At 41.0% G+C, this 288,358-nt stretch overlaps 1 protein-coding gene across 1 annotated transcript; it reads right to left on the bottom strand.

The window, feature by feature from the left end:
* Nucleotides 1–98,906: 98,906 nt before the first annotated feature.
* SYNDIG1 (synapse differentiation inducing 1) lies at nt 98,907–280,423 on the bottom strand. The gene is made up of 4 exons (XM_069954757.1): nt 280,256–280,423; nt 168,749–169,315; nt 145,213–145,350; nt 98,907–99,240 (listed from the first exon to the last, which is right to left on the bottom strand). The coding sequence occupies exons 2-4, from the start codon at nt 169,226–169,228 to the stop codon at nt 99,082–99,084; spliced, it is 777 nt and encodes a 258-aa protein (XP_069810858.1). The 5' UTR covers nt 169,229–169,315; nt 280,256–280,423; the 3' UTR covers nt 98,907–99,081.
* Between the last annotated feature and the right edge of the window lie 7,935 nt (nt 280,424–288,358).

Genomic DNA, 288,358 nt, shown 5'->3' with positions numbered 1-288,358 from the left:
CCTTTAATTTGAATACATATATTGACCCCCATCTAAGGACTTCCCGTAGAAAACTACCTTAGGTAGTAAGAGACCCCCTAATTTGTTGTTTGTTTGTTTTTTTGTTCTGTTTTTGTTCCTTCGGTTTTTTAACCTGTCTACCCTGTTAGTTCTTTTTTAGTTACATACTTATGAAAAATTATACTGTTGGTGCTTTGTTGGCTTTCCATTCTATGCTATGCTCGTTTTGCCTGGCCTATGAAACAGTTTTTGTCAGGTTACATATTTTGAGCTGGAAGCTTGTCTTACTGTTTATAATTGTACCATTGTACCATTGTTATGCATGTATCTTTGAAAAATTTTCTATAAAAATACAATTAAATTAAAAAAAAAATGCATACACATATCAATGTGGTTCCCTCTTGAAAAACAAACCAAGTAAATAATTTCCTCCTTAGCAGGCATCAGTTTTTACTTGTGCTCCAGTAGGCTTCTCCAGTAAAACATACAGTATGCTTTGACGACAACAGAGTCCAGGCAAAAAAACCTGGTCCATTTAGTTAACCTCTATCCATATGCTATAAGAAGATGCTGGGAGTTATAGGTTTACAGGTTGAAGAACTTTGCTCTAAGCAGGTGGTGGCAAATCTATGGTACGTTTGCCAGAAAGGGCACTCAGACCCTCTCTGTGGGCATGCACATTGTCCCAGACCCGGGACAATGAACCCGGACTCTCGGCAATGATTCCTGCTGTCTTAAACCTCAGTGGAGAGGGTGGATAAAGCGGGAGGACCGCCTGGAAAACTGGGATACAGCCTATGGCTGTGGCTGTGTCCTGGTTTTCCAGGCGGTCCTCTCGCTGTATCCACCCTCTCCACGGAGGCTGCAGACAGTGGGAATCATTGCAGAGAGTTCAGGTTCATATGAACCCGAAACTCGGCAGGTTCCTTACTAGAGACGAGTGAATAGTGAAATATTCGAAAGTTCAAAATTCGATTTGAATAGACTGGGATGTTTGACTATTCGATCGAATATTGAACCCCATTAAAGTCTATGGGAGAAAAATGCTCGACACTTGGAAATCAAAATTCGACGAATTGGCGGTCACCAGGTCCATAAAGACATCTTTAGAAAAGGATGCAAACACTGGAATGCAACTGGGGAAAGCAGGGAAGCAGTATTACACCACTTTCACAGGGAGCGGTATTAGCAATCCCCGGCAATAATACCGATCCCTGTAATAGTTAATATTTAATTAACAAAGCTAAATTTTGTTCTAATAAAGCTATTTTTAGTTTACAATAGCATAACTGAAACGAATAAATGCTTTTTCAATTACATATACTGTTAATAAAAAAGTAAAATGTAAATAGTTATTTATTTATTTTCAGTATATTTAATTGAAAAAGCATTTATTTGTTTTAATTATGCTATTGTAAACGAAAAATAGCTTTATTAGAATAAAAATTTGCTTTGGTAATTAAATATTAAGTATTACATAAAGCTGTATTGATGCCGGGATACTGCTGATACCGCTAATTGAGCTCAATGTAATACTTTAAACTTAATTAAACAAATGTTCCTTCTAATTATACTATTTTTTGTTCACAATAGCAACATTAGAATAAACATTTTCTGTTTTATATGTCCACCTAGTTGATTAGCTGGGCGGATATATGAGGAGCCGGAGCTGGAACAATGAACTCAGTGTGCCAGGCTTCGGCTAATGAAGAAGACATGAGAGTAGAAAGCTCTCCCCCCCCCCCCCTCCTCTGCACTGCATCCATCCCAGCAAGGTAGGTTCCTTGCTGGTATGGGTGCAGTGTGATATCAGTCTGGCCCCTAGGGGTTAAGTGGGGACCATTACTTAACCCCCTGGGGGCCAGATTGCTCAGTATGGCACCTAAAGGATTAAGGGGTATGCAACACATCCTACCTTAACCCCTTGGGTGCCACATTGTAAGCAGCGATCTGTATGATGCATACTGTAAGGTGCAAAGCACCGGTCACAATGATGGGTGTTGTGCTCCTGTTTGTGTTTTGTTTTTGTGTGTTTCTCCCTTTATGTTTTGCGGATTCGATGGACTACGTTGATGACCAGCATTTTTTGGGATTTTATTTTTATAAAATGGTCAACGGGTGTGGGGGTGTTTTTATTTGAATAAAAAAAATTCACTTGTGTCTTGTATTTATTTCTTTACTATATAGACTTAGTAGTTGAAGCTGTCTAATAGATGGAATCCATTACTAAGTGGGGGCTTACTGTTAGCCGGTATAAAATGGCTAACATTAACCCCCCCATTCTTACCCCAGTACCCAATGCCATCAGGGTACTGGGAAGAGCCGGGTGCCAGTGGTCCTGGAGCATCAAAATTGGTGCTCCTGGACTGGGCTCCAACATGCTGGTAATATTAGGCTGGGGAGGCCCGAAATAAATGTCCCTTCCCAACATGGTACTACTAGGCTGCTGTTTGATTTTAAACCCTGCTGGTTATGAAAATAGGGGGGACCCTATGTGGTTAAAAAAAAAATATTTATTTTAAAAAACAGAGGGTTCCCCCTATTTTCATAACCAGACAGGATAAAAACCAAACAGCATCCTAGTAGTACCAGGGTAGGAAGGGCCATTTATTTTGGCCCTTCCCAGCCTAATATTACCAGCCTGCTGCTGTCCAGTCCAGGAGCTCCAATTTTGATGCTCTGGGACCACTGACACTTCTCAGTACCCCTGGTGGCATTGGGTATGGGGTAATAATGGGGGCATTAGTGTTAGCCATTTTATATCAGCTAACACTAAGCCCCAACTTAGTAATGGATTCCGTCTATTAGACAGCTTCCAATACTAAGTCTATACAGTAAAGAAATAAACACAAGACACAAGTGAAAAAAATGTTTTTATTCAAATAAAAACACCCCCACACCCCTTGTTGACCATTTTATTAAAAAAAAAATTCCCCCAAAACGCTGGTCATAGACGTAGTGCACCAAATCTGCCGTAATCCACAGGATACCGATATCTTTACATCTTTACAGATCTTTACAGATCACTGCTTACAGTGTGGTAACCAAAGGGTTAAGGGAGGATGCATTGTAATCCCCTTAACCCATTTGGTGCCATACTGGACAATCTGGCCCCCAGGGGGTTAAGTAAGGGTCCCGACATAACCCCTTGGGGGCCAGACTGATATCACCCTGCACCCATACAAGCAAAAAAGGGGTTAAGTGACCCCCTTCCTTGCTGGAATGAATGCAGTGCAGGGGATGAGGAGAGAGCTTTAAACTCACCCTCTATTGTCTTCAGCACCTGCCCCACTGTGCCAGGTGCAGTTGGACAGATGCACAGCCTGTGATTGGCAGAGCTGGCTGTCACCCTCCAGATAAGAGTGACAGCCCGCTCAGCCAATTACAGGCTGTGTCTCTCTCCCGTCTCAATCAGTCACTGATTGGCTGAGCGGCTCAGAAGAGGCGGTGAATGGACTTCGTAAACTTTATTAAAACAACTAAACAATTGCTTAGCTGAATTAGCAAAGTTAATTTAGATTCGAATATTCAATTGCATATTCGATCGAACTCCAATCTTTCGAACAGTGCAGTATTTGATTGAATAGCTATTCGCTCAAGTACTGATCGCTCATCTCTAGTTAGCACTGTAGCCTTGTAGCACTAGCGTGCTGGGTTCATATCTCACCAAGGGTATCATCTGTAAAAGAGTTTGTATGTTCTCTCCGTGTTTGCGTGCTTTTCATTTGGATATTCTTCCCACATCCAAAACATACAGATAGGTCAATGGGGTTGGTTTTGGGTTGCAGTTTGGGCACTCACTCTCCCTTGTTCTTTATACATGGTACATTAACTCATTCTCTTTTTATATATATATATATATATATATATATATACATATATATATATATATATATATATATATATATATATATATATATATAAAAATATATATTTGACATTTCATTTTCTGGAACTAATGTGTCTTCTGCATGCAGCAACTTTAGACTTAGGCATATGTTAATTATACAAGAAACACATTGTAAGCATCCTTACTACAGTTCAAAATGAGTCGTGAAGAGCTGCCGATGGCATCTTGTTGACAAGCGAGCTATTGTTTTTTACTGTAAGCGAGCTCTGTCAGCTAAATGTGAGACTAGAAAAGACATCATTCAGTTAATGTATTAGTGAGATAACTGCAGGGACAGAATTTGCAAACCTTGGCTGTTGTAGAACTGGCTAATAAACAATCTTAGGCCCGTCGGAGCCTAAAATGTAAAACAAATGATGCAGATCAGTGGTGTAGCTACAGCGGTCGCAGCAGCAACCTGGCCCGCCAGCCAGGGAGGCCCGGCCAGACCCCCTTTGCCACCTTACTGTGTCGTCAACTTTTTTATTAAGCTGCTTGCACAGACCCATGAAGGCAGACAGTGGCTAATCAGTAAGTGCCAGAGCTGAGTAGGCGCCCCGCTTGTGTCCCACCCATTGCCCGCCTGTGTCCCACCCATTCACTGCCCGAGTGTGTATGTCTCTGTGTGGTGGTGTGTATGGTGGGGCGAGGCTTGTGTGCTGTGTGTGTGTGTGTTTGCGGTGCTGTGTGCATCTGTGTATGAGTGTGATGAGACCGCTTTGCGCGCTGCTGTCAGCTACAGTCCTCTCCTTAGCTCCCTTATCCTCCGCCCCCTTATCTTGTGGTGTTCCAGTGTATGGTGGCTTGGCTGGCTCTGCCTACTGATACCAAGCACAGCGCTACCTCAGTTTAGTCAATAAGGAGGAAGATAGAATGTCTAAAAAACTGCAGAGCCAGGTGAGAACGTTTCTATTATTTTGTTTAGTTTGATTCTAGTTGTTATTTTATTAAAGTGGCCAGAGAACCTGCTGATATGCCGCAGACAGGGCCGTATTAACAGCTGCTGCTGCCCTAGGCACTAGGTATATTGGTCTCTAGGCGTCACATTTAACACCGTCATACCAAACCTGGCCAATACCTCCATACTCCCCCCCCCCCTCAAAAACACACCAGATTTCCTGGCAAGTCTGAACAGAAGGTGGGAAAATAAATCAATAAAAACAAAAAAACTTTTTTTCCTTCCCCTGCTCCCTGGTGCTGCCCCCCTGAAAGGTGCTGCCCTAGGCACCGGACCATGGGTGCCTAGTGGTAAATACAGCCCTGGCCGCAGAAGCTCAGTAGCTTAGGCGTTATATTGCTGTGAATAACAACCCTCTTCTCATCTGCATTGTTTATTAATTTCCTAATTGCTCTTATGTAAATCTCATGCCTAAGAGCATTTGGGGCGTCACCCTCCGACCCGAGCACCACTGCGTCCCGCCAAGTCCACCCCCTCCTGGCTTGTCTGCTATGTATATTCATATATGCACAATAGGCTCTATGTACTGCGCCGAAACAGGGAAGATGTCCCGTCGAACATTCCTCCTGGAGGTCACTCAAGATGTGAGAATAAATCTATGTTGGTCTGTAAATTGAAGTGATTGTTTTTTTTTGCAAATTGTATGAATGAGAGTAAGTTGTAGTGTGTGCCTGTTGAGAGAGTGTGAATGATGGGAGTTTGCATGATGTGGATGATGGGAGTGTGCAGGGTGTGGATGATGAGAGTGTGCATGGTGTGAATGATGGGAGTGTGCATGCTGTGGATGATGAGAGTGTGCATGCTGTGGATGATGAGAGAGTGCATGAGCATTATGTGGACCCATCCTGCACATAATGCTCACTCTCATCGTCCACACTATGCCCACTCTCGTCATCCACACCACGCACACTCCCATCATCCACACCACGCACACTCCCATCATCCACACCACGCACACTCTCATCATCCACACACTACAACTCACTCTCATTCATACAATTTGCAAAAAATCCCCCAAAACCTTCAATTCACAAACGAACAAAGATTTATACTTACATCTTGAGTGACCTCTGGATGAATCGTGCATGCGCGGGAAGCAGCCCGTCTCCGACGGGACATCTTCCCTGCGCCAGCACGTACATAGCGCCCACTATGCATAAGTGAATATGCATAGTGGGCGGGATGGGAGGGGGCGGGCTGGGGGGGACTCAGTGGTGCTCGGGGCCCGAGGGTGATGCCCCAAATGCTCTTAAGCATGAGATTTACATAAGAGCAATTAGGAAATTAATAAACAATGCCGAGAAGAGGATTGTTATTCACAGCAATATACTCCTAAGCAACTGAGCTTCTGCGGCATATCAGCAGGTTCTCTGGGCAGAATCTGCTGATATTGCCGCTTTAAATTCTTCTCCATACCCTGGTATACTGTGATTTTGGGTGCTTCCAGATTCTTTAAAGTGCACCTGTCATGATGTATGCTGCCCTGATTGGTGTGAAATCCATTCTGCTGCTGGAAGTTTGGGTATCCATGGATATAACAATGCATAAGCCCTATTGACCCCAATTGGGTCAGCATGCCTCATGGCAGGTGTGCTTTAAATCTGCTTTACATGCCCCTTGCCAAACTTTGATGTCTTTACTTCTGTCTTTAAAACTTTAATAAAAAGAGATTTACTGACCAAAAAGTATTGACCTAAATATAATGTAAACACAGCCTAATGTCAAATCATTGCCTTCTGTGAATCATTTCATTTATTTCATTCCCCATTACCTGAGTACAGGATCTTTATGTGTAGTTTAAAAAGCTCATTCCATAATTATTGTAGATCAGCAAGGTAGAAAATTGCAGTAATTATCTGCTACTTCACTTTAGTTACAACTTAAAATGAATAAAAACATCATCAGATTCTAATTTATGTTTTATTATTTTGTTCTGTATCTTTTTTGGGGGGGGCTATGTTCACACTACGCATGAGTCCGGCCGTAGTTCGTACACAGCCATACATGTGCGGCTGAAAGTATGGCCGTGGGAAAAATAGACATGCGGCCGGATTGCGTGTGAACCGCGAACATACGCCCGTAGTACAGTTATGCTTCCCTAGCTTGTTTCGAAGCGATCTGAAGCAGGTCATTTACTTGGAAATCTTCGCCCAGCCCAGTAAAACACACAGAACCTTTTGGATCGAAAAATCAAGTTCAATTTGGCTGAAATAAGCACTCCGTACGGGACCGCATTGAAATCCATGGCCGTGAGTTGGAACATTTCCGTCCTCAAACAATGGTCTTGTTCATTTTTCACAGCGCCGTATACGATCCGGCCGTAAGCTCATACGTAGTGTGCATTGTGCGGCCGTATAGTGTATACTTTCAAGCAAACGCATCAACCTCAAAACTACGGGCGTATATTCACGGTTCGCACTACGGACGGAAAGATATGTAGTGTGAACATAGCCTAAAATAGCTTTTACCGAATCAGATGATATTGGACAGAAGACAAAAAAAAAAATAACATCTAAAACGAAATAAATGGACAGTCACAAATGCAAAGCTAGAACAACACTTTGACGAGCTGAGAAACATGTTAACGTGGAAGTTTTCTTTCCATATATATGTTTTACCATTTTATATTACACCAATCATTTGAACTATAGGAGCCTTTAGTCTGGAGTTGACTTATTGGCTTTTATGGGAGAGTTTTTTATAGGTGTGGTCTGTGAGCTGTGCAGAGAGGGTAGGGGGTGTGTGAGGATCATCACCTATTGTAAATGGTGGATCCTGTTTTGTCTGTATTTACGTATCACTCTTTACTTTAAGTCTGTCAATGTTGACAATAAAAAGAATGATCAGGAACAGGAAGAGAACAAGAAGTGTCAGCCTAATATTAGATTTAGCAATTTCAGAAGTACCCATTCCACTTTATTTTCCCATGCTGTAAAAACATGTTTCTGGATTAAAGGGAATACAAGAATTCTATACTGCTAATGAAAGCTCCTGTTTGAAATTGTATTTTGTTTGCCTGCATTACTGTAGCTTTAAATCTGTATAATGAAGTGTCTGCTTCCATTCTGTACTAGAATGTACCGTGGATTCAGAGAAAAATTTTTTTCCTAATGACTTCTGTCTCCATTATTTATCATTTCCCACCAAGCACTTTAGCTTCAGCACATTTGTTCATTTGTCTTTATTATTTGCTCATGTTGTACACAGGCCCTATACATAAATACTGTATGACACTAGCGCACCTTCATTTGTTATTTCCCAGACAAAGTCTCTTGTGACTTTATATTCTTCTATGTATAACCTTTAAATCTCTTCACATTTCAGGTGCATCACCTAGTCCTTCATTGTCCTCAGCACTGCATTTTTTCATTTACTAGTCCAATATACTTGCCATGGACAGACATAGATATGAGAAATACTGTTAACGTAACCATTTTTTTTTCTCGCCAAATTGGCCAGCACCAAAAGCATTAATGCATTTAGCCTATTCCTGGCAGCCAGGCTTTTACACATAGATAGATGCTATAGAGGGATATACATGTAAAGTGTTGCTGCCATTTGTATTCACATTTGACATGTCATCAGACATGTTAAAAATTATTGATCGCTCCAGGTCTCACCACTGAGATTCGCTGCCATCTTGACATTGAAGTGCATTCCCATTTCCTGCATGGCCAAACATCCGACTCTTTCATTTAAGTCGCTGTGATCAGTAACTTGTGACTTTAAAAGTTACAAATGACAGAAGCACTTTAAATTTCATGTTTGAATAAATAACTGGTATGTTTTTTTTTTCTTTGACTCCAAACTTCTGGGCCTCTTCTCTGTTATCAATTTAAAAAAAAAGGGTCAATGCATGAAAGTTAATTGAAACATGTTATTTTTTTTTCTTTAAAGTTTTTATTTCATTTTACAAAAAAACCCTGTAAAAATTTGTTTTTGGCACTGAGCTTACCTTGTTTTTGCACATGCTTAAACACATAATTATTTTCTCTGTCCAATCACACAAAAATTGGCTATAAAGCTAAGGAAACGTGCTGGTAGATCAGCTATCACGCTTCCTAACCATCCCCCTCTCCCCTCCGTCCCCTGTACATAGAGCCCGCAAAGTTAGCTTATTAGTCTCCCGGGCTCTATGCAAATTACCATGTAAGTAGTCACGGTGGGCGGACGGCTTCTTCAAGTAGTCACGGTGGGCGGGTGTCTTCTTCAAGTAGTCCGTGTCCTGGGCTGGCTCCAGCACTGTAATCACGCCCATGTGTAGAAAGCGCCGCATGGTGACGTCATTAGGGGGGCCGGCATTGCACGTCGGCCTGGCCGACGTCTTTACTAAGCTGCGCATGCACAGTACTGTGGGTGAAGCCGCTGCTGTACTACGCCGCGCAGGCGCAGTACCGCAGCGTCTTCTCCGGCTACACTGCGCATGCCCAGCTTAGTAAAGATGTCGGCCAGGCTGACGTGCAATGTCGGCCCCTCTAATGACGTCACCATGCGTTGCTTTCTACACATGCCCAGAGGGGCGTGATTACAGCGCTGGAGACGGCCCAGGACACAGACTACTTGAAGAAGACACCAGCCCACCGTGACTAGCCGAAAAGAAGCCGCCCCGCCCACCATGACTACTTACATGGTAATTTGCATAGAGCCCGGGAGACTAATAAACTAACTTTGCGGGCTCTATGAACAGGTGACGGAGGGGACAGGGGGATGGTTAGGAAGCGTGCTGGCTGATCTACCGGCACGTTTACTTAGCTTTATAGCCAATTTTTGTGTGATTGGTTCCCTTTAACTTTACGGAAGATTTTAAGGAGGATGTTTCGCCCAAAAGAATTATCTTTGGGGAGGTGGGTACATCAAACCCTACTTTGAAACTTTTGTATTACTGCAACTCAAAAATCATACAGTTTCAGGCACGACCACATGATTTGTGTGAACTCCGCCTCTTTACTTCCACATCTGTTACAACTATCTATATTATTTTTCTAATTTTTGAAAGAAAAACTGGCGTGTAGTATAACCTATGAATTATGTTATACTGAATAACCCGATGATTACCTGATTTTCCTCTACATTCACATTGGTGCTTCTGTAACCATGTGCTCCTATGTCTGTTGATCCGCCTGACAACTGCTCCAAAACATTGCGATTAAATACCGTAATATAATAAAGTATTTGCAATTTGATTTCTTCAGGGATGCACTGCTTAATTATTACTAATTTGAAACCACTATTCATTAGGGAAGCGGTTTGATGTTTCATTTATACATATTTTAATTTTTGCTTTGCAAATAGATTCTATTAATTAATGACAATTCGTGAAGTAACTCATCTGTTCAACCCAATGCTCCTCACTCTTATTTCTTGACAATTTTGTTAACAAGTAAGCCAAGGATTGGGTTCATAATGTTAAAGTGAATGTGTCATATATTTCTTTTTATTTCCATTTGTCTTTTTAAGACAACCAGTTTTAGTGCACAGTATACAGCTTATATAAGGCATAAAAGACCACAGTCTTTGAGTCATAATAGAGAGATATTCAAAAAGATCCATTCTCCCTCTGGCAAACCCATTACGTCCATGTACAACATGGTTGGCAATTCATATGACTGGTTGAAATTTAACACTACATTTCTCCCATAGGGGAAATGTATGGCTGGCTGGAGCTCATATCATGCTTGCATGCTAAGTAATTGTCTTTCTATGTAACTCACATATGTTTCCGCTCTCTTATATAAGCATGAACCTGGCATAGGATCTGTGTTGTGACAGCTACAATTCCGACCCTCTAACTATACCACAGGAGGTACTGGAACTTAATAAACCTCTTGACTAACAAAGAAAGTCTGAAATCAGCTTAATAAAATTTAAAAAGTAAAAAATTCTAAGTGTGAGTAAATGATGCAGTCATCCTATAGTCTAGAAAGCTCTTAAACCTTTTGCTTTGCTTTTACTACTCTAAGGATCCTATTACATGGTCCGATCATAAACTGTTAATGAGTGCTGATAGACGGGCCGACAATCGGGCAGAAAGGGCTGCTCAGACATCTTTAGTGATGTCCATGGAGCCCTTGTTTTTAGTATAAAATAAGTATTAACTCACCTTACCATGTTCCCCCGTGTCCTCAGGCTTCTCCAGTGTCCTCTGAGGCCTCTGTGTCTGCAGCTCTGTATTGACAGGCCGCCGGCCACTCAGACAGTCACTTGCCGCGGTCTGTCTTGGCCAGTGATTGGCTGAGCAGATGGCAGCCTGTCTCAGCCAGTGATTGGCTGTGGCCTGTCAGTGCAGAGACAGGAACAGAAGGTAGACACCAGGGAAGGCCTTGGAGGACACCGGAGAAGGCCCAAGGATAACAGGGAGCGTGGTAAGGTTATTTAATACTTTATTATTTTACACTACAATCATTACACATAGTGATGCATACCCAACGATTTTAGGCCTGGACCTGAAGAAGCAATCAGCTGAAACATTGGCTGATCATTCTCTCTATTACACGGAACGATTATCATCCGAATCAGCCCTAACACAGACTGAGCTCCACAGTTCTGGCAGCTGATAATACAGGAAAATGCTGCAGGAGAGGAGAATGAAATGTATTACATGGTACCCATTCAAGTGGGCCATGCTAAATCCATAACAATGGCTCTCCTCCTGTCCTGTCCTGGATAATAAAGACAACCCACTCTATAGAAAGCCAAAAATGTTACCAGTAGAGATGAGCGAATACGATTCGATCGAGTAGGTATTTGAACGAATATTGCAGTATTCGAAAGATTTGAATTCAATCGAGTAGTAAGGCGAATTGATACTGCTGTGATCAAGGGGGCATGTGGATCTCTTCCTTCTTCTACTAGACTAATATGTTACCTGGCTGCATTCCCACTTGCTTATTAGGCTCCCGGCTCTCTGGCATCCCGCTAAGCCAGTAACTGCAGGGGGGGGGGGACATTATGGAATGATGGTTGGAGATCAACCAAAACACTGCAGAGACACCATCACATTTTTCTCAACGTCAGTAAACCTAGGAACATTGCCCCCTGGGCAGAAAAATATGGGAAAATTCTGCGGAGACACCATCACATGTTTCTCAACATCAGTGAGCTAGCCAGACCTTCTACTGGGAAGGAACAACCAGGCAAAGAGGGGTCTCCACCTTTCAACAAGCCACAGTCAAGGGTGAAATGACTTGGGAAATACCCAAACAAGGTATCCATCTATAGACAGCTGTAGAGCAAAACAATAAAATTTATAAAAGTATAAAATCACAAGACGTTTCCAGACTGGATCGGCCTCTTTCCCAGGTGCTGGTCAGGAAGAGGCCGGCCTGGCCTGGAAAACCGTTGTGCTTTTACACTTGTATTCTTCTATTTGATACTTCTACACCATGGAGCGCTGTCTTAGCTTGTTCCTGTAGTAACCCAGATATGTAGCCCCTTAACTCAATTGCGAGTTTTGCGACATGACAAGGGTTCACCTGAGCAAGGTATCCATCCATAGACAGCTGTTTTTACTATTCATAGCCACAATCCTACTCTACACTGATGAGGAGCAATACACCGAAACTGCTGCTGTGTGTGTGTGTTAGTCTGTGGTCATTAGACAAAATTGGTTTCTTCATGTAAAATTCAACTAATATGGTCATTTTTAGCACAAAATATATGAGTAAACCGCACCCATTGTTAGCATGTTGGAGATTATTAATCATGTGACTCGGCTAAATAGTTTATCACTAGTGCAGTTCATGTTTTTAGAAGGAAGGCTTTCATTAGGGCCTTTTCAGGATTAATATTTAAAACCTTACCAGCTCATTTTCCATTATGTACATTAGTGTCGGGTTTGCACACATTATAGTATGTTGCATTTTTACCATTTTTTAAATTTGACTATATTTTCCACTCCAAGAATTTTTGAAGTAAATAATCCGAAAGTCTATTTTATAGCTGTGTAGGAGATGAATTAATAAACTGAAGGATCCAGTAGGCAAATGCCTTAGTGACTTCCTGCATTAAATATTTCATGTAATAAATAAGTAGAAGAGACATGCCTTCAGTTTTGCTATAATATATACATGAATTGCAATGAAGCTGTCACAGGAATGATTAGTTTGCTTACTGACTGTTTATTGGGACAAGATCCAAGTTCACTCATTTTTATAGTAAGGTAGGTTGGAGACCTAGCTCTAGTGTATAGATATTGTATTCATTTGTGTAAATAAGCTCAGCTCCACTATGGGGGATTTACATGGATAGTGAATTTCAATTTTGAGAATGCATTGCCATATAAGTTAACTGGAAAGATTGAATTAGAAACAACTCTGGTAACAAGGGTCCAGAAACTTCTATGTATCAGAACGTTCTATGTATGAGATTGTGACACTCTGTAATGTAAAGTCCAAGGGATCTGTCAGAGATTTTCCAGTATTTGCTCTGAAGGGAAAATTAAATTGGCTTCTTCCTATCTGATCCTGTGGTCCCACTAGTCTTAGTGTCAGTGTGATTTCTGAAGCCGCTCACTTGTACTACTAAAGGGAAGACCATTTTTTTCTTTAGTATGTGATAGTTTTATATCTGAAAAATATATTGTTGGGATCTATTACCTGTTTTAATTGATCTAGACCAGTTACATTGTAATGGTCCTATTACACTAAATGATTATCGACCTTACTTGGCCGATTACTGGCCATTCAGGCCAATAATCATTCAGTATAATAATGCATGTTAAAAGGCAATGATTAGCTGCCATGCGCATTGTGGTCTTTCTGCTGAAAGATCACGATTTTGTCAGTGACGGTCCGAAGCACGCTTCTCTGTGTAATAGGAGTGGGGGCAGGGGACCACCGCTGAGTTCAATGGGCCGCCTGAATATTCTAAGGATTGTCTGGGTGGCCTCTCACACTGCCCCCCACTCTTTTGCTGGCTCCTGTTTTTTAGGCTCACTGTATTGCAATGAGACAATAATTCTATTAGACACTACACTCTGGGCTCAACTGTGTCAATTCAACCATTGCTATTGAGGATTTACTTCATTAAAGAATAACTCCAAATGTGAAAAAACTGGAAGGGCAGGGGGTGGTAAGAACATAATAATGTAGTTATACTTACTAGTCCTGGTGCCCTTGCGGGGAAGCACGGTCTCCCCTATCTCCCGGTTCTGTGACATCATGACCCAGCCCAGAACAGCCCATTCAGCCAATCAGTGACTGAGGCGGGAGACCTCTGTATCCACTAATTGGGTAGTGAGTAGTTCCTGCTGGGTTGTGACAAAATAGGAACCCAGAAGATACAGCAGTCCGAATGCTCACAGAGCCACTGCAGGGGCACCTGCACAGGTAAGTATACAGTAACTTCATTATTATGATTTCACCCCCCCCACCCTCCCTGTTTTTTAATATTTCTCCTTCAAGATTAATAATGTGGAATAAAAAAGAAAACAGTTGATGTCACACCATATTTGAATTCGACTATAAAGGAGAGAACATACACATACAGGATCACACCTCCCCCTAAATAATAATCCTGTTTGCCTTTTCCTTGAGGGGTCAGTAGTCTGTAAGTAATCTCTAATATCATATATCGATGACACAATTTGCACTTAATGTATTTAATATGAAAACTTCCTAAAAACATCTGCAATATCCATAACCATATAAACATACTTTAAATATAGATTTTTCTTATATAAAAAGGAATGCTTAATAAAAGTGGAACGATTTTCCATTTCTTTCCTATATTTTCATTTAAAAATTCAGTAAGTGCACAGAAGAGGTATTTTAAAAGATAAGATAGCAATCATATTAAAGTCTTTGGCTTTTCCCCAAGCCTAAAGCGCTATCTTTTTGATAGTTACAGTAGACTGACAGCGCAAATCAATAGTTGCAGCTTACAGGAGACATCACCTTATTTAGCCCATGTATGAAAGGCTTTTGATTTTCGATATAATTAGTGAACAGATATACAGTATACACAATAAAAAAAGAATTGTGTGATGGTTTGCTCTTCTACGCTGCTTAGAAGTTGCCTTTGGGGTCATAGCCTTTTTTAATGTAAGAGTGCAGGGCATACATCATACATACCATATTCCTAGAAGTGTTAATATAATTGGTGAAACCATTTTATGCTTCTCTTTAAAGTTTTGACTGAACATCTAAAAGAAGAGTAAGTTAAAATGAGTTCTATGATGACTCTAAAATGCTTAGATTTCCAAGGCACCTCGATCTTTTACTCTTTCTTCACAGTTGGGGACTAGCTCATAAAACCAGAGCAGAACCAGTACAGGTATAGCCAAAGGCCCAGGGAAGTTTAAAAAAGGTATGGGCCTGAAAGGTTGCATAACGGCAATCATCTCTTTTCCACCCAACCAAGAGTCCATATTTATTTGATCTGCATACTGTATTATAATTATGTTAGATGAAAGTCAAACAATCGGCACTCCAAAAGAAAGTCTGTTTCACAGTGCTCGTAGAAAGTGTAAACAGGTATAAGAAGGATCCCTGCACTTGCTTTTCTCTTACAATGTGAAGTTTATTCAAGCATTCAACTGTTGAAAAAGACTGTTTTGGTCGGAATGCGTGCAGCGTTTTGTTATGCGAGAATAAACTTTGCATTGCAAGAGAAAAGCGAGTGCCGGGAGCTTTCTTATAACTTATAATTATGTTAGTCCATTTTGGTGGGTTGGTCTCTTGTGAGCTCACCCAGTGATGTTATTTGCCATTGCTAGTCCAGCACACAGGTGTGATGTTGGCACCTGTTTTATATATGGCCAGTTTGTGTCCCCAAATGGTCGCTAACCTCCAGGTTTGTTGTGGGTCCCTTGGGCTCTTGTCTCGGCAACCTGCAACTGACCCACCCGGGATGTCGGCAACTGACCCACCCAGGATGTTGGTACCGCCAACCGCAGAGAAGGGGAAAAGTAATACAAGATGTACGGTGGTGTGTGCATGGGCGCAAGTGCAAGCAGAGATAGACAGAGTCCTGTGTGTTTGATATATAAAAAATACAACATTTTTACTGAAGAGCTTTGAGAATACAACAGTACACATTTTGACAACAGAAATAATCTTGAAACAGAGTGCTTGACTTAGTGCTTGAGGTAGGTGCTTGGAAAGAGTAGAAGTAGTAGTGCTTTGTAGGAGGTAGAAAGGAGAGGAGTTTGCCAGAGAAGCCCTGTGCCCAATATAGTCCTTGTACTCTGGCGGAACTAGAGTGAGAACTGTAGTGAACTGATAATCATACTCACGTTTAGAAAATAAGGGCCCTGTGTATGTTCCTTCAGCTGGAGATGTACCTCCTGATTCTTGCAGTGTTTTCCTCCTGTTTCTTACAGGGTTTTGAGAAAGAGAATAGTCTCTCAGCAGTGGCCCTGGAGTTCTTGGCATGGGCTAAGGTATTCCTTGGTGGCTGCTCTCCCCTACTGTTGCTCAGCACTGCATAATAATAGTAGTGGTTGCTTTAGAAGAAAGTCTTTTCTGCATCTGTCTCTGTCCCTGTCAGGAATCCTGGCATAAGCCAGGCCCTGGCTTAACTACAACAGGAACATGGTTTTGTGTGTCCTCTCTCACTGAAAACCTGACAAGAAGCGCTGTCTTATATACTTTATATACTTTACCTGATCCCAGCTCCGGCTTGCTGAAGACACTGGGAACCGCCGGAGCCGGGATCAGGTAAAGTATATGCTCCGGCTGGGAGTTAACAGGGCGTGCTGGGGACAAACCCGCACTCGGTACATCCCTGCTGCGATTTTGTCTGCCATTGAAAGAATAGGGCCGGGATCTGCAGCAAATCTCGCTGCAAATACACAGCGAGAGGACTCGCTGCGGATCCGGCAAGTGGGTTTGTACAAACAATTAAAATAAAAAATCAAAGTCAAATCATTTTATGAAAAAGGACCGCTTAATTAAAGCATACCTGCCACTAGCATTACATGCAGAGAGAGACAAGCAGTGGCACATGCTTATCACCCCACTCTGTGCCTATAAGACCAGGGTCACCTCATACTGTAGATTTGTACCTGTGAGACAGAATTGGAAGAAAATAAGTTCGGAAAATACTTCTCCCAGCTTGTTCTCCTGGTTGGACAGTGTCTTAAAATTCAGACTCTGACTTGATTAAAACTTTTGTCTCTATGACATATCAAGGTTTTTCATATGACATTGACACTTTAAAGAGACCCTTTCGCAGGTTTATGGTGTCCTATTTCAGGGTAGCATAAACTAGTGACAGAGAAGCTGAACATTGTGATGTATCACTTACACTGTTCTGTGTAGCTGATCCAGAGATATCCTCCTGAACAACATGGACAATAAGTAGTCCTCTTCATTATGTGTGTGAGCCCAGTTGTCCTTAATATTCATAAGTAGCAGAAAACTCCTCCCACCAGCTGCTCATTGGCAGTTATCTATCCATGCAGTTACCTGTCAATCAACAGCTGGAGGGCGGGGGGAGTGGTGTGTCAAGAATCACAAGAATCCTACTATTCTCCTGCATATGTGGAGAACCGCTCAACAGAATGATGTCAGTAATACACTGATCTGTTCAGCATTTCTGTCACTAGTGTATTCTGCCCTCATTTAAGGTAGAATAAACCTAGTGACAGGTTGCCTTTAAAGTACAATTAGGCAAAATGTGGACCTAAAAAAACTTTGAAAATGACCAAAGAACCTTCTAAAAACAAGGAAAAAAACATTAACAATATGTACAAGATAAGTAGAATAATATCCAAAACCTGGAGCAATGTTTGATCAGTGAGCCAGTCACCAGATGGTCTTATATTCAGGTACAAAGTACGGGGAGTATAAGAGAACTCTGCTGAATAAAAAGGTAAGGGGAAAGTGAAGACCCAGAAATGTTTCCGTTCACTAAAAGATTACTAAAAGTTCCTGGAACATGCTCTACAATACAGTTTCCTTGTTGTATAATTTAACAAACAGTAAACTATGGCTATGTGCAGTAAACTATGGCACAAATCTGCCGCACGGCAGCCTCAGATTCAACAGATTGAGAGGCATGCGACTCATGGGACATGGGGTCTTAATAAATCCCCTCCTTTATTTTATAGGGATACAATTATGAGCCTAGTCAGGCGTGCATGCAAGTTGAATGATCACTAAGGAACACATTGTATAATAAAATATAGTACAAACAAATTAAAAGCTGCCAAATTCGCCATCTTGTCTCAAGTACGTACATATTTTATGTTATTGTTGCTACACACACATACAGCAAATTATTGTATGTATAGTACTTAGAACAAAATGTGTTAAACACTGACACATTACGATGGTATAGTCATTAAGAAGTGTGAAGATTATAACCACATTCAATTACTTTATTCATTTACCGATGATCAATCATAATCTCTTAGTGTCTAATTAACAGTCTCACTAGCAAGTGTATAAAAAGAAGTATTAATTATAACAACTTTGGCATATTAGATCTGTTCTTATCATATGTTCAAAGTGTAAAAGTAAAATATGTTATAAAATGCTGATCTGTTACTATATGTTATACAGTAACGTATGCTATATATAAGTCACTAAATAATCACACAAAAGGGAAACTGACAGCACAGATATGCATATATCTGTGCTGTCAGTTTCCAGTCAGTTTCCATTACATTACATTAGGTACTAGAGATGAGCACCACATGAGCATGCTCGTATCTGTCTGAACCCGCACCTCTCTGCATTTGATTACTGGTGGCTGAAGATGCAGCCATAGGGAGTCCTAGAAAATATCCTGCTCTCTGCCCACCGATCTGTTTTCAGGCTGCCCCGCCTCCTCTGAGAATGATTGACAGCTGCTTCATGTTCTGCTACACTGAAACCACACAGCTTGAAGTTAAAGTTACTTCTGTTGCTTCTTATGGTATAAATAGAGACATGGAAGACAAAACAAACAATTGCAAATTAGAGCTGAAGCCTGCAGAGCAAACATATGGTGAACAGTGCCATATACAAGAGGTACAAGGCTTAGAAATAATGCTTTTAGAGTGGAGCAGAGGGCTCTTTCATGTATGCAGTATATGGGAGCCATGCTTCTCCACCCACTAAGTCAGAGGGTAAAAATATACTGAGAAATGCAATACAGAAGTTATATTATAGCCTGAAATATTGCAACCCCTAGTCATGACACATGACAGCTTATCATGAACAGTCACCTGAAATGACAGGTACACTTTAAGCTTGCCCACTTTTATTGACACTCACAGACTAATATATCCCACATATCTTGATATGTGCCACCGTAATGAGAAAAGCATTGTTCTTCACTTCACCTGTCAGTGATTTTAATGGGATATGTGATATGTGTGTGTGAGATATATATATATATATATATATATATATACATACACACACACACACACACTGTACACACTCAAGGATGAAACATGAGGTTTCTATGTTGTTCAGCATTTTCACAATCCCGAAACTTCTGAATGCTGTATGTACACATATATACACAAAGGTTAGCATTGATTTCAGTATGTCTCCACTAAATTGATGATAAAAAAAAATATCGTTTGTAAGTTAGCAATAAAATAAGGCTCTTTTTTTACCTTACCTATCAATATAATAGTTTATCTATGTAGCAATTATGTGCACTGGTGCATAGTTCGTATAGGACTGTAGATGGAATAATAAACTATAATTGTTTGTTACTGTCTCACCCAGCAGATCAGTTAGAATTACTATTGATTGGGTTTGTCATCCAAGTCTTCTGAAATTTCATCATGCATCTACACAGATTCAGTTGTTTGTTCGTATTTCTTTTAAATGTAATCTTTTCATAGGTCATCCATTTTTCCTAGCAAATCTGCACCTGTTTATCATTGGGTTGTTATAAAAACAATATTGGCTTCATTATTTTGATGAAAAGGGAAAGTTATATTAAAATCAATATAATTGTACATTATTAAAATCACAAGCAAATAACACCCATATTTCTAGGAAGATTCCAAGAACTTCTCATACAAAACAACATTTCTTAGTGCGTGCTATAGATCTCTGGAGATAGAATTAAAGCCGTATTCCAGCCAGTAAAAATGTATCCCCATCCACAGGAAAAGGGATGAGCATCTGATTGTGAGGATCTGAACTCTAACCAGACAAGAAGATGACCTCCAAACCAATCTGACCACTGGGACCCCCACCAACCTAAAGAACAGGGAGAAGATTGCCGGTCAATGTAGGGAGCATTCAGTGTGCATGTGTGGCCACTGCAACTGGAGCTCCATTCATTCACTGTGGGGTCATCGGAAGTGTTCAAAACCCCAGAGAAAATAAATGGAGAGTGGCCACAATGGCATGCTGAGCCAGGGTCGTTTCTTAGGTGGGGTGGGCAGGGCGATGGCATGGGGCACTAACAGCTAGGGGTCGCTGGTGGCACCTCCCGGGACCTCACCCGACGGGGTAAAATAGCGTGCCACGCGCCCCCTACCCCCAGACCAACAACTGGCCAGGCTGCCGACACTCGACCTCCCCGGGCCTCGCTCACTTGAGCGCTAATCCCCTGCTCTGTTCCACCGCCCACATCCCCCTGGACCTAATCACCTGGCCACCTCCCGCATCTGACATGCCGCCCCCGAACCTAATCACCTGGCTGCCACCCGCATCCAGCCTACACCCCCCGTTTCCAGTCTGCATCCCCCCTGTGCGCCCGGACTTGATTTCTCCCTCCAGCAGGTGCACTGATATGACATCATTGCGCCTCCTGGAGGATCCATCCCCGCAGTGACAGGCTGGATAACAGAAGATCCGAAGATAGAGGGACCCACCAGGATTAGGTGAGTGTATTTTTTTTTTTTTTTGTGCTGGGCAATGCATGGGGCAGGGGGACAGTATTACAATGGGGACAGCACAGGGGGACAGTATTACAATAGGAACAGAGCACAAGTGACAGTATTACAGTAGAGACAGGGCACAGGGGGGAAGTATTACAATAGGGGCAGAGCACATGTGACAGTATTACCATGGGGACAGCACAGGGGGCCAGTATTACAATGGGGGCAGAGCACTGGTGACAGTATTACAATAGGGACAGGGCTCAGGGGGGCAGTATTACAATAGGGAGAGCACAGGGGACAGCATTACAATGGGGACAGGGCACAGGGGGGAAGTATTACAATGGGGACAGCACAGGGGACAGTATTACAATGAGGACAGAGAACAGCTGACAGTATTACAATGAGGACAGAGCACAGGTGACAGTATTACAATGGGGACAGCACGGGTGACAGTATTACAATGGGGACAGAGAACAGGGGGCATTATTACAATGGGGACAAAGTACAGGGGACAGTACTACAATGGGGACAGAGTACAGGGGTACATTATTACTATATGGAGGCATAGCAGGGGACATTATTACTATATGGATGCACAGCAGGGGACATTATTACTATATCGAGGGCACAGCAGGGGACATTATTACTATATCAAGGGCACAGCAGGGGGCATTATTACTATATGGAGGCACAGCAGGGAACATTGGTTCAATTCCTACTGCAGGGGACCTGACATCTGAGTCTTGGTGCCTATTGGACTATGAAGGGTTGGAGATTTAACACCTGGAGGCTATAGAAAGCTGGCCCCCTATGAAATATGCATCCTGGGCAGAATGCCTGATGTAAAAACAATATGGAGGTGATTTATCAAACTAGTGTAAAGTAGAATTGTTTCAGTTGTCCTAAGCAACCAATCAGATTCCACCTTTCATTTTTCAAAGAATCTCTGAGGAATGAAAAGTGGAATCTGATTGGTTGCTAGAGGCAACTAAGACAATTCTACTTTATACCAGTTTTAGAAATCTCTCCCTATATATACAGTTTATTAAAGGGGAACTTTCAGCAAATTAGACGGATGTAACCTGCTGATAACCTCCTATAGCATCTGTCACATGCTGTTAGTTTTGGTGTACTCCCCTCTGAAGCACTGTTAGGAGCACTGCTGCATCATTCGGCCCGCCCCTCTATCATTATTAAAAGGGGCAGGCCAGATGACGTGACAGTGCTCCAAATGGCGCTCTGGAGCAGAGCTTCCGTGAACTAACAGACCGGCACTGAAGAGGAAGGTAACACACATACCTTCCTTCTCAGCATCCCCGTCGCTATAGGGGGCTATCAAGAGGCCGGGTTCACACTACGTAAAAAACACGGCCGTATTTGCGCAAAAAAAGGATGTTATTTGCAAAATAACAGCCATTGTTATGAAATACGGCCGTGTTTTTTACGTAGTGGGAACATAGCCTTAAAAGGGTTTTCTGATTTAAAAAATACTTGCCCTTTATCCACAGGATAGAAGACAAGTATGAGATCATGGAAAACCCCCTTAAAAGAAGACCAGACTTCAAATCAGACCCCAATATTAATCCAGAGCCCAGAAATGGCACAAAAACCCATTCAGACCTCGTTTCAGAAATAATAAGACCAGACCCTAAATAAAACTAATTTAGCCACCAAATCAGGGTCACAGCCCTAAAAATCGATTCAGACCCATTTTTCTTATTACATCTTATTGGTTCTTGCTCCCAAGTCCTATTTAATGCATACAAGGTCCTGCTGCTGGCTTGTCCTAAAGTTTATTATATGATTATATGCTTGTCCTTAAATGATTATATGATCTAGCAAAAGTGTTTTTTTTTTTTTTTAAATCAATTGGTTTCAGAAAGTTATATAGATTTGTAATTTACTCCTATTTAAAAATCTCAAGTCTTCCCATACTTCTGTATGTCCTGCAGGAAATGTTTTCTTTTTAGTCTGGCAAAAACCCTCCTGCTCTGGACAGTTCCTGTCTCGGACAGAGGTGGCAGCAGAGAACTGTGTCAGAATGAAAAGAAAACATTTCCTGCAGGACATACATCAGCTTATAAGTACGGAAAGACAAGATTTTTAAATAGAAGTAAATTACAAATCTATATAACTTTCTGAAAGATTTTTGCTGGATAACCCCTTTAAGATGCAAAGATGGCTTCACCGCGCCTCTGCTAACTCCCCTAGGGTACTGTATGTTCCTATCACCTCCCCATCTTTCCTCACTACAAATGCCATACAGTTTTCATTTCTTTTCGGGCTGTTTAAATATCAGACCAACAAACTAGAAAATCAAGTCAACAAATTACGTTTAATCTTTTGTCACTCGACTGAATATAAATGGAAAGCTATTTCCCTAAACTACATCTAGAAACTGTTATAGGCTGCACACATAAAAAATAAAGTTCAGAATTAGTCTGTACGGCAAATAGAACGGCAGATTTCTCCGATAAATCTCAGTAATATCTTTCCTAAACAGCACTGCTCCCGAGAATAAAATGCCTGAACTTCTTTTCAGCACACACTAGGGAAATCTATTCCGTTTGCACTAATCTTTTACGTCCTGAATACAGCATGTCAGGTCTATTTAGAACATCTGTAATGTAAGAAATATAACCAGGAAACAAAGCAATTGTTGACATGATATTGTCATATGTAAAGTAGCTTACATTTGGGTTCATCCTTAGAATAATAGTTAGAGTTTACAATGGTAAAGAGGTTTTCTGAGCAAATGCAGCTTTTACTATTGTGTTTCCCTTTGCATTATTAACCCCTTCCCTCCACAGGATGTGCTTTTTGCAGCCCGGGACAGCGGCTATTAGCAGTGATGAGCGAGCATGCTCGTCCGCGCTTGGTACTCGATCGAGTATTAGGGTACTCGATGGTACTCGTTACTCAGATGAGCATCTCGCGATACTCGAGAAAATCTCATCATCCGTTTCCTGTAAGTTTGGGAGTTATTTCTCAGCCAATAAACATGCAGGAGACTTTTTGGTACATCCTGCGATCACGTGGGACCCATACATGTCGATAGCAGCAATTGGTTGGCCAGATCAGATGACCCTGCCATATAAAACGCGCATCCGGCAGTGCTCGCTTCAGACGCATGCTGTGAGAGATCAGGGACAGAGCTGCTGCTGGTCAGGGAGAGCGTCAGTTTAGGATTTAGCGTTCCAGTAGGCAGGGTATATACTAGCAATACAAACAGACCTTTTCAGGGCTTAAAAGCTTTTATTAATACTATTACTACACACTGCTGGCTGGGAGTTGCAGTGCTGCTACCACGATTTCAGCAGCACACTGTGGTGACCGGCTGTTGGCAGAAAGGGGATTAGGTGTTGCATACAGACCCCTAAGAAGTGCTTAGTGTACTCTTTTTTGATTTAGGGGCTGGTGGTGCTGCTGTACTACATTGGATTGCTGGGATTTGTAGTGCACCTTTATAAAACTTCACTGCTCATTGAACGGGGGTATCACAGCGTGTATCTAGGTCCTGCCAGTACCAGTTAGTACCGTACAGCCCCCCCTAAACTAGTGGATACTACACTGTGTTGCTGGGATTTGTAGTACACCTTTATAAAACTTCACTGCTCATTGTAAGGGGGTATCACAGCATGTATCTAGGTCCACCCACTACCACATTGTACCGTACAGCCCCCCTAAACTAGTGGGTACTACACTGTATTGCTGGGATTTGTAGTACACCTTTATAAAACTTCCCTGCTCATTGTAAGGGGGTATTACAGCGTGTATCTAGGTCCACCCACTACCAGATTGTACCGTACAGCCCCCCCAAAACTTGTGGGAGCACAAGTATTTTTCCTGATTTCTGTATTTCATACGCAAGGGCAGGGTGACACAGCAGCACCTGTTGAGGAGGTAGCAGTGGCACACCGCAGACCTCCACTCCCTAGCATCTTTGCCCAACTTATGGGGTCACATGGTGGACCGATATTGAAACCGCAGCAGTGTGAACAGGTGATCACGTGGATATCAGATAATGTGTCCAGTAACTTATCCATCACCCAGTCTTCCACACAGTCCACCCACGCTACCCAAGGGAGTGGAACCCTTGCTCCATTAGCTCAGCCTCCTTCCCCACAGCCTGGCCCCTCCAGGGAAAGAAGGGATTCAGATCCACCACCATGCTCCCAGGAACTCTTTTCTGGACCCTTCCCTGAGTCAGAGCAACTGGAGCAGTCGATATGTCCTGATGCCCAAACTATGCAGCTCACGCAGTCAGTGGGTGATGAGAGTGGGGACTTGCAAGCGGGGTTGGAAGAGGTGTCTGATGATGACGATGATACCCGGTTGTCAGACAGTGAGGTTGTTGTCATGGATGTAACTCAAAGTGAGGAGGAGAGTGCGGAAATGGAGTTGACAAAAATGACGTTTAGGATACACAACGCCACAGTTAATAGTTTGTTAATGCTGTTTGTGCCTTAAAGGGGAGGGTAACTATCACTTCATAGAACGATTGACGTGACTATAACTTTCATATTGACATGTCAGCCTCCTTACCCCCAACAGTTGCTAAAATAGTGCAGAGGTGGTCAGGTCGTCACCTTTTTGTTTCTGAAGAAACAGATGCTGCACTCTGCTGAGGGCCCTCTGCCCCTTCTTTTAAGCAAGTAGGGTTAGGGTCAGCACTTGGACCCTAACAAGTTTGGTGACATGTCAGAAATTTGGAAATGATGGTTACCCTTCAGTTTAATTTAGTGGGATATATACATATTGTAAGTTTGCACAGTATCAGAGAGAAATCTATCTAGCTGTGCTCATGCTTGTTGGTTAGCACTTAAACCAGTTAGCACTTAGAATTGTCACATTAGTCAACTAGGGAATGGGATGTCACTATTGGTGGGTGACTGTTTTCAGTTCATAGTTCACATTGTAAAAGTTTAAAGTTCTGCACTTATCTGATTTTTCATTCTTTGTATAGATATAGATGTATAAATATATTGTACTTTTTTCTTAATTTAATATTTTCTTTTTTTTTTTTTTAAAGGGGAACTCCGGATCGAGGCAAGAAAAAAATGAAACTTCTGCCGAAGCATATAGCATTATTTATTACCTATCTATCCCAGTTTCGAAACTAATTAAAAAAATCCATTTGTTTTGTGGTTTTCTGTATTTCCTGGTTGAGCAGATGTACTCAGTACTACAGGTTCCAGAATGCATTGCTGTCCCTCTGTTTTAACCAGGCTGTTGCCCAGAATTAGGCATAATGGTGCCATTAGGCAGCCTCGGAGGCATGCATACATGCTGCCCCTGCTGTTTCCTGTCCATTTCCGTTGTGTTTCTATCAATTTCTGAGGTTGACAGGTTTTCACACGACCTTCCCTCTACTGAACTTGAGTCTCCTGCAAAAATACTCGAGTCTCCCATTGACTTCAATGGGGTTCGTTACTCGAAACGAGCACTCGAGTGTCGGGAAATACTTGTCTTGAGTAACAAGCACCCGAGCATTTTAGTACTCGTTCATCAGTAGCTATTAGCGGTCAAACATGACAGCTGCATTTGAACTTCCTTTGCAGCCCTTTCCCTGGTGTCTAGTGGCCAGATCTCCCCCCCCCCCCATTGCGATCCAGTATACTGGCCGGGCCAGGATTTAGAGTCAGAATGACGCTGATCCCGGCTCGGCAATCCATGTATCTGGTCTGGTGCAGACCAGTATAATAGAGCACTGATCTGATGGATCAGTGCTCTATTAAATACACAGCATTAATCTCAATGGGAGTTCATTGCTGTGTATATAGAAGTCCCCCAGGGGGTTTCTAATTACTGTAAGTGGAAAGAAAAGGGGGTTTATTAATAAAAAAAATTCCCTCCTCTAATAAAAGTCAGAATCGCCCCCCCCCTTTCCCATTTTATAAATACAAATAAATAAAAAAGAAACATATTTGATATCACCGCATGAGTAATCGCCTGAACTGTTAAATAATTACATTCCTGATCTCGCACTGTAAATGGCGTAAGCGCAAAAAAATTCCAAAGTGTAAAATTGCCCATTTTTAGTCGCATTAAATCCAGAACAATTGTGATAAAAAGCAATCAAAAATTCTCATACATGCAAGTATGGTACCGATAGAAAGTACAGATCATGGCACAAAAACACTTCACACAGCCCCATAGACCAAACGATAAAAGCATTTTAAGGATCGAAATAGAGCAATTTTAAGAAACATTTAGCTTTTTTAAAAAGTTTTAATTTTTTAAAAGCTGTCAAATAAAATAAAAGTCATGCAACCACCCCAAATATGAAATAATTTGTTTTATTTTCAATTTCACTGTTATGCAAAAATGAGGCCAGCTATTGCAAAGTACAATTAGTGGCGCAAAAACTAAAGGCTCATGTGGGTTTTTAGGGGAAAAAATGCAAGCGCTGTGGCCTTTTAAACAGGAGGAGGAAAAAAAGAATCTTAAAAAATGAAAATTGGTTCGGAAGGGAAGGGGTTAAGGACCAGACTAAAAATGGCATTATAAGGGTAATCCGGCGAAAGTCTTTTTCTTTCAAATCAACTGGTTTTAGAAAGTTATGTATATTTGTAACTTACTTCTATTTATAAATCTCCATTTCTTTCCAGTACTTATCAGCTGCTGTATGTACTGCATGAAGTGGTGTATTATTTTCAATCTGTCACACAGCTCTCTGCTGAGACAGGAACTGACCATAGCAGTATGAAATCCCCATAGAAAATCTCTCTCAGCAGAGAGCAATGTGTTAGACTGAAAAGAAAACAACATTTCCGGCAGGACATACAGCAGCTGATAAGTAGGGGAAGACTGGAGATTTTTAACCCCTTAACAACGTTAAGGGGAGGCAGAGAGGGCTCCCGGCGTTAGCCCTCTCTGCAGCCGGTGGTCCCCAGTTGCTATGTGCAGCCAGGGACCGCAGGTATTAGCCGGCTAATTAACTATTCAAATGCAGCTGTCAAAGCTTACAGCTGCATTTGAATACTGTATGTGCCCCCTGTCCCTGATGTCTAGTGGGGGATCTCCCCCAGCGATGCGATCGCGGAGGGGAGATCCATTCAAATGAGCCGGCCGGGGCTCAGCGTTGGAATGACGCTGATCCCGGATCGGCAATCTATTTAGATGGTCTGCAGCAGACCATTATAATAGAGCACTGATCTGATGGATCAATGGAAGATCAGTGCTGTGTATATAGAAGTCCCCCAGGGGGCTTCATATTACTGTATGTAAAAAAAGAATAAAGTGTTTTTATTAATAAATAACCCCCTCCCCTAATAAAAGTCCAAATCACCCCCCTTTTCCCATTTTATAAATAAAAATAAATAAATAAACAAACAAACATGTTTGGTATCGCTGCATGCGTAATCGCCTGAAATATTAATTTATTTAATTCATAATCCCTCACGGTAAACGGCGTAAGCGCAAAAAAATTCCAAAGTGCAAAATTGTGCATTTTTGGTCGCATCAAATCCAGAAAAATTGTAATAAAAGCATAGCAACTGGGGACTGCAGAGAGGGCTCACACCGGGATCTCTCTCTGTTTACCCTTAACTGCCCCAGGACGAGTATACTCATCCTGCATCGTTAAGAGGTTAAGGACCAGGGGCTGATACTTTAATCTGGTGATTCTGAGATTGTTTTTATGTAACACATTGTATTTTTGGTTAGTGTTAAAGATCCTTACGATTTACACAGCGATACTAAATATGTGTACTTCCTTTTTTCTAAATTAATCATTTGCATTGCATCGTGGGACACGTAGGGTTTTTTTTTTTCAGTTTATTTTTACTTTTACTTTTTTCTTACAGTCCCATTAGAGGACTTAAAGAGTCACTGTCGTATTTTTTTTTTGGCAGAAATCAATAGTCCAGGCGATTTTAAGAAACTTTGTAATTGGGTTTATTAGCCAAATCTGCCATTATCTGCATGTAAAAAGCCTTTTCCCAGGTCCCCCCCTCCTTCCTCTTTTTCATCCACTCTGAAAAATCTGAAAATTGTGACTTGTTGCAGGAGACGTACCCTGTCTGTTCTAGGGAGAGGGGAGGGGGGAGGAGGAAGGAGGGAGTTAGCCGGCAGCAGAAAGCAGATAACAGAGGATTACAGGCACAGAGCTGGGTGACAGCTGTAATCCGAGCTCAGATAGGTCACTGGTGATGGTCAGTAGAGATATCCCGTGAGGGATTTGTAGATTAACTCTTTGTTGTCCTGTTTTGGTCTTTTCTTTAGCTCTCTCCATAGGAGAACAATGAAGACAGGGGGGAGAGCTTCAAACTGCTTTTTCATGATAAAAATGCATTTTTCGGATAATAAACCCAATTACAAAGTTTCTTAAAATCGCCTGGACTATTGATTTCTGCAAAAAAAAAAAAAATCACGACAGTGACACTTTAACCTCTTAAGGACATAGGACGTACCGGTACGTCCTATGTCCTCATTAGCACTTCAAAGCGGGGCCGCGCGGCGGCCCCGCTTTGAAGTGCCGCGATCCCGGGTGCCGCGTGTAGCCCGGGACCGCCGCTATTAGCGGGCACGGTCCGATCGCCGTGCCCGCTAATTAGCTAATCGGAGGCAGCTGTCAAAGTTGACAGCTGCCTCCGATTACCGGAGGCAACGTTTCCCTGGTGTCTAGTGGGGGAGATCGCTCCTCCGGGACCTTGTCCCGGAGGAGCGATCTCCCTGTCTGATGCCGGCCGGGGACGCGTCCAAGATGGCGCCGTCCTCGGCTCGGCACTCGTTTGTTTCCGGCTGCAGCAGCCGAAAGCAAACGAGTGCCGATCTCATGGATCTCTGCAGCATATCTATGCTGCAGAGATCTCTATGAGAGATCCAAGTGTATATACTAGAAGTCCCCCAGGGGGGCTTCTAGTATATGTGTAAAAAAAAAAAAAAAACGTGTTGTTAATAGTAAAAATCCCCCTCCCCTAATAAAAGTCTGAATCACCCCCCTTTTCCCAGGTTTTAAATAAAAGTAAACAAATAAATAAATAAATAAACATGTTTGGTATCGCCGCGTGCGTAATCGCCCGAACTATTAATTAATCACATTCCTGATCTCGTACGGTAAACGGCGTCAGCGCAAAAAAATCCCAAAGTGCAAAATTGCGCATTTTTGGTCGCATCAAATCCAGAAAAAATGTAATAAAAAGCGATCAAAAAGTCGTATATGCGCAATCAAGGTACCGATAGAAAGAACACATCATGGCGCAAAAAATGACACCTCGCACAGCCCCATAGACCAAAGGATAAAAGCGCTATAAGCCTGGGAATGGAGCGATTTTAAGGAATGTATATTGGTTAACAACGGTTTGAATTTTTTACAGGCCATCCGATACAATATAAGTTATACATGTTATATATCGTTTTAATCGTAACGACTTGAAGAACATGCATAACAAGTCAGTTTTACCCCAGGGCGAATGGCGTAAAAACACATTTCCCCCAAATAAAAGAAATGCGTTTTTTTTTTCAATTTCACCACACTTTGAATTTTTTTCTGGTTTCGCAGTGTACTTTATGCAAAAATTCAGCCTGTAATTGCAAAGTACAATTAGTGACGCAAGAAATAAGGGGTCATGTGGGTTTCTAGGTGGAAAAATGCAAGTGCTATGACCTTTTAAACACAAGGAGGAAAAACCGAAAACGTAAAAACGAAAATGGGCCATGTCCTTAAAGGGTTAACTGTCCCATCCTGATGGCAGGAATAATGCAGATAGTAATTCCATGAAGAAGAAAAAAAGTATTCATGGCCACACATCCACATGGCCTATACTGACAATCCATTTCTCAGCACTATTTAATAATAACATTAGGAGTTAGGTACAATTTAACCCCTTAAGGACAGAGCCTGAAATGGCCTTAAGGACAGAGACAAATTTTATGAATATGACCAGTGTCACTTTATTCATTAATAACTTCGGGATGCTTTTACCTATCCAGCCGATTCTGAGACTGTTTTCTCGTGACATATTGTACTTTACATTTCTGGTAAAATGGAGTCGATACTTATAACAAATCTTTATGAAAAACACCAAAATAACGTGAAAAATTGTGCAAAAATGCATTTTTCCAACTTTGAAACCTTTCTGCTTATACAGAAAATGGTTATGCCACATAAATTATATATTAAATAGCATTAGCAACATGTCTACTTTATGTTGGTAGCTTTTATTAAACTATATTTCATTTTTTTTAGACAATAGAAAGCTTAAAACATTAGCAGCAATTTTCCAAATTTTCAGTAAAATTTCAAAATCAGATATTTTTAGGGACCTGTTCAGGTTTACTAAAAGTGTATTTGAGGGGACTGTATGTTAGAAAGCCCCACAAAGCACCCCATTTCAGAAACTGCACCCCCCAAACTCTGCAAAAGCACATCCAGAAAGTTTTTTAACCCTTTAGGGGAGTCACAGAAATAAAAGCTAAGGGCCACATGTATCATCCGGCGGACGGATGATTTTTGGCGGAAAGTGCCGATTTGCGTATTATTTTATACGCAAATGGCCGATTTGCGAATAAAATAATCGCAAATCGGCACTTTCCGCCGAGTACGCCAGGGGGCGGAAAGGGGGCGGAAAGTAGGCGGGAAGTGGGCGGAACGGAGGGCGCGGACTCAGAGTCCGCGCGATTTATCATCCGTTCCGCCCAATTCTACGCCGAAAACCTACTCCAGTCCTCAGCTGGCGTAGGTTTTCGGCGGTGCGCACCGGCGCGCACAGGATTTATGTACAGGCAGTCCGCCTCTACATAAATCCCCGTACCGCCGGAGCTGCGGGGGCATTTTTAAGTCCGGCGTAAAAAACGCCGGACTTAATAAATGCCTCCCTAAGTGTGTAAGAAATTTGAAAATTTTTATTTTCTGTGCAGAGATTTTATTGTAATCCAATATCTTTCATAATGATAAACCCAGAACCAGAGAAATGCACCCCAATATTGATTGCCCCATTTCTGCAGTTTATAGAAATACCCCATATGTGGCCCTATTGCGCTATTTGACGCAACCACAAGCCTCAGATATAAGGGAGCGCCTAGTGAATTTCAACGCCTCCGTTATATTTGGTCATTTTTGACTGTACCACTTCAGGTTGGCAGAGGCTCTGGGGTGCCAAACCCAAAAAACACCCCTAAAGGGACACCATTTAGAAAACTACACCCCTCAAGGAATGTAACAAGGGGTGCGGTGAGGATCTGGACCCCACAGGTGCTTCACAGATTTTCAGAACAATGTGGTGTAAAAAAGGAAAAAAGGCGAGTTTGCTAAATGAATGTATTTTCAAAAATATTCAAAGGGGTTATCCAGCATTAGAAAAACATGTCCACTTTCTTCCAGAGACAGCATCACACTCTTGTTTAGGTTTGGTTTGAAAGTAAGCTCCATTCACTTCAATAGAACTAAATAGAAAACCTGCACCCAAACTGGGGACAAGAGTGGTGCTGTCTCTGGAAGAAAGCGGCCATGTTTTTGTAGCGCTGGATAACTACTTTAACCCTAAAGGGACACCATTTAGAAAACTACACCCCTCAAGGAATGTAACAAGGGGTGCGGTGAGGATCTGGACCCCACAGGTGCTTCACAGATTTTCAGAACAATGTGGTGTAAAAAAGGAAAAATTCTATTTTTTACACTAAAATGTTGTTCTAGCCTTCATTTTTCATTTTTACAAGGGGATAAAAGAAAAAGAAAACACGAAACGTGTAGTGCAGTTTCTCCCAAGTACAGAAATACCCCACATGTGGCGATAAAGTGCCAAGCGGGTGCAGGACGGGCCTCCAAAGGGAAGGAGCACCAATTGGCTGTATTTTACTGGAATGGATTTCAAGGGTCATGTTGCATTTACAGAGCCCTCATGCTGCCCAAAACACTGGAAACCCCCCACACGTGACCCCATTCTGGAAACTACACCCCTCAAAGAAACTAACAAGGGGTGCAATGAAGATATGGACCCCACTGGTGATGGGCACAAATGTGGAACAATGTGACGGGAAAGTGAAAATTTTCATTTTTTCACTTTCATGGCACAAATGTGCCCATCATCAAGGGGTCCATATCCTCACTGCACCCCTTGTTAGATTCCTTGAGGGGTGTAGTTTCCAGAATGCGGTCACTTGTGGGGGGTTTCCAGTGTTTTGGCAGCACGAGGGCTCTGTAAATGCGACATGGCGTTCATCATCCATTCTGGCCAAATCCAACCACCAAAATCCAAATGGCGCTCCTTACCTTCGGAGGCATGCCCTGCACCCACATGGCGCTTTATGTCCACATGTGGGGTATTTACGGACTCGGGGGAAATTGCTCTACACATGATGTATGTTTTTTTCTCTTTTAACCTCTTGTGAAAATGAAAAATTTAAGGCTAAACCAACATTATAGTCTAAAAAATTTAATATTTTATTTTCACGCCATATTGTTCCACATTTGTGCCCGTCACCATTGGGGTCCATATGCTTTCTACACCCCTTGTTACATTCCCTGAGGGGTGTAGTTTCCATAATGGGGTCACTTGTGGGGGGGTTCAACTGTCTTGGCAACACAGGGGCCTTTTGAATGCAACATGGCCCCTTGAAATCCATTCCAGCCAAATCCAGTCTCCAAAAGCCAAATGGCGCTCCTTCCTTTTGGAGGCTTACCCTGCACCCGCATGGTGCTTTATGTCCACATTTGGGGTATTTCCGTACTCAGGTGAAATTGCTCTACACATTTAGTGTTTTTTTATCTTTTAACCCCTTGTTAAAATGAAAAAATCAAGACAATATCAATAATTTTGTGTAAAAATTAAACATTTTTTACACTATATGTTAGAGTAGCCTTGATTTTTTTTTCCTTTTCCACAAGGGGTTAAAAAAGAAAGTGAACACAAAACGTGTAGGGTCATTTCCCCTGAGTACGAAAATACCCCACATGTGGACATAATGTGCCATATGGGCACAGGGCAAGCCACCAAAGGGACAGAGCGCCATTTAGAGGCTGGAATGGAGGATGGAGGCCATGTCGCAATTAAAAAGCTCCTGTGCTGCCAGGACAGTAGAAACCCCCCAAAAGTTACCCCATTATGGAAACTACACCCCATAAGGAATCTAACAAGGGGGTACAGTGAGCATATGGACCCCACTGGTGACGGGCACATATGTGGAACATGTACCGTGAAAATAAAAAAATACTATTTTTTCATTTTCACACCACAAATGTGCCCGTCACCAGGGGGCCATATCCCCGCTGCCCCCCTCGTTAGATTCCTTATGGGGTGTAGTTTCCAGAATGGGGTCACTTGTGGGGGGTTTCTACTGTCCTGGCCGCACAGAGGCTTTGTAATTGCATCATGGCATCCTCTAACGGGAATGGCGGCCATACCTATTTAGCTGGGGAAAAGGGACAATTCTAATTTATTTGGGGGTATTAGGCCAATTATTAGTTTATAAGGTTGAAAATGACAGGTGTCCATCAAATTCAACCTGTGTTGATCCAGAGGAAGGCTAAAAAAACCCTCGTAAGGCAGACGACAGTAGCGTCATCACAGGGGAAAAATTCCTTCCCGACTCCATAATGGCGATCAGAATAATCCCCGGATCAACGTGACCCCTGAAATAGGAATAAGGGACAGAATTTAGAAAATGTAAAACCCCAATGACGTGTGGTACGCCTTGAAGCGATCCTGTATGCAGAGGCCGGGGTGATCAGGACAGGTGTCACACTGGAAAATGGTGTCCTTCCTGATCCCCTGTTACCCCACACTCTGCACTTCTTCTGGGGTCTCCTGTTTTCCAGTGTGGGGGACGTCACCTGGAAAATGTTGTCCTGGTGCAATACGGGGTCCTTCATATCCAGAAGCGCTGGGTCCGCTCCATGGCTGCTAAATATTAGGGCTTTATTACGGCTTCTGATATTTTCGGATCGTGCTGCAAGCTACAGCAGCTCGGGCAGCGGGGCCCAGAAGAGGGGGTGCTGGTATAAAAGTTATCCCCGTACAGGTGGTAACCTTTATCCAGCAGTGGGAAGATCAGTTCCCAAACGATCTCCCCACTAACTCCGAGGATGGGGGGGCATCTGGGGGCAAGATTCGGGTGTCCCTTCCTTCATACACTGTAATGGTACCTGCACACTGCGGAATGGAGAAGGATAACCCTTAGTGCATTCCGCAGCTGGCACCCGCCGGCGGACTGATGGAGGCGCGCGTCTCCTCTCGTGTCACACTCCATTGTATGCACGGGCGGATTCCGCCCTCTGTCCAAAGAATGAACGTGTTCATTCTTTGGACGGACAACGGGAATCCGCCCGTGCATAGAATGGAATCTATGTCACGGGCGGAGACGCGCGCCTCCATCAGTCCGCCGGCGGGTGCCAGCTGCGGAATGCACAAAGGGTTATCCTTCGCCATTCCACAGTGTGCACGTACCCTAAATCTGTAAGTGTACCCTGAGGTACTCTCACAGAGTTTGTAGAATTTCACGCCATACCGTGATCTCTTATTGCAATGGTTCTGGCGGAAAAGACGTGTCTGGGGGGCAGCGTACGCTACGCTACCCCCAGACACGTCACTGGATGATGAGGACGATGAGGATGAATGGAGGAACGAAGGATCCCCCCATTCATCCTCACTGGCTGTTTTGGTGTCAGAGGCAATAATAGCGTATGCCTCTGATGCCGAAAACACCCTGGGGGCCATCTTTATACGGGGATTGGTATATGGGGTATGTAAATGTATAGTGGTGTAGTGTAAAACTTTATTCCATGTAGTGTGGTGTAGTGTAGTGTTTTTTGCGTGTTTTTTTGACAGTAAGAAAAAATATCCCTACGCCAAGAAAGGAGCTGCTGATCAGCAGACAGTGGCGGTAGGATATAGGGGGGAAAAAACGCCCCTACGCCAAAATGGAGGAGTTGCTGATCAGCGGCGCACTTATGTGCGATGCTGATCAGCACTCAGCGGCGTTAGGGCGCAGAAAAAAAAAATTGGGGGGAAAAAAAATAAATAAAATCTTTTTAACCCAAAGCAACTGATCAGTGAATGATATTCACTGATCAGCCGCTAGGGGGCAGTAGAGCAATGCTGCCGGAGATTGCCGAGACCCGCCGAACCCGAGAACCCGAGCGTTTCCGAAGATTTCCGACACTGGACAACCGAACCCGGAAGTGAAGCGAAGAAGACGCGAGGACGGCGCGGACCGCAGATCTTCGCTCCGGACGCCCAGATCAGGTGAGTATGGTACACCTGCACCACACACACCTAGCTGAGGGGTGCAGAACCCGGCAAAACTATTATTTTACAGTATGATCGGCGTGATGGGCCAGCCGGTACTGACCGGCCTATCACGGCGATTGTGGGGTGGCATCAGCGCCATCTTTGGTGGGGACACTTATGGCGATTGGTGCTATCTCGGACAGCACCAATCGCCATTGCTTTCCGGGTCACCGATGACCTGGAAAGCTGAATTTAGCTGCTATATGCTGATCTGTATTGATCAGCATATAGCAGCGATCGTCCGCACGGGAGGGGTTAATCACTACCCGTGCCTACGAGCAGAAATGGCCTGCTATACATTATAGCAAGCCATCTTCCCCGACCGCAGTGTGTGAACACACAGCGATCGGGGAAACATCGATTGCCCACCCTGCGGGGGCGTATACTTACGCCCGTTGTCGTTAAGGGGTTAATTAAAGTTCATAAGCCCACACACCACATCAAGGTTCCTGATTTCTGTGGGTCCCTAACCTAAAATGGTGCAGTGCCACACGGCGACCACCATCACCACAACAACAGTGCCCAAGGAGATAGGAACCAAGCAGTCTGACTACTGCCAGACAACCCTCCGAGTTCAACCACCCGACAGACACCCCGTTGCAGCAAAAAATGGCTGCCGCACAGCACCAAGCCACACAGAAGCACTGGAATTGCTCACCATGTGCTCTAGCCTCCTTCAGTCCTTTTTTTTAAAACTTAGGGACCCACATGAATCAGGAACCTTTAAGCAGTGTGAGGGATTATGCACTTGTATCAACTTGTAACTGACTCCTAATGTTAGTAGTAAATAGTGCTGAGAAGCAGATAAATTATTTATAAGTTTATGACTGTGCGGCCATAACTGTTTTTCCTCCACGTAGAATTACTTTTTTTTTTTTTTTGCCTTGTTCCAGCATTCCTCCCCCCACCCAGGTGGTTTTAATTAGAAAGTGCATATAGGGTCAGCACCTAGCTTCAGCACCTAGTTTCGACTGAAAGCATAGGTTGAGCTTCTGCTTCTGCTCTGTGTGGTGCGGTTTCATGCGGTGGCCATTATTGCGGCAGTGTAGTGTCTGTGGGGTGATGGGGCCCAGAGCCCAGGGGGGCTATGTATGATGGGAATTATAGTTTTGCAACAGCTTGAGGTTTGTGGTTACCTGTTTCGGGCCCCTAAGCTTTGTTGCACCTGAGTAAGGTAACTCTCTCGGGCTTACACAAGTGCAATGAGGTGTCTGCTGTACTCATGTACTACTGCATTTTTTCCCACTAGGTGTCACTATTGTGTTTTGTGTGACCTGTCTTTTGCACAGCTGAAGTCTCCCAGGGGTTAACTATTGTATGTCCCATGTTGCCTTTTGTCCACTTGCAGGTGCAGCTGCTTTCCCTCCTTTCTATAACCTATCTCTTCCCTCTCTTCTCTGTGCACACAAAGCCCACCAATCACATCCAGGGCTAGTTAGATCTCTGAGGTTGGGACCTAGTTCCTGGTGAGAGAATTCAGTCAGTTTAGTTAGTGTGTTGAAGTAGGTGGTAGACACAATTAGCAAGTTACTGTTTTCTTCTATGAGCACTAGAACTTTTATGCAGGGCTACTCCTTCACAAGCCTAGCAGGGATAACCTTGCCTATGCCGTGAACCTCTTTACACCATGCAGGGCAGTTACCTTCAAAAGCTATAGGAACTGACCCCAGTGGAACAAAGGTACTAGGAAACGTCTATGTATTCTACTGCGCAGTGTAGGACAACTGGGACACTTGGGAGTTTGCTCAACCCAGATAACCAGGCCTGGGGCTTGTGTTACCCACCTAGGATGGGAACCTCGCAACTAGGAGGCATAAGGCGGTCAAGACTAGAAGAATCATTCGTGAGTTTGAGTATTCTTTATTCTCTTCTACTACACACCTCTACTGTTCCGGCAAAGTACATATCTACATTGGACAGGGCTTACTACAAGCACCTGATCTCTACCTCAACTGTAAGCACCTGAATTATTGCAAGACTGTAACAATTGTATTGCACTGGACTTTATTTTTGCTCCCAGTATTCTTTGTATTGCACTATGGTTACTCCCAGTAAACTGTTCCATTTTCCCAAAGCACCAGACTCTGGCTTATCTCTTCCGCACCCCCACACACATCACTACATTTGGGTTAATTCTCTCTTGAGTGCTGGTAAGGTGCCAAGACTGTATGGGGTGGGTCCTACACCACTCCAGGCTACCGTGACAAGTGCCCAAGTGACCCTAGACCCACTCAGCTACCTTACCACTGTAATAGCTGACCCAGCAGGAGTCCACTCAGCACAAACACTCCTTGCACCTCACCGCACCATCCCTGATATAAGTGATACAAAACTTGAATAATTTGGCATAAAGTTCATGCATAACCTTACTGGAGATACTTTTTATAGTCCCACAACATCTTGTAAAAAATTGAATTCTTCCTCCTGACTGCAGCCTAAACAGTATAACAGTAAACTACACATGCACCCATGTGAGATCTTCCTAATATTCCTACCATCCAATTTTACAGTGCCATAATGTTACTCATAAGTGTATCATCATTTTAATAGCGCAATGAAATGGGCCTATGATATACCATATAATGATGTAATTGGGCAGAGGAAATAATTATGTCTGCAAGAGAAATCACTCCGACTGCAGAATGTTTTCAATTTGCTCTTCGGAATTTTTTTTATTAGTTTATTTGAGTATAAATCAGAGGAAAAGTGCACTGGTGCAGTATCTTCTTATCTCCCGGCACTTTTGCCTCGCTTCTCGTCTTGGCGTTAAAGCATTCTGTGTTGTAATTTCTAATATACAGTAGATGTTCCTGTTATTTCATGGCACCTGGTTTTATGTTGTTGTTTAAATAACTCCTCTCATAGGATATTTGCCGTTAAAGTACAGTACATGCGGCACTTTGTAATCCAGAACAATGGCTAATTTTCATTTTTATGATTTACTTGCCATGCAAAATAGCAGCAGCAATCTGTTGTTTACTTACATTATTCGGTGTTGCTGACAAAATATTACCATAAAAATTGTATTCGTTTCATAAACAGACCATAGAAAGGATAAAGGATAGGGGTGTACACAATAAGGGGAAAATATGGCTTTTATGCTTTCCTTTGTATATCAGTAATGTGTTCATTGCACAAATTGCAAAGACAAGCACCATGAAACAGTATGGGAAAAGAACTGATATCTGAATATTTTAATGCTTAGTTAGAATGTGTATGGCATGAGAAGAAGTATATAATGGTTTATATTGTTCCATTACTTAGAGTATGTTATATGGGTGACAGGTATTTGAATGATAGACAAAAGGCGAATGAGTTGGAAGACTACTGGGGATTGTCTTAATGTTCTCTTTCATGGATTGCTGCTTGTGAAGGCAACCTACGAGAATAATGTTGACACGAATGACATTTATTTGCCAAGTCAAGCTTTGGCCTATTACACTATGCGGGATTTCTCAAGTTAGTTGTATTGATGATTGAGAATGGGAGTCGATGGCAGTGTTCTGCAAACTGTGGCTCTGTAGTTGTGTTGTGGCACGTCCCATCATGCTTAGAGAGTACTGGTGTGTAATTCTGAATTATAAAATAAAAAAAAATCACATTAACCCTATTACCCATATAGTTTAATAATGTAGATACTGGCACACTGTTAATAAAAATGGAAGCATTTATGATTAGTGATAAGGAAAATTAATTTATCTGAATTTTTGGGGATTTGTCCTTCAGTTAGATTCTGATTTAATTACTGATTCCTATTTGGAATGATAGGCACAAAAAAATAAAAAATTAGGGGGGAGATTTATGAAACATGGTGTAAAGTGAAACTGGCTCAGTTGCCCCTAGCAACCAATCAGATTCCACCTTTGATTCCTCACAGACTCTTTGGAAAATGAAAGGTGGAATCTGATTGGTTGCTAGGGGCAACTGAGCCAGTTTCACTTTACACCATGTTTGATAAATCTCCCCCTAGGAGAGCAAACAATTATTAGGACGGTACCACTCCCAAAAGTTTTTTTTTTGCTGTTGCTGTTTTGATTCTTATTTGGGTAAATGCTGATGTACAGAGCATCACTGCTTATTTCTGGGCCATTCAGGAGCAGGGACTCTTAACAACAGGAGTCCCTACTGTACACTGAGCAGTAAATGTACAGTGTAATCGGCAATGGTCTATGCATCACCACTGACCTCTGGGCAGCCCAAAACATCTATACCTAGATACATTTTTATGTTGTAACTCTGCTGGATGAGACTAACCAGTGGCGGCACCATTCTGTTTGCTCCTCTACTGTGTTCCATGCTCGTCCTGGGGCTGCTCATGTCTTCCGATGTCTTCTTCCACCTTCTGCAGCAGTGACAGCTCTGACCACTGGAGTGTGGAGGTGGTCAACTACTGTGGGTTCATAGTCAGCTTATCTCCGCTTGCTACTGCCATCTGCCAATCTACAACTACCTGCTCCTATTTAAACCAGCTTCAGCAACCCTTCGCCTGCCAGAGTGTTGTTGGATTTCTGAGCTCCAAGCAAAGGGTATCTGTTTGCTATTCTGATGTATTCCCGTGTATTATGATCCATGCCAGTCTGCTTTCTGCCTTAGCCCTCTCTGTACCGTTTGCCTCTCCTGTTGCTGACTCTTGTTGACTTGCCTCTGAAGCCACCTGGCATCATCCTTCGTCTGTATGACTATGATACCTGGCTTTCTGACTACACACTGTATACTGGACCTGTTCCCCGGTGCCTCAAACCGACTTTGATTCTTGGCAACCAGCTGCTGCCTCCACCAGTACCAAACTTGTGGAGACACCTGCTATGGGGATAAAGGGTGAAGACCCAGAGGGCACTTAGACTCCACTTATTGATGTGGCCCAAACCAAAGCCAAACCGGTTGATCATCACAGCGGGTCCACACCAGCTGTCTGTTACATATGTTAACACATAAAAACAAAAATGGCAAAAAAAAATATCCATGGTCCTGATGTTTGATGGGAGCAAACATCACGGTGTTGGCAGAGTGATTCGGCCCAGGGATAGATAAGATTTACATAACTTAGATCATTGCATTTTAACATGACCTATCCCACCAAACTATTATTGGCCAAAACAGCTGATAATTGGTCAAGTATGGCCAATAATTGTTTGTTGTTTAAGGGCCCTAACAATGGAGTCCAATTCTAAACTTTTGACACGCCTTTACGATAGGTTAAATGTTTTTTCAGTGACAGTGCCCATTTAAGTCAATGCTTCCTGCTAGAAAATTGCTCAAGTTAAGGTTGACAAGTTAAGGTAAACCAACATTTTCCAGATATGTCCTATTACAGATTAATAGTGATTTGTATATAAGAAGACAAAGGCTAAAATTCTTCAACAGAGATTTCTATTTAATCTTCTATTGTGTCCTTTTTTATCTCTTAACTCCAAGGTCAAGTTTACTATTATGAATGTACCACATTTATTAGGAATTTTAGACAGACACTTTCCTTCAAGTCCCTCAAAAGGGACATCGCCTGAGTAAAAGGGGATATTTGCCCCCCCCCCCCCCCAAAAAAAAAGGTTCGGATACATATACATTTTTTAAACGTCCCTATTTCCAAATAATACAATTTAGCAAATAATACTCTGAAAGGCAAATAACGTGCCAATAAGATAAATTATAAATAAAATAAATACTGACACGCAGGCTCCAAACAGGAATACAGGAGCACACAGGCTCCATACAGGAACAATACAGGAGCACTTAGGCTTCGAACAGCAGCAATACAGGAGCACACAGGCTTCAAACAGTAGCAATTCAGGAGCACACAGGGGTCTATATACTACTTGGGGAACGCACAGGGGTCTGTATACTAATAGGGGAGTGACAGGGGGTCTATATACTACTGGGGGAGTAACAGGGGGGCTATATACTACCGGGGGAGTAACAGGGGGACTATATACTACTGGGGGAGTGCACAGAGGTCTATATACTACTGGGGGAGTAACAGGGGGTCTATATACTACTGGGGGAGTAACAGGGGGGCTATATACTACCGGGGGAGTAACAGGGGGACTATATACTACTGGGGGAGCGCACAGGGGTCTATAAACTACTGGGGGAGTAACAGGGGTCTATATACTACTGAGGGAGTAACGGGGCTATATACTACTGGGGGAGTAACAGGGGGTCTATATACTACTGGGAGAGTAAGAGGGGGGCTATATACTACTTGGAAAGCGCAACACGTTTACTACTGATGTTCAGCTCAGACCTTCACCTGACAATAGACCCCAGTAAGTGGCTCCTCACTAAAAGTTGTTGAATACCCCTGCCATAGATTGTGAACTACAACTCCTAGCATGCCCTGACAGCTATATACCTTCAGTAACTGCTTGGAGTTATAGATCTCCCTACAACATCCTTTTTTATTTTCATTTAATTGGGAGAACTACAACTCCCAGCAGTTCCTAAACGTTTCTAGCTGCTAGGGCATGAAGGGAGTTGTAGTTCCCAATCTATGGGGTTGGGTGTTACATAGTTCTGGAAAATTCATTTACATGATTAAAAAATGTAACACCCAACCCCATAGATTGGGAACTGCAACTCCTAGCATGCCCTGACAGCTATATACCTTCAGTAACTGCTGGGAGTTATAGTTCTCCCTACAAAATACATCTATTTTTATTTTGTTGGGAGAACTACCACTCCCAGCAGTTCCTGAAGGTTTATAAATGACAGTGTCAGGGCATGCTGGGAGGTGTAGTTCACAATTTTTCATTCTAATCTATTTTTTTTTATTCTAGGGGCCCAGCTTCCACACTTAAAGCTTACGTTACAGTTTTCTTCATTTATACTTATTTTTACTACCTGCTGCTGCTCCTGTGCAGCCTTTCTCTGCTCCTCACTACAGGCCAGGCGGGAATCTGCAAATGGCGGCCAAGAACAAGATCAGGGGCAGGGGCGGCGCTGGAGAGAAGAGGGGGGCCCTGGGAACGTGAGGGCGGCGTCTGAGTAGTAAGGGCAGCGCTAGGGATGTGAGCCGGGAACCGTGGAGGTGATGTAGGCACGTCACAGTGGGCGGGGGATGTAGCCAGGCATAGAGGGGGCCGGGACCGGCCCAGGAGGCCAGCAACTTCACCTCACAGCACCCTCCGCGCAGGGCCGGCGTTGGGGGGGGCAAGCAGGGCAAATGCCCAGGGCCCCCATCCCCCAGGGGCCCCCTACCGCAGTTCCAGTGGAGAGGAGAGCACAGACAGCATCCTGCAGCGTCTGGGAGTGATCCCTGGCTGCTCCTATCAGGGGTCACGCAGAGGCTGCAGGACGCTGGGCTCCGTGTCTGCTCCCCCTCCCCCTCCCTCCAGCTCCTCTCACTGCACGTGACTTCCTGCTCTGGTCTGGAGCTGTCGGGACGATGGAGGAGAGGGCTGCAGGCTGCCGGGTGAGGGTGACAGCCTGCTGCTGCTGCAAGGAACATGAGGGGGATTCACCACTACACCCAGCATGCTAGAGGGAGTAAGTATACTGTACAGGGCCGGCGTCAGCACCCGGCTAAGTAGGGCAAATGCCGGGGCCCCCAGCTCCTCTAGGGGCCCACTCCCGTTTGTTACTACATTTTTTTTGTTAGTAAAAAAGAAAAAAAAGTGTAGTAACAAAGGGGACTGGGCCCCTAGAGGCCGCATGTGACAGTTAGGGGCCCGCCGATCCATACTGGGGCCCCCGAGCACCTGTCTTCCATCACAAATCTTCCCTACAGCCGAGTAGGAAAGAGGACCTTTGAGTCTGAAGGACCTTTGATGATGTCACGGGTCATGTGATCGGACACATGACCTGATAGAGGGCAGCAGGTAGGCTCTGCAAACTAAGTGTCCTGTATGTGCTGGTTCTTCTACTTGTTTTGTGTATAGAGGTCCTGCTGTAATATATCTATATCTATTACAGCAGTATATATATATATATATATATATATATATATATATATATATATATATATATTACAGCAGGACCTCTATACACAAAACAACTAGATATCTGTATCTCCTATCTATCTATCTATCTATCTATCTATCTATTTCCCTATCTCCTATCTATCTATCTATCTGTCTATCTATTTCCCTATCTCCTATCTATCATATGAACATGGTGAGACCTCTAGTTCTCCTATATTCAGGCCCTGCAGTGATATACAGTGTGTGTGTGTGTGTGTGTATATATATATATATATATATATATACACTGTATATCACTGCAGGGCCTGTATATAGGAGAACTAGAGGTCTCACCATGTTCATATTATAAATAAATATATATATATATATATATATATATATATATATATATATATATATATATAATGCTGGTGCTGCTAGTTCTCTAGTATACAGCTCCTGCTCTGTGTGTATGTATATACACACACACACACACACACAGAAGGAGCTGTATACTAGAGAACTAGCAGCACCAGCATGATATATATATATATTCCTGTCACTGTGTCTGACTCCTCCAGAGTCCTGACTACTGCAGAGATCAGGAGATACAGGAGGAGAAAGATATGCAGCAGCCGCATGTTTCTTCTGCTGCAAATCTTTCCTCGCCTGTCTCTCCATGATTTGCTCCTCAAAGGGGCCCGCCGAGGCTCTGTCGCCCAAGGGCCCACAAAAAGCTGGAGCCGGCCCTGATACTGTACATGTAGTGTGTAATGTGTATGAATGTAGGTGTATAATGCATGAATGCAGTGTGTTACATGTCCTGTGTATAGTGTGTGGACTGGATGGTTTGTATCTGTATAATGTGTTTTCATGGGTGTGTGAGTGTGTGTGTACACTATACATAAGAGCTGCAGCCATTCTCCGGCCTCATCAGTCCTATGTAATTGCTGCAGCTCCTATGTATAGTGTATGATGACATCACTAAGGCAATACGGTGTATTTTATTGAGAAAAAAATAAGGTGGTATTCAGTCTTTAGGTGGTGGTCACTGCATGGCGGTAATATTGGTCTGTATATAGTGTCATTATGCAGTGGTCACTCTTTGGCATTAATATTGGTCTGTATATAGCGTATATATATACACTCATTACTGCCATAGATTGACTACCACATAATGACACTATATACAGACCAATATTACCGCCATACAGTGACCACCACATAATAACTCTATATACACACTATATACAGACCAATAGTACAACCATAGAGTGATCGCCCACATAATATTGGTCTGTATATAGTGTGTATATAGAGTCATTATACAGGGGTCAGTCTATGGCAGTAATTTTGGTCTGTATATAGAGTCATTATGCAGTGGTCACTCTATGGCGGTAATATTGGTCTGTATATAGTGTCATTATGCAGTGGTCACTCTTTGGCATTAATATTGGTCTGTATATAGAGTATATATAGAGTCATTATTGCCATAGATTGACTACCACATAATGACACTATATACAGTACAGCCACAGTACAGTATATATAGTACAGCCATAGAGTGATCGCCACATAATATTGGTCTGCATACAGTGTATATAGAGTCATTATACAGGGGTCAGTCTATGGCAGTAATATTGGTCTGTATATAGAGTCATTATGCAGTGGTCACTCTATGGCGGTAATATTGGTCTGTATATAGAGTGTATATAAAGTCATTATACAGGGGTCAGCCTATGGCAATAATATTGGTCTGTATATAGCGTATATATAGAGTCATTACTGCCATAGATTGACTGCCACATAATGACTCTATATATACACTATATACACCAATAGTACAGCCATAGGGTGACAGCCACATAATATTGGTCTGTATACAGTGTATATACAGTCATTTATTATACAGTGGTCAGTCTATAGCGGTAATATTGGTCTGTATATAGTGTATATAGAGTCATTATGCGGTGGTCACTCTATGGCGGTAATATTGGTCTGTATATAGTGTATATATAGAGTCATTATGGGGCGGTCACTTTTATGGTGGTAATATTGGCCTATATATAGTGTGTTTTCTTCAATAACGGTATGGAGGTAAGATTTGGTCCTGATTATAGTGATTTTTTTTTTTTATTTATTTTTTTAAAGCAATTCATATAAATAGTTCTTGTATTTACACCACTAGCAGGCAGTCCTGACATTTAGCGGCAGTCCTGGCATTTAGCGGCATTCCTGGCATTTAGCGGCAGTCCTGGCATGTAGTGGCAGTCCCAGAATGTAGCGGCGGTCCTGACATGTAGGGGCAGTCCCAGAATGTAGCGGCGGTCCTGACATGTAGGGGCGGTCCTGACATGTAGGGGTGGTCCCGACATGTAGGGGCAGTCCCGACATGTAGGGGCGGTTTCGACATGTAGAGGCGGTCCCGACATGTAGGGGCGGTCCCGACATGTAGGGGCGGTCCCGACATGTAGGGGCGGTCCCGACATGTAGCTGCGGTCCCGGCATGTAGCGGTAGTCCTGACATGTAGCGGCATGTAAACTTCTGAACTGAGTAAGGGCCCTAATACATGGAGCGAAAATTGTCCGAATAAGGACGCTATCGCTCTGTGAGGACACTGGGGAACATGATCAGGTAGTATATATCACAGACAAGGCCTGAGGACACCGGGGAACATGATCAGGTAGTATATATCACAGACAAGACCTAAGGACACCGGGGAACGTGATCAGGTAGTATATATATCTTTATTGTTTACTATATACAGCAAGGATTGCACACACATCACTAATGATATACTGTATATATACACATAGGGGGAGATTTATCAAACATAGTGTAAAGTGAAACTGGCTCAGTTGCCCCTAGCAACTTATCAGATTCCACCTTTCATTACTCAGATTCTAAGTAGGTGGAATCTGATTGGTTGCTAGGGGCAACTGAGCCAATTCTTCTTTACACCAGTTTGATAAATCTCCTCCATAGCTTTTGCTGTAGTAGGCTCTCTAAGCGAGCTCCATTCTACCAGATTGCCGCTCACTTCTGCAGAATATCAGGCCGTGTAATACGGCCTTAAAAGTGGCCGTACGCTTTCAATAACTGCTGGCTGAACAATCCTTCAGCTGACAATTATCTCTCCCATCTGATCCCGTCCTCCTCATACACAGAAATTTGGCACATCTGAGTTTTCCTGTGTTTTCTATGAGAGGGTAAAGCCATAGCCATACAGATCTGATGGCGGCTTATCTCTCTTAGAACAAAGAGGTTGGGCATTGATTTTCCATCAAGCTTGATCCCCTATGTCCACTGATATCATCTGTCAGAGGACTGTCCAGAGAGCCCCATACACCTTACACTGATGGCTGAACCCACCAGGAGTAAAATGTATGGGGACCTTAAATTGTTGCTAAAATATTTCAGCATTTGGGGCCCCACCTTTAACTTTGCCCAGGGCCACATCTAGTCTAAAACCGGCCCTGCCTCCGCGGCACACCTGATCGCCGCAACCCCCCCCCCCATTAGTGCTTTCGGCTGAGGGCGGTGATCACATGTGCCGGGGGGCGGCGCTGCGGCAATCAGGTGTCCCGGGAGGGGCGGATATCACATGTGCCGGGGGGCGGCACTGCGGCAATCAGGTGTCCCGGGAGGAGCGGATATCACATGTGCCGGGGGGGGGGGGGGCGCTGCGGCGACAGGTGTGCCGGGTGGTCGGCGATCACAAGTTCCTGAGGGCGACGCTGTGCCGATCAGGTGTCCCAGGAGGGGCGGCGATCAGATGTGCCGGGGGGGCGGTGATCAGATGTCAGTGCGGGTTACTGCACCCTCCACCCTGTCAGCGCCCCGGGCGGCCGCCCGGCGCGCACGGTGGTAGAAATGGCCCTGTGTGAATGCTTGGAGAACACGAACCGATTACAATCTTTTTATTTTATGTTCGTGTTCGGGATCCGAACATCTTTGTTTTATTTTTCTCTAATGTTAAGCAGTAGTTTCTATGTTAATAATATTCTTCAAATGGGGTCGTGTGTTTGTTAACTTTTTCACCTTCCCTGAAGTCCAGCTACACCTAGATATTAAAGGGAATGTACCACTTATACATAATTTTTTTTTTTACATGAATAGACTGGCACTGGCGCGGAGAATAGACTGGAGCTATGTAACAGAGGGTAGGGCAGATCATCACACTGGGCGACGGCCCGCCAGCCTTCGTTGCTTTATGCCCAGCTGTTGCTCATTAAAAGACCGGCACCATGCGCAGAAACCGGACCACAGTCCAAACTGTGGCACCAGACCTGGTACTGGTCTATTCATGTAAAAAACAACTATGTACTAGTGGTACATTCGCTTTAAACTCCTGGAGATACTTGAGTGACAGCCTAAGCAGACAGCAGAGCAGAAATATGTTTCCCGTAGCTTTGCAAGAGCAGGCCACTTGTCTTTGATCTTTCTGGAGTCTTCTGGCTCTGAGAGTTGGAAAATCATTTAGGGACCATTGTTCCACGTCCTTTTGTGCCTTTGAGTGGTATGCTGACCCACTTTTACTATCACTTGGGGGATCAAAAGCACTCACTAAGGTTTTAAAAGATAGAAAAAGAAAAAAAGAGCCGTCCTTGTATATTGGTGTGTGATGGATAGTTGGCACCTCCTTCATTTTGGACAATAGAAGAAGTATCTGGAAAGACATTAAAGAAATATTCCATAAAAATGACAATGATACTGTATGAAATGTTCTAAAATGCAGTGTGTCTAACTTTCAAGAAGATGAGACGTGAAGAGAGGACAGTTCACCTTTTCCCCTTATTATACTTATCAGCTTTTATTCCTCTTTGCATTAGTCATCTTATGCCATTCATTACAAACTACAGAACACTTAGGGTCGGCAACGGAGAGATGTTCACTCATAATAATCCTGTATCAGAACTGCTTAGACCAAACCAGTTCCTCCATTTCCAGTATATGCGTTTCACTTGACCTTGCCTTCATTATACATCATGTTTATTAATGGCTGTAAAGAAGAAAAAGAAAAAAAAAGTTTAAAGTGCTGAGTGATTTACTGGGTAATTTTGGGCTTGTAATCCCTTGCAGTATGTAAATCTTCATGCTTGACATTTTTTACTTACATAGATGAAAAGTATCAACTTTAAAAAACACATTACAAATGGATCAATAGTCAATTTGGATTAAAGGAGAGCAACTTTATGGCGCGCTAATACGTTAAGCTCGAAAATTCCTATCAAGCTGGTATGTGTAGGTTATCATCAGAATAAAACTATAAGATTAACTATGGCGGGACATGAAATGAAATATATTTACTGAAAAAGAAACACTTGGAAATTAAAGGAAATTAAAGGAGTTATTAATAAAATATACCAATATAATGGGGGAGATTTATCAAAGGGTGTAAAATTTAGACTGGTGCAAACTGCCCACAGCAACCAATCACAGCTCAGCTTTAGGCAGTGCTGAAAGGAAAGCTGAGCTGTGATTGATTGCTGTGGGCAGTCTAAATTTTACACCCTTTGATAAATCTCCCCCATTAATGTCTTAAAATTTATATCAGTCGCATACAAGGGTGACCTAAAGAACACTTTAATGCGTCTGTCTCTTCTTCATTGCTTTGCAATCAATTTTCTAACCAGATCTTGATTGGGTGAGTTCCCTCCTTCATTCTTGACCAGCCACAAAGTTTAATAGTGTGGTTCTGGAGATTTGGTTATCATTAGATCTTGGTGTTGTAAATGTTCTTCTCTCTCTGATGTCCTGACTAGTCGAGAGATAAGGAGGTATCAGATCTGGTCCAGAGATAAGGAGGCATCAGATCTGGTCCAGAGATAAGGAGGCATCAGATCTGGTCCAGAGATAAGGAGGCATCAGATCTGGTCCAGAGGTAAGGAGGCATCAGATCTGGTCCAGAGATAAGGAGGCATCAGATCTGGTCCAGAGGTAAGGAGGCATCAGATCTGGTCCAGAGATAAGGAGGCATCAGATCTGGTCCAGAGGTAAGGAGGCATCAGATCTGGTCCAGAGATAAGGAGGCATCAGATCTGGTCCAGAGATAAGGAGGCATCAGATCTGGTCAAGAGATAAGGAGGCATCAGATCTGGTCCAGAGGTAAGGAGGCATCAGATTGGGGCCAGAGATAAGGAGGCATCAGATTGGGGCCAGAGATATGGAAACATCAGATCTGGTCCAGAGATAAGGAGGCATCAGATCTCTGGGAACAAGCATTAACCTAGAGACAAGAAAACTCTTAGGTTCATATCAAACATCTCACCTCCACACTGATCTACTAGATCGGCACTTGCTTACTGAACCTATTAGATGGCTCTAGTGTGGCATGATTGCATGGACATCATTAGCGATGTCTGTGCAACCTCTGCTGTAATCGACCTGTAATCATGATTTTAAAACATGTTTAAAGACAGCGATCAGCTGAAGATCTGCTCCTCAGCTGATCACTGTTTCTAGTACACAGGGAGTAAACCAAAAAAGAGAAAAAGATGTGCACATATGAACAAAGGGTGCACTCAAAAATAGCAAAATATATACATTTTTATTAAAGGAGTACTGGTTTCAGAAAGTTATATAGATTTTACTCTTATTAACTTTTATAGAATTTACTTCTATTTAAAGAGCTCCAGCCTTCCAGCTTCTGTATGTCCTGCAGGAAGTGGGGTATTCTTTGCAGTCGGACACAGTGCTCTCTGCTGCCACCTCTGTCCATGTAAGGAACTGTCCAGATCCGGAGAGGTTTTCTATGGGGATTTGTCCACTTCCTGCAGGACATACAGAAGGTGATAAGTACTGGAAGACTTTGGAAGACATTTTGCAATGGAAGTAAATTATAAATCTATATAACTTTCTGAAACCAGTTGATTTGAAAGAAAACGATTTTTGTCAGAGTACTCCTTTGATGTCATCACAGAAAAAAAAATCAAATGCCATAAAGCCGGTTAAAATACACAATCATCCCTAGACCTCAGCATCCCCCTAGAATAGCAAATCCTTCAACCATGCAAAAATGTAAATATATGATGACATTCACAAAAAATATATGCATGTGCAATGTAAACAAAATCTACAAAGCAATCAGTGTGCCCAGGAGAGGAGGTCTCTGATTCCTAACACGTTCCGTCACATCAGTGACTTCATCATAACATCACAACATGACGGAATGTGTGGGACATCAGAGACCTCCTTTATCTAGCTATCTTTTTTTTTTTTTATTAAATCCATTTTTATTGAAATACAAAATTTGAACAGAAACGATGATCAACCATAGAACCAAACAAGTGGTGAGAAACAGCATCCTATTAGCAGCGAACGAATTTTTTATTTTCAACTTTTGTTTACTTTTAAGTGTTTACTTTTTGTGAATAACAACTAAGAACACAAAACGAAACCTGTGACGGAACAAGGCATACAAAGGCATTGTTTCATATTGTAAATTATATAGACCCCAAGGTATGTGTATTTTCTTGTGAAAACTAACACACTAAGTGTTCTTATTTTGGTTCAGTATCTCCCATCCATATTAGGCCAGGGCTATGGTAATAGGGCCAGAGAGGTTCAGATAATTCTGATAGAATATGCTCCAAGGTTCCCAGATTTTGAGATATTTATTGTTATTGCCTGCCTTCCAACCACTCTTCCAACCACTAATCTAGCTATTTGCTGAGCTATGGGTATTTACAACCCTTTTTTCCCTGCTGACAAGTCCAATTTAAAGATATAAAGAATAGTGATGAGCGAGCATACTCGTCCGAGCTTGGTACTCGTTTGAGTATTAGGGTACTCAGTGGTACGCGTTACTCGGACGAGCATCTCACGATACTTGAGAAAGTGGCATCATCCGTTTCCTGTAAATTTGGGCGCAATTTCTCAGCCAATAAACATGCAGGAGACTCTTTGGTACATTGTGTGATGACGTGGGACCCATACATGTCGATAGCAGCAATTGGTTGGCCAGATCAGATGACCCTGCCATATAAAAATGGCGGCTGGCAGTGCTCGCCTCACATGCAGGCTGGAAGAGAGTTGGGAGAGAGCTGCTGCTTGTCAGGGAGAGCGTTAGGGAGGTAATTAGCTTTCCTGTAGGCAGAGATACTATAGAAAGAACCCAACAGCCCTTGTAAGGGCTTAAAAATTTTTTTTTTTTATTACTCCAGACTGCTGGCTGGGACTTGCAGTGCAGCTACCATGATCTTAGCTGCACACTGTGGTGATCGACTGCTGCAAGAGAGTGTTGCTGCCCCTGCTGTTACCTGTCTATTTCCGTGGTGTTTCCTTCATTTTCTGAGGTTGACAGGTTTTCCCGCAACCTTCCCTGTGCAGAGCTTGGGTCCCCTACAAAAATGCTTGAGTTTTCCATTGACTTCAATGGGGTTCGTTACTCGATATGAGCACCCGAGCATCGGGAAATATTTGCCTCGAGTACCGAGCACCAGAGCATTTTAGTACTCGCTCATCACTAATAAACAAATTAACCAGGACATAATGTAAGACTCCGGAGAAAATATTTAGCTTTCAAATCAATTTGTGTCAGAAAGTTATACAGATTTGTAGTTTACTTCTATTTAAAAATCTCAAGTCTTCCAGTACTTATCAGCTGCTGTATGACCTGCAGGAAGTTGTGTTTTCATTTCTGTCTGGCACAGTGCTCTCTGCTGCCACCTCAGTCTGTGACAGGAACTTTCCAGAGCAGGAAAGCCTTTTCTGTGGGGATTTGCTACTGCTCTGGGCAGCTCCTGACACTGACAGAGATGGCAGCAAAGAGCAGTGTGCTAGACTGTAAAGAATACACCAATTCCTTCAGGACATACAGCAGCTGATAAGTACTGGAAGGCTTGAGATTTTTAAATAGAAGTATATTACAAATCTATATGGCTTTCTGAAACCAGTTTATTTAAAACCCTTTTTTTTTTTTTTTTTTACCACAGTATCTATTTAAGGGCTGTTTAGGCAGGATGCCAGGAGAGGGGTGAATGAAAAAAAGTGATTTTATTGTATATCTAATAAAGGGTATACATATATGGATTGTAACCTGTTTGGCATCCGTATTTCCGTAAAAAACAAAAATACGGTTGAGTTATAATTGATATGTTGAAAACACAAAAAGAATTTACAGAAATACAGATGCACTACGGATACACTACATATGCCCAATCCATAGTTTTTAGCTGATTGCACGTGTGGATAGCGGGAGGAATCTACAGACTTGAAAAAAATACTTAACTGTGCATAAGGCCTTAGGCTGCGTTCACACTACGTATATTTCAGTCAGTATATTTCAGTCAGTATTGCAACCAAAACCAGAAGTGGATTAAAAACACAGAAAGGGTTTGTTCACACAATGGTGAAATTGAGTGGATGGCCACCATATAACAGTAAATAACGGCCATTATTTCAATATAACAGCCGTTGTTTCAAAATAATAGCAAATATTTGCCATTAAATGGCTTTGCTGAGCAGACTTTTCATATTGGGGGTGTAATGTCACTGAAAGGGGAACTGCAGACCAATGGGGTCCACAAGCAGTAGAGCTGTGGGGGCACACAGATGGGTAAGTATAGATTCTTTATTATGTCCCTCCACCCCCTTTCATCCCGGGAGTTAATTACATAAATTGGAAAGTCCCTTTCAAAGACTTTTATTTTTACTATCTACCTTGTATTGATGACGAATGCATGTGAGAAAGACCCAGATGCCACCGCACCATATAACATCTTTATATACCATACATACAGTATATTTGGCCCTTTAAACTAAAGACTATGGGGGAAATTTATCAAGGACCTATTTTTAGGTGAATAATTGGATTTTTTTTACTCATTTTTAATCTAAGTTCTGTTCATGAACCAGTATTCGATAGGTGAATATTTTTTAGATGCAACATTTTTTTTTAATCTTCCTGTTTTGAGTATTCACCCAAAAGTTTGGATAATCCGGGATTAGTGCCCAATTTATCATTTGTGACTTTTTAAAAAGTCGCACAAACAGGTGCAGGCCTACGTCTGGTAAGTACCAGGAGAATATGCTTGCACAATTTTAGCTTTTTTAGCGACTTTTTCCATTTTAATAAATCAGTCACAAAATATTGGACCAAAATATACACCAATCCTTATTAGAGGTGATCGAACAGCGGAAAATTTTAGGTTCTATAGAACTTAAACCTTGTTGAACCTTCTGCATTTGAATCCCGATGCCTTCCCGGTCCGTGGGGAAGGAGGAGACTATTACCTAGGCTGAATCCCGGAATTCCAGACTGTACCCGGGCTGTCTCCTCCTTTTCACGGACCGGGAAGGCATCGGGAATCAAATGCGGAAGGTTCGAAAAGGTTTGAGTTCTACAGAACCTAAAATTTTCCACTGTTCGATCATCTCTAATCCTCATTAGAAGAGTTGCACAAATTAGACTCCTTAGTAAATGTCCCTCTATGGGAATTATAGAGACTTTAAAAGTGAGAGACACATACATGGACCAAGAGAGGGTTGGTTGGTAAAGGTCGTCTAGGTGGTGGAGACCTGGGACACCTTTCCCATGTTCATATTTTCCAATCCTCTCTGCTTCCTCCAAGCATTCTGGTATTGTTTGGTGCTTAGGTATGAATTTTGCAATATCCACTAACCATCCATGAAAGAACTGAGGCTATCAACATGTACAATATAAAAATTTTTAGCTTTTTTCAATGGCATAGTAAAATCGCTAATAAACTTGTACTGAGCCACATTGGACCTTATTTGAAGTTGAATAAATGCCAGTATAACTACTAGAATCGCATCTGTGATTTTAATATGGAATTGAATGAGGCTTAAGATTTTCTATAATCCATAGTTCTGGGTTCAATAGCTTTACGATTACATTTTATGAATATGATTGTGGCAAGGCTTCGGGTTGTTGTCATCATCCAAGCCTAACAAGTACAGATGTGGCCGGGCAGAATTTATTATTTCATTGTTTCTGGACCACAGCATCTCAGTAAATTGAGATAACACTATGATCACAATGAGGTGTGTTAAATGATAAAGCTGTTCTTTGCTTCATTCAAAAAAAAAAAAAAAGAAATTCAAGGAGACTATATAACAGATACAAGCAGATTTAAAATTTTATATAAAAAAAAATTTTATTATATCATTTTTATTTAAATCTTAAAATAGAAAGAATTAATAATTGGTGTAATAAAGAATACTGGAGCTGTGACCAATCAACACCATATCAAATTTTTTTTTCACAATTAGGCTAACAGATCATAGAGTCTGTAGAATTCTTTTCACGGTCTGGTTTATCAGCTACTGTATATTCTCGAGAGGATGTGCAAGGCTCAGTATTATGCTATATACTAGAGTTTTATTATATGAGGGAAGCATACCAGTCATTTCATGCAATACAGCTCAAGGCAAAAAATAAAAAATAAAAAAATAGGCGCAAAATCAATCATAGAATAATTTCACTAAACAAACAGCCATTTTCATAGTTCAATAAATACATAGAGGACTGAATACAAATGTGTTAATTGTATATTCCCGAAAATGTACATCTTAGATTGCTCATATAATGTTATTAGACAAAAAAAAACAAAAACAATACAGTGGTGCCTTGGATTACGAGCATAATTCGTTCCGGGGCCGTGCTTGTAATCCAAATCCACTCTTAAACCAAAGCAAATTTTCCCATGAGAATTCATAGAAATGTAGACAATGTAGATAATGATTTATTATTCTAAATAACATGTAAAACAGATTAAACAAACATTCAGAAACAGCAGAATATGTGATATTATAAGTTACTGTACAGTAATGAAGAGGATGGGAAACACAAGGGTGGACAGAGACTGCAGGGAGCATGGAGGAATAAGCAGGACAGATGTGGGCACATACATGCAGCGCTCTCTGTCCGGGGAGAGAGGGGTCACAGCTATGGAGAGATTACCTCCACAGTTCTGTCCCCTGATGCAAGCCCCAGCCTGAAGTGGATCTGCTATGATTTGGAAGGTGAGGGAGACTTCCTGGGTCAGAGTACAGGGCTGTAGACCACGCTATGCAGACCATGTCCCTCCCCCACTCCCCCTTCCACCCAGTACAGGGAGCTCTTAAACCAAAGCAATGCTCTTAAACCAAGTCACAATTTTGAAAATGACCTCTTAAACCAAAACGTTCTTAAACCAAGTTACTCTTAAACCAAGGTACCACTGTAATAGGCTATGTTTACACAAAGTCTTTTTAGCTCTGTTTAAAATTACGTCTGTCATTTTGAGTCTAAAATAATGGATGTCATTTAGCTGTCTGGCCTCCCCCTGCAATGACGGCTGTTGGTACATTATTATTCTAGTTTGGGGTTACTGATTGGCCTTTGTGTGGGGCTTAATTGAAAAGTCCAAAGAATTTAATAGTAAAAATGGAAAAAGAACGGTGACAAAAGAACAACTGTGTGTGAACAAGTAATAGAAAATGTCTGCTGTTTGCAAAAGACGTCCGTAAATAATTGTCATGATCATTATTTTGACGTCCGCTGTCTGTTATTGTGTGCATTGGACATCCGTCTTTCCATTGACTTCAATGCATTGCAGTCAGTTAAATTGCGGCAAAAACGGACGTTGTTTTAAATTGCAAAAGCAGGCAACAGATGCATCTCAGTTCAGGATCTTATTCGGTGGGCTTTTGGAGAAAAATTAAAGAGATTATCCTTCAAAAATCTTCTTTCAAATCAACTGGTTTCAGAAAGTTATATAGATTTGTAATTTACTTCTATTTAAAAATCTCAAGTCTTCCCATACTTATCAGCTGCTGTATGTCCTGCAGCACATGTTGTTTTCTTTTCAGTCATACATAGGGCTCTCTGCCGACATCTCTGTCCGAGACAGGAACGGTCCAGAGCCTTAGCAAACCCCCGTAGAAAACCTCTCGTATTCTGGACAGTTCCTGTCACAGACAGAGGTGGCAGCAGAGAGCACTGTGTCAGACTGGAAAGAATAAACCACTTCCTGCAGGGCATACAGCAGCTGATAAGTATGGGAAGACTAGAGATTTTTAAATAGAAGTAAATTACAAATCTATATAACTTTCTGACACCAGTTGTTTTGAAGGAAAAAGATTTTAGCTGGACAACCCCTTTAAGATGAGATCTTAATCTCTAATACCAAAATGGCAGCTCTGCCGTGACAGCTACTAGTATCTGGTACATCCATAAGGCGTATATTTGAGCAGCTATTAAACTTGCTTCCCAGGAGAAAGGAAATGGGGAGCAAATATACATACAGGATTTTTTAAGAGTTTGAGAATCTCCGGCTTCTAAATAAGCTCCACTGGGCTCAGCATACTGTACATCTTCCAAAATGTTGATTATACATGAACAGTTACACAGCCTCTTACTTTATAAATATATTATAAATATCAAGTAACTAAAGCTATTTTTCATGCCACATGAGATAGAGCGGGAGCTTTACCAGCCTGTATAATCACACAGCAAGAGTAATCTAAGTTGGCTAATGTACAACACCCAATAAAAGGCAAGGGATCTCATCCAAATGCTACTGCAGATGCATCTCTGCCGTTTTCTACTAAATTATACAACCTGGCAGATCATGCTTGTACAGCTCAACCCTCAGATGTGGACATAAGTACATTTTGTGATATCCTGTCCCTGACCTCACTGCAACCTTAAACCCCTTAGTGCTCCCATCCACAAGAGGTGATTAAATTAGCTAAAAGTAATAGGTCTACTGAGAGAGTCAGACAGATCTTTAAAATACAGTGGTACCTTGGTTTAAGAGTAACTTGGATTGGAGCATTTTACAAGAAGATCTAGCACTGTACTCTGTCCAAGAAAGTCTCCCTCACCTTCCAAATCATAGCAAGTCCACTTCGGGCTGGGGCTTGCATCAGGGGACAGGACCGTGGAGGTAATCTCTTTATAGCTGTAACCACTCTCTCTTTGGACAGAGAGTGCTGCATTTATGTGCCCACATCTGGCCTGTTCATTCCTTCATGCTATTTGCCGTCTCTGTCAGCCATTTTGTTTCCCATCCTCTCCATTCCTGCTATAATGTGCCTGCACTCACACTCAGCTATAAACACTGGTGCTACAATGTGCCTGCACTTACACTCAGCCATTCACACTTCTGTATAGAGAGGTTTCTGTCACTGTCCTCCTGCACAGCTCTGTGATTCTCACTTCCTGATTGGTCCATGCTGAACACCTCCCCCCCCTTCCCCATCGCTGTCATGTGACCACACAAGAGAGAAAGAAACAGCACTCCATGGCATAATACAGACAATGCAGTGGGTGGGAGCGATAACGAAATGTTCCCTCCTGGTCATGTTGTGCGATCCAAGAGGAACAACACTCGTATAGCATATGAAATGAACCGCAGCCCCTCCTCGGATTCTCCCACAACGGGATCGATACAGCCAAAAAAGACGTGCATAATAAAAAAAATTATTGTAAAAACAACAGTTAAAATGCGACATGCAGATGACACTTGAAAAAGAAACCGGAGTGGTTTGAAAACGCGTTGTGTCGCATTTCAAATTATTTTATTATGCACATCCTTTGATTTACTGGACCAGCACCCTGCAGTACCTTGTCGTGGAGTGGAGGTTTTTTGGATGTGACCACACAGACCTCTGACAGCAGCCCTGCCTCTCTATTCTAGTCTGTTGTACTACGCTACTGCATTATGGGAATATGCATCTCTGTATCTACAAACTGCTGCAGTTTTTTAAGGTTTATGCACTTACTGTGCATTATACTCCACATGCTGCTTGCTATACTGTACAGTAATTTATAATATTACAATATTATAATATTTTAAATATATTATATATTATAATATTTAGCTGTTTCTCATTGTTTGTTTAATCTGTTTTTTGTTTAATCTAATTTTTTAAAAGCCATCAAATAAAATAAAAGTTATACATGTTACATATCGTTGTAATCGTTACGACTTGAGGAACATATATAACAAGACAGTTTTACCCGAGGGTGAACGGTGTAAAAAAAAATAAAAAATGTTTGTTTTTTTCAATTTTACCACACATTGAATTTTTTCTTGGGTTTTGCCGTGTACTTTATGCAAACATTCAGCCTTTCATTGCAAAGTACAATTAGTGGCGCAAAAAAATAAGGTCTCATGTGCGTCTCTTGGCAAGTGCTATGGCCTTTTAAGCACAAGGAGGAGAAAATGAAAACGCAAAAATTTTAATTGGCCGGTCCTCTAAGGGTTATCGAACCGTCTTATATAGAGGGTAAGGGGGAGGTGCTGAAATTATAGAGGGGCCTGCAGTTTATTGTATGGACACTAGGGATTACGGTTAATCCCTTTCTCCCGCCCAGTGACGCTCTAGACAGAATGTGCGGCCGCCCTTTTTTTTGCATCCTGATGAAAACTTTTTTTTTTTTTTTTTAAAGATTAGAATTAGAATACCTTTAAAAACAGCATGCCTATCCCCTTATATCCTCTTAGTGAACTTTACAGTAACAGCGGCCATATTCAAACCTGATGCTTTAGTCTACATAAATCAATGCTGCTTTCAAAGTAGTTTGGGTGCTTCGGACTGTCATCCTGGACTTTTCCAGGCAAGTAGAGCGATTTTTAAGTGACACTAATTTATGCAGACTAAAGCAATTAACGGCCAAGCCATAAGGTTCGGGTGTCACTCAACACTAATCCTGTGGCCATTTACTTCTATTTAATAACAACTGGATCCATCCTGTTCTTTAAAGGACATAAAATGGAATCTGCATAATTGTTATGTCCTTTTTGCATCATGTTTCATTGATAAAGTAGTTTTCATTTATTGTTGCTCTCTGTTCTTGTCAAAATATGCAAAGTCAAGAGTAGGATAAACTTATATATGATATATGAAATCTATATGATTTATTATGCTATATGAAAGGGGGCATCAAGTTGGGCCAACCCTCTAATAATATATCTTTAAGCCTAGGTCTACACTGTGGTTACATGACCAGCAACCGTAATGTTGCACTGTCCAACAACCCCAGTCACAAAGAATCCACCCAGGATGGATTTGTAGCTACTGCTGAGTCGCGGCTGCTTGTGAATGGCCTATTCACCTGTATGAGTGACCCGGAATCACTATGCCGCCCAGTTCTTATATGCATTGCTTTGCATACCACAGATGACATGATTGTAGCCTTAAGCTGATTGTTACTTAACTTGACATTTTGTCAATACAATTTTATGCATTGAAATTAATGGGAGACTCAAGCATTTAACCAGGTGCCCCCTGCTTGGCAGAGCAGTGGTTGCCTGATTCACCTATTGCTTTTTAATTTTTTTTGTATATTTTGTCCCTTTAAGGCATGTGTAAATGAAACATACAGAATTTCGAACTCCATCCGTATGCCGTCAATTGTGGTAGTGGGGAGTGAAGGGGGAAATGGCAATAAATATAATAAACACTTTAACACTTTAAAAAGCAATAAATTAATAAATGATAAGAGATCATATCCCATATACTGTTTTGCATTGGTTTCTTAGATGAAGCAACTTTTACATTAATATGTCAGTACTGTAGCGTGAATATTTAAACAGCACTCAGCACCATGAGGTATTAGCCAAGCATCAATTTAGTCAAGCAAAAAGATGCTTGATTGATCACTGTGCTAGACTGAGCATGCTCGCTAAACAGTAGTGTATTTCCATTGAATGGAGTAAAACCAACAGACAAAATGCCTCTAGAGTCAATGAGATCCGTTGTCCCATTGTATACATTTTCCCCACAAAATGATGTCACAAAAAAATGAAGAGAGCCTTATCCAAGGAATTTGTCATGAGCCGGGCCGCACTGCCGGAGCGCGCCGACGGCCTTCTAGACGCGCCAATGGCATCCCTGTCTGTGGTGTCCATAATTTCTGTGGCGGGACCTCTCTGCCCCCGGCAGAAACAGTGGATTTCTATCTAGTAGGTGCTGACTGGTGGCTGGCACTGCTAGTCAGCTCCACTGTATATACTGGAGCTCCAAACACGTGGGGCTGGGACTCCGGTCTCCATATAAAAACCACCCCCATAATGCTTCCTTGCCTGCGATAGAGCCTCATTCCTGAGTTTCAATAAGCAAGCGTTATTTCTGATTGCTACCCCTTCGTATTACCAGATTATTTCGACTTTATTGTGTTTGTTTGTTCCATCTGTGTCTCTGTGTTGCACTCAGCAAGGTTATGGACCATCGCCCAGTTACCCATTGCCACCTAGAGCAGATAGTGGTAAGCAGGCAGGCACAGCAGGGCGGGTGCAAGAGCAGGGCGTCACCTGTCTTGTGTCCTCCTGTCCCAACCTGACAGAATTAGATTAGTAAATAACAACACGGAATTAGGAATGAACAACTTTAGAAAAAAGACAAGATTCACTAGACCAGCCTACTTTTCAAAGGGGAAAAGGAGTAAGAGACTAAACTATAAATGTACATTTATCAATCAGTAAATGGACCTCAGTAATATTTTCGATGAGTTAGAATCTTCAGAGTTCCGTAAATGTTATTGTCTTTCATTCATAATCTCTTGTTATTAAACACATTTATTTTCAAAACAGAATAATTGATAGTCTTATCTAAAGCCGCACAGAACCTCAAAGGCAAATAATACAGCTCATTTTCAGCTTGGTAAGAGATTATTATGTTTTCTAGCACAATTCAACATATGCTTTCTGATGATGAATATTGTTCAAATTTGTCATTTTGCTTTGTTTGCCCTCAATATTGTTTAAAATTAGAGCCGTCCACAAAATTACAAGTGGAATGTTTTTTTGTAAATGCGCTTTCATTTATGGATTAAGCACCCGGCTAATTAAATGCAATTATTACAGTACTTTGAAGTACCAATTTCTTTTTGCTAGAGCTGTTGTTTTCTCCCAAGTGTTTTAACAGATTTCAGAATTTAAATAATTTAAAAGGTTTCACGTGTAAATGCATCCCCTGCTTTATTATCAAATAAAGGAGAATCTATGTAAAAAGCCACTTAAATGGCAATGCAAAAACACATCACTCAACCAAACTAACTGAAACAAAAGAGAAACATGATGTTACTTACTTGGCTTATGTAATTGGCAAATTGTATGTAAACACATAAGGCTATGTTCACACAGTGTACTTCAAGGCTTAAAGTACTTGCAAGCAAAATAAAAATTTGAAGTGTTTTTAATGGCTTTTTAATATAGTGTTTTATGCATATTTTGGGTTTAAAGAGCATATTCTGCATGTTTTATGCATACGAGGTCTTTGCATGTAATTTTTCAATGCATTTATGTGCAAAAAACACCAAAAGTATTTCAAAATGCATATAAGGCCTGTAAAATGACCACATACATATGTAAAGAGAAACAACACCAACTTAATTTAATTGGAAAAAATATATATTTAAAGCACCTAAAAACGGTAAATATAGCCTTAAGGCTATGTTCACACTACGTAAAAGTACGGCCGTTGTTGCCATCGGCAACAACGGCCGTACTTTTCCCGTTGTGGAACAAAGCCTATTCTGCTATGGGATCCCGTCCAGAGCGTATACACATCGTATACGCTCCGGCCGGGACCCCATACGGCGACGCAAATAACTAACATGTCAGTTTTCTGCGGCTGCAATTTAATCCGGCCGCTCGCTTCATTGTGTGGTATGGGAGGTTCTGATGCGGGCGTGCCCATGTGCCCGCATCAGAACCCTTCAGCTAGAAAGATCATCCGGCTGGTACTTAAGTACCCAGCCGGGGTCGCGGAACGGCTGGTCTCTTACTGTGTGTGAACATAGCCTTAGGCTACAAACCCACTTGGCGGGTCTGCAGCGAGTCCCCTTGCTGCGTATTTGCAGCGAGACTCGCTGCAGATCCCGGACCTATACTTTTAATGGCAGACAAACACGCAGCAGGGATGTACATCCCTGCTGCGAGTTTGTCTGCAGACCACCCCATTAACCCCGCCGGAGCTGATACTTTACCTGATCCCGGCTCCGGCGTGGTTCCCGATGTCTTCAGCAAGCCGAAGTGGGGACCAGGTGAAGTATATGCTCCAGCCAGCCGCCCGCAGCCCCTTTAACACCTCCCGCAGCCCCGGCCGCCCGATCGCCCCCCGCAGCACCGATCGCACGCCCCCCCCAATCGCCCCCCCCGCAGCACCGATCGCACACACACCCCAATCGCCCCCCGGCAGCACTGATCGCCCCCCTGCAGTTCCCATGGGGGGGGGGGGGCGATCGGGCGGCCGGGGCTGCGGGAGTTGTTAAAGGGGCTGCAGGCGGCTGGCTGGAGCATATACTTCACCTGGTCCCCGCTCTGGCTTGCTGAAGACATCGGGAACCGCCGGAGCCGGGATCAGGTGAAGTATCAGCTCCGGCGGGGTTTATGGGGTGGGCTGCAGACAAACTTGCAGCAGGGATGTACATCCCTGCTGCGTGTTTGTCTGCCATTAAAAGTATAGGGCCGGGATCTGCAGCGAGTCTCGCTGCAAATACGCAGCAAGGGGACTCGCTGCAGACCCGCCAAGTGGGTTTGTAGCCTTAGGCTATGTTCACACTCTGTATGTGTGCGGCTGTATTTTTTATGTGGCTGGAAATGTGCGGCTGAAACTACGGCCGTGGGAAAAACTAGACATGCGGCTGAAAACATACGGTCATTTACTTGGAAATCTGGTTCAACTAAAAATAACAAATAAAATCTTAAGAAAGTGATGCAAACACCTCTGGGAAAGCAGGGAAACAGTTTACATGAATTGCTATTACCGGGGTTTGCGATCCTCTGCAGTATGCCGATGCTAATGCCTCTCATGGTTAATATATTGAATTAATAAAACACATTTTCGTTGTAATAAAGTCTCTTTCATTGTTCAATAACTTAATTTAAACGATTCCATCATTTTGCAATTAAATATACTGTTAAAATAAATATATATATAAATAAATGTATATTTATATATATATTTATTTTTTGACAGTATATTTAATTGCACAATAATGGATTTGTTAAAATTAAATTATTGAACAACGAAACTGATTTTATTACAACGAAAATGTGTTTTATTAATTAAATATTAATTAGTACAGGGAGCTCCAGTAAGCCGTTAATTCATATTGCCGGCAATAGAGCATTCTGTACTAATCATCACTTTACTATAATTAAAACATCAAATGTTTCTTATAATTATTTTATCACAATAGCATTATTAGAAGAAACATTTAGAATTATATGTGCGCTCAGCTGATTGGCTGATCGTCTGAGCGCACGTATAATTAGCGGGTCCGCAGCACAGTGACTTCATTGTGCTGCGGACCAGCGAAGAGGACACATCGGGGTGAGTATAGAGCTCTCCCCACCCCCTCCCCAGCACTGCACCCCTCCCAGCAAGGAAGGGGGGTCACTTAACCCCTTCCTTGCTGGGATGGGTGCAGTCTGACATCAGTCTGGCCGCCAAGGGGTTAAGGGGGATGCAATACATCCTCCCTTAACCCCTTGGGGGCCAGACTGTAAGCAGCGATCTGTAAAGATGCTGCATACTGTAAGGTGCACAACACCGCTCACAATGATGGGTGTTGTGCTCCTGTTTGTGTGTTTTTTGTGTGTTTCTCCCTTTTTGTTTTTCAGATATAGGTATCCTGTGGATTACGTCGGATTCCGTGGACTACGTCGATGACCAGCGGTTGTTTGTTGTTGTTTTTTTTTATAAAATGGTCAATGAGGGGTGTGGGGGTGTTTTTATTTGAATAAAAAAAAATCACTTGTGTGTTGTCTTTATTTCTTTACTTTATAGACTTAGTAGTGGAAGCCGTCTAATAGACAGAATCCATTACTAAGTCGGGGCCTAGTGTTAGCTGGTATAAAATGGCTAACACTAACCCCCCATTATTACCTCAGTACCCAATGCCACCAGGGGTACTGGGAAGAGCCGGGTGCCAGTGGTCCCGGAGCGTCAAAATTGTCGCTCCTGGACCAGGCGGCAGCAGGCTGGTAAGATTTAGGCTGGGGAGGGCCTAAAACAATGGCTCTTCCCACCCTGGTGTTACCAGGCTGCTGTCGTTTGGTTTTTAACCCGGCTGGTTATAAAAATAGGGGGGACCCTATGCATTTTTTATTAATATTTATTTATTTTAAAAAAAACACGAATAGGGTCCACCCTATTTTTATAACCAGCCGGGTTAAAAACCAAACGACAGCAGCCTGGTAACACCAGGGTGGGAAGAGCCATTGTTTTAGGCCCTCCCCAGCCTAAATCTTACCAGCCTGCTGCCGCCCGGTCCAAGAGCATCAATTTTGACGCTGGCACCCGGCTCTTCCCAGTACCCCTGGTGACATTGGGTACTGGAGTAATAATGGGGAGTTAGTGTTAGCCATTTTATACCGGCTAACACTAGGCCCCGACTTAGTAACGGATTCCGTCTATTAGACGGCTTCCACGACTAAAGTAAAGAAATAAAGACAACACACAAGTGAAAATTTTTTTTTATTCAAATAAAAACACCCCCACACCCCTCATTGACCATTTTATAAAAAAAAAACACCAAACAACCGCTGGTCATCGACGTAGTTCACGGAATCCGACGTAATCCACAGGATACCGATATCTGAAAAACAAAAAGGGAGAAACACACAAAAAACACATAAACAGGAGCACAACACCCATCATTGTGAGCGGTGTTGTGCACCTTACAGTATGCAGCATCTTTACAGATCGCTGCTTACAGTCTGGCCCCCAAGGGGTTAAGGGAGGATGTATTGCATCCCCCTTAACCCCTTGGCGGCCAGACTGATGTCAGACTGCACCCATCCCAGCAAGGAAGGGGTTAGGTGACCCCTTTTCCTTGCTGGGAGGGGTGCAGTGCTGGGGAGGGGGTGGGGAGAGCTCTATACTCACCCCGATGTGTCCTCTTCGCTGTTCCGCAGCACAATGAAGTCACTGTGCTGCGGACCCTCTAATTATATGTGCGCTCAGCTGATCAGCCAATCAGCTGAGCGCACATATAATTCTAAATGTTTCTTCTAATAATGCTATTGTGATAACATAATTATAAGAAACATTTGATGTTTTAATTAAAGTAAAGTGATGATTAGTACAGAATGCTCTATTGCCGGCATATGAATTAACGGATTATAGAGCTTCCTGTACTAATTAATATTTAATTAAGAAAACACATTTTCGTTTAAATAAATAGTTTCTTTGTTCAATAATTTAATTCTAACGAATCCATCATTGTGCAATTAAATATACTGTCAAAAAATAAATATATATATAAATATACATTTATTTATATATATATTTATTTTAACAGTATATTTAATTGCAAAATGATGGAATCGTTTACATTTAATCATTGAACAATAAAAGGGACTTTATTACAAAGAAAATGTGTTTTATTAATTCAATATATTAACCATGAGAGACATCGGCTATAGTGCAGAGGATCGCAAACCCCGGTAATAGCGATTCATGTAAACTGTGTTCCCTGCTTTCCCAGATGCATCCAGAGGTGTTTGCATCACTTTCTTAACATTTTATTTGTTATTTTTAGTTGAACCAGATTTCCAAGTAAATGACCGTATGTTTTGAGCCGCATGTCTATTTTTTCCCACGGCAGTAGTTTCACCCGCACATTTACAGCCGCATAAAAAATACAGCCGCACAGTTACAGCGTGTGAACCCAGCCCCAAGGTGCGTTCACACATATGGCATTCATATCAGATTTCATGCTGTGAGTTTTTTAGGGAAATCCGCTGGTATAATCGGTACAATTACAGTCTATGGCCTGGAATTCTTGCAGTGGATGTTTAGGGCCATAGGCTATGTTCACACAATGTATATTTTCAATTAATCACGGTCGTTGTTGCAAATTGGCCGTGAAAATATACATTGCATTGAAGTCTATGAAAACCTTGCAGCCGCACCGAAACTGATAGAGCAAACAATGTAAATTACAGCTCCTACCGCACTTTACATTGTCGTCTATGGTGATTTGGAATGCGCCCACACCCGAACGTGTCCCCATTCCATATCAAAAGAAATGAAGTTCATCTGGACGGTACTGCAGTACTGGCCAGGATGAACTTCAGTGACACCAACCGTTCTGTATCACAAAACAGCCGATGTCATGTGTAAGTAGAACAAAAATATAGGCTGTAATTGTACTAAGCATATTAGCGGATTTCACTGTAAAACTTGCAATGTAAAATCCACTGCGAATGCAGTACCTGTGAACACACCCTTAATCCCTTCCCCCAATATGACGTCCAGGGACGTCATGAAAAGCAGTGCCAGAATGCATCATGACGTCCCTGGACGTCATGGTTTCCCTGCCTCCCCCTTGTGTCCCTGACTGAGATGGGGCAGCGGGAGGAGGCTGTGTCACACAGCCTCCTCCCGCTGCCACTGCCCAGAGGGGAGCCATGCTCCCCCCCGGTCAGTTAACCCCATAGATGCCGCGGTCGTTGCGACCGCAGCGTCTATGGAGAGATCTGCTGCCTCCCTCGCTGATCGGGCAGCAGGAGGAGGCTGCGGCACATTGCCTCCTCCTGCTGCCACTGCTGATGTCCTCCCCCGCTCTCTCTGATCCCCCCGCTCCCCCTGTCCTTCCAGCCCCCCCCTGCCCAGAGCTTCCAGCCTCCCCCGGAGCCGCCCCCCCCCCCCCTGCAGGAGCTTCCAGCCTCCCCCAGATCCGCCCCCCGCCTGGAGCTTCCAGCCTCCCCCAGATCCGCCCCCCGCCTGGAGCTTCCAGCCTCCCCCGATCCGCCCCCCCGCCCGGAGCTTTCAGCCTCCCCCGGAGCCGCACCGTTACCGGAGCTTCCAGTCCCCACCACGGAGCCACCTTCCGCCCGGCGCTTTCTGCCTCTTCCTGCCCGGGTTACCATAGTAACCCAGATGCTACCCGGTGCGTCTGGGTTACTATGGCTAGTGACGATCAGGTCCCTGCACAGTGCAGGGACCTGATTGTTTGAATGAGCGGTCAGTGTCTACACTGACAGCTCATTCACTATATAATGCAGTACAGCACAGATCAGGTGCTGTACTGCATTATATATAAGTACCTGCAAAAGTAAAAGTAAAAACACACACACACACAAATAAATACATACATAAAAAAATAATTAATTAATTAATTAAAATAAATAAATAAATATAAATAAATGTACACAATCCCCATCCCCCCTTTATAAATGATCCCCTATAAATAAGATACACATATTTGGTATCACCGCGTCCATAATGACCCCATCTATTAAACGGTTACATTAACCCCTTAGTGACCGCCGATACGTTTTTTTACGGCGGTCACTAATGGGCCTTATTCTGCTGCCATCAGCTTTTTACGCCGATGGCACAGAATAAGATTGCAGGGTCGGGAAGGCCCCTACCCCATCCCCCCCAGCTACCGGAGGTAGCTGAGGGGTTGGGGCAGTGTGTGGGGTCTGTCCCAGCCGCCCCCCCTTACCGACGATCACCGCTATTAATGTTATAGTGGCGGCCGTTGGTAACCGGCATTGCCACTGCCTTTCATCTCCTAAATAAGTGTCCCCTCAGACTCCAGATCAGCCCCCCCCTAGTAGGGAAGTCACTAACCCCCCTCCCCTGGCGGCCATCATTTCCAAGATGGCCGCCATTGCTGTGAACAGACTGTCTGTTCACAGCGATGGAAAAGTGAAAATAAATCAAAGTCCCATGCTCTCCGCCACCGGAGGTAGCGGAGAGCATGGGGCAGTGATCGGGGACCCCCCTGCAGGTCCCGGTACAAGCTATCAGCAGTATATACTATATACCGCTGATCCCTTGTACCATGTGCTCCCTGCACTTTTTATCCCCTGTCACCATAAATGATTGGTGACAGGGGATAAAAAGTGATGTGTCCGAACTTTGCCCGTAACCACCACATATTGCCAGTGACCCCCTCCAGATTGTCTGTAATCAACCCAGATTGCCCGGAACCACCCCAAATTACATGTACCCACCCCAGATTACCTATAAGCACTTCAGTTTATCAGTAACAAACCTAGATTGTCTGTAACCCCTCCAGGTTGCCCGTAATCACGCCAGATTACATGTTACCCCCAGATTGCACGTAACCACCGCACGTTGCCTCTGACCATACCACGTCGCCTCTGACCAAGCCACGTCGCCTCTGACCACGCCATGTCACCTCTGAGCACCGCACGTCGCCTCTGACCACCGCACGTCGCCTCTGACCACCGCATGTTGCCTCTGACCACCGCAGATTGCCTCTGACCACCGCACGTTGCCTCTGACCACCCCAAATTATCCAATGACCCCCTCCAGATTGTGGTAACCATGCCAGATTACAGGTACCCACCCCAGATTACCTATAAGCACTTCAGTTTATCCATAACCACCCCACATTGCCCGTAACCACCCCACGTTGTCCGTAACCACCCTACGTTGCCTGTAACCAGCCCAGGTTGCTGTAACCACAGCAGGTTGCCCGTGACCACCCCATGTTGTCCGTATCCACCCCAGATTACCTGTAACCACCTTAGGTTGCCCACAACCACCCCAGACAGTCTGGAATCACCCCGCATTACCTGTAACCTCTTTTTTTTTTTCTTGTATTTTAGTAACTGCGCTATTCTAATAACCATTACTAGCTGCAGTTTTGCTCCAGTAAATTGGCACTCTCTTCCTTCTGAGCCCCGCTGTGTGCCCATACAGTGGTTTATGCCCACATATGGGGTACCGTTGTACTCAGGAGAACCTGCGTTACAGATTTTGGGGTACAGTTTCTCTCCTGTTCCTCGTGAAATTGAGAAATTTCAAATTAAACCAACATATTATTGGAAAATTTTTTATTTTTACTGGCCAATTTTGAATACTTTCCTCTAATACCTGTGGGGTCAAAATGGTCACCACACCCCAAGATGAATTCTTTGAGGGGTGTACTTTCCAAAATGGGGTGTATTTTGGGGGTATTCTATTCTGCAGACACTACAGGGGCACTGCAAACGCACCTGGCGCTCAGAAACTTCTTCAGAAAAATCTGTACTGAAAATGCTAATTGGCACTCCTTCCCTTCTGAGCCCTGCTGTGTGCCCATGCAGTGGTTTATACCGACATATAAGGTACCTTTTTACTCAGGAAAACCTGCGTTACAAATTTTGGGGTACTTTTTGTTCTCTTATTCCTCGTAAAATTGAGAAATTTCAAACTAAAAGAACATAATATTGGAAAAAATTTAGTTTTTCATTTTTACTGTCTAATTTTGAATACTTTCCTGTAATACCTGTGGGGTCAAAATGCTCACCACACCCCAAAATGAATTCTTTGAGGGGTGCACTTTCCAAAATAGCGTGACTTATGGGGGGTTTTCTCTCTGCTGACACTACAGGGGCACTGCAAACACACCTGGCGCTTAGAAACTTCTTCAGCAAAATCTGCAATGGAAAAGCTAGTTGGCCCTCCCTTCCTTCTGAGCCCTGCTGTGTGCCCATATAGTGTTTTATGCCCACATATGGGGTACAGTTGTACTCAAGAGAACCTGCGTTACAAATTTTGGGGTGCTTTTTCTCTCATGTTCCTTTTGAAAATGAGAAACTTTAATCTAAATGTATATATTACTGGAAAATTTTAATTTTCAATTTTTTTTATGGCCTAATTGTGAATACTTTACTCCTGCCCCTGTAGGGTCAAAATGCTCATTATACCCCTAGATTAATTCTTTAAGGTGTGTAGTTTCCAAAATGGGGTCACTTATAGAGGTTTTCAGGATACCAGACTTCTAAATCCATTTAAAAAAAGAACTGGTCCCTAAAAAAATCAGTTTTAGAAACTTTCACGAAAATGTGATAATTTGCTGATAAATTTCTAAGCCCCATAACACCCTAAAAAAGTAAAATATGTTTACCAAATTATGCCAGAATAAAGAAGACATATTGGTAATGTGACTTAGTAACTAATTTATGTGCTACGACTTTCTTTTTTTAGAAGCAGAGAATTTCAAAGTTCATAAAATGCTAATTTTTTAATTTTTCATGATATTTTGATGTTTTTCACAAAAAATACACAAAGTAGTGACTAAATTTTGCCACTAACATAAAGTGCCATATGTGACGAAAAAACAGTCTCAGAATCGCTAGCATACATTAAAGCATCACTGAGCTATAAGCGCATAAAGTGAGACAGGTCAGATTTTGAAAAATGAGCCTGGTCATTAAGGCCAAAACAGGCTGCGGAGGCAAGGGGTTAATAGTAATTTTTCTTACTGAAATTTAAAGATGCTGTGGGGAACATAACTAACATGTATACTTAAATCATGATTCAGCATAGATGGCACAGATGTCTTCTATCTTTACTAAGTAGTCATTTCCTTTTGAAGAAGAGGGCGGCAACAGAGAATGAGTGGGCGACAGTAGTGGAGCAGAATGGAATTGTATACATTTTTATTATGTTACCCCCAGACCCAGCATCAGCTTTAATTTTCAGTAAGGACCGAACAACCCCTTCAAATTTAAGGTAATCTGACACATTGAAAATGCAGTCCAATCTGTAATCAACATGTTATAGACTAGAAGTAGATGAATGTACATGTTTGGGAAAATATTCATGAATACTTGTTATATATTCATCTAAACATTTGCTCATTCTGGGCTTTGGAGTCAACTGGATGGACTCAATCATCATTTGTATGCACATTCATACAGACAAGGCTGTCAATCATTAAGTAGGACCATCCACTTGACTCCTAAGCTTGGAACAGGAAGAAATGTTTTCCAAAATATGTTAGTAGTTTTACTGAACCTTCCCACAAATATGGAAATGAGCTCCGGTCTGCAGTTTGGTCAACATGACAGATTGTTTTCATTTTCATTTTAAGCATGACAGATTTGTTTTAGGCTATGTTCACAAGCTGAACAAACAACGGCCGCTTCATGTGACCCTACTGCCAGAATTAATGAACATGATGATGATCTTGATGGCCATTGTTTGTTCATTGATGTGAACATAACCTTAAAGGAAATGTGTCATCTATTGTTTAAACCAATCTTTTTGTTATTTTTTTAAAAAAAATTATGTATATTTTAAAATAATCCTAAAAAATTGCTGCTTTAATTGCAAGCCACCAAGTTCAATAAGTTGTAATTTTATATTTTCTCTTCTAATATTTATACCTGCTTGTATGTTTTTCTTGCATAACTAGTTGCCCTATTTTGCCACTCTCTAAGTCCTAGGGGTACCAGAGTTCTTGTCCATCAGATTGTCAGATAGAGAAGTGGGAATCATCACTACAAAGAGCAAGTTTCTCCTGCTCCCGAGTCCAGCGGTGGCATGCTCTACACCACACTCTGAAACTTACAGCTGATCATGAAAGATCTAGGATGGAATACATTTTAGGAACTTACTTGTTACAGTGGTGGCATCTTATTATAATACCATGTTGGACTTCAGTGAGCCCTTTAGAACGACTAATTTTTCGACAAATGTTTATAAAAGCAGACTTCATTGGTAGGGACTAGGGATGGTCCGAACCTGCTTCGGTTTGGGTTCGTACGAACCCGAACTCTCAGAATTGATTCCCGCTGTCTGCCCGCTCCGTGGGGCAGACAGCGGGAGTCATATGCCGAGCGTTTGGGTTCATACGAACCCGAACCTCGGAACTTTCGGACCATCCCTAGTAGGGACTGGATTTTTGACAACTGTGGCAATGAAACTAGATGAAACACCTCAATTCAATAATGGAGAGCTTGCACGCCTCCGCTCTTTGAGTAGAGAGGTGTGAAGAGTGGAGGCGCACAAGCCCAAGTCTGCACGGAATTTCGGAGCCGATTCTGTTGTAAGAATGGGTCCTGGGGGGGGGTCAACATATACATGTATATAGGGGGAGATTTATCAAACTGGTGTAAAGTAGAACTGGCTAATTGGCCCCTGGCAATCAATCAGATTCCACCTTCCACAGATTAATTGGAAAATAAAACGTTAAATCTACACCAACCAAGATACAGACCGGCACAGTTGTAAAGGACCTCTATGAGACTGTTAAGCATACCACTTTCAAGTGGAAATGCTGAACATGATAGTGCGGGCAGATACTTGTGCTGGGGTGCTCAACCATATGAAAACATATAAGTTCAGACACATCAAATAGTAAGAAAGTAGCGGCACTTACCACCACATGTAAAATTCAGTGCTTGATTTATTTCAACCGTCCAGCGATTCATAGTGGTAATCAGGTGACAGCTGTTTTGTGCTACATGGCGCTTCTCGGGTCTGGAGAAGTGCCATGTAGAGCAAAACAGCTGTCACCTGATTACCACTATGAATCACTAGTGTCTTACCTGCTAACACGCTTGTCAACATGGATGGTTGAAATAAATCAAGCACTGAATTTTGCACGTATTTAGTGCAGCTTCTTTCTTATTATTTGAAAGGTGGAATCTGATTGGTTGCTAGGGGCAACTGGGCCAATTCTACTTTACACCAGTTTGATAAAATCTCCCCCTTAGTGTATACCTCTAATGGTCCGTTTACATGAAGCAATAATTCGCCCAATCGATTGTTTAACGATTTTGAAGCAACAATTTGGTTTTTATAATGATCAGCATTTAGACAAATAAATAATTTGAAAAATTGCTTAAAAAATCGTTATTGCGATCGTTTTTAAGAGCGCTTAAGCCTATCTCACACATAGGGTGAATCTTTGAAAGACCGTTTACACGAAGTGATCTGCAAATTTTTAGCGAACGACCAACGACAATTTGAGAACATGTTGAAAGATCAAAATGGACGATTTCTCGCTCGTCGCTCATCATTCGCTGTGTTTACACTAGCCGGTTATCACTTAAATGCGATCGTTAAAATCGCGAAAATTTGAACGATCATGGTTCGGTGTAAACACAGCATTAAGTACACTAAATCTAATTTATCTACTGACAGAAACATGAACTTGAAATGATTTTAGGGAAACAAGAAGATGGGCTTTCCACTTGCAATAAAGTTTATTTTTTTACTATTGCAACTCTAACAAGATAAAAGATCAACCACTATTTTAAGAGGAAATATGGAGCCCTGAGACACAGGTTATTGGGCAATACCTTATGCCATATAAAAAAAAAAAAACGGTTTTGGTGCAATGCGAGAGACTGCTGTTGTGCTATTAAAACCTTTCCACAGAATAAACTTCTGTTATCAACAGTTGAAAAATACACTAACATCCAGAAGCTAATGAAATAATATATCTATGTCGAGCTATGGCCATAGCCTAGAGATAGAGGTAAGCACAGATCTATTATTGTACAGTTTGTGATGAGGATCTCCCTTTCAGCCTTCTTTCTTTCTTCCAATTCTAATTGGAAAGTGTTAAATGCAGCCATGTTCATCATCACCTTCAGACATGCACTTGACACACACTTTGGTGCTTTCTTGTTGTTTCTTTACTTCTGTTGAAATTTACTCTTGTGTTATTAGCTTTCTGTAATAATTTACTTCTCGCTAAATAAAAACTTAAGCCTCTCTATTGGTTTTTGAATAGTCCCTTTTTAATGTACGCCTTGATTCCTTTCATCCTTAAAGTGACTATCCATCCTGAGGCACAATCTTGTTTTCTTTTTTAATCTAAACTGGTAAAACATTCTGCACTCTATATGAATGGTGTTTGGAGCATGAGTTTTCAATAAAGAGTTGCAAATCAGCTGCCGCTAGATAGAACGCATGAACTATTTGCATACTGTTATTGAACTCAACAATGAGAGACAATGTAGTTAGACTCCAGGCTCCCATAAGTTATGGCTGCAGGCAGCTAAGGCTGGGTTCACATTGCATTTTTGCAATCTGTATTTTTCATCCGTTTTTGCAAAAAAAAAAAAAAAAGGATCGAAAAACGGATGGGCACAAATGCATCATAAAACGCATTAGTTTTTTTTTTTACGTACACAAAAACGTAGCTGACCTTTTTTTTGTTTACATTGAAAAAAATGGATACGTTTTGGTCTATTTTTTTTATAATGGAGTTCAATGGAAAAATGGATCAAAAGGGATGCACACAAATGCATCTGTTTGGGGCGTGGCTTAGCTATGGCGGCGTAAGGACGCTTCTGTGAGGAGCTCCGTCCGCAGCGGCACATACCGGAGGACAGAACAGACCCCACCTGCTTCTTTGTAATGCCCGGAGGGCGCAAACGTACCCCAGCCAAGCCCGTGCACCGCCCGACCCGCTCCGCTTCACTCCAGCACAGCCTGGAGCGGTTCCTGTGCGCCCCTAGTCCCGGCGCGAGCGGAGGGCCGCAGCCTGTCATGGCGCCGACACAGCAAGGCGCAGAACGCCGGACGGCATCCCCCTCTCTTTCCCTGCCGGACAGACCGGAGAACCCGTCGGTCGCAGAGTGGGGCTCCCGTGATCCCTCACCCTCACACTCCTCTACAGCCTCCGGATTTCCACCTGATCCAGTCCCTGAGGCGCAGGTAGGCTCCCTGCAGGGAGAACTGCAAATGTTCCGAGAACTGATCCAGGCATTGCCTTCCAAGCAAGACCTGCACAGGGTAGTGGAAAGAATTGAAACAGCCCAGCAACAGGCAATAGAGGGGGTGAGGGGAGAAATAGTGCAATTGGACTCTAGAACCAGTGATACTGAAGCAGCGGTCACCACATTGGAGGCTAGGGTTCAAGCATTGGAGCAGGAGGCGGGGATGAACCGCCGCCATATGCAATCCATGGCACTACACCTAGATGACCAGGAGAATAGGGGCAGAAGAAATAATATTCGTGTTAAAGGTCTGCCGGAATTGCCTAATGCTGATAATCTCCTACACCGGATCACATTGCTCTTTAACCAACTGACTAATAGGCCTGCTGATGCCACATTTAGGATTGACAGGATACACAGAGTGTCTAGAATGTTCCAGGGAGCTACTGCAGTTCCTAGAGATGTGCTGTGCCGTTTGCATTACTACACTGACAAAGAACTGATCCTAAGAGCGGCGAGAGAAAACAACCAACTCAGCTTTGAAGAGACTAACATCCAAGTATACCCAGATATCTCGGCTCGCACCTTGTATATGCGGCGGCTGATACAACCTCTGCTGGCTCGGATCAAGGAAGTTGGGGCCACATACCGGTGGGGTCATCCATTCCATGTAGTGGTTAGGAAGGACTCGGCCTCATTTATGCTGCGTCATCCGGATGATCTACCTGCGCTATTTATTTTCCTCAATATACCTGAGATCCCTATTCCCGACTGGCTTGCTCTGGGTCGCATAGACCAGCCTAACAATGCACCGAGACGTAGGAGGCCGTCCCGCAGAATTGCCAATGAGGGGTCGGAACAGCCAACACAGGAAGATTTCACTGGGGACCTTTCGCTCCCGATGCCACAGGAAGCCTGATTACGCCTCTCTACAAGGAGTTACCACAGGGAGAGACTAACCTAGCCGGTTCTAGAGGGGTGTCATCATTTTATATGTGCATGTTCTGTTATACACACTCTAAGGCGTATGCCAATTCTTGGAACAATTAGTTAGCAATAACCCCATTGTTCAGAGTATAGTTGGACTTTGTACCCATTAGCCATGTCCTCCCATTTTTAGAAAGGTTTAGGCCTCATTGGGTATGGTCCACTTCTGTTATACTCCAGCTATCCCTGTTACCTCCTGCTTTCGCAGTTCTGAACTAGCGGCTAATCCCTGTGGGCTCTTTTCTGCCTTACTACAGCTTCCTGTTTATCTACCCTCCTTCCTCTATAGTAATAATGGGGTCTGTTTACAGTTGTTCATTATTATATAATGTTGTTAGAGATTTGTGTCGCTGTGGGGAGACTCTCTCTCCCATGGTTTTCTACTTCTCCACTTTCTGAACAGTAGGCTTATTTGTCCTACCAGCACTTTGGTGCCATTGTTTGCTTTCCTACTTCCATCTCTTGTTTGTCTTAGTCTGTTATCCCTGTCTGGTACACCTGGTTATCTCCGTCGGCCTTTCCTTACCTTGTGTCTGTTTTGATCTTGTGTCTCACCTCGTCCCCTCCCTTTGCTCCTTCCCCTTCATCGCTTCCTTTGGGAGTGTGTGTCCAGCGGACAGACCTGACAATGACGTCCTCAGTCCAGCGGGATTTTACTTTAGGAACTCTGAATGTGAAAGGTCTCCACGACCCAGGTAAGAGGTCTATCTTGCTTAACTTTTTAAAAGCGCAGCATGTCCAGGTAGCGTTCCTCCAGGAGACGCATATAACTGCCAATGCTCTGTTTCAGCTATCTAATAGATGGTTTCCTGCTGCCTATCATAGCTTCACGGATGATTCCAAAGCGAGGGGTGTGAGTATCTTGTTATCTCGCTCGCTCCCGTGGGAATATGTGGACTCTCGCAGTGATGGGGAGGGCAGGCTTCTAATGATAAAAGGTAAGATCGCTTCCATCTTGTATACCCTGGTGGTAGCCTATTTGCCAAATTCGGGACAAGACAAGACTCTCAAACGGTATTTGGAACTGGTAGAGGACTATGCGGAGGAGGATAGTGGTAGTAGGGGGCGACTTTAATGTGGCCATGGACCCGAAGGTTGACACTTCCACAGGTTGCTCGTACCTGCCGAAAACGACCACGCGGAGGTTCACAAACACTTTACATGAACATCAGCTTATCGATACATGGCGCATTCTCCACCCTAGAGATAGGGACTTTTCATTCTATTCCCCGGCTAGGGACATGTATTCTAGGCTGGACTATGTTTTGCTCAAACATAGAGACCTACACCTCCTTACTGAGGCCAGGATTGTCTCGATCACTTTTTCCGACCATGCCTTAGTCACAATTAAGCTCACGCTTCCACACCCCATACCGCGCACGTGGAACTGGAGGTTGAATGATTCATTGCTCTCTGATGTAGTGGTGGTAGCTGACCTAAAACGCTCTATCAGCGATTATTTTCTCACAAATGCTACGGATGATGTGTCCCCAGCTATTCTATGGGAGGCACATAAGTGTGTGGCGAGAGGGGTCTTGATAAAACAGGGCTCTAGACTTAAAAAGGAACACTCGGTTAAAACCTTGCGACTTTTAGATAAAGTGAGAGACCTGGAAGTGCAGCATAAACGAACGGCGGTAGAGGAGGATAGAGTAGCATTACTGCAGGCCCGTGATCTTCTTAGAGCTCATCTTACTAAATCGGCTAAAGCTAAATTGGCTAAGTGTCGGCGACACTTTTATGAGTATGGTAATAAGTGTGGGCGGGCCTTGGCCAGAGCACTTAGGTCACAGCAACAACAATCATATATCCCTTTCATACAGACCACCGCGAATACACGTGTTCACACCTCGGAAACCATTGCAGAGACATTCAGACAATTCTATACTAATCTATATTCTGTTGATAAAGACAACCCTGCTTCACTTGACCCCACTTTAAAGGACAAAATACGGCTCTATGTGGCACAGAGTGGCATGGCTTCCTTAAGTGATGAGGATGCTGAGGCGTTGGAGGCCCCCATTACAGATATAGAGCTCGCGGGTGCGATCAAATCTACACAACCAGGCAAGTCCCCGGGGCCCGATGGATTTGGGTTGACTTACTATAAAACTTTTTTAGACATACTTGGTCCGCATTTCCTGGCAGCCTTTAATTCCATATCCCAGGGGACATCCCTGCCGCCTGATGCTACTCGTGCACACATTGCGGTTGTGCCCAAACCGGGGAAGAACAAGGCCCAATGCTCCGATTACAGACCTATCTCTCTACTGAACGTAGATCTGAAGCTTTTCTCCAAGATCTTGGCTTCTCGCCTGGTAGTTCTCATAGAACCCGTCATACATACAGACCAAGCAGGTTTCATGCCTGGCCGGGAAGCCCGGGATAACACCATGAAGGCAGTTAACCTGATCCACAAGGCAAACCTACTAGGGTCCCCCTTGATGTTACTGTCGACCGATGCCGAAAAGGCGTTTGATCGGGTTGGCTGGTCCTTCATGGTGGAAACACTGAAGTTTTTGGGCATTGGGCCGTCCTTCCTCGCATGGGTATCGGCGCTGTACACTGCCCCCAGCGCGCGAGTGAAGGCAAATGGCACTCTATCAAACAGCTTCAGCATTGACAATGGCACGCGGCAGGGATGCCCTCTCTCCCCTCTTATTTTCATTTTAACTCTAGAGCCATTCCTGTGCCATGTAAGAGCCAACCCTAATGTTGAGGGGGTCAAAATCCAGGGAGCCCATTACAAAATAGCGGCATTCGCCGATGATCTACTGTTCTTCGTATCTAATCCCTGGGTAGCATTACCCAATTTGATGGCAGAATTTGCCAAGTATGGCAGGCTGTCTAACTTCAAGATAAATTTTGCAAAATCTGAAGCTTTGAATGTCTCTCTGGCACCCGAGGTGGTAGAACAACTCCGATCTTCCTTTGGTTTTACCTGGGCCCCTCATTCTATCAAATACTTGGGCATATACTTAGCCCGAGATTTGAGCACTTTGTACCAGCGGAACTATGTCCCTTTACTGAATAACATCAAAGCAGATTGCGATCGCTGGGTGAAAGGATTGCACACCTGGTTTGGACGTTGTGCCATATACAAAATGAATATACTGCCCAGACTCCTTTTCCTATTCCAATGTCTCCCGATACGAGTCCCGGTGGCCTTTTTCCGCTCCTTGGTAACAGCACAAATGCGCTTCATATGGGGAGAGAAGCCAGCCCGGATCAGAAAGGCGTATCTCACAAAACCAAAAGACATGGGGGGAGTGGGTCTACCGGACCCCAAAAAATATTATCTTGCCGCACAGCTTACACACATTGTGGATTGGTGTAGGAATGGTAGATGGAAGCCGTGGGTTTCTATTGAACAATCGTACACTGGGATTCCACTAAACGGAATTGCTTGGCTCCCCAGTAACCTCCTTACGGAACTCAAATACCACCCAACCATTGGCCCCACACTACAGGCGTGCTTGGACAAGGTGATCAGGCAACATTTTATTCCTCCTACCTCCAGAATGACTCCTGTCTTGGGACATCCGGACTTCACCCCGAGTGTGACAGATAGGGTGTTCCGTACATGGATAGTGACTGGTGTGTTTAGAGCAGAATCTTTCTTGCGAGACAATACTTGGATGTCCGCGGCGATGTTAGGAGATATGACTGAACCAGTACCACTGGGCCCCTGGCGTAGTGTGCAACTCCGTCGCTACCTGACTTCTTTACCCTCTCCTGCTTCATTCGCCGGGACGCGTACCCCCTTTGAGACATTATGTGCTGCTGAGGAACCAATACGACACGCACTGTCCCTGACTTATAGGCTGCTGACCACTACCCCCGAGGACCCCCCTCCCTCGTTTCTACTACAATGGGAATCTGATTTGGGACTCACGTTAACTGACAATCAGAGACAACAAATTTTCCTCCTGACGCATAGGACATCTATCAGTTCCAAATTCCAGGAAGCAGGATATAAACTGCTGACGAGGTGGTACAGGGTGCCATCCAAGTTACACAGAATTATACCACAGGTCGACCCAACTTGCTGGAGGTGTTTGTCTGGGGAGGGGACCTTCATGCACGTGTTTTGGGATTGTCCTAGACTACAACATTTCTGGTCTGAAGTGACAAGGGTAACCAATGTGGTTACACATACCACTGCGAGACTCGGCCCTGCCCTGTTCCTCCTCCACCACTGCGAGATCCCACATGAGAAATACAGGCGTTCACTCTTGAGTTTCCTGGTGATGGCTGCCAGGGCATGCATACCGCTGTACTGGAAGCACACTTCACCCCCTCCTTTGTCGTTGTGGGTTACAAAAGTGAACGATTTAATGCATATGGAAGACTTGACATCGGAGTTACACTCCAGAAATAAGAGGTTCCACGCTACCTGGTTACCGTGGATACAATTTCAGGATTCCGATGAGTACAGAGATTTGCTGAGATCCCCAGATCCAATTATTACGTAGACCAGGTCTTAGCATTGCCGTCCGGGTCGAAGACATTTTGGTGGATCTTTGATGGGTATTGGTGGACGCACACTCCCGCCCCGTTCCTTCCCGCCCATCCTTTCTGTGTGATCCTCCCCCACTTCCCCCCCCTTCCTGTTCCAGGTACCGGTCTTTCTTCTCTCTACAGCTTTTCCTTGTGTCTGTTCTTTCTCTCTTCTTTTTGTTCTTTATCTATAATGGAAGATGTGAAAATGGTCCGAGTGGTGTGGGCGGACTTGCCGATCTCTCCTTATCAGCCAGCAACTATTAGTGCTCCCAATTAATGTCTTATTGTATTTCATGTTCTATACTACAATGACGGTTGTTTTGTACTGGAGACTGAGTGGGATGAGTTCTGCTATACACCATTTGTTGTTTTTGTGGCAATAAACATAGAATTAAAAAAAAAAAATGCATCTGTTTTTCTTGCAAAAACGGATGAAAAAAATGGATTGCAAAAATGCAGTGTGAACCCAGCCTAACATGTTCTGCTTTATATCAACGAGATATTGAATGCTTTTGTACAACAATCTACGTCAGATATACTGTACTTTTCATGTATATTGTCCGTTGAGGTGTTTAGCAGTGAGCTCTGAAAATGTGAACTCTTTAGGTTTCAGCTTAAAAATAATTACTTTGTTCTGTGGTGGTTTTTAAAGATTTTTATTTTAATAAATTTTTTCATTGTATTTAGGACTAATGCAATAATTTAATAGGTACCATCGGGGGGGGGGGGGAAATGGTGCAATTGTTTATGGATGGAGGGGAAGTATTGTTCACTTCTCCTCTCCACCGTTACACCCCTAGGACCTTTGTAATCATCAGAACAAGAAGGTGATATCATTGCGCTGTAAAGGCCCTATTACACGAAATGATTATTGGCCATATGGCAATGTTCGCTAATCGTTGTCTTTCGTTGTCTTTCAACGTGTTGAAAGACAAATGACTTAGATAGCAACAATCTGCTGCCATCGCTCTGTGGAACAGGAGCGGCGGCCAGGGGCGGATTAACTTTACCATAGGCCCCGGGCTGTTCCAAAGCCTGGGTCCTCCCACCCCACTGTAACTATGGCAGCACTAGCGTGGTGTTCATAGTAGAGGATAGATAATGTCATGATGCCTTGATTTGTGCAACCTTGTGGTAAAAAAGCATACATTTTTTGCCAACCATCGCAGAACATTAGCCATTAGACAATACACCACTGAAAGTATGTCTTTTTGGGTGGCCATTGGTGCCCCAGGAGATCAGGGCCCTGGACTCTCGCCCAAAACGGACCTATTATAATCCACTAATGGCGACGGCAGCAGACCACTGCTATCTTCTATGGGCTGCGCAGACGATCTAGTGATCAAACGAGCAGCCCCCCCCCACACAGCATCCTGTGGCCGCCCCAGCTCTTACCAGCTCATTGCTGCCGTTGCGTGTAATAGCATCGGCAGTGGGCGGGGAACAAGGAGCAAGCGAGCTGTGTAACAGGGGTTTAAATGATACAGTTTTGACAGATGAGCAACTATGTCTGATGCTGTAGATGAGCTTGAGATACAGAAACGGACAGCAAAATGACCAAGTGTATCAGATATTGCATTGAAGGGTCTAACTGGGCAGACGGAACCCATTAGGAACTCTCTCTTTTTAAAAATAATATTTTATTATTCATATCAAACATTTTAAATCTTTATTCTGTGCTGTCCTAGTGATGGTTCTCTACAGTGACTATTGAGTTTTAAAAGCTTTGTTTTGACTGTGTAATAATCCAGAATATGTGATAATAGAGAGTCTATCAGGCCCTATTCATGTCAGATTAAAGGGATTTTACTGTCCTTGAACTGCTTTGAGTCTCGAGAGTCTTTATAGAGAGGTTGATAGAAAATATAAAGTCTTTCATTGGCCTACAGCAAAAGATATGTGACATGATGATCCATGGTTCCGGGCTTCCATTTGTCAGAAACCTCTATATATTTAGATGGAATCAGAATCATTTACTGTTTGTAGATCTAGCAGATGTCATTTGGCACCTTCTCTCAGCGCTGGCAGGGAACAAGAATCTCATTCACATATTTCTTTAGTATATATTCTTAATACATGATTTTTGTCACACAATGGAAGTGCCAAGCTAAGATGTCACAGAATGCACTAGGGGAGAATTTGGCTTCCATTCAGCAGTCATGTGGATTGATGGTGCACATGGCTTATTTTAGACACATCACATTATCAACAGGACTGTCAATCTTAGTCAAAGATGTCTTCCTTGAAGGGCTGCACAGATGGTGGCATAATATGGGCAGGTAAAGCTCGGCATATAAAAAGAGACTCGATAATGTGTTGGCTGAAAAAAATGTTAGAACTTACAGGGGTTATCCAGGATCAGAAAGAACAGAGCTATATTCTTGCAAAAAAAAAAAAAAAACAGCATCACACCTATCCTCAGGTTGTGTGTGGTATCACCATTAACTTCTTAAGGATACAGTAAATTTTGGCATTAAGGACTATACACATTTTCATTTCATTTTTGCATTTTTTTTTCTCCTTACCGCCTTAGAGCCATAGCGCTTTGATTTTTCAACCTACAGATCTGTTTGGGGTCTTATTGTTTGCAACACAATCTTTAGTTTGGCACCAAATTTGTCTAGATAGAACGTTTTGATTGCTTTTTATTATTATTATTTTTTTTTGCTCATATATAATGTATTTAAAAAAAAATTAGCAATCCAGGCACTATTTAGCTTTTTTCATTTATGCCGTTCACCATATGGGAACACTATTGTTGTATTCTATTAAAACAGACAATTACGAATGCTGCAATATATGATATGTTAATTTATTTATTTTTATGTTTTTTTAAGTATAAAATGGAAAGGGGTGATTTAAACTTTTATTGGGGGAAGGGCTATGCCATATTTTTTAAAACTTTAAAATTTTTTCTTTTATACTTTTTAGGTCCCCCTCGGGGACTATTACATTCAATCATTAGATTGCATACACTGGTCAATGCTATTCTATTGCATTTGCGATTGTTACATACAGTGCCTTTGGCAAACTCTATTAGAAGAACGCAGAGCTGACTGCATTGAGATAAGTAAGGAACCATTGATAGTCAGGAAAAATGATCGGTAACTGTAGATTCTGTCACTGACAGTTGAATGTTATGAACATTTAAGGGGTTAATGACAAGGAGCAGTGAGATTTCTGCGACCCAACATTATCGATGAGGACCCAGTTGCTTAACCTAACAGCTGGTTATCACCTTCTATGAAGTGACCTCAGCTCTTGAGCTTGCTTCATAGAGATCCAAGACCTTCTGGCCTATCGGTATGTCATGGGTTCTTAAAGGGGAACTCCAGGTAGAGGTTAAAAAAATGAAACTTCTGCAGAAGCATATAGAATTACTTACCTGTCTATCCCAGTTTTGAAACTACCAAAAATCCATTTGTTTTGGGAGGTTTTGATCTGTATTGTGTTTCTGTACTTCCTGGTTGAGCAGTTCCTAGAATGCAGTACTGGTTCCAAAATACATTGCTTTCCCTCAGCTGTTCATCACAGTCTCCCACCCTGCCAATTCCCCACTCACAGCTGTTGCAGAACATCTAGGCTGTGTTCACACATTGCAGTTTCATTATGTCACTGAATTATTTGCAGTACTTTATCATTTTATTGTGGTCCCCCCCCCCCACACAGCACACTGTATGCTCTACCTGTAACACCACACAGCACGCTGTATTCTTAACCTGTAACACCACACAGCACACTGTATTCTCTACCTGTAACACCACACAGCACGCTCTATTCTCTACCGGTAACACCACACAACACGATGTATTCTCTACCTGTAACACCACACAACACACTGTATTCTCTACCTGTAACACCACACAGCACGTTGTATTCTCTACCTGTAACACCACACAACATGCTGTATTCTCTCCCTGTAACACCACACAGCACGCTGTATTCACTAGTTGTAACACCACACAGCACGCTGTATTCTCTACCTGTAACACCACACAGCACGCTGTATTCTCTACCTGTAACACCACACAGCACGCTGTATTCACTAGTTGTAACACCACACAGCACGCTGTATTCTCTACCTGTAACACCACACAGCACGCTGTATTCTCTACCTGTAACACCACACAGCACGCTGTATTTTCTATCTGTAACACCACACAGCACGCTGTATTCTCTCCCTGTAACACCACACAGCACGCTGTATTCACTAGTTGTAACACCACACAGCACGCTGTATTCTCTACCTGTAACACCACACAGCACGCTGTATTCTCTACCTGTAACACCACACAGCACTGTATTCTCTTCCTGTAACACCACACAGCACACTGTATTCTCTACCTCTAACACCACATAGCACACTGTATTCTCTACCTGTAACACCACACAGCACGCTGTATTCTCTACCTGTAACACAACACATCACGCTGTATTCTCTACCTGTAACACAACACAGCACACTGTATTCTCTACCTGTAACACCACACAGCACGCTGTATTCTCTACCTGTAACACCACACAGCACGCTGTATTCTGAACCTGTAACACCACACAGCACGCTGTATTCTCTACATGTAACACCACACAGCACTCTGTATTCTCTACTTGTAAAACCACACAGCACGCTGTATTCTCTACCTGTAACACTACACAGCACACTGTATTCTCTACCTGTAACACTACACAGCACGCTGTATTCTCTACCTGTAACACCACACAGCACGCTGTATTCTCTACCTGTAACATCACACAGCACACTGTATTCTCTACCTGTAACATCACACAGCACGCTGTATTCTCTACCTGTAACACCACACAGCACGCTGTATCCTCTACCTGTAACACCACACAGCACACCGTATTCTCTACCTGTAACACCACACAGCACACTGTATTTTCTACCTGTAACACCACACAGCACGCTGTATTCTCTACCTGTAACACCACACAGCACACTGTATTCTCTACCTGTAACACCACACAGCACGCTGTATTCTCTACCTGTAACACCACACAGCACGCTGTATTCTGTACCTGTAACACCACACAGCACTGTGTTCTCTACCTGTAACACCACACAGCACACTGTATTCTCTACCTGTAACACCACACAGCACGCTGTATTCTCTACCTGTAACACCACACAGCACACTGTATTCTCTACCTGTAACACCACACAGCACACTGTATTCTCTACCTGTAACACCACACAGCACTCTGTATTCTCTACCTGTAACACTGATACTGGAATAAAGTGAAGAACTTTTTTAATTAAATTTTTTTTCTTTTCATTTCCACACACATATTATGATCAAGCATGTCTTATCTTTGAAGTTGAGCCCCACAATAAGGACTTTATCCCATATTATTTAACATGGGGTATACTGTTTATATCTTGTTTTTTCTCCAGTTGGGACTGGCAGTGCCGGCACTGATCCTCTGGGCCGTTTAGCATCATTTACTTGTGTTACTGCATAATTTTTGTGAATATGCTGCAGAAATGCAATGAAACTGCAACATGTGTGAACACAGCCCTAATTTAAACTCAAACTTCTGCACAATCAGTAAAGTTCCAGCACCTGCTTCTGTCTCTCCTTGCCTGCTCAGGTGTAGTGAGAGGCCGGTCAGAGATGGTGACTCAATCAGGGGATTGGGGGATCCAGCCAAGCCTCCTCTGACATCACGCCCTGCCCCCTGTCTGCATCATCAGCATATGCTCAGCAAACACACACAATGTGAGACAGAGGCATGGAATATTTGTCTCCTAAGTTGGGAGAGCAGTGGGAGCAGGAGACAATGTGAATTGGCACAGAGGACATTTTTCTCCACTTCCTGAATTTTTATCAGCTACCAGTGTGGCAGAGCTGCACAGATATGGTTATACATTATATAGACACATCTATATAACTTTTAATGTGCTTTTAATAGAAAACAAATTTTCCTTATGTAGAGTTCCCCTTTAAGGGGTTAAGCTCTATTCACTTCAATGGAGCTGCAAAACCACATCCTAACTGAAGACGAGAGTGGTAATGTTTCTAGAGGAAAGTAGACATGTTTCGCTAAGCCTGGAACTTTTTAAGGGATTGTACTAGATTAGCCGGCAAAGCATTAATTTTAACTTTAGCCTGAGTTGAGAGGAAGCTCCAGTGTATAGACCCTGCAAAAAAGCTCCTTAGATTTCAATTTCCTGGACCCATGTGGTTATAAATTGAAGTCATGATTGAGTTTTGCATCATCTGCATTCTCATGTTTTAGATGCAGTTAGATTTCAGCTCAATTTACACTGTGTGTAAGCTCCTGTGTACTTATTGTTCAAGGGTCAGGAATTGTATAAGCCTGTATGACAGTCTACGACAGTTAAAGAAAAAAAATTAAGTGCAATATTTGCGCTTGAAATTTTTAACATATTTTAGATGGTTAAAAAAAAAGGAGTACTAAGTGCTAAATATCAGCAAGCTGTATATAATGTTGCATCTCGGCCTCATCGAAATGGACAAATATATTAACCCATTTAACGTGAATCTTTCTTTCATCTCTTGTGAACATTAAAACAGGAGTATTTAGTCATTTAATGTTATTAGTATTCCTTTTTTATCCAGATGAACAAAATTGTTTCTGGAAACTGCTAAACCATGCTACCACAATGAGCTTGGTTCTTGTTCAAGTAGAATAATGGCCCGGATTCACTATTCTACATGCACCAGAATTCTGATATGAAGTAAACTAACTAATATTTACTATTAGAGATGAGAGAACATGCTCATTCGAGCTCTTCATTTGAGTTTTGGGGTACAAAAAAGTACTCAGCACTCAATTGATTACCATGGGGGGCTGGGAGATATTGCTATGCCACAGCCATGTTGGTCCAATGTATTAAAAGAAAAAATAAGAAACATCAGATTATAAGTGATTTATTGAACATATTTATTTCAGTTATTCATTCATTCATTCAGAAAATGTATTGATGAAATGAATGCAGGGCATTTTAGAAAGTTCCAACTAAATATTACAAATATTACAAAAAACAAAGCAAACGAACAAAGTCTGGATGAACCTTCTCGACAGAACTTTGTAAACCTTCACAATGTTACATACAGTAATAATGAGAGAAATGGAGAACTTGTAAAAACATCAACTGGTAAAACATCAGAATAAAAAAAAAAAATGGCCCTACTCTGTTTCATTTTGCTTTGTAATTGTTCCCTACAAATGTCTGGCATTATACACATGTAAGATGTCAATACAAGCGTGTTATAGGGGTTGTACTTAAAACCGCATGAAAATTCTATTAATTAATGTAAAAGGGGTAGTGCGGCGGTAAAAAATTATTCACAGAATAACACACATTACAAAGTTATACAACTTTGTAATGTATGTTATGTCTGTGAATGGCCCCCTTCCCCGTGTCCCACCACCCCCGCCTGTGTACCCGGAAGTGTAGTGCTTTATACATACCTGATCCGTGCCGCCACGCGTCCGCCATCTTGTGCCAAACGTCATCTTCGGCTGGCCGGCCCGAACACCTCCTATCTTCCCGAGTACCGGCCGCGTAATCAGCTGCTCAGCCGCGATTGGCTGAGCATAACTGCTTGGTCAATCGCGGCTCAGCGGCTCATAAGTACAATGAGCCGGAACACTCCACATGTAATATATTCTCAAATGTATGTATATAGGTGTATATTTTAAAGAGATGTTCCATGTTTATATGATTGATGCTCATTCCTCAGGATAGGCCATCAATTCCTGATTGGCATGGCTCTTGACACCCGGCACCCCATTGACCAGCTGTTCTGCACCTGCACTACACAATGAAGGGGTATAGAGGCAGTTGGCTTGGTTCACTAGTGGTGATGGTACTGCAGCTCAACTTCCGTTCAAGCAAATTGGAGCAAAGCTGCAATAAACAGGCCCCCTCTAAACAGTCAATGTAGCTGATTGGTGAGGGTGTTGGGTGTCGGAGCATCAAGGAATCCTTTTTGCTGGGGAAAAAGTAAAATTAAAAATTAGTGGATTCTTATAGTACTTAATAGCTCTATAGAGCATGGTGGCTTCTGGTAAATGGCTCAAAGAGTTGATAAGAATAATAGACAATAACAGACACCTATGTCTCTCAACTTGGTAGGTCCTTTATGCCAAACAGCATACAGTACTCTACAGGATTCACTTCTTCTGGCTATGGAGGGGACTGTGAAATAAAAATAAACTGAGAGCATTCGTTTACATCTAACCTGGTACCATGCAGATGCTGCAGTCCAAAATCAACAGTTTCGAGTCAGTGACATTTTCTTGGTGGTGAATTTTTTGCTTATTTTAGACTAGTCTAGTTAACACATTAAACCCACAAGGATTCAAAATCAGAAATAAAATTGTTACAATTATCCCTGAACTTAGTGTGGCCTTACAGTATACTACTGTTAAAACTGGTTAAATGAAGATCAAATATATGGACCATGCACTGCCTTTTGTGGCAAGAGTGCCCAGTTATTGACATATAGGAAAACTAAACATATTACAAAAAGGCAAGTTCAGTAGTAATCATGGCCACTGTTGCCGATTTGCAACAACGGCTGTGATTACTACTAAAGTAACGTAGTGCTGCCCTCTATGGAATCCTGGCCGGAGTGTATACACATAGTATACGCTCCGGCTGGGATCCCTAGCGGCACCACAAAAACTGACTATTCATTGAAAAACGGCCGCAGAGAACCTGTCAGTGTACACAATGGAGCGTGCGGCTCTGGCCACACACTCCATTGTGTGCAGCGGTAATTTCGGATGCGGGCGCACACTGATGCACTTGCATCCAAATTCAGGGGCAGTGAAGATCATCCGGATCTGGAAGATCTTTTCTGACACCGGACGTTCCCTGACCCAGCCGGGTCACAGAACGGCCGGTGTCTTACTGTGTGGGAATATGGCCTTAAAGTGCAAGTGCTTATAAGTATCGTGCAAAATCAAAGGAAATGTGAAAGGTGTACAAAAAAGATGTGCAAAGCGGCAGGAACAAGGTTCAACAAATAAGAAATTGATCACCCAAATTCTTAGAGATTTAGGAGAGGTCAATTTCCAGGTCCACTGAGCCCCACGTGTTCTGTCTCACATGGTAAATGTGAGCAGGTATAGAGAACATTTTATAATATATTAACCAAATAACAACCAAATATTAATAACAAACAAACCTGTGTGATGTCAGATCACTCCCGGAACCACACAACAGATGGTCACTGTCAGTAGACCCAGACCTTGACCTCTGCTAAAGCACTAGGAATTTGGGTGATAAATTTCTTATTTATTGAGCTTTGCTCCCGCCTCTTTGCACATCCCTTTTTATTTTTTGCATTCCTTACTTATGTTATTTGTTGCATATTCTCATTTTGTACTATACATATAAGCATTTGCCCTTTAAGGCTATGTTCCCACAATGTCCAAAAAAGGCGTTTGCTTTTTGTCTTAAAAAAGACGTCTGTTAATGCATCAATTTACTGACTTCAATAAGTTGTATTGAATTCTATAGAATAACGGACGTCTTTTTCGCACAATGTATTGAATAACAGACATCTTTTAAGGAGGACGTCACCCAATACACTGTGTGAAAAAGACATCCGTTATTCCATACACCTCAATGCAATTTATTGAAGACACTTAAAATGACTCAATAACGCACATCTTTTTGAAACAAAAAGCAGACACATTTTTTCCTTTTTTAGACATTGTTTACACAGGCAGGTTTGCACAATATCTTAATTTCTAGGAGTAGGTCTCACATACTTTGCATGTTGAATTGTCCTGGGACTTGTTCTTATTGTTAACAGTCCCTCTGAGTGCTATGGTTTTTAATGATTTTAATAGGTGTATCATTAATTGTTTATGAGATGTACCCAATAAAGTTTTTTTTTTTTGAAGTGCCGTTTATTTTTATTTTATATAGCTTTTTGCTTTTTTGTATTATGGCTACATGAATAAGATCCCGAGTTTTTTTTTTATGGTTTTACAGTAGATGCAATCATTTGACAAATAAAGCTTCCGTTCACATCTCTTTTTTTCCTTTGTAGCAAAGTGCAGGAATATGACCACAGATAAACATAAATGGGGTATGTTCATCTTGAAAAGTAATGGCCCACTGTAAGTATATGATATTACTTTATTATTGTGGTGCCTTAACCCTCTCCCGCCAACGCTGATGCTGCAGCGACTTTAATTTACGAGCATTTAATTTAAGGTACAGGAGCTGCGTCTGTGCCATCCGCAGCGGGTCCTGGCTATCAGTGATAGCCGGGGACCCGCAGCAGCTCTCAGCACTGGAGCCGAGCTCCGGTGCTGAGAGTTAACCCTATAGATACTGCGGTCAGCACGACAGCGGCATCAATAGGGCTCCTGACAGAGAATTCTCCCTTTACAGAGGGAGAATTCTCTGTCCGGTGTCCATCGGGGCTCTGCAAAGTGGCTAGAGAGGCCAGCGCGGGGAGAGAGGGAAGCAGGGAGCGACCGTGCGATCTGACCCCTCCCCTCTCTCCCATGCCGCTGTCAAGATTGTAACAGCGGCAGGGGACAGAGGAGAGGGGTAAGACAGTGACATCAGCTTAAGCTGATGTCCTAAAACAACCTGGGCATTGATGTATTAATGACCCCAGGTCACAAAAGGGTTATTATAAGCCATTAACGTGTACCTGTCGTTAGAACTTTTAAAACCTAAATCAACAGAGGGTGTGAAATAAATTTACATTCATTATTTTTTTTTTTAGTTATCATGGAAAACATGGCACTTTCTGTGTTATGACTCTTTTTTTCCCCAAAGAGTCTAAACACAGTAATTCCAGTGCTTCCCAGGTCATCTGTGCTCACAGAGAGGGCAGTCATGTGATTGATGGACACATTGAGCCGTGACTCTCTGTGATTTCATGCTTTTAGTCTCGTTTTTTCAATCAGCACAAGTCTAAAAATATGCCTTCAGGAGACTGGACCTGGATTTCTGGTAAGTTCAGCTTTGTTTTACAGCATGATAACAACAGAAAAAATAATGAATGTAAATTAAACGTTATAACAGCAGGTACACTTTAAGTGGGCACAGCATTAAATCAAAAGGAGACACAATATACATAATGTACACTTTATTGAGCTGATTAAAGCTATGTTTGGGCTTTTTTAGTCTTCATTACTTTCAAGTGCTTAAGTACCAAACGGCCATTGTTTGCTCCTTAATAACCTGTTGGGATGGAAACATTTAGTGAGACAAAAAAACATATCACATTGTTTCAGAAATTGTGTTGTTCTTGGCCGATTACTGACTGTTCCACAATGTCGGCTGATAAAGGTTTTTTAACAGGTTGAAAAATTGAATGTCTGCTGCTTGTCGCTCCGCTCTTCTTGGCACACAGGGGCTGGGCCAGGAGTAATTTAACACATGGGTCAACTGAGGAAAGTTTGGGTTAGCACATAGAATAGCTGGAAGATTTAGACTTCATTAAACAATATTGATCATGGCAGCATCATTGTAAAACTGAGTTTGGCACAATATTTTAATTGATGAAAATGAAATAAAGAAAATAACAATGGATTCTTGTTTCCATGTACATTATAAAGTGACGCAACATTTTTCAAAACTTAACCATAATTACATTTTATTTAGCTTTAAAACAAATTTGCATACCTAATGAAAATAATACCCTTAAAGAGAACTTGTCATTACTTTTATGCTGCCCGGAACCATTTACTGTAAGTGAGCGGTCACCAGCAGTTTTTCTTACCACTGGATAGTTATAGAAAGAGATGGGTAGACTTGTGGTTCAGGCAACATTAAAGTCAGGGTCCCTTTAAAAGACAACCAAAGACTATATATATATATATATATAAACTTTTTTGTTTGGTAAGTGCTGTAAAAGAACAAAACATATTTACTGGGTTAATGTAGTTAGAGGGACCAGTAAGGGATCCAAGAAAAGGAAGGCCACTTCTCCTACTATATGCCCAAGCAAAATTGCCAAGTTAGGTGATGATGCAAGGGCATCCGTGTCAGAAATGGCAGCTCTAGTGGAACCTGTTCTCTCTAACAGCCGGAGGAACAGTCCAACTAGTAGTGGGCGGGATGGTAATGTAGGTAGGCCTAGACAGCTAGTGGTTGTAGGGGATTCTATAATCAGGAAGACGGATAGAATAATTTGTCGCCAAGACCGCCTCAACCGAATGGTTTGCTGTCTCCCTGGTGCCAGGGTTCGGCATGTGGTGGAAAGGGTGGATAAATTACTTGGGGGGGCTGGGGATGACCCAGCTGTCGTGGTCCATGTGGGAACCAATGACAGGATACAAGGTAGGTGGAGGTCTATTAAAAATAATTTTAGAGAACTAGGTGCTAAGTTGAAGGGGAGGACCTCCAAGGTGGTATTCTCTGGAATACTGCCTGTGCCATGCGCATCGCAGGAAAGACAGCGGGAGCTTAGGGAGTTAAATGCATGGCTCAAGTCGTGGTGTAGAGAAGAAGGGTTTGGGTTTTTAGAGCACTGGGCTGACTTTTCATTGGGGTACAAACTGTTTTCCGCAGATAATTTGCACCTTAATGGAAGGGGGTCCGCTGTGCTGGGGGAGAGAATCCTAGAAGGGGTGGAGGGGTTTTTAAACTAGGGATGTGGAGGGAGGACAATGTAGTGTGTAATATAGTGGTGGATAGGTTAGAGAGGGGACAGAACAATGAGGAGGGAGGAGAAGGGTCCTGTGGGGGGAGGATAAAAACAGTGCATAGGGAGATCCATATGTTGCGGATGAACAGTGAGGATGATTGTGGCCACAGCACAGTAATAATTCCCATTTCTTATAATGAAGCGGTTAAACTCAATGGTAATATAAAGTGTATGGTAACTAATGCCAGAAGTCTAGCCAGCAAGATGGGGGAGCTGGAGGCCTTGGTTCTGGAGGAGTCCATTGATGTGGTTGGTGTGACTGAGACATGGCTGGACTCCTCACATGACTGGGCTGTCAATATTCAGGGATTTACGTTGTTCAGAAGGGACCGGGTGGGCAGAAGGGGAGGAGGAGTATGTCTGTATGTCAGAAATGATATTAAAGTGAGTGTAAAAGATGCAATAGTGGGCGATGACTGTGATGATGTGGAAGCATTATGGGTAGAACTACAGAAGGAGGTAAAGAGTGAAAAAATTATTCTTGGTGTAATCTATAGACCCCCCAACATTACTGAGGAGGTAGATGGCCAGTTGAATAGACAAATAGAGCGGGCTGCCCGGGAGGGAACAGTAGTGATAATGGGGGACCTCAACTACCCAGATATAGATTGGGGTCACGGTTCAGCTAAAACCACAAAGGGGAGGGAATTTCTTAACCTCCTGCAGGATAATTTTCTGGGCCAGTTTGTGGAGGAGCCAACTAGAAGTGATGCCTTGTTGGATCTGGTTATTTCTAACAACGCTGAGCTGGTTGGGGATGTCACTGTCCATGAACACCTGGGTAATAGTGACCACAATATAGTGACTTTTAGCTTAAAGTGTAGAAAAGAAAAACATGTTGGGAGGGCAAAAACTCTTAATTTTAAAAGGGCCAATTTTCCTGGGTTAAGGGCAGAACTTCAGGGCATAGACTGGGAGCGGCTGCTGTCACATACTGATACAGCTAATAAATGGGAAATCTTCAAATCCACATTAAATAACTGTACTGCCAAATATATTCCTATGGGTAACAAATATAAACGGTTAAAATCCAATCCCACATGGCTTACAACCGAGGTTAGAAGGGCTATAAATGAGAAAAAAGGGGCATTCAAAAAATATAAATCAGAGGGGTCAGCTGTAGCATTTAAACATTACAAAGAAGTCAACAAAACCTGTAAAAATGTAATAAAAGCAGCAAAAATTCACAATGAAAGGCAGGTAGCTATAGAAAGCAAAAGAAACCCCAAAAAATTCTTCAAATATATTAATGCAAAAAAACCAAGGTCAGAGCATGTAGGACCCCTAAATAATGGCGACGGGGAATTAATAACTAGGGATCAGGAGAAAGCTGAGTTACTTAATGGGTTCTTCAGTTCTGTATATACAAAAGAGGATGGAGCTGTGGTGGGTGGGGCCAGTACTGAGGTGGGTGGGGCCAGTGCTGCTAACACATGTAATGTACTGAACTGGTTTACTATAGATATGGTCCAAGATAAATTAAACAAACTCAATGTAACCAAAGCTCCAGGGCCTGATGGATTGCACCCCAGAGTTCTTAGGGAACTCAGTTCTGTAATTTCACTACCCTTGTATGAAATATTCCTTGATTCTTTGCTTACTGGTATTGTGCCGAGGGACTGGCGTAAGGCAAATGTAATGCCGATCTTCAAAAAGGGCTCTCGAACTTCCCCAGGTAACTATAGACCCGTAAGCTTAACGTCCATTGTGGGGAAACTATTTGAGGGGCTTATAAGGGACTACATCCAGGAGTATGTAGTGGCTAATAGTATTATAAGTGATAACCAGCATGGTTTTACTAAGGACAGAAGCTGTCAAACCAACCTAATATGTTTCTATGAAGAGGTAAGTAGAAGCCTGGATGGCGGCGCGGCTGTGGATATAGTGTACCTGGATTTTGCAAAAGCGTTTGACACAGTTCCTCATGGACGTCTGATGGGTAAGTTAAAGTCTATTGGTTTGGAAAATGTAATGTGTAACTGGATTGAAAACTGGCTTAATAATCGTACCCAGAGAGTGGTGGTCAATGATTCCTACTCCGAATGGTCCCCGGTAATAAGTGGTGTACCCCAAGGGTCAGTACTGGGCCCTCTTCTGTTTAACTTGTTTATTAATGATATTGAGAATGGAATTAACAGCAATGTTTCTATCTTTGCAGATGACACCAAGCTTTGTAGTACAGTACAGTCTATGGAGGATGTGCAGATGTTACAGGATGACTTAGACACACTGAGTGTTTGGGCGTCCACTTGGAAAATGAGGTTCAATGTGGATAAATGTAAAGTTATGCACCTGGGTACTAATAACCCACATGCATCATATGTCCGGGGGGGAGTTACTCTGGGAGAGTCACTGATGGAGAAGGATCTGGGTGTACTTGTAGATAATAGACTACAGAACAGTACACAATGTCAGTCAGCTGCTTCTAAGGCCAGTAGGATATTGTCATGCATTAAAACAGGCATGGACTCTCGGGACAGGGATATAATATTACCGCTTTATAAAGCTTTGGTGCGGCCCCATCTGGAGTATGCCGTCCAGTTTTGGAACCCGATTCATAAAAAGGATGTTCTAGAGCTGGAGAGGGTACAAAGACGGGCAACTAAACTAATAAGGGGAATGGAGCATCTTAGTTATGAGGAGAGATTAAAAGAATTACATTTGTTTAGTCTGGAGAAGAGACGTTTAAGGGGAGATATGATTAACTTATTTAAATATATAAATGGCCCCTACAAGAGATATGGGGAAAAGATGTTCCAGGTAAAACCCCCTCAAAGGACAAGAGGGCACTGCCTCCGCCTGGAGAAAAAAAGGTTCAATCTCCGGAGGCGACAAGCCTTCTTTACCATGAGAACTGTGAATCTGTGGAACAGTCTACCACAGGGTCTGGTCACAGCAAAAACAGTAGAGGGCTTCAAAACAGGGCTAGACAAGTTCTTAGACCAAAATAATATAGATGCATATGTATAGAACATATCACCCCTCCCCCTTCCCTGTATCCATCCCCTCCTTGGTTGAACTTGATGGACATGTGTCTTTTTTCAACCGTATTAACTATGTAACTATGTAACTATGTAACATTTTGACAATTTAAAATCCCTTCAAAAAGTCTCCTGTAGAGGTGTACATCCCTGCCAGATAGGCCTCTCTCATGCTTTGCTTTGTTTACTGGGTTTAGATGGTGATGGACCTTTTTTTAGTTTAGAAATAGTTTTTTCCTCTGCGAAAAAAAAGTAATCCTCTAAATTAGAAAAATACAAAAAAAAATACCAAAGGAATCTTCTTTAAATGCCTATTATGTTAATAGATGACTCATCATTGGAGCTGAAGTGTACACTTAGACTGCAAACGCATCACCTACATCTCTCCCCTATATCCCCTGGTAGTATAAAATGAAACCTGCACCTGTAGGATCTTGCTAGCTGTTATAAGATCTTGCCGGTATAAATGAAGTAGAAATGGTGAATTTAAACAATGACACTTTATTTACAATTATATCATTATAAAGGGGAGTAAAGAAATTTAACATCACACCTTCATATACACCTACAAGATTTCATCCTATAGGTTGCAGGTTTCAGTCTATGCCACCAATTATTCTGGAGCGTAATTAGCATATAAGGAAATTACATTTGCCTAGGCCAAAAGATAAGTTAGTTCACTTAGCTACAGCAGTGCACAGGGGCATGTACAAGGGCATATAATGGGGAGCGTAGAGGGGCGTATACGGCTGCTGGCCAATCAGCATTTATCTTCACCGGGCAAATGTGTGCAGACTGGAGGGACAACTGACATCACTTTCTGCATTTGGTCTCTTTTTTTTTATTGCTGTTAATAACGACCAAGTGGCCTTAGTGACAGAGCTTGGACTGCAGTTTCCCAGTAAGTGAGACACCTAGTGGCTGAATTTATAGCACTGTATTTTATATAGAAAACAGGCAACAGTAGTAAATCACCTCCTCAGTGGATTTCACATTATTTATTGGTACCAGTGCCCATTTAAAGATTATTTAGCAGGTAATCACCGTATTAAAAAATGAACAACATCATGACCTTAAAAAGACTGCCAAAGCCTCCTGACAATTTTAGAATAGCCTCTCTGGTACAGTTGATTTCTTGCTTCGATAGCAATGCTGGTGTATAACTACATGGTTACAAAACTGCATCTGCAGTCTGTCAGAAGTTCACATAACTGGGGTCATGGAGTCGTTCACATACATGGGAAACAATGATTCCAAGTTACTGATAAAATATTATTGACATTCCTTTTTCTAAATTCCATGGTTTTTCTTTATTATCTTTTTATTTTGGAAATCAGTAATGTCTGGCTATAACCTAAGGGCTGTTCTTATTCATTCAATTTGCATGTTTGTAAAGTTTCTTTACTTTTAAGACAATAGCAGAGTGGAATTGGAGCACTGGGGAGCAAGGAAACATAATACTTTTCCTGCTCCCCAAATAACCTTTTAAAGTGAAGAATTAAGGCTACAGATGTGTCCACCCTTTCCTTTGCCTTAGATAAGTTAAGAAAAGGAATTTTTCATTACAGCCTTTCACTGCTCTATTCAGACAAAATATTTTAAAATAAAAATAATCTTTATGATATACTTCTCTCATAGACTCAAACCGTGTTCATTAAGAAATGATCTTATTGTGAAAAACTGGTAAGCTTATTACATGGATCATTAAAGATAAGAGTGGACACATCTGTAACTGAAACCTGGCACACTCCAGTCTACCAGCATGCTAGAGCTGGAGTAGCTGAGAAAGTTGATAGTTTTGATGAGATGCATTGTTCCCTTGTCTTTCTCATCTTATGAGTCCAATGGCCATCCCTACTTACTAACTGACAGTTATCTTTGTTTACTATATATATATATATATATATATATATATATATATATATATATATATATTGCAATCTGCAGATAGAACAGCATTGTTACTGTGACAACCATTGCTGATGATAAATTACATGGTTTTTTTAAGCATGACAAATACTGCAAAATTCAAAAGAGTAAACTATAAGAAATTATAACCTGGCAGTGTTATTCTTTTTCCATTCAATGTATGTTCAATGACTGAAAAAGCAAATTCCAGTTCCCTGCCTATGCTTCTCTTCAAATGTGTTTTCGATATCACATAGCATTGAAAAATGATAGTTTCAGAACATGCTCAATATTGTTTCGCTTCAACCCAACCAACAAAGGCAATGTCAAAGGAGCTAAAACAGCTTCTATTAAGTTAAAAAGGCAGGGGATCTCATGCTGATTTACTGAATGAAAGGTTGTTCCGTTACTAAGGAGCCTGGGGGGCAGACATTAATTGATTCCATCAAGCCCATGGGAATGAATCATGTGCATATTAATATATTGCTATAATTTGGGATTTACAAGCCAGAAACGTTGGTTTACAATGGAATGTATGAGCCTTTTTGACCTGCTGCAATGACACATTAGCAAACACCTAAAAAAAAAAAAGGTCAATTTCTTGGTCTCCATCTGCCATGTCTCCTAGAAAAGCAAGCTTCCCTAGCAGTCTTGACTGGCTGCTTATAACAATGGAAAGACGCTTGAATAGGAAAAAGTAACCCATGATGAAAAAGAATGTACATCCAAGAATGAATGAAAAGATCCCGATTTTGAACAGCGACATTCCGACTAGAGTGTGATTCTCGTCCTCTCTTCATCTTCGTACAGTCAATAACTTCAGTAAGGTTAGTCTTGTGCCTTTCTTTCTTAGTAAGTCCCATTTCTTCAGATTTAGGCTTTTTGTAGTTCATAAATGGTTGTTTTTTGAAAGGTACGCTATAAGCGCTACGGCCACTCCGACATAAATTCCTGTTCCTATGGTGATAGATAGTACCGCTAAGAAGAGTGCCCTCCGGGAACTGGAACTTGCTTGATGAAAGTCACCTTTGGCCACTGCTTTGTTTGTCTACAAATTGTAAAATAAGAAAAAATAAGAATTATTTCTGGAAATATAAAATCTACAATTGCATTATGATATAGTTTCATGTATTTCTTATTGAGGTTTGATGACAAAGCCATTACGTATTTGTTACTCATATTTAGTTTTGATGATGGACACAAGGCAACATTATCTTATGGACAAAGAAGGTAAGAAGGGCACAGGTCTTTCTGGAAAGGTCATACATTATTATCCCATAGACATGTGTGACATCATTAGGATCTGCTGAAGCTACTCACACACACTGTAGGCTGAATATATCAACTGTATATCTTGTTGTTTCACTTTCAGATGCACATGAACCTATTTATTGTTACAACCTGTAAATCCACTGTAAGGCTATGTTCCCACAACGTATGAGACCGGCCGCTCCGTGACCCCATCCGGGTCACGGAACGGCCGGTCTCTGGCCGGATCATCTCAAGTACAGGCCGAATGATCTGTCCGGCCGCAGAGCTCTGATTCACTGAATTCCGGCCGCAGAAAACTGACATGTCTGTTTTTTTCCGGTGGCGTATGGGATCCTAGCCGGAGCGTATACGATGTGTGTACGCTCCGGCCGGGATCCCATTGCAAATAAGGCATTGTTCCACACCGCAAAACTACGGTGAACTCGAACATTCACAAACCTTCCGCATTAGATTGCTGATGCCTTCCTGGTTTGTGCGGAAGGAGGAGCGTGCCAGGGGAACACTGGAATTCCGGGATTCAGCCTAGGTAATAGTCTGAATCCCGGAATTCCAGGAGGTCCCCGGGCACTCTCCTCCTTCCCTACGGAGCGAGAAGGCATCAGCATTCTAATGCGGAAGGTTCAGGAATATTCAAGTTCGATCGAACCTAGGATTTTATGAGGTTCGATCAACTCTATAAAATACATGCACAGTATGCACCCAAAATTATTGATAGTATCTTTGTTGTGTAGTCCTCTGAAAACCTCTATATGTACATAAATCCGCTACTGTCAAATAGATGAGTACTCTCATACTGCACACCAGTATTTCTCAAATCCAGTAGAACTAACCGCTGGTACACCCAATAGGACATGAGTGGAGGAAATCCCATAAACATCACTGCCCATGATGCCTGATGCACTGACAAAAATTCTTAATTTGTTGGATGTCAGGAATGTGACTATTTTATTCCTCATTTTGTCATCCAATTCCATGATAATCTCTGGAATGATTCTGGCAATCGTCTTGCTCCTGTGAATCTACTATTAACCCCTTAATGCATTAATAGATGTCCAGGTCAAATTGAAGCAATGTTCCTCCTAGCCTTCTAAGAGCCATAACGCTTTTATTTTTTCAGCTACAGGTCATCATTTTTTGTGCTATGATCTCTAGTTTTATTGCTATCATATTGATATAAAAGAAAATTTTTGAATTTTTTTTTATTTTTTTCTAAAAAATCAGCAATCTGGTGGATTTTTTCTCCTTTCCTTTAAGCTGTTCACCATGCACCATGTTTTAATAGAGCGGACAATTCTGCATGCTAAAATATATAATATGTTTATTTTTTATATTTTTTTTATATATTTATTTGTATAATAGGAAAGGAAGTAATAAAAACGTTTATTGGGGCTTTATTTTATAAGGTTTTTTGTTTTTTTTACACATTGAATATTGCATATATAAGTTCCTAGGAGACTAATATATGCAATGCTCAGATTTTATATACTGATGAATGCTATGCTATAGCATAGCATTAATCAGTACTATCGGCGATTTCTGCATAAAGTCTGCCTGAGAGCCGGCTCTATGCACAGATCGCTGATCCAACAGGACAGAAGTAAGTGTCTTACCCCTGTCTGTAAGCGTCATTGATCAGAACCCACACAGCCATGCTGTGGGGGTCCCTATCAGTCATTGACAGGTGCCTGCCTGTCACTGACTTCCATAAACGTTCCGATCGCTATGCATTGCGATGTTTAAGGGATAAATGACAGGCAGCTGCGTGACCACTCACTGCAGGAATGTATATATACATATTGCAGATGTGAAAGTGACTCTGTACCCACAATCTGACCCCCCCAAACCGCTTGTACCTTTGGATAGCTGCTTTTAATCCAAGATCTGTCCTGGGGTCCGTTTGGCAGGTGATGCAGTTATTGTCCTAAAAAACAACTTTTAAACTTGCAGCCCTGTGCCAAACTGGCGTGGCCTACAGTGTGTGTCCGCCCTAGGATTGCAATGCCTCCCCACCCTCCTCTTGACTAGGAACGCCCCCGGGCAGGATTTTTCCTATTCATCACCTGAACAGTGCACAGGTGCCTTAATGATTCAGCTCATGTGCAGTGTTCACACAAGTGATGAATAGGAGAAATTGTTCTTGGGGCGTTCCTAATGATGAAGAGGGTGGGGAGGAGGGATGAAGGGGTGTTGCAAACCTATGGCATAGACACTCTAGGCCACACCAATTTGACACAGGGCTGCAAGTTTAAAAGTAGTTGTTTTTTTTTTTGACAATCACTGGCATAACCTGCCGAACTGACACCAGGACAGATCTTGGATTAAAAGCAGCTATCCGAAGGTACAAGCAGTTTGGGGGGGGGTAAGACTTTGGGTACACAGTCGCTTTAAGGGGTTAATGATGAAAACCAATAAAATGGAATAAGAAAAATTATATATATATATATATAATTTTCTGTGAAATCTTACGAAAATTTTACACACAATCTGGAGGTACTTAATTAAGATACACTAGTCTACGCTAACCACTTACAACCCTAACATTCTAAGAAATAGAGTCGCTATTATACACACTTAAGCCTACTGCTGTAATTTTAGTTTCATTATCGTATGTGGCATATCGTGTTCTAATTACTTCATTTCATGTTCATTGGGATTATTCTGAAATATGTCTTAGGATCTTTTTGCATTCGTGGTTACTGGGAAACCTCCTACATTTTTTTTCATTTGTATAGCCTTAAAGGATTTATGAAATGATTTGTAAGATAATAAAGAATACCAGGTAGACTATACACTGTATATTGTGTATTGAGATGATGTATGTCTACTTTTCTACTTTTAGTAAATCTCAGACATAAGATCTTTTTTTGTATCAAATTTTGCCTGGTTGTGTAATACATACAGCCCAATTGATTTTATATTAATACCCTGGAGTTCCAGCAAGATAAGATATGTGATCAGACTACAAACAACCAAGACATGGAATTTTACTAATTCAAGTCGCAGACAAATTCCTGGCAGGTTTCATAAAAGAACAAAGAAAGTGATACAATACAAAGCAGGTTTGCATTGTTGTGTGAAGTAAATATGTAAATAACCATAATATAAAACCACCTGGGTGTTGAGTGTTGGGACCCTGCTTATCAGATATTGATAGCCTATCCTGAGGATAGGCTATCAATATGTTCAATAATAAAACTCCTTTAAATATTCTACTGATGATTTAAAGATTATGGGGGAGATTTATCAAACATGGTGTAAAGAGAAACTGGCTCAGTTGCCCCTAGCAACCAATCAGATTCCACCTTTCCTTTTCCAAAGAGTCTGTGAGGAATGAAAGGTGGAATCTGATTGGTTGCTAGGGGCAACTGAGCCAGTTTCACTTTACACCATGTTTGATAAATCTCCCCTTATATGCAAAAAATGGCTTCCAGCTGTCCTTTAATGATAGTAGTTGGAGAAAGAGTTAGGCTAGGTTCACACAACGTCTTCTTTGGGCTGTTCGACGAGCGTCTTTGTGGACGTTCGTCATTTTGAGGTCAAATAACGTCCATTATTTTGAAATAATAGAACTTGTGTGAACCTAGCCTAAGGGTCCCTAAAGAGAGGTAGGGTTGCTAGAGACGCTTCTGCAGCCGATAATCAGCTCGTGTAAAAGGGACAGTGATCAGCCAAAGACCAAGAAAACGCATCGGCCATGCTCAATAATGTATCTTTATTGACCACTCATCTGCCAGTGTAAATAGGGTTTGTGCATCCAAGAAAGATAAAGGGAAACTGAAAGCACAAATATGTATAAATTGGGTTCTAGGATATGCATATATCCAAAAAACAAGCAGCAGTCTATACTTACCAGCCACACTGTCTGTGATCCAGCATCTGTCTCTTTTCAGTCCATGCGGCACCTGTATCTTTATGCTCCACCTCCTTCGGCTGTCATTCATTATGAAGGAGGCAGCGGCCTGAAGATGCAGTATGTATAGACTGCTGCTTGTCATCTGGAAACTAATATCACGGATATATACATATCCCAGACTCCAATATGTACATATTTGTGCTGTGAGGTTTCAGGGCTGCATGAGTGATACAAGGATCGTACATGCAGTCCATCTGCTCAGTTTATTGTGCTGTGTAAAGGCACAGCAAATGAGCCACCGATCTCGCTGATCGGTTCCGGTGCAGTTAGTATTTTGCTCCACTGTTAGGAGCACTGAGGAACAGTTTAGGAGAACAGAATGCCCCCACAGCGTCAATCCAGACCCAAATGGTGGAGCAATGTGGAGCAAACTTATAACTGCACTGGAGCGGCGCCGAGGAGGAAGGTAAGAGATATATCTTCCTCCTTAGCGTCTCCTCTGCGGTATGGACATATCAGCAGGATAGATTCATCTAACCTGCTGATACTTCCCCTTTAATGTTTTGCTATGGTGATTGTAACTTGTGGCTATGGTTGGACTGGCCTTTATTTGGAAAGAATGTGTGGCCAATTTAATCAAAATGTGTAGACCCTCTCATTTCTTAAATATTTCTCTAAGCAGGAACAGATAGTAAAGAATAAAAGTGAGGTCAATTTTTTTTTTTGCAATTTAGATGTATTTTTCAAAATTCTATCTAATTTTGCATGCTAAAAGCCTAGAAATACTAGCTCAGCAGCAGGACTCCTAGGAAATGACTATGTAACACATGCTGGCTGCTGTGGAATGACTACAAACTACCTTGATCTATTGATGCACATCCCATTGCAACAGCATAATCAGAATTCAAATAGCCCCATAGTGAAGTCAGAACTTATTCCCCACATCTAACAAACAGAAATCTTTACACTTGAGTAGAGTGTAAGGTATGTTAGGTCATATAAAAGAGGACCCATATAAAAGTGCAGGTAGCAAAAAGCAATCATTATCTCTTAACCTGCAAAAAGGAAGAAAGTTCCCGAGGCTATAGAATCTGGACACAAAATCTGATGTTCTTGCTGCTATGACTGTGTCTATACCATTGTTCCATGTTACAACAGTCTCTTTGTACCTCTGTGGCTCAAGTCTTCCAGTACTTATCATCTGCTGTATGTCCTGCATGTGTGGTGTATTGTTTTCAGTCTCTGCTTCCACTACTGTCCATGACAGATAGTAGCCCTTCTCATAGAAATCCTCTCCTGCTCTGGTGGATAGTTCCTGTCACTAATGGAGATAGAGGCAGAGAGCATCATCTGTTAACTGTAGGAACCGGTAACTTTGGCATTACATTGTGCAGGTAATGCAACTTCCTATGCAATATTCCTTTGCACACAGCTGCTGCCTGATGGGATATACCTTCAAAAGTATCCTGAGGATGCACATGTAAAGTCCAGAAGCAATATATGAAAGTATGTTCTTGGATTACTAGTGAAAGCAGTCTACTTTTTCCCCAAGTTAATAAATTCAGTACATTGCATACATTCTAATCTACTAGTCTTCCTTGAATACATTCATATACTTATAATTTATTAAACAGCCTTAATAATTTAAAATACAGCAATATGAACTCCTATAGTGTCTCCTTCCACCCCGAGTAGGGCAACAGAATACATAAACAGTAACGTAAAGGTCCTGAATAATTTAAAAGATCACTGTGGATTTTGTGAGTTCATATTGAACCCTGACAGAGTTTATCAAAGTAATGTATCATTGGATCCTAGCTGGCACTATTAAAAGACTTAAAGTGTCACTGTCGTGAAATTTTTTTTTGCAGAAATCAATAGTCCATGCGATTTTAAGAAACTTTGTAATTGGGTTTATTATCCGAAAAATGCATTTTTATCATTAAAAAGCAGTTTGAAGCTCTCCCCCCTGTCTTCATTGTTCTCCTATGGAGAGAGCTAAAGAAAAGACCAAAACAGGACAACAAAGAGTTAATCTACAAATATCTCACCCGTTATCTTCTTGAACAGTCACCAGTGACCTGTCTGGGCTCGGATTACAGCTGTCACCCAGCTCCGTGCCTGTAATCCTCTGTTATCTGCTTTCTGCTGCCGGCTAACTCCCTCCTTCCTCCTCCCCCCTCCCCTCTCCCTAGAGCAGACAGGGGACGTCTCCTGCAACAAGTCACAATTTTCAGATTTTTCAGAGTGGATGAAAAAGAGGAAGGAGGGGGGGACCTGGGAAAAGGCTTTTTACATGCAGATAATGGCAGATTTGGCTAATAAACCCAATTACAAAGTTTCTTAAAATCGCCTGGACTATTGATTTCTGCAAAAAAAAAAAATACGACAGTGACTCTTTAAGAAACAAGGAAAATCAGCTTGCCACATTTAACAGGTATAATATACTCGTATAGCTGTTTGTTGTTTGGAGACAACTTTAACTTAATTTCAAAAAGCCTATCTTGCAAGCATTTTATACTGGTTGTAATTTTTTTTTTTTTCAGGCAATAAAAATGGATAATCTTCAGGATAGGTCATCAGTCACTGGGCAATTGGCTTTGTTCACTGTGTAGTGGTGGTGATGTATAACTGCAGCTGGGCTCCCATTCAAGTGAATGGCAGCTGAGCTTCAGTAACCGAGTGCAGCTTCTGTCCCCCTTCAATGTGTTGTGGGGTCGCTAAACAGCTGATTGGAGGGGGTGCCAGGTTTTGGCACTCCGTTAATCATTGGATGTGTTATGCTGTAGCTCATCAGTTTGCTTTACCTGGTAAAACCCCTTTAACACAAAGTTCACTTAATTAAAGAAACTCTGTCAGTAGGTTTATTCTGGGTAGCATAAATTAGACAGAGACACTGAACATAATAATCTATCACTTGCATTGTTCTGTGCAGCTGATTCAGAAATACCCTCCTCAATATCAAAGACTTAATGAGACAATATGTGCGTCTGCTCAGTAGACTTCAATATTCATGAGCACCAGCTCCCTCTGCCCAATAATTTACTATTTTCTTATACTGTGTATATATACTGTTATATATACACTGTTGTATATATACAATTCTGATATGTCGTGTCCTTTACTCTGAACCCATCCATGAGAAAAGCATTAAAAAAAAGTCCCACATTTTTGCATACATATGACATGCACCAAAATTCTGAACTTTTACACTAGGAATATTTTTTTTTTATTATTTGTATAGCGCCAACAGATTCCGCAGGAAAAAACAAATCCCCTTCCCCCATTTTCCTAAATCTGCCCAATAGCCCAATAGAGTCTAGTCTAGGACCAATTCAAAAACTTAGGGTAATGGAGTAATAGTCCTGTAACCACAGTGGGCACTGTATGGTACTCTAAAGTGATATAAATGAGGTCCATGTTTATTTGTTCTGCAAACTTAGATGTGTTTTTAAAAGTGGGATTATAATATTGCATACTTTAAGCTTATAAGTAGTAGCTCAGCTACAAGACTCCTAGGAAATTACTATGAAACATATGTTGGTTGCTATGAAATAACCACAAATTCCCTCAATTAATTGATGGGCGTTTTCTTGCAAGAGTGTAACTAAAATTCAGATAGCTCTATAGAAAAAAAATCAGAAATTGTTCCCGTCTCTATAAAAAAAAAAAAAAAAAAAAAAAAAAATCAAGTATACTTGAGTAGAATGCCTTGGAAGAAAGGTCACATGGTACACATGGTCACATGGTCAAATTTTATAGCCAGGCGAAGAAAAAATGCAACAAAGACATCTCCCAACAGCCTCTGCTTGACTTCAAATTTTTATTATGCATCGGAACAACATCCCCTAAGTATCCAGCGAATGTTATTAAGAACTATCTTTAGTATGAAGATAAGAAGTCCTGAATGTGATGCACCTTCAAGGAGTCCAGAAAGGGATCCACCTTAACCTCATCAAGTCTGTCTAGGATTATATAAGGAAATAGAAGGATGAAGATAAAACCTAGTGAGAATGGGAAATGGGAGGTTGACTATGGCTTTTTATTCATATGAATAGTTAATTAGATGAACTTGTTGAGTATACGATTTGCTTGAGTATCGGGGTGCTCAAAAGTACTCAATGCTTTAGTAAGGACTGTGTGAGACTCGTGTAAAATAGTAATTCTCTTCCCGCAATGTTTGTCAGATTAAATAAACTGATAAACATGCAGGGAAGCGGCTGGCACATCCTGCTATGTTCCACCATGTTGGTTACTGGTCTAGCAGTAAAATGGCAAACCGCATCAGGTGACCTCGGTGTATATAGACCCAGGTCACCTGATGCTCGATTCACATGGATACTGTTAGCTGACAGGGAAAGCTGGAGCAGGGACCGAGGCAGTGTAGGGCTCCGTTAGGTAAACTGGCTAACAAACACCTAAAAGTCCTTTTCAGGACTAGTAATCTCGCAATGTGACACAACAAATAAACAAACATACCATATACTAGTATTAGATAGTATACTGATACTGATAGTGGTACAGTATACTGGTGCTAGTATATAGCTAGTATACACAGTTGTATACTGTGCTACAGTGATATTGGAGTACACATTAATCCACAACCACCAAAATGTCTTTTTCAGGACTAGTGATATCCCTGTGTGACACAGAAAAAAACATCTGTATACAGTATAGTATACCAGTATTAGATGTCTACTTAGTCTAACAGAGGTATAGAATACAGCTAGTAAAGCGACCTTGAAGTCCCCCTGCTGTTCTTAATCCATTTCTGTAGTGTTTCCATCACTTTCTGAGGTTTTCAGGTAGACTAGACACCCTCCACTCTGCCAAGAAAAAATGCTTTATTCTCCCATTGACTTTAATGTTGGGTTCGTTACTCAATTGATTATTTGAGTGTTCCAAACTACTAAACATGAATAAAGCGCACACACACACACACACACACACAGACACACACACAAAGAAAAAAGAGATAGGTAGAGGCAATGATAGGCAGGGTTATAGAAGCTATATTAGATATCAGGCAGAGATAGAGGAAAGTGTGAGGAAAGTAGTAGTATAACTCTGTAGTTGGGAAATTGCTCACTTTGCATGTCAGTACATGGTATCCACCGTTTTTCACAGATGTTCTGGGTGATTTTAACCCTTTCAATCACCTGTCAGATTACATCTTTAGTCCTTTATTAAAAAAAAACGTGTCTGGCAGCACAACTGCAATCATTGTACATCAGAGATCCACTGATGCCAATTTGAATTTGAGCCTCTGAATTACCTGTCACTTTACATGTTTAGTCCTTTAATAAATCAGTGATCCACTGCTGTCCACAGCTCTCCTGGGTGAAGTTAACCCTGTTAAGTTTCCTATTTAAAAATTTCATATATCGAAATATTCAAAGTCTGGCCCTTCTCAGGGTATGACCAGTTGCAGTGACAGCACTATAAGTGAAGGTGGAAGAATGGGTGGCCCAAGTGCTTGGAAAATTGGTGTTAGCAACAGGCATGGCAACAGGCTGCAGTAGTCATATTGTGACCAGCCAGCATGCAGTCCTGGATTAGTTAACACAAAGTTTGAGCCCTACACTAGCCAGTAACTAAACTCAAGTAACCGTAGCTGCTTCTGCTATTGCTTCCAATGTCAACTGGCTATTCTAGGCACTACTGGGTCAAAGAGAGTGCTGCTACTGCTTTCTCCATCAACTTACTGTTCTAGGCACTACTAGGTCAAAGAGAGTGCTGCTACTGCTACTGCTTCCACTGTCAACTGGTTTTTGCATAGTTAGTTGTTTTCATCAGGTCCACTTTGGAACAGATGGGGCTTTTTGTTCACTTTTAATTTTATACTTCCCAGGACACAATTTTTATATGTCTTATGTAAAATTCTTGTATTTTTGCTTCATTTTATATTTTAAGAGTTTGTAGATTTGTACATTTTCTCCTGCATTGATATGTTGATACACAATAGTTTTTTATTGTAAAGCCATCATTTCGCTGCAAATAACGGCCATTATTTTATGACAATGTCTGTTATTTGGATAACAATGGGTGTTGTTTTAAAATAATGGCTATTTGTTGTGAAATGACAGCTGTCCTAAAAAAAAGTCTGTCATGGTCAAAAACTTGATGGTGTGTGAACATAGCCTAACTATGGCAGGCTATACTAGCAGATCTTCATAAGGACTCTGGTCCACTGCATTGTGGGAGTATCGACTGTCACCAGGACTGGAGCAGAAACTGTCAAGAAAGGAATTATGCAACCAGCATTGGACTGATATTCAATGCCAGGTACTGAGTGAGTTCAGCTCCAGAGCCTAATACATAATTCTCCACCCAATGCATGCCTTACAGTTACATACAGTTATTACAGTGTGGGAATCTGAATGGTCCTATAAAAGCCTAAACATATACTATTTGTAGATAATGATATCAATGACGTATATCAACAACAGTAATAATACATATACAGCATGCATTCTTTATTCTTTATTATCTTGTTGAGTAAAAAAAAAAGTCAGGTCTTAATATTGTATAGAGTTTCCTTAGATCTGAGTAGGGCATATCATAAACTCAGTAATGGCCCTCGCATTTCATCTTTTAGTACAATATTAAGAATAATTCAATTTCTATCATATATAGCCTATTTTTCCATTACAATGTCTTAACAAGCTCTAACATGATATTACATTATGACTCTTTTTTTACAATATCTTTATGCCTTTTCATCTTTCTACTGTCCAAAGACACCAATTTGTATCCGTTAGACTTTTTTTTCCCCATAAATAAAACATGATTGCCTCTCCTATGATAAATGTACAAATCTGTAGATTGAAATTCAAGTAATAAGGGAAAAATCTAGCGCAGAATAAATTAACACAGTATTTTCACAAAAACGTGCCTTGGTGTGGGAATTTGATTTCATCTATAAATGCATAAGGAGTAGTGATGAGCGAATACTGTTCGATCGAATAGATATTCGATCGAATAGTAAGGTATTCGATCTATCGAATATTATCGAATAGTTCGCCGAATATTCAATAAATATTCGATATGCGTTCAAATCCCCCAGCTTCCGGTTTTTACCTCAAAGTGGTCGAATAGATGTTTTTCAATAATCGAATACTTGTTCCCATAGACTTTAATGGGATCGAATATTCGAATATTCGGGAGATATTCGTACGAATATCGAATATTCGAATATTTCACTATTCGCTCATCACTAATAAGGAGTAATACTCTATATGTGCTATACAATGAAGAAGATTTAAAATCATGTCCTGTTCAGATTAATCAAAGAGATGTAAAAGCTGGTATAACTGGACTATTTCTTGCCTTAGCACCCCCACACAGTTGAGTTCCTTTGCTATTGGTCTGATAATAAAACGTACCTGTCATTAGAAAAAAAAAAGTATGACGTGTCACAGTGATATGTCAAAAGCTTTCATCTGAGTGCTCCAACCATGGCCAATCAGGGCTGTGGGCTTCCTCGCCCCAATTTGTGTCTATGTTAGAGTGACAGCTCCATTGACTTACATTAGGCAGCCATCAAGGTCACATGAAACAGAGCCAGGAGAGGACACGCTGATCTTGTTCTCCGGATTGGTAATGGTCTGAACACTCAGACGTTGACCATTGACTTATCTTTGAGATATGTCAAAAGTTTATTCTAATGACCGGTATATTTTTAAGTCACATCATGTCCTTTACATTGTGTATCTAGAGCTGAATTCTTAGTTCTGCTCCCTGACATCTGTCAGCACGGTACACAAAAATCATACATCTAACAACTTATCTGATATCTTATAATACTATAATGCTCAGAAACTTTACATCTTCTACTTGCACATCAATGACGACCAATAGAGATTACACTATGAACCCACTCTTTGTCACTTTTTGATGCTTAAGAAATTTTACTGTAAGTACTGTTTGCAAGCATACCTTAGTTTTAAAGGAGAAAAAAATATTTTCAAATCAAATGGTGTCAGAAAGTTATAAAGATTTGTAAATTACTTCTGTTTAAATATCTCATGACTCCAGTACTAATCAGCTTCTGTATGTCCTACAGGAAGTAGAGCTTTCTATCCAGTCTGACACAGTGCTCTCTGCTGCCACCTCTGTCCATAACAGCAACCGTACAGAGCAGTAGCAAATCCCCATAGTAAACTTCACCTGCTCCGGACAGTTCCTGTCACAGCCAGATGTGGCAGCAGGGAGCAAAGTGTCAGACTGGAAAGGATTCACAACAGTAGCTGATAAGTATTTAAAGGCATGAGATTTTGACGTCAATTGAACTATACACTATAGATTTCAGAGAGCAACACCTATACCATAGTATAAACCAACATCAGTGCCCTTAAGCCTTTTAGTTAACTATGCAAATCACATAATATTAACCCCTAGACGACCCTGGACGTACAATTACGCCCTGGCTGCCTGTCACCAGATGACCCTGGGCGTAACTGTACATCCTCGGTGTTTATCCCACTATGAAACATGCTCTGGAGCGGACTGTGCTTCATAGCAGGTGGGGGCCGGCTGCAGTGAGCAGCCGGGCCCTCACCGTTAATGACAGGCTGAAGCGATCGCGCTGCAGCCTGCCTTTAACCTCTTAAATGTTTAAGTGTAAGTGACAGGCAGGCTCAATCAGCAGAGTGCCTATAACACTGATCAATGCTATGCCTATGGCAGGTAAAAGTCCCCCAGAGGAACTTAAAATGTGTAAAAAAAAAGAAAAGAAAAGAAAAAAAAAAAGGTAAAAATGTTTTTATAAGTACCCCAAAGCCCCTCTCCCAATAAAAGTTAAAATCACCCCACTTTCCCATTATATTAAAAAAAACATATAAAATTAAATAAATAAACATATATAATTGTCCGATCTATTAAAATATAACAATGGGCATCGCAAACAGTGAATGGCGTAAACGAAAAGAGGGAAAGAAGTGCCAGGATTGCCGTTATTTTTTTTACATTATATATTAAAAAAAATTAATCAAAAGTGATCAAAACGTCCAAGTTACACAAATATGGTATTAATAAAAACTAGAGATCATGGCACAAAAAAAGACACCCCATACAGTCCCGTAGGTGAAAAACCATTATAAGCGTCACATTAGGACCATTTTATTTATAATTAATTACAAGAAGGATTTAATAAAAAAAATATATATAACATAAGAGAATCTGTGTAAACCTGCATATAATTGTGTTCGGACTGACCTATAGAATAATGGTATCATGTCACTTTTACCATTTAGTGCATTACATAGACACAGGAACCCCCCAAAAGTTATCATATTGCATTCTTTTTTACTATTTCGTCAATTTATACTTTCATAAATGATATTTTTGGGGTTCCATCATATATGTTATTGTAGAATGAAAGATGCCATTACAAAGTACACCTATTCCTGAAAAGTCAAGCCCTTACATGGCCCTGTAGATAGAAAAATGAAAGTGCTAGAGCTCTAAGAAGGGGAGGAGGAAAAAACAAAAACGCCAAAATGAAAATTTGTGCGGTCCACTGGGTCATTTTGGGCGTGGTCCTCAAAGGGTTAATAATAATAATAATAATAATAATAATAATAAAAAGTTTAGGGTAGGGCAAGATGTCAAATTACAAAGAAAAAATGTACAACATAACCCTAAAAGCCTAAAAACTCCTATCATTGTGATCTTGTTACATGGAAGTCCTAGAAATCAAAAGCCTATCAAACCGTCTATTCTGTAGTGATAAAAGCAGATTTTACTCCACTATTCAATTTACAGTAAATCAATAACTGAGGTATAGTCAGGAAAATCAAGTGCGCTGTCTGGATTGTTTAGAAGATATTTTTTTACCATTTGAGAATTGATGTCAAGTGTCAAGGAAAATCCAAGATACAAAACAAAATGCATCATGCATATCAATAATAAGAAATGGTTTAATATTCTTTAATCACAACAGCGATGACGTTAGTAAAATCCCTACTGATGCCGAATCTTTGCTAAAATGCACGATAAATAAATAATCTTTCTTGTCACATAGGACAGAATGATGTAGTCTAGAGGTGACTGAGCCACTTAAAAGGCTGCATAAAATATTCCATTAGCATTATGGCAGTGAGAACAATTCCTATTACTTCTCTAGTGATATAATCAAATACTGTTACACAAAAGCCACTGGTGACAATGAGGTCATTGTTGCTGCTGGTTTGCGGAAACAAAAACATTCTCTTTGAGGCAAACGTCAAAAACTGATCTTAGGTTGTATAATTACTACGATAGCAATGTGTTCTCTTTGCTCTTTTATTAAAGGAGTTGTTTATTTTCTACAATAACATTTAAATTTAATTGAGAAAAAAAAATAGCAAAAACAAAACAATTAAATATAAAAAAAGAATTTAATTAAAAAAAATAAAATTTAAATATAAGACAAAGACGAGCTGATTGTTAGCGGCCATAAATGGATTGATTTTACCATCCTACTTTCGTCTCTAGTTCACCAATACAAGCACATATGTAACCTTTACTTCCAGAACTCCCTACTTTCTAGTTGATATCCCCCCACCTGCTAACTTAACCATATTGGTAGTCTTCTCTTTAGTCCCACTCAGAGTGACAATGTCACTCTGCCCCTGCTCAGTCTCAGTCTTTGACTACTCTGGAAGGATTCTCTGTCCATACGGGGTGCATGGGGTAGGAAAATGTGACAATATATGCCTCTTCTATAGGTGTGCTCAAGCAAGAAGTGCAGGCACAGTTTAGGAGAGGCAACAATGTGTACATTGCCTGTTTTTCTAGAGGCAACCATGGATGGATGGAGAGTCTATATGTCTGCATTCAGAGACTGGGACTGAGCGGGGGCAGTGCAGCATGTTTGGTGGATGGGGCTGCAGAGAGCTCCCAATATAAGTATGTTAGCATTTATTCTTAACACAAGTGTTGAGCTGAGTTGCCAAACTGTTCGGATTCAGCAATGTTCTCCGAACCTGAACGTTTGGCATCTGGAGCTGTGAGAAAAACATGCATATAGCCTATGGCTGTATCCATGTTTTCCAGGACTCCCTATGGGGCATCCAACTTTTCTAATGGCAAGCATTTGGGTTTTCCATTAACCCCTTAAACACAGTGTTCACGATATTTATGTGTCAGTGACAAGAGCTGCATTTCTGTCACTGATCAGGACCCTCACAGTGTGTCTGAGGGGGTCCCAAACACTTCGTTTGACTGCAGGAGGTCTTAAAGAGTCACTGTCGTATTTTTTTTTTTGCAGAAATCAATAGTCCAGGCGATTTTAAGAAACTTTGTAATTGGGTTTATTAGCCAAATCTGCCATTATCTGCATGTAAAAAGCCTTTTCCCAGGTCCCCCCCTCCTTCCTCTTTTTCATCCACTCTGAAAAATCTGAAAATTGTGACTTGTTGCAGGAGACGTCCCCTGTCTGTTCTAGGGAGAGGGGAGGGGGGAGGAGGAAGGAGGGAGTTAGCCGGCAGCAGAAAGCAGATAACAGAGGATTACAGGCAGGGAGCTGGGTGACAGCTGTAATCTGAGCTCAGACAGGTCACTGGTGATGGTCAGAAGAGATATCCCGTGAGGGATTCGTAGATTAACTCTTTGTTGTCCTGTTTTGGTCTTTTCTTTAGCTCTCTCCATAGGAGAACAATGAAGACAGGGGGGAGAGCTTCAAACTGCTTTTTCATGATAAAAATGCATTTTTCGGATAATAAACCCAATTACAAAGTTTCTTAAAATCGCCTGGACTATTGATTTCTGCAAAAAAAAAATTCACGACAGTGACACTTTAAACCTTCTGAGAAGATGCCAGATGCCACTGATCAATGCTATACAATGGAATAGCAATGACCAGTGTATGCAATCTAATGATTGCATGTAATAGTTCCCTAAGGGGACTAAAAAAGTGTAAATAAAATGACAAAGCTCCTCCCGAAATGTTTAACCCTTAGGGGACACAGCCAGTTTTCATTTTTGCGTTTTCGTTTTTCCCTCCTCGTGTATATAAGGCCATAGCGCCTGCATTTTTCCACCTAGAGACCCAAGTGAGCCCTTATTTTTTGCGCAACTAATTGTACTTTGCTATGGCAGATGTAATTTTTGCCTAAAATGTGCCGGGAAACCAGAAAAAAATTATATGTGTGGTGAAATTGATAAAAAAAACGCATTTCTTTTATTTGGGGGAAATGTGTTTTTACGCCATTCACCCTGGGGTAAAACTGACTTGTTATATATGTTCCTCAAGTTGTTACGATTAAAACGATATGTAACATGTATAACTTATATTGTATCTGATGGCCTGTAAAAAATTCAAACCGTTGTTAACAAATATACGTCACTTAAAATGGCTCCATTCCCAGGCTTATAGCGCTTTTATCCTTTGGTCTATGGGTCTGTGTGAGGTGTCATTTTTTGCGCCATGATATGATCTTTCTATCGGTACCTTGATTGCGCATATATGACTTTTTGATCGCTTTTTATTACAATTATTCTGGATTTGATGCGACAGAAATTGCGCAATTTTGCACTTTGGGATTTTTTTGCGCTGACACCGTTTATCGTGTGAGATCAGGAATGTGATTAATTAATAGTTTGGGCGATTACGTACGCGGCGATAGCAAACATGTTTGTTTATTAATTAATTAATTTATTTTTATTTATAAAATGGGGAAAGGGGGGTGATTCAGACTTTTATTAGGGGAGGGGGTTTTGTGTTATTAAAAATACATTTTTCTTTTACTTTACACATATACTAGAAGCCCCCCTGGGGGACTTCTAGTATATGTACTCTGATCTCTCATAGAGATCCATGCAGTATAGTTATACTGCATGAATCCATGAGATCGGTGTTCTATTACTTTTGGCTGCTGCAGCCAAAAGTAATAGAATGCCGAGCCGGGATCAGCGCCATTACGGAGCAGACCCCGGCCCGGGATGGATGCGGGGATCGCCCCCCCGCAATCGCGCCGCAGGGGGGCGATCCCCCCACTAGACCACCAGGCATGTATAACAGCAAGTATTTAGAAGCAGCTGTCAACTTTGACAGCTGCTTCTAAGTACTTAATTAGCGGGCACGGCGATCGGACCGTGCCCGCTAATAGCCGCGAGCCCGGGCTACTCGCGGCACCCGGGATCGCGGCAGTTCAGAGGGTGGTCGCCGCGCGACCCCCCTCTGAACTCCCATAGCGGCACGAGGACGTTCAATAACGTCCTGGTGCAGCTATGGGTTAAATCAACCCCTTTATTGTTTTATAAATAAAAAAAAGTAAAAATAAACAAACATTATATATTGTGGCATGTGTAATTGTCCGATTTAATAAAACAGAAAAAAAGCACCAGGACTGCTGATTTTTATGTATCAGATGAAACTTTAAAGAAGGAGATCAAAAATCTCCATCTACACACATAGTATTGACAAAAACTAGAGATCATGGTGCAAAAATGACACCCCAACCAGCCCTGTATTTATTAAACTGGTGTAAAGTAGAATTGTCTTAGTTGCCCCTAGCCCTCTATGGCTCTTAAAAGGCGAGGAGGAAAAGACTAAAGTGCAAAAATATAAAAATGGCCTGGTCATTAAATGGGAACTATCAGCAGGCTGAAAGAATCTACCCTGCTGATTGCTCCTAGTGGGCATGGGGGGCTGAGGATGAAGAAATGTCCTTTAACTTCATCCTCTGCGCCATTCCCCTGCTGTTAGTTGTGAAATCCTCTGGCCCGTAAGCCATTAACAGCACTGGGGGCGGGTCTACCGCCCCTCTGACCACCGATCCGGCCCACCCATGTCAGGCCCTCTTCATTAGAAGTGGCAGGCCAGCCAGGGGCTGTAGCCCCACCCCCCACTGGCCCCCTCCATTGATAATCATTAGGGGCTGGGGTTACGACAGACAATATGTATTTTTCATATTTTAGAATAAGAAAAACAAGCCAAAAATGAACAAACAATACAACAAAGTAGATGACAAATCATTTTATTTACGTTTTATACAGCAATTTAATGTTTTGATTTACAAATCGTATAGAATGGACAAGTACTTAAATGAAGGTGCTAGGCTTTGAGACGTTACAGTGAACACTTTTTAATTCTGCTTGGTAAGAATGATGATGTTATAGTCCACACACAAGCCTTAAGCCCAGATAACAAAACGTCATTCTACAGAGAGTCAACATTAAGTTGACATTTTTATACAGTACAGCAATGTATTACATTGTTTTATAGACACTATTGACATGATTCTACAATGTAGACAAATGTGCGTCAAATCCCCATAGGTATTTATTTCTAAACTTGTCTAGGAAAGTAACACATGAAATTACAGATTTCATACCCATTGTTAAAAAATGTTTTCTTTCTCTAAAAAATATTTTTTTTGCAGCAAGTAGATGACGGTTTAAGAGTTTTTCCAATTTAGACAATCTCTTTGTGGTAAGGGGATCTTCAAACAACAATCTTATTACAAAGTTTCAATGTGGGCATATGGTCCTTTTATCTGCCATCACAATGAAATATAAAAAGTTTCTTATTGATGTGAATTGGTTGTCTATATAATGGTATGTATCGCTCCTCCAGATCAATAGATACTCTTTGTATCTGCTACCTAATGGAAGATCCAAAACAGGGGACCCCTAGCTCTAAATTCCCCTTTGGATACTTGATATTTTTTTTATATTTTCTAAACCAGACAGCACTTTAACCCATTGGTGAAGCATCATCCTAACTTCAGTTAGGTTCTTAAGCAAGGTTCTTCGGCATCTTCTAAAATATCCTACATTTTCATTAAACTCATGTTACTTAAACGGGTTATTCAGGAATAGAAAAACACAGCTACTTTTTTTTTTTTCAAAAACAGCACCACCCCCTGTGTGTGTGGTATTGTAATTTAGCTCCACTTACTTTGATGAAACTAAGCAACTAACCACACCCAAACTGAGGACAAGAGCGGTGCTGTTTCTGATAAAAGTTTTTTTAAGCCTGGAGGACCTCTTAAATTTATGGCTTAAAGCCAAATGAGACCCACACATTTAGAGTACTGACTAAAAATTGAGTATCTGCTACACCCAATGAAATTATTACTGTTTATTACATTTCAGAGAAGACTTGAAACCATTTTAAATAGCGTTATGATGGCAGATAACCAAAAATACAACTTGCTCTTCATTTTCTGACCAATATAAAATGGTAATGAAAAGTGTTAAGACCTAACGTCATGTAATCCTCATAGGAAGTTTATGATTCAGCTTCTACAGTCAGTGTTTTTGAGTTCACGTGCAACTATACAGAAATACATACAACTTTTTTGAAAGAATACATCATGTAAAAAAAAATGAAAGTGACTTATTTACAGTATTAATCTATGGATGAAAAGTACCAATCTTCAAGCATTTAGTACTGACAGATAATTTTTCGGGTTAAGGCCCTTTTACACAAAGCGATTATCGGCCACATTCGGCCGATATAGACCATTATAGCCGATAATCACTTAGTGTAATAGAAGACAGCAATCAGCCAACATGCATGATGTTGGCTGACTGTTGTCTTTTAACATGCTGAAATGGCAACGATGAGGATAGCAGCGATATGCTGCCGTCGCTCCGCGTAACAGGAGCGGCGGCAGCAGACTGCTGCTATCTTCTATGGGCTGCCTGGATAATCTAGATAACCTGGGCAGCCCCCCCCCCACAGCTCCCCGCCCCAGCCCCCCCTGCTCTTACCCACGCTCTGTGGGTCTTTGAGTCCACGTATGCCTTTGGCACTAATAGATTGGTTTAACTAATAAAATGGCCCACACCTACTATGTGAACTTTGTAGTACACATCATCTATTATGGTACATCATTTAAAAAATACTTTGACCTTGCAATGTCTTAGTAAAGGTAATGGCGTATTACTTTCCCCAAATATTGAATTATATACAATGAAGCAATGTACTTGTTTACATGTGAGGATTTTGCCATCGTCTGCTCTATCGGATGACAATGCTGATGCACACTTCAATGAAAGAACGCTATTCGGAGACTGGGATTTCATTTCCAGTTGCATCTGACTACTTTTACATCACAGCCCAATTCAAAGCTAAGAAAAAAATCATGCGCACATTAGGATAATGAACAAAATCCCACCATGCAGTCCCATTGATCATGAACAGAGCTAGCTCTACACAATCAATAAGTTATTTTCTTTTTCTTGTTTCAGTAAAAGCATTTTTTCTGCCGATCCATCTTCTTTCTGGAAGACAGAAAAGAAAAAGAAAAATGCACGTGGGAGTTACATATTAATAATAGAACAATCACACGGCAATTGTTACATTCACATTCCACTATGATTAACAGAGTACAATATCATTTCTATTGTTAGGTTTGCTTTACATCCTAGTTTACTTAAATGGAAAACTGCAGTCATCCCAACAGTTACATTGACAAAAGAACGCTGCTAAAAGGCCTTCAAAACTGTACGGAAATCCCTTAAGGGGTTGTATGTTTTTTATAATTCCATTACATTATAATGGTCTCCTAAAACATGGTGATCAAAGTGGTTAATTTTACTACAGCACCCTCACAGGAGACATAAAGCATTGCAGTACATAATGCCCATTTAAGTCAATAGATTATTTATACAATGTATGGGCATTCTTGGCCCTCCAAGGAGAGAGATACTCTATGTAGCTACTTTCTGCTTTTGTTAATAGTGTTGGGTTCTGAGCAAGGAAATCTATTATCTTAAAGGGGTTTTCTGGGCTGAAAACATTGATCGTCTATCCTCAGGATGGAGTTTTATTTTAATATGGGTTTCAAATTTGGTAGCAAATAGTTGAACAAGTATAGCATGTGTAGGATGTTTGTTTGAGTCGGAGTTGGTTTTAAGCCTTTAATTTTTGTATGTTAATGTTTAATTTTAAAACAATCAATGAATTTTATTCACACTATTCATTACAGATGAGCGAAGCAGCCGGAAATTCGTTTCGCAAGGTTTTTGAATTTTGAGTCAAACTCGTTAAGATTCGCAAATAGTTTGCAAAACTATAGTAGCTACAATACTGGGACTATTACAGAAGGGACAATTTGTTAAACCATGTTGCTGTAAAAGTGTAAAAAATCGGAAAATCACAATTAAAAAAAAAATGTCAGTCAGCCAGTAAATCATCCAATTTCCGCCATTCCTCTCCTCTCTGTCCCTATAACACTCTGTTAATCTCCACCTACTCTTTTTTCTTTTTTTCTTTTTTTTCTTGCTCTAATTTCCTTAACAAATTGTCAGGAATTTGCTTTGCAAAATGAAGCGACTTGCAGCGAATCTTGATTTACTTTGCTCATCACTACTATTCATACCACTTAGCAAAATAAAAATATAATAAATAATGCTTATTGATAACTAAGCATAATGTATTTTCTTTCAGTATTTGTAATATGATGTTATAACTTTCAAGTGCTCCAATATTCTAAGGAAACCCAAAAAATATTCCACGCCTATTAAGAAGAAAAAGAAAATAAATATTGGTCATTAAAATCCATTAATTTTTAAAATTTGTGCTTCTCTTGCTTACAGCATCCATTCAATTGTTTTTAATGGATGTAAACCATTAGGTTTGTGGGACGAGTTTTACATTTTTTTTTAAATCTCTGTTTGGGGGTGCACAGCACTGTGTAATGTATACTATTTTATATTATGTAAGAAAGGAGAAAAAAAACACTGATAGATTTCAAGTTTGCTGTACAGTCTTTTGTCATTTTTGCAACAGTGAAAATAAATAGCAAAATACAAAAATCAATGAATAAGTAATTCTGAATAACTACTATATAGTTCTTTTCAAGGACTGAGTGGAATAGTTGCTGAGAATTGTAGTTAGAATGCATTATCAATTTAACACGATGCATTTTTTCATACATACAATTTATCACACATTATTAGCGTATTACTGCATTTTCCTGCATATAAGACTACTAAAAGGTAGTAGAAGTTAAAAAAAAGACCAGAAAAATCTTCTCAAAAGTCAGGGGTCGACTTATATGCTGGGTGTTGTCTTATAGGGCGAGTGCAGAAAAACCTCGGAACCGAACTGGAGAATCTGCGGTCGTCGCATACAGTGGGGAGATCTCAAAATAGACCGAAACCCCACCGTATGAAGAGCAGAGCAAGCTGCAGGCGTCCGAGGTATGGAAAAAAGAGATATGGTAGAGTGGTGTTGTGTCCAGAAAAACACACCTCTTTCACCCATCTGGCCCACCTTTGTATTACTGTACCTCCTTCTCTGCCTCTCAGATCTCGCTGCTTTTTAAAGTATTTTTTTATTTGGTGTGCTTTTGAAGAGGGGTAGTCTTATACAGGGAGTATATCCCAGTATGGTTATGTTCACAAAACGTCCAAAAAAGGAAAAAGGCGTCTGCTTTTTGTGTTTAAAAAAACGTCAGTTATTGAATCATTTTAATTGACTTGACTAAACTGCATTGAGGTTTATAGCATAATGGGCGTCTTTTTCACACATTGTATTGAATGCGTCCCCCATAAAAGACGTCCGCCATTCAATACAATGTGTGAAAAAGACGTCCGTTATTCCATAGACTTCAATGAACTTTAGTCAAGCCAATTAAAATGATGCAATAACGGACGTCTTTTTAAACACAAAAAGCGGATGCCTTTTTCCTTTTTTGGACGTTGTGTGAACATAGCCTATAACTCTAAATTTTAACTGAAAAAGTTAGGGGTCCTCTTATACGCCCAGTTGTCTTATAAGCCAGAAAATACAGTATATTATTATATAGTACACATACATATGGTAATGCATTACTTTTATTTGCAAAAACTTCCTAAACTTAAAAAACTTTGACTATGTGAAATGAGAAATTCTTAGAAATAACATCAAAATTCTGAAAAAAAAAAAAAAAAAAGGCTGATTTATGAAATCTGGAATCTTTGGCTTTTTCCAGATGTTACTCATTCTCCACCTTTGGCTACCATTGATACTGACATTACCCCTTTACTTCTGATGTAGACATTATTCCCTTTCTGTTCTAGATGCCAGGGATGTGGACATAAAGACCCTAGCTAATTGAGGCAAAACATTTGACAATATAAAGCAATATTTATTATTAGAGATGAGCGAACCTCGAGCATGCTCGAGTCCATCCGAACCCGGCCATTCGGCATTTGATTAGTGGTGGCTGCTGAAATTGGATAAAGCTCTAAGGTTGTCTGGAAAACATGGATACAGCCAATTACTATATCCATGATTTCCAGATAGCCTTAGGGCTTTAGCATGCTCGAGGTTCGCTCATCTCTATTTACTATCCATTGATTTGGATTGCCCAAGTTACAAGTAACAGAGTCCAGTTCCCAAACCTCCCACTGACTAGCTACAAAAGGCTTAGAGGTAACAGCGCTTCTTAGCAATAGCATCTGACGTAAATGGCCTAAATTTGCGTCAGATCCCTGCGTAAGTGCCATTTTCAATATTTTTTTGACCTTTTTTTAAATTGGGGATTGCTAAAAATATGCCTTAGAACTTTTTTTGTTCGGTCATCTTTTGACATGTAAACATATGCCTAGCTATGCAACCAATATGTTAACTGTACTAATAAAAAAATACTATGGCACTAAATGAGAGATAAAAGATAGATACAGTATACATGCACAAGGAATACATATTGGGTGATATAGCTTTATTAACCCCCTTCCCCTCAGTAACATGTATATACGTTCCTACTGCATATACCCCGTGCAGTAGGAATGTATATATACGTTCCTGCACTGACAGTGTTACTGATGTGTGCGGGACCGCTGCAGTGAGAGCAGTCCTGCCCACATCAGTGTGTCCAGGGCTGGAGGTAATGAGAGGTAGCTGCGATCCCTCAACTGCGTCTCATTAACCCCTTAAATGCCGTGATCTATAGCATCTGTCACTGAGTGATCGGTCCTGATCGCATGTGCCGACAGGCGGGCTAAGTTTCTTATCACTGTCCTGTCAGATCGGTGATCCATGTATAGAGTCTTCTCTCAGGCATAGCATAGATCAGAATATGCAATCTATTACAGTAATAAAAAGTGTAAAAAAAAAAAGTTTTATAAAAAAAGGTTTTTTAAAAGTATTTAAAAAACCCTTTAAACCCCCTCCCAATAAAAGTTTAAAATACCCCCTTGTTCATTATAAAAATAAAAATATTAAAAAATAAATAAACATATTACATATCGTAGCGTGCAGAATTGGCCGATCTATTAAAATATAACATTATTGTTCCCGCACGGTAAACAGTGTAAACGAAAAAAAAAAAAAAAAAAACACCAGAATTTCTAATTTTAATAAATTATATATCAGAAAAAAAAATTATAAAAAGCGATCCAAGTTTTTCTGTTACGCCAATATGATATTAATAAAAACTAGAGATCATGGCGCAAAAAATGACACCCAACCAGCCCTGTAGGTGGAAAAATAAAAACGCTATGGCTCTTAGAAGGAGGGGAGGAACAATGCATTAATCTAACCTGGACTTTTGTGCATCAAAGGGCTGTCTTGAAGGGATTAATAACTATTGCTTGCTAAAGTATAGTTAGATAATTGGTTAAAATACAGTTAACAGATTTTTACACAATCATCCATTGCAAAACAATAGGGTACATTTTTAGGCCAACAGAAAAAAACATATTTAAAATACATTTACTTAAACCATTTACAGGAACATCTGATGAATGTTCTGTGACTGCACCATAAGCCACTTTTCTATGTAACATCTTACATGCTTTTGTGGATATTTTAATTGTCTGTTCTTAATTGTTTACTATCAAATGTCCATTTTTTATTATGAAAAAGAAATAAAGGAACAAATAAAAAGGAATACTTCAGAGAGTAGCAATCAGTACCTGCACTTTTCGGCAGCATTGCATTAAATTCAATGCAATGCTGACGCTGTGTTCCCGTTTTGTTATTTTAACATCCATTCTTAAGAATGGACGTAAAATAATGAACATGCCTATGTTCATAGCTGTTTACCCAATACAAAGTACGTCCGGTGGCAATTTAACTGTAAAAAGATAATGTACTTGCAGCCAATACAATTATCCACCAACAGGGCTGCTTGGTGCATCATTTTGTTTTATTTTCTAGATTTCATTAGTATGATATTTGTTAATATTTAAAATATTAAATATATATTTTTAAAAAATTGTTATAAATTTTTTTCTGATAGATAATGTGACAAAAATCTGAAGTCCTGTTGCTTTTTTTTCTCTGAGAAGATCACTGAGATAACTGCACATAGGTAAATATGAGACCTTCGGCAGTCAGGGAAAACAATCAGTACTCCAGCAAACACTTAAACGCTGGTAATTAAAGGGGTTAATAGCGGGTGGCAATGCAGTTGCTGCTGTCATTAACTGTGAAGACCCAGCTGCTGATACAAGCCGGTCCTCCCTCTTTATACACCCTCTGGCTCCGTCCCCTGGTAGGCTTCTTTACAAGATGCATGGTTGCTCTTGACCAGGAGGCATGGCTATTGGCATCTGGCAAAATCGCAGCTAATCACAGCTGACTAGTATTTTTCAATATTCATGAGCTGCTGCTCCAGCCCACCCACCCTGATTGTCAGGATTCTGTGAATACTGGCCAGACGGAACGCTGCCAATTACCGGCCAGTAGGAGGGCTGCAGGGGATGCAGTGACAGCCAAAGGCATATTTTCCCCTCCCAATAATAAAGCAATGTCGCTAATAATTAGTAAAATAAACTAGATTGATCTGGGACCTGGCAGCCTTTAATATAGGAATGACTCTAAAGTCCTATAACATTTAGATCGAGGTATTAGAATCTAAAAAAAAAGGTAAAAATACTTTGATCCTTTTTTAATTCTAATGCATTTGTAAGGCGTCACATTTTACAGCCCATTTTGCTCCATGGGAGTTGCTTTCACAGTTTTGCAGGCTACTGAATTTAAATTTCCTGATTTAGATTTGTCTGGACAGACAATATACAGTAACATAATAAAACAACATCTCTTCGAGAAAGTTCATTGCATTAACGGATTATAGTAAAGCTGTCAGGGGTAAGACAGTTGACAAACTGGCAACAAATTTCAGTAATGGTCAGCAGAAATATAAATCATATAACACAGTATATTGACTCAGCCTTGTATATTATCTATATCCGAGTACAGTGCATATTGCAAATTCCAGAGTTAAACATATAAGTATATAATTATATACCTATTAATGATGTTCTTCATAATCCTTCTTCATTGTTGCATATTCTCTTCCTGGTTTCTTGCTTCTTGCTCATGATGCAAAAAAAGTGGACATTTGCTACTTGCATCAGATATAAACTAGAAGTTAAGAAGTAAAAAATGCCCCCTTGATGCAGAAACAAAAGCAATTGAAGTGGAAAACAAGACATCAAATTTACTACCAGTTTCTGACTGAAGTTTGACTTCATTTCCCATCCTTTAAATCGCCAAAGGATTCACAAAGTAAGAGTCTTGGAAATTAGAGTCAATGGAAGGGAAAGAGAATTGATATAATGTGGCCATTGTTCTCTTGTTCAACAATAGATAATTTTAGGTATTTTCACATTTATCGAAAAAACATTTACAAAGGAGACATCGCCCTTAGATTGATCCTATGGCTATGTTCACACAATGTTTTTTTTAGCTCCGTTTAAAATGACGTCTGTAATTTTGAGTCTAAAATAACGGAAGTTATTTAGCAACCTGACCTCCCCTTAGTGCACTGATGGGTGTTTGTACATTATACTAGTCTGGGATTACTAATTGTACTTTGGGTGCGGCTTAATTAAAAAGTCTATTGAATTTAATAGTAAAAACGGAGACAGAACGGTGACAAAAGGAAAACTGTGTGTGAACTACAAAGAAAAAACGTCCACTGTTTGCAAAAAACGTCCGAAAATAATGATCATATTCATCATTTTGACGCCCGCGGCAAAAACGTCCGTTATTCAATACGCTGTGTGCATTGGACGTCCGTCTTCCCATTGACTTCAGTGCATTGCATAGCAGTCAGTTAAATCTCAGCAAAAACGGACGTTATTTAAATATGAAAATCGGCCGCCTTTTTAACATTTTTGACGTGTGAACGTTGTCTTCCCATCGACTTCAATGCAATTGCATTGAAGTCAGTTAAATTGCTGCAAAAACGGACGTTTTTTTAAATATAGAAATCGAATGTTTTTTCTCCATTTTTGACGTTGTGTGAACATATCAGTGACATTATCTGTAAGGGCAGCTAGCTATGTGTCTTTATATAATTTATTAATTACAGTGTTGTCTATAATCTGCCTGCCCTTTGAGTAAATGTTATTTCTGTCATATCATGTGATTATTCAGCACTTATTTAGAAATATTTATGTTGCTTGTATTTTGCATTTAGTGTATTTTGTACCATTTTGGCTTACATATAATTTAGTTTCTAACTTTAAATATATATTTACTGTATTTTCCTGAATATTAGACTACTTTTTAACCCAGGAAAATCTTCTCAAAAGTCAGGAGTGGTCTGCTGAAGAACTGGACTGCAGAAACTGTGGTCGCTGCTTGCCTTGGGAGGAGCTAAATAACGTCTGCATCCATGCTATATGCGGCGACTGTGCAGGCATTCAGGTTATGGAAAAAAGAGATTTAGTAGAGTGTCGCAGTGGCCATAAAAACACACCTCTTTCACCCCTCTGGCCCGCCCTTGTATCCTACTGGTATTACTGTACCTCCTTCTCTGCCTCTCAGACCTCACTGCTGTCTAATGTTTTTTTATTCTTTTTTATTTGGCGTGCCTTGGAAAGGGGGTAGTCTTATATGGTGAGCATATCCAAAACTCTATATTTTAACTGGAAAAGTTGAGGGTCGTCTTATACACCTAGTCGAATTATACTCCCGAAAATCTTGTAATATATTTATATATATATAGTTTATTTAAACTTTGCGGTGTTCAACATGCAGCATAAATTTTTCATCTTTTCATATGAACCTACAGATAGTTCCCGATAGCCCCTTACCTCCTCTTTCCTGTTTTGACCATTTTAAGTCCTGTCGTTTTTGTGAAATTCTATCTTATAAAATATGCAAATTAGCTCCTTTGGAGCATTGGCCCGTTCCTCTCCCCACAGAGCATGGTTCGTCTCATCCGCCTCCTCTGATGCTTACGGCTTCTAATGCACCAGTAGATGTATCAGTAGATAGAATATGCATCAGCAGACATGCGCATCTGAACCGAATGGCGCTATGGTGGGCCGAGGAACGCCCTTGTGCTCCAAAGGAGCTAATTTGCATGATATATGATTAAATTTCATGAAAATGGTGGGGCTTACAATAGCCAAAAGAGCAGCGCCGGTGAGAGGACATAGGGGGCTACTGTCAACTATTAGCAAGTTTGTATTATTTTAAACAATAATAGAACATTTTATGCGAAGAAAAAAAACTTATGTTGCTGCTTTCAAGGAACTACAACTTTTTTATATTCCTCTATTGAAGCAAGGGCCTTACATGACCCAAAACACATCTGGTGGCGTTCTATAACCTATCTGCACAGTGTCCCTTGTCTTTATGGAGTAAAGAATAAAGCGTAATATTCTTGTACAAACTCTGGTTCTCTCCTGTCTCTTCTGTTTGCCATTCTGCTGAATTGAGCTTCCAGCTCCAGAGACTTATTATCTGGATATATTGCGTCAAGACCAGGATTGATTGACAGCATTGAACACTTTTACTTAATACCACAGTTTTTTTTTTTTTTTTTAATCTGGACAACCCTCTCACAGATAGAGATGTTTGTCATCTGAAAGGAGGAAATAGGTGAACACTACTATGACAACTACTACTACTACTACTATTACTATTACTATTATTCAGCTATATTATGTACATTTCTTCTTAGGATACATTGGAACAGATTAACAATTGTAAATACGCCCATTTTGGCCCCTATGCATGGCTGTTATGAATTTACCTTTACGTTCTTTACTTTTTACTTTCTTTACGTGTTCTGTATAATATTGAGAAATCCTTCTTTTTAACTTTTTTATGGCTAAAAAAGTTTTAAATCCATGATTTCCCTACAGCCAATAATTCAGAACCAATATTTTGCAAACGTTTCACAAACTATTCACATTTTATGCTGATGTAGGCAGTTATTGAAAAAGTTGACTTTTAGTGCTTTCTCTTTATTACAATTGTATATGATAACGCAGCTCATGTCAGTGAATGATTTGTTCCAGACAGATTTATCGCACTCATAAAAACTTTCCAAACACAAAAGATGACAGAATTATTATGCATCGTTCTCCCCAGTTACAACTGCTTCTTCTGTTCACTTGAGGCAGTATGACTTGATCATCTCCTCTAGACTTCCTTGGCTTGCCACTGGGATGGTGCACTTTATTGCTGTGAGTGATATATTTACACGCTGTAGGTTCTCTTCCTCAAGGCTTTTACTGAAATGGCAATCTGTAAAACTCATTTGAGCTTATTTATGTTTGGCCAAATGTGAGCGCTAAGATCTGGAGGTCCTGCTGCTGTAAGCTACAAATAGGTTCTAAAGACACAATAAAAAAAAGGTCAATAGCTAGGTCAAGAAAAAAAATTATCACCAGACCTGTTGTTGTGCATTTGCTTGACTTCTCTGAACATAAGACAATAGGACACTCCATTATTGTTAATTATAAGATTGCTCCATCAATTATGTTGGAAAGTAATAAAATACATTTATGAAATTATGTTCCTATAATACAATCACCTATGCTGAAATTAAATAAACATAAAGAAGGGAGTTTATCATCAGTGTAGGGTTTTTTTTATGTTGTGCAATATTTATAAAAAAAGGAAATTGTTAAAAACTTGAAGTGACTCTGTACCCACAATCTGCACCCCCCATATTGCTTGTAACTTCTGTCCTGGGGTTCTTTCGGTGCGTGATGCAGTTATTGTCCTAAAAAACAACTTTCAAACTTGGACACCCCCCTGTGTCAAATTGGCGTGGCCTAGAGTGTCTGTGCCCTAGGCCTGCACCACCTCTTTGTCCCTCCTCCCCGCCCTCTTCACTATTAGAAATTCCCCTGCGTAGGATTTCTCCTATTCATCACTAGTCTGAACACTGCACAAGGGCCTTAACGATCCAACACATGTGCAGGATTTACATTGTGTGAACCGCTATTATTTCCAGGCACTGTTCGGTGGACAGCACCTAAAAAATAATAGGCATGTATGTTCTAAAGAACGGGCGTTAAAAAGGCATTTTAGCCCCTTAATAAATGTCCCGCATAGTGTATAAAATGAAAGAAGTTATCTGCGCGGACGTCAAAATAATGACCATGTCAATTATTCTTTGACGTCTTTTGCACACAGCGGACGTTATTTTTTTTGTTGTACACACACAGTTTTTCCTTTTTTTATCGTTCTTTCACTGTTTTTGCTATTAAACTTAAAGAGGACCTGTCACCCCCCGCGCCGGGGTGACAGGCTCCCCACCCCCAGATAGATCCCCTTATACTTACCTCATGTCGCCGAGTCCCGCTGCCAGAGCCGGTCCCGGGACGGAGATATCCCGGTCAGAAGCCGGCGCGCGCTGTGGAGATGAGTCCAGCATCCATAGAGAATGAATGGAGCCAGACTCATCTCTGCTGCGCGCGCATGGCTCCATTCATTCTCTATAAGGGGATCTAGCTGGGGTCGGGAGCCTGTCACCCCGGCGCGGGGGGTGACAGGTCTCCTTTAATGGACTTTTCAATTAAAGTAACCCCCAAAGGCCAATTAGTAACCCAAACTCGAATAATGCACCAACAGCCTTCCTTTCACTGACGGGTGGCCAAACCACGAAATGACGTCCGTCATTTCAAACACAGAGAAAAAAATCATTGTGTGAACATAGCCAAAGGATGACAGTGTATAAATAATAGTGTTTCATTTTACTGTTGTGGGAACTTAGCCTTAAATAACAGTTGAGAGGGAAGTTTTTAATAAAAAAAAAAAACTAAACACAGGATCAAGGGGAAATAATCTTAAGTTAGTTGGGGGAAAAGATCAGAGAGAAACAGCATAATAAAATATTATTTTACTGAAAGAGTGGTAGATACAAACTTCCAGCAGGTGTGATTGGAAAATCTACAGTATCTAAATGTAAACCTGCCTGGGGTACACATATATCTATCCTAAGATAATAAGAAAAGAAATATAAGGGTGGACTAAATGAAGTAGGACAACTTTTTTTTATTAGCGAAAAAAGGGAAAGATATATGAAAAATGTGTAACTTAGTTTCATTCCAGATAAAAAAAAAAACAAAAAAAAAAAAAACCAGTTTCCTTCTTTGACGTGATAACTCAAAATTCCATTACAAAGTGGTCATTGCTAGTGTGAGAATGCTAGAGTAGGGACCATGTCTCTGAGGACACCATAACGTGGTGGCATGGTACACTCTGTTTGATCAAACAGTCTGCTAAGATCCTTATTTATTAAAATCTATAGAGCAGGTTTTTATTGTGTGTATACCATGGGAAGTATATATGGTAAACTATGTACGGTAAACACTTTCACCTGTAGGTTGCTGTTGCACTTTCAGTTTTTTTGTCTGTACTTAAGCCACATGCAGCGTGAAACCTGCAGTGCGAACAGAGGCATAGAGGTGCGGCCAATTTTTCCTTTTTTGTACAATAATAGAAAACTTTCCTCCCTATCCCAAATTTTCAATATCCCCATCTCCAGAACAGAACAGAGGAAAGGTGTCGAAGGACAACATATCTACGATATTTTAATCTTCTTTTGGTATTTTAGGCTATGTTCACACTGCGTATATGTCCGGCCGCATAGTAGTCTACTTACTACTAAGCCCGTAGTCTACTTACGCTTCCCGAGCGCCCTACGTAGCGATCTGACAGCGGTCTTTTACTTGGAAAGCTTCGCCTAGCCCCGGACACCCCACAGAACCTTTTGGATCAGCACAAAAAGCTTCAAAAATGAAGAAATCACCACTACGTACGGGACCCCATGTAACGCTACGGGCGTAAGTTACGGTAAGTTACCAAACAATGGTCTGGTTAATTTTTTACGGCGCCGCATACGATCCGGGCGTAAGTTTGTACGTAGTGTGAACTGTGCAACCGTACATCGTATACTTTCCATTGTACGCAAACTACGTAAGTCTCCGGCCGCTTATTCACGGAATGCGCTACAGCCGGAAACTTACCTAGTGTGAACATAGCCTTAGAATATTGCTGAAAAGGGTTATCCAGTTCCATTTATGGGAAGGAGACAGAAAAGGTAATGACAAGTATGGAATGAAATGTTAGTCTCAAGGAGGGAGGGTGATTCCAAATGTTTTTTAATTTGCCGCATAATCCCTTTAATAACAGTACAATTACAATGCACATTAATTGCTGGTACTGACGTATAAAATCCAGCAGCATGGTTGATCACCCCCGGGCCACACAATGGTGATTAGATGGCTGGAAGACATAAAAGGGGTACTCCAGCAATTTTTATTTTCTTTCATATTAACTGGTTTCAGAAAATTATATAGATCTGTAATTTACTTCTATATAAAAATCTCAAGTATTCCCATCGTTATCAGCTGCTGTATGTCCTGCAGGAAATGTTGTTTACTTTTCAGTCTGACTCAGTGCTCTCTGCCGCCACCTCTGGCCGAGACAGGAACTGTCCAGAACCGCAGAAAATCCCCATAGAAAACCTCTCCTGCTCTGGACAGAGGTGGCAGCAGAGCGTACTGTGTCAGACTGAAAAAATACACCACTTCTGCAGGACATACAGCAACTGATAAGTATGGGAAGACTTAAGATTTTTAAATAGAAGTAAATTACAATCTACATAACTTTGTGATACCAGTTGATTTAAAAAAAAATTGCTGGATAACCCCTTCAATGGGTTCCTGTGATTTGCAGTAACCTTTGACATGTTATCAGACATGTCCCTTTGCAGATAGCACCAGGTTCTACTCCTGAAACCTGCAGCAATCTGAGAAGTGCGCATCAGTGTGCACCACTTACTGGCTGACAGAACATCCTACTCATTGGCTCATTTAATCTTTAACCATGAAGGCATACAAATTTTGCATTACAGCTGTATAATTTTTAGTTTTTCTTTAAAACCTACTTGAGCAACCAAAAAATGGTTACAGAGGTGTAAATAGCCTTCACTGTAGCCTTTCACATTGCAGCTGCAGCCTCCTATGTAAGTCTCTATTGTCATATTCAAATCCAACCAAAGCAAATTAGATTTTTTTAACAAGGAGAAAGTAGTTGGAGTGCATTTAAATGTCTCTAATTCAATGCTACACGTGCATTCCTGTCCACACATAAATGACATGTGCAACCCCTTATCCTTGCACACTCATGTGTTTTGCTTGTATTGAGGTTTTTGGAGCATTAATGATTTTTTTTCCCTCTTAATGCTTTGCATTCTTAGCCAGAAAAATGTCAAGATAAAAGGCAGCTCCGCTCTGTCAAACATTGATATGCCCTTTATCATAATTGACTCATCTGAAATGGTTACAGTGAGAAAATAATTCATTTATTTGATTCAATCATAAGCTTTTACTAAGCCTTCATGATCTCCAGGATTTTTTTTTAAGATCATACAGTAGCTATGGGTTCACTAATGATTCATAGACACTCATGCATCTTTTTGTTGGTAATTATCCAAATAGCAGATTCCTTTTTTGGCCTGCTTGGTAACAAAGCCACTTGCCCCTGTTGTGACACTTAAAGTGTCACTGTCTTTATAACTTTCAAAATCTAAATCAACTGTAGATGTGATATAAAGCAAGTTTGCAATATACATTCATTATTTTTTTTGTTTTCGTTTTTATTTTTGAAAACACAGCACTTCCTGTTTTTTCAAAAAACAGTAAACAGTCAGAAAACAGGAAGTCCTGTGTATCCCAGGCCATCTGAGCACTCACAGAGAGAAGGCAGTCATGTGATTGATGGACAAATTGAGCTGTGACTCTCTGTAATGTCCAGAATTCCCATGTTTAGTCTGTTTTTTACAACCAGTCAGAAAATCTGCCTTCAGGAGACTGGGCCTGGATTTCTGGTAAGTACAGCTTTGTTTTACAGCATGATAATAACAAAAAATAATAAATGTATATTGCAAACTTGCTTTATATAACATCTACTGTTGATTTAGATTTTGAAAGTTATAATGACAGTGACACTTAATATACAACACTTGTAAAAGCTGGGCCCAGTACCAAACATTTACCTAAATATTACATTCACACAGTCCCCATATAATACAGCTATACAAACAGCAAAATCATCACCATACATATTACCATCTCACTGTTATTGAAAAAAACACACAGATAAAACCATTGCACCTTTATTGTTATCACTACATTGTGGCCATACACTATTACCATGTTGTAAATTAATACCAACTACTGTAAAGAGATCAATATTAACCCAATAGAGTAACAATATAAAGGCAAATACCAGCTCTACACTACCTACAGATCATATAATGCAGTTTCATCCAATGACAAGGGATGTCTTCTTGGGGTCAGTCTCTTTCCCTTTTCTTCATTGCCCAGACTGCCATGAAGACTCCTTCCAGTCAGAACTTTACTCTAAAGAATCTGTCAAAAAACATCTTAGCTTCATATTAACTTCCTTCTCCTTATCATTTCCCCATCCATAGTTTCCTAGATGGTAACAATGCACCTCTTGGTGTCCCAAAGAGTATTATTTCATTTCTTGTGGCTCAAAACCAGTAATAGTGCACTCTTTATGTCTTCAAAATGACAGTAGTGTTTCCTTGTGTCCTCATATAGTACCAGTGCCTCTCTTGTGTTCTAAAAACAGCAGTGGTGCCTCCTTTGTACCCCCGAAACAAGTAATAGGGCCTCCATTATGACCCAAAACAGCAACATTGGTTCCATTGTTACTACATAGTGTATTTGCCCTCTTTATGTCCTTAAAAAAAATACTATACTCACCTGTCCACTCCATGAAGCTTCTATACTCACCGTAATATTTAACTGTATCCACATTCTAAAAAATGGGCCACCAGACACACTAGCCATGTTGTGTTTCTGAAAATGTAGTCAAGGCCCCTAGAAGTAGTAGTAGTAGCAGCAGTTGTACTACTGACAACACTTGACAAATTTACTAAAGGGGTTATCCAGCGCTACAAAAACATGGCCACTTTCCCCCCTAGTGTTGTCTCCACTTCAGGTGCAGTTTGCAATGAGGCTCCATTTAATTTAATGAAACTGAGTTTCAAAACACCACCCAAACTGGAGACAACAGTAGGGGGAAAGTGGCCATGTTTTTGTAACGCTGGATAACCCCTTTAAGGGAAGTCAATAGAAACTGAGAATTTTTTTTTAAAAAAATGCAAAAGTCACATTGCATAAATTCTCTGTTCAGAATGCGAAAGGCACACTGAATAACCTACTTTATAGAAGATTCTTACCTGCTGTTAGATTCACACAGGGCACATTTAGTCATTTTCCTTCATTTTACTATAATACTAATTAGGCAATTAGTTGTACTGGGACTGCAGCCCTTGGTGGACCGATCCAACCTCCCCTCTTCGTGAATATTTAGTGATGTCACTCCGGCCACTCATCACTACAAAGCACCACATAAATATTCCCCAACAGGGGAGGTTAAATCAGTGCACCAAGGTCTGTATAGTACCAACCCAAAGCATCAAATGCCTAATTAATATATGAATAAAATGGACGATTGAAGGAAAATGGCACTGAGGATGAAGGTGAGAAAGCTACCTTCTTCTTCTGTATCTTCTGCCCTATGGAAACCTAAGAGCAATTTAGATTCTTCTAACCTGCTGTTAGTTTCTATTTAGTAGTCTGACACATTTTTATTGCAGTTTTGGTAATCTCTAGAGATTTTTACAGGGGACCAAAGCTCTGCACAGGGAAGGTTGCGTAAAACCTGGGAACCTCAGAAAATGATGGAAACAACACGAAAATGGACAGAAAACAACAGAGGCAGCATGCATGAATGCCTCTGAGGCTGCCTAATCGCACCATTACACCAAATTCTGGGCAACAGTCGGGTGGTGGCCATCATTTCAATTTTGCTGACCCAAAATGGGCAAGAGTATTTGTGTAACTGGTGCTGTTTTTTTTTGTTTAAGGCACCTGTTGCACAGGACACTGCACAGTGAGGATAGGTATAGCTAAACTAAAGATCCCAGCTAGCCAAGAGAATGTCAGCAATAGGACAAATTGACTACTGACAGCTGCACTACAAGTCCAAACCAGCAGCCAAGAGTAGCAAAAAAAAAAAAAAAATGTTTTAAAAATTTTAAGCCCTTAGAAGGACTGTTGGGTTCTTTCAGTTGAATTCCTGCCTAACCGCACACTAATTCCCTGCCTAACACTCTCTCTGACAGACAGCAGCTCTGTCCCTATGCTCATCCAGACTGCGTCTGACGCGAGCATCGCGGGACCTGATTCTTATATGCACAGGTCATCTGATCTGGCCAGCCAATCGCTGCTATCGTCATGTAGAGTTCCCAAAGCCTCTCCTGCATGATGATTGGCCAAACATGCAGGAAGAGGAAGATGCCATTGTCTTGCGTATCGCGAGATGCTCGTCCGAGTAACAAGCACCATCAAGTACCCTTATACTCGAACGAGTACCAAGCTCAGACGAGCATGTTCGTTTATCTCTAGTCATCTCAGATACATTGCACACACATATGTACAGTATGTGAAAATAACACACTCTGTCATCTAAACTAATGTCTATTGCAGACTTGTGTTAAGATGAGGGTTTTTGGAAATCTCTGTCCTGTACATCAAGAGAGCTAGTCTTGTACTAAAGTGTGCAGCAGATGATGTCTAGGGCTGAGCTGCTTTTCTTTAGAGCTGGGACTGAGATATCTTGAAGCATCTTGCCTACAGATATGTACTGTCTGATTTTTATCTTTTTTCTGCATTGAAAAGCTACTTTGTAAATGTACCTTCTAGTCTTATGACAACATCAAAGAAGAAGCCCAAAAATAAGCTACACAAGCAAAAGAAATCTTTTTACCAGCAAATATTTGATAGAATAAATATCAGAGAAAGGTTCTTTTTTTCACTTTTGCTTGCAGAGTATGTAGTTCTCTATGAAGCAAGTCCTCTTAAAGCTTTGTCAATGTTTAGGCTGTTTACCAGGTGTAGACCTATAGAATGTGCTACCTGTGTAATGGGCGACTGTGAGTGCGCTGCGGTGGTACTGGTACATTCTCACCACCCCCTGCCTTTTTTTTTTTTTTTTTTAAACTTTGCTTGGAGTACCCTTATAACTTAACTAAAGCAAAAGTAAGGGTGGACACAGTTGAACTAGTTCAATCTCACAATACCGGTGATGCTCTACAATGAGCTATTTGAAATTAAGTGTTCTGTATACTATTCTTGCGCAGGGCCCACTGTTGTCCAGGTAGGCCACTACTGCCTACACTTTTTAGATAAAAAACATTGTTAATAATTATAATAATGCACAGCCTGCTGATGATGTGATTTCATGGGGTTATGAAAGCATTCACTTATACATTAGTATTGACACAAGCCATAATAGCTTTATTCATTATATTTATGAGACAAAGTACCGAAGACAATAATGTAGCAAAATACACAACTTAACCACGCTGTAAGTGTGATATACAGTTACATATACAGAGCAATAAGCACATCCCCCCCCCCCGATTTCCCTACTGCTGATTTCATATTTCATTGTCAGTAGAGATTAGCATAACTCAAGCATATGCAACTTAAGTCTGAACGTTTGACGTTCAATTACTAGTGGCTGAAGAAGTTGGATGGAGCCCCAAGGCTGTATCCATGTTTCCCTTTACTCCCTAGGGCTGCATCAATCTTCTTCAGCCACTGGTATCATATTCTGCGCACACAGAAAGGCACCCTGCCCCCCCCCCATATTATATAGCACACCATAAAGCAGCAGCATATTGTACATTATAGAGCAGTGATGAGCAGTGTAATTTGTAAATCCAGTTCTTTGGTTAAATAAAACACATACTAGAGGGGACATTTATCTATGCACTTTTTTTAGGTGAATAATTGTTTTTTAAGATGTGACTTTTTTTTTTTAATCTGCCCGTCTTGAGTATTCACCCAAAAAATAGCATAATCCGGGATTTGCGCCCAATTTATCATTTGCAAAAACTGGTGCAGGCCAACATCTGGTCAGTACCAGGTAAATTTGTTTGCGGCTTTTTACTTAGGCGCATTTACTTTGATGCGACTTTTCCATAAATCACACACAATATATTGGAACAAAATAAACACCAACCCACATTAGAATAGTCGCAAACATAAGACTCCTTAGTAAATGTCTCCCATGGTCTTTTTTTAGCCAGTCTCTTAAAGGGGTTCTCCAATTAAAACTTACTTCTCCCCTAAACACAGAATATATGAACCAGTGCTTGGATAGAGTGCTCGGTTATGACACCATGACAATGGGCATATGTACAAACCAGAAGTATTTCTTAAACTGGGAGACTGAGAAAATAGTCTTTACAATAGTAAGCTGCTAAATTATCATTGTATTTAATCCCGAGGCCCCAAATAGCTATTCTACTTGGGGATGGTCAATTCTGGATTACAATGAAACTACTGAATGGAGAGTACAATTTTTTAAGGTTATTTGCTTGTTTAAATGTCAACCTTACACTATTTACATTACATAATATGAAATACTATAACAAGGAAAGTTATTTAAAAAAAAATCATAGAGTTTTTTGTTTATTTTTTACTGTATCATGATTCTTTGCAGTATGTGGCAGATTCACCTTTCCAAGGTGGCCTACATTCATTTATAAAGAGATTCTTTTGTACTTTACTACCACCTAGGGAAGGCATGTAACAACTACGCAAGGTACATATTGTACTTTTCACTTTCATAGACAACTTTTTCATAGACAACTTTTTTAGTCATTACTTAAAATAACTGTACTGTATCTTGACAATAGCATTGAAAAAAATGAGATTTTTTTCATTCGTATATAACTACAAACCCCTCTCTTTTTGGTAGCCAATACTAAAGTTTTCTGATATCTGCTGCTATAAATGAGAGAAGAGGACAACCGGGATACAAAAGTAAAAAGTCCCAATAAACATATGTCCTGGATGATAAGGACATCACAGGCCACAATTTCAGAAACAGATTCCCTACAGGTTGTGAGCTGGCAGGTTCCTTAAAAGGAACCTTTTAGGTTAATTATGCCGCCTTAGCTGAGGGCATCATAATTTAATATTGCAAGACACATTGGGGGAAATTTATTAACTGTTTGCAGCAGGTTTTCAGCTTAAAAAAAGTTCTAATTGTTACATAATGCTCAGATTTTGCGCTATGCTTGTCACTTTTGGAAAAAAAAGGCCTGACATAAATCTTAGTGGAAATCTACTCCAGCTTAGAGCTGGCATACTTTTTCCTGGTTCATTGCTACACAGGTAGATTAATTAAGGGGACAAAAAATATTTAGTTTGTTTCTTTCTGATTTTAAGCTTTACTATCCCAGAACTCAGATCTCAGAACTCTTTCCACCACAGAGATTCAAAACTATGGGTTCGGATGGTGGCCTCCATATTGAAGGTAGACCCCTCTGCGATTCTTTGGCTTCCCATGTCTTGAGTGACCTATCATCTACTTCTCTCTCATTGGTAAGTCAATCTTATCCTTGAGAAAGGTTTTTTTGCATACTGTAGCTTCCGTTTATTTGCTCCTGGTCGCCCCCTGACTCCATTGTTTGCTAATCCAAACTTCCCCCCAACTAGAGCTACATCATTTTTGCTGGGAATTCCACATACAGTACTATGAATCTCACTTTCTATAACCTTATGGATGGTGGGAATCGCATATCCATTAACCCTTTGAGGACCAAGCCTAAAATGACCCATATGAAAGCCCCAATTTTCATTTTTGCGCTTTCATTTTTTCCTCCTCCCCTTCTAAGAGTTCTAGCACTTTCATTTTTCTATCTACAGGGTCATGTGAGGCCATTATTCTATAGGTCAGTCCAAACACAACCATATGTAAGTTTACACAAATTTTCTAATATTTGTTTTTTATTAAACTCTTTTGTTTTGTTTTGCGATTAATTATTAATAAAACTGCCCTATTGTGACTCTTATAACGGTTTTAGTTTTTCACCTATGGGGCTGTATGGAGTGTTTTTTTGCACCATGATCTCTAGTTTTTATTGATACCATATTTGTGTAGATCGGACGTTTTGATCACATGTTATTAAATATATATATATATATTAACAAAAAATTTGTAATCCTGGCACTTTTTTCCCTCTTTTCGTTTACGCCATTCACCGTAAGGGATGGCGATTGTTATATTTTAATAGATCGCATAATTACGCACGCTACGGTATATAATATGTTTATTTCTATAATTATTTTTATATGTTTTATTTATATTATGGCTTAGTGGCGTGATTTTAACTTTTATTGGGGTATTTAGGGGTCTTTGGGGTATTGTAAAAAACATTTTTACTTTTTTTTCACACTTTAAGTCCCCTTGGGGGACTTTTACATGCAATCATTAGATTGCATACACAGATCACTGCTATGACATAGGCATAGTATTGATCAGTGTAATGAGCAGATCGCCCAGTGGATTGCAAGGAGGGAGGTAAGAGACCTCCAGCGGTCTGACACAGCTATCAGGACCCCCGCAGTCACATTGCGGTTGTCCTGATTGGAAAGTGACAGGAGCTTCTCCTGTCATTTACACGTAAACCGTTAAAGGGGTTAAAGACAAGCTGCAGCGCGAATGCCCAGGGTCGTCTGGGGACAGGTTTCCAAGGCATACAGGTACGTACTTTTTCATCTGGGGGTTAAACAAGCAAACCTATATGAATTTTCAATATCTATAACTTAAAAACTTTTTCTCACGTTTATATTCCAGTTTATGCTTGGGATGTGTTCCTTTACCATTTGAGTCATTATGCCTTGCCTCTTCTGACTCTCCTCTTCCCTTTGTCACTAGTTGAGAAAAGGAACTTCATATTTCTCTTTCAACAGAGTAATGGCCTCAAGCGTTTCACCTATGCCATAAAACCTCCATTTTAAGCAGAGCCCAGAAAATCAATTTTAAAATCCTGTCTCGCTGGTATAGGGTTCCTTATGTTCTCTCTCGAATATATCCATCAATGCCTAACGATTGCTGGAGATGTAGCAATACAGGTGTTTCAATGATAGGTTTGGTATTCCTGTCCCTTGCTCCAACCTTTCTGGAACAAGATAGTTTTTCTGATAAATAGAATCACTCATCTCTCCATCGCTAACACTCCAACATACTTATTGCTTTCTATTATTCCTAGTTCTTTAAAAAGTCTCTCCCACTCTCTTCTTTGTTTCCTACTCCTGGTTGCTTGCACAGTCATGCGTCCCAAGCGTAAAAAGGTTGCGCCTCCATCTTTAATGCAATTGATTACAGAGGTTGATCACCTACGTAGAATGGAACTATACGGAACGTCATATCTCTTGCTGGAGGCCGTGGTTAGACTTTAGAGATACAGATACCTATCAGAATTCGATCACTTAATTTCCTTCTCCCATCTCTTTTTGGACACATTGATGGCACTCTATTTCAATGTATGTTGGTGTTTGGTAAAATAACCCCCCCCCCCCCCCCTTTTATTTTTTTCTTTCCTCTAGGCACTGGATTTCCCTATTTGACTTCCTCCCTTTCCCTCCCTCTCCCTCACCTTACCTGGTCTTTTTGCTGTTTAAGGTATGAACTAAATTGTCAACGGCGAACCTTTTGGTTTGACTTTTTATTGTCTATGAATAGAATTTGTTTTTGTTTTCCCCTTCATAACTTGTTATGATCTAGTTCTCCGCTGTATTTATGATAATATAGTATAGGTTTATTATTTTCATTTTTAATATACATATGTTTTGTGCTTCTAGTATTTTCTATGTACTGATGTATTTGATTAATTAATAGGAGAATTTATCTTCCTACCATTTTGACTCCTTTACCTTTTCTTTTATTGTTATTTCCTTTAAAATCTTAATAAAACTTTCCGGTAGAAGTTGATTTGAAAAAATAAATAAGTAGAATTATATATATATATATATATATATATATATATATATATATATATATATATATATATATACATACAGTGGTGCCTTGGATTACGAGCATAATTCATTCCGGGACCGTGCTTGTAATCCAAATCCACTCTTAAATCAAAGCAAATTTTCCCATAAGAAATCACTGATATGCAGACAATTGGTTCCACACCCCAAAAATAATGATTTATTATTCTAAATAACATGTAGAACAGATGAAACAAACATTCAGAAACAGCAGAATATGTGATATTATAAGTTACTGTACAGTAATGGAGAGGATGGGAAACACAAGGGCTGACAGAGACTGCAGGGGGCAGGAAGTAATGAGCAGGACAGATGTGGGCACATACATGCAGCACTCTCTGTCCAGGGAGAGAGGGGTTACAGCTATGAAGAGAAAACCTCCACAGTCCTGTCCCCTGATGTAAGCCCCAGCCTGAAGTGGATCTGCTATGATTTGGAAGGTGAGGGGGTCAGAGTACAGGGCTGTAGACTCCACTATGCAGACCATACCCCTCCCCCACTCACCCTCCCACCCAGCACAGGGAGCTCTTACACCAAAGCAATGCTCTTAAACCAAGTCACAATTTTGAAAAACTGTGAGCTCCTAAACCAAAACGCTCTTAATCCAAGTTACTCTTAAACCAAGGTACCACTATATATATATATAAATAATTTTTTTTCCTTGAATCAACTTGTACCAGAAAGTTATACCGATTAGTAAATTTAGTAAATCACTTTTATTTAAAAATGTAAATTATTTCAGAACTTATCAGCTACTTAACATCCTACAAGAAGGGATGTTTTATTTCCAGTGCTCTCTGCTGCTACCTCTATCTGTGAAAGGAACTGTCCAGATCGGTAGCAAAGAGATCACTGTGAGCATTCTGATAATTACTAGAAGACATAAGATTTTTAAGTAGAAGTCATTTTAAAAATGTCAGTGTGTGAAGTAGGATACAAAGACGTACATTTTGATTTACACAGCGGAAACCCAATGCTGCCAGGGAAGAGTCAAGGATATTCATTAGGTGACGCTACCCACACCCAACTGGTAATAATAGACAGAACTTGCCCTATCACTATGCATAGAAAGAAATCTGCCACCAGAGTGTGGGCAGGGAGAGCAGCACCAAATAAAATGTTTGTGACAGTGTTGGCTAAATAACTGTGTTAAATATGGTCACATGCTGCTAGTGTTACAAAAAATAAGCCATACATGAAACAGCAAACAGAATTCAAAGACGAAAGTAGATTATTTTACATTTAAAAATGGATAAATGCAAAAGAAACCAGGTCATTCTACATTTGGAGTGTTTCGATCAAAGCAAACAGCAAAAACCATAAAGAATAGTGGAGGAAAGCTTGATTTATTTCTGTCCAGAATAGTGGAGGGTAGGTGAAAGCATCAGGCTGCTTTGTCGATGGTGAGGTGTGGAATACTGTAGACACAGAATCCAAGGAATAAGGAACATAATCAATGGTGTAATTAAGGGTGCACCAACCCGGGCAAACTAATCCTTGCGTCAAAAATCAAAACATACAAGAAAGAATACGCTTAAAAATGAATTTTATTGTATCAAAGATTAAAATACCAACAAACAAACAAATAATGTATCTACAAAATATCTCCAAAAATATACGTAGTCACTAGGAGGTCACGCTACCAGACTTTCCCTACTAATATGGGGGAAGTCCGTTCAAGTCCAGTATGCCGTCACAGGTCCAATACCAATACAAGGGTAGTCGGGACTCACTAGCGCCTCCAAGCTGCTACAAGTATACCAATAATCAAGACAATAGTATACCAGTTATTACAAACAATATTCCTAAATATCGCTAAAACATACTAATCCAGTTCAGGTCGGTCAAGGAGAACAGACAGACCACCTATGCCATAGCCCAACGCGTTTCAGTGTCACTCCGCCGAAGCTGGAGCACGGGACAACAACTCCTGATAGAAGCGCTTGCTAGTTGTCCTACCTGAAATTAGCCTGTACCCATACTGATCATTATTTAGGACACATGTCTCTACACTGGCGCTATCGAGAGGGACAGTGATCCGATGTGAGATCCTGGAGAATGGTACAGTGAGTACAGGACAGCAACACTTGCTATATCTCACCACACTGACATCATTTGCTGGCAAAAATTTGCCATATATGTTCTGATGCTATTGTTGTGGCGTTTTATACTAAACATATGTTGCATAATGGAGTGAAAATTGCCATTCATTATATGTTTTTGTGTAGCAATATTTACTATACACGCGTTGGGCTATGGCCTAGGTGGTCTGTCTGTTCTCCTTGACCGACCTGAACTGGATTAGTACGGTTCAGCGATATTTAGGAGTATTGTTTGTAATAACTGGTATACTATTGTCTTGATTATTGGTATACTTGTAGCAGCTTGGAGGCGCTAGTGAGTCCCGACTACCCATTGGTATTGGACCTGTGACGGCATACTGGACTTGAACGGACTTCTCCCATATTAGTAGGGAAAGTCTGGCAGCGTGACCTCCTAGTGACTATATAGTGAGTATATTTGTGGAGATATTTTGTAGATACATTATTTGTTTGTTTGTTGGTATTTTAACCTTTGATACAATAAAATTCATTTTTAAGCGTCTCCTTTTTTGTATTATTTGAAGGAATAAGGAACCACAGAGCTTAAAGGGGTTATCCAGCATTTAATTATTTATATATATATATATATATATATATATATATATATATATATATATATATCCACTGTTGGGAAACATAATAAACACGTTATTTGGTTATGTGGTTACCTCTCTGCACTCCAACTGGTCTCAGGAGTAATAGCCCACTTAGCCAATCACTGTCCATGGTGTTGTCCTATCTCAGCCAGTGATTGGTTGAGCGACTATCACTCCTGAGACAAGTATGTCTCAAAAGTAGCAGGAATGCAGACGGGGCGAACAATGGCGACACAGCATTGAAACACCGGGGGAGAGCGGAGAGGTAAGCATAACATGTTTATTATTTTTACCAACAGGGGCGCAATATATAAAAGATTTCTAAACGCCCAATAATCTGGAACATACTTCTCAGTGGTGCACACAAAGTTAGCTGGCAAACAGGAGACTGCTATACTATTTTCATATATACAACACAACCACTAAGCCGGAATCCTGTTCAGATGATATAGAATTCACTTTGCTGTACTCTACCAGTATTTCTTATCTTGAATCTTGAATATCAATAAAAACTGACAGCAACAATGACAAACACCTGCAAAGCTATAAATTCTGCAAATAGAATGCAAAGTTTTGCAAAAAGAACAGAAGCGACCTTGTCAATATATTGGCTATTGTTTCAGGTCATCTAATGGCACCTTGATAAAGAGAAGTATGTCCTTGTCAAGAGATAATTGCTATCCATCTTACAAGTACATCCAGGGAAAGGATCAAACTAACCGGAAACGTGCTGGTAATTTATATTATGTTTAATGCAATTATTCCATTGCTATTCAAAGAACAATTTAGGTGATATGTCTAAGGAACTAAAAAGTGAGGAAAATGCAGATAATAAGGTAAATGATTAACAAGCCTAATACAAATTGCTCGAGTAAAAAAAAAAAAACACAAGACGAGCCTTCTCAGGCTGCCAACATATTGGCTTACAATCATAGGCATAATGTTTTATGCATGAATAATTTATCCTTGAGAAAGCTGCCCTGCTGTAAAAAAAAAAGAACACTAAAACTAATCCGAGAAAGGAGAAGAAGGATTTCTTGGAGACATAGAGCACAATACAGAGATTTATTATTCCGAGCACTTGACAGGTGTGTGTTAACGATTGTCATCAGCCTCAAACTTACCTCATGTGACAAATAAAAGGCAGCAATCCCCAAAGGCCAGAAGCAGCACAGCATGGAAAATACACTGAGGCCAAGATGGTCTCTTGGTGGCATCATTAAGAAGTTGTCTTCACTTTCTGTGTCACTCGAATAGTCACTCTGCAAGAACAAAAACAACAAATAGCAAACGTATTAAAGGGATATGCAGACATTGAAAACAATGCATTTTTTACATGACAGCTGTAATTAGTGAATTCATCCATTCAGTATATAAGGCTCTTGTAGAATGTGCCGGAAATAATGCAGGGGCCTTATAGGAATTCTGTTGAAAACAGACAGGAATTAACACAGCAAGCAATCTGCCACTACACCATAGTTGGCCATACCAGCTAGTCCAAAAATGTCATCATTCTCCCCGAACTAATTCTATGGATATTTTAATATAGGCCTTTTCCATTATTAGGTTATATGTTTACAGGATACAGAAACAGAAATTTAGCACATACATTTGGAAGAGTGGGAAGGGAGATAGAGTTGGCTGAATTCCTGGGTAGAATGTCTAGCAGGAACTGGATTTACACTAGACAGTTGGACTAATAAAGATAACAGAGAAGAATATTTGCATTGCAATTAGGAGGAAAGAAGAAGGTCCCACGCTATGGTGTTGGAAGCAAGAGAGGCAGAGCCCCCTGGTTATCACTGTATGTGTTTGACTGGTCATGAAAATAAATGGCGCAGTAAAGCAAATTGGCGCAGTGTTACGGTATTTCATAATTTCTACTATTTATGTTCAGGTTAGTCTTACCGGTTATCAAGGGAGTAAATATTTCCAACGGGTTATACTACATCAAAGGAATAATGAGGACAACTTTGTCTTTAAGCCCCTTAAAGACCACATGATCTACCCATATGGATTGTAAGTCAGTAAATAACGCATTCATTATTCGACTTTTTTTTAATATAACAAATTAGATAAAAAATTGTCCTAGATTTTTCAAACTGTCTAAAGCTAAAATAATGTAAACTGCTCACAGCAGCCAATCGCAGCACACAGATTTCATTTAACCAGAGCTGAGAGCTTGGACAGCTTCTATTTTTCACACATTCATGAATCTGGGCTTACCTATAAAAGGGAGTGTGGTTTATATTCACTAACAATGAAACATTTTTTTAAAAACATTTTAGGGGAGATTTATCAAACTGGTGAAAAGTAGAATTATCTTAGTTGCCCCTAGCAACCAATCAGATTCCACTTTTCATTCCTCACAGTTTCTTTAAAAAATGAAAGGTGAAATCTGATTGGTTGCTAGGGGCAACTAAGACTATTCTACTTTACACCAGTTTGATAAATCTCCCCCCTTGACTTTAAGTCGATAATTAAGTCATCTAAAACTTAGACTAAACAATTTTAAAGATGCACAAGATTTTAAAACAGACGGAGCTCCTGTTAAATTTTAGCACATTTTTTGGGTATATTAACACCATGTTATATGGCTGTATTTTCATCTCAAAATGACGGACATCCAAAAATAAAATATGGCCCCCCAAAAATAAAATAAATCATGTGAACATACCCTTAAACTGTCTAGTCTTAAGTTAACACTCCTAAAGGTCCACATACACTTTAAACTTTTGTCAGCCATACCCAACACTCGTAAAAGGTTTCGCCATCAATATAAGGTGTACAGGGATCTCTTGAGCGTTCACTAACAGATGACCTTTGTTCTTGGAGTGATCAGTTGCAGTGAGAGGTCTCTGGCTGTGGCTTAACCGTCTTCTCCCCATAGCCAAACCATGCCGTTCCTGTATATGGGGAGGACAGTGTGAGGATGGGAGAGATAACTGACAGCTGAACCGTTCGACCATCAGTTATTGAAGGTTTATTGACGCCTATTTATTTCCCCCATTGTTCTTCTTCTGATTATAGGGATTTGACCACAATGTCGTTGGTTAAGGAACCAGATGATTAACCCCCCTATAAGTACTTGCACTTGGGCTATAAAGAAAATTTTGCAGAGATCACTCCATATTTAAAATTTTCTGTAAATTGCAAACGTCACCAAATCTATAAATAACCCATCTATGAGATGGTATCAACTGCTGTATACGCCATGTGTTGAGATATTTTAATGCATGGCATCTGTTTCCATTTGTTTGTCCAGGCGTATTGTAATTTTAACATATCTCGTGACTATACATATGTTTAAATGTATATATAATAGCAATCAACATTCAGAGCGAGTAAAAAGCAGTAGATTGTAATATAAGCTTTGAGATCGGTGTACAGAGAGGGAGCAAGGGTGTTTGGGTCTTTTGGAATATTTCTTTAAATGGATACACTGTACTTTATAGACATTTAGGAAATGCAGCTGAAACAGCTGCCAGGAGAGATGGGAAGGATATTCGGTGAGATCTGAAAAGTGTGATGAGTCAGGAAGCTGAAGTAGCAAACTATGGTTTAGCAATGGGAAAGCAATCAAAGTAAGTGCCTGTCAATCAGCACTTTGCTTAACGAAGTTGTGGCACCGACTAGATGTCTTATATGATGCCAAGCCGCAAAGAATGGAAGTTATAGAAGGCAAGTAATGATTGATAGCCCTGTAACATGGTCTTTGGCAACTCCAGTAAAACTATTCAATATGTCACACTTACTGTTTCACTTGTCTCGCATCAGTGGGTCGGAAGGTTTGGCAACACTATTATTTAGCGTATACGAACATATTGGATATATTAAAAGTAAAAAGAATTCAAAACTTATACCGTAAGTAAAAGCAAGTAAAAGTTTCAACTAAGGTATAGCAACACCCTAATATATAGAAGCAATTGCATAATCATCAAGGTAATCTTATGTTTATATATGCACTCTCATAGTATCGTACAGTCCGCAAATAGATAATGGACATTCAGCTCCCATTTGGTTTCTTAAATCCGTGGGGTCACCATTAGCCTGCCACTGTCCACTGAGTGACAGTCATTGCTTTGAAGAGAGTATTGTAGTTTGTAATGATGATATTATACTGTGCCTAATAAGCTCAAATGGTACCCCCCCTCCGTCGCCAAAACTGCAATATGATTTCCATTCTAGAGCCAAACAAAGCCCAAAAAGTGCTGAACTGCACATATAAAGTCACACTTACACACACAGCCTAACACACAGCCAAACTGAGATACATACAATGCCATATGTTACTTATATAATGCAATAAAGCACATCTATAGTCCAAAGTAGTGTCTAGAAAGTGGTTCAGTAGTTACATACTTTTCCCACATAGCACCCTGTGGTACAATGTTGTGCTCGAATTGTGCCAAATAGTAGGGGTGCCATACTGTACCCAGACACTAACAATCACACTTCAGTGCCAAAAAGTGACATTCACTTCCCATATAGTGTCAAACCTTACCCCAATAAGTAGTGAATGTAGTACAAATGCAGGGCCAATTGAAGGACATTATTTATTGGTTGGGCAGCAACTATTAGGAGGACTACACACTACAGGATGCCCACAGGGGGACTAGCTCCATTGAAGGTATTTTTAACTGAGGGACAAACTACCATGGGGACTACGTTTTGGAGAAGTATAATCCAAAGCATATATGCAAAAAGATACTTAGGAGCACTTGCGGCATTCCTTGGCCCCCCAGAGTACTGCCTCGGCCTGCCCGCCACCTCCTTTGGTGGCGCTTACATATGAATATTCTTTTATGCATAATCGGGCTGGTCTTTGACACGCATGCACAGGGACAGCAGCCGTCTCATATACACTTGTTCGTTCAAGACCGGCCTGATTATGCATATATGAAGATGCATAGATAGATGTCATCAAAGTAAGCGGTGGACAGGCCGAGGGGGTGCTCGGGGGGGGGGGGGGGCAAGAAATGCCCCAGTGCTCTAGCTTAATTGCATATTTGGGGGCAGAACCCTACCCAAACTAGAGACTAGAGTTGTGCTGTCTCTGAAAAAAACGCCATGTTTTTCTAAGCCTATATAACCACTGCAGCTGGTTTATGCCAATCTCTGCTGTGCCATATGGAGAGTACAAGATACCATAAAAAGCAGGGAATCAGAAAATAATAATGAAAGCAAATTAAATTGAAGAAGTATATTTAAGATAGTGGTAAGTTTAATTCCCATGAGTAAAAGTTCACTAGACAATAATTTACAAAAAACTTAAGGAACATACAGTATTCTGCTTCATTTTGAAATATCATAAACTCCTTACAACCATAAATCAGTAAACTTATTTCTTAAAGCTTGTTTTAAAGTTCCTGCCTGCTATGTTCTCTAAATAATTGAGTTCAATTGCATTGTTATAATTGTGGAAGAATAGGTTTTTGCAAAGTAATTGAATCCTTAGTGAACTTGAAACATCTGTTTTCTACTTTACTAGATGTTAGATATAGAAAAACCATGTTCCTGTAATACATTATTGCTGCTAGGGATGTAACCAGGTTGGCAGGAGCCAAAGACAATCTGTAATTTCTATGCCGGTTCGGGAGCTTGGCACATTTTTAACATCCGGAGATTATATTTTGATCAACTTTACTCATGAACCATGCAATATGGGTTCACAAAGCACGAATATAAAGATCACATAGCATTTCAAAGTTAGAACCTTTGGGAAGAAGCTGAAGCGAAGTCGCATTAATCAAGCACAGTGTACTGTTTCAGATGACTAATTTCTGGCTTCAAATCCTCAGTACTGGGACAACTTTGGTTTCTATGGGCATCAATTCCCTCAAAATAAGAAAATGAAGCCTCTCGTTCCTTTTTGATGCTTTTCATCAGGCGCCCATGTCCCTTTTTTATGTGTTGTCACTCTGACCCTCAAATAAGCATTTTACTTACAAATGAAATCCGCTACTTTGCAGTGATTGATGGTTTGGTGAATTGTTTCTGTCAGAAGTTGCTTTATCCACATTGGTGTATAAACTGGATGAGCCCATTGAGGTTTGGGAAATGAAAAACTCCACGTTTTCAAAAAACCTTCTGACATCCTTCTGTCTCCATGGCCCTTAGCGGTGGAGTTTGGATTCTTGCAGAAACCACAAATCTTATAAATATTGTGACAAATCCTACAAGCGTAAAATATCAAATGTTACACTGTGTTCGGCAAACGGCTAAATTGTGGTTTTATTTATCTGAAATTTTAAAAAGAGGTGGATCACGTAGTGGAGGAGACGGGAAATTTTACTGGTATTCTATAAGGATGGGTTCACATAAGCCACAACACTAATTTTAGTGCTTCCATATCAGTGGTTATCTTCCCGTACACTTACAATTGTCTTCGACCTCCTTTACCAGTGAACACTAAAGAAAGCGTCAGCCCTTAACGCCTTAACCGCCATGACCAGTACATTATGGTTGTCCACTCCATTCCTGGTGACCAGTGTTGTACTGGCCCACCAGAGGATCGGAGCTCCGATGGGCCCCCAGCTTTAGAACTTGCACAAGCACTGACTCACATGTCTTTTCTCACTGGTTCCTCATTGGTGGGCCCCCAGGATCATTTCCTCTGGTGGGTCCCAGATACCGCCAGTCCAACACTGCTGGTGGCTGCTGGCTAACAGCTTCTATTAATAGCTGCCATAGAGTAAGCTGACAGCATGAGGCCTTTACTAAGTCTCTGTGGTTGTCATGACTGATCTGGTAGAACAGCCTACTTATGGCTCAAGAAAAGAAGCCCTAACATAGCTTTATGGATGATAAAATAAAAAAGTTATGGTGATCGGAACTTAGCAGCTGTGAGGGATCAGGGTAGAGTATGCTTTTTCTTAACTTTGAAATCACCTCCTACTTCATTGTAAAACATTTAGTACTGTATTTCCGGAATACCCTGTAAGAAACTTGAAAAGACCAATTTGTTGCCCTCAATTTTATGTTGATATCTAGCAACATGGACATAGCAGGGCTTTCTCCTAAAGCAAAGATTCAGTTGGTGCCCCATTCCAACAAATAATACATACGAAACCCAATATGGCAACGGTCACGCCAATCAGCCCCCTGTACTGCTCTTACTTTATGCTATGATTAAAAATTATCCCTACAAAAAGCATACATGAAATGTTGGAGGGTTTTTATGTGAATCCATAGCTTGTCTATCTGCCAACACATGTGGCTGCAGTATGTTTTGCACATATCACTGAGCTGTCAGCGTCCCTTGTATCACTACTAGGGGTGACCAAGTGTCATATGTCATGACTCCCCAGATCACCGCACAGTAAAGGTAGGATTGAATCGCTCATCAAGAGACCTCCACTCTCAAAACTGACAATCATCACATCCCAATAGAATCTGATGGTCTGGGAAGTAGTGTGTGAAGAAGCTGTTATCTGTGTCTGCATGGTGGACATGGTGGAAGTGGGAGTTGCTCATGCTGATCGGCCAGTTAAATGAACCTCTCTACTCTACTCCATTTGCTGTCAGTGTGACCTTTCATAACCACTACTAACAACACCTACTAACAGCTAGCCTATAACAGCCTTGATGGCAGGCAAGTCCTCAAAAAAATTTCCTGCTTCTCTTAGTTCATTGACATGCCCATCTTTAAATCTGCCAACAGGGCAAAATGTTTTTGAGTGCATCTTAGAGGCATGTCCAACATCCAATCTAATTCAAGAGCTACACTTGAATTCAGGTAAATTGATATAAATCATTAATTGTAACATTTTAGCACAATTTTAGTGCACTATTACAGCCACTTACCATTAGTTTCAATATAGACTAAATACGAACACAGTATGAGTGCAAGACATTCCTAACACAGGATGTTGGACTCCTGTGTTAGGCAGATGTTGGACTCCTATAACAGTGAAATTGAAATAAACATCACATGAGTGGTGGTGTCTGTGAGCAGAAGACTATGACTATGTTTCCACTTTGAGAACATAGTGGGGTAAGGTGGCCATCTCATTATCCTGATCATTATGACTGTATTAATTTATGATTATATCGAGAAGGCCACTTTTCCCGCTATGCTCTCGAATTGGGAATATAGGGGAAAATTTATCAAACATAGTGTAAAGTGAAACTGGCTCAGTTGCCCCTAGCAACCAATCAGATTCCACTTTTCATTTCTCACAGACCCTTCGGAAAATGAAAGGTGGAATCTGATTGGTTGCTAGGGGCAACTGAGCCAGTTTCACTTTACACCATGTTTGATAAATCTCCCCCATAGTTTCTGTGGTCTGATCAATGAAGACAGGATTAGTGCACTCAGTGCACTATGAAAGTCACTAAGCAGCACAATCAATATACAACATATCCTCCCTAAGGTAAGATGCTCTGTGTGGCATCTCTTGCTGAAATCTGTAGAGGCTGCAGTAGATGCAGTAGCAGACAGGGCGGACTAACCGCTGAGGCAACAATTTTGCAAAGCTTTTCCTGCAGACCATAGAAAAATACTGTGACTATATTATCTTCTTAAGCCCTGTGTAAACACTTAAGGCCCTATTACTTTAAATGATTATCGGCCATATTTGGCAGATATCGGCCGTTACAGACGATAATCATCTGGTATAATAGAAGACAACTGACATGAACGATGTCGGCTGATCGTTGCTGTCATTTGTCCTTCAACATGTTGAAAGCCAAACAACCAGGATAGCAATGTTCTGCTGCCATTGCTCCGTGGAATAGGAGCGGCGGCAGAAGACCGCTGCTATCTGATATGGGCTGCCCGGATGATCTAGCAATCAATAGGGCAGCCCCATTGCAACTCACCGTGGCCCTCCCGCACCTCTCCACACCCCCACAACCCCGCTCTCGCCCACTCGCTGCCAATGGTGTCGGCAGGGAACGAGGAGCAAACTTTGCTCCTAAATATCGCTCTGTGTAATAGGGGCTATAATTTTCATATACTAAAATCGAGAAGACAGACAACTCTCAGTTTCTCATGTCATATCTGTAAGCTTGACTTAGGCTAAGGACAGAAGATCTGTCAGTCTAAAAGTTTTTTTTAATGGACAGTAAATGTATTAAAAAAAATTAATTAGAAACCTAGAACATCTGTTTATAAAACCATCTACAACATATGTCGCATTATGGAATAATTAGGATGACAGTTTGATTGACAGTCAGTCACGTTGACAGTTTTATTATCTCTGACTTTCTGAACACTTTCTGAGTCCTGAGCACAACAACCTCGGAGAGTTATTTATTTAGATCCCCCTGGATCAACCATTGAGCACACAATGTGCCTTTTCTGAGACTTGTCACCTGTCACCACTAGACAGCATGTCTTATATCGCCGGCTGAAAATAAGAATCTTCACTACTTTGTCCCATGGTTGAATTCTGTTTTCCAATCTTATGGTCAATGGAACAATAGTTTGCAGCAGATTAAATGTTCTGATTACTTCTTTAGATTTACTTCTTTAGTGGGGATATCCCCACATTTTTGGCTTGTCAGTTCATGTGCTGTAAACATTTACTTAGTGGAAGTGTCATCTGTAGATTCCACACTTACCCCAAAGAAGAAGGAGCCATATACATAGTAATGTATACTTACCTGTCCCACTCCCCTGCCGCTGCTGGTTCCCGAGTCCAGCCACCCTGCTGCTGTTAGGGATTTCATAACATCTGATGACGTTCCATTTCTATAGGAAATGGCTGGTCAGAAAAACTTTATGCTGAGCGATCATTTCAGAGGGAGAGGCATGTCATTGGATGTTTTTAGAAAGCTGACATTGGCACAGAACGGGTGGCCCAGGAACCGGCAGTGGTAGGGGGCAGAACAGGTAAGTATACATCATAAGTATACATTACTGATATGTCCCATGCAGTCTTGGCTAAGTATGACTTTTTGCCGGGTAACCCCTTTAACCCCTTTCCAATTCCCTGGTGTCTAGTGGGGGGATAGATCATCTGAAGCTGGACGGGGTCTGCGCCGTAATGGCACTGATCCCGGCTTGGCCCTCTATTGTTTTTGGCTGCAGCAGACAAAAGCAATAGAATGCCTATCTCATCGATCTATGCAGTATTCTCTGCATCTCTATGAGAGATCAGTGTGGCTATACTAAAAGTCCCCCAGAACAGGTATGGGAGAGGGAGAAGATAAGCAAATCAGGGGCTTAGGAAAGATGACACAAACTGGAGGATGAAAGCAGTTTTCTATGTTCTGGAAGCACAGTTTTCAAAGTTAATGCAGTGGCAGCACATCCCTAACTATTTTTATCTAAATTCACCTATCTGTATGTTTTGGGTGTGGGAGGAAACCCGCACAAACACAGAGAGTACACATACAAACTCAGATGTTGCCCTTGGTGGGATTTGAACCCAGGACTCCAGCACACTGGTGATGCAGTTATTGTCCTAAAAAACAACTTTTAAACTTTTAAACCCCGTGCCCAACGGGCGTGGCCTAGACTGTGTATGCATTAGGCTGGCACACCCTCTATGTCCCTCCTCCCCACCCTCCTCATCATTAGGAATGCCCCAGGAAGATTGTCTCCTATTCCTCAGCTGTGTCAGCCCGGCATCCTCAAGGCACCTGTGCAATGTTCAGACAGGAGAAAATTTTCCAGTGGCATTCCTAATGATGAAGACGGTGGGGAGGAGGGACGGAGTGGTGGTGCAAAGTTAGGGCACAGATATTCTAGTTTGCAAGTTTAAAAGTAGTTTTTTTATGACAATAACTGCATCACCTGCCAAACGGACCCCAGGGCAGATCTTGGATTAAAAGCAGCTATCTGAAGGTACAAGTGATTTGGGGGGTCAGATTGTGGGTACAGAGTCTCTTTAAGATTGTTGGGTGGTTTTAGTAGTCAGTTAGTTACCTCTTATCTTGTGGGTAGGTTATAAATATTAAAGGGGGTATCCAGGCTTCGGCGGTTCCTGGTGTCTTCAGCAAGCCGGAGCCGGGATCATGTAAAGTATATGCTCGCTCCAGCCGCCCACCTGCAGCCCTGGCCGCCTGATCCCCCCCCCCCCCCCCGCAGCCCCAGCTGCCTGATCAACCCCGCAGCCCCGATCTAACCCCCCCCCCCCGCAGCCCCGGCCGCCCTACCTCCTCCCACCCCTGCAGCCCTGGCCGCACGATCGCCCCCCTGCAGCCCTAGCCGTCCGATCGGGGTTTAACGGGGCGGGCTGGGGACGAACTCTGGATTTTGTCTGCCATTGAAAGAATAGGGCCGGGATCTGCAGCGAGTATCGCTGCAAATACGCACCAAGAGGACTCGCTGCGGATCCGGCAAGTGGGTTTGTATCCTTAATGGAACTTTCACACCTTCCTGATTCATAGGAAATACTGCTGTGATCGCAGGACTTTATTAGCTATTAGTAGTATAAAACAGGCAAGTAAAGAACTCGCGAGCCTAAGTTATTATGGTTTATTTCTGGAAACAGCCATAAACCATGCAGCGGAGCAGGAGTAGATTTCTGTGCAAGTTCTGTCGGCTTTACTAAGAGATGTGCTCCTCTTGGTAAATACGGCTAGGTAAATAGGGACAGGACTGATATACAAAAAGCCACTCCTGATAAATGTCCCCCCCCCCCACACACACACACCTTATTCTTATGCTCCCCAATGTCCTTCTGTGGTGTCTCCAGGTCTTGACAGGTGCAGGTCTTGCTGGCTTTACTAAGAGGTTTGCTCCTCTTAGTAAATACGGCTGGGTAAATAGGGGCTGGGCTATATTTAGGACTTGCATATGAGTAAGCCAGTTTTGATAAATGTCCCCCCTTATTCTTAGATCACCACGCTCTCCCAGTGTCCTCCTGTGGTGTCTTCAGGTGATCACTGCCAACACCACTTCCGATCTTGTCTTGACAGTGACAGTCAGCCAATCACTGGTGCTGAGAGGGCTATCAACTTTTGAGACGATTTTATCACAGGATGATACTTGGGGAGCATGGGGAGGTAAGAATTAGATTTATTTATTTTTTTCCAATCAGCAAAAGTCTAAAAATCTGCCTTTAGGAGACTGGACCAGGATTTCTGGCAAGTTCAGCTTTGTTTTACAGCATGATAACAAAAAAATAATGGATGTATATTGCAAACTTGCTTTATGTCACATCTACTGTTGATTTAAATTTTGAAAGTTATAACAACAGTGACACTTTAAGTGTCAAAGTACCCCTTTAAAGATATACACATTGGGGGAGATTTATCAAACATGATGTAAAGTCAAACTGGCTCAGTTCCCCCTAGCAACCAATCAGATTCCACCTTTCATTTTCCAAAGAGTCTGTGAGGAATGAAAAGTGGAATCTGATTGGTTGCTAGGGGCAACTGAGCCAGTTTTACTTTATACCATGTTTGATAAATCTCCCCCTTAACTTTAAATTATGCTCAAAGCCAGGCTGTGACTGTCATTTTATTGCAATGCTTATATTCTATGGATGTTTATAGTTATATATAAATCATTATTAACTATGTCTGGGTGTAAAAACGGGGCTTGCACCAAGTCTGTTCTTTATTTTCCTTTGAATAGCAGGATCAAAGAGCTATGAAAAGAGAGATGTTTGAGATGTTTGACTGACCCAGCTGGAAATTGCCTATTACCTTTCAGCCTGCAAACTGGAAATTTTTGATCCATCAAATGTGCTAACGGACTGTATTAAAGTTGAGTGCGACAAATTGAATGTTATATAATAGTTTTGATAGAAAGGTCCTACATTGGAAATAATAATAAAGATGGAATCCTATTTGATCCTCACTTCTTGTCTGTACCTGTTTACACACATCCAACACACATCAAATATAGATACACAGTTGCAATCACACTTGTTCACTCATTGAAAATAAGGGTTAAACTGACAAAATTTTACTTGTTTGCAAAAAATAAATAAAACCAAACCATAACATTCAAAAAGAGCAACACAACTAATATAACAAGTAACAGATTCAAGACATCCCTGTTAGGAATCCTAAACCATTGAGCTATTTATATTGTTCACATTGTTTGATTTTTATTTTATCTAATTATTATTATTATTATTATTATTATTATTATTATTATTATTATTATTATTATTTTCTTGTTGCAAACACCTGAGGGTTGGCAGTGGGGGCTGAATAATTTGTATATATACTGTACTTTGAAAATGAGATAAAATGCAAAGATTGAACTAGGATTCTTTGGGCAATAGTTTTTATGGCCCACTCCATAGGAAATGATTACATCTATAGTAACAGTAACATTTGATATCATTACATATGCACAACAAATCATCAATAAGACCTAACAGTTCATTTGTGAATCAATCCATAAGAAAGACCCAAATCACGGGTTCTCCATGAAGTTTCAGGCTATGTTCAAACACAGTAAGGCTATGTTCACACTACGTAAGAGACCGGCCGTTCCGTGACCCTGGCTGGGTCACGGAACGGCCGGTCTCTGGCCAGATCATCTCGGCCGGTACTTAAGTACCGTCCGGATGATCATTCTGGCCACAGAGCTCTGATGCGGGCGCATCAGCGCTCACTTGCATCAGAGCTTCCCATAGCCCACAGTGAGCCGGAGCCGCTCACTTCACTGTGTGAACTGACAGGTCTTTCTGCGGCCAGAATTCACTGAATTCCGGCCGCAGAAAACTGACATGTCAGTTGTTTGCGGCGGCGTATGGGATCCCGGCCGGAGCGCACACGATGTGTGTACGCTCCGGCCGGGATCCCATAGAGCAAAAGGCATTGTTCCACCGTGGTAAAAGTACGGCCGTTGTTGCTATCAGCAACAACGACCGTACTTTACGTAGTGTGAACGTAGCCTAAAAGTGTTCAAAATAGAAGAAACAAGAGTTGCACTCACTGGGGATGTCTTCACAAACTTTATTTCTTCATCTCAAAAGTAGAAAACAGACATAGTGCACTACAATGGACATGACAGATGCTAGACAAACAAGTAGGTGACAGACTGTTTCACGCTTCTACTGATGCGTGAAACAGCCTGTTACCGCCTTGTTTGTCTAGTGTCTGCCGTGTCCATTGTTGTGCACTATGTCCGTTTTCTACTTTTTGAGATGAAGAAATAAACTTTGTGAAGACATCCCCGGTGAGTGCAATTCTTGTTTCTTCTATTTTGAACACGTTTGCATTAGACTCTATGGTTAGTTAGCACCGCCTGTGGTCTCCATCCGACAGCAGCCTGCCATTCATTACCGTAATTACATATTATCTCAAGTGCCGCTACTTTCTATACTTTTTGTTGTCACACACACAGTAAAATATTACCAAAATACAGCCGTAATTTTGAGTGAAAATAAAAATGTGTGAACATGTGGGGGAAAAAATCAGGTCATAGATAATGAGCATGTTCATTATTTGGACGGTCGTAATTAATTAATTATTTATATGGTGTATGTGCACAGCCGGCCACTTTTCCATTGACTTTAAAGGAGCGCATTAATAGACAATGTTCACACTAAGTAAAAAAAAAAAAAAAAAAAAAAGGAGAGAAAAGTTGTCCACGTCCGTTATTACCACATTTTAATTCACGTCAATGATATGCACAGTAGTCAATAGAATGATGGCTACTAAATTTCACTGTCTTTCACTAAAATAAAACACTATGTGAAAACAGCCATACATTAACATTTGGTATCATTACATACTGCATGCACAACAAATCATCACTAAGATCTAACAGTTATTTTGTAAATTATTCCATAAGACAGACCCAAGTGGCAAATCACTGGTTCCCCATGCCATTTCAGTAAAATATTACCAAAATACAGATGGAATTTTGAGTGAAAATAAAAAATGTGAACAGGTGAAAAAAAAGAAGAAAAAAAAAACCCAAACAGCTGTATTTAACAAAATCAGGTCATATTATGTTTGTTATTTGGATGGTCATAATTATTTTCGCTGGTTATTCTATATGGTGCGTTTGCACTGCTATAGACAGAAATCCATAGTGAGATATTTAAAATAACAAACTGGTAAAAATAAGAGTTGCTGGGTGTGCAATGCCGGACACTTTACTATTGACTTTAAAGGAGAATATTACTATATTGAAAATATGGCTGTGTTTTTACCAAAAAATTACAGTCGTATTTGATATTATTTTACGATGAGTGAACCGTGCTTCAGAGTGGTTTTTTGCTGAAAGCCTTTTTTTCTGGGCCCATCTCGGGATCTGTTAGTATTCTGATTGGCCGGGCTGTAGGATTTTTTTTTTTTTTTTCTAACACAGAGCACTCCATGGTCTACTACATTGTTCTCCTCAGTAATTCCGACAGTTAGGAGCAAACAAGTGCTGTCAGAGCTCATTTGCTCCTCGTTCCCCGCCCGCTGCCGCCACGTGTATTACACTATTATACGCGACGGCAGCGAGCAGGTGAGTGCAGAGGGGGGGTTGCTGCCCGGGTGATCGCTATATTGTCCGGGCAGCCCATAGAGGATAGCGGCGGTCTGCTGCCGCCGCTCCTATTCCACTAAGCGATGGCAGATCGCAGCTATCACAGCCATTTGTTTTTAAAAAAGGTTGAAAGACAAACGACTGCAATGATCAGCCGACATGAACAATGTTGGCTTATCGTTGCCTTCTATTCCACGAGACGATTATCGTCCGTAATGCCCGATATCGGCCGATAATCGTTCCATGGAATAGGGCCTTTACACAGTAAAGAATACAATACCATCAAAGCATAGTCTGATTGTACTGTTTTAACTGCATAAACAACCTACTGTATTTAGATTTACTCAATTATTTCTTAATATAATATTTCTGTCTAATAAACAAGAAATTTTATTACCATTCCCAACCTGAAATGTACATCTCGATAATACGCACATTGAGCAGTGGTTTAAAAAGGGCATTCTAAAGAGTCTTCACGCTGTGAGAAGAAATTTAGCTAAGAGAAAGTAAGATACTTGCTGGTCAGCGTGGGCATTTCTATGGCATAAAATGTATTTATATTCACATAGAATAACTGCAGGGATCTCAATGCAGCGAGGAAAGGAAATCATGTTTACTCAGGAACCGAGACTAATGCCCTTAAGAAAAGTAAAATTGATTTAGTTGATATTATATTCCATAATTCACAGGGCATGCACACCAAGCCATTAACATTATACACTGTCAATTAAATTACAAGAAACTAAAACCTGCAAATGGTTTGTTCTCACATGAATAGGTCCTAGAATAATATTATTGCACCTCTCCGAAGTTTGATGTGCTTAAACCTGTAGAGAGATGTGTATATACATTTTTATGGATGATAAAACTACAACTTCAAAGAATCTAGTGGCAATAAGATAAATTCTAGTCATGTAACTATAAATCAGGGTAGTAAGGGTTTACAGATTTATTAAATTTTTTATTCATTAATTTTATATCTAATAATTTTAAATAAAATATATGTAAATGTTAAAGAAAAGAAAATACATAGTTTGAATTTTTTTGCATAACGTACTGTAGATTTTAATATTTGCACAATGAATAAAAAAGGCTTGTTCAGGGATGAAAAAAATGTTTTTATGTGGTTAATCTACCATATTTTATGGCGCATAAGACAACTGGGTGTATAAGACAACACCTGATTTTTTGGGGTTCGCCTTATACTGTCCGCAGCAGGATTTACTAGCTGGAGCCCTGCTGTGGTCAGGAAGGGGTTAACTGACGTTAAACAATAAAAAACAAACAATTCAACTCACCTGTGGCCCATTTCGGCAGCCGTGCATCCCCCTTCACGTGATGGACGTGATAGACGCTGTAGGTCCCCGAAGCTCTCCCGGCAGCCGAGCGTCTCATTGGAGAAGCTTGGAGAAGCTAGGAGATGCTTGGCTGCTCGGGAGAGCTTTGGGAGAATGACAGCGGCTTTGGGGACCTCCGGTGCAAGCAGAGTACCATTTTTGAGCTCCCCCACCGTATGCGGAAACCTTACCCGGCGTTTAAGATGACCCCGAGTTCTGTAAAGATTTTTCAGGGTTAAAAAGTCATCTTATACGTTGGAAAATATGGTAGAAATTAAAAAAAAAGGAATACTTTCTCCAATTCCCCGCAGTTGACACGCCAATGCGCTCAATGCCTGCTCTTCACCACTTCTTCCCCATTCCAGGGGTGCAACGTCCATGCAAGAATTATCCCATTGAACCAATCACTGTCTGCAGTGGTGCCATGCCTCAATTAGTGGTTGGATGAGCAGGCAGTTCTTGTGGGGATGAATCACCAATGAAGCCAGGAAGACGTGGTGACAAGCACGGATCAGGAAAAAAATTGTATAATATCTTTATTATATTGTATAATAGCTTTTATTTTAAATAATTTTATACAGACCCCAATAACAGAAAAAAATCATTTTACTTATACACATCTAATTACCAGATAATATTTGATCAGCCTTTCTACAGAATTTTAAATTGAAAATTATTGGAACTCATTATGAAATATATTTTACTAATGAAACCCTTAAAGTGACTCTGTACCCACAATCTGACCTCCCCAAACCACTTGTACCTTTAGATAGCTGCTTTTAATCCAAGATCTGTCCTGGCGCCCAACAGGAGTATCTGTGCCCTAACTTTGCACCACTGGAAAATGTTCTCCTGTCTGAACATTGCACAGATTCCTTAATGATCCAGCCCATGTTCAGTATTCACACAGCTTATAAATAGGAGACAATCTGCCTCGAGCATTCCTAATGATGAGGAGGGCAGGGAGGAGGGACAGAGAGGGTGTGCCAGCCTAATGCATACACAATCTAAGCCCAGGCCATTGGGCACGGGGCTGCCATTTTAAAAGTTGTTATTTAGGACAATAACTGCATCACCTGCCGAACGGACCCCAGGACAGATCTTGGATTAAAAGCAGCTATCCGAAGGTACAAACGGTTTGGGTGGGCCAGATGGTGGGTGCAGAGTCGCTTCAAAAACGTTAAAAAAAAAAACCTTTGCTATGCCAAAAGTTATGAATGTTCAGACTTTAACCAATCAGGTCAACAAGTTCGGAGAAGTACATGCTTACCATGTTCACTTCTGGCTCTGTGTCACATGACCTGTACAGACTCCCAATTAAAGTCTAAGGGGGCATCTCAGAGCAGGGAGAGGAGCACATGGCAGCATTGGCAGTTCTCTCTTTAGTCTACTAATCCATCACACCTTGACCAATAAAATCTAGGACATGTCAAAAGTTTTTTTTTATTAATTAAAGGTGCACTTTAAAACAAGATTTTTATACTTCTGCTAACATCAGTTAAAAGAAAATTAGTAAAAATATGAATTTTTGAACTATAAGAATTTATTGGAGATACTCTTGCCCTTCTTCATGAACAATATTGGAGCCACTTGGCTTGCTAAATGATTGGTGACTATATTCACTCCCAGCTCTGTGTCAATTTCCGACCTGGTCAGCCCAAAAGACTTACATTACTTCCAGGTCATACGACACAGAGCCAGGAGTGAACACATAGTGCGCAGAATTTTTTCGACTTGTCCCCCTGATCGATCACGGTCAAAATGATCAGACCAGTCAGACACTGCTCAAAACTGTTGACACGTCTCTCTGTAGTGTTTTTTTTTTTTTTTTTTTGTACTCTTTAAACCATTACTACCATTTCCAAAACCTTTTGACCTGTCATAGAGGCATTTCAAAATTTTTGGTCATAATCTGGATGCTGAAACATCACCAATCTCCTGAATAAACAGGCAGAAGTGTTTGGCTGAGCTCCTCTCTCTCTCTCTCTCTCTCTCTCTCTCTCTCTCCATCTATCTACTTGCTAGAGGATTCTATAAAAAGTCTATAGCTATCTCCTGCAGCATGGAGGGAGGGTGAGGAGTGCTTAGCTGAGCCCTTTCCCCCACTCATTCTAGCAACAGGTAAGAGTCTGATAACCCAGACCCTGAATATTCTTTTGACATGTCTCTATACCATAAAAAGCAAAAAATGATCCTTCATGTTTGTAGGCCGGTGCCGTTCACTCCACTGAGTGCACTGTCAGTTTCTCGCGGCGCCGCTAAGGATCCCCACCGCAGTATATACTATGTGTATACACTCCAACCGGGATTCCATAGGCGGCGACGTAACGTATATTTTCGCGTTAATTGTAGTTTTACGAAAATATATGTAGTGTGAACATAGCCTTAATGTGAGGCCAAGAGAGGCCAATGTGAATGTGGGAACCATCTCTCTGAGGTTCACCTTAAAGTAGTGAGGTGGCACACTCTATTTGATCAAATGGTGTGCTAAGAACCTAATTTTACAAAATCTTTAGGATAGGTTTTTATTGTGTGTACAACAGAGGGAGTATATTCGGTAAGTCCTGGCACTTGCAGGTTGCTGTTGCACTTTCCTGTTTTTGTCTGTATTTTAGCCACAGTGGAGTGCAATCTGCATAGTGTGAACAGAGGTATTGGAGTGCTGGCCATTTTTAGCTTTTTGTGTTATATGTATAGGGTGTGGCTACCTTCTGTTGGCTTGCACTCCACCCATATTCTGTGGGTTTAAACAGAGTTTAGTCAAATCCTTTCACATGTTCACTATAACATGGGGAGATGGTACACTCTATTGGGTAACTTCTGGCACTTGAAGGTCGCTGTTGCCTCTATAACATGTAAATAGTTTTTTGTTTTTTTTATGATAGTAGCATGTTAGGAAGGTAACTATTTAAATGAATAAATAAAATAACATTATATACCTTTTGCCTGGAATAGGTTAAGTGTACATTCACATGTATAAGAGTTTGAAGCACAAAGTGAAGCAGACATAAAGTAAAAAATATGCAGCATCAAAAAAAGCTGCGAGCACTGTATGTGTGAATGTACCCTTAATAGGTTCCATTTTCTGTTGAATTAATGATATTCAGCACTTGTTCATTTTCCGCCTTGAGCCTAGCTCGTCTTCTACAGCCCTACAGTCTATTTCCCTTTCACTAGTCTTACTCTGTACATTCATAGAAGATTTTCCATCTTCTTAGGGTATTAAACCAACTTTTGTAATGCCAAGTACCAAACTCTTTGCTCAATGAGACTGTCATAACCAGTTTTCGGATTAGTACGAAGCAAAGTACTGTGGCTGATTGTACTATACTAAAAAAAAAACTATGTCAAGCCTTTTCATTTTGCAGTACAATGGAAAAGACTTGCCTAAGGCTTTCCCTCCTGCAATGATTATTCATTTTAAAGAAGACGTTTATCAGCACCACTGTGTTCTACTAGTCCTGGAAGCCAAAGTATAAAGTCACACTTCAACAAATGACAATAGGAAAACTGTGATTCACTCTTTAATATCTGGCAGTAAAACAAAAGTATAATTCGCAGATTCCCTGCAGGTTTAAACACAATTGCTCATTTTTGGATCAGAAAGTGTATGCATTTCCGCTACTAATTGTACAGCTACAGCCTAATTCTACGTATATTGTTTAATCCTGGTATGAAACCCTCATAGAGTTGCCTCATTAGAATCGCAATGAGTTTCCTATAGTTTCTGTATATTAATGCTATTTAATCACATAAAAAAGTGAAATACAAAAGCCAAAATTTATTTAAAGTGTTTTTTAATGACAACATTGAAAAAATATGACTCACTATTTTGATATATAAAGCATTGGTAATAATGGTCCATGCGAAGAAACCTGGTTTACAATGTGGCTCTTCAAAGATTAGCTACCGCTATTACATTTTTTCTTTATGTGTCTACTTATATTTTGTTACCCTATTTATATTTGGATAATAAAACTGGTGAAGTACCTCATCTAGAGACAGAGATATTGGTAGATACTAGACAAAGAGATAATGTTATCTATCTTTCTATCTAGATGGTATCTATCTATTTATCATCTCTGTCTTTACTACCTCCTTCTCAATCTACATTTTCCAGTATGCCTTAGCCATAATTTTTTATTATACTTTACTAAAGCTTTAGTTTTATTTGGTCTTCGTCTAGTTATATTGTCCTTTATATGTTATAATCCTGACAGATCTTTAGGCTGCAGGACCAAAACTGATTTTTAGCAATTATCTTTCCTGGGTTTTAAAAATGGCTACTGGTACTTAGACTTCCCCAGGACTTATAGTAGGGCAGAACAGTGGGGCCAATTACAATGCAAACTGGAAATTCATATCAGCTTATATCAAACTTTAGAAGCAAAAATAAATAGCAAATCATCATTATATCTTAGTGGATAATTGTAGTATTTGCAAGGAGTAGTTTTCTGGAAGGATAGGCAAGACAATGTGCAAACAACAACTACAACAGGGGCACAGAGTAAGGCAATGTTCCTACTGGCTCCTGGTTCCCCATCAGCCAATCAGTGCTGCCGTGCACTGATTGACTGATGGAGAGCGAGGAAAGCCAGAAGCCTCACACACAGCCGCAGCTCCGAGCAGGTAATATATGCTTCGGGCTAGGGCTGCGGGCGGCGGGATGCAGAGGGTTAAAGGGGCCAGGTCACATACAGGCAGCGGAATGAAAATTCCGCTGCTTGTATGTGACCCATTCACCTTCACACTACCAGGATCCACAGCTGATTTTGCTGCAAACTCGCAATCTGTGCGGATCTGGTACGTGTAAAGCTACCCTTAAAGGGTTATATAACCACCTCTCCTTTTTACCATGCAAGGTTCTTGAAGACTGTTCCACTTCCTAGTTTCATTAGTGGGTGGTCTGGTTAACAAACATTGGTCATATTCACCAGCAGCACTAGGGCTGACATCAGTTCTGCCAACCAGTGCTCTGCTGTTCTGTGCTGAGCTCAGCTACACCAACTCTGAAGGCTTTACAGCACTGAAAACTGTCAGTGTGATTGATTAATGCAGAGATAAGCCTGTACACACAGATGCACGCTCCTAGATCCAACCAGGGAGGGAGTCATCAGCATGGCCATTGCTGATAACATAGAGGTGGTTGGGATCCTAGACAACAGCTGATGAGACACATCAAAGGGCCTAGCAGGGAGATAATCCTGTTCCCAGTTTAATAGTTGTCCTTTCTTGGACCACTTTTGGCAGATACTAACCCCTGCATATCAAGAACACCCCAAAAGACCTGCCATTTTGGATGTACTCAGATCTAGTCATATCGCAAAATTTATGGAAAGTTACAAAACTCTTAATAAATTTGGCACCTATCTGAAATCTATACCTGTTATGAGCAGGCGTAGATTTGCACAAATAGTGATGTAAGTTTCTGTCTTTAGTAATAATATGCTATGGGAAGTGTAAGTTATGCCTCCTACTGGTAACCATGCCTTTCGTATCATTTTATCAATTGTGTGGGCATGGCATGCACCAAGATTTAGAATGTTTTATAGCAGAAAAGGATCAATCAATTCCCTTAATGACTTAATGTAATGATAAGTACAGCCCCATCTTAGCATTAGCTTCTCCAGGACTGATAGTTAAACTGTCAGTTTCTTATAAAGAACTTGCTGGTAAAATAGGTGATTTTAACTTTCTGAGAAGCTAATTTAGTGATAGTACCCAACATGATCTTCTTTCTGTTTTCCATACTTTTTTAAGGTAAAAATATGGACATATGGACAAAAACATTGTGTGAACATATCCAAAGCATTTATATAGTCATCATCTTGTCACACAAGACGCACATTAAAGAAAACTTTTATAAGAACAGTCTGCAAGAAACAGATATGCAATTAAACATATAAGCAAGTGTCCTATGTCATTTTTAAAGGGAGTCTACCATCAAAAAATGTATACTATTTCAATATTTTATCTTTAGGTGACTATTCATATACAAGATTTGAAATATTAAAATTTTCATATTCATAATAGGATGGCTACTGTGTCAAGGTCAACAGAATCATCATATTTTTTCCCTGCCCAAAGCGGCATTGGGCATGCAAAGACAAAGAAAGCATGCAAGGTGTTACAGTTGCTAAGGCGCCCATATACTCAAAGCGTCACACTTATTATAACTCATGGCAAAAAAAAAAGGAAAAGGCGATCTCCGCATATTTACAGTGTTATCAGGATGCATGGCATGTAAAATATTGTTTGGTCTAGTGTCGAATGATCCTTTTAGGAATAAATTCGCTGTCAGAATCAGGCATTCTCAATTACCAAAGTTAAACAAGTGTGACAAGAGATAAGCAACGAATGATGAGAACTGGAAGTGACATTTCATTATGGCGCATTTTATACTGTTTATGTAATTAATTAGATAATTAATGATTAATCTTCTTTTGTAATGAGCAGTGAACCACTACATAACTTCACCACAATAACTTCCCATAATATCATTTTTGAACATATACATACAGGGGATAAAGAAAAATATCATTTATAGGATAAAAAAAAGTATTTTTATAAATCTTAGAATTCATATTGTATAATTAAAGGTAACATGGCTAGCAACATTGCACATATCAAAAGTATTGTACAATAATTGTACATGGTAAGGTTAATCAAAATGCAACCAGCATTAAGAATTAGCTGGTTTTGGCTTAGATGGGAAAGTTACTTATAACTGACATAAAAGAAAGGTATGAAGAATGGAAATGGATGAGAGATAAGATTCTTTAAAGGTTAGCAACCAATTTAACAAACTTCTGACATAGTAGAAGTTTTGATATGTGGGGGGACCAGATGCTGAGACCACCATTAACTGCTAAAACTGTCAAATAAGTGCTCAACACTTTGCACTCAATACTCTTTCCAGACAGCGGTATATGAATTTATCGAAAGTGAGAATTTCTATCAATCTATACACTATACGCTTAACTTCCTAAGGAGAGCTGAGCAGGGTCGAGTGGATATGAACAATGCCTGTTCATTGTAGCAATTGGTGAGAATCTTGATGGCCTGACAAATCAATAGTAAGTTTGTCAAAAATATATATATATATTTTTTTTCATTTATTTCTGTTAAACTTATTTGTGAATACCCTTTAACCATTCTAATCTACTAATTATTCATTAAGTGCGTTTTTTTCCCTTCCACTTTTTAAAGGAGAAGTCTGGCCAATTTTAAAATCTGGCAGTCGGCAGGGGGGGAATTGATCAGGAGTACGAACTTAGCTCTCCCTGTGCCCATGGCGAGTGGTGCGACCTTCCCCCCAAGTTGAGATGTCATCACAACTCCTGCCCTGGTTGATGGACTGGCCACTCAACTAATCATAGACTGGAGTGGCATCCCGCCCCTGTCAGTGACTGGCTGGGTGGCCAGTCCATCAGTTGGGTCTCAGAGCCCAGCGGGGTTCCAAAGGCCAGTCCCACAAATCACTGCGGGCACAGGGAGTAAATTTATCCTCCTGATCAAACTCCCCCTGCAGGCCACAAGATTTTAAAATTGGCCAGACCTCTGCTTTTATGGAACTTCCCCACTGCACAAATTGTGATCAGTGGGCTCAGTACTTTAGATCTTATAGTTTAACAGTGAACTACAAAATTCACAGTAATTTAATTACCTTGAATAATATTCAGATCAATAAAATATTTACAAAATTAAGATTCCAAGTGTTTAAAATTTAGCTCTGGGTATCAAAGTCCAAATGTCAGAGGTAAATTAGACATAAATTAAATCTATCGACATTTCAAACCAAATACCTATCTGCTATTCCTACATGACAATACCTTATCTTAATTTAGTAAGATTATCTAATTGTAAATGTGAAGGACAAATTCTAAAGTGGTTCATTTTTAACCATAATTAAATGGATTGACTAACCTCTAACTCTTGGAATTCTTCCTCCTCTTCTACGTCATAGGAAAGAGTATGAATTTTGATATCTTCAGAGGAAAGGTCAATGAACTTGGTATCTGGGTAATCAAGACTGTCTTTGGTTGGTGATCTATCTTCAATAAAGGTGGTTTCACAACACTCAGTGCTGACATTCTCGCCCCAGGAGCGTAAGACGTTCTCAGAATACAGAATGATGTTGGGGCGATAATGAGACTCCACAGTCTGTTGTAGCATGTTAGGATCCAAGAGTTGCTGAACTGGGTCATTTTTTATGTTGTCCATGCCAGTCTGAGAAGAAATACTTCCAACAATATGACTCTGATATTGAGGTGTCGGATAAACCGAGACCATTCCATCTTTATTTTCCGCCATTAAATTTCTTGTGTTGATTAAGCCATTTCGTTTCCCGACCTCTGTGATTTTATTATGCATAAGCACACTGTTCTGTTCAATTAAACCATCCATATTTTGAGTTTGTGTGTTTTGCTTGCTTCTGTAGCTCCCGTTGTAGAGGAGAATGCAGGTCACATTTGCCTAATGGCTTTTATTTTCCTAAAAGCAGTAAAAATAAATGATGTAAGGAAAACAGAAATGCAAGCCAGCGACATCCAAAATGAATAATCAGACAAGTCTGTGTAATTTAGTCATTATGCCTGATACTGCACACCGCATTCTAATCAGTAGCCCACGACTCAGTAGTTTACAGTTGATGCAACTATGGGCCATATTCATTGTGACCTGGGTATTTCCATATTAATTCACAGGAAGTTAAATGAAAATGGAGCTTCGATGCCCTGAAAATTTGACTCTGAATATAAAATTTCTGCTCAGTTTCAATGATGGCTGACTCACAGTGTGATGGAAGTTATTAATTCATGGATTGGATGACACTCAAGCTTTAGTTGATCAAAATGCCAAATTTAATTATGCTAATGGAACAATAGTCTGGGTAACTGTTTATCTACATTTGCATAATATTTACATAGTTGTATAGCTGGTACACTTGAAAAGAAAAAACATACTTTATGTCCATCAAAGGATGAGAGAGGACGCGGATACTGGGAAGGGAGATGGGTAAACTTTGGAACTTTGCTTTCCCCTTATGGTCCGGAGAAATGTACTAACTTACTGTTATGTATGCACCTGTTTGGCTCTCTGCCCATTCCTCAGCTCGTGGCACGTGGCTGAGATGGCGCTGATTGTCAGGTTTTTTTTTATTCATTTTATTGTTGTCTGAACACTGACTTGTCTGCTAAGGTTTTGTTGATCAGCCACATCCGACTTGCCTCTGATGTGTTTCTCTGGCTAGTTAACTTTGGATTTCTTTGGTTATTTTATGACTGACAGGTCTTCTCCTAGTCGGTGAGTGTTACACTCAGGTGTCTGTGGCTGGAGATTAGGGGCTGGGCCAATCCAGTCCCGTATCAGACCTCTGGTTACCTATAAAACACCTTCATTGCCTGCACTAATTGCTGGTTATACTTTATATATCTCTGCTTTGTATTTTGACCCTCTGCTTTGTAACTGAAGTTCCATGTTTTCCACCTGCCATGATCCTTTTACCTGACCTTGGACTTTGCCTATGGATTGTGATTGTGTACCCTGCTGCCCTTCTGTCGTGACCTGTCAACCCTGCTTTATTCTGTTTCTTGGTCTAGTCTCTTTCTGTGTTTCACCTGCCTAGATTATGGACTATTGCCCAGTTGCTCACTGCTGCCTAGGGCAGACCGAAGCAAGTAGGCAGGAACATTGGGTGGGATTAAGCCTAGGATCCACCTGTCTGTGTCTGGCTTTTTTATAACAGTTCCTTAAACTTACATTTGCTAACTGTGGGGGAATGGGAAACTTAGCAAAATTGATTTTTGTCTCTTTAAAGTTTGTGCCCTTCACCATACACCATAAATAATAAGTAACTATTATTCCATTGGTTAATGCCATTATGGCAACACAAGATATGTATAATTTTTTTAAAGTATGTTTTACTGGTTTTGCTCATGTCATGGAAAAGTATGGTTTCATTGTGTTTCATTTCAAGAGCCATTTTAATTTGTCTGTCCATGTAGTTGTAAGAGGACTTGCTTTTTAAGGCCACATATAAATTTTTGATTAAATATTTGGTGTGTGTGAGGGGGGGGGCATTAATGTTTTGGTATAATTATTATATATCATGGTGTTATTGCTTTCCATGCAAAAAATTGACATGCAATCTGTTACCCTGGCTGTCATGGTATCCCGCTGGTGGCCTATGATCGTGTTCATGAGCTATTTTATGGGTTATAGAGGTACAATTGCCCCCTCCTTCTGTCAAGGAGAAGCAGCAGCTGTTATTGCCTGCGGCATCAAAATAGTTTACAGGCTTGTGGACGTAACTGTGGGAGTCCAACTGTATATCACAGCTGTTTTCCACTAAGACAAGAACAGGAGCTGTACCTGCAACCATTCATGCACATAGTAGAAGTAACATTGCATTAGATATAATTGTTTCTTTATTTGCTGGAATGCATAAAAAAGGGATGTACCATACAATAAACAAAGAAAATGGAGAGCGAACTCTACACCAGATAAAACCATAAGAAAGTATCATTAAGGAGGGGAGTACAGATGTTACTCAGATTCAGGAGGGGAGTTTTGGAACGCTCCCCTCCACCTCCAGGTTCTGGTTCAGAAAGATCTCATTGATATCAGTTTCTGTTCCATGTAGCTACCTTTTGGCTTCTGGAGAGAAACACTGGGATTCCCAAATTGATTTCTCAAATGCATAAAAGGTTCAGTATACTCAGCATACCCAATGTTTATAGAGATACCAAATCTCTTTCTCAAGGGCAATATTAAGCAAACACTCATGCAACCTTAAAAACCCTCCCCTTAGCTCCTCCCCCTCATGACCTCATACTGGAACCATCATACAATCAAAAAACACAAATGTTAAAAATGTCTAAATATATAAAAACAATAAAAATCTCTATTTCCATCAACGTGGCTACACTCTTTCTAACATTTCATTTAAACCATTCTGCGTTAGTGTATTCAGCCTAAAAATCCAATAACTCTCTCGTTTGCATAACTTCCCGGACCTGTGCAACTGGCTTTTAAATCTTTCCACTGGATATACTTTCAACAGGCTGGCATCGGCATTGTTGCTACAGATCCGTAAAAAGCGCCATGATCAGTGCTGCAACAAATATTGGCAAGCCATAGTATGGGACGGGAATGGGTACACCCATTTCAATCAATGGGTCTGTGCAAATGGGGACGATGCCCATCCAAATCCAGCTTGTGTCTGCAATTACAGTCAGGATTATTGATGTGTGAGACTTTTGTTTGCTCTTTTTTTCCCCAACACAAGGGCATCTTCTTGATAAAAATTCAAACACCAACTTCAAAATGGATGGTTAAAAATTTAGAGAACGATAACTATTAAATGTTTTTTTTTCTATGCCTTTGTCAAAAAAGTTTAAAAAGAATTCTTAACAAATTTCTTCAATTTTTTTTTCTAAGTGTACTAAATTTGATTTCTTCCTATTGGGGCTCTGAATGAGCATATAGACTTTAAAGCTAAGGAAATGAACTAGTTAGAAATGTACTGTCGGTAAGTGATGATTGATAAGAAAGGCAATATGGTAGTCCATAGAAATCACATCTCTCCATAAATACTGGTTCTAACTGACACAGCTTTAAAAATGCTGGAATATCCTTCGACTTCACACATACTAATTCAGTAATGCTGTAGTAAATCTAGATGTAGATACAGTATGAGCATTATAATGAGTATAATTGGATTTCACACTAAGCAGACGCAAAAGCAGATACAGATATTCCCAAGGTTCCAAGGTATTTAACTCTTTAGTTGAATACCAATAATCATATAAAATAGGAATAATGCTTAGTACTTAGAGAAATGACCTCTCAATACTCAATGTACTAGACTTTTTTATGTTTCGATATTCAATAGCTTGAAAATACAAGGAACCTATAGACCATAATGCAGTAATTGACTGGCAAGATTGTGTTACAGATGAAAAAGGCAAGACTGTAAAAGCAGAAGAAGGATCTAATCGCCACTTTTCAACTAACCCACAGAGCACATTATTATAAGTACTGTCTTAAAAGAGAACAGAGAAAAACCTAGAGATCTTTTATCACCATTACCGAGCACAATGATTGGAAACAACAGACGCTAAAAGTTTAAAACCATTTACAGAACTATAGTAAAAGATGAAGGTGACTCTGCCCGAACTCATTACAGGAATCATTTCAAATAAGAACGAATGATGCTTTGTACACGCTTTGTTCACGATATGCGACCTGGTCTCTAAATGATCTTTTCCATGAAAAAAAGATTCAAAGAAGCTTTATAACAATAGATGTGATCTATCTTACTGAGCATTGAAACTGAAACTACAAATCAAGTATGGTATGATATGTTATAGTATGAAGCAATGGACCCTTGCAACTAGAATCTACAGAATATACCTGCTGGAGGAGAAATGGTGTTAGAATGGTGTTGACTGCTGTTAGAATGGAGGCTCTAGTGTCTGTCAGTAAGTCCAACAAAAAAATGAATATTAAAATTGAATACTTTAATGAAATACACATTGCAAAGCAACGTAGACTTAGCGCATCAAACCTTGAATTAAATATCCACTTTGAACATGATTGTATTACTTCTTATTTCTGTAATACACAGCTTTAACCCCTTAAGGACAGAGCCCAAAATGGCCTTAATGGTCTGCTGGGGTCCCGATTGGAAAGTGACAGGAGCTGCTCCTGTCACTTACACGTCATTAACCCCTTAAACGCGATTGTGGCGTTTAAGGGGTTAATGGCGGACGGACGCGCGATCGCAGTGGCCCGCCATTGAGGGTGAGGGCCGCTATGAAGCGAGATCAGTTCCTGAGCTAGCTATACAGAGCGACCCCCGGCAGGGTGTACATTTATACTCTCCTGCATTAATGCACAGCCTGTGGGGGCGTAAATGTACACCCCTGGTCATTAAGGGGTTAAAACCTTAGCATTTTCCAATTTGGTAAATGATAACATTCTGGATGTCTTGAGCTGCCACAAGGGTTTTTGGAACTTACTGCATACTGTCTATACATTAAACTCAATAATAAAAGAGCATGCAGTAGGCTCCTAAAGTGATGGCTGAAGGTGGACAAACTGTTATCATATACAGTGGTACCTTGGTTTAAGAGCAACTTGGTTTAAGAGCGTTTTAGTTTAAGAGCTCACAGTTTTTCAAAATTGTGACTTGGTTTAAGAGCATTGCTTTGGTTTCAGAGCTCCCTGTACTGGGTGGGGGAGTGGGGGAGGGGCATGGTCTGCATAGAGCGGTCTACATCACTGTACCCAGGAAGTCTCCCTTACCTCCTTAATCATAGCAGATTCACTTCAGGCTGGGGTACAGGTATCAGGGGACAGGACTGTGGAGGTAATCTCTTTATAGCTGTAACCCCTCTCTCCCCGGACAGAGAGCGGCGCTGCATGTATGTGCCTGCATCTGCCCTGCTCACTCCTTCATGCTCCCTGCAGTCTCTGTCCACCCTTGTGTTTCCAATCTTCTCTGTTACTGTAAAGTACCTTATAATATCACATATTCTGCTGTTTTTGAATGTTTTTTTCATTTGCTTTACATGTTATTCAGAATAATAAATCATTATTTTGGGATGTGAAACCAATTGTATGCATTTCTATGATTTCTTATAGGAAAACTTGCTTTGGTTTACGAGTAGATTTGGATTACAAGCACGGTTCCGGAACAAATTATGCTCATAATCCAAGGCACCACTGTACTTCTGTCCAGTAAGTTGCCACAACTTTTTTTTATTTTTAATTGGACTCTCAAAGAGCAAAAGAATTAGCTTAAAGCCCATAACTGATGTGACTTTTGTAAAACATTATGTCTCTCTCATTAGAATATAAAAAAATTTTTTTTAGATTTTTCAAAATGCATGCATTAGATGACAGTCTCCCAATGTTTACCTCAAAACCCTCATGTGGCTCACGACCCAACACTTTGTGGCTAGGCATAAAATTGTTTTGTTGCTGTTGCCATCTCATCTGGTCACATGTGATATCAACATTGACAATACTGCAAATATTTCTTAACTACTTTATGACCAAAGGTTGTTAATGAACGGATATCTAGGTCACACTGAAGCAATGCTCTTCTCCTTGCCTTCTCACCTTCTAAGAGACATAACATTTTTATTTTACCAACTAAAGTGATGTATGGTTGCTCATTTTTTGTGCCATGATTTACAGTTTTTATTGGCCCCATATTGGTGTACATGGAAATTTTTTTATTGATTTTTCTTTTCTCTTTCTGAAATATAATAAAAAAGTAATCAATTCTAGTGTTTTTTTCCCATTTCCCATAGTGTTATATTTTAACCCTTTCCCACACGAGGACGTAACTGTACGTCCTCGCGCGGGTGCGGGCGTTCAGAGCGGGGCCGTGCGGCGACCCCGCTCTGAACCACGGCGGTCCCGGGTGCCGCTTGTAGCCCGGGACCGCCGGTATTAGCGGGCACGGTCCGATCGCCGTGCCCGCTAATACAGTAATCAGATGCAGCTGTCAAACATGACAGCTGTATCCGATTACCGGATACAGCATTTCCCTGGTGTCTAGTGGCGGAGATTGTTACTCCAGGACGTTGTCCCGGAGGAGCGATCTCCGTTACTGAAGTCGGCCAGGGACCGCTCCAAGATGGCGCCGTCCCCGGCTCGGCACTCGATTGTTTTCGGCTGCAGCAGCCGAAAGCAAACGAGTGCCGATCTCATTGATCTTTGCTGTATATCTATAGAGCAAAGAACTCAATGAGAGATCAAAGTGTATATACTAGAAGTCCCCCGGGGGGGCTTCTAGTATATGTGTAAAAAAAAAGTGTTGTCATTAGTAAAAAGCCCCCTCCCCTAATAAAAGTCTGAATCACCACCCATTTCCCAGGTTTTAAATAAAAGTAAATAAATAAATAAATAAACATATTTGCTATCGCCGTGTGCGTAATCGCCCAAACTATTAATTAATCTCATTCCTGATCTTGCACGGTAAACGGCGTCAGCGCAAAAAAATCCCAAAGTGCAAAATTGCGCATTTTTGGTCGCATCAAATCCAGAAAAAATGTAATTAAAAGCGATCAAAAAGTCGTATATGTGCAATTAAGGTATCGATAGAAAGTAAACATCATGGCGCAAAAAATGACACCTCATACAGCCCCATAGACCAAAGGATAAAAGCGCTATAAGCCTGGGAATAGAGCGATTTTAAGGAACGTATATTTGTTAACAATGGTTTGAATTTTTTACAGGCCATCAGATACAATATAAGTTATACATGTTTTATATCGTTTTAATTGTAACGACTCGAGGAACATGCATAACAAGTCAGTTTTACCCCAGGGCGAATGGCGTAAAAACACATTCCCCCAAAATAAAAGAAATGCGTTTTTTTTTTTCAATTTCACCACACTTTGATTTTTTTTCTGGTTTCGTAGTATAATTTATGCAAAAATTCAGCCTGTCATTGCAAAGTACAATTAGTCACGCAAAAAATAAGCGCTCATGTGGGTCTGTAGGTGTAAAAATGCAAGTGCTATGGCCTTTTAAGCACAAGGAGGTAAAAACGAAAACGCAAAAAACAAAATTAGCCTGGTCCCGAAGGGGTTAATAGATCCCACAATTCCACATGCGACAATACAAAATATGTTTACTTTTTACATATTTTTCTTTGTAAAATGGAAGAGGGTTAATAATTTTCTTTTTTTATCAGGGAAGGGGATTTGTAATATTGTGGTCATAGCTCTGCGTATAGAGTCTGTCTGAGGCAGACTCTATGAGAAGATTGATGATCCAACAAGACAAGGATAATTATTATACCTCTGTTTTTCAGGGAAACTGATCAGGACCCCCGCAATTTATGTCAGAAACACATATATACATTCCTACTACATGGGACATCAGTTGAAGGAGATAGGGAGGTATTCTTACCATACCGATACAACTTGGCAACACTGTGTTTCAATCTGGTTTAGGAAGAGGGGGAGGTGATAGTGAGGATGGGAAGCCAAAATGCTTAGCTGAATTGGCTCTGCATCACTGGGTCTCCCACTGAGATTTCAGACACCTCCAGGGGCAATACACAAGCCCTGGAAATGTGTGTGACCTCACAGAGGGAGAGATAGTTGGAGAAAAAAAGTAAACTTACTGCTCCCAAGGTACCGACCACCTGAGCGTTAGTCGGTAACTTAGGAACCTAGACAAAAGGCTATCAAGTATAGGGAGAGGAAGCAATTTTGCTAATGCAATTATCTATCACCTAATAACATTTTAGGTGATGAGAATACATACCCCTTTAACCTCTGAACTGTTCCAGTTTATTTGGTTTTATCCCTGTGTGGTAAATTTGATACTACTTTACCCTTAATATGCCAGGCCTCTGTTTTTTTTATGGATTGGCTTCCAACCATCACTGGAAGTTGAATATGGCTTACAGAGTACAAAATGTTCTGGACCATGGTGTTAGACTATATTGTCAGCACAATGTACTTCTTATTATAAAGTAAAGTAAAATTATACAATAATATATAATATATTATATGATAACTACTGGAGGAATCAGTATACAATCAGTGATTCTAAATAATAAAAAAATTATACATAGCTAACCCATCATTGCTGTTTCCATCTACCACTGTATTATCTTTATAATAGATAATTTCTGTAATTAGATAATAGCTGGAATTTGTCCTTTTTGGCATTATTAAACATGAAAGTAGAATATTTTTATTTATACATGAACCTTACCATACAATTTAACGCTAGTAGATATTTTTATTTCTTTCAAACCCTTTATTCAAGTAGTCGTCATTAATGATGGTTATTCTGCATTCTGAAAAGGCGAGATTTACATTGAAAGTGCAGCAGGATGTATTGTGCATAAACGAGTAATTTGCAGATTAGCTATTTTTTTGCACAGAGATTTTGACTAATATTTGTAATTCCATTTCTGCAAAGCTGCTCTAGCAAAACAGCTACAAGATTTTTCAAATAGCCTCATACTGCCAAGAAGTATCAAGAACCCTAGATATCGGTCTACGATAAAACAGTTATGTAAAATGCAAATACAGCTCTAGCCATATGTTATGCCTTATGTCTCCCATACAGGACAATGGCAAAAATCCCAATGTGGTAGCCCCTACTAGCATCCTGGAAAAATGCCAATGGCTTCTGTGCCAGAAATATTATCCTGACAATAACTACAGTAAAACATTTTAAGAATTACCAAAGCCCAAGTTAGACTTTATATGTTATTTCATTCATAGTAGAATGTTCTGTTGAAAACATGATCATTCAATTGAGAAAATGTAGCATGTTAAAATGTACTGTTGTGAAATACCCAAATACTGTTGTGTTAAATTCGTCTTCATCTCATTCCCGCCTCTAAAAATTTGCCTCCATTTTATCACCTTATTAGTGTCCTAAATAACCCATTTATATAGTCAATGATGAGTTGCTATATTGCAAAGGAACCAGGATTCACCATCAGCAGTTGCCTTTTCTTGGTCTTAACAATGGCTCTTAGTATTTATATTCCCCTAGGACTTATGGTAGAACAGAATAATGGGTGTGATCAGCAGTCATACAGGAAATTAATACAAGCTGAAGTGATAACAAATGACAATTGTAGAGGTATTATGCTCAGATAAAATATATGTTGAATCATCTTCCCTCCTGAAGACTAACAATTTGTTCCATACTTATTAGCTTTTCAGTCTCCTTCCCCATTTCTGAGCTGCTGCTTTCTGCTTAAGCCACAGAAAACTGTGTGAGTGCTATTCACGCCATCTCCGCTCCAAACTCCCTTCTCCCCCCTTCTTTCTGAGACAGCTGATGTAAACAGTGTCCCTGGCTGGCTGTCTCTGCACTCAGAAGAGTGGGGGGAGGAGGGAGGTCAGAGAGGAGATGGAGTGAACCACTAACACAGATTTTTTTCATCTTCAGCAGAAAGCAGTAGGCTCAAAACTGGGAGAATAATAGTATGGAACTAATTGTTAGCCTCCATGAGGGGAAATTAATTACCACGTATTTTACCTGAGCAGGATACACTTTTACCAATTAGATTTTAGAGGCCGATGGGAGTAATAGACCTCCAGGATGACTCAGATAATAGAAGAACAGAAATTAAAGGAAATACCTGAAAATAACAGGGCCAGAAATCAAATACTACAACCTAAATGCTACAAAAAAATCCTGGAATGGGCCACCAAAAACTAAACCTGCTGGCAATAAAAGGCAGTAGAAGATGACATGGTAGTTTTTAGGCATTGAAGTGAACCGAGCTGCAAAAGCCACACCCAAACTAAGGACAGAAACAAAGCTGTTTCCAGAAAAAAGCAGATATGTTTTTTTTAAGTTTGGATAACCCATTTGAGGTCTAGTAGGCACAAAGAAATAGCTATGCATTCTCATTTGGATTTTGGTATCTCCTATAGACCAGTTATGGAGATACACTACATCTTTTGGCTTATCTTTCCTGTGGTCAGGTTCTAGCCAATGCAATCTGGTGGTATCAGGAATGATGTGATCAGGAATGATGTATTTGTATCTGACTGATAAAACAACTTCGATACTAGGCACAAGAGATTTTAAAAGTCTTTCACATACAGTGATCCCTCAACATACAATATTAATTGGTTCCAGGATGACCATTGTATGTTGAAAATATTGTACGTTGAGACCAAAGGAGTTGCAAAATAGTTCTTAAACTTCTTCTGCAGATGGGAAGTCTTTCCTTTTGGAGAGATTGTTTGGCTTGGCATAAAATCCTTAGTCAATGTTCTAAGGCTCCTTGACTGAGCGAGACTTGACTTGAAGGGACATCTCTTTGCTCAAGAGGAGCAATGATCTGTAAGTCTCCACACGTCTTTATGACGGGCTATCCTTAACCCTTAGAGGACTGGGCCAATATCAATTTTTGCTTTTTGTTTTTTCCTCCTTGTGCTTAAAAGGCCATAGCACTTGCATTTTCCCCTAGAAACCCACATGAGCCCTTATTTTTTTGCGCCATTAATTGTACTTTGCAATGAAAGGCTGAATTTTTTCATAAAGTACACTGCATAAGCAGGAAAAAATTCAATGTGTGGTGAAATTGTAAAAAAAAACGCATTTCTTTTATTTGGGGGGTATGTGTTTTTGCGCCATTCGTCCTGGGGTAAAACTGTTATATATGTTTTTCAAGTCGTTACGATTACAACAATATGTAACATGTATAACTTTTATATTATCTGATGGCTTGTAAAAAATTCAAACCATTGTTAACAAATATATGTTCCTTAAAATCGCTCTATTCCCATACTTATAGCGCTTTTATCCTTTGGTCTATGGGGCTGTATGAGGTGTCATTTTTTGCGCCATGATGTGTTCTTTCTATTGTTACCTTGATTGCACATATGCGACTTTTTGATCACTTTTTATTACAATTTTTTGGATTTGATGCGACCAAAAATGCGCAATTTCACATTTTGGGATTTTTTTGCGCTCACACCGTTTACCGTGCGGGATCATGAATGTGATTAATTAATAATTCGGGCAGTTACGCATGCGGCGATACCAAACATGTTTGCTTGTTTATTTATTTATTTATTTTATTCATAACATGGGAAGAGGGGGGTTATTCAAACTTTTATTAGGGGAAGAGTTTTTTTTTTATTAATAATTACACTTTTTTTTTTACTTTTACACATATACTAGAAGCCCCCCTGGGGGACTTCTAGTATATGCACTCTGATCTCTCATTGAGATCTATGCTGAATAGATATACAGCACAGATCAATAAGATAGGCACTCGGAAGCCGAAAGCAGGGATCAGCGCGATTATGGTGCAGACCCCGGCCCGAGCCGGACGTGCGATCCACCCCACTTGACACCAGGGAAAGGCTGCATCAGGTAATCGGATGCAGCTGTCATCTTTGACAGCTGCATCCAATTACCTTATTAGCGGGCACGGAGATCGGACCTTGCCTGCTAATAGCCGCTGCCCCGGGCTACATGCAGCACCCAGGACGGCGGCAGTTCAGAGCGCGGCTGCCGCGCGGCCCCTCTCTGAACACATGTAGGCGGCCCAGGGTCGCCTAGGGATTAAGGAGAGCCACTACCCCTTTGACCCGTATGTTGAGACCAAAATTCTATAGAAAACTGGTAATTGGTTCTGAATCCCCCAAAATGTCATCCCCCCGAAAAAAAAATTAAGATTTAAAGAAAAAAAAGCAGATAACTAATATGGATAAAGCAAATCCTTACATACAACAATCAGAAAGAGTGACTGGAGACTGTAAATGATTTTCTAAGTAGAGGACTGGAGCATTTTCACAGTCCTGTAAAGAAGACTCTGGGTCCCAGAAAAAAATAAAAAATAAAGCCACTCTCACCTGGTGCCCAAAGGAGCAGCTGAAGCTGGCAGAGGTAAAGAGCAGCACAAGACATGTAGCATCAAATTATACTCTGGAGAATCACTTCTAGACAGCCAACCAGTGCATGCATTTCACTAATACTGGGGTTTTACCAGTAAAATGGCCAGTTTCATTGGTTGATCATCTAGTTGTCTACATGTGCCGCAGATAGACATAGCATTGTATGTTGAGTCAGGTCTCAAGTTACGATGGTCGAGAAAGGACCATTGTATTTTTAAAATATTGTATCTTAAGGCCATTGTAAGTTGAGGGATCATTGTACTGCATTATGACTTTGTTACAATTTCATATAATCAATCTAGAAAAGTACTTAGTATGGCAGGGGCGTAGCTAGGTGACTAAGAACAGTGGAAAAAGCTTTCTACATTTCACATATACAACCATGTAAAAATTAAAGGGGTTATCCAGCATTGCAAAATCATAGCAGAAATAGCACCACACTCCTCCAAATTTGGATGTGGTAGTGCAGCTCAGTTCCACTAAAAGAGAATGGAACCGAGTTGTAATACCACACACAACATAGAGGAAGCTATGGCACAGTGTTTATTTTCTAATTAGCCATCCGTCCATCCATTCTTCTATCTCTTTATCTCATATCTATCTGTCTAATATCTATTAGGCAGCATGAGGACTACACCATAGCTGATGGTCAATGACCAAATTAGCAACATCCGCAGGGTATACCCGCAGTACCAATGGAGTAAATGTATAGTACAAATGTTGGGTAATAATAATAAATAGACCCATGCAAGTATACTAAATAACCTATATACAAAAAAGCCAGACTACTGCAAAATAACTAAATGGAATAATTACTTTACTAATTCATAGAAACAATACATGACAATACATTAAAAATGTAGGAGAAATCAGCACAGATAATCATGGTGTATCGGGTATATGAGAGCAGCCAATTTATACCTCCATGTAGTATTTAGACTAGGGATTGTCCGAAACTGCCGAGGTTCGAGTTTGTATGAACCCGAACGCTCGGCATCAGATTCCTGCTGTCTGCCCGCTCCTGTGGATACAGCGGGAGGACCGCCTGGAAAACTGGGATACAGCCATAGCCATAGGCTGTATCCCAGTTTTCCAGGCGGTCCTCCCGCTGTATCCACCCTCTCCACGGAGAGGGCAGACAGCGGGAATCATTGCCGAGAGTTCGGGTTCGTACGAACCCGAACCGAACTCGGTTCGGACCATCCCTAATTAAGACCCAATTTTAGCCTTCATATTCTTCGCAGTGTCTCTCTTTGCTCCCATATAGTAAAAAGGCCACCATCTATACCCTAACATAGTAGATTATCCCCCTTTTTCCTCCTTATAGAAGATAGGCCCTCCCTGTGCACCCCCATATAGTAGTCAGGCCCCTCTGTACCTTCATATTGAAGCTTCTCTGTGCATCCATATGGTAGTTAGGCATAAGCCCCCTCTGCCCCCACCAAATGACACTACTGTAGTATGGTCTTCCTATGCACCCTAGATAATTAGTGGTTTACTATCTTTAAAAAATTGCCAAAAGAGACAGGCATGAATAAACCACCTAAATTGTTCACTAACATTCTGGACGCCTTATCACTTACATGGTATATTTTTATCAGTCCGCTATATGCTGATATTTGCTGAGTTAACCAGTCAGGCATGACTCCACTCAGAAGGTCACTGTGGAGTAAACTGCAAGAAATTGCACCGTCTAAGAAAACGATTTAACCTAATGTCATTTTAATCTTCACATTGTTACAAGGCATGTGACTGGCTGATGAAAGAGACATTATGACTCTAAGTATATAATTACAGCACATTACAGGCTACATTGCCATCGGAATTCATAACAGATACTCTATATAGTCGAGCCAGCTTAGAATATTTGACCCATAAAGGATTTTCATATTTTGATAATGCAGAAGGGCTTGTGATCAGGAGGCATGTCCAAATAAAAGGGAACTGGGACTTTTTCTTTAATGGATCACTGCTTTTAATCTGTGGTATAATGAAACATTACCTGAAAACCTTATCTTCTTCATAATTCTCCCTGACTACGGTACATGCTTCACTTGCGAGCCACTTTCACCCAGATAAGCATGAGTTTAATCTCATAGTATTAAAGTAATAAATATTATATGCGGTGAAATTACTCTTTAGGTGTCAATGGATTTCCGTAACAAAGTCAGTGTAAGTATCAATGCATTATTTAGTTATTTTCTGTAGCTTGCCTAGCGGCCACATAGTCCATAGCTCTGTACAGTGATGGTAATAAATAGCATGGGTAACTTACTCAAATATGGCTCACAATCTAATCTTTATCCCTTTTTTTTTGGGGGGGGGGGGGTTGAATTGAAAACAAGATATTTATAGAGAATTTACAGAACACAAGAACATAGTAACTCCAATTGCTACAGGCTGCCTTCAGCAGCTGTGGCACTCAAGTGCCGAGATACTGGATCAATGCAGTACATATGTCCTGGCATTGATCCATATCAGCAATCAATGTATTGCTCATATAGGTTCCCTAGAAGGACTATAAAATTTGCAAAAAAAACCCCGACAGATCATGGCCCAAAAAAATTAGCCCTCAAACAGCCCTGTAGACAAAGAGAAAAATAAAAATCTGAATCAGAGTCAGAATAAAGCAATTCCTTCCCTACTTACCTGCTTTATTACCTTATTTGACCACTATTCGGACTATAAAAGCATGTACTAATATAATAATGTATGTAATGTATTATTATTACTGCATATGGGCACAGATTATACTAATTGTATGTCTGAAATCTTAATTAATCATCCCCTTTTGAGCTGTACATAGATGTCATTTTTTCACAATGACGTGTTATTATGTAATAGTATATTTTTGGGCACTTTCACTTATCGGATGCTGCACTTTTTTGCACTGCACTTTTTTAGTGTTTAAAAATATTTTTTCTTCATATATATGTATGTATATATATATTCTTTTCATAATTTTTCACGCTATGAATATCATGATATATTAATTTGTCTTGTATGTAGAGGCATTTATGCACTGTCACTTTAATTATCTTACCTTGTGATGTATTATGTATGAACTGTGTTGTATTTTGATTATGTCCCTCTGGACACGTTCTATGCACTGGCAATTTAAATGTATATGGATTTGTAATTTGCACTGTATTTTTATAATATGGGATGACCCTGTAAAATTTAAGCTGGTTATGAAAAACCTAGTTGTTTACTTTGTGGGTGCCATACTGTGACAAGCGCCATGTTTGTGTGGCTCATGGGTGCATTAAAGTGAATATAAACTATGGAGAATACCTGGTAACCAACTAAATAGTCAGGGAGCTAAAGGATGTGGGCAGTGATTTGTGGAGGTATGTGGGACGCGGAAGGGTTGTGGCCAGTGACTTGGGGAGGCTTGTGAGATGTGGACCAGATGTTGTACATATAACGTAGGAGGAAGATGGGCACCATTTTGATGTAGACCAAACGGGCCTACGGCGTTCCCTGTGTGTGTGTGGCACTGTGCAGCAACAAAGAAGGAAACATGTGGGGGATCAGTTTGTCTAGTGGAGCTTACCAGGTGTGCTAATGAGGGGGCATTACTTATTAATTGGAATGAGATATGGAGGGTATAAAGGTGAGCCTGAATGGCAGTACCATCAGCTCCTAATGAAGCTTTGGGAAGCAAAACATGTGTTGGGTGGTCCGGGGGCCCCAACGGTTGCGTTGAAGTGCAGCATCAGAGGCTTAGTTTGTCTTTGTAATCTCTTTTTACGCATAACTGTTGAGTTCTGGTCTGTTTGTTTCTCAATATAGCAGTGAGTCTGTTTACCTTTTAGTATTACCCTATACTTTTGGACTACTGCACTTTCCTTTTTATACACATGTGGTTTGTATTGCATACCCTACTGTAACTAAGGACTATTGTATGACCAGCTTCTTTTTTATGACTACCGATTGCCTTCTTTCATATTGAAATATATATTGCTGTATGCACTTTATGAATATTAGTGCCAACATTGATGCTAAGCCCCTGTAACCAGGTTTGTGCCCCTGGCTTTTTCTGTGTCTGTGCATGTCCTTGTAAAGTGTAATGTGTATATTATTAACTTTTATTGATTTTTGTATCAAAATTGATACATTATTAACACTTTCTTGTATATTATTGTCTTGTTAATCATTATGTAGGCTAAGCATGTGAGCGTGGCCTAAGTTACTGATCATAGGCGGGTCTCGCTGCTGTGACCCACTGTGATCAGAAGATACCGCTGTGGAGAGATTGCAGCACTGCAATCCCCTCCCCACCTGGACGCTCATTTCATCAATATTTTTCAATGTGAGTCTTTGAGAAAATATTGACGTAATAAGCAGCTGGTCGGTGAGTAGATCACGATGCCAACTCTCCATGGCTTTATCTCCTGATCACGGTGGGTCTCAGAAGTGAGACCCACTGTGATCGCTAACTTTTGACATGTCATCAGATTTGTAATGACAGTGCCCATTTAAACAACACTAAAGCTCAGGTACCATGTGTCATATCTATATCTAAACTGTAAAATGTTCAAAAGGTCACAAGTAAAAAAAAATATGAAAGTAGATCATGTTTCTTATATAGTATTTACTTCTGGAAATCAATCAACGTATTTGTTATATCGTATCACTTGGGATAATAATGTGTAAATATCAAACTGTAAATGAAGCAGCAATCATATAACAATATATCCATGCTTAGCTGTATTCTTATCTTTGTTATTGCTGCCAGAGATACTGTACAGAAAAGAGCTTCTTTCTTTGGGAACACAAATCCAATCCCCTTCAGCTGTTGAAGCATTACACTGTTTGTCAATGTTATCGAAAGCTGCGCCTGACATTAATAAAACCACTTCCTCCTTCACTCTTGCCTCAAACAAAATCAATACAATGGCAACTGAAATTCTATCTTTTTCGACCGAGAAGATTATAGCATGCCAGGAATATTTACAATGGATTCACATAGACGATACTCAGAATACACTGTAGTTTCCTATAATAATAAGCCAACTAGACAAACTTCAGTTTAATAGATTGTTGATTCACAACTAAATACATGTATCTGCTCCTTGGATAAACAGCAGCTGTCCTCAAGAACAGAACAGGAAACGCTGGATTTGAACTTGAAGATGATTTGCACCTCCAGAATAAACCAGTTGTCAGGCGACAGAGGTGACTGAGTGGTAAACACAGAACTGTTTGCTTTTTTATATATTTTATATGGGATCTAATGTAATCTTAATATCTTGTAAGCTTTTCCATCATTTTACTAGTGTTCCATAGTACAGCCCTATGACCAGACAATCCTAAACACTATTTTCATTTTGCTATACTTCTGGATTGTAATATAATATAGGATGTGTCATTAAATTGATATAGCCGGTCATATAATCTGCTATGATATTGATTTGTGAGAGAATACTATTAGACAGTATCATAGTAGAAACATAGAAGAAAAAGACCCCTGGGTCCATCTAGTCTGCCGTTTTAGTATTTTCTTTTTTATTATCTTAGTATAGATGTATGTTTATCCCAGGCAAGTTTACTTTCAGTTATTGCAGATTTACCTACCACATCTTCTAGGAAGTTTGTTCCAAGCATCTACTCCTCTTTCAGTAAAGTAAAATATTATTTTCTCATGTTGTTTTTGATCTTTCCCTCAACTAATCTCTTCCCTTCTGAACCAGATCATGCCCCCCTCCCCTTTCCTTCCTTACCTCCAGGTTATACAGATTTACATTCCCAAGTTTTTACTAATATTTTATGCTTCAGACTGTCCACAATTTTTATAACCTGTCTTTGGATTCTATTCTATTTATATTTTATCAATATATTTTTGTAAATAAGGACCCCAAAGCTGGACACAGTATTTCAGATGAGGTCTCACAAGAGCTCTATACAGTGGGATGACAATCGTCCTCTTCCTATTGGTTATACCTCTAGCTATACAGCCCAGCCTACCATTATATATATATATATATATATATATATATATATATATATATATATATATATACAGCCCAGCATAAAATTAGCTTTCCCTACTACCTGGTTGCACTGGTGACTAATTTTAAGTCAGGAACAACTACCCCTTAGTCCTTCTCTTCTGAAGTCTTTGCTAAGAACTGCTGATAGAATACCCGTTCTAGTAAACCAGAAAAAAGTCCCACATGCACCATAAGTCTTTGATCTTTGACAACCAATTACTTCCAGGTTAACACTGAGCATTTCAGCCATTTTGTCACTTTTAAAATATTTTCTCTGACATTACGCTACTGTCACTCATTCAATAACACTGTCAGTAAGAGAAATCCATCAACAGTGCCATAGGATACAAAGCCCTTCATACCAAAAACCATTGGTGCTCCAAGATCACAGAGTTTATCTGAGTCTTTTCACATATCAGAAATTATTTTGCCTGGCTTTCTGCTTTATAGAGCTCTTAGGATGAAACTAACCAAGACCTGACTAAAGAAAGTGAGATAATCTGAGAATTAAATAAATAAAATAATCTGAATTATCATTTATGACCAGTCTGCCAAATCCAACTCCATCCACTGCAATTTTCCATATCAAGGAGATAAAAAAAAACACAAGCTATCTGGTATCCGAATCTATACACAGTATATAAGCACTAGAATTCTATTACTTTTTGCTTCTATTCAGGGCTGCAATGTTCTATAATGCAGTGCACCAGCAGTAGGCTGAATACAATCCTGTGAAGCTGCATCGCTCAGCTTTGTTCCCCCATTGTAATTATACACTGTATTGCTGCTTACCTGTGGTCATATAGCCATGTCTGTTCCAACTGCCTCCAGAAAATAGGAAGGAAATAAAGGATCAGAAGGGCACAGATTACTAATCTCTGTAAATTCTTATTAATTTTACATTGTATATGCCTTAAAGGGGTTATCCCACTTATATAAAACAAACATGACATGTCGCATTACAAAACGTTGTTGCTGTTACTTATGGTGATGCCCCCTAGTGTTTCTCTGATTTGCTGTCAGACTATCCACCTAATATGTCCGCAACTACTAGATCCCTTTGGATCTCTGAATGAATGATTCCTACTATTGTACAAGCCAGTCAGTAAGAAAAGGCACACTAGAAGTAGCTTGTTCCCAGCAGCATTCAATCTGATGTTTTGAATGTGGATGTTCTGATGTTTTGAATGTGGATAAAAATACCGACTTTTTAGCCATAAAATTAAAGCCCCCTGGTCTGGTACATATACTGTACATACTCAGTGATGTGGCCCAAAAAAAAAAAATTCTCTTGTGGCCAGAGGCAGAATCCTATGGTTATATACATAGGTACAGGATCAGACTACCTTTTGCTTAACCCTTTATTTATGGCAGTGTGTAAGTGACACATTGTTGTCTTACATGCTGCAACACAAAAAAGGGTTAATACAGAAGACAATTAGCTCTCTCCTTGGCTACTTCTGCACTGATAACCCCTGACCTATCAGAATAGTCAGGAAGAGAACTAATTGTCTTCTGTATTAACCCTTTTTCTGTTTTGCAGCATGTTAGAGAACACTGGGTCACTTACACACTGCAGTAAATAAGGGGTTAAGCAAAAGATCACAGAAGGCTCTTATCTTCTCTGGGCCCCCTCACTCCATGGGCCCCATAGCAACCGCCTTCCCTGCATCTATGGTAGCTACGCCACTGCTCAGGGCCTATTTTGCAAGTCTGACCTGTCTCTCTTTATGTGGTGATAACTCTGCGGTGCTTTTAACTATCTTGGTTATTCTGAGATTGTTTTTTCGTGACATATTCCTCTTTATGTTTGTGGTATACTTTGGTTGATACACTCAAAAATTAGAAAAATTTACAATCCTTTATATTCAAAATTCTCTTTTTCTGTCTACTTTATGGTGACATCATTTTTAGAACGTCCTTTTACTTTTTAGGATGTTAGAGGGCTTTAAAATTCTGCAGCGATTTTTCAAATTTCAGGAAAATTTCAAATTCTGATTTTTTTTAGGGACCAGTCCAGTTCTGAAGTGGATTTGTGGGGCCTGTATGTTAGTTACCCCCATAAATCCCTCCACTGGAAAACAGCACCCCACAAAGTATTCAAAGTATCATTTCATAAGTTTATTAACCCTTTAGGTGTTTAGCAGAAATTTAAACAAGTTGGAGGGGAAATGTAATATTTTCATTTTTTTTGGCACATATTACATTTTAATCCATTTTTCCTCTAACACAGCAAATACTAACTGAGAAATGGAACTCACTATTGATTCCCCTTATTCCAGTGTTTCTAGAAATCCCCCATATGTGGCCACAGTGCATCACCTGACTCAACCCCAGGCCTCAGACATGACAGAGACCTGGGGAATTTTTTTAGACATTATACCATGTCACAGAGGTCTTGCAGTGCTAAAATATTTGTGTAAGACAAGTTGACGTTTCCATCGGTAACATTCTGGGGGACATGTGACACCCTGATGAATATTTATTTAATTTTTCTTATGAGGTGGTACGAATAAAAAACACAATTTAGCAGCTGTATTTCATCATTTTTTGTACGCCCATTACTGTACGTCACATATCACATGTTATTGTTATTCGTCAGGTCTGTACCATTACAGCGATATTCATTTTATATAGCGGTTACTATACGTTACAGATGACATGTTATCGTTATTCGGTACTATTACAGTGATATCCTTGTTATATAGCTTTTGTTAAAGTTTATGGCATTTATACTATAAAAACAGTTTGGGTCTTATATATGGTAAGAGCAGTAATATTTTAATTTTTTCGACAATGTAGTGAGGGCTTTTTTTGCGGCACAAGCTGAAGTTTTTAGTGGTTAACCTTTTGGGTACATGTGACATTTTGATAGCTTTTTTCTATATTTTTTAGGGGGCGGGATTAACAAAAAATTGTCATCATGGTTAGTTTTTTATTTATTTTTTGAATGGCGTTGATCAGGCGGTATAATTAATGTAACGGGTTTATAGACAGGGTCATTATGGACGCGGAGATACCAAATATGTGTATCTTATTTATAGGGGATCATTTATAAAGGGGGGGGTATATTTATTTTAATTATTAATTTATGTATTTATTCAATTATTTAATTTATTTGTTTTAATTATTTACTTATTTATTTATGTATTTGTGTGTGTGTTTTTTTTTTTACTTTTGCAGGTACATTTATAATGCATTACAGCTAGAGATGAGCGAACCTCAAGCATGCTCGAGTCCATCCGAACCCAAACGTTCAGCATTTGATTAGCTGTGGCTGCTGAAGTTGGATAAAGCCCTAAGGCTATGTGGAAATCATGGATATAGTCATTGGCTGTATCCATGTTTTCCAGGCAACCTTAGAGCTTTATCCAAGTTCAGCAGCCCCAGCTAATCAAATACCGCATGTTCGGGTTCAGACCGACTCAAAGCCGAACCCGGTTCGCTCATCTCTACACATAATTCATGCTGTAATGCATTATATGGTGCCAGTGCCAGGTAATTAAAACGATCAGTGCAGGGGCCTGATCGTTTAGCACAGGGAGGGTGAGGGAGAGGAATCGGGGGGACAAGGGGAGGGAGAGGAAGCCAACCGGGGAAGAGAGAAGAATGGGGGGAACACAGGGAAGCTGGATTGGGGCAGCGGTGAGCTGGATCGGGACGGGGGTAGCCCGGACAGTACAGGGGGAATGAAGGAGCAGTGGCAGCGGGAGGAGGCTGTATGGAGGCTGTGTGAACAATTAGAGCCATGTTTGTACGAACATACGAACATTTCCGCTCATAACTACATGTAAACCCTGCTTTTGTCTGTCAGCAAAATGCAAAGCAATGACATGCAATAAAAAGGTGCTACCTTGTCCATATAGTGATACGTTAGCTGGTGGACACACATGTACTGTACAAAACTATTTGACAGCTTCTGAAACTTCATTCAGCCTATGGGCCATTGATCCAAAGTAGTTGGCAAGGAGAGTGTGCTGATGCAACACAAGGAAGAAAAAAATACAGTAATTCTTAGCCATCAGAGGTTAAACCATAGCAGCAAGCACATGATAGTAAAAGCCAAAAAAGAACATCAATCTCAGCAAACTGTAATGTAATAAAATAGGTGCCGGTCATCCAAAGAAAACAAACGATGCAGAGTAGCAGGATAAATCACCTAGACAAGACCATACAATCCCAAACACAGTTGACCTCAATAAATCACACCAGTGAAGTAACAAAGCCTAGATCAGCGAGCCGGACACATAAACTGAGCAGACGGCATATCAGTACTAGAAACCTGAACCTCTCACTGCTCGCCTGTGGCTTGGGTGAAGGAGTCAGTCGAAGGTCCAGTGAAAAAAGCACAAAAGCTTATTGCTGTAATGAAAAGAACAGGAAGGTGAAGGAATAATGACACATCAATAGGATGTGAACAAGTGTCCTGGTATCGGTTCAATATATTTTTTAGAGAGGAGCGAGCACTAAAATTCTTAAATGCTTGTTAGTTAAGTCAAGTATTTTTCGATACTCAAGTGTCCATTTCGAATAACGAGCTCCATTGAAATCAATAGACTTGAGTATTTAACCAGGGGCCCCACTCGGCAGAGAAGAGGGTACCTGGTTGAAAGTGATATGAAAGTCTTTTCAGGGGAGAAAAGGAGCATTTACACTTAAATATGGACCATTCTTTTGTTCTGAAGGATTATAGACCACCTCCAGAGGACTGCGGTAGCAAATTACTCCAATATCCTCATTCCTCTTTTTGTGGCATGTGGTTAGGGCAAATTTATTAGTAGTGTTGAACAGACTTGAGGAAACTGGCTGCTTTAGGCAACTTCTCTGAACTAGAACACTTTGCGTTTGTTTCCTGGCGTCTGGAGCAGTTGGATGTCACCCTAGGGAGTCCTAGGAAACATGGATACAGCCTATGGCCAGGTTCACATAGCGTAAGACACCGGCTGTTCTGTGACACGGCCGTGTCACAGGACAGCCAAAGTCTGTGAAGATCATCCGGCTGGCACTGCAGTACCAGCCAGCTGAACTTCATTTGTACCAAATTGGGATGCGGGCGCATCAGTGTAGACCCGCATTCCAATTCACCATAGCCGGCAATGGAAATTGTGGCCGGAGCCGGACTTTCTATTGTGTGGACTGACAGGTCTGTGCGGCCACTATTCAATGAATAGCGACCACACAAAACTAACATGCCAGTTTTTGCTGCGGCCACTAGGGATCCCTGCCGGAGTGTATACTATGTGTATACACTCCGGTCGGGATCCCATTGACTGCAGTGCAATGTAAATTTTTTATTAATCACGGCGGTTGTTGAATATCAGCAACAATGGCCATGATTAATAGAAAATTTACGCTGTGTGAACTTAGCCTAAGACTGTATTCATGTCTTTCTGGCAGCCTGGGGGGGGGCATCTAACTTCTCCACATGCCGGGAATAAAAGGCCAAGAGTTCAGGTTCGGAGAAGTTGCCCGACCCGGACAGTTTCCTCAAGTTCACTGAACACTATTTATTAGAAGTCTGGGACCTCTTCATAAATTTATTGCATCTCACTGTATTCACTATTTCCTCCTGCTTATGTGCATTTGTGGTGCGTTTCTTTGCCATTTTTTTGGTTAGAAATTGCGCTTCAAAGAGGAATTACATGATCTATCAATCATGCTTTCTTATAGAAAAAAAAAGGCACAGACTCAGGTGCCCATTTTTGAGCACCCCTACGCGATCAGATAGGGGACAACTTGTAATAATACAACAACCCATTTAATATAACATATAACTACACTTCTCCAACACTTCAATATACTAATTCAGCTTATTATAACTTATTCAGTATGCTGCCAATGTGCCCATATGTGATGCCAGGATAGATTTAGATTTTTTGTACACATATATAAATCAAAGTTTCTTTGTCCACAGATAAACCAGTATGTGAATTTTTTGATTGAAGCAACGGGAGTGCCAAAGGGATTATAGAAAAGGATTCCCACAGTGATTGTAATGGCTTTCTTGTCTAATCGACTGGAGATGAGAAGTGAGCTTATACTTATCAGATATGAAGATGTGGATGTTCCCTACAGGAAACATGTACCATTAGTTTATGGAGATGCAGTTAAGGTACTTAGAGATTCCCTTCATGTTGACAATTATAAGATAGGCATGCTCAAACACTATACAGAAATTAGAATGTTGTGTTCAATATACTGTATTCATATACCACTCTCCAAGGTAGGGACAAAGTACTAATGGCATAAGCAATGGTATGTCTTAATTGGATTTTTTTACTTATTCCTATTTCTTTTGAGGCTATTCCTATTCCACATACAACTGTATCTGCATTTTTTCTAGATAATATCTGGAAAACTCCTTATACATTTTAAAGGGAATTTCTCTGGTTATTGTACTCTTCTACCATGGATAGAAGGGCAAAGTTCTTCATATGCTTATTGTCCAGCCTGGCTTCTTATAGGAAAATATGATTGAGAGAAATTATAGAAACCTTTAAAAAAAGAATCCTAAACAGCAACATGCATTATAATAAAAGAGAATGACTGCACATGGAGGTCTAGTGGATTGGCCCAGCGTACGGGACACGTTTATTTGCATATATGGTACAAAATAAATGAAGATTATGGGGGTTGTTCATGGTCAAAAAAGAATAGATTAGTAAAAAAAAGAAAATTAAAACTTTTCTTTAAAGAAAGTTTTCTATTAACTTTTATTTAGATATGTATGCCAAAATTTAACTTTGGGTTTTATTCAAAGTGTTATCACAATTAGGCCATGTTCACATCACGTTTCCAGCCCCAAGTCAGGAATTAATGAAAAAAGGATGCTAACGTACCGTCCGGCATGCATCCATCGGCCACATTGACTTGAATGGGCAGGACGAATCATTTTGTGAATACGCTCTGTCCATCTGCCCGGCTGATATTTCTTTTGTGCTGGACTCAAAAGCTTGGTCTTCCATACAAAAGAAGTATACGTCCAGCAAATGAACAGAATGTAGTTAGAAAATTACTCCATCCTGCCTATTCAAGTCAATGGATGTATGTCAGCATCCTTTTTTCATTGATTCTTGATGTGTGCTCCACAGAGCCCTGATCTCATCATCATCCAGTCTGTGTGGGATTATATAAAGAGACAGAAGAATATGAACAACTTGTCAAGTTCCTTAAAAACTGTATACAAGTGTATCTATAGGAAAATAACACAAATCCAAGTGAAGTGGGGGAATCCAGCACTCCGAGAATATAATTTTCTGCTAAAACGATTCTTTATTATTCATATTGTTAAAAACTTTTTCTCTCCCAAGGAGAGACCCGTCACCAACCGGTTTCACGCTCGTGGCGCTTAATCATGGTATGTCCGGACAAGTAAACCTACTCCATTTAAAACCACATAAATTACCATATTGATTACCACCTGAGGTCGGTGACATCACGGCCTGGGTGGACGCTGATCACATGATTCTAGGATGTAAACAAAGTAAAATGACACACATATTTTTAAACACTAGTCCCGTATATGCCAATAACGGTACGGCTCCCCTTCATTGTAAATAATGATATAGGAGATCGTTTTTGAAATTAAGTCCTAATGGTCGCCGGGTGTTAAGTTTAAAGATGCTTTCTGCCTCGGCGTGTAGTAACTTGCTCCGCCAGTCTCCACCTCGGATTGGTTTTGGGATCCTTCTTATTCCAAAATAACGGAAAGAAGAAATATCTCCTCCATGTACCTCCAAAAAATGTTTGGCTGCACCAGATCCCGTGTTGCCAACTTTTTTGGCATCGCACATATGTTCCTTTATGCGAGTTCGTAATTTCCTTTTTGTGCAGCCCACGTACAGTAGTTGACATTCTATGCATTCAATGATGTATACTACATATTGGCTATTGCAATTTATGTAATCTGTGATTTTGTATGTTTTTGTTTTTTGGCTGTCCATGTAGTATTGTGTTTTCGTTGTATATTTGCATGTGCTGCACCTTGAGTGTCCACATCTGTAGTTTCCTACAGTTTTCTCCGAATTATCATCTGCTACATGTTTGACCATGCTAGGGGATAAAATGTCACGTAAAGATCTTCCTCTCCTTGGCACGCACCTATAGCCTTCGTCTAAAATTTCCGACAGAATGGCATCCTGGCGCAAGATAGGTAAGTGTTTATCCAAAATTTTAGTTATTTGCGAAAATTGAGGTGAGTATTTGGTGGAGAAGGTGACAACTGCTATGGATTTTTCCTCCCCTTTGTTATTATATTTTCTCCTTATATCTCGCGGACTCAAATAGTCTTCTCTTTTTTTCTTTTGTACTATCTTTTTTGCTCTTTTAAGAACTTTATTGTCATAGCCTCTTGTCTGTAATCTTTCCATGGCTATGTTAATTTGTGTGTCATAATCGTGTGCTTCTGAGCATAATCTTTTTATTCTAGTGAATTCCCCCACTGGTATGGCTCTAATAGTGTGTGCTGGGTGCTCACTATTTGCATGTAAAATGGAGTTGCCATCCGTGGGTTTCCTGTAAAGGGATGTCTGCACTGTACCCTTCTCTTGGGATCCAAATAGTGAGATGTCCAGAAATGAAATATGACTTTGCTGTAAATTATAAGTGAAACGTAAATTGTTGGTGTTATTATTCATGTATGTGACAAACTCCTGTGCCTCCTCTGAGCTACCACTCCAAACCAACAGCAAGTCGTCGATAAATCTTCCGTACCAAATTATACATCGTCGAAAAGGGTTAAATTCTGAAAAAATGAAGTTCTCCTCCCACCATGACATGTATAGTCCTGCCAGGGTGGGGGAGAACTTCGCGCCCATCGGGGCTCCTTTGACCTGTAAATAATATTCATTCTTAAATAGAAAAAAATTGTGTTTTAATAAGTAGTCGGTCACTTGTAGTATATATTCCCTTAGTTCACAACTGTATGTACTATATTTGTACAGGTGATGTGCTAAAGCTGTTAAGGCTTGGTCATGTGGTATAGAAGGGTACAGTGCAGTGACATCACAACTCAACCATCTATACGTATTCTTCCATTAAAAGTTGTTAAAGGCACTGAGGACGCTGCTGCTGTCCTTAAGATATCCCGGCACCCTTTTGGCTAGTGGTTGTAATAGTTTATCTAACCACTGGCACATCTTCTCATTTAGGGAGGCCACGCCTGATATAATAGGGCGTAAGGGGGGAGGAAATAACCCCTTGTGTATCTTCGGGAGACCATATATTATGGGGGTGGTTGGGGAGACTGGTACTAGGTAGTCTGCTTGTGACTCTTTTATTATGCCCAAATGCACCCCTTCATTTACCAGATCCCCTAATTTGCCCCTAAGTGCTTCTGTTGGATCTCCCTGTAATTTTTTGTAGGTGTTCTCATCGTGCAGGATGTCTAGTATACCTTCTTCATAGACATTGCTGTCTAGTAAAACAATTTTACCTCCCTTGTCCGCCATCCGTATGTTAATTTTTCTATTGTTCTTTAGTTGTTGTATAGCTACTTTTTCTTTCCAGGAGATGTTGGGTTTCTTATTTTGTTGTTTTGTTGTTTCATATAATTTTATGAGTTCCCTCTCCATGGTGAACTGGAAGTTGTCCAAGGCTTCAACGCGTGATTTTAAGGGATAGTATGCAGCATTTTTGGTGTTGATATCGGTGCAGTGTATGTCTTCCCTTGTGCAAGAACTTCCCTCATATTCTAATTCCATAATTTGTAGTAGGTCAGTTTGTTCACTGAAGAGTAATTCACTGAATTCATTATATAGGTCACTGTCCTGTCTATTGAAAGACACAATGTCCTGCTGTTTAGTTTTTTGGTGAAAGAAGTGTCTCTTAAGGGTTAACAACCTGGAAAACCGATTCACGTCCATGAGAGTCTGAAAGAGGTCAAATTGTTCTGTAGGTACAAATGTGAGACCCCTTGATAATACACTGATTTGATCCTTCGTGAGTATGGTGGAAGATAGATTTATGATGTTGTTTAAACCCTCTCCTCCTGTTTCATTCTGTCCGTATCTATAGGAACTAGTGCTGTCCTGGAGACAGGGGGGGGGGGGGGGTGTCACACCAAATATTGGCGTTTGAGCCCTTTCTGGCAGCATCTCCCAGCAGCCGGGGGGGGGGGGGGCACCACTGATAGCTGGCACAGGTGGACCATTAACTGTCAAACCCCTACAACACACTTAAAATTAGAAAAATAAGTTTCTTTTTTTAATTAAATCTCCCCATTTTTTTTTCGGTTTCGCAGCATATTTTAAGAAAAAAGTGAAGCATGTCATTGCAAACTATAATTGATCTGTAGATAAAAAAAATAAAACGGTATGGCCTTTAAAACACAAGGAAAAACAGGCAGGGTATCAGGATATAAATATTTTGAATCTGAGATATTGCTTGTTATATAAAAAGCATATGGATCACTTATATTCCCACAACTAGAATAACATTCAGTGCCCCTGCTCCCAAGTCAGCAGAAATACATATATATTAATTTGCTTTCCTATTCCTATAACTACAGTCATAAGAAACAATTTTCTCCCTTACGATAAGACTCTAGATAGGATAAGTTTATTAAACTGCTCTGTTGACAATTTCAACAGTTTATTTACCAGTTTATGCATTTGCATGTTCTAATTATTGTTTTATTTGTTTTTCCTTTTTTTTCATAACCACCACCATTTTTAATGATCAATTTGACTTAAAGAAAAACTCAGATTGCAAAGTCATATATGTCCATACATTTCCAGGTTGGAATGACCTTGGGCTATGTAGGATGGGAGGCTGGTATACACTACACCATTTCTGAATAGTAGAATAGTATTAAATAATCTATCACAAGACTTTGCTTTTGCCCTTGAAACAGATTCTGGCTGGAAGAATTTCATTATTAATACACCAATGAACATCCAACTAATATGAATTCTATGATGATATAATAGAATTTAATGTATCTGCCAAGTTTTTGAATTGCCAAAAATCTAATAATTATCCACATTTTGCAACTAAATTATCTTTCGCAAAAGTTATACTATCAGCCTACTTTGTGAAAGTGACCCTACTACTAAGGGGGATACGAATAGAAGAGTTTAACCCCTTAAGGATCGGGCAATTTAGATTTTTGCGTTTTCGTTTTTTCCTCCTTGTGCATAAAAGGCCATAGCAGTTGCATTTTTTCACCTAGAAACCCACATGAGCCCTTATTTTTTGCGCCACTAATTGTACTTTGCAATGACAGGCTGAATTTTTGCATAAAGTACATTGCAAAAGCAGGAAAAAATTCAATGTGTGGTGAAATTGAAAAAAAAACAACACATTTTGTGTTTTTAGTGGATATGTGTTTTACGCCGTTCTCCCTGGGGTAAAACTGACTTATTATATATGTTCCACAAGTTGTTACGATTAAAACGATATGTAACATGTATAACTTTTCTTGTATCTGATGGCCTGTAAAAAATTAAAACCATTGTTTACAAATATACGTTTCTTAAAATCGCTCTATTCCCAGGCTTTTAGCACTTTTATCCTTTGGTCTATGGGGCTGTCAGAGGTGTCATTTTTTGCGCCATGACATGTTCTTTCTATCGGTACCTTGATTGCGCAAATACGACTCTTTATTAACATTTTTCTGGATTTGATGCGACCAAAAATGCACATTTTACACTTTGGGATTTTTTTGCGCTTACGCAGTTTACCGTGCGAGATCAGGAATGTGATTAATTAATAGTTCGGGCGATTACGCACGCAGCGATAGCAAACATGTTTATTTATTTATTTATTTACTTTTATTAATAACCTGGAAAAAGGGGGTTGATTCAGACTTTTATTAGGAGAGGGGGCTTTTTTATTAATAACAACACTTTTTTTTTCTACTTTTACACTTATACTAGAAGCCCCCCTGATATGCTGCAGAGATCAATGAGATAGGCACTCGTTTACTTCCAGCTGCTGCAGCCGGAAGTAAACAAGTGCCGAGTCGGGGACGGCGCCATCTTGGAGCGGTCCCCGGCCGGCTTCAGAAATGGAGATCGCTCCTCCGGGACAACGTCCCGGAGGAGCGATCTCCCCACTAGACACCAGGGATGACGCTGCAAACCATAATCGGATGCAGCTGTCAACTTTGACAGCTGCATCCGATTACTGTATTAGCGGGCAATGCGATCGGACCGTTCCCGCCAATACCTGCGGTCTCGGGCTACAAGCGGCACCCGGGACCGCCGCAGTTCAGAGCACGGCCGCCGCGCGGCCCCGCTCTGAACGTCCTTACCGACCGCAGGGCGTAAATATACGCCCGCGGTCGTTAAGGGGTTAAAGGACAACTCCCATGAAAAAATTTTTGGGCTTATTTAACACACATTCCAAAGTTCTATAACTTTGTAATGTGGTTAAATACCCGGTCTGGCCCCCTTACCCCATTTTCCGACCCCCGACCCCCAGAAGTTAAAGAATGTATACATTACCTATTACGATCGTCACGGTCCTCTTCTCCCGGGCGGCATCTGGTGACGACGACGTCAGAGCCGGGGGGGCGGTCCGGGTCCTCTTCCTCCTCGGCGTCTTCATTGAAAGTGAATGGGAGAGAAAAGGCTGCTGGTGCACATGCCCTGATTGGCTGAGCTTGCTGGAAGCCATGTGATGGGCTCCAGCCAATGAAAAGGCTGCCGGTGCGCAAGCGCACTGGCAGCCTTTTCTCTCCCATGGACCCGGCAGTGAGAGACATCGCTGGACGGCGGAAGCAGGTGACGGTGAGGCGGACGGCGGGCGAATGGAGTGGCGATCGTCACTGGAGGGATGGTGAGTATGGTGTCTGTGTGTTTTTTTTTTGGGGGGGGGTCCCGCCGGAGTTGTCCTTTAATTCCATTAAAGTCCAACAGGGTTCCAAAAGGACAAGTCATTTTCTTCACAGTTAGTGAAAGAGATAAATAGTAACTGTTAATTTCTTAGACTCTGTCCCAGTATGTTTAAAATTAAAATTAAATAATTTTAGAAAGTCCATTTGCACCATCTATATAAGGGGTGCTCGGGCAAAAACAAAATAGTTTTCCAATCAACTGGTGTCAGAAAGTTATACAAATTTTTAAATTTATTTTATTTAAAAACCTCAAGTCTTTCAGTACTTATCAGCTGGTGAATGTCTGACACGGTGCTCTCTGCTGCCACCTCTGTCCATGGCATCAAGTGTCCAGAGCAGCAGCAAATTCAGAGAATCCACAGAAAACCTCTCCTGCTCTGGAGAGTTTCTGTCACGGACAGAGGTGGCAACAAAGAGCATAGTGACAGAGTGGAAAAAATATACCACTTCCTGCAGGATATACAGCAACTGATAACTACTGGAAGATTGGATATTTAAATATAAGTAATTTACTATATGACTTCATGACACTAGTTAATTGGAAAACATTTTTTAACTGGAGAACCCGTTTTATATGGTGCCTACACTGTTCACATGCCATTTTAATAGTATTCTACAAAAGTTAAAAAAATCAGCCGTAATTTATAATAGTAAAATACAGCTGGTATTACCTACTTGTATGGTTGTTTAAAACGAGTGCTATATTTTCACTTTTTGGCTATGTTTACACAAGGTTTTTTCAGCTCCATTTAAAATGACGAGCGTGATTTTGAGTCTAAAATAATGGACGTTATTTAGCAGCCTGGCCTCCCCTTAGTGCAATTACTGGTGTTTGTACATTATTCTAGTTTGGGATTACTAATTGGACATTGAGTGCGGCTTGATTGAAAAGTCGTTTGAATTTAATAGTAAAAACGGAGAAAGAACGGTGACAAAAGAAAAACTGTGAACAACTAATAAAAACCGTCCGCTGTTTGCAAAAGACATCCAAAAATAATGATCATGTTCATTATTTTGACGTCCGCGGTTAAATCGCGGTAATAATGAACGTGTTTTTAAATAGCAAAATCAGCCGCCTTCCGCATCAGAGCTTCCCCCTTCACACTATGGAGTGAGCGGCCAGAGCCGCTCGCTTCATAGTGTTAACTGAAAGGGTTTCCTAGGGCCCCAATTCACTGAATTGCAGCCGCAGAAAACTGACATGTCAGTTATTTGCGGGGCCGCACGGGACCCCGGCCGGAGTGTATACGATGTGAATACGCTCCAGCCGGGATCCAATTGAAACTAAGGCATTGTTCCACCCTGCACCATTGTTCCACCCTGTTTTACGTAGTGTGAACATAGCCTAAAAATAAAGGCAAATAACAGTCGTTGTTTTGCAACATTGGCCATTATTTGACCTTATTTTTACATTATGGGAACATAACTGGGTAAAGAGAGGGTCTATTTTATATCTCCCTTAGTGTGTGGATATTATCTGAACAACTACAATCTTACAAACAGCCCTTTCTAGGTGCCATCTACCTTCTGTACAAAACTAGACATACTGTACCGTCCGACACCTGAATCCCTGTGGGTTAAACTTTTAGGTCCCACCTTATTTCTGCCCAGCAATGACCATGACACCTTGTAGGAATGCCCTTAGTATTCAGGTTAAAGGGGAACTATCAGCAGGTTAGACAATTCTAACCTGCTATTAGCCCCCTATAGCAACAGGGATGCTGAGGAGGAAGGTATGTGTCTTAGCTACCTCCTCTGCGCCGGTTCCATGCTGTAAGTTGGGGTAAACTCTGCTCTGGAGCACCCTTAGGAGCACCTACCCCCTACATTGATTAGCATTAGAAGGGATGGGCCGGATGAAGCAGCAGTGCTTCTAATGGTGCTCCGGAGCTGAGCTTACCCCACCTACCACCGTGAGATCGGCGCAGTGAAGGAAGGAAAGACAAATACCTTGTTCCTCAGCATTCCTGGCGCTATAGGGGGCTATCAGCAGTTTAGATTCGTCTAACCTTCCGCTTTGCTTTTACCTCTTAACGACACAGGATGATTATACTCGTCCTGCAGCCGTTAAGGGTAAACAGAGAGGGCTCCCGGCGTGAGCCCTCTCTGCAGCGTGCGGTCCCTGGCTCTCAGCTAATTAACTATTTAAATACATCTAGCAAAGCTGACAGCTGCATTTAAATAGTGATTGTGCCCCTGTCACAGGTGTCTAGTGGAGGGATCTTCCCCCACAATGCAATCGCGGAGGGGAGATCCCTTCTACTGAGCCGTCTGGGGCTCAGCTTCGGAATGATGCTGATCCCGACTCGGCAATCAATGTATCTGGTCTGCTGCAGACCAGAATAATAGAGCACTGATCTGATGGATTAGTGCTCTATTATATACACAGGATTGATCTCATTGTGGGAATATAGCCTAAAATGGCTTTCAATTTCCAAAGTATACTGTTGTACTTTTTTAATAAGTCAGGAATGGGGGACTTTATCGCTCCACCTGTAGCAAAGCGGATGTTCAGCTAAGCAAACATCACTTCTCTGCTATCCTTGAACAAGCTGCTGCCCACTCCCTCTTGTTAACCCCATAGTGGAGCCAAACATGGGATTCATAGAATGTTCTGCATACTCTTATGACCAGTGCAATGAAACTATTACATTTTGACTGTGAACCCTCGAGAAAGTATCTAAAATAGAAATGCTAACTGTAACAGTGTTTCTGCTGCCACTGCAAAACACAAGTGTGAACAGGAACCTACAGCTAAACAAAATAAACAGTTGTTAGGACTTTAAAGAGGTTTTGCTGCCCTTGAGGGTGACATAAACAGCATATTCTTACCTTTCGGCGTTCCCCCGATGTCCTCCTACATTATTTTCAGGTCCTGGGTTGATCGATCCAAGCTTCATTTCTAAGACGGGCTTGCCTGGAGGTGACAGCTTACTCAGCCAATCACTGGCCTCTGTGCTGTTCTGTCTCAGCCAGTGATTGGCTGAGTGGGCTGTCACCCTCAGATGAGTCGCAAGTGGAGGTGAGATCGCTCCGCTTGTGACCCTAAGATAACATAGGAGGATACTGTGCGGAGAGGTAAGAATATGCTGTTTGGTATGTTGTCCTCATGGGCAGCAACATATCTCTCTCTCTCTCTTTTCCTCCCTTCCTCTCTTTCCCTCCCTCTCTTTCTCTCTCTCCAGCAGTCTGGGACTTTTTTAGTTCATTGTCTTGAAATTGAAGCCCTTTAAAAGATAGTAATTGAGTCTTTGGTGTTCTAGTGATGTGATGCAGGGAGATATAATAAACTCTCTACATAAGAAAATATCCTTCCATTAATAAAAAAACAAACAAATAAAATGAAATAAAATTGGATTAAGAGAGCTGACAGCTACAGGTAGCCATTTAGCTTGACAAGCTTGAATATTCATGAATTAAAATGAATTAATATTAATCAATGTGAATGAACATGAAGATAATTTAATAAATAACTGCTGAGTTATTAATATTTATGGATGGCAAAGTAGATTGTAATACATTAGTGACACTGGAATTATAAGATCTGAATTGAAGAAATAAATCAATGTGAAAGAATAAACATTTATTGTATTAGTTGCAATGCTATTAAATTGTCGTCCTGGTTCCTGGAGGAACGTCGCCTACACATAAAGTTTAATTAAAACCTAAGAAGCAATAAATATTGAAATACCCAAAGTCTCCTGAGTAAATTAGCGATAAAACTATGTTTACGGAGTACGACTCCATTGACTTGTTTAGACGTTGTGTCAGGTTTTTTTTATTTTTTTTATTTTATCTGCAATAATATCCATGGGACCAATTCCTATTCAAAGTCATAAATGTTGGCTTTATGTATCATTTGTCCGCTAGTTTTAAACATAAAAAAAAAAAAATTCCATGCTTTCCTAACTAAATCTAATGATGTATATGTACTCCCCTGCAAACGCACAGGCACAATGGATTTATGTAGAGGTGCACGTCTCTAAGGTGCTTTCTGTATAGGGTTATGGAGAACTGACTCTCAACAAAAGACAGAATAAGATTTCACCAAATCCTTTTAAAATAAATGTGTTATCCTGGATTCTGTTGTGAATTTTATATATACATCCTATTTCCAACATTTTGATTTCCAAATTGTATCACCTTGTTGCCCAATAAATGCTGTACATTTGTGATTTTATACACTGTAGACTAACTGTAGATAAATTGGCTGTAGGAGGAAGATGAAAAGTAGTTGTAAATGGTAAACTTGTAAAATTAAAGGGGTGCTCCAGAGGGAAAAACATATTTTAAGATGAACTGGGTTTAAAAAGTTATACAGATTCGTAGATTACTTATAATTTTATATCTCAATCCTTCCAATACTTATCAGCTATGTGTGTCCTACAGGAAGTGGTGTATTCTTATTAGTCTGACACAATGCTCTCTGCTGCCTCCTCTGTTTGTGGCAGGAACTGTCCAAAACATTGTCAAATCCCCTGAAAAAAAAACCTCTACAGCTTTGGAAAGTTCCTGACATAGACAGAGATGGCAGCAGAGAGCCCCGTGTCAGACTGGCTAGAATACTAGAATACACCACTCCCTTACAGCAGCTTATAAGTACTGGAAAATTTCCAAGTCAGTCATGGAAGTGGCAGTGGCATTGTTAAGTGGGGAGCACTGCAGCGAGGCACCGGGGGAGCATGTTATTATGTTGTACCGAAGGGCATTAATATAGTAAAAGTTTTTAATTGCTGGAGTACCCCTTTAACTAACTTTTTTTTTTTATCTAATAATGTGCTACATTAAAGTCTATGGAAAAACAGCCACCTGTGCACACATTGCAAAGAATGATTGTTTCACAATATGTGCACAGATTTTTCTATTAGAAGAGAGATTTAGCCTATACTTTGTCAGCAGACAAATCAATATCCTTGGGGTAGATGGAGGATCAGTAAAAGAAAGGGCTAAGAGAATACATCTTATGACCTCCTCATGTCACCATGAAAAGAAGCCGCTTCTCAAGTGTAATCGGAGCAGTTCAGAGGATATGCTGTCCTTTACCCTATGGTCACTGAACTTGTCAAAAGAAGAATGTACCTAGCAAGAGAAAGTATGTGTCAAGAACCGTTCCCACAATAAGTCTAGTATTAAAGAGGTAGGAAGGGTGGAAAGTAAGGACGGAAGAAAGAAATTAAAGGAACGAGGGAGCAAGAATGGTATTAAGGATGGAAAGAAGAGTTTATGGTAGGTTACAATACCTAATGTTTTATCAAATGTCTAATGTCTAATTCTCACATCACAAAAGAAAAAAAAACTAAATCTAGAAGGGATTAAAACTAAATGACGTTAAAAATAAATTATTATCAAGAAACAGATGGTAAAATTACTGCACAAGGAGAGTTTTCTCCATGAGCTGCACTCAACAATGCCTCAGGATGATCTGGGCAGTTACTAAAGGTCTTAAACACCCCGCAGAGCAGCAAAATTGTTTAGAAAATCAATTCGAAGAATTAATTTTAACAGCAGTAAATTTAGGACCAATACAATACAAGCTTTCCGAACCTCTAAAGACTTCCTAAGCTCTAAGCTAAGTTGTGAACATCCAGTTACTGATTTCCTTTGTAGCTTCTCAGACTGTTGATGCGAAATTAGTTGTTACAGGTATAAAATGTACTTTGAAGTGTCTGTATAAAGAAAAACAATATAAAAATGACATTTGTAATGTAGCACCGGATGGTATGAGTTTATGCAATACACATGAGTACACTAAAGTGACAATATCTTTTTTCAGATAGTATTTTGGATAAGTTCTTCATCAGCCATGCCTAAATAGGGAGGTATGAAAGTGAAGATTGATGGAAAAATTGTGACTAAGGCTGGGTTCACACTATGTTTTTGCAATCCATATTTTAATCTGTTTTTGCAAACAAGGATAAAAAATAGGATGGAAAAGTGGATGCATTTGTGTGTATGGGTTTTGATCATTTTTTTTTTTATATGGAAGTCAATTGGAAAACAGATCAAAACGGATGCACACAAATGCATCAGTTTTTTCATCTATTTTTTGCAAAAATGTATGGAAAAAAAAATGGATTGCAAAAACGTAGCCTGAACACAGCCTTGGTCTGGATGTATGTCATGGTATGCAATGAACCTGACAGTACCTTACAGAACCTAACAATGCCTTAAATATAGCACAGGCATTTCAACTGAGGGTACATGTGCCCTAATAATACCCTACTAAAAGGGATTTACATTTAAAAAAACAAAAAAGGAAAAGTCTCAGCACCTAACTATCCAGGAGGCTGATTCTATAATATTAGAACACACTGAAGTATTCAGAAGTATCCGAACAGTTTTTTTTTTGCATGTAAGATACAAGTTTCAATTACAAAAAAGAGCGTAATAAACCAAAAGGTGAGAATATGCAATTACATAATACCGGGTACACAATAAGGCTATTTTTACACAATCTTTTTCTTGTCCGTTTATATTTTTTTAAATGACTTACGTCATTTTGAGACCATAATGATGTCAGTTATTTTGAGGATTGGCTGCAATAACAGCCGTTTGTACATTATTCTAGTTTAGGAGGACTGATTGCCCTTTGGATGTGTCATTAATTGAAAAGTCCATTGAATTTAATAGTAAAAATGGAGAAAGGACAGTGAAAAAAATAAAAACTGTGTGTAAACGGAAAAAAAAACCTCCGCTATTTGCAAAAGGTGTCCGAAAATAATTGTCATGATCATTATTTTGACGTCTGCGCAGATTACGTCCGTCATTTATACACTGTGTGCATTTGACTATCGTCATTCTATTGACTTCAGTGCATTGCATTGCAGGCAGTTAAAGCGACTCTGTACCCACAATCTGACCCCCCCCCCCCAAACCACTTGTACCTTCAGATAGCTGCTTTTAATCCAATATCTGTCCTGGGGTCCGTTCAGCAGGTGATGCAGTTATTGTCCTAAAAACAACTTTTAAACTTGCAGCCCCGTGCCCAAATGAAGTATCTGTGCCCTAACTTTGCACCACCCCTCCGTCCCTCCTCCCCACCGTTTCATCATTAGTAATGCCACTGGAACATTTTCTCCTCTCTGAACAATGCACAGGTGCCTTAACGATCCAGCCCATGTGCCGGGCTGACACAGGTGGAGAATAGGAGACAATCTGCCTGGAGCATTCCTTATGATGAGGAGGGCAGGGAGGAGGGACAGAGAGGTTGTGCCAGCCTAATGCATACACAATCTAAGTCTAGACTGCATGTTTAAAAGTTGTTTTTTAGGACCGTAACTGCATCACCTGCCGAACGGATTCCAGGGCAGATCTTGGATTAAAAGCAGCTATCCAAAGGTACAAGCATTTTTGGGGCGTAAGATTGTGGGTACAGAGTCGCTTTAAATCACGTCAATAACGGACGTCATTTTAGCCCCTAGACGACCCATGATGTACAGTTACGTCATGGGTGTCTGTCACCAGACAACCCTGGACGTAACTGTACGTCCTGGGTCTATAAGGTGCTATGAAGCTCCGGAGCACGCTTCATAGCAGGTGGGGGCCGGCTGCAGCCGGGTCCTCACCGTTAATGACAGGCTGCAGCGAATGTGCTGCAGTCTGTTATTAACCCCATGGTCTCTTACCCCAGAGGTCTCTTACCTTCCTCCATGTGGTCTGATCGGCGCTTTGCTGAGTGAGTCTGCCACAGGCCAGCTCAATAAGCAGAGCACCTATTACACTGATCAATGCAATGCCTATGCAAAATGATGATTTCATGTGAAAGTCCCCCAGGGGGACTTAAAATGTGTAAAAAAAAAAAAAAAGGTAAAATATTTTAAAAATACCCCAAAGCCTCTCCCCCAAAAAATTAAAATCACCCCCTATCTAATTTTATAAACAAAACATATACAAATAAATAAATAAATAAATGAACATATTATATACCGTAGCGTGCCTAATCTGTTTACAGCATTTACATAGCACTTTGCTCTTGGCATTTTTTTTTTATAGGGAGGGAGCTATATATTGTATCTGCATTTTTCCCACAATAAAGTGCTGTGGTTCCATATATTAAATTTGGACGGAGCAACCCCAGTATGTTGCTTCCTTTTTTTATGGGATGGGGAAGAAATCATTGAAATGCAGACAATTTGTTCTACACCCCAAAATAATGATTTTATGTTCTAAATAACACGTAAAACGAATGAAAGAAACATTAAGAAAAAGCTAAATATGTGATATTATAAGTTACTGTACAATATAACAAAGAGCATGTGGGGTATAATGTATAGTAAGTGCATAAACCTGAAAAACAGCAGCAGTTTGTAGATACAGGATGGAACAGCAGATCCCCATAATGCATAACAGGCTAGAATAGAGAAGCAGGGCTGCTGCCAGAGGTCTGTGTGGTCACATGACAGCAATGGGGAAGGGGTGTGTGTTCAGCATGGACCAATCAGGACTGACAGAGACTGCAGGGAGCATGAAGGAATGAGCAGGACAGATGTGGGCACATACATGCAGTACTCTCTGTCCGGGGAGAGAGGGGTTACAGCTATGGAGAGATTACCTCCACAGTCCTGTCCCCTGATGTGCATATATTGTTTGTCATACGTGAATTACGAATAACTAAACTAAAGCATTTGTTATTTATGATGAGCCGGTTAGTTTTCCTATGTTTTTTAAGCTAATGCATAAAAAAAGAAAAACTTTAATTGAGGTAACACATCCCTATACGTACTGTATGTAAAATAAGAGAGCTATAAAGCCATATACATGAGCAATTTATCTTTACAATTAGCCGTTCCACTTTTGCCATTTCAATATAGAGAAGGTCAACCCTGAAATGAAGAGGCTGACAGATGGCTGATGCAAACTGTCCAAAACTGGCGTTCTCCGACCTAAATGCAGATGGCTACTTGGCAGCAAAGTGGCTTGAAGTTGGAAAGATATAAGGATACTATAGATGAAAACGATTAGCATACATAGTATTGAAAATCACCACTTTACCTTGACAAGGGTACAACATATTTTTGAAATTTCCTTGTCCTGACAATATCTCTTAACCTGCCAAGACAAATGGTTTCCTCGCAGCTGAGGATCCTCCTTAAATTAACTACTGTTTCTACTTTGCTCTCTCTTGAGAGACACACATTAAGCATCATTTGCATGACTGATGATCATTTTGTTGTGAATGTATAAACAGTGACTGTAATTATAACAAATGTAGAAATGAAGCGCAATGAACCCGAGATGAAAAAGGGAGTTCTGCAATGCAGCTAATACACTATACCATACATGCCCCTTTAGCTTTGCTACAAGTTACTCTTTGTCCACCAAGATACAGTACACATTGCCACCCGATGAAACCGTTTTTACTATTGGCAGAAAGGCATTGGAACTGTTAATGAACGATAGTGTTTACTGCTTGTATATATATATATATATATATATATATATATATATATATATATATATATTTAAGGCCATGGTAGGGTGACTGTAGTGGTGAAGTCGCCCTTTTAAAGGCCAGTTACCCACTTGCAGGGCCAGTAGGAAAGTTAAAGGGGTTATTCAGCATTAGAAATTTTTAAAAAAGAGAACATAATATACATGCTCTACTTACCTTTCCACACTCTCCGGAGTCCTGATGTGGCCTCTTCATTGTCCCTAGATGAATGCAGCGGCTGCCATGTTTAAGACTAACTCACCTCAAGAGTGACAGCCTATTCAGCCAATCAATAGCTGGGGCAATGTCCCACAGAGACGCCATGTCAGGACATGTATATTATATTTTCCAACAGAGCAGCATTAGAAAAAAAAAATCACAACAGAAGAGTATGAACTGCACTCACCTCGGTACAAAAACTTTTTTATTTTAGGTGTAAAGCAGAACAAACAGAAGGTGCAATTCCACAAGTACAGTATGAGCTACAGCTGTTTCGCAACTTTGACTGCGTGCTTCTTCAACTCATACGGATAACACCTTCAGCTATGTCCATACAGCATTTCTAGCAGCCTGGTTCAACCTGAACACGTTTGAGAATTCTGGAGCTTTCCATCTCACACTGAAGACATCTACAACCCCAAGTGGCCCATTGGCAATTTCTTCAAAATGTCTGAGGCTGTAAGGAACATGGGTACGTACATTTTTCACTCCTGAATATAACTTCTGGAGCTGTGCTTATAAGATTAGTTTTGATATTGTGCTATTATTACTAGACTAGATTAATTGTCATGCATAGTTGTAGACAAACTTGCAGCCTGTACTTTTATGCACTGTTTATGGTTTTGCTTTATTGACATCAGACATATATGTTAGTGTATACGAAAACAAACCATACTGTGATGTCAAATTGAGATAGATTTAATGACATACGTTCTTTCTCCATGTACAGTATCACATACACAGAGAACATTACAAGGCCTTTATTAGGCCTCCATGTGTGCCACAACTGATCTGCTCTTATGCTTAGGGAAGGGATAGCTAAAATGAAGAACAGACACTTACATTCTTGATTGTAACAGTTGAACAGTGATTGTAACAGCTAAATGTGGATCCGCTGGACCACAGAAAGTGATGGTGAAAGCCGCACCAGGGAGCAGTGTCTAAGGGGCCACTGGTCTTCACCAGATCCTGGTGTCATTATCAAGCTCATATCAAGGTATGAGCTTGATAAAGATGCCGGATCAGAAACGTGTCGTTCTTTTCTACTGTACATTTTATTGGAGTGTGCAATAAAGTGAAGCTTTCATTAGCAACAAGAGTCCTTGGCCCTGCGCCAAGGCTGAAAGGTTGATCCAATTGGTGGATGTAAGTTAGTGGGCTCAGAATATGACACGCTGCATTTGTTGATGGGCCGAGCGGGCGAGCAGCGTCACAGCAGGGTATATATGATGACCTCTCCTGGAATCCAAATAATGGCTCCCATACTCAGTTACCCTTAGGACTTGATGGTAAATCAGTATAGAAGATCCACCATTAATCACACAAAAATATATACAGATGCATATCAATCAGAACTATAGGTAATTACTTTCTAAATGATGCAGCAGAGTAGAAGTAATAAAACCAGCAGGCATAACAGAACAGCTTTTAAGTGTAGGTGGCTGCAGCAGACAGGAGCTGGAATTTGCTGCATGAGTGAATATTGAATAACTATTCCTAGTGTATGAAAGGAGGATTATTCATTATAAGAATGTACAACACAAGTGTACAAAAAGCACCCAGAAAAAAAAAAGGGGGGGGGGGGAGAGAACTAGCAGCAGACCATAAGAATCAAACTGGATATTGCTATACCATTCAAACAGACAGAAATGTTAGACTAAAACGGAAAATACAAAATCGTCTACAGATGGACAGAGGTAAAATGGTTGCTCAAAAACACTTGGTAAAGCTCAAAACTGGGATGATCTATTCCCTAGGCAAAGAACCATGTCTGCTCCCAGCTACCTGAACATGGGAGATATTACTTGGCAGATGCCGAATTACCATGTATAACATCCCCCCCCCCCCGCATCGGCTATCCTCCAATTGTACTTGGATCTTTTCCAAAAATTACAAATATTATATTATAATAAAAGAGTATACATATATATTAAATTCAAGAGAACCTACAATACATTGTAAATTCTGTATGTCAAAGACTTCTATCTGATATACATATGGAAAATTACAACAATACAGTCAATTACAAAAATCCCACCATATAAATGTGATTTGAGGTCAGAGAGTTTGAAAATTGGAAATATTTTTTTAATAAATGCTCCAACAAGGTTACTCGACATAAAAAGAAGTTACTTGACATATAATTTTAAGTATATTGTAAAGTAGATAATGAGACAGTCTGCAGTAAATCCCAAGCCCTGTATATTGCCGCAACATCATCATCTGTCATTTTTATTGCCCTTCTGCAGCACTAGCTGTAGACAAATGCAGACATGTGTAATATACTTCTCTGCTAGTCACAGTCCACTAATGCCCAATCTCACCAAGTTTACTGGTAGATGGAATTATTGGAAATCTATTACTGAAAGGATAATGACAAATTATGTAAGACGTTCATCCATGCTTCAGTCTTAAGGCTTTATTACTGATGCAGTCAGTCCATTTTCTATTAGTTTTCCTATGGAAACTTAAAGGAATCTGTCATCTTCCAATTCCCACAGATGCCTTCTCTCCCCAAAAATTCCTTCTATGTGTGACCCCCGATTATTATTTCTTTTACTCTGTTAGATCACAAAAACACACACACACACACACACACACACACACACACACACACACACACACACACACACACACATATATATATATATATATATATATATATATATAATTTTTTTTAATCTGCTGGTGCATCTATATATTACCAGGACGTAACTGTTATGGCTCCTCTGGGTATTCTTTTTATTTGCTGTCACTCAGTGTAATAGGAGCAGCGACAGCAGACTGTCACTATCTTCTATGGGCTGCCCAGACGATCGAATGGTCGATCGATCGATCGAACCTCAATTTGCACAAATTTCAAACTCTTTAGCAACGCCCCCCCCCCATAGTGTTTATTATCCATGTGCCAAATATACATTACTGTCCACAAGTCATTTTTCTAAGCAATGTTTTGGACTTCTGTCCTTCATCGCCCTGTGATAGTGGTATGTAGACAACATCAATCATGGTTCCGCACCCCAAAAAGCAGTCTATACTGCTGAAGTCAGTGGGGACTGTGCAGGTTAAGGAGCGGAGTGTGCTCAAAACAGTGGATATTGCTGTGGAGCTAAGAGCCCTTATGACTAGAGATGAGCGAACCGGGTTCGAGTCGATCCGAACCCGAACGTTCGGCATTTGATTAGCGGTGGCTGCTGAACTTGGATAAAGCTCTAAGGTTGTCTGGAAGACATGGATACAGCCAATGACTATATCCATGTTTTCCACATAGCCTTAGGGCTTTATCCAACTTCAACAGCCACCGCTAATCAAATGCTGAAAGTTCGGGTTCGGATCGACTCGAGCATGCTCCAGGTTCGCTCATCTCTACTTATGATGTATTCATTGCTGTTTATCTTTTTGCAAACATTGTGACCTTTCTCCAGTGGACAAAATTTAGATTGATTAAGGTTGTTAGCTATAAAATGACTATAGAAAAACCCTGCCAAGTAAATGGACTAATATAAGATCATTCTTTTTTTCTGCTCTATGACCGTGGTGCATAATTAGTACAACATACATTCTGCTCCAGGGGAATCATTAATGCCGTACTGATGTGTATAAAAATCGAAGCATCACTAAAAATGAAAAGGCCGACACTAGTATGAATTATATGGGTATATTTTATGTAAATTCACAGTATGGGACATGCAAGTTCATGCAGAGGACAAGTCTGTGAAAATCTTAAACTTTAAGGATATTCTTCAAGGTTATGGTTACATGCCAGAAAATGCTTAATTTGAAGATATTAATCACTCTTTGATAGCTGGTTATTTCAGAATTTCAAAGAATATATATATATATATATATATATATATATATATATATATATATATATATATATATAGTGGTGCCTTGGATTACGAGCATAATTCGTTCCAGGACCATGCTTGTAATCCAAATCCACTCTTAAACCAAAGCAAATTTTCCCATAAGAAATCATAGAGATGTAGACAATTGGGTCGACACCCCAAAAATAATGATTTAATATTCTGAATAACATGTAAAACAAACATTCAGATACAGCAGAATATGTAATATAATAAGTTACTGTACAGTAATGAAGAGAATGGGAAACACAAGGGCGGACAAAGACTGCAGGGAGCATGAAGGAATGAGCAGGACATATGTGGGCACATACATGCAGCACTCTCTGTCCGGGGAGAGAGGGGTTGCACTTACAGCTATAAAGAGATTACCTCCACAGTCCTGTCCCCTGATGCAAGCCCCAGCCTGAACTGAATCTGCTATGATTTGGAAGGTGAGGGAGACTTCCTGGGTCAGAGTACAGTGCTGTAGCCCCAACTATGCAGACCATGCTGCTCCTCAACTTGCGCTCCCACCCAGTACCAAGTCACAATTTTGAAAAACTGTGAGCTCTTAAACCAAAACGCTCTTAAACCAAGTTACTCTTAAACCAAGGTACCACTGTATATATATATAATTATATATATTCCTTATGCAGCGCCTAAAGTCCATAATACAGATCCAAACTAGCAAATTAATAAACATCCTTTTTAGAGCATCAGTAAGGAAGTGTTCACACAAGACTGAAATATCTGGATTTCAGACTTTTTTTTTCTTAATTAAAGGAGGTGTTACGTTATTTAAAAGAATGTATTTTAATAAAATTAAAATTATCACCCCAAGATGTATACAGTAACTTTCTAATTTTGTGTAATCACCATTAGTAGTGGCTTATGGGTTCTTCATCACTGACACAATAACAGTAAATCAAACAACTACAAAATGTGTATTGTCTCCAGATTTCCGTCTCTCGCCTCTTTTCCGAGACATCATCCTCTGATGTCACAAACATTTTAAACTAGGCTTCAATCATAGTTGAACCTGTCTGTTGTGCTCCATTTAATATGTGTCCATCAGGATTCGTCCATCTAATTTTTCTGTCAAGTTGAACAACAAATCCAGACCCACAGATCAGTTTTTATGTCCAATCTAAATCTATAGCAATCTAGATGTATAGGCACTCTCTAGCAACCTGTTGCACAATCCTGTCTGTAGTCCATGATTTATCAAAAAAACTGCTTTAAAAAAAAAACTTCTAAAAACTTCTAAAACACTTCTAAAGATGGGAACACATTAAGGCTAGGTTCACACTATGTATCTGTGCGGCTGTATTGCGGGCGGTAAATCATCGGCCGGATTTTTCCGGTTCATGCGTACGCTGGAAAGTATACGATATACGGCTGCACAGTGCACACTATGTATGAGCGTACGGCCCGATCGTAAACTGAGCCGTAAAAAATGAACAAGACCATTGTTTGCGGCTGGAAATGTGCAAATTCACGGCCGTGGATTGACAGGCGGTCCGTACGGAGTACTTCAAAAATAGCCGGCAAAAATGCCGAATGCCGATGCCTCTAATAGTTAATAAATTAAATTAATAAAACACATTTTCTTTGTAATAAAGTCCGTTTCGTTGTTCAATAATTTAATTCTAACGAATCCATCATTGTGCAATTAAATATACTGTTATTATAAATATATATATAAATAAATGTATATTTATATATATATATTTATTTTTTGACAGTATATTTAATTGCACAATAATGGATTCGTTTAAATTAAATTATTGAACAACGAAACTGATTTTATTACAACGAAAATGTGTTTTATTAATAAAATATTAATTAGTACAGGAAGCTCCAGTAAGCCGTTAATTCATATTGCCAGCAATAGAGCATTCTGTACTAATCATCACTTTACTTTAATGAAAACATCAAATGTTTCTTCTATTTATGTTATCACAATAGCATTATTAGAAGAAACATTTTGAATTATATGTGCGCTCAGCTGATTGGCTAATCGGCTGAGCGCACATATAAAGAGCCGGTCCGCAGTACAGTCACTTTATTGTGCTGCGGACCAGCGAAGAGACAACATCGGGGTAAGTATACAGCTCTCCCCACCCCCTCCCCTGCACTGCACCCCTCCCAGCAAGGAAGGGGGGTCACTTAACCCCTTCCTTGCTGGGATGGGTGCAGTCTGACATCAGTCTGGCCCCCAAGGGGTTAAGGGGGATGCAATGCATCCTCCCTTAACCCCTTGGGGGCCAGACTGTAAACAGCGATCTGTAAAGATGCTGCATACTGTAAGGTGCACAACACCGCTCACAATGATGGGTGTTGTGCTCCTGTTTGTGTGTTTTTTGTGTGTTTCTCCCTTTTTGTTTTTCAGATATCGGTATCCTGTGGATTACGTCGGATTCGGTGGACTACGTCGATGACCAGCGGTTGTTTGGTGTTTTTTCTTTTTATAAAATGGTCAATGAGGGGTGTGGGGGTGTTTTTATTTGAATAAAAAAAAAATTTCACTTGTGTGTTGTCTTTATTTCTTTACTTTATAGACTTAGTAGTGGAAGCCGTCTAATACACGGAATCCATTACTAAGTCGGGGCCTAGTGTTAACCGGTATAAAATGGCTAACACTAACCCCCCATTATTACCCAAGTACCCAATGCCACCAGGGGTACTGGGAAGAGCCGGATGCCAGTGGTCCTGGAGCATCAAAATTGGCGCTCCTGGACTGGGCGGCAGCAGGCTGGTAAGATTTAGGCTGGGGAGGGCCTAAACCAATGGCTCTTTCCACCCTGGTGTTACCAGGCTGCTGTCGTTTGGTTTTTAACCCGGCTGGTTATAATAATAGGGGGGACCCTATGCGTTTTTTTTTTATTATTTATTTATTTTAAAAAAACCTCTGTCCTCTTCGCTGGTCCGCAGCACAATGAAGTCACTGTACTGCGGACCGGCTCTTTATATGTGCGCTTAGCCGATCAGCCAATCAGCTGAGCACACATATAATTCAAAATGTTTCTTCTAATAATGCTATTGTGATAACATAATTAGAAGAAACATTTGATGTTTTCATTAAAGTAAAGTGATGATTAGTACAGAATGCTCTATTGCCGGCAATATGAATTAACGGTTTAATGGAGCTTCCTGTACTAATTAATATTTAATTAATAAAACACATTTTCGTTGTAATAAAATCAGTTTCGTTGTTCAATAATTTAATTTAAACGAATTCATCATTGTGCAATTAAATATACTGTCAAAAAATAAATATATATATAAATATACATTTATTTATATATATATTTATTTTAACAGTGTATTTAATTGCAAAATGATGGATTCATTTAAATTTAATTAGTGAACAACGAAAGGGACTTTATTACAATGAAAATGTGTTTTATTAATTCAATATATTAACCATGAGAGGCATTGGCATCGGCATACTGCAGAGGATCGCAAACCCCGGTAATAGCAATTCATGTAAACTGTTTCCCTGCTTTCCCAGATGCATCCAGAGGTGTTTGTATCACTTTCTAAAGATTTTATTTGTTATTTTTAGTTGAACCAGATTTCCAAGTAAATGACCGTATGTTTTCAGCCGCATGTCTATTTTTTCCTTGGCCGTAGTTTCAGCCGCACATTTCCAGCCGCATAAAAAATACAGCCGCACAGATACATAGTGTGAACATAGCCTAAATGGGATGTATCATTTGTACATTTTTTTGAGCAGGTGTCAGTTATTAAATTATTACACACTGTGCATATTCTTGCTCCCCATTGTGCAAAATTTTACTATTTAGCATACATCCATTGATAATTCTTGCACAATGTTTGCCTAAAACAGTTTGGATTAAAAACTATGCTAAGTAGCAGTGGAGTACTGCTGCAGAATTTTTTAGTGCAAAAATGTAAAAATTGCACATGATAAATTGGCTGAAAAATGTAATCTGAAACCACACCCCCTATTGGTTCAAAAACCGAGAAATGGCAAGCGTGGAAAAAACTAAAGAAATATGGCTAATTTGCCTTGATAAATGTTGCGCAAACTACTTGATACATATGCCCCTAATTGTTCTGTTTTTAAAGGGAATGTGTCAGTTTTTCACATTTATTACTATAATTTTAGTTATATCACAACAATGCTTCAAAAAATAGTTAAACTTTTATTTGTGTTTTGATTCCTTCTTTATTTAATCATAATGTGCTGCACTGGGGGCTGCCATTTGTAATAGGATCTGTGTAATGGTGCCTGCACGACACTTACACTCTTGCTTTATGGCAGCTCCCTGTGCATAGACCTCAATAGACGGCTCCCGTCTGGTTTACTTTGCTGTGTGAAGATGCCATGCGCACTTCACAGCAAAGTGGGAGGGAAAGCAGAAGCCATAACTGTGAAGCCCCTCCAGAAGACCCCTGCAGGAGTGCTCACCATGGGATAGCAGCCTCCTTTCAGCCTTCAGCAAGTGAGTGCCGGTATAGTATGAGTGCTGTACAGGGAGTCCGGCCCTGTGGGGGAGGGGGCCTGGAGGAGAACGCAGGAGGAGCAGCTCACACTGCCTTTGTCAGTGTGTTAACCCCATCCTTCCCAATTGTCACTGTAGCTAGCTATTACACTGCATCTGTTGTAACTTTTACCTCCTCCTCTATGAGCACCCTCCTCTCCTGACATCCTCTGTGCTGCTGTGAAACGGTGTCCTCTCCTATAGGATCAGCACCCTCCTCTCCTGACATCCTCTGTGCTGCTCTGACACTGTCTCCTCTCCTATAGGATCAGCACCCTCCTCTCCTGACATCCTCTGTTCTGCTAGGACCCTGTGACTTCCCCTATAAGATCAGCATCCTCCTCTCCTGAAATCCTCTGTGCTGCTAGGACCCTGTGACTTCCCCTAAAAGATCAGCACCCTCTTCTCATGACATCCTCTGTGCTGCTAGGACCCTGTGACTTCCCCTATAAGATCACCACCCTCCTCTCCTGACATCCTCTGGGCTGCTAGGACCCTGTGACCCCCCTATAAGATCAGCACACTCCTCTCCTGACATCCTCTGTGCTGCTGTGACATCCCCTATAAGGTCAGCACACTCCTCTCCTGACATCCTCTGTGCTGATGTGACATCCTCTAAAAGGTCAGCACACTCCTCTCCTGACATCCTCTGTGCTGCTGTGACATCCCCTATAAGGTCAGCACACTCCTCTCCTGACATCCTCTGTGCTGCTGGGACCCTGTGACCTCTCCTATAAAATAAGCACACTCCTCTCAAAACATCCTCTGTGCTGCTGTGAACTCCCCTATAAGATCAGCACCCTCCTCTCCTGGCATCCTCTGTGCTGCTGTGACACTGTGTCTTCTCTTATAGGATCAGCACCCTCCTCTCCTGACATCCTCTGTGCTGCTGTGACACTGTGTCCTCTCCTATAGGATCAGCACCCTTCTCTCCTGACATCCTCTGTGCTGCTGGGATCCTGCTCCTTTTTCTATTCAACTGAATACTGAAAGTACTGAAAGATCTAGTACACAAATTAGCAATGAGATCCTGGACACCTGATTTGGATGATTTCTCCAGCATCTCATTGCTTCTTTGGGTTTGAGTTTCAAGAATCGTGCATATAGACGTATGTATATAGGGGCCATTGTTGATTATGTATAGTATACAAGTAAACCTTATTTATTTATTTATTTATTTGTAGCATACACAAAAAACATAATTGAACACGTTTTTGTGTATGTTAAAAGTGACCATTTAAAAACTGATATGATGGACGGACTGCAAAAATGGAGTGTAAATCCGGCCTAAACCACAGTAGCTCTAGTTCACTACTATCCAGACACTGAAGCCCCTATTACACCGTGCGGTTTGCAGGAGCAAGTGAGCGCCGATCTATCAGGTCAGCGCTCACTTTCTCCTTGTTCCCCACTCGCTGGCGACGCTATTACGCATGCCAACAGTGATAGCTCTATTTCACAGAATGATTATCGTTCATAGACTCGCTTCAACGACCGCTTGCTAACGAGCACTTAACGATTTTTTTAAGCGAACGATAACACATAATACGAATGGGAACGTGAACGATATCTGTAGTGTAACGGTTTTTTTGCGGTCGTTTCATCGTTACATGGTCGTTTAAAACGTAGGGAAATGTAGGTAGACATTTGAAGAACGACTGAAAGATTTTTTATTCAACGAAAAGATTAGCAAATTATTGTTGAAAGACCAACGATTTTTTTTCGACATGTTGAAAAAAAATAGTAAACGACTCAACGACGGGTTCGCTGTTGTCGTTCGCTTGTTTACAGCTATTCCACAGAACGAATATTGTTAACGAGCGGTAGTTTGAATGATTTTATGAACGATAATCGTTCGAAAAAGTTCCGTGGAATAGGGCCTTGAGCGGGTAAGTGCGGGGGGGTGGGGGGTACTAGATTTTTCCTCTTTTCAAACACATTCCTGGCTTTGGTTGCACAAATCTATTAGATAATCTGTTGGTGTAATAGGGCCCTAACAAAATGGCATCGCACAGTGGTAAAGAAAAAGCCTACTCCCCCCTCCTTTTACTTACAATCACAAGAGAAAGGGAAGTGTGAGGTCACCAGCAGGAGGGGTGAGGCCAAATTTGCAGTAGTCAAGTTACATGTTGCTTGCCTTCACCAGTTTACCACGTTAGCGCTCTCTGTTGGTCAAAGGTGGGAAATATGAAAAGTTTGTATTTAATTTTTTATATTTCCTGACAAGGGAATAAACAAAAATATTTTCCAAAAATACATAAAAAATATGAAGAATACATTTTACTTCCAGATAAAAAAAAATAATTAGGTGACACATTCCCTTTAAAGTTTCTTGTTAAAAAAAAACAAACAGGACATTACATGCAAATAATGTAGAGCTACTGCTTCCCTTAGGAATGTCTTAAAGGGATTGGAACGTCTGTATGTACATTTTCCTTTTAAAGGAGAATTCTAGGCACAGACATTTTTTCAAAACTGCTGTGGAGGAGGTAAGTGAACTAAAGAACTTGTACTTACCTCCCTGGGGTCAGCTGACCTCTGTTCCAGTCCCTGGTACCCAATTGATTCCTGGTCTAGAGAGAGGACCTAGAAAGTGACACTTCAAGCTCATCCATAGTAGGGTCCCACCTCTACCTTTGACTGAGTAGGCCTTCCACATCACGTCCCAGATCCCACTGAGACCTAGAAGCGTCAGGGGACTGGAGCGGAAAACAGAGGACCCCAGTGCTGGAGCTGGGGTGGTAAGTGTATGTTGCTTTTTTCACCCTCCTCCTCCCCAGTAGTTGTAGAAAAAAAAGTCTATGCCCAGTCTTCTCCTTTAAAAGGAAAAAATACTTACAGATGCTCGAATCCCTTTTACACATGCATAAGTTTCCATTTAAGATGATGGGGAATCAGTGACTCCACCTTGTTTGTGGGATTGTACTCCCACTTTTTGGTCCTTGCACAGTATGACATGTATACTTTGAAAGGCTCTCGAGTTAGGTTTTTTTTTTTTTATGTACGTCGATGTTGGATTTTTATAATGTTCTAAATAAAGCTTGAAGTTTGAATTGCTATGGAGCTACACCCCCCATATCTATATATGACCTTAAAGATTTCTAATTTTATATGCTTATGTGACCTCATTTCTTTTCCCGTTTTATATGTGCAAGCCTCACAAAAATTCCCTTTACAAGCCAATAACTTCACACACATACACATTACACATTAGGTAGATGATTCCAGAAGACACTAGTGATCACTCTTTCAATTTGGTCTCAATAAAGGTTAAACAGACATCCTATTTACTTAGTTTTCTCTTTAAACTTCTTAAACCTTCTATTAAGTGGACAAACTCCTCCCCTGGGTTAGGTAAATGTCAACCTACCTTCTCTGTACAGGATTTATTAGCTGCTACGGTTATGTAATCCTTCCCATGACTCTTATGATTTTTCATAGAGCCGATTTTACAGCTAATTCCAGGGAGTTTTAAAGAAACGTTCTTTCTTACATAAAAAAAATTCTATGGTCTTTATTACAAAACGTGTTTTCTCTGGTTCTTATAGATACAATTTACATTACTATTTATATTCAATAAAGATGGTTTATAAAAAGAATATTCAATCGAGGACACTGACTTTAAGGTCAAGGTGAAAATTTGCTGAAATAACTATGAACTAATATACTGTTATCAGCCAGAGAGCCAGAGTAGTCCAGCAAACAAAAAAATCTCCAGTCTCCACTTATCAGCTGCTGTATGTTCTGCAGGAAGTGGTGTATTCTTTCCAGTCTGGAGAGCAGGACAGTTTTGTTTTTTTTTTCAATCTTTATTTATTGAAATTTTAAATTTTTACAACAAGACAATAAAGAGTATAAAGGAAAAAAGGGGGAGGATTTTGTGGACCCAATTACAAATACAGCTTAGCGCTATGTTCACACTACGTAAATTAACGGCCGTTGTTTTCACCCGGCCGGACGTGTGCGCCTAAAACTACGGCCGTAGAAATATGGCCATACGGTCTAGTCGTGAAACTACGGCCGTTGTATAATTTTGCTTTCTAGCTTGTTTCTTTTTTTTTTTAAACCTTAATTTTTATTAACTCTCACATTGCAGTACAGTTACATGTATATTACATATCATTTGCATGGTACAGGGTAATAATGCCTTCTGATCATCAGACTATTACAGTAACACATATTACATGAAATACAACAAATTGTCATATATAGGTTCGGAGTCTTCGGCTGTGCCTGCAGTGAGCTCGCCTTTTTCTAACATTTTCCTCCAAAACAAATAAGAAATCGAGGTCATTCACATTCTTCAATGGTTATAATATATCTCCCAAATCTCACAACATCCTGTGTCAGAATTACCTCATAACACTAATAATAATAACAACTATAGTAAATAAACTAAGAAACAGGTCGCAGAACCTCTGTGTCCCTCACTGTGTCTGTCCAGTATTGTCTGTGTTGCCCCAAAGGAAGATCCCATATAAGTATATACAGCTAATAATCACCCCAGTTCTAGTCCTCGGCATTCACAGTGAAGAGGGGGAACGCATCTGCTACATTCAGTGGTCATAATCTCGACTCCCCTACCTAGCCATTGCACTGGAGGGGGTTCCTACATGTCCGCAGCAATATCTGAGTCGGGATACCTGGCGTATCCAGCCATCTGCCCCATATTTGTTCAAACTTGCGGAGACATTTCCTTTTAACATATACCCCTCTTTCCAGTCTAATAATATTGTTCATTCTATTTAAGAATTCCACTATGGTGGGCAGTTCTTTGTGGATCCATTTGGAAGCTATGCACTTACGTGCCTGAAACAGTACCCTCTGTGTTCCCAGTACAGTATAGTCATCCAATTGCATGATACCCAACATTCCCAAAACATAATGACATGGTGATAGTGTGACAGAGATACCAAAGACATTTTGGATAATATCCTTCACCCCTGTCCAATAGGTATCTAACACCCAACATTCTCAGAACATATGAATTATGTGAGCGTCTTCCGCCTCACATCTAGGACATTTAGATGTCGGCCGGTACCCTATCTTGTGCATGACATGGGGGTTTTTATAGATTCTATGTATCAAAAACAATTGTGGCATCCGCTGGGCTTCACATAAGGACAACAATGGAACCATCTCTAACACCTCCCGCCACTGAGAGTCCTCTATAGGCCCAACGTCCTGAACCCACTTGTCTTAATTATTAGGGGAGCCGCAGTGAGTTTGGATTGCAACAATGTTGAGTATGCTGAGGATATAGCTCCCCGCAGTGCTTCCCACAGCATCCAGGAGGGGGTGAGATGAGAAGGTTAACCCCTTAAGGACAGAGCCTGAAATGGCCTTAAGGACAGAGACAAATTTTATGAATATGACCAGTGTCACTTTATTCATTAATAACTTCGGGATGCTTTTACCTATCCGGACGATTCTGAGATTGTTTTCTCGTGACATATTGTACTTTACATTTCTGGTAAAATGGAGTCGATACTCATAACGAATCTTTATGAAAAACACCAAAATAATGTGAAAAATTGTGAAAAAATGCATTTTTCAAACTTTGAAACCTTTCTGCTTATACAGAAAATGGTTATGCCACATAAATTATATATTAAATAGCATTAGCAACATGTCTACTTTATGTTGGCGGCATTTATTAAACGATCTTTCATTTTTTTATTTTTTTTTTAGACAATAGGAAGCTTAAAACATTAGCAGCAATTTTCCAAATTTTCTGTAAAATTTCAAAATCAGATATTTTTAGGGACCTGTTCAGGTTCAAAGTGTATTTGAGGGGCCTGTATGTTAGAAAGCCTCAAAAAGCACCCCATTTCAGAAACTGCACCCCCCAAACTCTGCAAATGCACATCCAGAAAGTTTTTTTAACCCTTTAGGGGAGTCACAGAAATAAAAGCGAAATTTGTAAGAAATTTGAAAATTTTTATTTTCTGTGCAGAGATTTTATTGTAATCCAATATCTTTCATAATGATAAACCTATTACCAGAGAAATGCACCCCAATATTTATTGCCCCATTTCTGCAATTTATAGAAATACCCCATATGTGGCCCTATTGTGCTATTTGACGCAACCACAGGCCTCAGATATAAGGGAGCACCTAGTGAATTTCAACGCCTCCGTTACATTTGGTCATTTTTGACCGTACCACTTCAGGTTGGCAGAGGCTCTGGGGTGCCAAAACCTAAAAAACACCCCTAAAGTTACACCATTTAGATTTTCAGAACAATGTGGTGTAAAATGTTGTTCTAGCATTCATTTTTCATTTTTACAAGGGGATAAAAGAAAACAAAAACACCAAACATGTAGCGCAGTTTCTCCCGAGTACAGAAATACCCCACATGTGGACATAAAGTGCCAAGCGGGCGCAGGAAGGGCCTCCAAAGGGAAGGAGCGCCAATTGGCCTTTGCAAGCTGGATTTTACTGGAATGGATTTCAAGGGTCATGTCGCATTTACAGAGCCCTCGTGCTGCCAAAATACTGGAAACCCCCAACAAGTGACCCCATTCTGGAAACTACACCCCTCAAGGAATCTAACAAGGAGTTCAGTAAGCATATGGACCCCACTGGTGACGGGCACAAATGTGGAACAATGTGACGTGAAAGGGAAAAAATTCATTTTTTCACTTTCACGGCACAAATGTGGCCATCATCAAGGGGTCCATATCCTCACTGCACCCCTTGTTAGATTCCTTGAGGGGTGTAGTTTCCAGAATGGGGTCACTTGTGGGGGGTTTCCAGTGTTTTGGCAGCACGAGGGCTCTGTAAATGCGACATGGCATTCATCATCCATTCTGGCCACATCCTGCCTGCAAAATTCAAATGGCGCTCTTTCCCTTCGGAGGCTTGCCCTCCACATGTGGAGTATTTACGGACTCAGGGGGAATTGCTCTACATATTTTGTGTGTTTTTTCTCTTTTTAACCCCTTGTGAAAATGAAAAATTTAAGGCTAAACCAACATTATAGTGTAAAAAATGTAATATTTCATTTTCACGCCATATTGTTCCACATTTGTGCCCGTCACCAGTGGGGTCCATATGCTCAATACACCCCTGGTTACATTCCCTCAGGGGTGTAGTTTCCATAATGGGGTCACTTGTGGGGGGATTCAACTGTCTTGGCAACACAGGGGCCTTTTAATGCAACATGGCCCCTCGAAATCCATTCCAGCCAAATCCAGCCTCAAAAAGCCAAATGGCGCTCCTTCCCTTTGGAGGCTTACCCTGCACCCGCATGGCGCTTTATGACCACGTGTGGGGTATTTCCATACTCAGGGGAAATTGCTCTACACATTTAGTGTTTTTTTTTATCTTTTAACCCCTTGTGAAAATGAAAAAATCAAGACAAGATCAATGATTTAGTGTAAAAATTAAACATTTTTTACACTAAATGTTGTTCTAGCCTTGATTTTTTCCTTTTCCACAAGGGGTTAAAATAGAAAGTGAGCACAAAACGTGTAGGGTAATTTCCCCTGAGTACGAAAATACCCCACATGTGGATATAATGTGCCATATGCCCAGAGGGCAAGCCACCAAAGTGACAGAGCGCCATTTAGAGGCTGGAATGGAGGATGGAGGCCATGTCGCAATTAAAAAGCTCCTGTGCTGCCAGGACAGTAGAAACCCCCCACAAGTGACCCCATTATGGAAACTACACCCCATAAGGAATCCAACAAGGGGGTACAGTGAGCATTTGGACCCCACTGGTGACGGGCACATAAGTGGAACATGTGCCATGAAAATAAAAAATAAATTTTTTTCATTTTCACGCCCCAAATGTGGCTGTCACCAGGGGGCCATATCCCCACTGCCCCCCTCGTTAGATTCCTTATGGGGTGTAGTTTCAAGAATGGGGTCACTTGTGGGGGGTTTCTACTGTCCTGGCCGCACAGAGGCTTTGTAATTGCATCATGGTATCCTCTAATGGGAATGGCGGCCATACCTATTTAGCTGGGGAAAAGGGACAATTATTAATTTATTTGGGGGTATTAGGCCAATTATTAGTTTATAAGGTTGAAAATGACAGGTATCCATCAAATTCAACCTGTGTTGATATAGAGGAAGGCAAAAAACTTTCGTAAGGCAGATGACAGTAGCCTCATCACAGGGGAAAAATTCCTTCCTGACTCCATAATGGCGATCAGAATAGTCCCTGGATCAACGTGACCCTTGAAATAGGAATAAGGGACAGAATTTAGATATTGTTGAACCCCAATGACGTGTGGTACGCCTTGAAGCGATCCAGTATGCAGAGGCTGGGGTGATCAGGACAGGTGTCACACTGGAAAATGGCGTCCTTCCTGATCCCCCTGTTATGCCACACTCTGCACTTTTTCTGGGGTCTCCCTTTCTCCAGTGTGGGGGACGTCACCTGGAAAATGTTGCCCTGGTGCGTTACGGGGTCCTTCATATCCAGAAGCGCTGGGTCCGCTCCATGGCTGCTAAATATTAGGGCTTTATTACTGCTTCTGATATTTTCGGATCGTGCCGCAAGCTACAGTAGCTCGGGCAGCGAGGGACCGGAAGAGGGGGTGCTGGTATAAAAGTTATCCCCGTACGGGTGGTAACCTTTATCCAGCAGTGGGAAGATCAGTTCCCGAACGATCTCCCCACTAACTCGGAGGATGGGGGGGGGGGCATCTGGGGGCTGGATTTGGGTGTCCCTTCCTTCATACACTCTTAAGGGTACGTGCACACTGCGGAATGGCGAAGGATAACCCTTTGTGCATTCCGCAGCTGGCACCCGCCGGCGGACTGATGGAGGCGCGCGTCTCCGCTCGTGTCACACTCCATTATATGCACGGGCGGATTCTGCCCTCTGTCCAAAGAATGAATGTGTTCATTCTTTGGACGGACGACGGAATCTGCCGTGCATAGAATGGAGTCTTTAACACGGGTGGAGACGCGCGCCTCCATCAGTCCACCGGCGGGTGCCAGCTGCGGAATGCACAAAGGGTTATCCTTCGCCATTCCGCAGTGTGCACGTACCCTGGATCTGTAAGTGTACCCTGAGGTACGCTCAAAGAGTTTGTAGAATTTCACGCCATACCGTGATCTCTTATTGGGACGGTACTGGCGGAAAAGACGTGTCTGGGGGGCAGCGTACGCTACGCTACCCCCAGACACGTCACTGGATGATGAGGATGTTTCAGTGTCGGAGGCAATAATAGCGTATGCGTCCGATGCCGCAAACACCCTGGGGGCCATCTTTATACGGGGATTAGTATATGGGGTATGTAAATGTGTAGTGGTGTAGTGTAGTGTAAAACTTTATTCCATGTAGTGTGGTGTAGTGTAGTGTTTTTTACGTGTTTTTTTGACAGTAAGAAAAAATATCCCTACTCCAAGAAAGGAGCTGCTGATAAATGCCGCACTTATGTGCGGCACTTATCAGCAGACAGTGGCGGTAGGATATAGGGGGGAAAAACGCCCCTACGCCAAAGAGGAGGAGTTGCTGATCAGCGGCGCACTTACATGCGATGCTAATCAGCACTCAGCGGCGTTAGGGCGCAAATAAAGAAAAAAAAAATTGGGAAAAAAAAAAAAATCTTTTTAACCCAAAGCAACTGATCAGTGAATGATATTCACTGATCAGCCGCTAGGGGGCAGTAGAGCGATGCTGCCGGAGATTGCCGAGACCCGCCGAAGCCGAGGACCCGAGCGTTTCCGAAGATTTTTGATGCTGGACGACCGAACCCGGAAGTGAAGCGAAGAAGACGCGAGGACGGCGCGGACCGCAGATCTTCGCTCCGGACGCCCAGATCAGGTGAGTATGGTACACCTGCACCACACACACCTGTTCTGCACCCCTCAGCTACCTAGCTGAGGGGTGCAGAATCCGAAAAAACGGTTTTTTTACAGTTTGATCGCCATGATGGGCCGGCCTGTACTGGCCGGCCTATCACGGCGATTGTGGGGGTGACAAGGACACAGTTCCTGACAAGGACAGAGGTGGCAGCAGAGACCACTGTGTCAGACAGGAAAGAATACACCACTGCCTGCAGGACATAAAGCAGCTGATAAGTACTAGGAGAATGAGGATATTTTTAGAGGTAAATTGCAGATCTCTGGCACTTTCTGACACCAGTTGATTTTTTTTTTTTTTTTTTTTGCTGGAGTACCACTTTAATAAAGCTCATCATTTAGAGCTGCACATTAAAATATGGACTAATATAAAATTGTTTACTTTGAAACCTTACTGTAATTTCTCTTTACAAGCCATGGGAAGGTGAACACTCAGCTCTGCATGCTCAGCCAAATGCTGGCGAGTGCATTGTGTGTCTGTATCGTGTTAGGTCACCTACCCTACAGCGCTTTTGGGAAGTATATGATGCTTGAACTGCAGAGCTATAAAATATTTGTAAGACAAAATGAACTGTGTAAAAATGAACTTTCAGTGACTCATTGCAATAACCCAACCTTGCTGTATTCTACCACATAAGGATGAGTACATGATATAAAACCAAAATAAAAAGAATGATTGAAACTGGTGCATCTCTCATATCATTAAAACATTCCCATAAACACATCTTTAACACCTTAACCCTTTGAGGACCAGGCCCAAAATGACCCAGTGGACCGCGCAAATTTTGATCTTAGTGTTTTCCCTCCCCCCTTTCTAAGAGCTCTAGCACTCTCAGTTTTCTATCTACAAGCCATGTAAGTGCTTGTTTGTTACAGGAATAGTTGTACTGTGTAATGGCGTCTTTCATTTTACCATAACATGTATGATGGAATCCCAAATATATTATTTATGAAGATATAAATAGGTGAAATCGTAAAAAAGAATGCAATATGGTAACGTTTGGGGGGTTCCTGTGTCTACGTAATGCACTATATGGTAAAAGCGACATGATACTATTATTCTATAGGTCAGTCCGAACACAACCATATGCAGGTTACACAGATTCTCTAATGTTATATATGTATTTTTTTTATGAAATCCTTTTTTTTGGCAATTAAATATTAATAAAATGGGCCTATTGTGACGCTTATAACGGTTTTATTTTTTCACCTACGGGGCTGTATGGGGTGTCATTTTTTCCGCCATGATCTCTAGTTTTTATTAATACCATATTTGTGAAGATCGGACGTTTTGATCACTTTTTATAGATTTTTTAAAATATATAATGTAACATAAAATCGGTAATCCGCGCTATTTTTTCCCTCTTTTCGTCTACGCCGTTCACCGATCACAATGACGCTTGTTATAGTTTAATAGATCGGATAATTACGCATGCTACGGTATATTATATGTTTATCTATTTATTTATTTTTATATGTTTTATTTATATAATAGGATAGGAGGGGTTATTTCAACTTTTATTGGGGGAGGGGTTTTGGGGTAGTGTAATAGTGTTTTGAACTTTTTTTTTTTACACATTTGAAGTCCCTTTGGGGGACTTTTACATACAGTACTTTGATTTTTACACTGATGATTGCTATGTCATAGGCATAGCATTGATCAGTGTTATCGGCGATCTGCTCATTGAGCCTGCTTGTGCAGGCTCAGTGTAGCAAATCGCCGAGCGGCCCGTGCGGAGGCAGGTGAGAGACCTCCGGCGGTCCGTTTTACTGTTCGGGACCCCCGCAGTCACACTGCGAGGGTCCAGATCGGTAAGTGACAGGGGATTCCCCCTGTCACTTACACTTAAACGCCGTGGTCGCGCTGCGATCGCGGCGTTTAAGGGGTTAATGACACGCAGCAGCGTGTCATTACCGGTGAGGTCCCGGCTGCTGATTGCAGCCGGCCCCCACCTGCGCCCCCACCTGCGCGGAGCGCGCTTCATAGCGGGAGAAACACCCAGGACGTAGAGTTACATCATGGGTCGTCTGGGGACAGACTTCCATGACGTAACCCTACGTCCAGGGTCGTCTAGGGGTTAAAGACCAAACCTTTTTGTATTTGCATAAACGCAACTGAGAAAAGGTTTTGTGAAAATGCTTTGTTGCAACTTTTTGCAAGGTCTGCACCAGACACATGTATTCCCTTGATGTAGTCAACTATATGTGGTTGTATGCGGGCTTATGTCTTGAAAGCCATTTTTATAGAAGCATTTTGAGGTAGATAGATAGATAGATAGATAGACAGATAGATATTTTTTACATGGGTTGGTTGCAGTTACCTATATGTTTGTTTAAAAAAAAATGTGGGAACAAAAAACACTTTTTATATATAAAACCAATATTTGATAGGCTCCCCCTGCATCATGTGGAGCCATTGGGGTGACAGCAGGAGCACCCTCCCAGGGTCTAACCACCTAAATGTTGCAGTTACTATTGACCATGGTGTTAAAGGAATTGCTACGATCTGAATTATCCAGAGCCAAGTACAACACTCATCTCTTTCCAGCAGCTCCATAGAGAATGAATAGAGCCACAGGTTACATGCCAACCCATGGCTGTATTAAAAACAAAGGTGTCAGCGGCCAATCTGGAGATTGCCGGGAAGTATGGAGGTCGGACCACCGCAATTTTTTGCTTTCCCTATCCTGTGTGTAGTTTTAAGTGATAAACCTCTTTAAGTGTTAGGTTTGCAAAAAAGGAGCTGCAAAAATGCAATCCAATTAACTCACCCAATGTTTTTCATGGGTGTGGAGGACAGTTATAGGCTATGTTGCCACTAAATAATAATATTGGCAGAAGGGGGCTGTCTCGTCAATTAGACAGCCACTTATAATAATCATGATCATTATTAGTAGCTGTAAATGTTATAAGATGGATGTCTTTCCTGATATTTTCCCTAACTGGGAACATAGAAGGGTGCAGAAGATTTGATCCCTGTACTTGAGAGTATAATATACTGGGTAAATGAGTGACTTATGCTATAACCTACATTTATCATGGTTAAAAAAAAAAAAAAAAAAAAAAAATTCAATACCTGGAAAATTGTAGCTGTGCCGCCACTGACATATTATCTGGGTCTCTAATGTCATAATACATCATTGTCCTGAGCTGTCCCATTTAAAATAGACTATGATAGTCATATTGGTCATGTATGTTATACCGATAAATGTAAACAATTTTTTATATACTCTTTTGGTTGTTTGATGTGAACAACATCCACCTTGTGACAGAAGGCTGTGTTCATCATATGCCTAATATATCATGAAGCCAATGCCTCTGCAATTCATTTCCAGTTAATATATACAAATGAAGTTTTCGGAGACAGATCCAGTGTTAATGCAAACATAAAAATGAAATAAAACAACATATGGCTTAAAAAAAAACTTGCTGCCAACCTCAGATAGAGCTGAAAAAAGCTCCAAATTCACTAAGCCTTTTACCGTGATAAAGATTTTTAGTTCCATTATACAGTATGTACAGTAACTTATAGAGGGGGGGGGGTCAGTCCAAAAAAAATAAAATAAATCAACTGAATATAATTCACACCCTGTTAGCTTCATATTAACAACCTTGAGCATACCAATTACCCCCCTCCATTTTCTATAGTCCCAACTCATCTTGGAAAATGGGGGCATAGCAAGAAAAGTATAAATACCATTAGAAAAAGGAAACCTAAAGCTACAAGGTAATAAAAAAACACACTAAATAATCTAGACTTATCACAGGTCCTTTTTAAGTAGATAGTCTCATTAAGACAACTCCCCTAGTCCAAGGAACTTTACATTGAGTTGTATGTGGCAGCCATTCATATAGGGTAAGTATGCCAGTGCCATTCTTTGCTCTGGTTTGAGGTAAGATTTCCTATAACCTTCATAGATGGAACAGGACAGGAACTGTTCTCATATGAAAACCTTAAAGTTGTATGATTTTATTCCAGGGCTACAGTAACAGTAGCTTTATATATAAAAAATAATCCATTAACCTTACATACTTGCCCTCCCCCACTTCCTCTCTCCCCCTGTTTTGATTCAGGCTTTACTGCTATTCTCCCATTTATTCATTAACAAAGATGACCAATGTCTAGAAAGGGAATAGTGTGAAGGAAGACAAAAGAAAATCTAATACACAATCATCAGAAATCAATTCTGCCTCTGTAATTTATAGCCTTCTACTTCTTCTACTTTCAGCTGATACTGTATATTGTTAAAGCTTGAGCAGCCATGTTATTTGCCCTATAACATAAGCAAAAGGCTGGTGCTGGTAATGGAGGGCACCCCACTGAATACGGACTGCACATGCACCCCCCTCTTTTTCCCAAATCTTGACAGAGAACAGCTGCCAAAATAGGGTTAAAGGTTTGTGGAGGATTATGGGCTAAAACAAGTGGATGATGACATATGCTCAATATTTTTTGGCAGGGCATGGGGTTAATTAAAAAATAAACAGGTAACAATGGTCATTGTCTCTTCTGTCAGAACACAACAAAGCAGCCGCTGCAGGAGCAGGAAAACACACTCGTTATTTTATCATATAATGCATTGCATATGGGCACAAAGCTTATTAATATGCAACACTGTGACAGGGCGAGCCCTGATGGTAGAAAACAAAAGTATAGACACTTTAGTGTGACACGACCTGTTAAAATTCCACAAAGGGTGAAGAAATATATCAGTTCTTCTCCTATCTGTCATGTTTTCCTTTTAAAGCAGGTTTTCCATCCCAACAGAGACAAGTCTTTTACTTTTTGGCCTGTCACATCTTTCTCTTCTTCAATAACTCATCTGTCATCTGTACACAGAATATATATATATATATATATATATATATATATATATATATATATATATATATATATATTATATATATATATATATATATATATACACACAAACTTTTCTTCTGATTTTATATGAATGTTTCTGACCATGTCTAGAAGACTAATTACAGTCAATTACAATGTTCAGACCCTTTCAGATCGGTAGCATGAGCGTGGGGAAAATGGCGCTGTGCCGCATGCTCCCCTCCCCAATCTGTGTCTGAGACCTAGACAGCCCCATGGACTTACACTGGAAGTCCATCTAGGTCATGTGACATTGAGCCATGAATGTACAGTATGCGCTTTGCTCATATTCCTGATCGGTCACAGTCTGACCACTCAGAGCCCAACGATCAAAACTTTTGGTATGTCTCTCCAACATATCAAAGAATTTTTTTCAATGACAGTGCCCATGTAAAGCATTGCTCTAATGAATTTATTTTTACTTTTTCAGCAAAAAGCTGGTGAGGGAAAATGACTGCCTTGCTCATCGGGAGCACCACACTTCTAGTAGCATACATCAGTCACACGAACCGGCACTAGTGTATATTAGTTAGATAGCGTTCCCAAATGTATTAGACAGTTGGGGAAGGTGGGTAACACTTTGTGTCTGGGAGTTGTGTGCACTTCACTTCTGTACTGCAATAAGTTTTCACTACAAGCAAACTCTTGGTGAGTGTCGGGAATCTGTTTTTGGCTATATATTGTTTATCTATGGCCACCACACAGCACAGAGTGCCGACACCAAGGTTTACTATAGCAGTAAAGCGAACCTGCTCAAATTAATAGGCTACCATACCTGACATTTCTATGCCTACTTTGTCATTTACTTACAGGGTGTAAACATAATGTCCCATTATGTCTGGTGAAGCAAAAATAAGAGAACTGCCCTAGATTATAGTATTAGGGTTATATTACACAGCCGGATATTCCCAATAAGTGATATTCCCGCTCACTTACAGAGCCTATTACATGGCTTGATTATCGTGTAGCAAGGGCTGTATATATAAAGTTGGTGATATCCGTGCAGCCCTTGTTTTGGTGTAAAATGATAAAGCAATTACTTCTCTACTACTTACCTGATCACGTTCCCCGGTCTCCTAAGACCTTGTCTGTGGGATTCCCTGGTTTCTGCAGCGGCAGCTCTCACTTCTGGTCCCGTCTCCAAAGTGACAGGCCGCTCAGCCAATCACATGCCAGTCCCGGCCAGTGATTGGCTGAGTGGCCTGTCACTTAGGATAGGGGACCAGAATTGAGAGCTGTGGAAACCAGGGAATCCCACAGACAAGGCCTGAGGACACCAGGGATCGCTTTATTATTTTATACGCACAATCATCAGCCATTGACCTGTTACATGCAGCAATGTGCGGTCGGCAGCCAATGTTTTTAAACTTTTAAGGGTATAAACCCACACACCGTATATGCAGCAGATATGCAACAAATACGCAGCAGATTTGTTGGTACAGATTTGATGCTGTGTTCAGTTATTTAGATCTAATCTGCTGCGATTTTGCTGCGAGTTTGCTGCGAGTTTGCTGCGTATCGCAGCAGTAAATACGCTGCATATACGGTGTGTGGGTTTATACCCTAAACAACCATTGTCTTTATTACACGGAGCGATGTTGACCTGATACGGCCCTTATGTCCACCTAAATTGGTGGGAAGTGAACACAGAACTACAGTACACCATATTACTGTCTGAGACTTTCCATTAGAGCTGAACATTCAATGGGAAATGAACCGAAGTATCTCTGTGACACAAATATTAATGTATCTTTGTCCTTCCAAAGTCTTCCACAAAAGTACAGAGAAGAATCGTGACATATTTTACCTTGTTAGCACGCCACAGACTATAACCGTACATGCACTATCATATGCAAATGAAGGCAGAACAATAACCAAATGGGATTCACGTAGGAGCAGTAAATCAAATGATAAACTGCATGTCTCAGTTACCATAGCATTCCTTGTATCATGCAAGACAGAAAGTGTGGTTTGAATATTTATCAGAACGTTCTTTTTTTTACTTCACGTATCCATTGTTCAACGTGGCGTACTTTAAAAGAGATTGTTTAACTCTGTAATATCAAAAATAATGAAATAGGAGAATAATTCACTATGCTGGATATTTCTGATCTGGATATGATGTTCAGTTTTACTATTTTTTAAGAAAGAAAAATAATAGGAGATAATTCTCATATGGTATGATAGTAGTGTATGGCGCCTCATATTGAGGAGACGCTCAATCTAGAAATGACTGATACAACTAAACGGAGGAGAATCTTGCACTTGCTGTTTGCCAGGTCATATGCTTATCTGCATGTTCCTGAAACAAACACCCTTGTGGAAATCCTATAGAGAACACAGGGGTTAATATCCAGATCTATTCTATACAGTATTTAGCTAGTTAATGTCAGAGGGGCAGGCAGTAACAATTGTCAGGATATATAATCTTTGTGTATTATTGCAGACAAGGCAAAGGAGGGAGGTTACTACTGTTGTTAGGTCTAAATAATATGTAGGCAATATTATGGGTCCGCAGTAGTCCATGGGTACCATATTTGTATGCCATAGAACTATGATTCAGATATTTACATGTTGAGAGCTGCAACATTTCAACCATCCGACAGTAAAGTTGCATCAATCTATTTGTTCTTTACTGTAATTCAAATTACTTTACTCAACAGTGCAGTGTCCTACTGGGGATCCCTACAGGACCTGTGGTGGGGTGTTGTACATTGTATGTTATAAGATACATGTGCCTTTATTGATTAACAATATGTTTTTTTTTTTATTGATTTGATTTGATTTAATACTTTTTCATATTGCTTGCATAGTTTTCTTGAAATGTACCAGGCGGGACTGAGAGCTATGCAGCAACCCACACACAGCTACAACCTTCCAGAATATAATAGGATGCCTACACTCTCCATCTCTGCAGAGAGAAAGACAGAGAGAACCGTTAAAGTTAGCCTACGTAGAAAGAGGAAATGAGAAGATGGAAAGGAGCTCCTCCTAAAAAGCTAGTTCAGGACACCGTGCAGACAAATACCGAAATCTCAGTGCGGGAGGAGAGAAGCGAGGAGAAGTTAAGGAGTACCTGTCATAAAAAATAACTTATCGGCCTTATCTCCTAGGAGGCTACATTGTTGGAATTTGTGGTTTCAGATCTAACTTCTCAAGAACGGCGCCACAGAGGGCCATAGATTATAAGCCCTTGCAGGCAGGGTCCTCTTCCCCCATGTACCAGTCTGCCATTTGCCTTCATGTAATGTGTTTTGATGTTGTAATGTTCCTGTTTGTTTCCCCTATCTATTGTATAGGGCTCTGGAATTAAAGGGGCTTTATAAATAAATAAATAAATAAATAAGAGGAAGTAGAAGAAGACCAGAGCCAGAATTGGAATGTGTTAACCTGATGATAGTTTCCCTTTAAATGGGGAACATAAAGGAAAGGCTTAGACACAGTAGTGGACTATAATAGGGGCGTTTCGGGCAGGAGCCCGGGGCCCTGAGCTCCAGGGGGGCCCATGACCACCCAAAAAGACTTATACTTTAAGTGGTGTACTGTCTCCTGGCTACACTTCCGCCATGATTTGCAAAAAAATCAGTTTTTTTATGCCAATTTTGCACAAATCAGGACATCATGACATTATCTATACTGTACTATGAACGCAAGGCTAGTGCCCCCGTAATTACAGTGGGGTGGGGGGGCCCAGGCTTGGTGAACAGCCCAAGCCCTATGGTAAAGTTAATCCGCCCCTGCTTAGACTGAGTTTAGCTTAAATAGCTTAATGAAAATGGGACACAAAAAGCTGAGTGTGTAAAATCTCCCTTAGGAGGACATTAAAGCTTAAAAAAAAAAGGACATGAAAACTGCACTGTGTGAACAAGAGAGAGACTGGTGACGCTTTATTGGTTAAAAAGAATTCAATTCAATTATCAGGTGTGTAAAAAGCAATCTCTATTTCACACATAATAGACGTAACAAATCAGAGTCTAATGAATTCTTTGATCTTTTAAAAGTCATTTTAACTATACTTAACGAAAGCAACTACTATATGAATAAAAGCAACAAAAGCAGAAATACTGGGAATTCACCCTGTAAAAAAAAATTAGCAAATGCAAAAACAATATTAATTTAACCTAGAAAGTGTATGGTTATTTTGTGCATAGTTAAATACTGTAAGGAAATTTAACTTAAAAAAAATGATAATTTCCAATCAATAAAATGGAAAGAGAGGCGTGTAATTAACATTTTTATGGATGCTCCAGTCTATACCTTCTCTGGTTTTTACAGTATATTTCTGAAAGTTGCTGAAGAAGAACATCCACCTGTACATAGTTTGAGCGGTCTTAGCACACAGAATAATTCTCTGGTAAAAACCAGAAAGGTTTTGGGCCACAACTGTACCCTATTAGAAATACCTGCCCTCTTAAAGGGTTTATTTAGACCTATATAAACATGACTGCTTTTTACAGAAACTTCACTACCCTTGTAATACTAGACACAACCTGGAAACAGGGGTGGTGCTGTTTTTGCAAGAAAGTAGTTGTGCTTTTTGTAATCCTTGATACCCCCTTAAATGCTATGGTAAAGTGTTTGTTGTGATTTAGAGAGGATGACAATTTAGCAAGAAGGGGGCAGAGGAAAGAGATTCCCTCATTTTTATACTGTCTGTGTACTTACATGTAACATACGCCATAACTAAAGACTTCTGAAGCTCAAAATACGTTGGAGTTATTTCCTGTCTTGTGACTCCTGTTTTTTTTTTAGAAAAAGTGTTAATTCTGAATAAAGCCTTTAATGTTTTACCAGTACCCATTGGTGGATGCTAGTTTTAGATTTTGGATACTTTGCAGCTACTGGTATTATATCGATGTCATTCTCTGCTTAAAGAGGTGGTGTGAGCAAAATAAAAATCCACACAGGGAGTGGTGAAAAAATTGTAAAACTGTCCTCTCAGGGTCCTATGAGACCAGTCATGTCAAAATCTGGCCCGCAATGCCATTATTTTTGGCCCGCCAGGCAATTCACAGTTTGAATTACATTTGGCCCACCATGGTTTCTGTAAACGAGACAATGGGGGAGGGCTGTTTACTATATGAGACTATGGGGGAGGGCTGTCTACTATATAAGAGACTAGGGGGAGGGCTGGCTACTATATAGGAGACTATGAGGGAGGGCTGGCTACTAAATAAGAGACTATGGGGAGAGCTGGCTACTATATGAGACTACTGGGGAGGGCTGGCTACTACATAAGAGATTATGGGGGATGGCTTGCTACTATATAAGAGACTATGGGACAGGGCTGGCTACTATATGAGACTGTTAGGGAGGGCTGGCTACTATATGAGACTACGGGGGAGGGCTGGCTAATATATGAGACTACAGGGGAGATCTGGCTACTATATGAGACTATTAGGGAGAACTGGCTACTGTAGGAGACTATTGGGGAGGGATGGCTTTTATAGGTGACTATTTTGGAGGGCTGGCTACTATATAGTAGACACTTGGGGGGCTGGCTACTATTTGGGCACTTATTTGGGCACTACTGGGAGGGCTGGCTACTATGTCGGGTAATTTTGGAGATTGTTTATCATTAACCTGAAATCGTTCACCTTATTACACAGAACGATAGTCGTTAGTTTTGATCGTTACAACAATCGTTTATTCCGTCTGATCCCAGCAAAAAAAGGAACGATTTGAAATTACACTGATCGATTAGTGAACGAATGCAGAATTACAGCGAACAAATGTAGAATTACAGCGAACGATAAGCGAACAATTAACTATGTGTCAGGACTGGCAGGCGTAGACAAGACAAGAGACAGTGACCCTAGATCTGAACCCACCCACTGTCACCTGCCTACTTGCCTCGGTCGACCCTAAACGGTCGCGGACAACCACGGAGTCGGTCCCTACACTGCGTAGGTGAATACACAAAACGTAAACAGACAAACAAAACACAATGGAGGATAGTCAACTAGCAGGGTCAAAACCAAACAGACAACGCAGTACAAAATCAGAAGGAGAGCGGATAGTCAAATGTCAAGCAAGAGGTCAGAACACGGGCAGAGCAATAGCAAGGGGATTAGGACAGGGAACGCTGGGAAAGGAGTAGGGGAGCTGGGACTAGTGACAACTAATAGCCAGCGGGGAACTGAGGATCTGACTGCTTTTTATCCAGGGTAAGACCTTAGGTCCAGCAGCTGATTGGAGCAGCCCTGATCCCAGCACCAAGCTCAGCTGAACAGACCTAGCAGTGCAGTAACCCCTGCACTGCCAGAAGTCTCACAGGCAAGGCAGGTGTGGCTGAAGTAAAACACAGCTCAGACACAATTCATATGCAAACACAGACAAAAATTCAGCGCTTCCTCGGCCGCCTGGCACAGACCGAGAAGCGCAAAGTCACATTCCTAACAGTACCCCCCCTCTTATGAGGGGCCTCCGGACCCTCTTTCAAAGGACTCGGCTTAGAGGGATTGCGAGCATGGAACTGGCGTATGAGGCGAGGAGCATGAATATCTTTGCTCGCCACCCAAGTTCGCTCTTCTGGGCCGAACCCCTTCCAATGGATGAGGTATTGGACAGAGTTCTGCACCCGACGAGAGTCCAGAATCTTTTCCACTTCAAACTCAAGATCCCCCTGAACGATCAGAGGGGCAGGGGGAGTAGATGGCAACACCGGAGTAACATACATCTTTAATAAAGATTTGTGAAACACATTATGAATGCGCATGGTTCTTGGCAGTTGTAACCTGAAAGAAACAGGGTTAATGATTTCAGTAATGGCATATGGACCAATATATTTAGGTGCTAGCTTTCCGGACGGAACCCTAAGCTTCAAGTTTTTGGTGGAAAGCCAAACTTTGTCACCCACACAATACTCTGGGCCAGATATGCGTCTTTTGTTGGCTTGTCTTTTAGAAGATTCTTGGGCTTTAACCAAGCTCTCAAGAGCTCGAGCCCAGACTGTGCACAGTCTACTATAGGTCTTTTCAGCGGACGGGTTAACAGATTCAGAAGCATGCGCAGATGAATACCTTGGATGAAAACCATAATTACAGAAAAACGGCGACATTTTGATAGATTGATTTTCCCTATTATTGAGGGCAAATTCTGCCAAGGACAAATACTCCTTCCATTTGTCCTGGGCACCAGAAACAAAGCATCTGAGAAATTGTTCCAATGACTGGTTCACTCTTTCAGTTTGCCCATTGCTCTGAGGGTGAAAGGCAGATGAAAATGATAATAAAGTGCCCAATCGACCACAGAACTCCCTCCAGAACTTAGACACAAACTGCACCCCTCTATCAGATACAATGTTCTCTGGCACCCCATGTAGCCGTAGAATATGATTGATAAACAAAGATGCTAAAGCACGTGAATTAGGGAGTTTCTTAAGGGGAATGAGATGGCACATTTTGGAGAATCTATCAACAACAACCCAGATGACAGTCTTACCTTTTGATGGCGGCAAGTCAGTGATGAAGTCCATTGAAAGGTGAGTCCAAGGTCTCTCAGGTAAAGGTAGAGGATGTAAAAGACCTTCGGGTAATCTGCGAGGGACCTTGGACCTGGCACAGACCTCACAGGCCTCAACAAACAGTTTAACATCTCTGGCCCAAGTAGGCCACCAATAACAACGTGAGAGCAAATACTTTGTGCCAGCAATGCCCGGGTGACCTGCTAATACAGAACAATGGGTCTCTTCAAGAACCCTGAGTCTAAGATTAGGAGGTACAAAGAGTTTCCCATCTGGAGTATTCCTGGGTGCTAGGGACTGTGAGTTTACCACCTGAGCTGCAAGTTCAGGTTGGAGAGTGGCAATGACCACTCCTGGTGTTAAAATAGTCTCAGGTTCTTCCCTGGGGGCACTGCTGACATCAAAGCTGCGAGACAGGGCATCAGCTCGGACATTTTTAGAACCAGGACGAAAGGTAATCTCAAAATTAAACCGGGTAAAGAATAATGCCCACCTGGCTTGCCGGGGGGTAAGGCGTTTAGCCTTGTCCAGGTATAATAGGTTCTTATGGTCAGTTAAAACCTTAATCTTATGCTTAGCCCCTTCAAGAAAATGTCTCCATTCATCAAAGGCCCACTTAATGGCCAGTAGTTCTCTGTTGCCGATATCATAATTACACTCTGTTTTAGAGAATTTTCTTGAAAAGTAGGCTACAGGGCTTAAGTTAGTCAGTGTCACAGGACCCTGTGAGAGAACTGCTCCAACCCCTACCTCCGAAGCATCCACCTCAATGATAAATGGTTGCTCAGGATCAGGCTGAATAAGGATTGGAGCTTCAGAGAAACACCTCTTCAACTGTCCAAATGCCTGTACGGCTTCGGGGCTCCAGTTCACCAGATCTGCCCCTTTTCTGGTCAAATCAGTTAATGGTTTAGCAATGACAGAGAACCCCTTAATAAATTTTCTATAGTAATTGGCAAACCCCAAAAACCGTTGCAGGGCCTTGAGGTTAGTTGGGCGTTCCCATTTCTCAATAGCGGTCACTTTAAGGGGGTCCATACAAAAAGAGTTAGGGGTGATAATATAACCAAGAAAAGAGACTTTCTGGATCCCGAACTGGCACTTGGACAATTTAGCGTAGAGGTGATTCTGTCGGAGTAACTCCAATACCTTACGGACGTGACAAACATGAGAGGACCAATCTGGTGAAAAAATTAAGATGTCGTCCAGGTATACTACCAGGAACTGACCAAGATATTTACGAAAGACATCATTTACAAAGTGCTGAAAAACTGCCGGCGCGTTACTTAACCCAAAGGGCATGACTAGGTATTCAAAATGCCCTTCAGGGGTATTGAAGGCAGTTTTCCATTCATCCCCATCTCTTATTCGAATCAGATTGTAGGCCCCACGAAGATCAATCTTGGAGAACCACTGAGCACCCACAATCTGATTAAACAGATCCGGAATAAGAGGAAGGGGGTGCTGATTCTTAATGGTGATCTTATTAAGTTCACGGTAATCTATGCAGGGTCTAAGTCCACCATCTTTCTTCCCCACAAAAAAGAAACCAGCACCTAATGGAGAGCAAGAGGGACGAATATGACCTTTGCGAAGACTATCCTGGATGTATTCTCGCATGGCCTCCCTCTCGGGTCTGCACAAATTAAAAATTCTCCCCTTAGGATATTTGGACCCTGGAATCAAATCAATAGCACAATCGTACGGACGGTGCGGTGGCAGAACTTCCACAGATTTTTCATCAAACACATCGGCAAAGTCAGCTACAAACTCAGGAATCTCTCCCTCCATAGTAGAGCAGTCTGTGACATTTAATGCAATACAGTGAGAAGAACACTTAGAACCCCATTTAATCAACTCCTTAGTGGACCAATCAAATACAGGATTATGTTGTTCCAACCAGGGCAAACCCAAAATTATGTCAGAAGACAAGTTATCTATGACCAGAAAATCAAGAATCTCCTTGTGTACTGACCCAACCTGCACCTCCATAGAAGGAGTAATGTACCTGACTTTACCCTGGGCCAGGGGTGTAAAATCAGCACCAGTAATAGTCAACGGACATTTAAGCTGAAGCGGGCATATTCCCAGAGCTGACCAGAATGCAGAGTTAATGAAGTTGGCCGAGGCCCCCGAATCCACATGAGCATAACCAGAAACAGATTTGTCTCCCAAAAACAAAGAAATAGGCAACATTAATTTGTTTTTCTTTTCAAGAGGTACCTGGGCACCTGAGTGACCCCCTCGATCGTCACTCAGGCGCTGGAGTTTTTCCGGAGGTGGTTCTGGTCTGGAGGTACATTCCCTCACCCGGTGTCCGGCCTTTCCACAGTACAAGCAGAGATTATGTTGTAGGCGGTAAGCCCGTCTAATCTTGGCATCCGCAACCCCGAGTTGCATGGGTTCATCTTGCAATCGGGGAACAGAAGGACTTAACTTAGGAGTAGAAACAGCAGAGGACAGGGTTTTAGAAGATTCAGGGGTGTCTTTCTCTCTGCGTCTGTCTCTGAGTCGTCTGTCCACCCGTATGGCTAATGTCATGGTCCCCTCTAAAGTATCAGGGGTAGGGTACACTACCAATAGATCTTTAAGCTGATCCGACAACCCCATCCGGAACTGGCAACGCAGAGCTGGATCGTTCCAGCCGGATGGTACACACCACTGCCGGAACTCAGCACAATATTCTTCTACAGGTCTCTTACCCTGTCTCAGAGAAGTAAGCTGATGCTCTGCTACTGCCGCCTGGTCTGGGTCATCATATAATAGCCCTAGGGCAGCAAAAAATTGATTCACGGAGGTCAACTCCATGGATCCAGGGGACAATGAAAAAGCCCACTCCTGAGGAGGACCCTGCAAGAGGGACATAATAATGCCCACCCTTTGGTCCTCGCCCCCAGAGGAGCAGGGGCGCAAACGAAAAAACAACTTGCATCCCTCTCTAAATGTTCGGAAACTCCTCCTGTCTCCCTTAAACTTTTCAGGGAGCTGCACAGGAGGTTCCAGAGGTAGAGGGGTGGTCATGGTCACCTGTAGTGGTGCAGTCTCTTGCTCCTGGACGCGCTCAGCAAGGTTCTGAACCAGCGTGTTCAGACCTTGCATCTGGTTAACCAGAGCCTCCATGGCGTCCATGATGCAAGGTGACTGCAAAAAAAAAAAAAAAAATATATATATATATTTTTTTTTTTTTTTTTTTTTTTTTACAGCTGGCTATTCTGTCAGGACTGGCAGGCGTAGACAAGACAAGAGACAGTGACCCTAGATCTGAACCCACCCACTGTCACCTGCCTACTTGCCTCGGTCGACCCTAAACGGTCGCGGACAACCACGGAGTCGGTCCCTACACTGCGTAGGTGAATACACAAAACGTAAACAGACAAACAAAACACAATGGAGGATAGTCAACTAGCAGGGTCAAAACCAAACAGACAACGCAGTACAAAATCAGAAGGAGAGCGGATAGTCAAATGTCAAGCAAGAGGTCAGAACACGGGCAGAGCAATAGCAAGGGGATTAGGACAGGGAACGCTGGGAAAGGAGTAGGGGAGCTGGGACTAGTGACAACTAATAGCCAGCGGGGAACTGAGGATCTGACTGCTTTTTATCCAGGGTAAGACCTTAGGTCCAGCAGCTGATTGGAGCAGCCCTGATCCCAGCACCAAGCTCAGCTGAACAGACCTAGCAGTGCAGTAACCCCTGCACTGCCAGAAGTCTCACAGGCAAGGCAGGTGTGGCTGAAGTAAAACACAGCTCAGACACAATTCATATGCAAACACAGACAAAAATTCAGCGCTTCCTCGGCCGCCTGGCACAGACCGAGAAGCGCAAAGTCACATTCCTAACACTATGATTTTAGGGTCAGATTATCAGACAGAATAAGAGATTATCTAAAAGATTTTTGCAGCCAAAGCCAGTAATGTATTATATATATATATATATATATATATATATATATATATATATATACCTGAAAAAGTAAGTTAAAAACACCACACAAATACATCAATCAATCAATAAATACATAAATTCATTAAATAAATAAATAAATATGCACATTCCCCCTCCCCCTTTATAAATGATCCCCTATAAATAAAATACACATATTTGGTATCACCGCATCCGTAATGACCCAGTCTATTAACCCATTACATTAATTATCCTGCCCGATTAACGCTGTTAAAAAAATAAGTAAAAAAAACTAACCAAAATGACATTCTTTTGTTAATCCCGCACACTAAAAATATAGAAAAAAGCTATCTAAACTTCACATGTACCCAAAAGGTGTATGGCTAAAAGCGTCAGCTTATGCTGCAAAAAAAGGCCTCAAATAACTCCATTGGTGAAAAAATAAAAATATTACTGCTCTCACAATATGCAAGACACAAACAGTTTTTATAGTATAAATGCCATTTACTATAACGAAAGCTAAATAAAATGGATATCACTGTAATTGTACCGACCTGACAAAGATAAAATTTCATATGTAACATATAGTAAACAGCGTACAAAAAATGATGAAAAACAGCTACTAAATTGTGTTTTTTATTTGTACCACCTCATAAAAAAATTAAATAAAAAATGATTAGGGTGCCACATGTCCCCCAGAATGGTACCAATGGAAACATCAACTTGTCTTACACAAATATTTTGGCACCGCAAGGCCTCTGTGGCATGGTATAATGGCTAAATAAAAAAAACTTAAATTAAAAAAAGGCCCCATAATTCACCAGGCCTCTTTTATGTCTGAGGCCTGTGGTTGAGTCAGGTGACGCACTGCGGCCACATATGGGGGATTTCTAGAAACATTGGAATAAGGAGAATAAATAGTGAGTGGTATTTCTCAGTTAGTATTTGCTGTGTTAGAGGGGGAAAAAATGGATTAAAATGGAATATCTTCCAAAAAAAAGAGAATTTTAAATTTCCCCTCAAATCTTATTAAATGCTACTTTGAATACTTTGAGGGGTGCAGTTTTTACAGTAAAGAAGTTTATGGGGATAACTAACATACAGGCCCCACAAATCCACTTCAGAATGGAACTGGTCCCTAATAAAATCAGAATTTGAAATTTCCTTGAAAATTTGAAAAATCGTTGCAAAATTTTAAAGCCCTCTAACATCCTAACAAGTAAAAGGACGTTCACCAAATGACGTCACCATAAAGTAGACATGTTGTAGATGTTGCAGTAATAATTAGTTCATGTGGCATAACTATCTTTCTTAGTAAAAGAGAATTTTGAATATAAAGAAGCGCAATTTTTTCAAATTTTTGCGCAAATGTGTTGTTTACAAAAAGGTACTGAATGTATCAACCAAAGAATACCACAAACATAAAGAGGAATATGTCACGAAAAAACAATCTCAGAATAACCGCAATAGTTAAAAGCACCGCAGAGTTCTCACTACATATAGAGAGATGGCTCAGATTTTAAAACTAGGTCCTGGGCATTAAGGACAAAACAGGCTAAAGAGGCAAGGGGTTAATTTTGCCTAGACTACCGCCTTTAATCTCCTGTGCTAAATCTAAAACTGTGGTGAGAGATACTGTAGGAACACCAGAAACACGCGAGGTACATTCACTATACACTAGTGATGAGCGAATAGTGAAATATTCAAATATTCGATCCCATTAAAGTCTATGGGAACAAGTTTTCAATTATTGAAAAACATCTATTTGACCACTTGGAGTTAAAAAACGGAAGCTGGGGGATTTTAACGCATATCGAATATTTATCGAATATTCGGCGAACTATTCGATAATATTCGATAGATCAAATACCTTACTATTCGATTGAATATCTATTTGATCGAACAGTATTCGGTCATCACTACTATACACATATAAATATAAAGGGAGAAGTAATGCAGAATCCTTTGTTATTCAAAGGGCTGCACTCTTCTCTTACAGTATAGTACAAAAGTACAGTCTTCCAATGCATAGAGTACAACCTTTTCACCAATGCATACAGTACAGTATGTTATGCAGCTAGTGCTACTCACCTTTACTGATACGGTGCATTATTCCATTGGTTAAAAAGCCCCAGTATCTTCCAGCTAATTGCAGTGTAAATCTCTTTTCCGGTGTGCAGAGTTAGCTTTGTTATAATCTTAAATCACAGGGTAAATTTGGCAGGAGTGTGACATTCTCAGTCTGTGTGAAGAAGAATGCAAATGTCCTACGGAGCACCTGAGGCTTTTAAACTCCTCTCCGCATTCGCCTAATAACTCTTCAGATAATTCTGCTGTACAAAATATTAACAGTTTTGCTCCAGAAGCTCGGCTAATAATATAACATAGGATGTGTCCTTATGTAATTTACCAGATATTTAGTTTTATCCACTGTACCAAGTGTTTATCGTGGATCCTTTGATCTGCATTTTTGGCCTATTTTTGGCCAAAGTGACAACTATGAGTTCTCTGAAACAGCACTCCGCCATTCAGAGGGAGACATATATCACTATGAGCCCTTATCCCTTGGATTTTTTTTTAATTATTAAGTTCTGGAAACACAGATATCTAAGAAGTATCATATGCCTCTTTGACTTAAAGGAGTACTCCAGCAAAAAGCTTTTTTCCCAGTAATTGAAACACATTACAAATTTATATAACTTTGTAATATGCTTCAATAACCTATCACCTATCACCAATCCCCTTCCCTATCTTTTCCCCCCTAAACCCCCCACCAGGAAATGACTGTTGACCCCAGGCTGCTCTGTGGCAGCCATTTTGTGACAATGACATCATCAAGAGGGAGGCTGGCCTAAGCCTTGTTAAGCCTTTGTCAGATGACTCAGCTCTGATTGGCTGAACAAGATGTAAGCCATCTAACAGTTTTACAGAGTCAGTTAGAAATCACAGGAGACAAAGTGCATCATGGGAAACCCAAAACAGGAAGCTGTGCCTATGCAGATGATGTCATTTTCATAAAATGGCTTCCACAAAACAGCCTGGGGTCATAAGTCATTAGGTAACAATGAGTTTACTTCACTTCCTGGTGGGGGGTTGAGGGGGGGATAGGGAAGGAGGTGATTGAAGCATATTACAAAGATAGGTGATTGAAGCATATTACAAAGTTTTTTCATTTATTGGGAAAAAGCTTTTTGCTGGAGCACCCCTTTAACAGCTGTATAACATTGTCAGAGAAGTTGTTCCAATAAGGACAGAATGTCTATTGTTTTCTTGCAGAACACAAAAGAAAAATGTTGGATTATAATATGAGAGGTTTGTGGGGTCCATGGACACCTAAACTGACCATCATTTTCAAAGACAGAAACGTTCATTGTGTACTCTTAGGCTGGGTTCACACTACATATATTTCAGTCAGTATTGTGGTCCTCATATTTGCATTACCAAAACCAGGAGTGGATTAAAAACACAGAAAGGCTCTGTTCACACAATGGTGAAATTGAGTGCGTGGCCGCCATATAACAGTAAATAACTGCCATTATTTCAATATAACAGCCGTTGTTTTAAAATAACAGCAAATATTTGCCATTAAATGCCGGCAATCCACTCAATTTCAACATCGTGTGAACAGATCCTTTCTGTGTTTTTAATCCACTTCTGGTTTTGGTTGCAATATGAGGACCACAATACTGACTGAAATATACGTAGTGTGAACCCAGCCTCAAAGTGGACCTGTTAAGGGGTCAAACTAAGTCCATGGCTTGATAGGCCTTTCATTAGGCTTTTGGCCATACTTTCAAATATTATTATCTGTGCTATGCACCAAGATATTGATTGTTTTCCTAATATGTTAATCTGGCTTAAGTACTCAGGAGATGTTTTCTTCTCAACCAAATCCTATATGGCTAGGGTACTGTTGTGTTGTAAGTCAGACAAAGAAAATAGCTATGAAGCTACAATTTAACTGTAAAATTCTTTATATAGAAACAAGGTTCCCCTCTATGTTGAGAATGAAAGCACACTAATTAACTAAATAAAAACAAAAAGAATGAAATCCAATATCAAATAAACATTTACAAACATAAATATGATGTATACGTTTTGACCAGAAGGCGTGGAGCCGCGCGCTGCATAGTGTGCACTGACAGGTTCTCTGCGGCCGCAGAAAACTGACATGTCAGTTTTTTTGCGGTGCCGCTAGAGATCCCGGCCAGAGTGTATACCATGTGAATACGCTCCGGCCGGGATTGAATAGACGGTAACGTAACGTATATGTTTGTATTAATCACGGTTGTTGTTGCAATCGGACGTACCTTTATGAAAATATACGTTGTGTGAACATAGGTTAGTACCACAAGTCTCAGCTGAGGTTATGAACTGCAGGGTGCATAATTCACTATATTATGGGTAATACATTGATACTATTCTGGATGTCAATGTCCGTGATGCGTTCTCACTAGAAAAATCACAGTCAGTCCATGATGGCAGATAAACCTATAAACCTGCTTGTTTATCTTTTTGAGTTTTTCTGATTGATTTGCAGTGACTGAGGGTAGTCATTGGCCATTTGACCTCGGCATCCTGCGACTATAGTGAGTTGTACCCAATTTTGTATTGTTATTCCTGCATTGCTATGCCCAGCCTTTGTGTCTGTTAGCTCATGGCCATCTATCCTGGAGTGGCAGCAGCGAGTTGACTATAGACAAGATGTGGCAGAGTAGTAGTAAAGAAGGAGACAAGGAGATGGGGGGCAAATCCTTTTTTTTCCAATTTGCAGCATATTTTAGGGGGGGGGGAATGGTGTTTCATTACAAAGTACAATTGGTGTCACAAAAAATAAGACCTCATATGGATCTATAGGTGAAAAAAAAATGAAAGTGCAAAAGGTGAGGAAAAAATGAAAGTGCAAAAACGAACATTTGCTTGGTCATCAAGGGGTTAAACACGACTCCGAAAAACTGACAAAGTGCTATGAGAAACTATTTTCATCCGCAGACCAATGTACTACCCAACACCTCCCTGAGGATTTCTAGTTTTACAGTTTCAGCATCTCCATGATCAAACACAAAGTAAAGCCATTACAATGCCGAGGGCAAAGGGAGATGAAGAAGGGACCAGAGTGAGAACAATACTACAAGACTTAAACCAACATCATGAACACTGATTTTTATTTGGCTAGAGCAGACGGTATTTTAAGTAAAATAATAATCTGGTAATCCTCATACAATATTTTATTCCTCCATCCAGATGTACTATTTGCAGAAGGAAATGCTATTTATTTAGTAACCTTTACAAATTTTCATCTTTCATCTTTTCCTTTATTGCTCAAGGCTGTTAAATTAAAATGGATTGTTAAATCACTCAATGTTGGTTTTTATATATATTTTACTCACTGCACATTTTAAAACACTATTTGAGTGAAAAAATTTACATAGTTACATTGTTAACTTAGACTTGATGCTACATTACTGTAATAAAGCACTACAGTTGAGGAAAGTAGGGCAGTCCTAAAGCAGTCATATAGTAGAGAACTCAATTTACTAGAAATCTCTGACTCAACCTTCGAAGAAAATACCATTGACTTTAGGAAATTGGTGGTCTGACCCCACGCCATTGTAACCTTCTATTTAGGGATGGTCCGAACCGAGTTCGGTTCGGGTTCGTACGAACCCGAACCCTCGGTAATGATTCCCGCTATCTGCCCGCTCCGTGCAGCGGGCGGATCCAGCGGGAGGACCACCTGGAAAACTGGGATACAGCCATAGCCATAGGCTGTGTCCCAGTTTTCCAGGCGTTCCTCCAGCTGTATCCACCCGCTCCACGGAGCAGGCAGACAGCGGGAATCTGCTGCCGAGCGTTCATACGAACCCGAACCTCGGCAGGTTCGGACCATCCCTACTTCTATTCTATCCAGCCTTCATAGTTGGCTGGATATCCACTTTAAAGGCTTGAAACACACCTGTAGTTAATGTTTCGCACATAGGATTTTTTAAAATTTGAATTCAAGTACTGATGCACATAATCAAATGTTGTTTTCTTTTCAGTCTGACACAGTGCTTTCTGCTGCCACCTCTGTCCGAGACAGGAACTCTCCAGAGCTGTAGAAAATCCCCATTGAAAACCCTTCTTGCTCTGGACAGTTCCTGTCTCAGCCAGAGATGTCAGCAGAGAGCACTGTGTTAGGCTATGTTCACACAACGTCAAAAATGGAGAAAAAACGTCCGATTTCGCTATTTAAAAAAGCTTCCGTTTTGTGGCAATTTAACTGACTTCAATGCAATTGCAATGAAGTCAATGGAAAGACGGACGTCCTATGCACACAATTTATTGAAAAACTGACATTTTGCCGCAGACGTCAAAATAATGAACATGAACATTATTTTCGGACGTTTTTTGGAAATAGCAGACGTTTTTTATTAGTTGTTCACACACAGTTCTTCTATTGTCACCGTTCTTTTTTTCCGTTTTTACTATTAAATTCAATGTTTTTTTCAACCAAAGGGCAATTAGTAACACCAAACTAAAATAATGTGCAAACACCCGTCATTGCACTAAGGGGATGCCAGGCTTCGAAAAACGTCCGTTATTTTAGACTCAAAATAATGGACGTCATTTTAAACGGAGCTGAAAAAAACATTGTGTGAACATAGCCTTAGAGTGAAAAGAAAACAACATTTCCTGCAGGACATCCAGCCATCTCTCTATTTAAAGTTTCTTGAAATGTAATCACAACTTTTCTTTACAAGTGAATCATATATGTTAATTAAAACAGTAAAATAAATTGAACATTTTCTATTCACATCAGAGTGCTTTGGGTTTACAGGTGTCCTTACTTATTTACAGAAATTGCTCCATCATTCACCATCATACTAGAAAGGATGTGTAATTGCAGCGCTCAAATGATAATGCAGAGGAGAGTCCTTTTCTCTTGATAATGGACCGCTATCTCAGTCATTATCCCTCAAACAATGCACTCCCTGTGGGATGAAATTTATGATTAAGTAGATTAGTGGCAACCAATTACTGTAATATATGAGATACTGGTCTTCTGGATTTCATTTGTGCTCGAGTGGCGGCTGTCTGCTATGAGGCATGTTTGCAAAAACTGGAAAGATTTTTCTGAAAATGGAAATCTCAGAAACCCATTCAAATGCTTTACTAGAATAGGTGAAACATATGCAGATAAAAAGGTTGCTTAACAATTAATTTTCTTTTATGGTGTCCAATACAGATTTACCATGTGAGCTAAAAACATCAACACAGAATTTGCTTAAAGGGAATCTGTCAACTCCCGGGCCTTACCTGAGGTGCTGACAGTGTGCTGTAGCTGGCAGTCCCCTAGTGATTATGGTGACTTTTGGTAATTTTCCATGCAGTGGATTATGCACAATCTCACGTCTCCTACTTTACTGAAGAGCCAAAGTTTGTGCGCACTCTGGCTGCCTCACCACTCCTTCCTCCTCCCTCTTCTTCATAAATAATCAATGCTGCCCGGCCTCCTGCTGGCTCAGCTGTCATCCAGTGTCTCTGATTGCAGATCAGTCCCCTGTAAGCTGGTAATGTCTAAAAGAATCACACAGATATAGTTGAATCACTCAGCACTAATTGTTTTGGAGCTGTGGTCTAGGGGTAACTAACCTGTCTAGAGACCCGACAGCAGGTCATTCTCTGGTTCAATCCCCTGAAGGAAATGAAATAGAGGTATTTATTTATTTGTTTTTCGTTTTTAAGGTTATGTTCACACACAGTATTTTTGCTTAGTATTTTGGTCAGTATTTTGCATCCAAAACCAGGAGTGGATTGAAAACATAGAAAGGCTATAGAAACACTATTGAAATTGAGTGGATGGCCGTCATTTAATGGTAAATATCGGCCGTTGTTTTAAAATAACTAATTATTTGCCATTAAGTGGATGCCATCCACTCATTTTCAACAGTGTTTGAACATAGCCTTTCTGTGTTTTCAGTCCACTCCTGGTTTTGGTTGCAAAATACTGACAAAAATACTACGCAAAAATACTGTGTGTGAACATAATACAATAATGAGGGAAAAAAACTAAGAGCTCTATGTTATGTTCATCAGGGGATTTCAACCAGAGACCAAACTGCTGGCAGGTCACTAGACAGGAGAGTTTCCTCTAGACCACAGCCACTACACATTTTGGGTCAGAGATTCAACTACGCCTGAGTGTTTCTTTGAGACATGTGCTGCCTACAGAGGACTGAACTGCAATCAGAGACACTGGCTGACAGCTGAGCAAGCAGGAGGCCAAGCAGCATTGATTATTCATGAAGAAGAGAAAGGAGGAAGAAGCTCCTCTTTGACACTTCATTACAGTAGGAGACGTCAGATTAGATATAATCCACTGCACAGAAAATTACCAAAAGGTACCATGCTCACTAGGCAACTACCAGCTACAGCACACGGTCAGCACCTTAAGTATGGCCCGGGAGCTGGCAGATTCCCTTTAAATAACTGTATCCGCTTTAATTTTTTCCTCCTCGTGTTTAAAAGGCCATAGCGCTTGCATTTTTTCACCTACAGAACCACATGAGCCGTCACTTTTAAGATAGACTTAATTTTTTCATAAAATAAGCTGTAAAACTATTTTTAAAAAAATTATTTACGCAGTGAAATTGAAATAAAATCATATATATTATTTTTTTTTCCATTTTTGGGGGGATTGTGTGTTTACATCATACAGGTAATAGTTAAATAAACAGTTGTAGAATTGTGGGTGAAAAGGATGGGTTAGTGGAAAATGATCCCTTCATTTGTAATGGTTAATGGATAGGTAAAAAGTAGTGATGAGTGGACCAAAAGTCCGATGGCATCTGCGCTCTATTATCATGCCTGTGATCCCGGCCACATAGTTGCGCTCCCGCGAATATGCGGCCAGGATATTCCAGTGAATTCCTGATCGATTCCCTGGAATATCCTGGCTGCATATTCCCGGGAGCGCAACTTTGCGGCCGGGATCACAGGCATGATGAGAGAGCGTACTTCTTTCGGACCAAAAGTCCGAAAAATTCGCTCATCTCTAGTAAAAAGCATGAAATTACATCTTTTCCTGAACCCACCCTTCTTATAATGAAACACTGAGCACACTACCTACCTAAAGCAAAACAATCTTTATTTGAATACAGGAGCTGTAGACCCCCCCCCCTTTCAAAGTTTATTAAAAGTTGTGGCTGCAGAGGCTGTTATTGGGACCCAAGCCCTATAAAGCCTAAATGTTTATACCACGGTACATATAACCTGAGATCATTTACAAGAATTGCTCAGAAGCCGATCCCTACCACTGCTTACAGATATGCCCACAGAAATAGAAATGGCCATGTACACTGTGCAGTCAATTTTCTAATGTGCAATACATCATATGGGTCTACTGCTGTCAATTTACAGACTCTCGAAACACGAAAACCTGCCAAATCATATGAAGACTAGATCCCTGACCGGAATTTTGTTATTAGGTTTTATGGTTAGTTATCTGGTAAGAACATAACATTTTGTTTTATAATAAAATATATAAATAAAATATATAAAATATACACACAAAATAATTAGCACAAAGAAAAAGTGATAAAAGCATGCCTGACAAAGAGGAGGGTGGCCTCCTCGAAACGTGTAGCTGTAGTCAGTGTCCAGTAACATTGAGGAAACCAAGTGATCCAGACATCTATCTCCTGGTCCAGACGGACTGCGCCAGGGAAGCCACCGCTTTTATCACTTTTTCTTTGTACTAATCTTGCTGACGGAGATACTGGAAGGTGGCGGGCTGCAATCCCATTGCAATTTCAAGCTCTGAATAGTGTCGTGCCTAATTCAGTACGACCACACCAAGTGAGTGTGTATACTGTGTACTTGTGTTTGTGGCTCCTTCAGAGTTAATTTGCCTGCACATGCAGCGCTTATTGCTTTTTCTCATACTGTATATTTGTGACACATAAAATATTAGCATACATAAAATTAAAAAATGCAACAAGTTTAAAAAGAGTTTCATAGGAATAAGAATGGGAATCCATCTGTTGTAGCACTGATTTTGTCATACTAGACACACAATAAATATATATACTGATTTAGATGCATATGATAAAAAATATGTACAATTTAATTCAAAGATGTTCATGACAGGTACTGAAATCTCTATTGTTCCAGAATCCTTGTGTCCATTACTTATATAATCTTTTAGATTGGGCCACTTAGTTTGTTACACCCCTGGCTTTAGTACAAATGTCCTCCCCTCCTTTGCCAGTTAGAGCCTAGATTGCTTCTGATTGTCACACTCCAAAGACAGAGAACTGGTAAACTGTGCAAAAGGTCTGAAAGGTCCTGGAAAGGCTGTAGTGAAGCTTTTCCTATTACAGAATCTGCAGAAATGGATGAATTACAGGTCATGAATAGGTTCTCTCTGGAGCATTTTCCTCAAAAATACATCTGACTGTGCCTGTCTGGATTAGTCATTCCTAATTGCTTCTATTAGCCAAATAAAATAATATTTTTATGTGTTTTTGTCAAATAGAAAAGCTTTGTCCTCTTAAAGGGATATTCCCATCTCAACTAAAATAGTTAAAGGTGTTATCCAGCGCTACAAAAACATGGCCACTTTCTTCCAGAGACAGCCCCACTCTTGTCTCCAGCTTGGGTGGGGTTTTGCTGCTCAGTTCCATTGAAGTGATTGGAGCTAAATTGCAAACCGCACCTGAACTGGAGACAAGAGTCGTGTTGTCTCTGAAAGAAAGGGGCCATGTTTTTGTAGCACTGGATAACCCCTTTAAACTTGAAGGGCTCATCAAGTTTTTGCAAATACGTTTATTTAGTAAACCTGGAACTTAGAAAAAAAAAGACAAATTGCTATGACTGAAATTGCAAGCACAAAAACACTGAAAAACAGCTCACCGCAATGGCTAGATACAGACCCACTACAGAAATGAAAATAGTTAATTACCTCAAAAATAATGAGGCTCTTGGTTACTATTTGCAAACAGTGTACACCACCCCACCAATGATAAGGTAGCCCCATGCCTGGGTAGACCTACACTGTATGCAGGGCATGCAGGATCCATCTTATACCGGCAAAAGTAATTAAATACACTATCTGGGTGGGATGAGTAGAGTATAGTGTAGGTCCACCCCAGAATGGGGCCACCTTATCGTTGGTGGGGTGGTGTACACTGTTTGCAAATGGTAACCAAGAGCCCCATTATTTTTGTGGGAATTTTTTTGGCCGTTTGGGGGGCTGCTTTTAACTATTTTCATGTCTGTAGTGGGTCTGTATTTTGCCATTGCGGTGAGCTGTTGCATTTTTGTGTTTTTTTGTGTGTTTGTAATTTAGTAAACCTGCTTCCTTTTCCTTTTCTCATGGTTGACAGCTCATTGCCTAGGTTATCAACCCCCACTCTAAAAGCACTATATATATATATATATATATATAGAGAGAGAGAGAGAGAGAGAGAGAGAGAGAGAGAGAGAGAAAATATATCAGCTAGACCACTGCTTTTAGAGCAGAGTGCTGGTTGGTAACCTACACAATGGTCTGACTGGTGTATATGTAACTTTAATATAACTGTGTAGAGATATAATGTATATATCACATAATATGGCAGACCACTGCTTTTAGAGCGGAGTAGTGGTCGGTACACCAGACGGTCTGTTTGGTGCATATCGTTTAAGAGCCGAGCGGGCACAAGTTCTCAACAATGGGAGGGAAAAAGCAACACATCAGGAGAAGGAGACAAGCGTTAGGTATGGGACAGAAGGACACGAGACAGGTGAGATCTTGCATTGGCACCCGCCCCGCTGTCCTTGCCTGCTTACCGCAATCTGCCCTAGGCAGCAACTGGTAACTGGGCAACGGTCCCCAACCTATTTTAGTGAAACACAGAGACAAGACAGAACAAACAAACACAATAAGTTCAAAGTCGTCTATTCGAGTCAGAAACTATTGGTCAAAGAGGTACAAAATCAAAAGGTAGAATCGTCAGGAAGTCAAGCCAAAAGTCAGAGAAACCAGGGAATACGTAACCAGGATAAAAATGCTAGCTTAGTGACACTCAAGAACAATGTTCTAGTCCAGGGTAGGAAGATGATGAGGGGAGTAGTTTTATAGAGGCTGGAGTTCCGGTCCCAGGGCATGATTGGGGCAGAGACCCCCAGCCCCTAACCAGAGCTGACTGGTGGTGCCAGCCGCCAGTCAGCAATACTTTAATAGCAGACACCTTAGCCATTTGGCTAGGGGGGGGGGGGGGGGTGAAGCCACAGCTGCAGCAACAACAAGGGATGCAGTTGGCCAGGCCGGTTGTCAGGGAAGTCATCCGGATGCTCCAAACAACTAGTTGGACCTGTTGCCTAGCTCGTTGTGAGAGCTGACAGAGAGCTGGCCGCGCGCTACCGCATGGCAGAGAGCGGCGCACGCCAGCCATCTCATAGTTGCATAGTTAATACAGTTGAAGAAAGACACATGTCCATCAAGTTCAACCAAGTTGGGGATGGATGCGGGAAAGGGGGTATAGAAGCAGGACATGGGTGAAGAGAGGGGCATAGATGATGGGTAGGTTCTGTACAAATGCATTGATGATATTTGGTCTAAGAACTTGTCTAAGCCTGTTTTAAAGCCCTCCACTGTTTTTGCTGTGACTGTCTCCTGACAGCAAGTTTACTAAATTAATGTATTTGCAAAAATATTCAACTAGTAAATAGTAAAACTATGTTAGTTGAGATGGGAATACCCCTTTAAATAGGGCAGTTTAATTTTTAATCACACGCCACCACGTAGACACTCTGCTTGTCACCTCGGCATACTACCATATGGCACATCTTGAGCAATGCTTCTAGGGGAATTAAATCTGCTGGCACAATGTAAGGTGATAAATTGTAAAATATTTTATTATATACAATATTGTTTTATTTCTTTCTTTTTGCTTCCATACAATTCCAGCCCAAAAAAAATAATAACTTAAATTAAACTCTTATAGGTGTCTCATTACCTCTTTCTATCATCCTGATAAGGCTGTAATATGGCTAGGGGATCTTAAAACTGCTATACGACTAAAAGCTCATGTGAACGTACTCTTAAAATGTGATTGGCCATACAGGTTTAATTTAATTACATTACATGTTCTCTGCAGGAACCCAGTGATTACATGTCGGTAATACCTCTACATCACAGCAGTGTAAACGCTGGTACCTTGTTCCTGACAACATAATTTACTGCACCCTCATGAGCACCGGGCTATTAAGGGATCTGAGCAGTTTTTTCCTTTCTTTTAGTAACCAGTTCTGCATATTTTGTTTGTAGCAGGTACAAGTGTTTTATATTACAGTGACTAATTCCATGGCTTGATCCATGGTTTTTAATGTTAAAGCCGAAAATGAGGATTTAACCGGATTTGTACGCAATAAATATTTGTAGTTCATGACAAGCGATATATAGGTCCCTGGAGTCCAATGAAGTTTATGACCCCAATTCATCATGGTTTGACCCATGTACATCACAAAAATCACATGGCAACCCCTATCTTTGTGATCATATAGGATCTCAAAGCAATTAATCCCAGGATTTCTTGTTACCTTAGCAACCTCATACTTCATGGAACGCACTGTTTATAAACGCTTTGGGTAAAATACTGGAATTATACGGGTTACATTTATATTGGTTTGCTTTGACATATTATTCTCATAACTATCAAGGAGTTTGCTGTCGTAAAACTGGCAGGAACATATGAGCTGGATTTTAAAGGATTACATCACGTTAAATAGAATTTATATATTTGACCTTCTTAAGTCTTAAATGTCACTTTGTTTGGTAAGTAGTGCTCACAATTGGTAGAGTGTAGCTAGTATAGCTTTAGTTTTAACTCTGATCAAGTTCTGCATAACCATATTGATATTATATACAGACAGTGACATTTTTTAAAGGGATACAGCTGGGAAAAAAAATAAAAAATCAACTGGTGTCAGAAAGTTATACAGATTTGTAAGTTACTTCTATTTACAAAAAAAAAAAAGTCTTACAGTACTTATTAGCTGCTGTATGTCCTATAGGAAGTGGAGTTTTTTCCCCCCAGTCTGACACAGTGCTCTCTGCTGCCACCTCTGTCTGTGACAGGAATTGTCCAGAGCATGATTTTTTTTTGCTATGGGTTTTTGCTACTGGTCTTGACAGTTTCTGTCATGGACAGAGGTGGCAGCAGGGAACTGGAAAGAATACTTCACTTCCTGCAGAACATACAGCAGCTGGTAAATATTTGACAGCTTGAAATTATAAAATAGAAGTAATTTACAAATCTGTATAACTTTCTGACATCAGCTGATTTGAAAATAAAATAATTTTATTTTTCCAGTGTACCCGTTCAGGCTATGTTCCCACAATCAAAAAAAAATAAAGGGGCAAATAACGGCCGTTATTGCAAAACAACAGACATTATTAATGATCATGAACATTAATAACCAGTGAAGTAGCTACCATGGAGGCAGACCACGCACCTGCACCCACATGGAGAGCGGCCACAGAGCGGTCAGAGTGCCTGGTCCATGCACACACACGTGCGACACCCAAAAACAAACCCTCCTGGCACAGAGCGGTCTGAAATCCCCTGGCACAGAGGAGCCAGCTCAACGGGGCACAGAGCATCCTGAAAAAACTTCCCACCCCATGCCACAGAGAAGACAGCCTGAGTCCCGCCTGGAAAACAGGAATACAACCTATGGCCCAGGCTGTATACCTGTTTTCCAGGCGGTCTTGGGCTGTCTCCACCTTCCCTACGGAATGGGAAGATTGCCGGAGTCAAATTCCAATGGTTCAAGTTCGTACGAACCTGAACATCAGCGCTGTCAGATCACCTCTACTAATAAGGACTGTTGTTTTTCAGCAACAGCTTATTTTTACATTTTTACAATGCCTTAATTTGGCATTTGAAAATCCAAGTATTCTACTGGCACTAAGTTTACACAAGACCAGGACTAGAGGATAAAGCCCAGAAACACCTATGAGTAGGGGAAATAACCTACCACACTATTCTGGACTTGTAACTAGAGATAAGCAAACCGGCTGAGATTTGGGTTCGTATGAACCTGAACTCTCGGCTTCTGATTCCCCCTGTCTGCCTGCTCCGTGGAGAGGGTGGGTACAGCCTGAGGACCGTCTGGAAAACTGGGATACAGCCATGTAAAGTATTGTATTATGTACGCTGCCTACATGAGAGGTTTACACTTTATGGAGTGGTAAAAAGTGGCCAAATGTTTAGAAGAAAAAAAGCCGGCATTTCACATAATTCAATCAATCACCTATTGTGCAAATACAATTGTCAGTAACTTCGCTCTTTCAATTCTCCGCCACTGCTTAAATTCCCCTGGGCATCCTATTATTCTCCCTTTAGACCAACTGTCAGAGATATTGTTTAGCTTTGTATATCAGAAAACAAGTAACGCTCAGCGTTTCTTACTATAGGTCTCTATATCTTTATATCCTTGAAAAAAGAAAAAAAAAAGTGACTTTCACCCACGATCTGATTGGTAATGGCACTAGCACTAGATGTGCCACATGTGCACTCACCATTCTTAGCAATGCATGGAGAGAAAAGCCAGGGCTAGGTTTCACTTAAAGAGGCTCCCGACCCCCCCCCCCCCCGCTAGAGCCCCCTATACTTACCTGTTCGCTCCAGGTCCCGCTTCTTGATCTTGATTTCTGCGCCCGAAGCCTGGCACGCGCGCTCCTGGGATGAGTCCGATGCCCATAGAGAATGAATGGTGAGTCCGAGGCTCCATTCATTCTCTATGAGCGTCGGACTCATCTCGCCCATTATTGAGCAAACAGTGGTCGTTATTTAGATGGCCGCTAAAGTATGTTAACAAACTGCTGTTAATTGATTCTCAAAATAACAGATATGGTTTTGACTGTCAAATAACTACCGTTGAAAAACATTGTGTGAACATAGCCATGGTCTGTTTTTTTTTGCAGTCTTTAAGGCTACAAATACTGTGCACTGGGCAAAGCCTCAAACATCAAAAAACATCCAAAGGCAACGTCTTTTTTGGGGCATTCGACAGGCGTCTTTTTGGACATCCATCATTTTGAGGTCAAATAACTTTGGTTATTTTGCAATGACATCCGTGATTTCAAAACAACAGTTATTTGGCCTTAAAATGACGGTCAAAAGATGGGCGTCAAATGGCCAAAAAGATGTGAGAACCTAGCCAACAACTGCAATTTTTTCCCCCATTAAATTGCATAGCATTCAATGGGAAAACCTCTGTCTGTTCATATACAGGCTATGTCTGCACATAGGTTTAGTTTAATATTAGGCCATGATTATCACAACTGTAAAAGAATGTTCAATTGAGTAATGTTGGAAAAGCAGCTGTTTTTTGGTCCAATAATCCTGGCAGTATTGCACAGCTATTAGCTAAGAGCTGGAGGCATGGTTTTCATAGCCTTTCTATAGGCAAGTCAGTAGTGGATATATGGCAATCCGGCCGGGATCGCTAGTGGCGTCGCAAAAAACTGACATGTCATTGAATAGCGGCCGCAGAGAACACAATGGAGTGTGCAGCAGAGAACGGGGAAGTGGGCACACAGTGATGCGCCCGCATCCCAATACATCAGAAGTGAAGACCACCTGGCCAGTACTGCAGTAACGGCCGGGTTAATCTTCTCTGACACCGGCTGTTCTGTGACCCGGCTGGATCACAGAATGTCCGGAGTCTGACGCCATGTGAACATGGCCTATAAGTGCATGTCCTATTTTTATGCAGACAGGACTTTTGTGTGCATTACCCTATGGAGATCAATAGGTTTTTGCATCTTTCGTCACTTACTCTGCCCTTTAAATACCTATTACATAACATGCACATGATCTGCGCTGTAATGAATTAGTTACTGGCCTGATCTTAATATATGAGCTGTCAGTGTCTGACAGCTCATATACTCAGATCAGGTCCGCAACACAGAAGCACAGACCGGCTTCTATGTTGTCATGGCTACCTCGGAGCCGTGCGATCACTCACACAGCTTTAAGGAGAGAGCTAAACCCCCTCCTAGTCCCCATAGACAGCTGTGGCTGTGCTGACAATGGCGTCTATGGGGTTAACTGCCCGGGGGGAAGTGCAGCTCCTTACGGGGGAGTGGTGGCGGGAGGAGGCATTGTGTGGCAGCCACCTTCTGCCACCTGATCGCCATGAGGGACTGTGGGGGGAGGCAGGGAAAGTATGGCGTAGGGGCAAATCATAATGCAGGAATTCCCTGCTTTTCATGACATCCCCGGACATCAAATTGAAAGAAGGGGTTAAATAATGGATGTTGTTTGTATGGATGACAATTTTGCGGGCGTCTTTTCTAAACATTTTTTTGTTGTTGTTGCTCACACACTTTTTTCTTTTGTTACCATCTTTACTATTAAATTCTATTGACTTTTTTATTAAAGACGCACCTAAAGGGCAATCAGTCCACCTGAACTAGAACAAAGTTCCGGTAGCCACCATTGCTGAAACATGCTAAACCATGGACATTATTTGATACCCAAAACAACGACCATTGTTTTAACCCCTTAACGACCAAGGGCGTTAATGTCTGCCCTTGCGTTGTTAAGGGTGTTCAAAGTGTTTTTTTTTATTAATAAAAAAATCCCCTCCCCTAATAAAAAATTGAATCACCCCCCTTTTCCCGTGTGCCTAATCGCCCAAACTATTAATTTATTTCATTCCTGATCTCTCACTGTAACTGGCGTAAGCACAAAAAAAATTCAAAAAAGCAAATTCAGAAAAATTGTAATAAAAATCAATCAAAAGGTACCGAGAGAAAGTACAGATCATAGCACAAAAAATGACACCTACACAGCCCCATAGACAAATGGATAAAAGCACTATAAGCATGGTAATAGAGCAATTTTAAGTATTTTTTTTTTTATGTTTTAATTTTTTAAAAGCCCTAGAATAAAATAAAAGTTACACAAGTTACATATCCTTGTAATCGTAACAACTTGAGGAACATGCTTAACAAGTCAGTTTTACCCTAGGGCCAACAACATAAACACGAAACCTTCCCAAATAAAAAAAAAATGTTTTTTGTTTTTTTTCAATTTCACTTAATTTTTTTTCAGGTTTTGCAGCGTATTTTATGCAAAAATTCAGCCTGTCATTGCAAAGTACAATTAGTGGCGCAACAAATAAGGGCTCATGTGGGTCTCTAGGTGAAAAAAATGCAACTGCTATGGCCTTTTAAGCACAAGGAGGAAAAAACAAAAGTGCAAAAATGGAAATTGTCCCGGTCCTTAAGGGGTTAAATATCAATCAACGGCCAGAAAAAACGGCATATGAACATAGACCACATCTTTTGTGGGAGGTAATGAGATCTTTCACATGAAATGGATACAGCCCCAATAGGAGAACACAGAATATAACCTGAAAATTCCACACTTCTGATTGCCCTTTATTTATCTCTCATGTAACCAATTTACACTGTGCGGTTTACTGCCTATCTACCACATATTTATTTAGCTTGGAAAAACATGGCCACTTTCTTCCAGAGACAGCACCACTGTTGTCTCCATTTTGGATGCGATTTTGCAACTTAGTAACATCCAGTAACACCCAGATTGCTGAGTAGTTCTATCTCTGGAGGAAAGTGGCCATGTTATTCCAAGTCTGGATAACCCCTTTAAGAGAAGCTTTTCTTTTGTTGTCATTCATTTTCAGTCACTGCTATCTTGATAAATTTTCCGCTTTTTTGCCATGCTTTTCATATTATTTGTTCCAGATAACCTCAATCTGACACTAAGTTCAGACACTTGTTGTCTGGGATACAGTAATGAGGTTTTAACATGTTCCAGGTAAAAGCTTTTATACCTTAATGGTGTGTTCACACCTACAGGATCTGCAGCTGATTTTCTGCAGCAGATTTCAGTTAAATAACTGAACACAGCATCAAATCTGATGCTGTGTTCAGTTATTTAACTGAAATCTGCTGCAGAAAATCAGCTGCAGATCCTGTAGGTGTGAACGCACCCTAATAGAGAATTGGTAGCTGTACTGTTATGGAAGCCTTTAGTAATAAATGTATCCTCATCATTATTTACTGTACAAATACCATCCAGTTCTATGCTATTTTAATAATAATCCTCCGTTTCTGTGTATGTGAACATACCTGTAGACAGGACCCCAACGTCTCTCCTATGATCACTATATTTCCATGGTTGTTGTAATTATAAAAGCATTAGTAATACATGGTAAAAAGCCCTGGTTAAGGCTATGTTCCCACAACATCTTTTTTAGGTTAGAAAACTGCAATTTTTTTATAATTATCATTATGATAATTATTTACGGCCCTCATAATAAAAAGAACGGTCGTTATTTTGCCTAAAAAGACATTGTGGGGACATAGGGGGAGATTTATCAATGGGTGTAAAATATCCACTGGTGTAAACTGCCCACAGCAACCAATCACAGCTCAGCTTTCAGCTCAGTAAAATGATAGAGGAGCAGTGATTGGCTGCTATGGGCAGTTTACACCAGTGGATATTTTACAGTATTTGATATATTTGGTCCATAGCCTTACAGGGACCACTTAGATCTGTTGGCAAACAGAAAAATTTATTTCTATAACAAAATCTATAGGAACAGAAGAAGATTGGATTCTACAGTATACCGCCAAGTTTAATTGATGAAGATAAGCATGTACAAGGAACGTTGTACAGAACTTTTGCATAGAAGTCTGTTTATTCTTTCAGATTGATACCTTCATTTTCTAAAACAGGGATATCAAACCCTGGTCCATGGTGTAATTATAGTTGGCCTGCCAAGAAAATCTACTAATCTAGAGCTGGCCCACCAGTACGTACCGCCGAAACACCGGACCTCATGCAACCTCTGTATACACCTGATGTACACCCCTAACTACCCTAATGCACCAGTTAATGAGGCTTAGTATTGTGGCTTCAGCTTCAATGTTTAACCCCTTGCCTCCGCAGCCTGTTTTGTCCTTAATGACCAGGCTCATTTTTCAAAATCTGACCTGTCTCACTTTATGCGCTTATAGCTCAGTGATGCTTTAATGTATGCTAGCGATTCTGTTTTTTCGTCACATATGGCACTTTATATTAGTGGCAAAATTTGGTCACTACTTTGTGTGTTTTTTGTGAAAAACATCAAAATATCATGAAAAATTGGGAAATTTTGCATTTTATGAACTTCTGAAATTCTCTGCTTCTAAAAAAGGAAGTCATAGCACATAACCTAGTTACTAAATCACATTACCAATATGTCCTCTTTATTCTGGCATAATTTGGGAAACATATTTTACTTTTTAGGGTGTTATGGGGCTTAGAAATTTATTAGCAAATTATCACATTTTGTGAAAGTTTCCAGAACTGATTTTTTTAGGGACAAGTTCTTTTTTTAAATGGATTTAGAAGTCTGGTATCCTGAAAACCCCCATAAGTGACCCCATTTAGGAAAATAGACACCTTAAAGAATTAATCTAGGGTTATAATGAGCATTTTAACCCTACAGGGGCTGGAGGAAAGTATTCACAATTAGGCCGTAAAAAATCGAAAATGAAAATTTTCAAATATATACGTTTAGATTAAGGTTTCTCATTTTCAAAAGGAACATGAGAAAAAAAGCATGCCAAAATCTGTAACGCAGGTTCTCAATACAATGGTACCCCATATGTGGGCGTAAACCACTCTATGGGCACAGAGCCGGACTCAGAAGGGAAGGAGCGCCAATTAGCTTTTTTAATGCAGATTTTGCTGAAGAAATTTCTGAGCGCCAGGTGCATTTGCAGAGCCCCTGTAGTGTCCGCAGAACAGAATCCCCCAAAAAAGTCACCCCATTTTCGAAAGTACACCCCTCAAAGAATTCATATTTGGGTAGGATGAGCATTTTGACCCCACAGGCATTAGAGTAAGTATTCAAAATTAGACAGTAAAAATGAAAAACACGAATTTTTCCAATAATATGTTCGTTTAGTTTGAAATTTCTCAATTTCACAAGGAAAAAGAGAAAAAAAGTACCCCAAAAATTGTAACGCAGGTTCTCCTGAATACAACGGTACCCCATATGTGGGCATAAACCACTGTATGGGCACACAGCAGGGCTCAGAAGAAAAGGAGCGCCAATTAGCTTTTTTAATGCAGATTTTGCTGAAGAAGTTTCTGAGCGCCAGGTGCGTTTGCAGAGCCCCTGTAGTGTCCGCAGAAGAGAACACCCCCAAAAGTCACACCATTTTGGAAAGTGCTCCCCTCAAAGAATTCATCTTGGGGTGTGGTGACCGTTTTGACCCCACAGGTATTAGAGGAAAGTATTTAAAATTAGACAGTAAAAATGAAAAACTCAAATTTTTTCAATAATATGTTTGTTTAGTTTGAAATTTCTCAATTTCACAAGGAACATGAGAGAATCCGCACCCCAAAATTTGTAACGCAGGTTCTCCTGAGTACAACGCTACCCCATATGTGGGCATAAACCACTGTATGGGCACACAGCCGGGCTCAGAAGGAAGGGAGCGCTAATTAGCATTTTCAGTTCAGATTTTGCTGAAGTAGTTTCTGAGCGCCAGGTGCGTTTGCAGAGCCCCTGTAGTGTCCGCAGAATAGAACCCCCCCTAAAGTCACCCCATTTTGGAAAGTACACCCCTCAAAGAACTCATCTTGGGGTGCAGTGAGCAGTTTGACCCCACAGGTATTAGAGAAAAGTATTCAAAATAAGACTCGAATTTTTTCCAATAATATGTTCATTTAGTTTAAAATTTCTCAATTAGACGAGAAATGGGAGAAAAAACGTACCCCAAAATCTGTAACGCAGCTTCTTCTGAGTAAAACGGTACCCCATACGTGGGCATAAACCACTGTATGGGCACACAGCAGGAAGGGAGCGCCAATTTGCTGGAGAAAAACCGCAGCTAGTAATAGTTATTAGAATAGCGCAGTTACTAAAATACAATAAAAAAATGAGATTACAGGTAATGTGGAGTGGTCACGGGCAACCTGGGGTGGTCACGGGCAACCTGGGGTGGTTACGGGCAACCTGGGGTGGTTACAGACCATCTGGGGTGGTTACGGGCAACGTGGGGTGGTAACGGGCCACGTGGGGTGGTTACGGATAAACTGAAGTGCTTATAGGTAATCTGGGATGGGTACCTGTAATTTGGGGTGGTTACGGGCAATCTGGCATGGTTACGGGCAATCTGGAGAGGGTCACTGGCAATTTGGGGTGGTCGGAGGCAACGTGCGGTGGTCGGGGGCAACGTGCGGTGGTCGGGGGCAACGTGCGGTGGTCAGAGGCAATCTGGGGGGAATTACGTGTGATTAGGGGCAACCTGGGGGGGTTACAGACAATCTGTGGTGGTTACGGGCAACATGGGGTGGTTACAGACAATCTGGGGTGGTTACGGATAAACTGAAGTGCTTATAGGTAATCAGGGGTGGGTACATGTAATTTTGGGTGGTAACGGCAATCTGGTGTGGTTACGGGCAATCTGGAGGGGGTCACTGGCAACGTGTGTGAGTTAGAGGCAACGTGCGGTAGTTAGAGGCAACGTGCGGTGGTTAGAGGCAACGTGCTGTGGTCAGAGGCAACGTGCGGTGGTCACATGCAATCTGGGGGGTTACGGGCAATCGGGGCTGATTACAGACCATCTGGAGGGGGTCACTGGCAATTCGGGGTGGTTACAGTCAACATGTGGTGGTTACAGGCAACGTGCGGTGGTTACGGGCAATGTGCGGTGGTTATAGGCAACGTGCGGTGGTTATGGGCAACGTGCGGTGGTTATGGGCAACGTGCGGTGGTCATAGGCAACGTGCGGGGGTTATGGGCAACGTGCGGTGGTTATGGGCAACAGGCGGTGGTTATGGGCAACGTGCGGTGGTTATGGGTAATGTGTGGTGGTTATGTAATGTGTGGTGGTTATGGGCAACGTGCGGTGGTTATGGGCAACGTGCGGTGGTTATGGGCAACGTGCAGTGGTTATGGGCAATGTGCGGTGATTACGTGCGATCTGGCGTGATTACGGGCAACCTGGGGCGGATACGGGCAACCTGCGGTGGTTACGGGCAACCTGGGGGGGTTAGGGGTAATTTGGGAGTAAACTGCAATTATTACTATAATAAAAAGTGTGTGTTTTATTTTTTTGTATGTTTTTCACTTTTTGTACTTTATACATTCATTTTCACTATATTACTATGATTACTGTGATATTTTCTATCACAGTAATCATAGTTCAGTGACAGAGACCAAATTGGTCTCTGTCACTTAAAATTTTCCAAGATAACTGATTCTGGAGCGCATGCGCACTTCAGAATCAGCCTGGACGCCGAGGAGGACGGAGCTCCAGGATCAGGTGACGTATATGGGGAAGGGGGGGGGGGTGACTGGGGGACAGGGGTTACAGGGGGGTGGGGGGGCGACACTGTATCACTTTTTATCCCCTGTCACCAATGATTTATGGTGACAGGGGATAAAAAGTGCTTTTTTGCACTGGGAACAGGCGATCAGCGGTATATAGTATATACCGCTGATCGCCTGCTCCGGGACCACACGGGGGAGTCCCCGATCACTGCCCCATGCTCTCTGCTACCTCCGGTGGCGGAGAGCATGGGGCTTTGATCATTTATTCATTTCCATCCCTGCGAACAAACATCGTTTGTTTGCAGGGATGGGGGCGGCCATCTTGGATGTGATGGCCGCCCGGGAAGGGATAGTGATCGCCCACTAGGGGGGCTGATCTGGGGTCTGGGGGATACATTTTCATCTCCCCCCACCGTGGATTCACGGGGGACACACTGTTAGTGGCGGTGGGGGGAGGCAACGTTCTGCAGCCTCCCCCCGCCGCCCGATCGGCGGGAGGACACAGAATCTCCCCATAGACGCTGCGGTCGCATTGACCGCGGCGTTTATGGGGTTAACTGCCCGGGGGGAGAGCGGCTCCCCTCCGGGCAGAGGCAGCAGGAGGAGGCTGTGTCACACAGCCTCCTCTTGCTGCTCGATCTTAGATAGGGTCAGCGGGGGGAGGCAGGGAAGCCATGACGTCCAGGGACGTCATGATGCGTTCTGCCACTGCTTTTCATGACATCCCTGGACGTCATATTGGGGGAAGGGGTTAAAGGGGGTATCCAGGATTAGAAAAAGCACAGCTACTTTCTTACTTTCTTTCAAAAACAGCACCACCTCTGTGCTCAGGCTGTGTGCAGTGTTACAATTCAGTTCTATTCACTTCAATGGAAATGAGCTACAAAATCATACCCAAACTGAGGGCAGGAGAGGTGCTGTTTCGGGAAGAAATTGGCCATCATTTTCTAAGCCTGGATAACACCTTTAAGGAAGTTTGTTTTCATATAAAATTGTTAAGTAAATCTGACGAGAAGGAATAATAAAAAAAAAAAAAACACACCTCAATGGTAGATGTTTTTTTCTTTCAATACATTTTCTTGGCTTGTGACTTTGTCCAACATTTTCAACTTTGGCTTGCTATGTATTTAAGTTTGACACTCCTGTTCTAGAACAAGCCGCCTATTCCTGCATTTCTATTACATTTACTTCATAGCTTAAACACTATCTGTCCATGTAGAAAAGAGACAGGATGTACCAAAAAGACAAGCAATTACCAGTCTCATTACAACCACGCCGAGTAAGGTTGTTACATCTATTACATTTCACTACAGAAACAGAAAAAAAAAAACAATTCAATGACAATTATGTAAATAAACAATAATCAATTAACAAGGCCTGACGTCTTCATGGTGAATGGGACACGGCTCAGGGTGATGCATGTAGTCATAGATGGGGACTTTGGAGCGCTGATGTTTGATGCTCGAATGAAAAGGAAATTATAGTGTATCTTTTCCTTTACATGAATCTTTTTATATTAAATCTACTTATCATGTCCGGGCTGATGTCACTCCAATATACTGAAGTAACATGTAACTTAGAAGGCATAAATTGCCATGTCTATGTGAATTATAATAGGTTTATAAGATAATTACAAATGCTCTCTAGGAGGAGGGTTTTAATATAAGACCGGATGAAAGGAGAATATAATATATCTGAGTTAAGCTGTAAAGAGGACCTGACATTATTCCTTGTATTTCAGATAAAATAACTTTCCTGGTATTCCTTCTTCAAATATGTGAATAAACTAGATGTTACAGTTACGCTTCCTAGTGGGGTGTCTGACACTGTCAGCACTGCTTGAATAGTGTTGGCTATTAGATATGTAGGGACACGCCCTTTTGACAAGGGAATGGTAACACCCAGTTGTCATTTTAGTCATGCATTTCCAGGAAGAGTAACATAGAAAGATCCCACAGTGCTCTGACAATAGAAGTTCTAAAATTATATGAGGCATACAAGTACATAGTAAAACGGACGTGTCAGAAGAAGCCAAAGTGCTCTAGGTTACAATTGCAATAAATGCACAAATTTGTGCAAAAATAAATATAAAAATATATAGGGGGGCATTTATTAAGTCCGGCGTTTTTTACGCCGGACTTAAAAATGCCCCGCAGCTCCGGCGCTACGGAGATTTATGTAGAGGCGGACTGCCTCTACATAAATCCCGTGAGCGCCGGTGCGCACCGCCGAAAACCTACGCCAGCTGAGGACTGGAGTAGGTTTTCGGCGTATATTTGGGCGGAATGGATGGTAAATCGCGCGAACTCTGAGTCCTCCGTTCCGCCCACTACACGCCCCCTTTCCACCCCCCTGGCGTACTCGGCGGAAAGTGCCGATTTGCGAATATTTTATTCGCAAATCGGCCATTTGCGTATAAAAAAAATACGCAAATCAGCACTTTCCGCCAAAAATCATCCGTAGGCCGGATGATACATGCGGCCCATAGTGTTCATATAAACTGTGCATACATAGGAACCACTGTTAGTGCTAGTGATGTTAGTACATATATTCTTCAGCTGACATCCACTTTTCTTCACTTATTATGGAGCAAATATATTTTCCCTATATGTCTTTATTAAAAAAAAAATTGTGCTTACTTTTGCTTGTACAGCCTCTACAGCTTGCTGAATAAGCTCTATTTTCTCTTTATACTTATCCCCTGATAATTGCCTTATATTTATTTGCCTCTACCTCTCTGGAGCCTATGTTAAGGTCCCCATACACTTTGAACTTGGTTCAGCCGTCGGTATAAGGTGTATGGAGCTCCCCGACCGACCATCGACAGATAATGTTGGTGGAGATAGGGATTGGGTGTGATGGTAAATTACCACCCAACCCCTTTGTTCTGGTAGAGATAAGCTTCAGCCAGAGCTCTCTGGCTGTGACTTAACACTTCCCTCCCCATAGAGATCACAGGAGTACTCGGCTGTGTCAAACATTACTGTGAATAGGGAGGACAGGCACCAGGCGGGAGAGATAACTGTCTGCTGAACAATTGCTCGGTCATCAGTTATTGAAGGTGTATGGGGATCTTCAGAGTCCAGACTCTAATCTGGTCTCCTCTATGACCCTGTCTGCTGAGCTTGAAGGTGGATTGATTTAGTTTTCTGTGTTTTAAATCAGTATATTCTTGTAAGAAGCTGTTAGAATGTTCATCGAGTCATGGAGAAATTGAAGAGTGATTGACAGCACTCGCTATATGCACACTCTTACAAGAAGATTTCTCTGGGCAAGAAAAGGGGGATTCACATGTTTTTCTATCAGCTGTGTGCTTAAAGAAAATGGCAGGGGCAGAGCCTCTGCGGGCCTCTCTTCCATCCACACACTATGCAAAAATACTTGAGACACCACTAACATACACAAACACACATAACACACATACACACACTTACTGACACAAACACACTTACTGACACAGATTTCTGACACAGACACAGATTACTGTCTGGCACAGATTACTGACTGACACACACACACACAGACTGACGACCATTACTGACTGACACACACACATTACTGATTGACACATAACTGACTAACACACACATTACTGATTGACACATAACTGACTGACACACACACACACACACTGACACACACATTACGGACTAACACATTGACTGACAAACATTACTGATTGACACACACATTACTCATGGCCGTTATTAATTGAAAAAATACGTTCTGTGAACTTAGCCTAAGTCTGATGTGCCCACAATAGGAAAGGATTTATGGCATCTTCCATTTATTTTTGGGAACTTTTTACCAAAATTTTGTGTATCCAAAATACTGTAGGTAACAGGAAAGCTGTGATTTCCAACAAGTAACTCCATCAAAGTAATAGAATACATTTTCAAGAGTCAAATTCTGAGAAAATTGATGCTGTTATAAGAAAAGAGGCATGAGTCACCCCTTCTTCTTCCTGCAATTAGTATTTGACTGCTGTAGCTGAAAGACACATTGAAGAGTAACTGCAATCACAGCTGATATTAGCATCAGTGTTATCGGCAAACATTCCACATGTAATACATTTCTGAATTCAGTGGTGTAACAACCATGGAGGCAACCTGCAGCAATCCAGAGACCAGTGGCAGATAGCCTTTCCCTACATTGTTACAAGATCTGTAATACTGTATGTAGGATTGATGACTGGGATGATCTTCTGAGCCTGGATAAAGTAGGGTAAGGGTTTCATATGATGCAGGGTATAGAACTAATGGCTGATGACAAAAACAAGGAAGTAGGGGTCATTTAATTTTGATTCTGCGGCCATAACCCATACCTTGTCTGCTTTTATAACGTTTCTGGGTTTGAAACATTCCATAAGCTGATCACAGTCTTGGTGCTAATTTAATTTACAAGAAAATCTGGTGGCAAGTGCTTCATTCCCCTGCAGCATCGCCACAGGAGCAATGACATATTACATAGCACCCAAAGAAAGCTCAGCACTGGAAGATTATGGTGGCTCAGGCTGCCTTAAAAAAAAAAACACAACATACTCACTTTCCTTGATTCTAGGTCCTGGGCCCAATCCTTGCTGATCAATTCTTTCTATTGATGTCTCCTGGAGATATCTCCGGTATCCGGAGTGATAGTAACGCAGATGGCGTCCCTAGTGATCAGCAGGGCTGGTTTACTTTGATGAAGCCACGGCAGGGGCCTATAAGCATAAGGTGCATGTAGTTTGGTTGATGTGACTGACAGCTGACACACCAGTCAGCTGTCAGCAAGTCGGCCCCAATCATTTTTGGAGCTCGGACTCCAGGTTCCATGAGTGCTTTCCCTTGCCTCATGTTCCTTGCCTGCGATAGTGCCTAGTTTACTAGTGTATCTTAACCTAGCGTTTTCCTGCATTCGTATTCCGGTTACCTGACTTCTGCTATTGACCCTTTGACTACCCCTTGTACACAATTTTGTAATTCGCTGCTCGTTTGGTTTAGACAAATAAATCATTAGAAAAATCGTTAGGAAAATCGTTGGAAAAATTGTTACAAAAATCGTTATTGCTATCGTTTTTAAGATCACTTAAGCCCATCTCACACATAGGATGAGTCTTTGAAAGACTGTTTACACGAAGCGATCTGGCAATTTTTAGCAAACGACCAACGACGATTCGAGAACATGTTGAAAGATCACAACGATTTTTCGCTCATCGTTCGATCATTCACTGTGTTTACACGAGCCGATTATCTCTCTAATGCGATTGTTATCGCGAAATTTCGAATGATAATCGTTCAGTGTAAACGCAGCATTACTATGGTTTATTTATTTGTAATACAGCCTCCACCATTTACATTTTTCCCTTGTTCAACGACCCCTTTAATGGCCTAACTGTATCTCATGTAAGCTTGCACTGCCCTAGATACTTGGGCTGAATAAAACTTATTAGGGTGCTTCTACATACATTGAAATTATTTTATTGGTGATCTGTCACAAATAAGAGAAAGAAAGAAAGAAAGAAAGAAAGAAAGAAAGAAAAAAACACATGCATTACATGCCGATTTTATTGCAGATTCATATGGATTTCATCCATGCACACAGAAAGTGGTGAAATCTATTACATATCCACAATATAAAGACCATGCTCGGCTGCAGGCTATTTCACAGCAGTTCAAGATTCAACCAAAAGAGGAAAATTGGCTTTTTCTCCAGATGTCAAAATGGAGCAGCAGCTACATTTAAAATCTTTATAATTTTTTCATTCACTTAAAGGGGTTATCCAGCACTTTAAAAACATGGCTACTTTTTTCCAGAGACAGCACCACTCTTGTCTCCAGTTTGATTGCAGGTTTTGCAACTTAGTTCCATTAAAATGAACATAGCTTAATTGCAAACTACACCTGAGCTGGAAACAAGAGTGGTGCTGTCTCTGGAAGAAAGTGGCCATGTTTTTGTAGTGCTGGATAATTCCTTTAATGCTGTCCCCCCTCAACACCACTGCCCAGAGTACAGACCCTTGTGTGCCTAGTAGCAAATATGGTCCTGTAAGGATGTGCTAGGTCCTCTTAAAAAAAAGTCCACTCTCTCTCATCCAGTTGCTCTCCCCACTGCTCACTCATAAAGTTCTACTATGGTTTTTAAAACTAGATTTTCTAAACCAGAAAAACCCATTAACTGTTGACCACAGAAATCAGAATCTCTTGACCCTTGGTACTTCGTATTTTCTTGACCTATGTTCAGGTTTGTCAAATGAAGATTAATATGTTTATGACACTTGCTCACAGTACTATTACACAGTGCTGCCCCTTCTCACCCCAATATAGTTACTGCAGTATATATAAACCTCTAAGCTTGTTTCTGGAAACACTAACGCAATGTATTGTGGCACAGGGCTCTAGTTACACATATAACTACTTCACTACTCAAATTTATTTAACTTTCATGTAAATTCTCTTTACCCCCCTGACAGATTTGAACACCACCTGTCTTTTGCTTCTTTTCTTACTGTAGTGAGCAGCAAATACAGTCAGTGTCAGACTGGGGTATCTGGGGCCCACCAGAGGAAATGATCCTGGGGGCCCACCAATGAAGAACCAGTGAGAAAAGACATATCCGTCAGTGTTTGTGCAGGCTCTAAAGCTGGGGGGCCCACCGGAGGATCCTCCGGTCCTCTAGTGGGCCAGTCCGACACTGAATACATTACTGTATGCATTGTTTTTTACTATAATACAGGAGTTCAGGGATCAAAAGGAGTCCCTGCCCCTATACACAATGGCAAATTCCCACCAAAGCAGCATGATTTGGTGTAGATTGTCCACTTTGAAGAAGGCTGCAGATACGGTATGCTGTTTCCACCACATGGGCCTATTCACAGTTTTCGTGACAGTTCTTGAGTGGAGTATAAATGAAAAATGCATTACAAACATTCACATAGCTGCATATGCAACTCAGTCTTATGTTTTAAAGGGAACCAATCAGTAAAAAAAAAAACACATATAAAGCTAATTAAACGTGCTGATAGATCACCTAGCACACTGCCCTTATATATGCTTATAGCCTCCGTCTCGGCCTGCAATAATCCGCAAACTTACTTTAATAAAGTTCAGGGAAGAAAAAGAGTGCTGCACCTCACACCTATGGCTGATACTAGTACCTCTCGGCTGCATAAAAAACATCAGAATTCTGTATGTGAATTGATCAAGCCACACTGCCCCATGTACCTCGTGCAGGTATGGTGAGTGCAATACCTTATCAGCCATAGGTGTGAGGTGCAGCACTCTTTTTCTTCCCTGAACCTTACTTTAATAAAGACCTGTGCTGTGTGTAAATGAGCCCCTAACTAGTCATCTGGGTGTTTTCATTCTTTGAAGTAGTAACCCTTGAGAAAGTCTCGTGATAGAGACGGAACGCGTGGGATTCTGTCTTGATATCTGTCTTTATTCTATATTTATGTGCATTTTTTCTGTTTTCTTGAGTTACTCCAGGTTTTGTGTCCGTTCCAATTTAGATTGAGATACAATTGTGCACAATTACCTTTTTTTATTTTTTCTGTATTATTGCATATTATTTGTATCTACAGGAGGGGGATTACACTTGTATCAGTCGGGGTGCTTTGGTACCGTGGCCATTCTGCCCGGTTCAATGAAGTTTTCTCTGTGTTTTTAAATGTTTTTAGATGTTTGTCCTGCACTTGTAGTTTCTGATATACCAATATCAATTGTGGGCATTGGACGTCCGTCTTCTCATTGAGTTCAATGCATTGCCATTGCAGTCAGTTAAATTGCGGCTGTGCATGCTTGCGGGGGTGGTGGTCGCTGACTGGCACAGTGTGGACTTAGTGTAGGGACCCATGTGTATCAGATACCTGCACGAGGTACATGGGGCAGTGTGGCTTGATCAATTCACATACAGAATTCTGATGTTTTTTATGCAGCCGAGAGGTACTAGTATCAGCCATAGGTGTGAGGTGCAGCACTCTTTTTCTTCCCTGAACCGTATTTTGTTTCTCTCTTTTCTCCATGTTTTGCACTCCTCCTGGTGAGACCCACATGACCGCAATTAGCAGGAGACATCTGAGTGCTCATGGTTTTAATCCCTCCTGTCTGTCCCATTCTATCTTTGATAGCTATGGTGAGTGCAATACCTTATCCAGACTTGTGCTGTTTGGGGGCAGCTTCCTCCGCCGGTGGTGCTGGCTGGGTTTTGGTGTGGCATTTTTGGGTCTGGTCCTGTGGCATGGGGGTTGCAGGGCCGTTCCATGGCCTCCCTTCCCTGACTGTGCACGCTTGCGGGGGTGGTGGTCGCTGACTGGCACAGTGTGGACTTAGTGTAGGGACCCATGTGTATCAGATACCTGCACGAGGTACATGGGGCAGTGTGGCTTGATCAATTCACATACAGAATTCTGATGTTTTTTATGCAGCCGAGAGGTACTAGTATCAGCCATAGGTGTGAGGTGCAGCACTCTTTTTCTTCCCTGAACCGTATTTTGTTTCTCTCTTTTCTCCGTGTTTTGCACTCCTCCTGGTGAGACCCACATGACCGCAATTAGCAGGAGACATCTGAGTGCTCATGGTTTTAATCCCTCCTGTCTGTCCCATTCTATCTTTGATAGCTATGGTGAGTGCAATACCTTATCCAGACTTGTGCTGTTTGGGGGCAGCTTCCTCCGCCGGTGGTGCTGGCTGGGTTTTGGTGTGGCATTTTTGGGTCTGGTCCTGTGGCATGGGGGTTGCAGGGCCGTTCCATGGCCTCCCTTCCCTGACTGTGCACGCTTGCGGGGTTGGTGGTCGCTGACTGGCACAGTGTGGACTTAGTGTAGGGACCCATGTGTATCAGATACCTGCACGAGGTACATGGGGCAGTGTGGCTTGATCAATTCACATACAGAATTCTGATGTTTTTTATGCAGCCGAGAGGTACTAGTATCAGCCATAGGTGTGAGGTGCAGCACTCTTTTTCTTCCCTGAACCGTATTTTGTTTCTCTCTTTTCTCCGTGTTTTGCACTCCTCCTGGTGAGACCCACATGACCGCAATTAGCAGGAGACATCTGAGTGCTCATGGTTTTAATCCCTCCTGTCTGTCCCATTCTATCTTTGATAGCTATGGTGAGTGCAATACCTTATCCAGACTTGTGCTGTTTGGGGGCAGCTTCCTCCGCCGGTGGTGCTGGCTGGGTTTTGGTGTGGCATTTTTGGGTCTGGTCCTGTGGCATGGGGGTTGCAGGGCCGTTCCATGGCCTCCCTTCCCTGACTGTGCACGCTTGCGGGGGTGGTGGTCGCTGACTGGCACAGTGTGGACTTAGTGTAGGGACCCATGTGTATCAGATACCTGCACGAGGTACATGGGGCAGTGTGGCTTGATCAATTCACATACAGAATTCTGATGTTTTTTATGCAGCCGAGAGGTACTAGTATCAGCCATAGGTGTGAGGTGCAGCACTCTTTTTCTTCCCTGAACCTTACTTTAATAAAGACCTGTGCTGTGTGTAAATGAGCCCCTAACTAGTCATCTGGGTGTTTTCATTCTTTGAAGTAGTAACCCTTGAGAAAGTCTCGTGATAGAGACGGAACGCGTGGGATTCTGTCTTGATATCTGTCTTTATTCTATATTTATGTGCATTTTTTCTGTTTTCTTGAGTTACTCCAGGTTTTGTGTCCGTTCCAATTTAGATTGAGATACAATTGTGCACAATTACCTTTTTTTATTTTTTCTGTATTATTGCATATTATTTGTATCTACAGGAGGGGGATTACACTTGTATCAGTCGGGGTGCTTTGGTACCGTGGCCATTCTGCCCGGTTCAATGAAGTTTTCTCTGTGTTTTTAAATGTTTTTAGATGTTTGTCCTGCACTTGTAGTTTCTGATATACCAATATCAATTGTGGGCATTGGACGTCCGTCTTCTCATTGAGTTCAATGCATTGCCATTGCAGTCAGTTAAATTGCGGCAAAAACTGCAGTTTTTTTAAATATGAAAATCAGACGCCTTTTCATTAATTTTGACATTGTGTGAACATAGCCTATGTGTTTTTTTTACTGCCTGTTTCCCTGTAAAGGAAAACACTAATCTCATGCTCTGAAAGGAATTTGTGCAATGGATGAACCAAACTTTTTGTATTCTAGTGTCGTTTTGGCCCTCTTGTGCATTAGTAGTGACATCACTGCATACGTAGGAGAATGGATTCTTCCACTGCTACTTACTGGATTATTGCTGGAGCGGTGAGACGCCACCGGTTGGGGCCGACTTTCGCCCTCAGTAAAGGAACACTGAGAGCTCTGCTTACTAAAAATATCAGAGGACTTCCCATTACCCTACCTAACGGAGATACTGTAGCCCAGTATTACAGTACAGAGATTCAAGATTGTGATATTACTCACCGGCACATGAATACAAGTAAACGGAAGCCTGTGCTTCCAGCAGCAAAATTTTCTCTCTGCAAGTATGTTAATGCCGCCGCCTTAACCCGCCTCAACCCGGAGTATACTTTACCTGGTCCACGCTCCGGCTGCATCTGAGGCCCCCGGCTCCTGTAGGAACCTCTGATGCAGCCGGAGCATGGACCAGGTAAAGTATGCTCCATATGGCGGTGGGTTAAGGGGGAGGCATTAACATACTCACAGCGTGAAATCGTCTCTGATTTGCTACGTCTGAGGCTACCCTTAAAGTAAATCCCAAAATAAACAACCCTATCAGGCAACCTGGGGATTGAAACTGTTTCTAGGAACAATTCTGGAATATGTCACAATAGACATAATTGGGCCATATGGAAATAGTTCCATATGTAAACTAGCTCAACTATCTTGGGTGATGGGGCATTTCTTTTAAAGACATTCTTACTATAGATGCACAGCTTTCCATACAGCCCAAGCTTTGGGGGGGAACCAGTATATTGCATTCATTGACATGTTAATGGATAGTTAAGAATGTTATGTGTACTTCCCTATCTAGCCCTTATATCCAATTATTTTTGCTTCATCATTAAAGGATTGTCCACTATTTGTTACCTAATCAGATCCCAGGGGTCCCACTGATTGGATCCCTATCAATCTGCAAGATGAACCTGCCAGCGAGTGTTCACATTCCCATCAGCACCCCCAGAGGACATATACAAGATTGCACCTTGCACTACAAATGTATAGGTGGTTCATGTAGTGTTTGGATGTGCTGCGTCCTCTAGAGAAGGGACACATTTTATAGCTGCATTCAACTCTGATGATTGTTTGTCTCCTGTCTATTAACTTCAATTTTCTTAGCAGGACATTCAAAATTGACTTTCTAATCCAGACAGTAAATTAAAGCACTATAGAATTTCTTGTTACTTAACCTTATCAGAAATGGATGGTAGCCATGGAGGGGGATTCATCTCCCTATAAAGTATAGTATTTATACATGGCTCTTACAGCCCAAAACCCAGTAGCAGGTTAACATTTCCAGTAAGTGATAGATTGAATGGTTTTTGTTCCAATGATTTCCCCTGAGACCGCAGGAAGATTGTCGACATTCTCTAGAAAAAAAGGGATCATCAAACAGGCAATTATGCTAAGTGTAAAGACAATGTGCATTTGTACCCGCCTCTTACCTCTTTATAAGTATAATAGGGATATAGTGTAGAAATCCCATCCCACAGATCATTTCATTCTTAGAACAAATTATGGAAAACATGAAATACGTAGGAGGCATAAACCACACTCATTTCACTCTACATAAACTGAAGCTGCATAAATATCTCATTTTAGACTTTTTATATATTGTCCCAAGTGTAGAATAATAATCATACTGCAACATACCCCAGAGTTGGTAAACAGTTTACATGACCTTTATGTAAAGAATAAAACTGAGTAATCCAGAATACCACATACACTATCTATAAATAATTCATAATTTTCAATATTATGCATACAACACTGTGGAAAATAAACAGGAATGTAAAAATAGAACAATTTATAGCAGAGCAGCCCAAGTCATCCTTGCCCCAAGAGCTTACAATCTAAAGAAGTAAAGAGGAGGTGTAGCAAACTTTTCCATTAGAGATTTCTGAGTTTTATGCCATCCTACAGCTCATTGTAACCTACTGAGCCAGGAAGGCTTTCTTAAGGTTAAGTACTACACTTAAGCGAAAGGACGTCCCAACCCAGCAATTTAGAAGGTACAAGTGCAGCGGTACATTAAAATAGGCTAAAAGAGGGTTTAACGTAGAGGAGTCATCTGATCCTGACACCTGCAAAGCACTGCAGCAACTAAGTTTACAGGTGCCCGACGGGGTATCATATATGTTACATTGTTTAGAAACAACTTTCCCAATATATTATATATAAAAAGAACCTAAGTTCTTACCCACAAACACTAATAAAAAGTTTTCCTAAAAAAATGTCCCATGATAGTTACAGTATATCCCCAGTGCAAGCATCTAGCACAATAACTAATAACCACATATGTAACATAATACTAGATGTCAGTGAAAGCCAAGAAGTAACACCCCTATGCAGTCATGTTGTTTACAACCTGCAGCAGTCTCATAGAGGGGATCCTGAGTGGTCACAGTCATTGATCCAAGGTCCTGTAGGTACTGAGCTGCCTGGCATTACATTCCCCTGCACAGATACAGTAGGCTTGAACAACAGATGCAGCCAGCATATTAACTTCTCTCTCTCTCTAATAAACAACCTATCTGCTGCATTATCAATAGCATCAAGCCTGGCTCCATCCTATAGGGATGCTCATGCATAGACTGCAGCACACAGGTATAATGGGACATACAGCATGCATATCTCAAAAGGGACCTTACCTTAGCAAGGTGAAACCCTTCCGAGCAGCAATAAAAGTTAGCTTAATGGTAGAATAGCTGCTCCATCCGATCCATGGAAGGGATGTGGGAGTCAGTCTTGGACTTGTTGGTTGAGGATGCAGCAATCAGCCCCAATGATCAGCAATGAGTCCCAATGCACAGCAGCTAAAGGGGGAGCTGGAAATGAACCTGAATTGGCCAGAGGTGGGAGGGAGGGGTCCATACATGAGAAACACACCGAGAAAGAATAATGAAGAAGAAGAAGAAGAAGAAGAAGAAGGCTTTGCAGATCTTCCAGTGCCAACTGCAATGAATGGGATAGGGATATGCAAGGTGATGGGGGGGCCAACTTTTCTACTGCAGCAGCAGCAGCCTGCCTGATTGTTTAATACATTTGCAGTTTTTCATGAAGCTCAGCAGAGGGAGGAAGAAATAGATGTGTATAGTGAGGGAGAGGCTGGATGAGGTGGGAGATGAGGGCAGCAGCCACTGCTAGGCTGACAGTAATTTACAGCCCCTGCACAGGAGAGGTAGACAGACATGGAGGGGAGGAGGAATCCTTCTTGGTCTTAAAGAGAGCTGCTCTGCAACTGATCTCATTCGCCTTCTCTCTGTGTAAGAGCTGGGGAGATATTTCACCCTTGGATACAGTAATCCTTGTCATAGGAGTAAGTGTTTTATGCCACTGCATTATGTATAGTCTTGGTAGGTTGTGCTCCTCAGTGAGCAGGAGGAGATTCCTCAGTCGCTGCACGTTCCACCTTTAAGAGTGGCTGTCCTGCAAATGAATTCATCAGAGCAGGAGAATCAGCCTCATGTATATTGGATAGCATGCAATAGAGAAGCTGCACATTGTGAGAGGTGCATGGAGAGCGTCGGCGTGTCAGGGTGACTTGTTCTCAGGCTGTCATTTCTCCTGTGCACTTCGCAGCTTTAAGGATATTAGTGGCCACTTAAAATAGTTGTCATTGCGCTTATCAGGGATGAGATAATGTCTTTTGACTGCACATTTCCAGTCCTTATCTGGGGAATGAAAATTCGTATCCTAAGGTGGGCATTTTGCCATAAGACTGAATTTATAGCAGAGCCGCCTGGGCGCACAGCTTGGAGTAGCATCCATGTTGTGAGTCGCTGCAATCTTTTCTTTCGCTCACATAAATCTAATTATAGAGTCATTGCAGAAAGTACATTAAAACCATAAGGAGGAAAATCCTGTACTTAACCCTATGCCTTCCAATATATGAAAATAACAAATGTCTGCATACTTACCTCACCTATTCCCCCGCTGCAGCTGTGAGATCTTCTCTCTTGCTCTGCTCTGTAATTGGCTGAGAGGGGAGTGAAAGGTTATCAGGAAAAGGAAGAACAACACAAGAGTGGTGGCCAGAAGATCTCACAGCTGCAGAACTAAGGGAGCAGGGGAGGTGAGTATGCGGCCATTTGCTATTTTAATGTACAGTACGGGTGCCATAAGGTTAAGGATGAGATTTTCCTGGCACACCCCTTTAACCCCTTTTGTATATATATTTTTAATGCTTTCTGATTTTATTATGTTTTAAGATTATGTTTTCATCCATCTTGCATGAACAGCCTTCAAGGACATAATTTACTGTAGTCACATGTACTATAGAAATCTATAAACAGGAGATTACTCTATGGGAGAGGGTTCTAGGAGTGCTTGGTGACCTGTGCAAAGTTCATTGTGCAGAAAGGAGGAGGAGGGAAGCGGTAACTATATTTATTGTGGATCCTTTGTATATTACAGTGTCACCTGTCAGTGTAATCCTGCCTGTGACATTTATATGACTGATTAATAGTGATCTCTACAAAACAGGAAGGGTCGGCCTGTTATTAAGCCCAGTGGCAAAAGTAAAAAATGCAGGATAAATTTATGCTTTGAAAAGACAATGGGGAAGATTTATCAAACTGGTGTACTATTAGAATTCTCTTAGATGCCCCTAGCAACCAATCAGATTCCACCTTTCATTTTTCAAAGACGAAGGGAAAGTGGAATCTGATTGGTTGCTAGGGGCAACTAAGGCAATTCTACTTTACACCAGTTTGATAAATCTCCCCCATTGTTTTTGTATACCAAACCAGAGCCTCTTCCTAAAGAAGGTGTCACTATATGTAGACAGGTTCGGTTTTTGCTTTACATGAGTACATAGCAGAATGCTGGTTGAATAAATATTAAAGTGCTCCACACACTGTTATCAGGGCCTGCTCCAGGGTTGTGTGAGCCTCAGCGGGCCCCTTTGTGGAGCAAATCATGTGGTGATAGTAAAAGAATAGTTCACCCCTCTGTTTTTACCCCTATCTGTAGTTGTGCCCCCTCTTAGTGCCCATATCTGTAGTTGGGCCTCCTTTGTGCCCCTCATCTGTAGGTAAGCCCCTTTGCCCTTCAATCTGCAGTAAGGGCCTCTCTTTGTGCAAAAAGAACTTTGACACTTTGCCCTTATGAACTGTGCCCCTGCCCCCCCCCCAATAAACTGTATCACTGCCCCCTATTAACTGTGCCACTGCTTTCCCTAATAAACTGTCACTGCCCCGCCGATAAATTGTGTCATCATCCTCCTAAATCAGTGTTTTCAAACCAGTGGCTCGACATCTGTTGTCAAAATACAACTCCTATCATCCCCTGTCAGTAGTGCATGATGCATGTTGTAGTTTTGCAGCATCTGGAGAGTCACTTGTCGGGGAACACTGCACTAAACAAACTGTCCTCCTAAATCTGTTTCCCAATCAGTGGCTTTTCAGCTGTCACCAAACTATAACTCCCATTATGTCCAGCCAGCAGAGCATGGGGGGAGTTGTAGGTTTTTAGCAAGTGGAAAGTCACATGTTAGGGAACACTGGACTAATAAACTGTCTCCCAAATCCATGTTTATCAAACTACAACTCAAATCTTGTCCTATTAGCAATATATGATTAGAGTTGTAGTTGCAATTGGAAAGTTATATGTTAGAGAACACCACACTAAATATACAGTCCCACAAATCACTGTTTCCCAACAAGTGACTGTTAAGCTGTTGTCAAAATACAACTCCCATCATGTCCTGCTAGCAGTACATGATTGGAGTTGTAGTTTTGCAGCAATTGGAGAGTTAAATGGTCTCTCCACACTCCCCTTCCCCTTTGTGCACTCACCAGTCTCCTGGCATGGGAGCTGAGCTGCTCTGCTGCTCTGGCCTCCTCTAGTCAGGTCTGGGCCAGGGCAGAAAGGTGCAGTGAGTGCTGATCAGACTGATCTGCAGCACGGAGGAGATGCTGGCTGACAGGGCAGGGAGGTGAATGTTTCCTACCTCCAGCCAGTCTGAGCGAGTCATGAAAAAAGCCCTGGAGGGACTGAGCCCCTGTGGATGCTGTGGGCCCTGGCACTTTCCGGGTAAGCCGGGTGCTGACACTGGTCTTGACTGTTACTCTTGTACATTTTAACTGATGGTTTTATTGTTAGACAATCACACAAGGACAAGGTCCCTAAGGACCGAAGTGGAATTTTATTATTGTATTTACACAACTTTCATATGTACATTTGGGCTTTATTCTGATACATATGTCTTAAACAGTGTATGTATCAAAATGCTCTGCCGCCCCCCTGTGGCGGCAGAGTGGGGGATCAGCTGTCAGTATGACAGCTGATCTCCCCCTTTAACTACCTGGAGTGGAGAATCCTCTGCTCCGGGTAGGTTACCCGTTAAATGCCGCTGTCAAATCATGACAACGGCATGTAACTGGTTCCAGTGGCCGCTGGGCATACTGACGTGATTGTGATGTCGCATGGCGCTGTCCAGTCCCCCTATGGTCTCCATAGTAACTACCAAATATATGGTAATTACCATGTACATGCCTCTGCAAAGCCATGCCAGTGGCATGGCTGAGCAGATTGCCTGTCAGCATGATACTGACATATACAATGCATTGTACTACAGTAGTAGTAGTGCAATGTATTGTATTAGTAATCAAAGATCGCTGTTTAGTACACTGGTACACTGTACACTGGTGTAAGGCCTTATTCACACGGTTAATGCTGCGATCCAGAGGAGGATTGCGGCACGGATCACCTAGCTGGAGCCTCGCCACCGCTATAAAATCGCTCATTTTCACTAGCGATCGATTGTTATAGCGAATTTTTAAACAATAATCACTATGTGTACTATGGCCTTAACACTGAGAGAACTGTGGACTTAAGTTTGCATTAAGGGAACAAAGTAAAGCCCCTTGTACACAGGCCGATCAGCAGGAGCAAGCGAGTGCCGACCTGTCAGATCAGTGCTCATTTGCTCATCGGTCTCCTCTCGCTGCTGATGTTTTTACATGCACCGACAGCGAGCGATTAATAGCTTTGGCAACCACCATTATCTGCAGATACAGTTTGCTTTTATAGTCTAATAGCTATCCATTGGTGGCTGTAGCTCTTAGCATCAAATAGAGCTGTCAAGGAGCAGGGTCAGCATGAGACATTGCCCACCCAGCAAATCAGTGTTCACAACTGTGTCGGGCCCTAGCTGCTAATTGTCTCATGGTGACACTGATCCCAGAAGGGCTGTGCTTGGAACCGAGGCTCCTTGACTGTGGTGAAAGGAAGGTACTGATAGGTTACTTTTTTAATAAAATTTATAATACCACCTACTTGATATAAACAAACAAATCGCTTTATTAGCTCAGCAGTCGGCTTATCAGCTTGCTGTCTTTGAACTTCATGCCGAACCGTACCGCTCTGTTCCTGGTCCCTGGAAAAACTGGATGCGGTACTGGGAAACAGGGAGACGTACGCAGTTCAAAGGCAGCAGGCTGATAAGCCGACTGCTGAGCTAACAAAGCGTTTCGCTTCATTTATACTGTAAATTCGCTCATCTCTACTTATCACAAATACAATTCCTTTCTCTCTTTTAGGGTTCGTTCACACGTACCAACTTGCAGCGGAAATCTCGCTGCGAGTTTAGCAGTGAGATCTGCTACGAGTCAAGGTCCTGGCAGGCCCCTGTCAAAACATGCTCGCAGCCACCCCCTTAACCTCTTCGGCTACCGCTCGGCTCCCCCGCTGTCTGTATATACATTACCTGTCTCCTTGCCGCACAGGGTCCCAGCGTCCTGCTCTCCCACCCAGCCAATCAGTGTGTTGCCCAGCCGCAGCCACTGATTGGCTGGGCAGGAGAGCAGGACGCCAGGACCCCAGCAAGGAAAGAGGTAATGTATATACAGACAGCGGGGGAGCCGAGCGGCAGCCGAAGGGGTTAAGGGGGCAGCTGCATTACATACTTTCTGACCGCTGCGAGTATGTATTGACAGGGGCCTGCCAGGACCTGGCCTCATAGTGGATCTCGCTGTTAAACTCGCAGCGAGATTTCCGCTGCGAGTCGGTACGTGTGAACCCACCCTTACTAAGATTAATTGTTAGGTAAATGTTCCATCAAGCCAACCAAGATAAGAGCTAAAGTTGCTAACTTTTGCACAAACACCCATTTAAAAAAAAAAAAAAGAGAATTTTTTGCTGTGTCTGCCGATCACACCAGTGAGGCAGAAAGGGGATGGAATGGTGAGCAAGGTTGTACGCAAAGGGGTGTGATCTCTGTGATCCCACTGTATTTATCACAATTTATTCCTGCATGCCACCATGAACTGGTAAAGGATTTTTTTACAAAAACATGGTCACTTTCTTCCAGAGACAGCACCACTCTTGTCTCCAGTTTGGGTGGGTTTTTTAACTCAGTTCCATTGAAGTGAATGAAGCGTAATTGCAAACCACACCGGAACTGGAGACAAGAGCGGTGCTGTCTCTGGAAGAAAGTGGCCATATTCTTCTAGCGCTGGATAACCTCTTTAAGATTGGCATGTTAGATGCCGTCCTTCCTAGACGCCGGCCTCTTCTACTATGTCTCTGTGTCTTAAACCCCTATTACACGGGGCAATCTCCAGCAACAGGGTAAGTGAGGGGGGGGGGGGGAGAGACGGGAGATATCGGAGGTCTTCTGCTGCCACTCCTATTACACGATGCGACGGCACCAGATTGTTGCTATCTTAGTTGTTTGTCTTTCAACATGTTCAAAGACAACGACAGACAACGCTCAGCCGACATCATTCATGTTGGCTGATCGTTGCCTATTATACAAAGCGATTATTGGCCGTAATGTCCAATAATCAGCCAAATACGCTTGATAAATGCTTTCTGTAATAGGGCCTTTAGAAGCAGCCAATGCAGCTAGTATGTTGCCCATAGAGATAAGCACTGTTTACTTCTCCTATTCCCTGACTTGCACTACGGTTTATGCCTGGTATTTGATGGAGAGACCTGTAGAACAAATGACATTTACAAATCCTTCAGTATTTCTTTATGTGTTCGTTTTCAGTATCTGAATTGTCTGATCTGTTAACATTAAGGCTCATGCACGCAGCGCTGTCTGCAATGCAGTGCAGAACAGAACAGCAGAACAGAATCTTCTTTTTATAGCTGAAAGCCATCAAAATGTACATATGGCTCATCAATCAATAGTTTCTCAATCTTAACCCCCTCAGACTATGCTCACATATAGCAGTAGTATGCCAAACAGCTGTACAAAAAAATGCATGCTTTATACCGCAAATTGCTGCAGTTTTTGGATGCAATTAATGTCTGCTTTGTTACATAGGTGAAATAAATAAAAACATCTTCCACACTAAAAATCATTGTAGTTTTGCCACACAATAATTGGCTTGACAGCTGGCTAGCTATGTATAAGCCCAGCCTTATTACTCTGCCATTCCACACAGTATAATGGGCTGCTTATTGAGCCATAAACAGCTGGGAAAAACTGAATAAAAGCAAATATGGCTAAAAAATACAAATAAAAACAAATAAAAAAAGTCTTCTGCTTCTGAAAACAAGATGCTTAACTAGTGGGAAGTTGGTAAAATAGTATTTAGATAGAGGTAGAAACCCTGGTCCAGCAGTGGGTGTACCAAATCCCACACTCTCCTTCACTAACTTTTAGGAATTAGGGACATCCTGGGGCCTCAGTCCTAGAGTCCTTCTGTTTATATATGTTTGACCTGTGATTATTTCTTGATGTACTCTCACAAGGACATTTTTGGATATATCAGTATTTGTATGCAATGTCCGTTGAAGTGCACGTTTGCGTGAAACAGTCTGTAACCTGCACCAGGCTAGCCTCTGCCCATACGATGTCCATGCTGTTTGGATAAAAGAACTTTCACTTATATTGGATCAGTAAGTGCGGCTTTTCTGTTTCTCGATTGTGTATGTACTGTATGCAATGAAATAAACTTTTAGGAACCTTACTTTAAACAGTCAACGCTGTGGTGATAAGAAAGCAATAAAGTTGCCAGCTTAGTGCCCCTCCAACTCCTCCCAACTTGCACGGAGCTCACTCCAATCCAGTGTGCACAGATACCACTAAACAGAAAATGACATCAGGTTCAGAGGAAATTTTTTTCCAGTTTTATATCAAATCTTCACAACACCAATATTGTTACACAGTGCGAAAAACTACTCAGGACACAAGCCTATGCTTTTCTGGTATACTGCCGACACCCTTACTCATACACTGGTCATCTTTAAGTAGGTCCAATATCATTAAAATGAAAAATCCTCAGGTTCATTTTAAAACCTGTTCTGCCCATCCTTTGCAAGTACATATGTGTGGTTTGTGGTATAATATATCCTTAATCACACATGGTATTTTTTTTCTTTTGAAAACTGCCACTGCAGTTTTTGGTCAAAACAAGAAGGGAATCCAACCGAATCCCCTTGTGGCTTTGGCACAACAACTGTAGTGGCAGTTTAAAAAAAAAATACAGGTACGTCCAGGGTCGCCTAAGGATTAATTAACTATAAAAGAAACAATGGTAAGCAAACCTCAATAACCTTGTGTAATATAAACACATAAAGAGGGATCTGCAGTTTCCAAACCCACTGCAGCCTCAGTGACTGGTTGTAGTGTGTTTGGAATGTCATTAAAGGGGTACTCCAGTTAAATATGTTTTTCTTTCAAATCAACTGGTGTCAGAAAGATTGTGCCAGAGATTTGTAATTTATTTTTATTCAAAAATCTCAAGTTGTCTTGTACTTAGTGTTGTATTTAGCTGCTGTATGTCCTGCAGGAAGTG

The sequence above is a fragment of the Dendropsophus ebraccatus genome, chromosome 15, assembly GCF_027789765.1.
Source record: "Dendropsophus ebraccatus isolate aDenEbr1 chromosome 15, aDenEbr1.pat, whole genome shotgun sequence".
In the NCBI taxonomy this organism is placed as follows: Eukaryota; Metazoa; Chordata; class Amphibia; order Anura; family Hylidae; genus Dendropsophus; species Dendropsophus ebraccatus.
Note: the sequence above shows the minus strand (reverse complement) of the source record. Positions and strands in the feature narration are given on the sequence as shown.

Coding starts and splice junctions, on each gene's coding strand:
- SYNDIG1 (XM_069954757.1), bottom strand. CDS start 169,228: ATGGATGGTTTAATTGAACAGAACAGTGTGCTTATGCATAATAAAATC. Junction 145,351..168,748: donor AAGAATTCCAAGAGTTAGAG/GTTAGTCAATCC, acceptor TTGTTCTTGCAG/AGTGACTATTCGAGTGACAC. Junction 99,241..145,212: donor CCTTTTATTTGTCACATGAG/GTAAGTTTGAGG, acceptor TACAATTTGTAG/ACAAACAAAGCAGTGGCCAA.